The 275,415-nt window shown below is 32.2% G+C and overlaps 23 protein-coding genes, 2 long non-coding RNA genes, 1 other non-coding gene and 2 pseudogenes across 41 annotated transcripts in view; 15 read left to right on the top strand and 13 right to left on the bottom strand.

The window, feature by feature from the left end:
* Positions 1-2,876: 2,876 nt before the first annotated feature.
* LOC114166944 lies at positions 2,877-6,699 on the bottom strand (annotated as a pseudogene).
* An 8,252-nt stretch (positions 6,700-14,951) lies between these two features.
* Positions 14,952-18,576, top strand: LOC114167137 (2-alkenal reductase (NADP(+)-dependent)-like). The gene is made up of 5 exons (XM_028052111.1): positions 14,952-15,304; positions 15,877-16,054; positions 16,902-17,068; positions 17,796-17,878; positions 18,011-18,576. Exons 1-5 carry the CDS (start codon positions 15,080-15,082, stop codon positions 18,387-18,389), a joined length of 1,032 nt encoding a protein of 343 aa, XP_027907912.1. The 5' UTR covers positions 14,952-15,079; the 3' UTR covers positions 18,390-18,576.
* Positions 18,577-29,720: 11,144 nt separating this feature from the next.
* Positions 29,721-30,954, bottom strand: LOC114166943 (annotated as a pseudogene).
* A 13,173-nt stretch (positions 30,955-44,127) lies between these two features.
* On the top strand, positions 44,128-54,986 carry LOC114167081 (protein SCAI). Of its 2 annotated transcripts, none has more exons than XR_003600103.1 (11): positions 44,128-44,445; positions 47,483-47,870; positions 48,277-48,483; positions 48,633-48,854; positions 49,644-49,710; positions 49,826-49,888; positions 51,376-51,467; positions 53,200-53,376; positions 53,495-53,631; positions 54,297-54,629; positions 54,712-54,986. XR_003600103.1 is itself a non-coding variant. In XM_028052013.1 (11 exons), exons 1-10 carry the CDS (start codon positions 44,288-44,290, stop codon positions 54,529-54,531), a joined length of 1,746 nt encoding a protein of 581 aa, XP_027907814.1. In that variant the 5' UTR covers positions 44,128-44,287; the 3' UTR covers positions 54,532-54,567; positions 54,712-54,986. The 2 variants fall into 2 exon arrangements, 1 of the variants encoding a protein (XP_027907814.1); XM_028052013.1 differs by having other exon boundaries at positions 54,297-54,567.
* Positions 54,987-56,291: 1,305 nt separating this feature from the next.
* LOC114167230 (glutamate--tRNA ligase, chloroplastic/mitochondrial) lies at positions 56,292-62,869 on the bottom strand. The gene is made up of 13 exons (XM_028052248.1): positions 62,604-62,869; positions 62,392-62,510; positions 61,221-61,342; positions 60,371-60,550; positions 59,670-59,788; positions 59,538-59,586; positions 58,988-59,089; positions 58,725-58,827; positions 58,533-58,596; positions 57,830-57,944; positions 57,596-57,696; positions 57,226-57,382; positions 56,292-56,840 (listed from the first exon to the last, which is right to left on the bottom strand). Exons 1-13 carry the CDS (start codon positions 62,825-62,827, stop codon positions 56,616-56,618), a joined length of 1,680 nt encoding a protein of 559 aa, XP_027908049.1. The 5' UTR covers positions 62,828-62,869; the 3' UTR covers positions 56,292-56,615.
* Positions 62,870-66,302: 3,433 nt separating this feature from the next.
* Positions 66,303-69,264, bottom strand: LOC114166247. Its single transcript, XM_028050958.1, has 5 exons — positions 69,014-69,264; positions 68,880-68,929; positions 67,935-68,040; positions 67,790-67,848; positions 66,303-66,592 (listed from the first exon to the last, which is right to left on the bottom strand). The coding sequence occupies exons 1-5, from the start codon at positions 69,107-69,109 to the stop codon at positions 66,541-66,543; spliced, it is 363 nt and encodes a 120-aa protein (XP_027906759.1). The 5' UTR covers positions 69,110-69,264; the 3' UTR covers positions 66,303-66,540.
* Positions 69,265-74,400: 5,136 nt separating this feature from the next.
* On the top strand, positions 74,401-76,710 carry LOC114166942. Its single transcript, XM_028051828.1, has 3 exons — positions 74,401-74,530; positions 75,414-76,166; positions 76,274-76,710. The coding sequence occupies exons 1-3, from the start codon at positions 74,401-74,403 to the stop codon at positions 76,708-76,710; spliced, it is 1,320 nt and encodes a 439-aa protein (XP_027907629.1).
* A 1,399-nt stretch (positions 76,711-78,109) lies between these two features.
* LOC114165111 lies at positions 78,110-82,172 on the bottom strand. Its single transcript, XM_028049777.1, has 4 exons — positions 82,023-82,172; positions 80,609-80,735; positions 80,428-80,500; positions 78,110-78,986 (listed from the first exon to the last, which is right to left on the bottom strand). Exons 1-4 carry the CDS (start codon positions 82,048-82,050, stop codon positions 78,714-78,716), a joined length of 501 nt encoding a protein of 166 aa, XP_027905578.1. The 5' UTR covers positions 82,051-82,172; the 3' UTR covers positions 78,110-78,713.
* A 3,904-nt stretch (positions 82,173-86,076) lies between these two features.
* LOC114167513 lies at positions 86,077-90,313 on the bottom strand. Of its 2 annotated transcripts, XM_028052613.1 has the most exons (4): positions 90,052-90,313; positions 88,107-88,233; positions 87,929-88,001; positions 86,077-86,585 (listed from the first exon to the last, which is right to left on the bottom strand). In XM_028052613.1, the coding sequence occupies exons 1-4, from the start codon at positions 90,098-90,100 to the stop codon at positions 86,313-86,315; spliced, it is 522 nt and encodes a 173-aa protein (XP_027908414.1). In that variant the 5' UTR covers positions 90,101-90,313; the 3' UTR covers positions 86,077-86,312. The 2 variants fall into 2 exon arrangements, with proteins under 2 accessions (XP_027908414.1, XP_027908413.1); XM_028052612.1 differs by lacking the exon at positions 90,052-90,313 and having other exon boundaries at positions 88,107-88,334.
* Positions 90,314-91,426: 1,113 nt separating this feature from the next.
* LOC114166230 (NADPH-dependent oxidoreductase 2-alkenal reductase-like) lies at positions 91,427-94,548 on the bottom strand. Its single transcript, XM_028050935.1, has 5 exons — positions 94,211-94,548; positions 93,339-93,516; positions 92,962-93,128; positions 92,175-92,257; positions 91,427-92,080 (listed from the first exon to the last, which is right to left on the bottom strand). Exons 1-5 carry the CDS (start codon positions 94,430-94,432, stop codon positions 91,702-91,704), a joined length of 1,029 nt encoding a protein of 342 aa, XP_027906736.1. The 5' UTR covers positions 94,433-94,548; the 3' UTR covers positions 91,427-91,701.
* A 1,155-nt stretch (positions 94,549-95,703) lies between these two features.
* LOC114167481 (2-alkenal reductase (NADP(+)-dependent)-like) lies at positions 95,704-97,864 on the bottom strand. The gene is made up of 5 exons (XM_028052571.1): positions 97,534-97,864; positions 97,231-97,408; positions 96,870-97,036; positions 96,379-96,461; positions 95,704-96,250 (listed from the first exon to the last, which is right to left on the bottom strand). Exons 1-5 carry the CDS (start codon positions 97,759-97,761, stop codon positions 95,872-95,874), a joined length of 1,035 nt encoding a protein of 344 aa, XP_027908372.1. The 5' UTR covers positions 97,762-97,864; the 3' UTR covers positions 95,704-95,871.
* Positions 97,865-103,077: 5,213 nt separating this feature from the next.
* Positions 103,078-105,798, top strand: LOC114165985 (2-alkenal reductase (NADP(+)-dependent)-like). Its single transcript, XM_028050631.1, has 5 exons — positions 103,078-103,432; positions 103,813-103,990; positions 104,553-104,719; positions 105,079-105,161; positions 105,290-105,798. Exons 1-5 carry the CDS (start codon positions 103,211-103,213, stop codon positions 105,666-105,668), a joined length of 1,029 nt encoding a protein of 342 aa, XP_027906432.1. The 5' UTR covers positions 103,078-103,210; the 3' UTR covers positions 105,669-105,798.
* A 1,864-nt stretch (positions 105,799-107,662) lies between these two features.
* Positions 107,663-110,094, bottom strand: LOC114166550 (2-alkenal reductase (NADP(+)-dependent)-like). Its single transcript, XM_028051298.1, has 5 exons — positions 109,647-110,094; positions 109,307-109,484; positions 108,949-109,115; positions 108,401-108,483; positions 107,663-108,272 (listed from the first exon to the last, which is right to left on the bottom strand). Exons 1-5 carry the CDS (start codon positions 109,872-109,874, stop codon positions 107,894-107,896), a joined length of 1,035 nt encoding a protein of 344 aa, XP_027907099.1. The 5' UTR covers positions 109,875-110,094; the 3' UTR covers positions 107,663-107,893.
* A 7,898-nt stretch (positions 110,095-117,992) lies between these two features.
* LOC114166613 (2-alkenal reductase (NADP(+)-dependent)-like) lies at positions 117,993-121,300 on the top strand. Its single transcript, XM_028051364.1, has 5 exons — positions 117,993-118,334; positions 119,626-119,803; positions 120,000-120,166; positions 120,591-120,673; positions 120,768-121,300. The coding sequence occupies exons 1-5, from the start codon at positions 118,038-118,040 to the stop codon at positions 121,144-121,146; spliced, it is 1,104 nt and encodes a 367-aa protein (XP_027907165.1). The 5' UTR covers positions 117,993-118,037; the 3' UTR covers positions 121,147-121,300.
* Positions 121,301-125,872: 4,572 nt separating this feature from the next.
* Positions 125,873-129,618, top strand: LOC114166385 (2-alkenal reductase (NADP(+)-dependent)-like). Its single transcript, XM_028051103.1, has 5 exons — positions 125,873-126,214; positions 127,808-127,985; positions 128,399-128,565; positions 128,865-128,947; positions 129,076-129,618. Exons 1-5 carry the CDS (start codon positions 125,990-125,992, stop codon positions 129,452-129,454), a joined length of 1,032 nt encoding a protein of 343 aa, XP_027906904.1. The 5' UTR covers positions 125,873-125,989; the 3' UTR covers positions 129,455-129,618.
* A 2,183-nt stretch (positions 129,619-131,801) lies between these two features.
* Positions 131,802-139,194, top strand: LOC114167413 (2-alkenal reductase (NADP(+)-dependent)-like). Its single transcript, XM_028052500.1, has 5 exons — positions 131,802-132,072; positions 137,652-137,828; positions 138,017-138,183; positions 138,500-138,582; positions 138,705-139,194. The coding sequence occupies exons 1-5, from the start codon at positions 131,844-131,846 to the stop codon at positions 139,081-139,083; spliced, it is 1,035 nt and encodes a 344-aa protein (XP_027908301.1). The 5' UTR covers positions 131,802-131,843; the 3' UTR covers positions 139,084-139,194.
* A 16,992-nt stretch (positions 139,195-156,186) lies between these two features.
* On the top strand, positions 156,187-159,733 carry LOC114166389 (50S ribosomal protein L18). 7 transcript variants are annotated; one of them, XR_003599913.1, is made up of 5 exons: positions 156,187-156,507; positions 158,183-158,339; positions 158,665-159,074; positions 159,420-159,536; positions 159,634-159,733. XR_003599913.1 is itself a non-coding variant. In XM_028051108.1 (4 exons), the coding sequence occupies exon 3, from the start codon at positions 158,675-158,677 to the stop codon at positions 159,062-159,064; it is 390 nt and encodes a 129-aa protein (XP_027906909.1). In that variant the 5' UTR covers positions 156,187-156,507; positions 158,183-158,339; positions 158,665-158,674; the 3' UTR covers positions 159,065-159,074; positions 159,420-159,608. The 7 variants fall into 7 exon arrangements, 6 of the variants coding, with proteins under 6 accessions (XP_027906909.1, XP_027906910.1, XP_027906912.1 ...); XM_028051108.1 differs by lacking the exon at positions 159,634-159,733 and having other exon boundaries at positions 159,420-159,608; XM_028051109.1 differs by lacking the exon at positions 159,634-159,733 and having other exon boundaries at positions 159,435-159,607.
* Positions 159,734-162,352: 2,619 nt separating this feature from the next.
* LOC114167610 (protein NUCLEAR FUSION DEFECTIVE 4-like) lies at positions 162,353-167,152 on the top strand. The gene is made up of 3 exons (XM_028052716.1): positions 162,353-162,870; positions 165,494-166,377; positions 166,519-167,152. Exons 1-3 carry the CDS (start codon positions 162,553-162,555, stop codon positions 166,994-166,996), a joined length of 1,680 nt encoding a protein of 559 aa, XP_027908517.1. The 5' UTR covers positions 162,353-162,552; the 3' UTR covers positions 166,997-167,152.
* Positions 167,153-182,708: 15,556 nt separating this feature from the next.
* On the bottom strand, positions 182,709-186,003 carry LOC114166087. Its single transcript, XR_003599848.1, has 4 exons — positions 185,907-186,003; positions 185,167-185,358; positions 183,020-183,078; positions 182,709-182,942 (listed from the first exon to the last, which is right to left on the bottom strand). It is a non-coding gene; the product is annotated as an uncharacterized LOC114166087 (long non-coding RNA).
* Positions 186,004-188,350: 2,347 nt separating this feature from the next.
* Positions 188,351-217,522, top strand: LOC114167152. Of its 4 annotated transcripts, XM_028052131.1 has the most exons (27): positions 188,351-188,697; positions 190,382-190,462; positions 191,403-191,540; positions 192,886-192,996; positions 193,084-193,134; positions 193,246-193,346; positions 194,159-194,252; positions 194,806-194,937; positions 196,385-196,645; positions 196,743-196,821; positions 197,385-197,476; positions 197,584-197,667; positions 198,978-199,052; positions 199,651-199,698; positions 199,978-200,073; positions 200,857-201,086; positions 201,559-205,055; positions 205,138-205,217; positions 205,355-205,435; positions 206,215-206,286; positions 206,358-206,454; positions 206,630-206,684; positions 207,118-207,246; positions 207,337-207,454; positions 208,259-208,341; positions 216,693-216,760; positions 216,836-217,522. In XM_028052131.1, the coding sequence occupies exons 1-27, from the start codon at positions 188,533-188,535 to the stop codon at positions 217,111-217,113; spliced, it is 6,396 nt and encodes a 2,131-aa protein (XP_027907932.1). In that variant the 5' UTR covers positions 188,351-188,532; the 3' UTR covers positions 217,114-217,522. The 4 variants fall into 4 exon arrangements, with proteins under 4 accessions (XP_027907932.1, XP_027907931.1, XP_027907934.1 ...); XM_028052130.1 differs by having other exon boundaries at positions 216,693-217,522; XM_028052133.1 differs by lacking the exons at positions 188,351-188,697; positions 190,382-190,462; positions 191,403-191,540; ... (2 more) ...; positions 193,246-193,346; positions 194,159-194,252 and having other exon boundaries at positions 194,809-194,937; positions 196,757-196,821; positions 216,693-217,522.
* A 1,314-nt stretch (positions 217,523-218,836) lies between these two features.
* Positions 218,837-220,605, top strand: LOC114166887. The gene is made up of 3 exons (XR_003600044.1): positions 218,837-218,940; positions 219,057-219,127; positions 220,288-220,605. It is a non-coding gene; the product is annotated as an uncharacterized LOC114166887 (long non-coding RNA).
* A 14,182-nt stretch (positions 220,606-234,787) lies between these two features.
* Positions 234,788-239,897, bottom strand: LOC114167120. 2 transcript variants are annotated; one of them, XM_028052082.1, is made up of 4 exons: positions 239,594-239,897; positions 236,921-237,590; positions 235,759-236,476; positions 234,788-235,013 (listed from the first exon to the last, which is right to left on the bottom strand). In XM_028052082.1, the coding sequence occupies exons 2-3, from the start codon at positions 237,526-237,528 to the stop codon at positions 235,783-235,785; spliced, it is 1,302 nt and encodes a 433-aa protein (XP_027907883.1). In that variant the 5' UTR covers positions 237,529-237,590; positions 239,594-239,897; the 3' UTR covers positions 234,788-235,013; positions 235,759-235,782. The 2 variants fall into 2 exon arrangements, with proteins under 2 accessions (XP_027907883.1, XP_027907882.1); XM_028052081.1 differs by lacking the exon at positions 234,788-235,013 and having other exon boundaries at positions 235,539-236,476.
* Positions 239,898-247,032: 7,135 nt separating this feature from the next.
* Positions 247,033-248,885, top strand: LOC114166723 (probable DEAD-box ATP-dependent RNA helicase 48). The gene has a single exon (XM_028051503.1). The coding sequence runs from the start codon at positions 247,270-247,272 to the stop codon at positions 248,641-248,643; it is 1,374 nt and encodes a 457-aa protein (XP_027907304.1). The 5' UTR covers positions 247,033-247,269; the 3' UTR covers positions 248,644-248,885.
* Positions 248,886-249,097: 212 nt separating this feature from the next.
* Positions 249,098-252,190, bottom strand: LOC114166725 (glycine-rich protein A3-like). 4 transcript variants are annotated; one of them, XM_028051506.1, is made up of 3 exons: positions 252,112-252,190; positions 250,938-251,306; positions 249,098-249,473 (listed from the first exon to the last, which is right to left on the bottom strand). In XM_028051506.1, exons 2-3 carry the CDS (start codon positions 251,293-251,295, stop codon positions 249,247-249,249), a joined length of 585 nt encoding a protein of 194 aa, XP_027907307.1. In that variant the 5' UTR covers positions 251,296-251,306; positions 252,112-252,190; the 3' UTR covers positions 249,098-249,246. The 4 variants fall into 4 exon arrangements, with proteins under 4 accessions (XP_027907307.1, XP_027907305.1, XP_027907308.1 ...); XM_028051504.1 differs by having other exon boundaries at positions 252,012-252,123; XM_028051507.1 differs by lacking the exon at positions 252,112-252,190 and adding an exon at positions 251,884-252,000.
* Positions 250,530-250,690, top strand: LOC114167961. Its single transcript, XR_003600560.1, has one exon. It is a non-coding gene; the product is annotated as a U1 spliceosomal RNA (small nuclear RNA).
* Positions 252,191-252,971: 781 nt separating the features above from the next.
* Positions 252,972-257,160, bottom strand: LOC114166462 (tRNA (guanine-N(7)-)-methyltransferase). The gene is made up of 8 exons (XM_028051198.1): positions 256,874-257,160; positions 256,252-256,308; positions 255,492-255,567; positions 255,088-255,167; positions 254,889-254,938; positions 254,720-254,804; positions 254,475-254,573; positions 252,972-253,551 (listed from the first exon to the last, which is right to left on the bottom strand). The coding sequence occupies exons 1-8, from the start codon at positions 257,111-257,113 to the stop codon at positions 253,330-253,332; spliced, it is 909 nt and encodes a 302-aa protein (XP_027906999.1). The 5' UTR covers positions 257,114-257,160; the 3' UTR covers positions 252,972-253,329.
* A 732-nt stretch (positions 257,161-257,892) lies between these two features.
* LOC114165972 (NADH dehydrogenase [ubiquinone] 1 alpha subcomplex assembly factor 3-like) lies at positions 257,893-260,491 on the top strand. The gene is made up of 5 exons (XM_028050620.1): positions 257,893-258,152; positions 258,788-258,904; positions 259,190-259,224; positions 259,495-259,595; positions 259,900-260,491. Exons 1-5 carry the CDS (start codon positions 257,974-257,976, stop codon positions 259,984-259,986), a joined length of 519 nt encoding a protein of 172 aa, XP_027906421.1. The 5' UTR covers positions 257,893-257,973; the 3' UTR covers positions 259,987-260,491.
* A 4,940-nt stretch (positions 260,492-265,431) lies between these two features.
* The window catches only part of LOC114166843 (ribose-phosphate pyrophosphokinase 1), a 10,930-nt gene continuing 946 nt past the window's right edge, over positions 265,432-275,415 (top strand). The window contains exons 1-7 of the mRNA XM_028051705.1: positions 265,432-265,584; positions 265,664-265,846; positions 268,611-268,859; positions 270,674-270,817; positions 271,673-271,840; positions 272,732-272,801; positions 274,392-274,473. Of these exons, the coding sequence (XP_027907506.1) occupies positions 265,477-265,584; positions 265,664-265,846; positions 268,611-268,859; positions 270,674-270,817; positions 271,673-271,840; positions 272,732-272,801; positions 274,392-274,473 (1,004 nt within the window). The 5' untranslated portion in view covers positions 265,432-265,476. The remainder of the gene's footprint in view (positions 265,585-265,663; positions 265,847-268,610; positions 268,860-270,673; positions 270,818-271,672; positions 271,841-272,731; positions 272,802-274,391; positions 274,474-275,415) is intronic.

Below are 275,415 nucleotides of genomic sequence, written 5' to 3'. Positions count from 1 at the left end.
ATTCATATGATCTTTCCATAAACCCTTATCAACACGAGATAACACATATTCATATAAAAGAAAAATATCAAGTTAGCTCCCCTTACCCGGTTTCTTAGCTTCAAACAATTTCCAATGAATTCTTCTTTGTTCCCAAAGCTCCCCTCCTTGCCTCCACTCCAATTCCCCTCTCTGGATTGCAATTCTCAGCCCTCACTTGACACACACACTATGACTCTTTGTTTTCCCCACTCACTCTTCTCTCCCTCCCCCCAACTTCAGCCCAAAATAAATAATACCCATAATAAAACGAAATTTATTTAAATTGAAGGTTTTATGACCATTATTTTGGATTACTGCACCCCAACTGCTACCTCTCTGGTTTCTCAGGGAATTTCTACAGTCTCTAGATTTTTCCATCACTTAGCAAAAATATAAAAATATAAATAGCCTACTTACTCTAGTCAAGATTCGAACCCCCAACCTCCCAATCCATCAAACACATGCACACCAACAAACCATCTCATTATTCTTGTTAATTCACACATTCATATAAGGTTAAACCATATTTCCGCATTCATAATATTTTGGTAATATAAAACACAACTAAAATCACACTAATGGCACACACTAGACTTGAACCCAAGTCCTCCCAACATAACCAAGTACTCTAAACCCTTTAAGTTATCATTGTTTCTTGTCTAAGGTTTATCAAAGAACTCCCTTAAGGTATTCTCAACCCCTCATTTCTTTATTCCATTACTTATTAATTTTCATAAATTTCCTGGATCTCACAATTGATATTTATATTTATAATTATAATTTTATTACTTTTTATTATTATAAAAAAAAAAGTGAATACAGGATAGCAGTGATAAAAGAAAAAATAGAATTGTAATACTTAGGAATACATATCACAAAAATATGATATTGTTTCCATTTGGGAGAATGATTAATGTTGATTTATAACTCATTTATTTGGGATGTAAACGAAGAACAACAAATATGATGATGTTAAGATTAAAACATAAAAGTTTAACATTAAACAATGCTAAATATGACTTTAAGTTTCTCTGACAATTTATAAACAACAAATTTGTCCTTTAATAAAATAATATTATTCTTTTGATAGGCATATTACTTTTATATACTTTGCATACATTAATGTAATTTTTTGAATTAAAATTAAAAAAACACATAAATTTTTTATCTAAAGTTGAGATCATTGGAAAATTTAAACAATTTATTTAAAAAAGTCAAATATTACAATTATATTTTTTATGCGGAGAAAGCATTTGTAACCATTTAAGAAGAAATTTACTATTAAAATTAAAAAGTCCACCTTCAATTTAATAATTTATTTAATTTGAATTATTTTATAAAAGTGTAAAAGGACCATTGGTTAAGGAAATTTTAGTATGTGATTCCTCTAATAACCATTATACATTATATTTAATAAATATGATAAAAATATTTAATTATCATAAGAAATTTATTAATAAAGTGTTTACATACATACTATATTGTAAAACACGTATACAATTTCAATTGATATTAAGCTTAATAATTATGATAAAAAAATGCCATATTTAATATAATATTAGTAATTTATCTATATATTAAATTTTAATATATATATATATATATTAGTATTAATGTAATTAATAATTATTGTCATTACTTTTTACTACGTATTGTATTTAATTAATATTATCATTAATTTTCACCGAGTATTATATTTAATAAATATAATTAATATTATTATTTGTTGAATTAATATTAAACCTTAAATATTAATTTATTTTCTATAAAATTAGAGAGTCTCATTTTAATTGATATACAAATTATCTCTGGTTTTCATCATAAATAATTTAAAATTTTCCTTTTGATTTCTATTATAATTAGACACTTAATAACTGTGTATGTGCTTAGCCGAAAAATAAATAATGAAAATTGGATAGATTCAAGAGAAAACAAAATATAAATAATAATGTCTTTCATGGATAACAAGTTTAAAACTAAAATAATAATAATGACAATAATAATATAATATCACTTTTTATTATAATCATAAATTGTAACAATCCAAATCTGATCACAAGATATTTAAATAAGTAGAAGAGAAAATTGTTATCTCTTGTAATGTCCATTGTTAGACCATTTAAATACAATATTTGAATCCATATTTATTAGAGGAAGCAACCCATTCATTCATAGATGAAGCAACTATCTTCCCTTCAAACTGCAACAAAATTAGAGGAAAACAAAAACAAAAGGAGAATAAAATTATCACACTTGATAATAAATTTGGGTAAATGTTTCACATGGAAATTCAATAAATTTTTATATAAAGCAATTCTATAAATTTTTAGTCCTAAGATTTTTGGATTTATATTTTAATCATAGCTTGTCTTTCAATAAATCTTGTTAAAAGAAATGTGATTTATTTATTTGAATATTTAAGGGTAAGGAAACCCAAAAGCAAGAATGAGGAAAGTATATAACACATCTATATAAAGAGTGAGACGGAGAAGGAAAGTAAAAAAAAAAAATGCTATATAAATTTGAATCATTAGTTGTGCCATCACCATGAACTCCATAGTCCATCACATTAAAATATTTGGAATTATAATTTTTTTTTTTTGTGAGTATATTCCCAAATGTCATCTTTATTAAATTATCTTTTATTATTAATAAAAAAAGGTTTAGGATATGTTTTTGAAAGTAAGGATGATTAGGAAAGAAAATTGAGAAAAATACACTAAATTCACAATGTCTATTGTGAATCCAAGTGTGAGTCTAAATCCCACCTTAAGTAAAAGATGAGAAAGTTGAACTCCATATAAGGATGAAGACCTATAAACTCATCGTCTTAAGGTTTTGGGTTAAGAGTGATGTCAATCCCTTATGTGTGGATTGAGCTCATGTCTCATTGGTATTAAATCTTCCCGGTAATCCTCTCTCAAAAAACCCAAGGTATCATAGCCTGATTCGTATGGTGGCCGACTTAAGTTAAATCTTTCCGGTGATCCTCTCTCGAAAGACCCAACAAGATCCCCGTATTCTTTCTGACAAATGCCCCAAATATTGGGAATATCTAACAAACTTCATTTCTCTTACATTAAATCCACCACCACTAAGGCTGGCATGGGAATTTATTTTATTTACAATATATTTTTGGAACGGTGGATCCAATTGTGACATTAGCAATATTCTTGCAAAAAGCATATACATGTTTTGAAGATTTTGAAGAGATAATGTAAATTTGATCTAATGTAATGTTGAAACAACTTGATGGGGTACACTTCAAGTTAATTGCTTTCTCATTAGCAGAAGTTCCATCGAACCCTCTGTAAGTCACTTCACTCACCCTCACTGCATCATCTTCATCTTCCTGTTACCCCACAATTATTTCAAATCAAAATTGAACAATTGTTGAAATCACTTAACATAATAATGTGAATGCAAATTCAAGTTTATACCATTTCACTTAGGGTTTTAATGCCATAGTATTGGTCTATAATAATTGAATTCTTAGCATTTTGCAATATGATCTCTTCAAACGTGATTTTTCTTGCATAGCCTGATCCACCCTGCACAAAATTGGGGAATGTAAAGATAATAACTAAAATGATATTATGAGACATTAAACATGGAGAACTCACCTCCATTATAAACCAGACGAATTAATAATATATTGGTGTTTATAAATATCATATTACACGTTTTTTTTTAAGATTGAAAAAGATTTAATGACTACTCTTTAATATAGAATTAGAGTTATCCGAAGTTTACTCTATCAAAATTTATTATTAATCCTATTGTGTTACTTGCTATGAGATAATTTAATAATATTTAATCTCACAATCAAAATATAGGTCTCAAAGTGAAGAAAGTATGTAAAAATCAATTTTGTATGATTTTGTATGATTATGTTAAATTTAAAGTTCACTTTTGAAGTTTGAGAGATAAAATATCTATGAAAATTAACAATGTTATTATTACTAATATTATATATATATATATATATATATATATATATAGAGAGAGAGAGAGAGAGAGAGATGAAGGTAGAGTGATATTTTACTGGTTGTTTTGGTACTTGAGCATTAAAAATATACTGTGTTGATATTTTAAATATTTTTTTAATATATTTTAAAAAATTAAAATTAGTGGTAATCAGTGTATTATAAAGACACAGTAAAAAAATAATACAAAAGAACCTGCAGAGAATTCAAATTGATATGAAGTATTTTACATAAGTTACTCACCGGCCATGTCTTGATTCTTGCTCCATTTGTGGTGCCTGCAATTTTGTACATGTACCTCTTCAACTGTCTCATAGGATTTATTTCTACCAAGGCTTCCAATGCTGAGTGATTCATAAATGTTTCATTACATGTCATGCCCAGTTCCATCAAATATTTAACTTTATTATAACATCAACTTTCAAAATAAAAAACAATTTAACATTACAGAAACTATGTGATACAATTTATACAAACCTTATCCCATGGCCTCCTTTGCAAAAAATTCGAGTTGCATTGATGTAAGAACAACCACCATTGATGGCAATACAATCATCACCTGTTCAGAAAGAAACGGTAAATTGCAATGTTTTACATAATAATTTAGCTTAAATGCATTGAACAAGATGAAAACTTGGTTAACTATATCAATAATACAGGTATTTCAGTTTAAATACTTTCTCTATTTTTTTCTTATTTTTCTATTGTATCTTCAAAATATTTTTTTTTTAGTTTTATTATTTTAAAGTATATTGAAAAGATTTTAATATACTAAAATTAGTATATTTTGAAAACATACCAGAAAAATAACAAAAAAAATAATAAAAAATGTGTAGTCATTTTTCTTATTAGTTTACCTGTTTTTAGAGTAGAATCTTGGATTAATATATTTTTGGAATTGGCAATGTCAAAGCCATCGGTGTTAGGAGTTTTTGGAGGAGAATTGATATTGATATGAGAGAATAACGCTCCATTGCAACCATTTACTGATATGTGAGCTTTAGGACTGTTCCTCATACTCAGAGATTTCACAGTAAGACCATTACAGGAATGAAAACGTAAGGACTGCATCAAATTTATATGAAAATTTTCAACCACAAGGCTTTGAGATTAAGAAAATAATTACAATCTGATTGCATTTTATGAGCTAAAGAAATTTCAAGTAAATGAAGAAATGGGATAAGAAACAAAGTGGAAAGTAGAAAAAAGAATATGATATATCATACTGTTGGCCTTCTGCATTTTCTGCATTTCTTCCACCAAGTGGAACCATTGCCATCAATCATTCCTCCATCACCCTCAATTGTTAAACCATTTACATAGAAAATCTGAATCCAACTGAACGAATCACCAACCCATTCATTCATAGATGGAGCAACTATCTTCCCTTCAAACTGCAATGAAATTACAGGAAAACAAAACAAAAGAAGAAGAAAATGATTAAACTTTGACTATAAATTTGAGTAAATGATTCTGTTGAATTTAAGTGCGAGTTTAAGTGATACATCATGTAAAAACGAGAAAGTTAAATACATTCTTTTAAAATGGGTTGAAAATGGTGTTAATGGTTGGATTCATTTTTCATAGGTGTTGTCTCTGTTAATACATATATTTTTCATTCATTGATGGAATTTCACGGTCAACTGTAATATAGTCTTTACATGTCATTTGATGAGGAGAATCTTAATTAGTTGGATGGTATCCATTTTTGTTTAAATGTGTCAGTTTGGTACCTGTTTTTAGAAATGTGTTAATCTACTCCCAACTTTTGAAGAAGTGTCTTAATCAAATCCCTTACAGACAAAATTTACTACAGTCATTAACTTAATTCATTGACTTTTACCACTAAGTTTTAATATAAGTATCAATATTTAATTTTGTAAGTCATTTTAAATATCAATACTGTTAACGGTGTTAATATTTTTTTGCTGAAAAAAACATAATTAAAGCATCTTTTCAAAAGTTGAGACTTAATTGACACATTTTTATAAATAGATACCAAATGGACACATATAGATGAAAGTGGGTTCAATCTACTTAAATATTTAGATTACTTTCATAGAGTACATAGATGAAATACTTTACAATTTATTCTGAATCTGATGACAAAGTTTTTTTAATAATAGTTTGGAGAAAAAAAAAATATTCAACCTTATTAAATACACTATTAAATACCTTAATGCGAACGTTTGGAGCCATGCATGGACCATTTAGGTTTAATCTTTTCACCATAAATATTTTGTTTGAAGGTATCACTAGAGTTGCTGGCCCTTCCTCTCCACACACATCTTGCCATGCATTTGAAATTGCCTACAATCAATTAACACAAATGATTCAAGATCACACTTCCATTCGTTAGACACAAAAGAATACTACAATCAAATGATTATTATAAAAAAAAATCAATTTTTTCATTCATTTTAAAAGATTATTTTATAATTAGAATCAAATTAATATTATAAGATGGTATTAAAGTTTAATCAAGGTGAAAGTATAAGCCACTCATTATAAAAAAAATGTGATTTATTTATTTGAATATTTAAAGGTAAGCAAAACCAAAACCAAGAATGAAGAAAGTATATAACACATTTATATTAAGAGTGAAAGAGAAACGAAAGTAAAAAAAAAAAAAAAAACTGATATATACATTTGAATCATCGGTTGTGCCATCAGCATAAGCTCCATAATCCATCACATTAAAATATTTGACTTTGGTTTCAACATAGTTGTTCAGACATAATGTGGCTGAAACAAAACCTAGAATCAATATACCACTCATTAACCTTTGCATTTTTTTCAAATTCTAGAATAACACTCTCTTTTTTCTTGTTTGTGAAAGAAAATTTATAGAGGGTTTACATAACTTGATCCTCATTGTAACTAGTGATGAATAAATATGGAATTGGAAAAAAGAAATTAAATGCACAAGGTCTTAATCATTAAAATACACATGCTTTTCTTTCAGGAGTGGGAATAAATTTAAATTGGTTTTAGAAAGGGAGTCACAGTTCCTCCAATGTTTTTCATTTTTTATTTTTTTATATATTTTAAAATATATTTATATATTAATTTATTATTTATTTTAATTTAGGTTAAAAAAGTTTTTTTTTTAATTTGAAAACTATGTTTTCTTCTTCTTTTGTTATTTATTTCTTGTTCTCTTTTATTTGGCTGTTTTTCCTTTCGTACCTCTCTTCCTCACCTCTTCTTTCTATCTCAATTTTTATCCTTAATCTCTTATCATTTTTAAAATCAAATTGCACCACAGCGAAATTGAGGAGCTAAGAAACAATTTGGACCAAACAATTTTTTATTTGAGTAAGTTGATTTTTTAACATTTTCTCTTTGAAGCAATATGTTTTTCTCTTGTATGTGACTTTTCTACGCTATAGGCATATCTTTATTTGTTAGAGATAATAAAATCATGATCTAATTATTAGTCAAACTCTTCTTTGTGTAGATAGAGCTATTTTAGGGTTTGGAGTTGTGTAAGGGAAGAACAGTATTAGGAATTTACTTTAAGATAATGGAAGCTAATCATTTAGAAGTGGTTAATTTTCTCAAAATATGAAGTCTTGGTTTTAATATTTAATTTAGGGTATTCATAATTTTATCTTTTCCAATATAAGTGAGAGGTGACAAAGTTATATTGGAAAAATTATGATAAATAGTAAAAAAATTTATTCTTTTTTCAAGAGAAAAACTTGTGATGAAGATGAAAAAAATACATCTACGTCAACTAAACTTGAAAATTTCATGAGAATCCAAGAATTGAAGAAAATGAAAAACAAATATCTAAAGTTCTTAGAGTTCCTATAATGAATTTGAAAATTCATTAGAACGTGATCTATGCAAGCATCCTCAAATAAATATCCACCAAATCAAATTGATGAGATACGAAGGACTTACATAAAATGGGATCCATATCATGATTATTCCAGTTTTTAGCTACAACTGAAAGATATTTTTCTGCAACGAAAAATAATCAATAATATGTTGAGAAATAAGATGAAGGTTGAATATTTAGCAAGTAGTATGATAATCTATATTGAAAGGGAAACTTTAGTTATGATTCAATTATTGAAGATTTTTAAGTCATTGAAAGAGTGAAGAACAACTCTCTCACTAAAGGTAATTTTTGCTTTTTTTAATATATTATTGTTGATGATAAACTTTATGTTTCACTTTTATATATATTATTGTCATATATTTTTTGAATTCTACTATCATATGTGCTTGTTTTGAATAGAGAAAATTATAAGAGGAAATGAAAACTTTTATTTAATTAAAAAAATTATTTATAAATAAAAAATATAATTTAATCCTCTGAAATTTTTGTCCAAGTTTCACTACTGATTACACTAATTGAGACCAATTTAAAAACAAACTAACTATATTTTTTTATTCATGAAGACTATTTTAGATATCAATAATTTTCAGTTTATAAATTTGTATCTAAATTAATCACTATAATAACTAATTATTTTTAGTCTCTAAAATTGATTATTATTTAAATATTTTTACTCTACTAAAATTTGTTTTAGTGACTTATATTTTCTCATGGTCATGCATATATAAAAATTGGTAAAATAATAACTAGCTTGACTTTTGTTGAAATTACCCTCAAAGTGTCATTTTTTTCTCACAGAATTTATTAACTATGTACTATTTACAACATCTCAATGTAATGTTGAATTTGTATCTAAACAACTATTTTTTACTCTTTTTTCATTACAAGAATAATTAAATGAAAGATAACGTGTTAAGAAATTTGTCAATATTATACAAAATGAAAAGATTTGAAAACTAAATCCCTTCGAAGTGATCATGGGATGAATTACAAAATAAAGCTTTTGAAACTTTTTGTGAAAAATATGACATTTCTCATAATTTTTCCGTCCTAGAACACCACATAAAAATGTTGTTGTAGAGAGGAAAAACATATCCTTAAAAGAATTAGCAAAAACAATGTTAAATGAGAATTATTTGCTAAAATACTTTTAGGCAGATCTAAGGACTACGTGTTATGTCCTAAATAGAGTTTTAATAACACCTATTTTGGAACTCACATTGTATGAACTCTTTAAAGGTTGGAAACCAAATATCTCACATATTTTAAAGTATTTGGTGTTGCAAATGTTATGTTAAACAATGGCAAGTCTAACCTTTGCAAATTTGATTCTAAAGCTAATCAAGGTATCTTTTTAGGTTATTCACTGACTAGCAAAACATATAGGGTGTATAATAAAAGAGCCTTAACTGTTGAGGAATTTATCCATGTTGCATTTGATGAATGTATAGAGAATAAAACTAAAATGCTTGAACCAAGAGATGGTGAAAATTCTTACGAAACAAATGCATATTCAACCAAGGAGCCTCAAGCAACCCAAGTTAAAAAGTAATTTGTTGATACAAGCAAAACTCATAGAGCTAACCTACCTAAGGATTGGACTGTCCCAAGAGACATGTCATTAGAGAATGTCATATGGGATGTATCCAAGACTGTCTCTATTAGAAGACAACTGAGTCAATTATGCATGAATGTTGCTTTTGTGCCCTAAGTATAACCAAAGACAATGGAAGATGGATTAAAAGATGAAAATTGGTTCCTAGCAATGCAAGATGAGTTAAACTAGTTCAAGAGGAATGATGAATGGGAACTTATTCCAAGGACTAAGACTCAACAAGTGATTGATCATAACCAATTGGGTTTTTAGAAAAGAGTTGGACGATTCTAGTTGCATTATCAAAAACAAAGCTAGGTTGGTGGCTAAGATTTATAGTCAAGAAAAAAGAATTGATTATGAGGAGACCTACGCACTAGTAGCAACACTAGAGGCAATCAGAATTTTGCTAACTATTGAATTAATGTTGAACTTTAAGCTTTATCAAATGGATGTGAAGAATACTCTCTTAAATAGATTTATCAAAGAGGAAGTTTATGAAGAACAACCTCCAGAATTTGAGGATTTTGAATTTCCTTAACACATATTCAAGTTAAAGTTTGAAGTAAGCTCATAGTCACTTTCTAATCAAAGGTAACTTTATTAGAGGTAAAGTTGATTTTAGACTCTTTATAAAAAAATCTAGTAATGATGTGTTATTTGTTCAATTATTTGTTCAAATATATGGTGATGATACCATTTTCTGATCTATTTTAAACATTAGAGAAACTAATATAAATATTGTGAAAGCACTTTCTATATTATGTATATTATGGATATAAGAAGAAGAATATTTATAACATAACAAGCATAACTAACTTGACTTAATACACTTAACATCTATATATATATTAGGACAATGTTTATTATTTAAATCTATTTTAGTTCAGAATTAAGTTTCGATAACGAAATGAAGCGTGTAAAGGAGTGAAAACAATGTCACTATCGTGTTCTCCTTTGTCACGTTTTTCTCATTTAAAGAGTGAAAAGGGTAATCTTATTGGAGAAAAAGGAGGTCCAATAATATCATCTCATATTGCGAAGTTCATTTTCAATTTGGGATCACTTTCATCATTTTTATGAACATTTTTTCTCTATAATAATTAAATTAAATTAAAGTAAATCCAAAGTTAATTCTGCACTATTGAGTGGAGATATGTGTAAATTTGATGAAAAATCAAATTTGAAAGAGATTTGGTAGTTAATCAAATAAATAATTGTCAATCTTTTAAAATTGTGCAACAAAAAAATTGAGATATAATAAAGTAAAAATGAATGGTTTTACTAAATCTTAAAGAAAAACCATTCATGAATTCAATATAAAATAATTATAATTTAAAAATAAATAAATAAAATAATAAATTAAGAAACATGATTTTTTTTAAAATACATTAAAACCTTTGTTTTTTTAACTATATAAAATATAAAAAAATTATTTGACTAACAATTGTACATTCATACTACATTATAATTTTAATTTCCAATTCGTTTTAAAACTCAGTATTAATAGAATCGTGACATACTTAGTTACATAATAACAAAACTTGTTAATCATTATTAGTTTATTATTAGGGTTAAATATATTTTTGTCCCTCAAGTTTTAGTTAAATTTGGAATTAGTCCCACCAACACTTTTGACCAATTTAGTCCTTCATCTTAAAAAATGCGTGAATTTAGTCATTTTAACCAAAATTTGTTAAGTTGATATGATGTTTCAAGCGCATTTCATGATAGTATTTGAATTGTTTACACTGTTTGACACATTTTCGCTTCAATGTTAACTCAAATATTATCATACAATGTGTTTAAAATATCAAATAAACTTAGCAAAATTTGGTAAGAAGGATTAGATCCACGCATCTCTAAAAATGAATGACTAAATTAGTATAAAGTTTCAAAAATGAACTAATTACAAAATTCACTGAAACTTGAGGGACCAAAAACATATTTAACCCTTATTATTATTATTGTGATTTTTCCTAAATCAAAATCAAAATATCAGTGATGCATTTATACTTACTAATAAAGAAAGGATATCTTTGTAATTATTTTATAAATATCTCTGATGTGTATATATATATACATATATATATATATATATATATATATGTATATATATATATTATCGATATAAATTATTTTATTTTTTAAAATTTAATTAATTATTTATAATAAATTTGTAAAATTATTTTACTTTATATCTTATTTTTTAATAATTATGATAAAAATTAATTTATTTTGTTATTCAAATTAAAAAAAGTTGGTGTTTCCACTTGTTAACTATATATATACTATTATAGAAAAAGACTTTTTAATTTGCATATTTATTTTCTATTTTTACCATTTAAATATATTTTTTAATTAAAATAATTATTTATTAAATTTATTCTTTTTAAGTGATATTTTTTAAAATTTATTTGATCATTCTTTTTAATTTTAACCATTTTTTAAATTCAAATAATTATTTATAATAAAATTCTAAAAATTATTTATATTGATTTCTATAATTACAATTATAGTTTTATTATTTTTGGTTATAAAAAAATAAAAACACACGTGAGTATGGATTTTCACTAATATTTTATAATAAAAAATTCAAATTATGATGAATGCAAAGTTAAAAAAGTTAAGTACATATTTTTTTAGTTTTATTAATAATTTGATTTAATTTTCAATCAGTATAGTTTTGTTTGCAATTTTTTATTTAATATCTTTAAAAAAGACGTTTCAAACATAGAATACATCTTAGAAAAGACCAGTGAAAAAATATTTTTGAAAGATAAAATAAGTATTCTTCTCTTTCTTTCTTTGTAAACTATCTAAAAAGAAAAAGGTTAAAATATCTTTTTGGTCCCAAATTTCGTCAAGTTTTTTCAAATAAGTCCTAATTTTGGTTTTGTGTTCAAATAGGTCCCAATTTTCGTCAATTATGTTCAATTAGATCCTTTTTTGCTAACACCGTTTAAATCATTAACGGCCATGAACAGTGACTGCCACGTGTCATTTTGTGGTTTTTTTGAATTTTTTTTATTTTTAATTTTAATTTTTAATTTTTTTTAAAATTTTTTTAAATTTTTTTTAAATGTACACGTGTCAACCCAGGAGTGTGCCACGTGTCCCTTTGTGGTTTTTTTGAATTTTTTATTTTATTTTTTTGAATTATTTTTTAAATATCCACGTGTCAATCTAGCAGTGTGTCACGTGTCAAAGTCAATATTCTATATTCAATTTGGATATTTGTTATTTTTGTTCAATTAGGTCCTAATTTTTGTTAAGATTAACCAATTTCGTCCCTATAGAAGATGTGACCAAATTTAATTTTTATGTCAAAATTATAATGATGTGAATTTTAATATATTATATAAAGATATTTAATAAAAAATATGAATTTTAATATAAAAATTAAATTTGGTTTTAATTTGGAGAGGGACCAAATTGGTTAATGTTAACAAAAATTGAGACCTAATTAAACAAAAATAACAAATATGGGGACCAAATTGAATTTAGAACATTGACTTTGACACGTGGCATGCTAGTGGGTTGACACGTGGATATTTAAAAAAAATTCAAAAAAAATTCAAAAAAAATTCAAAAAAATTCAAAAAAAAATTCAAAAAAACCACGAAGTGACACGTGGCACACTCCTAGGTTGACACGTGTACATTTAAAAAAAAATTAACAAAATTTTAAAAAAAAATTCAAAAAAACCATGAAGTGACACGTGGCAGTCACTGTTCATGATCGTTAATGATTTAAACGGTGTTAGCAAAAAAAGACCCAATTGAACAAAATTGACGAAAATTGGAACCTATTTGAATACAAAACCAAAATTAGGACTTATTTGAAAAAACTTGACGAAAATTGAGACCAAAAAGAGATTTTAACCAAAGAAAAAGTAGTAGATCCTCCAAGTTACCTCAATCTTTAATGAAACAATAAAAAGTTTTTTTTTCCTCAGATCGTTAACGTTTTAAATATAAAATATTTGTTAATTTTATCGATTAATAATAGAAAAACGGTATAATTACTGATTTGGTACCCCAACTTTTTTTGTTAAGTTCAATTTGGTACCCAAACTTTTGGTTTGTTCAATTTAGTACTCCAATTTTCTAAAGAGATTCAATTTGATCCTCTCTGTTAAGTTGGAGTTAACACCGTGTCCGTACAGGACACGTGAATGATTTTTTTTTTTTAAAAAAAGATTAATTTTTTTAAAAAAATATATATTTTTTTTTCAAAAAAATTTAAAACTGGCACGTGTCAGTTTATCATCGTGCCACGTGACAGCTTACAATCATGAAACATGGCAGTGGTAAAAGTTGTTTTAATTTAGTACTCCAATTTAAATTTTTGGTTCAATTTAGTACCCCAATTTTTTAAAATGATCCAATTTCGTCCTTTTCAATTTGAAACCAAATTAGTAACTAAGTTTAATTATAACTTATATATACATGTTAAAATAATTGTTTTGAATTTATACACTACACCTAAATATTCAAATTATTTTATTTTTTACAAGTGTAAAAAATTTCATGTGTAAAAAGTTACAAAGGTTAAAATGTAAAAAATAAAATAATTTAAGTATTTAAGTGAAATGATTTGATATATATATTAGAAAAAATTATTGTAACATGTATATATAGGTTGTAATTAAGCTTATTTACTAATTTTGTCTCAAATGGAAAATGATGAAATTGGATCATTTTAAAAAATTGAGGTACTAAATTGAACAAAAAATTTAAATTTGGGTACTAAATTGAAAACAACTATTACACTGTCACGTGTTATGATTGTAAGCTACCATGTGGCACGATGATAAACTGACACGTGGCGGTTTTCAAATTTTTAAAAAAAAAAATTGAAAATTTTTGTTTTTTTAAATTAAAAATTTCATGACTTGACACGTGTCCTGTACGGACACGATAACAGAGAGGACCAAATCGAATCCTTTTAGAAAATTGAGGTACTAAATTGAACAAACTAAAAGTTTGGGTACCAAATTGAACTTAATGAAAAAGTTGGTGTACCAAATAAGTAATTATACCTAAAAAAAATAAAAGCCTGGTTAACATGGTGAGCATAAAACGATATAAAAAAAATTGAATTTTGAAGGAAATTGAGAAAAAAGTAAAAATATAAATTTTCCATTTCTGTTCTATAAAGAAAATACATTTTTTCAGTTTTTTTCTTTTCTAATTTTTGTCGACAGTCGAATTCTTTGAATCATTCCTATCGAAACCAAAATCCACATCAAGATCACAAGAAACAGAATAAAAACAAAAATAAAAAATTGTATTTGGGTCACCTTTGATGAAATTAATTTCAAATATAAATTGGTTAACAGTTAAATTAATTATTTAAGTCTATGTCTATCTAAATTTATTTTAGTTCTGAATTAAGTTTGTAGAATTAAATGAAGCATGTAAAATTTCCATGGTGAAAACAGTGTCACTGTCACTTTTCGTTTTCTTCCTTTAAGGGTATTAATGGAGAAAAAGGAACTCCTTTGTCAGCAACATCATCATTGCTGACGTAACTTTCAGTTTGGGATATTTTCTCTCCTCGATGAACCCTTCTGTCTATAAATCGAACAGAATTGAAACTCAGAGACCCAGTTGAGTAACAAAGATGGCACAAGTAAGGAACAAGCAAGTGCTTCTGAGGGACCATGTCACAGGTTTTCCAAAAGAATCTGACTTGAACATTGTCGAAAGTACCATAACATTGAAGCTTCCAGAAGCTTCCAATCGTGTCCTGCTCAAAAATCTATACTTGTCCTGTGATCCTTACATGAGGAATCTCATGAACAAACCAGAAGGACCCCCCAATAGTCGTGCCTACGTTCCTGGATCCGTAAGTCATTTTTTGTCGCTGTTGCTGCAAATCATGCAGTTTGATTCGTTATAAAATGTAGCTTTGTTTATGGGCTTTTAGATACATATATGGTCTTTGTTGGTGTGAATTAATCTTTGAAAAATGAAGTTTTTGGCATGTTCGTGATGTCGGGGACTGGTTTGTGTAATTGAAAGGTTTTAATTGGTATGAGTTGTGAATACTTTGTTTGATAATCGGAAGGAATCTATGCATTTCAGGATGTGGGTTTTGCAATTTGAGTTTAAATTTCTTAACATTTGTAGTTTTTGAGATTGTTCTTCGAGTTTAATTGCTATTCACACCATCAACCAATTGGTGTTGGTGATGATTATGAGTTTTGAGGTAGCTGTTGTGAAAGCCAAGAAATTTATTGTGTAAATGTCACTGTAAAAACTCACTCTTTACCACACATGCACTAATTTGCTCTTATTGTTTGAGTTTTTCATTTTACCTTTTGAATTGAGATTGAAGTTAATAAAAGAATGTTCATGATGGAAACTGTTATTGAAGAATATATCTTTGCTTTGGTGATGAGTGTTGAGTGATTGCAGCCATTAACAGGATACGGTGTGTCTAAAGTGTTGGAGTCTGGACACCCAGATTATAAGGAAGGTGATTTAGTGTGGGGCTTTACCAACTGGGAAGAGTATAGCGTGTTATCCTCTGCTCAAATACTTTTCAAAATTGAGCACACTGATGTTCCACTTACCTACTACACTGGAATTCTTGGTATGTGTTCTGTAATTTCAACTTACACTGTCTTTGAATGAAGGATGCACTTGACATTGATATCATTATGAACTGCATGTTGGAATTTATGGAAGTTTTGTCATTAATAGATTACCCTTTTTTCAGTGTCATTAGGATAAAGGTATTTACCATCAATGTGTAAGGATTTGTTTATACAAGATTCTCCATAAGAACTTTCAAAAGAGAAAATTAAGAAGAAAAAAAAAATGAAAACCTCATTCTCATTTGGAACTGAAAGTGCTTTTATACATCTGTCACAACCTTGTATGTGTGGTAATCTCTCAGTTTTAGTATGTATGTTTTCTGTTATATTTTGAGATCATACATTCTGTCTCTTCACCATATGATGAAGTTATATCCAGGCAAACATGGAAGCATGAAAGCAAGAATCTATATGTTAATTGTGTAGCTTTTCTCAGCATATGAAGTTTCTTTGTAATAATCAGCTCCCTTTTCTTCTTGTATCATTAAGATTAAGGGTTAAGCATCATAGAAGAACATGATGTGTAGGACTTGGTTTTCTGTCTGTTTGTTCCTATTTCCTTCTCCATTTGCTTCTTTTGTTCAGTCAACGTCATTGGCTTGAATTGATCACTGATTTAGGAGCTTTGATAATGAAGAGAACAAACGTTGCATCATGGTTATTTTCATTTGGAAGTTGTTGCTAAATTGTTTTATAGGTCTATGCTGTGCATCTACAATTCTGTGATCTACTTCTATCAATTTATATTACACTTTTTAGCTTTTAATATTCTGACTCTATACATGCTTCCTCTGGATTTCATTGAACTCGGATTTGATAACATGTTTTGTTCTTGTAACACAGGTATGCCAGGAGTGACTGCATATGCAGGGCTATTTGAAGTAGGCTCTCTCCAGAAAGGAGATAAAGTTTTTGTCTCAGCTGCCTCCGGTGCAGTTGGTCAACTTGTTGGGCAATTCGCCAAACTGAATGACTGTTATGTTGTTGGAAGTGCTGGATCTAAAGAGAAGGTATTGTTGTAATTGTTTAAGCTAAGTATACCTGCAATCCTGCATAAATCAGCATCACCTATTCCTTATCTGTTCCCTTGTTTGAGACACTTCTTTTGTTTTTGGCTCAAGAAATACTACTATTTTGGTTAGCCTGTTTCTCTTGTTTCTGCTCAGTTTTTAGGTTGAGCAATTTCTCTTTAATAAACAACCACTTCTCAATGAAAACTGAGACATGTTGCATTCATTTTTTTTTTTTAACTTCCAAAGATTATGGGTGGCACTAAAATGCAGTAAAATGCAGAAAACATCTTATACTGGAGCATACAGAAAAATAGTAAAAGTAATTTCTTTATGGCTCTATGCATGAACTCAGTTAAACTCTACTGTATTTGCACTTGTATTCATACTGGAATCCAACTCACTTCCCTTATAAAAGATAAAAGAAGGATTTACAAAATTGATTGGTGGCATAGATTAACATTAGCACTTGTTTTTCTTCTAAATTCTGATACAAACACTATATGGTAAAGGATTATGTTGACCATATCATGTTGAAGATTCCACATCAGCTAACAATATATAAGCTAACAATATATAAGTGGGTGCAAACTACACCTTACTAGCCGATTTTGTAAAATCGAATTAGATTTAAAGTCCACTTCTTTACATATTTGAAATAGATCATGCTTTATTAGAGAAAAATACTTAGTCCTTTTACTTGAATATAAATTTCTTGCATAATCAGGTGGATCTACTTACTGATAAATTTGGATTTGATGGAGGTTTTAATTACAAGGAAGAGCCTGATCTTGATGCAGCTTTGAAAAGGTCTATTCTTAACAGTATTCTGAAGATATTTAGATCTCACTTTTTTATGCTCATCAAAACTTTGAATTACTGTTCCTGGTAATAAAACATGGTACTGTAGTAGTGACGAGTTTATGTGATTATACAAACCAGGCACTTTCCAGAAGGCATTGATGTCTACTTTGAGAATGTTGGAGGCAAGACACTTGATGCTGTACTCCTGAACATGAGACTCCACGGTCGCATACCTGTGTGTGGAATGATCTCACAGTATAATCTTACTGAACATGAAGGTGTAACAAACTTGGCACAGATCATATACAAGAGGGTTCGTTTGCAAGGCTTTAACTTCATGGATTGGGTTCACCTATATCCCAAATTCTTGGATTTTCTTCTGCCTAACATCAGAGAAGGGAAGGTTGTGTATGTGGAAGACATAGCTGAAGGTCTTGAGAATGGTCCCTCAGCTTTGGTTGGCCTTTTCAGTGGCCGCAATGTTGGAAAACAAGTGCTTGTTGTTTCTCATGAATAGAGAAGCATTTGGTTTTTCTCTTCACTGTTAAGTTATCAGTTTTACTTTTGGTTCTTCTGTTTAAAATCTAACTGTCTTTGTATAACCTTTGCTGTATGATGATGTTCTCTGTTCTTAATTGTTCTGAAAGTTTTATCAATGTAATCTGCAGTTGTTCCTCTTGAATAAAAGCATTTGGTTTTTTCTATATGGTTTATTTTTCACCAAAATTTAACTATCTCTGCATAACCTTTGTAGTCATTCTTAACTGTTTGATGATGCTTTCTGCTTGTGATTACCCTCATGACAGTATCAGCTTATTATGCAGTTCAAATATTGGGTCAAATAAGATTTTGTACTTGCAGATTTTTTTTATATTAAAAAATTAATAAATATGTTAATTTGGTTCTGATACTGAGTTTCAAAGAAATTATTATTTTTCTAGAGTTATTGTTACATATCTTAAGTTTGGGTCCTTAGTGGGGTCAAACTTATCACCAGAGATTCATGGAGAGCCTTAAACATGTTCTTCATTAGTCTGATCCAGGAACAAAAGTTTGTCCCTTCCAAAAAGCTATGCACTTTTTGATGTTTGTTCAATTATTGTCTTCATGGATATTTTTGAAAGTGAGCATAAGATATTTAAGAAGGAAAGACTTTAACTCATGCAGTTAATTGGGCATTGGCTTTTTTATTAGTCCTGTGTAATCTAAAATTTTATATTGTAAAATTTAAAATTGATTTTTAATTATTCTAAATCGTGTCACATAATAAATAAAAATTTTAAGTAAATATGTTTTTTGTCTTCAAATTATTATAAAAAATTATGTTTTGTTGTTAAATTAAATTATAAAATATTTTGTCTTTATATTTTATGAGAGCTATGTAAAATAATTTTTAACAAAATTATATGTGGAGATGTTTGTCACGTGACAAATAAACACGGAGTTATAATATAATATCCATATATTTTTGTTTAAAGAGATGTTTTACATACATTATAAATATTTTGAAATTTAATTTAAAAATGAAACATAATATTTTATATTAATTTCAAGAAAGAAAACATATTAAACTCTAAAATTTATGATTATAAATTAAATTAAAGTATGTTTCCCTGTATAGTTTTGGACGGTTCGGACTTGATGTAATACTCAAGAGGACATTTTCATCCTTCCTTTAAAATAACCATTTTATCATTCATAAAAATAACTTTAAGATTGCGTATTCTGAAAATCTTTCTTTCCAAAAATTTTAGATCATGATTTCTTTATTAGAATGGCATAATAGAAATTTTAGAATAGGATTTTTGGAACATGATTTCCGAACCAAGTTTTTCAAATTATAGGAAGTGTATTTTGGAACATGTTAAAGTCTCCATCCTCTTATGACTTTACCTAATTTTATAATATTTTAAAGATTAAATTATATATTTCATCTTTATTTTCGTCTAGTTTTATTAATTTAGTCTTAATATTATTTTTCTGTCAATTTTGTTTAATTTGATCATTTTTTTTCTAATTTCGTCTAAATAATTAACAGTAATGAATAGTGACATCACGTGTCACTTTGTGATTTTTTTTAATTTTTTTAATTTTTTTTTTGAAAAAATGTTCACATGTCAACCCAACCGTATGTCACATGTTAAAGTCAATGTTTAATATTCAATTTGTTCTCTATATTTATTATTTTTATTCAATTTAGTCCCATTTTTTTTTTAAATGGAGTAATTTTATCCTTCTCCAAATTGAGACCAAATTGAATTTTTATATAATGTTATAATGATGATTTTATTAAAATACAAATTTTTATTAAATACTTTTATTTTAGGATTACAATTAGTTTAAAATTTTAGTGTTTCTTCAACTCTTATTCCTTTAATGTAAAATTATTATGGAAGCATAAACATAAAGATATGTTGAAACAATTTTGAGTAAAAGGTTAATTTCAGGATAATAAAGACATGTTGAAGCTAGATTTCACCACTTTGTCCTTCTCTTGTGTCACTTCCATCATTATTTATTAAGACAAAATCATTCATATCTTAGGAGTTCTCTTTAAATGTAACTCTAGGTCCATTCCTGACATCTAAAGCCTAGGATCATCAAACTTCAGTATGATTCCTTATTGACTACTTGAATGAATTAAATGCATTAAGATCAAGACCCTATAACCAACTAAAGCCTTAAATTTATTCATAGCATCTAAACGTAGGACGAGAATCAGTTGGACCACAACTTGGCACTAGTTCCCACTCAATCCCAAGCTAGGAAAATAAGATAAGTGATCAGTTCATCTAATAACAAACATATATTAAAATCATACTTTGATATATATATATATATATATATATATATATATATATATATATATATATATATATATATAACAATACCAATACAAGGGTTACATCTTTGCTTCAACACATAGAGAGATTTAGTTCCTCATGATAAATATAAACAATACAATATAATGAAGAACCATACTCTCTTATCTTTTCTATTAATGCTCACTAAGCATATAGGTAAGTGTTCACAAAAATCTCTCAAAGAGTCTCTCTAAAGAACCCCTCAAAAAGTTTGTCTAAACAAGGGTGCAAATCTATTTTTTATAAACTGTTCAGGGTAGTGATCAACAGTGCACTAATGACTCAAATTGCAGAGGTTTCCTTCCTAATTAGGTTTCCTTTATGGTTTAGGCCTCATGCTCTGCTACAACTCCTGAGATAACATTCTAAAGAAGGAGTCTTCATGGCTTAGCCTCAGATTCAATGCTTCCTAATTAGGTTTCCTTTGTGGTTCAAGCCTCATGCTCTGCTACAACTTCTGAGATAACATCCTAAAGAAGGAGTCTTCATGGCTTAGCCTCAGACTCAATGCTTGAGGTTTCCCTTTGCAATGTGTTTGCTTTTGTGGCTCAAGTCTCACCTATGCTGCTTAATTGCACCAATGTTAGTTTCTTCTTCTTATAAGGTGAGCTTTGGGCGGGAAATTTCTCGCTCCTTTTACTGATGGATAAATCCGTCGGTAAATTTGTCGGTAAAAAAAATTTGAATAACCGACAAATTTTACCGACAGATTTTTCTTTCGATAAATAAAATTTGTATTACCGACGGATTTTTCTATCAGTAATTAAAATTTGAAAATTCGTCGATAATTCAAATTTACCGAATAAAACATATCTGTCAGTAAAACTTCGTTAGTAATTTCAATTTTTTTTTTGTAGAGAAAGTGACAAACAAAATCCAATGAAGTATAGAAATATTACTCTCCAGTAATAGCATAACAAATACAAGTTTCTCATATTTCTGAAACATGGTAGAAAATAAATAGAGAAAAATGAAATTCTCAAAGGCCAAAAACATGCAATTTGTTATGAATTAACATAGACAAAGTGAGAGAGTAGTTCACATAAGGGTCGACATCATCATCATCATCATTGCTTCAAACTAGGAGATCATTCTCCATTAATGACCTAGAAGAACTTGTTTACGTAGTTGAGAATCTTGGAACTCGGAGGTACGATATTATCAATAATATTAGCTTACATGTGGGATACATTGAAAAATTGGTTTGCTAATAATGTTTATGCCATTATGTAGGTGGTATGATGTGAAATTAAGAGCTTTTGAGGATGCATACCATTTGTCTTACATAGACCTAAAGATATGTTATTTTTTGGTTCCATCTACATAACATTTTTGCTCAATTGACATTTGGTGTGCACAGGATAAATGGGAAACATTGGTGGACACAACAATAATCTCTCGTCAACAAAGGAAAGAAAAGCCAGTGCCTCAGATGCTCTTGGACAGAGTGTTGGTCGTTGATATTTTTTGGTCTTAACACCCAGCCAAGCTACATGGAAGGCATAAAGCTTGAAGCATCTCGATGTTTATTCCTTCAACCCAAAAACAAGAAGGTCCTTTGAGTCACAAAAGTGGACAACATCGAACAAGGAAACCATTCTTCGTGGCTAAGTTAGAAGCTTCTGTACACATAGTTGATTTACTTAGAACTGAGAGGTATAATGCTATGAATAAATGGGAAACATTGGTGCACACAACAATAATCCCTCCTCAACAAAGGAAAGGAAAGCCAATGCTTCAGATGCTCTTGGACAAAGTGTTGGTCGTTGATGTATTTTGGTCTTACCACTCAGCCAAGCTGCATGGAAGGCATAAATCTTGAAGCATCTCAATGCTCATTCCTTGAACCTAAAAATATGAAGGTCCTTCAATTTACAAAAGTGGGCAACATCGAACCAAGAGACCGATTTTCATGGCTGAGGTAGAAGCTCTTGTACACATAATTAAGTTACTTGAAACTGGGAGGTATATCAATAAATGGGAAACATTGATGCACACAACAACAATCCCTCTCGTCAACAAAGGAAAGGAAAGTCAGTGCCGCAGATGCTCTTGGACAGAGTGTTGGTCGTTGATATTTTTTTGTCTTAACACCCAGCCAAGTTCCATGGAAGGCATAAAGCTTGAAGCATCTCGATACATATTCCTTCAACCCAAAAACAAAAGGGTCCTTCAAGTCACAAAAGTGGACAACTTCGAATCAGGAGACCATTCTTCGTGGCTAAGTTAGAAGCTTCTGTACACACAGTTGATTTACTTAGAACTGAGAGGTATAATGTTATGAATAAATGGAAAACATTAGTGCACACAACAATAATCCCTCCTCAACAAAGGAAAGGAAAGTCAGTGCTTCAGATGCTCTTGGACAGAGGGTTGATCGTTGATGTTTTTTGGTCTCAACACCCAGCCAAGCTCCATGGAAGGCAAAAAGCTTAAAGCATATCGATGCTTATTCCTTGAACCAAAAAGTAGGAGGATCCTTTGAGTCACAAAAAGGGGCAACATCGAACCAGGAGACCGATTTTCGTGGTTGAGGTAGAAACTCTTGTACACATAATTGAGTTATTTGAAACTGGGAGATATATTGCTATCAATAAATGGGAAACATTAGTGCACACAACAACAATCCCTCGTCAACAAAGGAAAGTAAGCTAGTGCCTAAGATGCTATTAGATAGAGTGTTGGTCATTAATATTTTTTGGTTTTAACACCCAGCCAAGCTCCATGGAAGGCATAAACCTTGAAGCATGTCAATGTTTATTCCTTTAACCCAAAAACAAGAGGGTCCTTCGAGTCACAAAAGTGGACAACAATGAACCAAGAGACCAATCTTCGTGGCTAAGGTAGAAGCTTTTGTACAGACAGTTGATTTACTTGAAACTAAGAGGTATAATGCTATCAATAAATGGGAAACATTGATACACACAACAATTTCAACAAAGGAAAAGAAAGCGAGTGCTTTAGGTTTTCTGGAACAAAGTGTTGGTCGTTGATGTTTTTTGGTCTTAACACTCAGCAAAACTGCATGGAAGGGATAAAGCTTGAAGCATATCGATGCTTAATCCTTGAACCCAAAAATAGGAGGGTCCTTCAAGTCACAAAAGTGGGCAACATCGAACCAGGAGACCGATTTTTGTGACTGAGGTAGAAGCTCTTGTACACATAATTGAATTACTTGAAATTAGGAGGTATATTGTTATAATTAAATGGGAAACATTTGTGCAGATAACAACAATCCCTCATCAACAAAGGAAAGGCAGTGTCTCAGATGTTCTTGGACAGAGTGTTGGTCATTGATGTTTTTTTGTCTTAACACCCAGGTAAACTACATGGAATGCATAAAGCTTGAAGCATCTCGATGCTTATTCCTTCAACACAAATACAAGAGGGTCCTTCGAGTCACAAAAGTGGACAATATCGAATCAGGAGACCATTTTTCATAGCTAAGGTAGAAGCTTTTGTACACACAGTTGATTTACTTGGAACTGAGAGGTATAATGCTATCAATAAATGGAAAACATTGGTGCACACAACAACAATCTCTCCTCAACAAAGGAAAGGAAAGGCAGTGCTTCAGATGCTCTTGGACATAGTGTTGGTCGTTGATGCTTTTTTGTCTCAGCACCCAACCAAGCTGCGTGGAAGACATAAATCCAGAAGCATCTCGATGCTTATTCGTTGAACCCAAAATTAAGAGGGCACTTCGAGTCAAAAAAGTGGACAACATCGAACCAGGAGATCGATTTTCGTTGCTCAGATAGAAGCTCTTGTACACATAATTAAGTTATTTGGAACTTGGAGGTATAATGCTATCAATAAATGGGAAATATTAGTGCACACAACAACAGTCCTTCAGCAACAAAGGAAATGAAAGTCAGTGCCTTAGATGTTCTTGGACAGAGTGTTTGTCGTTCATGTTTCGTCAATAATTTCATTTTTTTTGAAGTGAAAGTGACAAACAAAATACAATGAAGTATAGAAATATTACTCTCAAGTAATAGCATAACAAATACAAGCTTCTCATGTTTATGAAACATGGTAGGAAATAAATATAGACAAATGAAATTCTCAAAGGCCAAAAACATACAATTTGTTATGAATTAAAATAGACAAAGTGAGAGAGTAATTCACATAATACAAATGCTTCCTTCATATGAGGAAAAACCAATATTAATGATTATCCATTCAATATTAGAACCAGTACACAGGATTCAATAATGGTTGTCTACATGCTCAACAACCCAAACACCTCTATGAATGTCTAATATCAATGTGTGTGTTGAAAAACCTAATTTTCTCATAACACATCTTAACAACAAAAAAGAGAGAATATATGAAAGAAATACAGTAGGCACATTAGCAGAGCATAACAGTTAGGACATTTCTTAGGCTTCAACAAAGTTAGGTGAGGTTTCACTTACTCCAGGTGGAATGTAAGTGTATTTAGATCATTAAATAATTATAGAGAAGAAAGTTATTTTCATCAATTAACTAGACAATCCAGGTAGGATAGCATTCAGTACCCTTCAAATTTAAATAGCCCTAAACTGAAATACAATATTCTTGCCTGAAAATTTTGTGCAACAAGAGGATCATTTGGATTTTTGTCTAGATTCACCTGCCTTGCCTTGCTTGCTCATCGGGTATTTAACAAAAGGTATAAATAACACAATCAAAACACTCGATTTTGTTTTAAGTTTTGGTAATAGAAGACAACCACTAAAGCAATATGAAGTTATATTCAGATTTTCAAAGTAAGATTATTGTTGGATATACAAGCATTTCAACTTCATCATATATAAGTTTAGCTAGCATTAGTTATTTTCACCAATTAACTAGACAATCTAGGTAGGATGACATTCACTGCCCTTCAAATACAATTATAGTATGAATACATAAACTATGCACTTTAATAAAATATAAATATTGAGAATAACATGATTGGACTGATTGAATCCATTTTATGATTGCAATGCTACAACAATTTTGCTTAATTGCAATTTGATGTGCACATGATACACCATCAATGGCAACTCTAAGCAATCTGATTCGGATCGCAACTCTACGTAGTCTGAGTTTGTACGACGACACCATGAAACCATATGTAGCAACAATCGTTCACGCAATTGAGAACTCTATATTGAAAGGTACGATACTAATAATAATATCAGTTTTCTCATAAATAAATACATTGCAAAACTGGCTTGCTCATTTTGTTTATTAAAACAATTAGGGGCTTGCTCATAACAACCATTGTCAAAACAAAAAACATTTAGGTAAGACTAGACTATTAGTGTGTGTGTGTGTGTGTGTGATAACTAGTTAAAATATGTATGGTGACATTGAAAATCCTATAGTAACTAGTGAGAGGTGATATGTGTACATAACAATACATAAGTTACATAAGGGAAATGTGGTTTTTATACACATTAGAAATATTTTAACACTCGTATATATTTCAAGAATGCATATTTTGATAAGGGTCCACATCATCACCATCATCACTGCTTCAAACTAGGAGATCATTCTCCATTAATGAGCTAGAAGAACTTGTTTACATAGTTGAGAATCTTGGAACTCGAAGGTACGATATTATCAATAATATTAGCTTACATGTGGGATACATTGAAAAATTGGTTTGCTGATAATGTTTATGCCATTATGTAGGTGGTATGATGTGAAATTAAGAACTTTTGAGGATGCATACCATTTGTCTTACGTAGACCTAAAGATATGTTATTTTTTGGTTCCATCTACATAACATTTTTGCTCAATTGACATTTGGTGTGCACAGGATAAATGGGAAACATTGGTGCACACAACAACAATCCCTCGTTAACAAAGGAAAGGAAAGCTGGTGCCTCAGATGCTCTTGGACAGAGTGTTGGTCGTTGATGTTTTTTGTTTTAACACCCATCCAAGATGCATGGAAGGCATAAGCTTGAAGCATCTCGACATATATTCCTTCAACCCAAAAATAAGAGGGTTCTTCAAGTCACAAAAGTAGACAACATCAAACCAAGAGACCATTCTTCGTGGTTAAGGTAAAAGCTCTTGTACACATAGTTGATTTACTTAGAACTGAGAGGTATAATGCTATCAATAAATGGAAAACATTGGTGCACACAAGAATAATCCATCCTTAACAAAGGAAAGGAAAGTCAGTGTTTCAGATGCACTTGGACAGAATGTTGGTCGTTGATGTCTATTGGTCTCAGCACAAAGTCAAGCTGCATGGAAGGTTTAAAGCTTGAAACACATCGATGCATATTCCTTGAACCCATAAATATGAGGGTCCTTCGACCCGCAAAAAGGGGCAACATCGAACCAAGAGACTGATTTTTGTAACTGAGGTAGAAGCTCTTGTACACATAATTGAGTGACTTGAAACTGGGAGGTATATTGTTATCAATAAATGAGAAACATTGGTGCACACAACAACAATCCCTCATCAACAAAGGAAAGTAAGCTAGTACCTTAGATGCTCTTGGACAGAGTGTTGGTCACTGATATTTAATGGTCTTAACACTCAGTCAAGCTACATGAAAGGCATAAAGCTTGAAGCATCTCGATGCTTACTCCTTCAACCCAAAAACAAGTGGATCCCTTGAGTCACAAAAGTGGAAAACATCGAACTAGGAGACCATTCTTCGTGACTAAGGTAGAAGTTCTTGTACACACAGTTGATTTACTTGGAATTAAGATATATAATGCTACCAATAAATGGGAAATATTGGTACACTCAACAATTTTAACAAAGAAAAGGAAAGCGAGTGTTTTAGGTGCTCTGGGACAGAGTGTTGGTCGTTGATGTGTTTTGGTCTCAACACCCAGTCAAGCTGCATGGAAGGCATAAAGCTTGAAGCATATCGATGCTTATTCTTTGAACCCAAAAATAGGAGGGTCTTTCGAGTCACAAAAGTGGGCAACATCGAACTAAGAGACCATTTTTTGTGACTGAGGTTGAAACTCTTGTACACATAATTGAGTTACTTGAAAATGGGAGGTATATTGTTATAAATAAATGGGAAACATTGGTGCAGATAACAACAATCCCTCGTCAACAAAGGAAAGGAAAGGTAGTGTCTAAGATGCTCTTGGACAGAGTGTTGGTCATTGATTTTTTTTATCTTAACACCCAGGTAAGCTACATTGAATGCATAAAACTTGAAACATCTCGATGATTATTCCTTCAACATAAACACAAGAGGGTCCTTCGAGTCACAAAAGTGGACAACATCGAATCAGAAGACCATTCTACGTGCCTAAGGTAGAAGCTCTTGGATATACAGTTGATTTACTTGGAAGTAAGAGGTATAATGCTATCATTAAAATGGAAACAATGGTGCACACAACAATAATCCTTCCTCATCAAAGGAAAGGAAAGCGAGTGCTTCAGATGCTCTGGAACAGAGTGTTGGTCGTTAATGATTTTTTGTCTCAGCACCCAATCAAGCTGCATGGAAGGCATCAAGCTTGAAGCATGTCGATACTTATTCCTTGAACCCAAAATTAAGAGGATCATTCGAGTCACAAAAGTGTACAACATCAAACCAGGAGATCAATTTTCGTGGCTAAGGTAGAAGCTTTTGTACACATAATTGAGTAACTTGAAAGTGGAAGGTATTTTGCTATTAATAAATGGGAAACATTGGTGAACATAACAACAATCCCTCGTCAACAAAGGAATGGAAAACCAATGCCTCATATGCTCTTAGATAGAGTGTTGGTCATTGATCTTTTTTAGTCTTAACACCCATCCAAGCTACATGAAGGGCATAAAGCTTGAAGCATCTTGATGCTTATTCCTTTAACCCAAGAATAAGAGGGTCTTTCGAGTCAAAAAGTGGACAACATTGAACCAAAAGATCATTCTTCGTGGCTAAGGTAGAATCTCTTATACACACAGTTGATTTACTTTGAACTAAGAGGTATATTATCAATAAATGGGAAACATTGGTGCACACAACAAAAATCCATCATCCACAAAAGAAAGGAAAGTCAGTGCTTCAAATGCCTCGGGACAGAGTGTTGGTCGTTGATGATTTTTTGGCTCAGCACCCAACCAAGCTGCATGGAAGGCATAAAGCTTGAAGCATCTCCATGCTTATTCCTTGAACCCAAAATAAAAAAGGGTCCTTCGAGTCACAAAATTGGACAACATCGAACCAGGAGACCGATTTTCGTGGCTGAGGTAAAAGCTCTTGTACACATAATTGAGTTACTTAGAATTGGGAGGTATTATACTATAAATAAATGGGAAACATTGGTGCACAGAACAACAGTCCCTCATTAACAAAGGAAAGGTAAGTCAGTGCCTCAGATGTTCTTGGACAAAGTGTTGGTCGTTGATATTTTTTGGTTTTAACACCAGGTAAGCTGCATATAAGGCATAAAGCTTGAATTTTATCGACAGATTTTTCTTTCGATCAATGAAATTTGTGTTAATGACGAATTTTTCTGTCAGTAATTAAAATTTGAAAATTCTTCGATAATTCAAATTTACCGACTAAAACATATCCGTCGATAAAATTTTGTCAGTAATTTCAATTTTTTTTTGTAGTGAAAGTGACAAACAAAATACAATGAAGTATAGAAATATTACTCTCAAGTAATAGCATAACAAATTCAAGCTTCTCATGTTTCTGAAACATGGTAGGAAATAAATAGAGAAAAATGAAATTCTCAAAGGCTAAAAACATGCAATTTGTTATGAATTAACATAGACAAAGTGAGAGAGTAGTTCACATAATACAAAGGCTTCCTTCATATGAAGAAAAACCAACATTAATGATTATCCATTCAATGTTAGAACCAGTACACATGATTCAATAATGGTTGTCTAGGTGCTCAACAACCCTAACACCTCTATGAATGTCTAATATCAATGTATGTGTTGAAAAACCTAATTTTCTCACAACATATCTTATCAACAAAAAAGAGAGAAGATATGAAAGAGATACAATAGCCACAACAACTAACTCTTAAAAAGGACAGGCAATGAGTGTAGATTGGTACATGTTGGCAAAAGTCCAACATAAGTGACGATCTCTATGATCTCCCCAACCTCCCCAACCTTTAGACCTTGCTTTATAACTAGGTTGATTCTCATATGTGTGGACATTCCAAACTAATTCAATGTTAGAAACCGTGCCAGGCTGTTGTACATTAATGTTCACCATGTCATTATCCATGCAAGCCTTATTCTCTCAATGACCATGATGCAAGCCACATTTCCCAAAACGAACAGCACTTGTGCTAAGACCCCGTAATGAGTAAATAGGACTACGAAATAAAGGATAAACAATTTCCCACATTGTGACATCCCAATTATAGTGATCAAAGAAACAAAACTCTCTAGCCTTATTGTGTATTTTCGTCCAAACATATCTACCGAAAGAGTAACCCACATTTCCCATTCTCTCAGCAATCAAAGTTACCCACACTTTACCTCTAGAGTTCACATTAGAAGGTCCTATATTAGCGGAGCATAACAGTCAGGACATTTCTAAGGCTTTAACAAAGTTAGGTGAGGTTTCACTTACTCCAGGTGGAATGCACGTATAATTAGATTATTAAATAATTATAGAGAAGAACGTCATTTTCATCAATTATCTAGAAAATCCAGGTAGGATAGCATTCAGTGCCCTTCAAATTTAAATAGCCCTAAATTGAAATACAATATTCTTGCCTGAAAATTTTGTGCAGCAAGAGGATCATTTGGATTTTTATCTAGATTCACTTGTCTTGCCTTGCCTGTTCATCGAGTATTTAACAAAAGGTATAAATAACACAATCAAAACACTAGATTTTGTTTTCAATTTTGGTAATAGAAGACAACCACTAAAGCAATATGAAGTTACATTCAGATTTCCAAAGTAAGATTCTTGTTGGATGTTCAAGCATTTCAAGTTCATCATATATAAGTTTAGCTAGCATTAGTTAGTTTCATCAATTAACTAGACAATCAAGGTAGGATGACACTTAGTGCCCTTCAAATACAATTATAGTCTGAATACATAAACTATGCACTTTAATAAAATATAAATATTGACAATAACATGATTGGAATGATTGAATCCATTTTATGATTGCAATGCTACTATAATTTTGCTTAATTGCAATTTGATGTATACATGATACACCATCAACGGCAACTCTAAGCAATCTGAGTCGGATCGCAACTCTAAGTAGTCTGAGTTTGTACGACGATACCATGAGACCATATGTAGCAGTAATCGTTTACGCAATTGAGAACTCTATACTGAAAGGTACGATACTATTAATAATATCAGTTTTCTCGTAAGTAAATACATTGCAAAACTGACTTGCTCATTTTGTTTATTACAACAATTAGGGCTTGCTCATAACAACCATTGTCAAAACAAAAAAATAATTAGGTAAGACTATACTATTAGCGTGTGTGTGTGTGTGATAACTAGTTAAAACATGTATGGTGACATTAAAAATCCTATGGTAACTAGTGAGAGGTGATATGTATACATAACAATACATAAGTTACATAAGGGAAATGTGGTTTTTATACACATTAGAAATATTTTAACACTTGTATATATTTCAAGAATGCACATTTTTATAAGGGTCGACATCATAATTATCACTACTTCAAACTAGGAGATCATTCTCCATTAATGAGCTAGAAGAACTTGTTTACGTAGTTGAGCAACTTGGAACTCGGAGGTACGATATTATCAATTGTTTACATGTGGGATACATTGAAAAATTGGTTTGTTGATAATGTTTATGCCATTTGTAGGTAATATGATGTGAAATTAAAAACTTTTGAGGATACATACCATTTGTCTTTCGTAGACCTAAAGATATGTTATTTTTTTGTTCCATCTACATAACATTTTTGCTCAATTGACATTTGGTGTGCACAGGATAAATGGGAAACATTGGTGGACACAACAACAATACCTCGTTAACAAAAGAAAGGAAAGCCAGTGCCTCAGATGCTCTTGGATAGAGTCTTGGTCGTTGATGTTTTTTGGTCTTAACACCCAGCCAAGCTACATGGAAGGCATAAAGTTTGAAACATCTTGATGTTTATTCCTTCAACCCAAAAATAAGAGGGTCCTCCGAGTCACAAAAGTGGACAACATCGAACCAGGAGACCAATTTTCGTGGTTGAGGTAGAAGCTCTTGTACACATCATTGAGTTACTTGGAACTTGGAGGTATAATGCTATCAATAAATGATAAAATATTAGTGCACACAGCCACAATCCCTCGTCAACAAAGGAAAGGAAAGTTAGTATTCCAGATGCTCATGGACAAAGTCTTGGTCATTGATGTTTTTTAGTCTCAGTACCCAGCTAAGCTACATGAAAGGCATCAAGCTTGAAGAATCTCGATTTTATTCCTTCAACCCCAAATGGTCCATTGAGTCACAAAAGTGAACAACATCGAATTAGGAGACCATTCTTCGTGGCTAAGGTAGAAGTTGTTGTACACACACTTGATTTTCTTGAAACTGAAAGGTATAATGCTATCAAAAAATAGGAAATATTGGTGCACACAACAACAATCCCTCCTCAACATGGGAAAGAAAAGCCAGTGCTTCATATGCTCTTGGACAGAGTGTAGGTCGTTGATGTTTTTTGGTGTCGCACCTAGCCAATCTACATGGAAGACATAAAGCTTGAAGCATCTCAATACTTATTCCTTGAAGCCAATAATAGTAGGGTTTTTCGAGTCACAAAAATGGGCAATATCAAACTAGAAGATCGATTTTTGTGACTGAAGTAAATGTTCTTGCATTACAAAATAAATTAAAATTATCGACAAATATATTTTTGTTGATAAATTTAAATTTCCGACGGATTCTCAAATTTTACTTACCGACGGAAAAATATGTTAGTAACACAGATTTCATTTATCAATGGGAAAATTCGTCGGTAAAATTCGTCTATAATTTATTTTTTTTACCAATAAATTTACCGATGAATTTTTCCGTCGCTAAAAAAAACGGGAAATTTCCTGCCCAAATTTGAATTATGGACGATTTTTCCATCGGAAAATCCATCGATAATTCAAATATTTTTTTACCGCCCAATTTTGAATTACTGACATATTTTTCTGTCGGTACTTTCATAAGTCAAAATCTATCGGTAAAATCTGTCGATAATTTAATTTTTTTATCGATGAATTTATCGACGGATTTTTCCATCGGTAAAAGGAGCCGAAATTTTCCCGTCCAAACCTCACCTTATAAGAAGACGAGAAGAAGAAGAAATGAAGAAAAAGAAGAGAATGAGAAGAAGAAGAAGAAGAAAAAGGTGGAGAAGAGGAAGAAGGAGAAGAAGATAACGGCGGTGGTGGTGGCAGCCACTGCGATGACGACAACCACGAAGAAAAAAATGGAAAAGGGAATTGAAAGAGAGAGGAAGAAGAAAATGAATAGTGCAACAATTTTACCGACGAATTTTTTGTAATTACCAACGAATTTTTCAATCGATAATTACTGATGGATTTTACGACGAATTTTTTAGTCGGTAATTACCGATAAATTTTTTCGTCGGTAATTATCGACAGAACATGATTTCCGTTGATAAAATTTTATCGACAAGCATTTCACTAACGAATTTTTTACCGTCGATAATCCGTCAGTAATGTTGATTTAGCGACGAATTTTGACCGTCGGTAATATCAGTTTTTCTTGTAGTGTTTTTCACATAATTGAGTTACTTAAAACTTGGAGGTATAATATTATCAATAAATGGAAAACATTGGTCCACACAACAACAATCCCTCCTCAACAAAGGAAAAGAAAGTCAATGCTTCAGATGTCTCGGGATAGAGTGTTGGTCGTTGATGATTTTTTGTCTCAAAACCCAGCCAAGCTGCATGAAAGGCATAAAGCTTGAATCATCTCGATGCTTATTCCTTCAACCCAAAAACGAGAGGGTCCTTCGAGTCACAAAAGTTGTCAACATTGAACTTGGAGACCATTCTTCATGGCTAAGGTAGAAGCTCTTGTACACACAGTTGATTTACTTGAAACTGAGAGGTATAATGCTATTAATAAATGAGAAATATTGGTGCACACAACAACAATTCCTCCTCAACAAAGGAAAGGAAAGTCGGTGCTTTAAATGTTCTTGGACAGAGTGTTGGTCGTTGATGTTTTTTTGTCTCAGCACCCAGGTGGAAGGCATAAAGCTTGAAGCATTTCGATGCTTATTCCTGCAACCCAAAAATAAGAGGGTCCTTTGAGTCACAAAAGTGGGTAGCATCGAATCAGGAGACCATTTTTTGTGGTTGAGGTAGAAGGTCTTGTACACGTAATTGAGTTACTTGGAATTGGGAGATATAATGTTATCAATAAATGGGAAACATTGGTACACAAAACAACAATCTCTCCTCAACAAAGGAAAGGAAAGCTAGTGTTTTAAATACTCTTGGACAGAACGTTGGTCGTTGATGGATTTTGGTCTCAGCACCCACTCTAGCTGTATGGAAGGCATAAAGCTTGAAGCATCTCGATGCTTATTCCTTCAACCTAAAAACAAGAAGGTCCTTCGAGTCACAAAAATGGGTAGCATCGAACTAGGAGACCATTCTTCGTGGATAAAGTAGAAACTCTTGTACACACAGTTAAGTTACTTGGAACTGGGAGGTATAATGTTATCAATAAATTGGAAATATTGGTGCACACAACAACAATGCCTCCTCAACAAAGGAAAAGAAAGCTAGTGCCTCAGATGCTCTTGGATAGAGTGTTGGTCGTTAATGTTTTTTTGTCTCAGAACTTAACCAAACAGCATGGAAGGCATAAAGCTTGAAGCATCTTGATGCTTGTTCCTTCAACCCAAAAATGAAAGGGTCATTCAAGTCACAAAAATTGGCAACATCGATCCAGGAGACCATTTTTTGTGGTTGAGGTAGAAGCTCTTGTACACGTAATTTAGTTACTTGGAATTAGGAGGTATAATGCTATCAATAAATGGGAAACATTGGTGCACACAACAACAATCCCTCCTCAACAAAGAAAAGGAAAGCCAGTGTTTTAGATACTCTTGGAAAGAACGTTGGTCGTTGATGGTTTTTGGTCTCAACACCCACTCAAGCTGTATGAAAGGCATAAAGCTTGAAGCATCTCGATGCTTATTCCTTCAACCCAAAAATAAGAGGGTTCTTCGAGTCACAAAAGTGAGCAACATCGAATTAGGAGATCATTCTTCGTGGCTAAGGTAGAAACTCTAGTACACACAGTTGAGTTATTTGGAACTGTGAGATATAATGATATCAATAAATTGGAAACATTGGTGCACACAACAACAATGCCTCTTCAACAAAGGAAAAGAAAGCTAGTGCCTTAGATGCTCTTGGATAAAGTGTTGGTCGTTAATGTTTTTTGGTCTCAGTACCCAACCAAACTGCATGAAAGGCATAAAGCTTGAAGTATCTCAATGCTTATTCCTTCAACCTAAAAATAAGAGGGTCCTTCGAGTCATAAAAGTGGGCAACATCGAACCAAAAGACCATTGTTCGTGGCTGAGATATAAGCTCTTGTACACACAATTGAGTTACTTGGATCTAGGAGGTATAATGCTATCAATAAATGGGAAACATTGGTGCACACAACAACAATCCCTCCTCAACAAAGGAAAGGAAAGTCAATGCCTTAGATGCTCTTGGACAGAGTGTTGGTCGTTGATGTTTTTTGGTCTGAACACTCAACCAAGTTGCGTGGAAGGCATAAAGCTTGAAGCATCTCAATTCTTATTCCTTCAACCCAAAAATAAGAAGGTCTTTCCAGTCAAAAAAGTGGGCAACATCGAACCAGGAGACCATTCTTTGTGGTTGAGGTAGAAGCTCTTATACACACAGTTGAGTTACTTGGAACTAGGAGGTATAATGCTATCAATAATATCAACTTACCTGTATGTGAATATACTACAAAGCTGACTTTTTGATAACGTTGATACCATCATGCAAGTGGTGTGAGGTTAAGCTACGAGGAAGTAAACTATTATCTTCAGTCGTGATCATAATCGTAGTTCATAGTTAAGTATAAATACATAGCAATTTCTAAGACAAATACTTCACTATCATTATCAACAACATTTTACGTGGACAAGGAACTATTTTATCATCTTTCTTCAAAATTATTAGGTGTTGGGTAAACACAAAGTCTTCCTCCCACTATTGAGCTACCTCACTTGCAAAGCGGACATTGTCTATAAATGTGGTTATAAATGATGTTGAATCCGCTGAGATATAATATTTTCTAGATACATGCAGAAACATATTCATAAAATACAGTGAATATGATGGGATCATGATACTAATAAAGGTTAGAACATGTTGATGGCCAATCAAGTAATTGTCCAAAGTTCTCCTTAATTGATAAGAACTACATTTTATCACATTCAAGTAACTTTATATATAAAGGTATGGGTCTGACAATCAAGTTAAGACTTCATTTAATTCTCGAGAAAGTAAAATATTATTTTAAGTTGTGATCATAATCACAGTTAGTATTCAAGATTATTTTGCATGGTTAATTATAAATACAAAGCAATTTCTAATACAAATACTTCACTATCATTATTCAGAATTATTTTGTTATGACCTTTATTTGTATCATGATCTCATCATATTCACTGAATCTTTATATCTCATCGGATTCAACATCATTTATAACTACTTCTATAGATGATGCATGCGTTGTAGGTGAGGTAGCTCAAGAGTGAGAGAAAGACTTTGTGTTTATCCTACACCTAATAGTTTTGAGGAAAGATGATAAAATAGTTCCTTGTCCACGTAAAATATTGTTGATAATGATAGTGAAGTACTTGTCATAAATATTGCTCTATATTTATAATTAACTATGAACTGCAATTATGATCACGACTGAAGATAATAGTTTACTTTCTTGAGGATTAAATGAAGTTTTAACTTGATCTTCTTAACATTTGATTCTTAACCTATGAAAATGCACTAGGATATTTATTAAAATTGAGATTTTTTCTTATTTGGTTCAAACTTAAATAGACTAATATATGAAAGTTAGATGGAGGTGTTATTATGTTTGATACATGTATTGACGACATGAAGGTTATCTGATACTATTTGTTAAGCAGTGGTTTAATGCTGTAATGATTTATGATATAGACATTAAAATAAACATTTTTTTTATTTGGATACTTTTTGATAGCATATATTTTATGTGCTAACTTGGAGTGCTTTAAACTTATGAACATCGTGTTGTGTAATCAAACTTTTTTTATTAATAGAACCTTTAGTTATCAGGGCTATTATGGGTTTGGGTGGACTTTGGGTTGATCATCAATCTTATATCTCATAGACAAAGAATTTTCAACTACCAACACAATATATAAGCCCACATGTATTAGTGTACATAGCAAAAATTGTCAAGGGTTCTATAATTGCAAAATCTCATCCAAAATCCCCTAGTTCAATGACACTACAAAAAAAATTGAAATTATCGACGGAATTTTACCGACGGATATATTTTTGTCGATAAATTTGAATTACCGACGCATTTTACCAACGAATTCTTAAATTTTAATTACTGACAAAAAAATTTGTCAGTAATTCAAATTTTTTTTACCGAAAAATCTACCGACGGATTTTTTCGTCGGTAAAAGAAGCGGGAAATTTCTCGCCCAAATTTGAATTACCAACGAATTTACCTACGGAAAAATCCGTTGGTAAAAGAAGCAAAAAATTTCTCGTCCAAATTTGAATTACCGACGAATTTTTTCGTCGGTAAAAGAAGCGGGAAAATATCACCTTATAAGAAGACGAGAAGAAGAAGAAAAGAAGGAAAAGAAGGAGAAGAAGAAGAAGAAGAAGAAGAAGAAGAAGAAGAAGAGAAGGAGAAGAAGAAGAAAAAGAAGGAGGAAGAGAAGAAGGAGAAAGAGCAGAAGAAGAGGAAGAAGGAGAAGATGAAGATGAAGATGAAGGAGAAGAAGAAGAAGACGACGGCGGCGACTGCAGCGGCGGCGACTACGGTCGCAGCGACCACGAACAAAAAATGAAAAAAAAATTAAAAAAGGAGGAGGAAGAAGATGAACAATGCAACAAATTTACCGACGGATTTGTTGGTAATTACCGGCGGATTTTTCGGTCGATAATTACCGACGGATTTTTCGGTCGATAATTATCGACGGATTTTATCAACGGATATTTTCATCGGTAATTATTGGCAGATTTACCGACGAATTTTTTCGTCGATAATTACCGACATATTTACCGATGAATTTTTTTGTCGATAACTACCGATGGAACATGATTTTTGTTGGTAAAATTTTATCGACAAGCATTTTACTGATGGATTTTTTACCATCGATAATGTTGATTTAGCGACGGATTTTGACCGTTACCGACGAATTTTTGTCGTCGGTAATATCGATTTTTCTTGTAGTGTGAAGTCGAATAACTTCAAGTCTACACATAGAAATAAGAGTTTAACCAACACAATATCTAAACTCGTGACTAATACATAAAAAGATATCATAATTATGAATAAGGTAATCAATTGGAAGATTATGGTGTTTTAGATTGTTTATTATATCATAATGTATCATTGCTTCTAGTTTATTTATTTATTTTTTAATGTGTTGTTGCTTTAAATTGTTTATTTATTTATCATGATATTTATCTTCTTTGGCAGATAAATATGCCAGTAGAGCTCTGCTAAACTTCAATGCCAAGAAAATGGTTAATCCTACCCAAATCAGTCATAGAAAACTGCAACATCATAAAATGTTTAAACTTATCACATATGATTCTATCATTAACAGTGAATATTAAGTCATCCACATAAAGATTGGCCATTAGGATTTTACTACCATGTGTTTAGTAAACAATGTGTGTTCATTAGAACACTTTTCAAACTGCTCTTGTGTAAAGTGGGCTTCAATCTTATTATATCAGGCCCATGGTGCTTACTTAAGGCCATATAATGCCTTCTTTAGCAATTAAACCTTCTCTTCTTCTTCCTTTTTCACAAAGTCTTCTGGTTGTTGGACATATATAGATCTTTCTTAAGCTCCCCATGTAGAAAGGCATTCTTCATATCCAGTTGAAACACTTCCTAGTTGTATTGAGCGATTGTGGCCAATATTACTCGAATCGTGTCAAGTTGAGCCACTGGCGCAAAAACTTCAGTAATCCCATGCCATTGTGCATATCCTTTAACTACAAGTCTTGCTTTGTATTTCTCCACTTGTCCCTTTGCATCAAGTTTTGTCTTAAACACCCATTTAACTCCAATTGGTGTGACTCCATGCGGTAACATAGTAATTTCCCATGTGTAATTCCTTTCTATTGCCTTTATTTCACTTGACATTGCCTTTGTCCAATGTTTACTCATCACAACTTCTTTGGTCGTATCACCTACATTGTCATAGAGCAATTTCTCTGGTCGTATCACCTACATTGTCATTGTGTAATTCTTGTTGTTGTGTCTTTGATTCCAATTGACTCCAATTCCAATTTTTATATTCCTCAAACACCACATCTCTACTAATAATGATTGATTTGAAAATTGGATCATACAATTTCAAAGCCTTTGATTTGTCATTGATGCCTAGGAAAATGAAGCTTTGCTTTTGTCATATAGTTTAGTCTTCTTATAATCTAGTACATGTGCATATGCTAGGACCCCAAATTTTTTTAAGAAACTCCATCACACGTTTCTCACCACTCCAAGCCTTCACTAGAGTATTGCTTTCTACTACTGGAGTTGGACTTCAATTTTGAATATGCACACACCACTTCACAGCATCTTGCCAAAACATTTTGAGAACATGTTTACCATGTAATACGCTCGAACAATATTCATAATAGTTTTGTTCTTTCTCTCAGCCACACCATTTTGTTGTGGAATATATGAGGTGATCAGTTGTGTATGTATTCCTTCTGATTGACAAAAATCATCAAATTCCTTTGACAAAAATTATCTTCCTTTATTTGTCCTTAAATAGGATAGGCGTGTACATATCTCCTTCTCAACGCAAGCTTTAAAAATTTTAAACATATTAAGTTCTTTTGATTTTTCACATAAAAAATACACCCAGGTCTTACGAGTAAAATCATCAATGAAACTCAAAAAGTATCTCTTACCATTGTGTGAGGCTAGCTGGATAAGACCACCAATGTTTGAATGAACCAACTGAAGTTGTCTAGATGCTCTCCATGTGCTTTTTTTGGCAAAGCAATTTCTAGTTTGTTTTTCGGTTAGACACATGACATGTTTTCACGGGAACTTCAATTTTGGTAGTCCAACAACCATCTCTTTAGAGGCCAACATATTCAATGCTTTGTATTTGAGATGTCCAAACCTGCAATGCCATAAGTAAACTTCCTTTTCTGAGATTGTTTTTGTTTGCAAGCACACTGGTTGTTTTGGTACTTAGGAGGTTGTCATATGGAACATCTTGTTTCCACTCATGTTAGTTTGAATAATCAATCCTCTTGTCCAGTGAAATACTTTTCATGTACCGTTTACAATCAGAATGGTCAAACCCTTCTCTTGTAATTGTCCTATGCTAAGTAAATTATTCTTAAGCTTTGAAATATAGTATACGTCAATCAAGACCTGAGAAATGATACTAATTTACATTTTGATACTTCCTTTAACTACCACTTTCATGTGAATATATTTCCAAGGTTCACAATTCTTCTAAGCTCTTCCTCCAAACTCAAAAACCACAATTTATTTGCCAGTCATGTGGTTACTGCAACAAGGATCTAAATATCATTTATCTTCCACATGCATTAATGAAATCCTGCATAGTTTGCCTTCTTGTCCCAATTTGGGCACTCATACTTGAAGTGCCCTAATTTATGACACTTGAAACACTTAATAATAGATTGTCTACCTCCTCTCCTTTTGCCAACGTCCCCTCTGAATGCACCACGACCTCTTCCTCTTTGAGGGTGATCTTCATGATTGTTTATGCTAGAAACTTCTTCATGTGTTGTTGTCAACACCTGCTCCTCTTTGTGTATTCCCTACATTCATTGCTCATGCAAAATGAAGACTCCCATACAATTCATCAATAAACAAGATGTTGATATCATTTGATTCTTCTATAGCACATACTACATAATTGAACTTTAGAGCCAACGAGCATAGGATTTTATTCACCACGATGCTTTGCTCCATTATCTCTCCATTCGATCTCATTTTATTCACCACATTCTTACCAAGAAAGCTATCTACCTTTTCTCCATCTTTCATAATGAGTAATTCAAATTCTCTTCATAGTGCCTAGAGTTGTGCACGTTTGAACCTTGTAGAGACCTGATATTTTTGTTTCATAGAGGTCCAAATTGCTTTGGATATGCCTTTTTCATGTATAGTCTCTAGAATTTCTCTATCGATAGATTGAAAGAAGAAATTCTTAACTCTCAAATCTTTAAGTTTAGCCTCCTCAATAGTTTCTTTTGGGCCTCACCACCAGGACTTGTACTAAGTACAAGTGTGGGTATACCATCCTCCACCAAACTCCAAAGCTCCTTATTTCGAAGGAAATTTTCTATTTTCATTGACAAAAAATCGTAATGCCAATCAAACTTAGGGATGGAAGGTTGTACGAATTCAGGGATTGTCATCTTGAGTTACTCACGGGAAAATTCCTCTCACTAAAAAACTGATGACACACTTCTCTTGCTAGATTACTAGGCCCCTTGCGGATCTCTGATACCAACTATAAAAATTAGGTGTATAGAGATTCTAGAACGTGGAAGAAGAATTAAAAATGTTTACTCATATTCATTAGGAAAGAATATGTGGCTAGATAAAGCCATAACAACATACTAAAAACTAAAAAAATATCTCATTTACATGCTTAGATGTGATATCTAAAATCATGAAACTAGTTGATTAATTCTCCCTAAATAATAGGATAACAAACAAAACAAAATAAATGAAAATAAAACAATATAAGATTATGTTTTACCTTTTTTCTTTCGTAATAAATATAATTTGTCTATCTTACGTAAAGTGTAGTTTTTATTTATTATGGGTATGGTCTAATTCCATGTTTTATTTTCATTTTCTTTATTAATTTTAATAAAATTAAATGTGATGATACAAAATTAAATAATTAATAAACTTTGAAATATTAATATAATTGAAATGTCAAAAGTTATAATGATGTTAAAACTCGTTTATTTTTATTTAGTGCGATCGTAATACATCTGTTTCAACAAAAAGTTCTAAAAAAATCTGCGATCGTGATAAAAAATTGTTATTTAATTAAATTCGATTTTTTTTTTATTGATTGATTAATAAGGTCTAAACCGGATGAGTTGATAAACTTATAGATCTGTACTTTATAAAATTATATTTTAAAAAATTTAAAGTAATTATAATTTTTTAATATATATATATATATATATATATATATATTAAACTATTATATTTAATATTGGAAAGTAAATTTAGTAATATAACTTAAATTATAAAAATATGTATTAAAGATATTTATTTTGTCAAATATTCCTTATCTCAATTTGGTCCTTGTTTTTTTTAAATGATCCAATTTAATCATTGTCGTTAGTTTGACTAAACAAGGTTAAAGTCAACACCAAATGTCAATTTGTAGTTTTTTGATTTTTTTTACACATGCATTTCACTCATTGGCGGAACTACTCAAGGACACAGGGGAGCCACCGCTCCCCCAAAAGTTTTTGAAAATTATTTTATATATATATATATATATATATATATATTTTTTTTTTTTTTAAAATTATAATTATATATTATTTATATTAAGTTTATGTTATGAAAAATTATAATAAAAGATAAAATAAAAAGTTTAATGGAGATATTAATTTATAAAAGACATTACAGTTTTTTTTTTCTGGTTATAAAAACTTTTCATCATGTAAATTATCAAGAAAGTGTGTAAGAAGAAATAAATACAAAGAGATAAATAGAGGTTAGGGAATACATAGATTGAGATTGAAGTATAATTCTCAGATGATCTCTCACATATCAAGGTTAATATCTTATTATGATTTATATATGTTAAATTTATTATTCTTTTTAGAATGTTTCTTCCAAATTAAGTTTATCCCAAATTAGTATAAACCCTAATTATGATTTTATAAATTTTTTTATGAAATTTGTATGAACCTTAATTATAATTTTTTCCAAAATTATTATAACCCTTAATTATGAAATTTAAGGATTTTATGTTTTTTCTGCCTATAGTCAATTTTTTAAGTTTTAAATTTATACAGTGTTGCTTATTTAATTAAAGTTGTATGAGTTTTGTTATGTTTTGCATTATGATAATTGTAAATTGTAAATATAAATTTTATCTTTTTTTTTAAATAGGTGGGAGGTGATAAATTTATATTAGAAAGATTATGATAAAAAGTAAAAGAATTGATTTTTTTTTGGAGAGAGAAAGGTTTGTGATAAAGATGAAAAAAAAATGCATCTACATTAACTAAACTTAAGAAATTTCATGAGCATCCAAAATTCAAGACAATGAAAAACAAATCTCTAAAGTTCCTAGAGTTACATATAATGAATTTAAAAATTTATTAAAACGCGATCCGAGAAAAAACGTCCTTAAATTTGACAATACACAACAAATCAAATTGATGAGGTACAAATGACTTATCAAAATGGTATTCATGGTTTGGTATCATGATATTAATCACGAATGATAGTGATATTTTTTTGAATTCTACTATAATGTGTACTTGTTTTAAGTAGAGGAAATGAAGAAAAATAAATAAAAAGTTTTTTTTCTAATTAAAAAAAATTATATGCAACATTTAATTTGGCGTCCCTAAATTTTGTGTCCAAGTTCCGCCATTGATTTCACTATTGTGTCATGTGTTAACATGATTCAATTTAGTTCTATATATATGTTTTTAGTTTCATTTTAGTCCCAAATTTTGTAAAAGATGAAGTAATATATGTTTTTAGTTTCCTTAAATTGAGACTCAATATACTTCATGTTGTACAAATCTTATGGTGATATTCTTACAAAAATTGACATTTTCATTTTTATTAAATATTTGTAAAAATATTTAATAAAAATGTTAATTTTAATAAAAATATTATCACATCGAATCAATTAAGTCTTAATTTAAAATAAATAATATTATTCCATTTTTTACAAAAATTAAAATTAAATTAAAATTAAAAATAAGATTGACCTATAACAAATATGAAGGGACATGTTTAAAAATAACCAAATTGGATTGTAATATTGAATTATTCTTACAAAGTCAAGAACTAAGAGACAAAGAAATTAGAAAACCAATTTAAAATTACTCGACAAATAAACTTATCAAGACAAAAAAGTAATTTAACGAATAAAGAAAATAAAGAAAGAAAAGAAAAGTAAAAAGTAAAGAAACGTTGAGAAAAAAGCCAAAAGCTGAATGTGGGAACAATCATCACTGAGCGAAGAAGTTTGTTTGTGTAGTTCTTTCTTTCAGACGTGTGTGTGCGCGCGTTAGCGTTGTCATCACAATCCATCGATTGGTGTGGCAAATCCAAACGGCGTCGTCGTCGGCGGAAGATGTCTACGCAGCAGCAGCAAATGCAGAACAGTGGCGGCGGCGGCGGCGGCAGCGGCAGCATGGGTATCCCAGCGAGCGAGGTTTTCTGGACTCTCGCCGATAAAGCCGACAAAAAGTTCTCCAAAATCAGAGACATTCCTTTTTACCAGCGCAGCAGGTTCCGTTCGTTACTACACTCGTTCGTTTGCTACTTTAAGTTCATCTTGAGATTGGTGTGTTTTGATCTAGGACTAGCTTTTGCGTGTTTTTTAGGTCTTAGGTCGAATGCTTTGTTTCTTGCTTTATTATTTATTTGTTTGTAACGGGGAGGTTTTCGGTTTTAAATTTTGCGGTTCTGTCACAATTCTTGAAATTGAGGGAAATTGCCGGCAAATGTTGCCGGTGCAGTTAAATTGGGCCTAGAAAACCTTATTTAGTGGTGTGCCTGAAATTGTGGTTGCGTCTGTTTCTCGAAAACCTTTCACGCATAGAAACAAGAGAAGGAAAGAATTGGGTTAAGTTAATGTGATGAGGAGGAGTTATTTGGTTATTTACTTAAGAAACGAGCCTTGAAGCTAAGGTGTTTGAGTAGGACCTGTCGTGCATGCCTTCTTCCGCAGTGGGGAGTAAGGATTTCATTATGATGTTGAGTTCGTTGGGAGTTGACCTTGATATTTGGTATGTTTTAATTTAGGGCTAATTGTTTCATTTTATTTTATTGTTTATTTATTTGTCACATGTAAGGTTTTATATTGTGATTGTGGTTTATTTGTGATTTTTAACCTGGCGGGAAATTGCCTACAAATGTTGCTGATGCAGTTAGAGTGGCCCCAAAAACCTTGATCTTGCTGCCAAAGTCGCGGTTCTAAACTGTATTTTAAAACCGCGGTTGCAATGGGTCCAAAGTCCTTAAAGTTGTAGCCAAAATAACTTTTGCGGAGTGTCTTTTGAAATCTCAATCTGATAGAAACAAGAGAGAGAATGGATGAAAGAATTGGGTAAAGTTAGTGTGGTAAGGAGGTGTTATTTGATGATTTGTAAAGATCTTGGGAATTCCAGATTGACTAGAGATATGGTGAGTGCAAACGGTTGCAAGGTTTTGTAGGTTGAGTTAGACTTGAATCCACTTTATAAGAGAGGTGAACCTTGGGGCTAAGATATGTTAAGATTTATTGCGCACACTGTCTTGGAAGTATGGTTTTGATTGTGAGGATGAGTGATTGGGAGCGAACCTTGAGATTAGTATGTTTTAATTTGCAACACACTTTTGTGGGTGTGATTCTAGTTTTATGGGTGGATTGTTTCATTGTATTATTTGTTTATTTGTCACAAGTAAGGTTTTAAATTCTGGTTGTGGTTTCATTGTGATTCTTATTATTGTGTGAAATTTCCGGTAAATGTTGTTGATGCAGTTGCATTGTGTCCGAACAACCTCTGTGGTAAGGCTAAAATTGTGGTTGCAGACTGTTTTCTAAAACCTCACAACTGATGGGAAACAAGGGAAAGAGAGGGTGAAAGGAAAAATTAATAGTTATTTGATGATATTTTTGAGAGGTAGGCCTTGAAGCTAAGACAAACTAAAGACATTCGAGGATTTATCGTGCATGCTATATTGGAGAGTGAAGATTTCGTTTAGATCATGAGTTCATTGGGAGTTGACATTATCACTTTAATGGTGTGGTTTGTAAATGTAATTGAAAGTAATGTGATTTTTTCTGCACTATGGAATGAAAACCAGAAATAGGTTTTTATGTCGTGTCCCTAGATTGAGGAATAATATTCACAGGACTTAGATATAGTTTCATGAGCGCTTTTGGTGTTGTTCTTTGTTAGTATAGAGAGATAGAAACTATTTCTGCAGAGAATACATAGTAGCTCTGTATATAGAGCAATGTACAAAGTGATGAGATCTGATATAGATCTAACTGAATGACAGACAAGTAACTGACAGAATGACAGTTGGATCATTAAACAGTAACAGAATACAGTTCACTGATTGTATTAGAGATATGATTTGATTGCACTAAATACGTAGATATGATAGATTTAATAGGGAAATATCTTACAAAATATTTTCCATTATTAGATATTGATTTTGTTCATTATTATTGTATGATTGTATCTCTTCTTCAGTATAAATAAGAATACTCGTGTGTACCCAACACACAAAATTCATTGTATTCCTTTTTGGTTTCTCTCTTCTTAACATGGTGCTCGAGCAAGTACTAAAGCAGTACTATCCTCTGTCACCTGTTTTGTCACTAATCCTTTCTTCAAGAAGCAAAATTGTTTAATGAAATGTGTGGAAGTTCTATCCAATTATTGTTCATGAGCCCATTTGGAATTGAGCCTTAAACTTATTGTTTCCTGTACTGAAATTTTGAAAGCAATATTGAAATGTTGTTGACCTCCAAATGCTATATTTTTTGTGTGATTTGGACTCAGGTATGACTGTTGATACATTTATTTTTGACTGAATATGATACTTGTACATAGTTTTATAAGGAGTTCAGTGTACAAACACTTGCGGAAGAATTGGGTTGGGTTTCTCTTTTGTTCTGTATTACTTAACAGTTAGTCCTTACATTGGTGGTCAGAAATAAGAATTTCATGATTTTGGTTAATCAATTGGGAATTAACAATGATATTGTTTATAATTAACTTTTGGCTAATTAAAAATTTTGGTCTCCTTTAATTTCTGCTCGATGATTTTTGTTCCCCTATTCCTTTTTTTTTTATAATTTTGTTTCCGATATTTTAGAAAGCCAGCAATTTTGATATAATCCTTAATTCTGCATACATTTTATTTTTGTTTATTTTGATTCAATTGAACTCTAGTCCTAGCATATGCATTTAAGGTAATCAAGTAATTATTTATTTAATTAAAAATTAAGAAAATGAAATAAACCTATGTAAAACTGAAGATTGCATCAAAGTTGCAGATTTCTAATATACGGGAACTAAAATAAAACATATATATATATATATATATATATATATATATATATATATATATATATATATATATATATATATATATATATATATATATATATATGGGCCTAAAATCGTGAATCAGGAAGTAAAGTAGGATTAAAATTGTAATTTAGGCTTAATTTTTATATGTTTAAAGTGCACAAATATATTGAGAGGTTACCTCTGCGTTTTGCTTGATATCTGAAGGCAAAATTTCTAATCATGTGGCTTTGTTGTAGGCATGATACATACTTTTACAAGGTGTTCAAGGTTTACACACAGCTATGGAAGTTTCAGCAAGAGAATCGGCAGAAGCTAGTTGAAGCTGGGCTTAGGAGATGGGAAATTGGTGAGATTGCATCTCGCATTGGGCAACTGTATTTTGGGCAGTACATGCAAACAAGTGATGCAAATTATCTGTCAGAGTCATATATATTCTATGAGGCCATATTGACTCGGGAGTATTTTAAGGAGGGAATGTTTCAGGATGTGAATATTGCAAACAAACAATTGAGGTTTCTTGCTAGATTCATAATGGTGTGTTTGGTTTTGAATCGGAGGGAAATGGTACAGCAATTGGTTAATCAGCTTAAAGTATTAGTTGATGAATGCAAGAGAGCATTCCAGGTTTGTCCATGTTAATTTTCTCATGTATAGTTCATTGAAATATAATTTCATTCCCATTATATTTGAACCGTTGTATTTAAGCAATCTGATTTTTATTTTATTTTTTGCAAATGAAGTAAAGGTGTTGCATGTTCTGAATAGTTGGGTTCCATCCCGCATGCTAGTGGTTGTTTAGTGCCTGCTACTATGCATTGAATTTGTTCTTTGAATATAGCCTTAGATATCTATTTACATTTATATCATGGAGGTAGATCATTTACTGCATATTTCTTACAGATTAACTATACTAGACTGCTAATGGGAGTGTTCCATGCAAAACATGATGTTGTCCTGTACCCAGAATATGCTTTGATAGATTGATATTTGCAGATGTATTGGAAGTGACCTTCAAACAATTTGGTTACAGGAAAGTGACTTTAAAGAATGGAAGCTGGTGGTTCAAGAAATAGTCAGATTTTTAAAAGCTGACACTGCTTTTATGAATCTCAGGCCCTTAAGATATAGTCTAGTTTTGGACCCTCATCCTGATACCTTGCCACATGTTCCTGCAGCCATTACAAAGCGACATTTGAAACTACGAGATGCTGTATTAAGTAGCTTCCATCAAAATGAGGTTGGTATCCGTGATTCTTTTGGTTCATTTGTATAGAATAACAATTTGTTGAAAATGATAAAATCACAAGGTAGTTTTCTACTGCTACTATAATATTCTGCAAAATTTTATGATCTTTCATGTTGTTTTCAACTATCATTTCTGAACAGGTAAAGTATTCAGAGCTCACGATGGACACTTTTAGGATGCTTCAATGTCTGGAGTGGGAACCTAGTGGCTTATTTTACCAGTCCAGTGGTTCAAAACTTGGTCAGAATGGGGCTACTGGGACTAGTCGCATTAGTTACATCCAAGACATTGCTGACCCTACTTTACCAGCAAATCCACGGAAAGCTGTATTATACCGTCCTGCACTGACACATTTTATAGCTGTAAGTATGAATATAAGCCATTCTTGCCACAAGTTCAGGGGTTTGATATAAAAGATAGAGTAGAGAATACTTTATCAATGTATAACATCTATCGAAGGAGGCAAGGTGGTATTTGGTTGCAGACCATTGTTCCTTGTTGATATAAGGCCATTGGAAACTCTCCATCTTACATGTTACACATTAAACAAATTACATCTTCATTGAGATTTCCCGACTCTGCTTATTAAGTGATTGGTAATAATAGCAAATCTTTATATTCTCTCTGCATATTAAAAGTGCAATTCCCTTGAAACGGTTTTGCAAACTTAGGTCCCAGACAAATTATATGATCTAACTGGACCATGATTTTTCATCCTAAATGCTGGAAGTCCAAAAATGCTTGTAATATTAGTAGCTTATTACTCATAAAACTGCTTTTCTGTTGGACGAATAGTCTAATAGTTGTAAATTACACTTTCATTTGCATTAGAAATTCTTCTTTGTCCTTGATATGGGCTTCCCAAGCTTGTGAAATTGAATAATTGATGAAGTCATCTCATAGCTACACTATTATAGCAGCTAATTGAGGAACTTACTAGGGTCGATGGCTGGAATTATCCTGGGGGGATCAGGGTATCAGATCATCTGTTCTGGGTAAAAATGTGATAGATTTGGACCTCTGCTTCTTTGTAATTATCTGCAAGTAATTTAATAAGGGTTCACATTTAGCATTAGAATGACCACTTCTTACAATATTGTTTATTTTTTTGGATTTCCAGATATGATTTGGGTTTTCCTTTTCATGGTTAGGTTCTTGCCACAATATGTGAGGAGCTTCCTTCTGATGGTATTCTCCTTGTGTATTTGTCAGCTTCAGGTTAGACTGTCAACTATGAATATAAGAATATAAATTTATAGGGTTGTCATACTTCTTATGTCAACTAAATTCCTTTAGGTAAAGATGAACTCTGTCTTTTCAACATCAAATGCAGGATATTGTAGTTCTCCTCAGAATGAATCTGGTTGCATACACCTTGGTTGTCATGGAGAGAGAGGTATAACTTCTGTGTACTTCCATTCTTGTATTGCCTTATATGTATAATGTCAAGGAACAATAAATAACCATCCTTGCACCCTTTGTTACACAAATTTACCTCATGCAATTGAAGGTGGCTTCAGTTGTGGTGTTCATAACATGTTCTAGCCAATAATATGCTCATTCTCATATTCTAGAAGACAATGGGAGTGGGATATCATTACAATGAATGACACTGAGCAATTTCTCTAACGGATAAACCAGTTAAAGGGGAAATGAAATAAGTCAACTCAGTGCAGAATATAAAGTGATAGAATCAGTAGGCTGTGCATAAGTTGCAGCATTTCCGTTCTTTCCCATTAACTGTTGTTTTTCGCTTGTAATTCCTTCTTTCACAATCTTCTTTCCGTAATCACAAAATATCTTCTTTTTGCTTTGACAAATGTGCAGTGTTTCCATCCTATTCCTCCTAGTATTACTAACAGAGCTTGAGGATGCATTGCTTTAGTTTTTGGTGCTTGACAATGTCCTGTAAGTGAAAAATAATTGGGAACAAGGTTTTTTAAGCAAACCTGAGAACGATTAATTGGTTATGAAATTCTAAAAAGAGAGAACTGTAAAAAAAACTATAGCACCAAATAGAAAATAATATTCATAAAAAGGAGAGATAAAAACATGAAATGAAGAACTGTAAAGACAGAGCATGAACTAGATGAAGAATGTTTGGAAAGAGGAGGGAAAATTACAAAATGGAAGGAACAAGAATGAAAAAACATTGATTTTGTGGTTCACCAAAAAGATCACTGGAAATGGTTTTAGAGCTAAGGTTGCTACCACAGCACTGGAAGCGAAGGAGGCCTTTGGGTTGTTTTGAAATTGGCCAACCATAAGTCCTGATCCTTTTTTTTTTCAGTAAAATTATATTTCTGGCATGGGTGCTACTATCCTCCATGTGATAGCGATCAGTGCGTTGGAAATGCAGAAGACACTATTTCTCTGCAAATTGCAGATTATACACATTACATGGACAGGGTTGAAACCAAGTAGGTAGTGGTTGAATCCATATCAATTGTATTCTTAATAACTAATAGAAATTGTAAATATTCCATGTCTGTGCCTGCCACATTATGGAATGTGTTATTCAAAACTATCAATAGTCCCCTAGCTAACTGCATAAGCTTTTAGCATAATTGGTTCGTGACATATTTTGTACAGATGCTTTCTGTGGGTCCATTTTTAAAACCATATGCATAGAGTGAGAAGTATTCGTGAAAATCAGCTCCGTTCATAAATAGCCTTAAGTCATTATCAATTTTTTCGAAAATAGGTCCAAGCAAATTGATTAGAAGAGATTAATTATGATCTTGGGTATACATTGAAAAAATTCTTGTAATATCTCAATGAGTCTGTAGCCCATAAATTTGCATAAAGATGATAATTCCAGTGTTCATGTCACATGATTTTTTTGTTGGAATTGCAGAATACTTTAACCCAGTCCTTTTTCAGGATCAAACTGCATATATCCTTCTGACTTTCTACCATTTACTAGAAGACCACTTCTTTTAGTCATTGATAATGACAACAGCAACGCGTTTAAGGCAAGCCTCAGATACTCTATATATTTATCGAATCAAATTTGTTTCAAATAAGTTTTTGTATCTAATACTTGTATCTATAGTATTTATATATGCTAACTTTACCTAATAATTAGGGGGAAGGTATAGGTTTTGCATGCAATGGCCGCGGAGGATTCTTGTTAGAATCTATAGGGTTAGAGTTACTGCCTTTGGTACTCATGTTAGAGTTGATAGATAATTTAGAAAAATGTTTTTGTATTCTGGAAAAATGAATTCTCAGTTACAAACAATGAATGATCAGGTATTTATATAGTTGTACAGACGATGCATCTATAAATACTAACCCCTGTCAGTTACTAACTCAGTTAGTTACATGTACAGCTGTCAAATAACTAATGGAAAACGACAGTTTACTTGGTATTACAAAAGTTATGTACGAACTGCTACAGAGTAATCCTAACCCAAAGATATCTGTAGATAAAATATGCAATGGATATCAAATTGGTATCTTTTAATTATTCAATTGTCGATGACGTGGGTATGATAAGTATCATGGTATTTATCTCTCAAATATTTGTTATTCATTGTTAATGATTTTTATTTTAATATTGTTATAATCATCAAAGTCAAATTATTGGTGTGGAAAATATTAATAATTAAATAATTGTTTATTTTTTATTTTATAGGTTTATGTTTTTATTTAAACCTATAGAATTAAATTGTTTTTAAAGAGATTAATTTTATTACAATTTATATTTTGTGGTGCAACTTATCTGAATTTTCTTACAAAGACTAATTTTATTTGAACTTATATTTTGTAATGCACTTTTATTTGAACTATATTTAAAATCAATTTTTAATATTTTAATGAATAATTTTAATATCTTATTTAAAATTTTAAAACAATATCGACTATTGTGGCTATTTGTGGGTGTAAATAATCTGTGGGTACCCGGTTGGTAACAATATAATTATTTTTTCAGAAGAAAGCTGGTAACAGGTAGTTATTATATATGAACGCAAATACCTAGTGTCGTCCCTAAATGGTATTCGAAATTATCCTGGGGCTTGGTTTGGCTACTTCGGCCCTTCTGAAACCTTCAGCATGGTCCATAGGAAAGCCAATGGTTCTGTTATTTTTTGTCCTTGTGAATCTCCCGATACTTTATTTGAGAATGGCATTGCCAGCAAACTTAAAAATGAAACGATTTTCCCAAGTGATTATTTACAATTTAGCAATAGTATACTGTTATGATTAGTTTAGGGTTTCTAATAAGGTATGGAACTGCTTGAGTCCCACATTGGTAGCATGGAATTCTAGTGCAGTGTTTCTAATAATAAGGCTTTGGGCTCTCCAGCTATTATAGCTAGGTTTTATCGTGTGGTTCTATCAGGGTTCTAATCACATACCAATTACACAACGAACAAATACAACTTGCGTTTACATGAACAAATAATTGTTTATCTTGCATCCATAATCTTTGGTATAGTGGTCTTGCTATATGCTATACCACTATACTTGCATTTTTAGTGCTGGCAATTTGTGCCGCAACCTGGTATTGACAAGCACATGTATACCTATGTGATTATTTCATTGCTACGATTGATACAATTGGGTATTTCAAGTTAGTTTTAGGAATTGTGTAATGGAAAAATATTCATTAGTCTGGAAGAGGTCATTGATACAATTTTCCTTCTTTGCATGCTGTGATTACTCTGTGGCATTTTAAAAGTAATTCATCAAAATATGCAGGTCATAGCAGACGCAGAAAAGGGAGAGACAGTTGCAATGCTCCTTTCACCAAGCTGTTCTCCTGCTGTGTCTGACTGCTCACATCATCCAAATGGGAGCCTATTCACCATGTTTCTTACAGCTCCGCTGCAAGCTTTCTGTCTTCTGATTGGACTTTCAGACACTGATATTGATGTGGTCTGTAATTAGTGCCCTCTTCCTTCATGCTAGCAAGTTCCATTTTTAAGAAAAAAGTATTTTTTCATTCGCTGGAAGTGGAAAGTTAATATGCTCAGCAACTTAAATTTGACTATAGGACACATTCAACAAAGCTGAAACGATACTCACAACTTCACTAAATACCTGGGGGCTAGCATTGGCAATATCAGACACACTTAATCCTGTTTGGGGGCAGGTTTTAGGTGATCCCTTCATTAGGAGGCTTATTTTGAGGTAAAACTTGTCTTGATTCCTGCTCTGATATGTATTATTATTATATTATCTGCCATATAGTTCTCTCGCTTCGCTGTTCCAAACTGTACTACCATGCCATCTGTGGCACATTGTGACTTTTATTTTCTTGTGTTTCTGTTGGTATTTGTTAATTCTTTTTGTTTTGTTGATGATTTATCACGATTTTGAAGATTTTGGAGACCATTGTTATTAAACACATTCAATACATCATCATCAATGTTGTTAAACATTTGACTTTGATTTAATGTGCTGTCATGCTTCATTGAAGAATGTTTTAGGTTCCTTCTATTTTGTGAGAGCACAGTACACTACTCAACAGTTTTTAAATCACTTGAATTACCTTTTCAAATTATCCAAACTCAATCTTGGGCTGCCATATTTTTTGGTTGTAACAATGGATAACTCGAAGTTAGTCTGACTCTGCCCGTGTACGCAAATTCTGTTGTTTGCGCAGGAAGACTTATAAATATTCTCAACTAAAATCATTAGATCTTAACTGATACACAAAGTTTCTGTTGTAAATATCTTGATCGTTGACTTACTTTTACATCATGAGGCTATTAAATCATTTTTATTCACGTGAATTGTGTTTTTAAGTTTGCAACTCTTATGTTCTTATGCCAAGATTGCTTCACTTTGTTCAGATTCATGTTTTGTCATGAAGTGTTGACCCTATATGCACCAGTTTACAAAGAGAACAAATTCCTTCCGACATGTGTCCCTGCTCTTCCGATGCCTGCCATGCCTCCAACTTACTCGTATGAGAGTGTAATTCTGAATATAGCCAGCATGTTTGGTGCAACTAAGCATTTCATCTTCTCAGAGGATGTTTATCAACCTGAAAAATTAGAAGTCGACATGAATGAGTTGACTCTATGAAGATAATTAAAAGCATCATCTCGGAGGCATTAAAATGTATACAGATTGTTTGTATAGCAACTAAAAACATGAATTCTGTCAATATTTTTACTTTTCTGGTAGGTTTCCTAGAATTTAAGTTGTTCAGCCTTTGGTATCAACATGGTTTTTATTATTAACCTAATTTCTTTTGGATCTTAGGTTGTGCCTTTGACAAGAGAATGTCTAACGTGGATTCAAGCTCATGTTCATTACATGGCAAGTTGCATACTCCTGAAGAATGGAATTGAACAAAGGAAGAAAGTTTGATATAGGGATCGGTATTGTTGTGAAGAAACCTTGTATTTTTTTTTTCACTACAACCAATGTCATGATGCTTTAATGTTTTTCTACTCAAATTCTTCGTTAATGTTTTTCTACTCAAATTCTTCTTTAATGTTTTTCTCAATGAATAGAGAATGTTTGCGTTGGTATCACGGCTTTTCCTGTGTCTTAATCAAACAGAAGAATACATTGCTATGAAACAGCTATAGAACCTAGAGAATGCACCATAAATTTTTGTAGCTATAGAAACTACTTACTAAAATATTTAGTAATTTGCATGAGCACCATCCTAATTAATTAGTAAGTTCTCTCAAGTTATATTGTTTTGACTACGCTTGTTAACTCTGCATAATATTAAGCAACAAACAAGTATGAAAACTAATGTATTAACAAGAATCCAATCCTGCTTTCTATCTAGTTGATGTATCATTTAAAATTATCTTATTTTACTTTCGTCTTATAAAAAATGCAAAAGACTAAAAGATTACTAGTCTTGTAATTGTTTATATTATATTTTATTATGAGTGAAATTACTAAAGATTTCTATAGTTGTTGAATGCTAGGTTTTACAGCTCTCTCTTACCAAAGATTTATAATAGTATATGATCAATGACTTATTTTATTAATTATTTTCTAATGCAAGAAATGTTCATCTAAACTATTAACACAAAGTGTTTTAACTTTTGCATATTGTAGTAGTTGGAAATACCTATCGATGGATTTTTGCTATTTTGTTTTTATGATGTAATTTTAGTTTCTTATTTATATAAAATTTTATTTGACATGAAACATGTAATGTGTTATTTGATCCAAAATTTAGTTTTTTTTTATTTGATTTAGGACATGTACTATTATTATTCAAATTATATCTTAAAAGTAAACATTAATAATACATGATTTCTTTTATAATATATCTCTTTTATTATAAAATATTTAATAATTTTACCACAAAAATAGACCTAAACCAAACTGTAAAATAAAATTAAATCAAACAGATATACATTTAACTTTAACATTTTACTGAGGTGAATGATATTTGTTTGTTTCTTTTGCCCTAACATGGGAGAGCATATTTTAACAGTTAGATCAATGATTTTAAAATAAATGAAAAATATATTTTTTGTTTATCTTATTTTATTTGGTCTCTTTGCCTCTTCCTATATCACAACCTCCATACTTACCTCTGAACATCAATCACAAAGCACCACAAAATCCACCCATGAAACTACAAGTAGCCACAAAACCAGTGAAACCACTTCTAAAATCTCTGCTTATTCAGTTCTTCACAAAACTTGATGGTGGTTTGAGCTAAAAAAGGAAACTTTACCCCCCATAATCATGCATTAAAAGTTACACATTCATTATTGTTGATAATGCATTGCGCAAGATAGAATAATACAAAAAAAGATCTAGTTACAACGTGGGAGATATCAAATGGGTTGTGGGAGAGAAAAGTGAAGACAAACAGTGATGTCATCATACAAAGTGAATAATTTTGAGGCATAATCATAGCAGCTGAGACTAAACATGCATTTGAGCTCCTCAATCATTACTCATAGTTCAAAAAATAAATACATCATTCCAAAATATCCATGTATCCAGGAAATACATCTAGGAACATAGCAACAAACTTCTATATAAAAAAATGAAACTCATTATTAAGCCTGAACAAGATCCCTCGGGAAAACTACAAAAAACAGATTTCTGTACTCAAATTTGCATGAAACAGAAGTGTAAAACACCATGGCTTTATTTGATAGACCTTGATAGTGAAATCTCAGTTAGACAGAAGCAGCAGTTTCTTTGACAGGTTGATCCTTGGACAATGTTTCCCAGTTGATTTGCCTAAGCATTTTGAATCTTTCATCCAATGTCACAAAGCCAGCTTCAGGAGCCACTACATCACTAGTTCCAGCTTTATAGAGCAATACAACACTTGCCCCCATGTCAGGTCCATGAAGTTTTCCAGTCAACAGAACTCTGAGAGGCATGAAGAGCGATTTTCCCTTTAACATGAAAGTGCAAATGTTTAGTTTGATGAACAAACTCTTTAACATGAAAAGTACAACTGGCTTTAAACACATTTGACCAAAATTAGAGGCTAAAAGAACACTTTTTTTCCAAAATCCTTCATCAATAGATTGCAAGTGGTGTTTAAGACGTTTAAGACAGAGTTATAAGGTGGTTTAGTAGTAAAGCCAGAAGGAGGTGGTGGGTTCAATTCTCTCCACTAACACGTGGGAGTTAAAAGGTTGGTTTGATGGATTTGGAAGGAAGGGCGGAAGAGATTGTATTTTCAATTCCCTCCATTAACAAAATACTAACAATTAACATTTGTCGATGAAAAAAAAAGAAAAAAAAAAGTGTTTAAGACTGTCCAATTCAGCTCACCTTACGCTTAAGCGATTTACCGAAGCCTTTCACCCACGATTTCCAGCCGTCATGGCCGTCTTCAAGTGCTGCCACCAGATCACCACTATCATAGGCTGCCAAGAGGCTAGCAGCAAACTCAGAAAGATTATCTTGCAAGAGAGGTTCTGCTTCATCGCTGCCACCAACATGTAGAGAGTTGTAACTAAATAAGTAATGCAAATACCGCAGCCATTGCAAAGTAACACTTATTTATCTACAGATATAATGCACATTTATATAACCAGCACAACTAGTTGTGACCCTAAGACTTGCAAAGCTAAATCCACAAGTTGTTCATTTTATAAGGTCAATTGAAAAATTCCTCTTAGAAGAATATGAGTATTATCACCTCTGTAAAGTAGAATGCAAAGGATAAGAAAGCAAGTTAGTAAGGGCCTTGTCTGCATCATTTATCAAGTCAATGCCATCCTTAAGTAGTTGAACTGCTTCCTGTTATTCAACCATTGTTGCAAGATGGGACAAAACCATATTAAAGAAAAAATCACTATGCTTCAGAAAATGAAGCTAAGCTGATTGTATTTATAAGGAGTCTGAATCAAGAAAGCATGCAATTAGATCTCACATCAATAAAAGGCCCAGCTGATACTGTGAGTATGCCAGATGTCTTCCAGTACTCTGCAATAAGTTTGGTCAACTCCTCTGACGGACGTCCTCTTAAATGTTGACCATTCATCCACCTAAATTGAAGGCAAAAAGGATATTACAGGGACATTAATTGTAATACTTGTTTACTTTTATCAACAATGCCTGAGAACAGCCACTTATAGAACCTAATATTACAATTTGAATAAATAAACTCATTGTACATACAATCATAAAATGCAACATTTACTTTGAAAGAGAAATGAGAACTTGGATTCTCTGTTGGGTTTTTGGAGTTATCCCTTCAAAATACACTGATTTTAATATATCAAAAAAGTTTTTAATATATTTCAAAATATCAAAATCAGTGTATTTTGAATGTACAGCACCAAAATCACAGCAAGGAATTTGGACTTGAGAAGTGTCAGTTATGTAGTAACAATAAAAGAGTGTTGAAGAAAGTGTGTCATAGAATATGCTGCTAGCACTCCTCATCCTAGACTTGATGCACGAAAAGCAATAATTTTCCATTCAGAACAAAACCTGCCTGTATTTAGTAATGGTAAGAAATTTAGTAATTGAAAGAAATTTGACCCATTTGAGCTCAAAATGCAGGAGATAGGCTAGCTGTGGAAATAATACACCGATTATGCTTACAAAGTAGGCAGAAAACAAGAAATTACCTTAACTTCGTTGAGTCAAAGATAGCACCACTCTTATTAACACGTTCAATAGTGAACTTTTCAACTGTTTACACAAGAAATACGTTATTATGAAAATTGCCAAGCAAATTTCCTGTTCAGAAAACAAAATAGTACAAGATATGAAATATTATGATAGTATTCTCAAAAAGTAGAGTAACAAAAATCACTAACCAAGTTGACCAAGTGTATAAAACTCATTTTCAGTCCCATCTCCCCAACCTAATAATGCTAGGTAATTCACCATTGCTTCCGGTAGGTATCCCATCTCCCGGAACTGTGAATGAGCAGTTATTAGAGTTTGAAATTACATAGTAAAATTATGAAGGAAACTTTCTGGGAACTTACATAGTAAAATTATGAAGGAAAGAGAATCAAGTGAGACCTCATAAATCACAACACAATTTCAAGATGGATAAATGATAAATCAACCTCACCTGACCCACTGATGTTGCTCCATGTCGTTTTGATAATTTGCTCCGATCAGGAGCTAAAATCAAGGAAACATGTGCAAACAAAGGCATGGGAAATCCTAGTGCCTGTAAACACATTCATGTGCAGATGTCAAACAAACCTGAATTAGTAACCTAGATTAATGCATGACTTAGGAAAAAATATTAAAAATAAGAATTACAAATGAATGAGGAAAATTAAGTAAATTCTTGACGAATTGTTTAAGCCCACATTGACATCCCAATTGATAATATATGAATCACTTAAAAAAATACAAGTTAAATTTTATCAGTGATACCATGCATTCTGATCTACACATGTTCTGACGATAGGCCAAATAATACCAAGTTCAATCAATATTTTAAGTAAATTCAAATTTAATTTTGGTGTTGGCTTGAATTGAGAAACAAACAATTATAGACACATTGAATTTTAAGGAAAATTTGAGGTTGTAAAAGGGGATATATATATATATATATATATATATATATATATATATATATATATATATATGCTACATGGTTTGTATTTTACCTTATATATTAATGCCTGCCTTAGAGTGTTTGGTAAATGCTCCTCTGCCCTGAATTCAAAATATTTAAAAGAATAAATCAGTGAAAAAACAATCTTAAACATTCTGATTAACTAAGAAATTATAATCACTACCTGATAACATGGGAAATTGCCATGGTAGCATCATCTACTGTTACACAGAAGTTATAAACAGGCTGGCCATTACTCCTCATTATCACAAAATCTCCAAGTGTATCCAAGTTCCAACTAACCTTCAAGATACTACCAAAGGTAAGTTAATAGCCAGTAAATGTTATTTTGAAAGAAATCTCATGCATCATTTTCCATATTTTGTTAAATGACTTGCACAACTCAAATGTGTGAAAAAAAAAAAAACACAAAGGCGAAAATACACTTTCTCTGACAATTAGCCAATTTTAATTTATTCCCAATGACAAATATTTTTCAATTTCATCCCTAACTTCATTGAAATGCATGCAGTCCTTAGATATCTATCCCCTGTAAAGTGATCACATGGCATAATCAGGTTATGCCTGTAAGTGATCTATGTATCATGTCACAAATGAAAATATAACCCTCTAGGCTAAAGGCTTTTATGTCAATAAAATTAACAATCAAACAGAATCTTTTATGCACAAATATCAAAATTGGTAAATTTTTCTGGAACAAAAAACATTTAAAGATATAGGGAATCACTGATACAAAATTATAGGATAAGATAAAATACTTCAAAGATATCAGTTGATTCTTGTATATTCAAAGAAATGAAGGAATTTATTTTTATCGCTCATGAGAAAATGAAGAAAAATCTGAAAATTATGGAAAGAACTCACTTCGCCTCGAATTAGGTCATTAATTTTTAAACTTCCTTTAGGGACTCGAAACCGGTATGTATAAGGAGTCCCTTTTGCCAGCTCTTCTTCAACTTCCTCATCTCTTGCGCTGGCCCATTTACCTGTGTACACTGGTGGCAGATTCTTTAGTTTAGCATCCTCCTTCATCTTCTCCAGTTCCTGTTAAATAAACAAAAGGCAACAATAATAGGTAACCTTAGCATTTATGATCGAAGATATAAAAGCACCAAAACTAGTTCGGTTAAAATGACCAAATTCCAATGGCCCAACCTCATAATCTTGTACTTCATTTTAAGTGGTATACATCCCAAAATAAGAAACCTTTCTGAAAGCAGCTCTCAATAAACTGAACCAAAAATTGAAGCTGAGGAAGCTTTTACGTCAGGTCAAATCTTTAAAAAAAGGATTTCGTACAATGAAGGGAAAATAGTCTAATGGGACACATTTTGAAGCACATGGGCAAAAATGGCACTTCAATATCTTAAGTGTGTGCTTCATATTAGCTTATTTCAGGAAAATGTTTTTTTTTTTTTTTGCAGCTTCATAAGTTTCCATTTTGGGGAGCTATTTCTCATAATTTTGGAACATTTCTTCAAGCTTTAAAAAGGCAATTCTACAGAAAAAAGCTAATAAATTGTTTGGAAAAATTTACACAATAATCATTATTTTAAACAATTTTTAATTTAAAAATACTCCCTCTTTCATAATACACAGACACAACCATAGTGCACCACTAAAACCCTCCCAAATACATGCAAACATGCTAAATCATCAAAGGTTACAAGAGTCCAGAGCATTACATTCACATTAAGCAAGTTCCAAAACAAACCTCATTAGAACAGAAGCAGCGATAAACATGACCAGATTGGTGTAGGTTCTGTGCATATTGTTTGTATAAAGAATTCCTCTCAGACTGCCTGTAAGGACCATAATCCCCTCCAACACCAGGCCCTAGCAAATTCACCATAAGACACAAATATACACGCTTAACCATCAACAAATATATCACCAAAGCAAAACCATTACAACTGCTCAAGGAAAAGGATTAATGAACACCCTAATGTTATTCAGTAATGATGCCTGAACACCATATCATTCAAACACGGCATTTCTCCCTATCTCTCCCTATCACATCAACTTACCCACCATACTTAAATTCCTCTTTCTTCTCTCTGTCTCTCCGTGTCAAATGTCAAATAGGTTTAAGGAGACCGCAAAGCATCTTTGATGTAGGTATAGTAGATTATGTGACAAGAAGAACGACATAAAAAGGGTGTCAAATATCCTTGGTCTACAAGGTAAAAGATTAGTGGATGCCCAATGTTTTGTGACACCAAGAGGGAAAAAAAAGTCATAGAAAAGAGAGAAATATAGATATAATGAATTTCCTAAATCATCATCAACACTTGTTGTTTCTCTCTAACTCTTTCTTCTTGTAATATAATAAACCTGTCAGACCTACTCCTCTCTTTTTCTCCTTCTAGGTGTTAAATAGAGTGTTGTTATCCATATATAATTGATGATGATATAAAGAGATAGACAAATAAGGGGTGCCAAATGGAAATGCACAATCACGAACTAACCTTCCTCGCAATCAAGTCCAAGCCATTATGCTTATCATTTCACTAGACATCCTGTTATTTATTCACATACTAATTAATTATAGTGTTGCAAATTTAGCAGCAAGATAGACTTTTTACCAAAATAATGCACCCCAAAGTCAGAAGGCTCCACATTGTGCCCACACTAAGCCTTACATATGCAAAAGAGATTGTTTCTAGATTTGAACTCACAACAAACAAGTCACCGAGATCACACCTTTACCGTTGCCCCAGGGCTTACCCCCAAGAAAAGCTTTTTATACTTCAACTATATATCTACGATGTCATTCAGTGATTCAATTGCCTTGTCTCTTTTAAATCTCCATTTCCTTAAAGTGTATGTAATATAGAGGTAATCATATATCATAATCATTGTTGAATGCACACTCACTCGCTCACCTTCATCCCAATCAAGTCCAAGCCAAGAGAGATCTTTGAGCATGGCCTCCTCAGACTCCCTTGTGGACCTCTCCAAGTCAGTGTCCTCAATTCTGAGCACAAATTTCCCACCTTTCGACCTGAAACCGCAACCCCAACACACCACAGAGCAGAAAACTCAAAACCAACGAAGACCCACAATTCAAATTGAATTTTTATGATGAAAAATGGACCTGGCGAACAAGTAGTTGAAGAGGGCCGTTCGAGCACCGCCGACATGGAGGTTTCCGGTTGGAGACGGAGCGAAACGGACGCGAACGGGTGGCTGCTCAGAGAGAGCAGAGACTGAGAAACGGCGTCGTTTGAAGAATAGGAAGGTGCGAGGTGCGTGAGAACGGTGGAAAATGGGAGGAGCAACGAGCTTGGACCATGGCGTGCCACCACTCAACAACGCCATTTCTGTCTTTTTTTCTGTGTTGTGTTTCACACTGGATAATGGTTTTGCTTCTTATTTATGTTTTTGTTGTTTCAGAGAGAGGAAAATAAAATAAAAATTGATAACAATCTATAACAATTAATAAACATAATATCTATAATTTATAACTATTAATAAAGTAGATTTTTTTTTACTAACGACTTCGTAATAGATCTATTTTTACTATCGAATTTATTTTTACCGACGAAAACACGTGAGAGCCATGTTTGCATTTTCTTAATTTGAGTTAAGATTAATAAAAATTATATAATTAATTTTTAAAATAATTGTTAAATATTAAATTACAATATACATATATATATAAAATAATTGTTAAAAGTTAAAAAGATTATTAAAATAATAGTTAAAAAATATAATTAAAGATAAAATTAAAAAAACAATACAAATAAGCTTTATATATTACTAATGAAAATATAGATGTTATGATGTTGTATGTTTGTATTTTTTAATTTTTATAAAAATTTGAGTTAAGATTAATTAAGAATAATATCTAATTAATTTTTAAAATAATTATTAAATTAAAATTAGAAAAATAAAATATATACATTTAAAATAGTTATCAAAGATAAAAAAGAAATTTTAAATAACAGTTAAAAATAAATTATTTAAAAAATAATTAATTTTTAAAATAATTAAAAGTAAAATTCAAATATTGAAATGTGAAAACAAAATTATATCACTGTATATTGTTATAGATTATAGTAAATTATTTATAAAAAATTATAAATACAAAATTATATTAAAACATGCAGAGTATATACGTTATGAATATAAAATAATTCATGATACCACTAATTATTAAAGATTATATAGATAAAATAATTTTTTTTCTTACTAATTAAAAAAAAAGTAATGAAATGTGTTCTCTAGGTAACGTATGGTCGGATTCATCACCATGTTAGTATTTTATTGAGGGTTTGGTGAACAAATTTAAAATATTTTCTTTGTTGGAATTTGTATTGAGAAGAAATAGAAAGTCATAGAGATTCATTAATCTTAATTTTTATGATTTGTTTTTTAATTTCCATTTGTCATTTAATATGTGCTCTTAATTATGACTTGGTCCTTTTCTTGAGGAGAATATCTTAGCAGTAACAGCATAATATCTCAGTTTCCTAATTTTATTATCGGATTTACTGCTTTCAATCTTTCTTTTCTTAAAGTAAAAATAGGGTCAGTATTATTCTTAATTAAGAAGGGAACAATTTTTTCATATATTTTATTCATGTGCAAAATAAAAATTATGTAAAATGATATTAGATATTAAAACTATATTTAATTTAAAAATATTATTTTAACTCCAATAACTCCATTTTAAAGTTATAGTTTTTTATTTTACCCTTCAAAATAAAACCATTATTGGTGTCAAAATTCTCCTTCAAACAATTGATGCTACTAATTATCAAAAGTTTAAACTTCAGACATTTTCTCCAACATCACATACCATAATACTCTAATAATACTTCATACTTTTTCCTTTATTTGTTTTACGCTGAAACAACTCTGCAGATTTTATTTATCTATAGATTTTGTTTTTGTGACAAGAGGGTCTAATAATAAGTTAAGAACCTTAGTTACAATAAATCACTACAATATTTAAGGTAAAATTGCAATTATCTTATTTCTTCTTCTTTTTTCTTCACGTTTCTAATCATACACATTTCATCTAGTTTTCAGATAAATATACATATTTTTAATAAATAATAATCGTTTTTCATATTTTTAATAAAAATTGTATCGTCTTCCCTATGTTATTAATAGAGTAAGAATTATATGTTTTATTTATATTAAACTCATATGAAAACATAATAATAAGTTAATATTGTGTTGTTTGTTTAGGGATTGTTGTGTAAAATAAGATAGAAAGTAGGTGTTTTGAACTTTATTACATGTGTGTAGAGTAGGGTCTAAGAAGAGATTTTTCTTGTTCTTTTATCTATTAAAAAAAAAAGTCTCCAAAAAGAAGAATTAGTTTATGTCTTTCAGTTGAAGTATACCTTTAAAAGAAGCAAAGCAACATACTTTCCAAAGAACAGAACATATTTGAATACTCTAATGTGCAAACTCTCTTATTAAATTAAATAATTGTCTTTTCATATACAGTAAATATGAACTTAAGTTCATATTTTAATTTTGAAAATTTGACAGGACTTAATTGAAATACAGATTTATGAAATTTTAAAAATTGTATTATAATTACAATATAAAATATTATAAGTGTTAAAATTTTTAAAAATCGTAAAAGTACGAGAGAGTATATTACAATACAAACTTATTATTTTATTCATATATTTTCTTTCTCTAACTATTTATACACAAAACATATATATATTTATATATATATATATATATATAAAACAAAATATAACAAAATATAAAATCAAAAACAACTTTACATAACTTTTTATTATTAATTCGAGAATTTTCACTTTCCAAATAAAAGTTTAATTGGAATATGACTTAAAACTTAAATCTTAAGTCATTGTTTAGTGTACCTAAAATTGTATATGCAAATAATCGACTATTGTTTCCTTCACCCTCACAATTACTAACTACACCTCCTCAACTCCTCATCCCCTCTGCATGGGAAGAAGAAGAGAGGGAGAATGATGCAGCGGAAGAAGAAGAGAGAGAGAATGCAGAAAAAAAGAAAAAACTGATTTTAAAAAACTTTTTCTAGAACATATTTCATGTAGGGGTGAAAAAAACTCATTCTGAAGGACATGCGTTCTGAAAAGTTTGTTTTGAAAATCCTATTTTTTTGGAAAGCTTACTCTAGAATGCATTTAGAAAATTCTGTTTTGAAAATCTTATTCTTGAAATTCCGAAATATTGGTTCCAAAAAGTTTCCAGAACATGTAATCCAGAAGTCACTTTTCCGAAGGTAAATGTTGATTTAGAAAATTCTGTGGGTAGACAAAAAAACTGTGGGGTGCAGGAAGCAAGAGTCTAAAAGATGTTAAAAATGATATATTGATAAATGGTATCAAAAGGAGAAACCAACAACAATATAATCTTATTTGTATACCAAGGGAATCCATAAGGACAACCAAATTCACACAGAACAACAATGTTTGGAGCTTAAAGATTCATTCATACCTTGACACTATCTTGTTTACACTCTCTTAATAATTATATTCAAACTATACCAACATGATTTCTATCTGATTAACAATACAATGTTTTTATGCTCAATAGAAAAAAACATTTTGATCATGATCACTAAGTTCAGAGGGTAATTTTGTTTATTTATTTGTAATGTTGGTTTCAAAGATCAAATATAAGTTGTTTTTTTAGAGAAAAAAAAAACGGAATCGGCACTTAAGGAGGATCTTCAAAACATCAACTTTGGGAGGTTAATATTTCTAGCAATACTCAAACCCTTCAGAGTAATTGCTCAAAATGCATTAAGGATGAGAGCATCAGAGAAAGTAGAAACATATCAAGAAAAGCCAATAAGATAACCAGATTGTGCCGTTGATTGAGCAATGATCATTGGTGAATTAAAAGCTGAGAAGGTACACAAGATGAAGAAACTAATAAACTAACCTCAATAGTTTTGAAGGGTTAAAAACTATGACACTCACTTTTGGACATTTTCTCCAATCTAAATTTAGCAAGGAGTATAAAAATTCACCAAAGCTTCAACCTTCAGTTCAGAATTTTCGTGATGATTAATTGCTAAAGGAACCCTTCACACCCTCAAGGCTCTCCCCCAAGGACGATCTGCAATGTAAACAAAAAACAATGCTTAGACCAAAAACTTCATTCACACATGCCATGTAGCTCTCTCAACATATCAAGGTTCAATGATAATAAATTCTTAACATGTACAAAGTAAAATTGATTAAAAGGGTAAACTTGAATCAAACATGTTTTCTTATTTAACTTCAAAATCAAACCAATAGCTCTGAGGCATATTCATCTTGTGCGTAGAACTAGACATTAATGGGTGGTCAGATAGTGGTCGGATAGTAGTTGGAACAATAGACCCAACAAACATCAACTTTCACTAGGATAGGCTCCAACTCATGTCTCTAATACTATGTTAAGAACTGGACTTTAATCCTAATTCAACCTCACAAAACCGACTTGTAAGGTAAGGTTTGCACCCACTTATATATTATGAAATTGTCTTATCTCTAGTTAATGTGAAACTTCCAACAACATCAACCCAAGATAAACTCTCAACAAGTGCTAATAGAAAATGAAAAATGAATCAAACTTCTTTTTAAGTTAGAATCAACTTATGCAATATAATATTTTTGAAAGCTCAACTATTTATCTTCTCCAAGAGTTGAAGAGCATAAGTGGATTTTAACTTGTGGGGAAAATTTTATTTATTTTACCTCCCATTTTCTTCTCTTGTAAGTGTTTATGAAAAAGTTTATCCAAATTGGGACTATTATTTTGCTTATTTTACCTTTCTCATCAATGTCCATTACCAATCTGGCCTGTCCTAGCAACTATAAATAATTCCCTGTGGCTACATCCTCTCTGCACAAACATATCAGGGTCCTTCAATTTATACTAACCCTCCAAAATCAGATAAAACTTCAAAGCAACAATATGTGACATTCCTAAGAAACAATAATCTTGTGAGATCCATTTTTCACTATTCCTATTTTCAATAATCAATGTATCAACACATGAATCCCAACCAAACAATAAAACTAAAGTTAACTAATAAAAACTGATTGATGATCCAACTTATTTACTTCCCTAGGCTCTATGTTGATTGCTTGGCTTAATCATACAAGCAAATTATGTGTCCTATTTATGGTTTTGGGAATTCAATGATTTGTCACAATAATGGAAAAAGAGTCACAACTAAATGTAAAATCAAAGTCCATGCACTGCAAAACTTCAACCCTTCCAATATCATAAAAATTCTAAGCATCGAGTTGCAGAAACTATACATACTTATGCAGGCAGTATTTGTACTCTTGACTGCGAATGAAGTCTTTTTCTCCCTCTTCAAGCTACAAGAAAAAATTTCAATTCAATTGAAAAAGGTTTCTGATCTAAACTCTATTGAAAAAAGCATCACACTAAGAGATTGCCTCACCGGGTCACTCTCATAGATGAGCTCATAACAAGCAGGTGAAAGGCATCGCAGAGCACAATTCTCCCTTTCTATAGCTGATGATTTGCAAGACCAACCCCACAAACCACTAACCACAGAAAAGAAATAATCATAAATGTGAATCAATAGTTTCCAAAACATCACACATACTCTACAAACCCCATTAAATTTGTCAGAAAAAAAAGGAAGCCAGCTAAGAACACCAACCAATATCTACAAAGAATAGCACTGAACTTGAAGCAGAAATGGTTCAATTAAAATGCTAAAAGAAATGAGTCAACAAGGATGAATCTGTACCAACAAGAGTTGCTGAATATCACAAAAATTTTACAAACCAATTAAATATTCCAGAAATAAGAACCAGACCAGAAGCAGAAAAACCAAGGGCATTTAGCTATATATCTCAGCATAACTCTGAACACGCTTTCAATTCTAATGGTACAAAGGTTAATAACAAATTTAGCAAATATACAACTTAGTCCTGAAAATATGTTACCTACTATGGTCCTCCAACCACCAAAGTGTCTTCTATTGAAATTAATCCCCAAAATTCTCAGTTTGCTATCAAATTCAGTCTTACCCAAATCGCTGGGAAATTTACTCTTCTCAGATTCTCAAATTTCTATCAAAGTCACTCTACATAAAGTCTCAACTTTTCACAAATTCTCAATTTACTCTTAACAAATTCCTACCCAAATTTTCAAATTGACATCAAATTTACCGGCACAAGTTATGAACTTGCTCTCAATTTCAAAGTCACTACCGAAATTCTCAACTAGCTAACAAGATAATCCCTTTGGACACGGATTTTGCATAGACAAAAAATTTGGGAACAATACAACACGTATAACATCATCAAACATAAAAAAATGTAATTCACTCTAAAAGACATGTTCTACAACCCAATTTCTTAGATATTTTAAGAACCTGTCAATATCAGCATAGCACTGAATCTTGTTCTTCCTGACTTCAGTATCCTGCCAGATACCCAGATATTAAAATCAATCGAGAAACGAAAAGGGTAACCGAAAACACAAAAAGAAAGAGGGATAGAGGCTTACGGAGATTGCGCGAGAAGACTTGGCAAGGAGTGTTGGGAAAAAGAGTGAGGATATTAAGAGAAGAAAAAAGAAGAAATTTGGTTTTGCAATCAGCATTCTGAAAGTGATTGTTATGTGAAAATCAAAGAACAATCAAAAATTTCAAACAACTTTTAATGAAAAGAAGCAAAGCTAAATCAATCAAGCAGTGACAGTGGCTAAATGCCTTATTCCACAAAACAGGTTTCACAGTGACAAGATCTTTGCAGTACAGTGTTTTACCCATTATTTAGGATCATTTATAATTATTGATAAAGAAAAAATTTTAATATTTTTTTTTTAGAATATAAACAAAAATAATTTTTGTTACCACTTTTTAATTTATACATTCTTATAAGTACATGTTGTTATGTATAAATACTTGCCTTCAAATATCATGCAATCATAACATTATAAAAGTTAATAAAAATGTTTATTTTTAATTATTTTTTATATTAGCTTTTTATAGCTTTGATATAAATTTGAATGATACTTTTTATTTTAATAACTACTATAATATCTAGTTTTCCAATTTTTTATTATCATAATAAATAAATACACAACAGTATACATATGTATTTCCTATAGTTATTATAAAGAAGTGGTACTACTATAATCTATTACTTCACTTCCTTTTTAGATATTAGTGCAGATTAATACTATATTAGTCGTATTTATGAAACAATGTAAATTAAATGTGTCAAAACATGATTTTTTACTAACGAAGGTGTGATAAGTATATATATCTATTATGATATTTTCTTTTCTTTCTTTTTTTATATAGAATTACTTAAAATTGATAACAATTTTAATTTCTTATGCTTTAATTTTACATCAATAAAATGATTAGATTTAATATAAAGAAATGCATTATAAATATTGTCATCATCAATAATACTGAGTACCTATTTCAACATATAAAAAAATGAGTGTATACCCAAAAAAATTTCAAATTGAAGATATGTGTTGCTAAATTTTTAAAACTAAATTATTAATGCTGTTTTATTTACAAATATGTGTTAATATTCTTACTTTAATAATGTTTTACTATTTTAGAACAATGATTGTCGGCTTATATTTTAATTTTCTTTTATTTTTTCAATTAAAATATTAATGAAACAATCCATGATCTCTATCATTTACTCTCATTTTTTTCATATGTTGCAACGATCTAATAAATAGTTAATAGTAATAGTAATTTTAAAAGATGATACTTGATTATTTTATTATTAAAATGTAAGACTATAAATACAATTTGTATTAATTGAGTTTTATCATATAAATATCACCAACTCTTCTCTAAATCTTGTATCCGACTTCTCTCAATATTTTTAACTTCATCTTTCATCTTTTTGAAAATTAGAGATTATAGTGAAAATCATGAGAGTGAGTTTACACATTCATTGAATCAAGTTCAAAATAGAAGTTTCCTTTTTGTCTATTGAGTCAATTTAGTATTTTGAGTTGCATGTAACCCTTTGGTACGTGCATATGACTCAAAATTGTTTAAAGTGAATCTTTGTTTATATATGATCATGGTAGTCAAAAACGTAATCCAGGCCGTAAGATCATACTATGCTTTCACCTATCCGATCTCATTTCACTTAAAACTCGCGATCTTCCCGGATCGTGTAAGATTGTCGTTATAAATCGCGAATCGTATGGGAGCGGCGATTCTCGCGAGATAGTCCCTCAAAGTCGCGACGATATTTCTCTCGTCGTCTTGCATCGCAATCCATTCTAGCAGTGAGAGAGAATAAGGAGATAGGTTAAACAATGACGGAGACACCTCTATCAATGTCAACTCTCGAGACGACAACGACTCTTGCAGGCATAGTGGCAGCTGCCTCTCTATCACTTCGTGAGGGAGGATGGAAATGGAGTTGTTTTAAAACCCTAAATCTTTAACCTAGTTTTTTAAGTATATTAAAGTCAAATTGTAAAGCATATTTAGTAAATAGCCATGATAGTAAAACCTATTGCATGGTAAAGTAACTCCTTTAAAATAAAGAGGGTAAAGACTATTAAATAAAAGAGTGTAAAGACTCTTGATAGTAAAAGTAACTCTTACAAAAAAAAATAGAGTGATTCCCTATCTTCCACAAGAGAGAAAAAACGGGATAGTGTGATTAAAAAAAATAAAAGTAAAAGTGGGACACTAAAAAGATAAAGTTATCATTGTTACGACAAAGAAATAATAACTCCCTCCATTTTGTCAAAATTAAAATTAGTCCCTTTTTTCTATAAATCGAGAAGACCACCACTACACAATTACTCCTACTCACCGAAACAACCACTCCCTCTCTTCTCTGTTTACACCTAATGATGAATTTTTTATTTAATATATTATAAGGTTTAGTTATGAATTTTAAGTGACAATAAAATTTGTAGGATCTTATGATCGTTCTACGATATTCCGATTTACGATTTATATTATCCTTTCCAATCTTGATTAGGATCTCGATTTTGACTACCATATATATGATTATTAGGGTATGTTCAAATATTTTATCTAAATTCCTATAACGGTTAAAAGTTAAAGTTTTCATGCACGCTTTTGTTTTGGTTGTATGAATTGATACGTCGAGTATTCATGAATTGGTACAATGGATTGATATATGATATGCATGTAAATTATGATTGTTGAACTACTTAGAATGTGTAATTTTATTCAATTTGGTTTATCTAAGGCGTTTTGAACTTGTAGTATGTTATTTTTTAATTAAGAAACATGTGAAAGTTATTAGATGAACCAAATAGGTGATGTGATACATATGGAGTTTCTGGTTTTATGCAAACTTGTTGGGTAAACAAGTCGTTTGGTGATGAAAATGAGTTTAACCAAATCTAGTGAGCTCAAATGGGCTCACTTGCTAGCTGAGAAAGGACTCGTTAGACAAGCTTGGTGGAATCAGCTCTCAATGGTCCTAGTCGTTGAGCGAGTGAACTTGTCACTAGACAAAAGATACTATGAAAAATTTAGTGAGTCCAAGGTTGACTTGATCTTTGGGTGAGCCTATACCTCGTTGACTCGTTAGACAAGCTTGGTGGAATCAGCACCCAATGGTCCTAGTCGTTGAGCGAGTGAACCTATCACTAGACAAAAGATACTATGAAAAATTTAGTGAGTCCAAGGTTGACTTGATCTTTAGGTGAGCTTATACCTCGTTGAGCGAGAAAAGGATTCACACTGAGCAAGTTTAAGTTTGAATGAAGACCAAACTCAGCGGTGTGAAGGGGTGGGGGGTGGGGTTAGAGTCGGTCATTTTATGCCATAATCTACTAGAATGAGGTTGAGAAGAGCCAATGTCATTTTATGCCATAAATCTATTGGATTTATCATAATTGTGCTTTATATGTGGGTATGATGTATAAATATGATTATTTCGAGGAGATTTTCCATATTGTATAGCATGGTAGTTAGAATCGTACGAATCGTACGATTCGTATCGCGATACGGTTCAAAATTTTGGTCCAACGAAACGTATCAGTAGATGAATCGTTTTTTGACTTGAATCGTGTTCTGAATCGGATGAATCGTGTAGGAATCGTATGATTCCCGATTCAGTTTCGTTTCAGCCAATTCTGACATGCTTACACTTCCCCAAAATATTTCTCAAAATACACATCTCACGACACACTACCTACATGCTAGTCAGACCTGCTACTCACACCAGATGAGCTTCACGCAACATGCAATACACATCGAAAATGAAAAAACCCAAACTGAAGAGTCACATTTGGAAGGATATTTGGTTATAAATTAAGAGGGGAAAGAAATATGAGATGCATAAGAAGGTGGAGAAGAAGCATAAAGTGAAAGAGAAAAGAAGAAGTATAAAAAACCTGACTGCCCGTGAAGAGGAATGTAACGTCCAATTAATTTATAAACGCAATTAAAGGAGACACCACACATAAGATAGTATAACAACGCAGTCCTGGGGTTCTCAACATCACCCCTACAAAACTAGGCACACCACGATGCCAACAAAAGCAGGATAATGGTTTAACTAAAAGTTTACAATCTAATAACCACGAATACAGGGGCCACAGCCCTAAAGGAAGCATGAAGGAAAGAAGTATAAGATCCAGCCCAGATGGCTAAGTAGCGGAATCGCCATTCCCTTGTTGACCACGAGAACCTCGCCCATCTGCTCCCATCAACCAAGTTGATGATCATCGCAAGAACGAACAGCCACATACAACACAACCATGCAACAAAACGGGTAAGCTAGAGCCAACAACATATGCATCATACAGTCAAATATATGTTCATCATCTCACATCCAACAACTGGCTCCTCAGAGTGTCAGGATACAACCTTACCTTGAATCCTTACCTAGTTATACAGATGGGGCACCACCATGGACACCCACTAACAGGGGCCATGGGATTACGTCCCGACCACTGAAGCGCAACCCTGAAAGTCTCACCTAGAGACCCCAAGGAATTTACACGCTGACACAGACCAACATTCATAATTCAGAAATAAGAGAATATTAAATCATATTTACAATTCCATATCAACCCCTGAGATTGATTCCTCATACGCATCACATTCCGGTTCCATACCTCGGATCATCATCACCTCGTGAGTCTAGGGCCTCATCTCATATCAATACCATGTTCCTTTAATTCCAAACCACTCATTCATCCCTCATGCCAAGTTCATACCAAACCCGTCACACGCAATTCACAAATCATGCCAAGCATACATAACATTCCCTTATATACATGTTTCTCATCATACCATTCATTTCCAAACCAGTATTAACCATCCAAGAACAACCAAGCATCCAAACAGCACATGGTCTCGCCCAGCCCTTCGCTCAGGGCTAAAGGGTCTCGCTTAGGCGAGACGCGCTCGCTCAGGCGAGTCCCTCTTCGCCTAGGCGAGGGCTCAAGAAAGGGGCAGGAGCACACGCGGGATCTCGCTTAGGCGAGACCCCTCTCGCCTGGGCGAGTGGTTCGCTCGCTCAAACTGATGAGCAGGTCGCCTGGGCGACTTTTCGCATAAAAAAAGGTTTGGGCGAGCCTCCTCCAGACTCGCCTGGGCGAGATTATCAGTTCTCGCCCTAGTTTCATCCAGCCCAACCAAACACACAAAACAGCCCATACATCCAGAACAACGATTTAATCCATGCAAACAGTTCGCAACCTCAAGGAACGACAGGAAACAAACAACCTAGCTCAAACCCTAACTTCCCGTACCTGGAAAAAGGCTAACTGTTGGGTTTTTGGGCACGAACAAAGACCACAACAGCTCCTAGAGTAGTTTAGCGAGCTGGAAACAAAAGAATATTATGAAACGAAGCTACCTAGTACGGTCCCAATTGGAAATCCGAAATAACAGTGCTAACAAAAGAGGTATGGGGTGGAAACAACTTACGCAGGGCGGGACTGGCTTGAACAAGCGCGACGGAGACCAAAGATTGAACCCTAGCGGAGGTGATTGCGGCTGCTCAAAGGGTTTGGGAGATCTGTTTCAGCAAAGTGAGAGTGAGTGTGGAATTAGGGCAGACCTAAGGACTTTATACGTTTGGCCGGCCTTAGGCCCACTTACAAGGGCAGCCCACTAACTTTAGGGCAGAAATAAAATGGGGGCCTTACAAAGAAAGCACCGCGTGAAGAAGAAAGCCTGAAAGCATTTTGAACAGGTTTTCTTTCTGCTAAATTTTTTTATGCTCAAATGTTTTTCGTGCAAATGTTTTTTGCCCAAATGTTTTTTGCCGCTGGCTTTTTCATATATTGCTTTTTATGAAGTTTCTAGATTTTTAATTTTAATAATATTTAATTTAATGTACATCAAATCAACCTTTTATTTCACTTTTTCGGAAACCTTCACACGTGATCTCGTGCTTTACGTTTTTATTTTTTTGTTTAAATTCCATCTTTTTAGCATAAAGATCAGAATCTACGTTTCTTTTTTAAATAAAATATGTTTTATACTTTAAAATAATTTAGCATAATTTACGTTTCTTTTTCATAGTTTACTGAAACATAATTAATCTTTAAAATTTAAAATAAAGTATATGTTTTATACTTTATATTTTGATAGTTCCTTTTATATTTTTTTTATTCTGAATGTTAATTTAAATTTTTTATTCTGAATGTTAATTTAAATTTTTTATTCTGAATGTTAATTTATATTTTTTTATTCTGAATGTTAATTTATATTTTTTTATTATGAATGTTAATTTATATTTTTTTAAGAAGAAATATTAGTTTGAATTTATTCTTATTTGTAGAATTAGAAAGAGTATGTCTCAAACAAAGAGAAAGAAAGAAATAGATATTACATGGAATCACTGTGAGAGTGTTCCTTCTCATAGACTTTTAGTCAAGTGCAAATATTGTTCACATACTTGTTGGGGTGGTGTAGCAAGAATGAAACATCATCTTGCTGGAACAAAGAAGAATGTCATTGCTTGTACATCTGTTCCTGATGATGTTAGAGAAATGTTTTTGAAGTTATTAGAAGATAAAGAAAAAATAAAAGAAGCAAATCGGGTAGATTGTTTTGAAGAAACAGATATTCAATGTAGTAAGAAGGGGAAACAAGGAGTTGCAAAACAGACAACCATAAATGAAATGTTTAAAGATAGAGAGTTGGTGATTCAAGATATTTGCAACTGCATATATGGGAATGCTTTGCCATTTAATTTGGTAAGAAGCTCCTTATTTACCCAAATGTTGAAATTTGTTGGGGAATATGGAAAGGGTTTAAAGCCTCCAACTTATCATGAAGTTAGAGTATCTTATCTGAAAAAAGCGGTTGACAATATCCAAGCTAGTTTGGAGAAATATAAGGTTGAATGGGAAAAATGGGGATGTACTTTGATGTGTGATGGTTGGACAGATGGAAAAGGGAGGTCTCTTACCAACTTTTTAGTTAATAGTCCAAGCGGAACATTGTTCTTAAAATCTATTGATACCAGTAATGTGATCAAGGATGCTAAACAAATGTTTGAATTGTTAGATTCTGAAGAAATTGGGGAGGATAATGTCGTGCAAGTTGTGACAGATGGTGCTTCTAATTTTGTGGCAGCAGGAAAGATGTTAGAAGAGAAGAGAACTAAACTATTTTGGTCTCTGTGTGCAGCTCATTGTCTTGACTTAATTCTTGAAGACATTGGTGAACTTCCAATATTTTACAATACAATTGCAAATGCAAAAAAAAAGTCACAACTTTCATTTATAGACACACATGGGTCCTAAATTTATATAGAAAATATTCTAAAGGAAAAGAATTAGCTCGACCAGCAGTCACAAGATTTGCAACTGCTTTTCTAACCCTTCAGTGTATAGCACAACAGAAAAATGCTCTTCGAGGTATGTTTGTTTCAAAAGCATGGACAACTAGTAAACATGCTAGTAAGACAGAAGGTAAACAAGTAGTGAGCATTGTTTTATCTGATGTTAGATTTTGGAAATCTATCCAATATTGCCTGAAATGTGTCACTCCACTTGTAAAAATACTAAGGCTTGTGGATGGAGACTCAAAACCTGCAATGCCATATATTTATGAAGCTATGGATAGAGCTAAAGAGCAAATAGCTGCAAATTTCAAGAATGAAAAATCTCGTTATAAAAAGGTGTGGAAAATAATTGATACTCGTTGGAATTTGCAGTTACATAGACCTCTTCATGCTGCTGCTTACTACCTTAATCCTAAGTAACTAACACTATACTTTCTTAGATTACAATTTCATAACTATAACACTATACTTCTTTTTTATATTAGATTTCATTATGACAAAAACTTCAATCCGGATGAAGAGGTTTCATATGGTTTGTATGAGACCATAGAAAAAATGATCCCTGATAGAAGGATTAGATTTCAACTTGATCAAAAACTTGATAGATTTAAGAAAGCCCAAGGATTATTTGGAAGAAGCATGGCAATTGACACTAGGGATAAGAAGCAACCTGGTATAATTTTTTTTTTCAAGATTTTATTAAAAGCATAATTTCACAATTATAAATGTTAGTTTTGACATTGCAGCTCTTTGGTGGGAAAGTTATGGTGTTGAAGGTAAAGAGTTGCAAAATCTAGCAATGAGAATTTTAAGTCTCACTTGTAGTGCTACTGGTTGTGAAAGAAACCGAAGCATATTTGATCAAGTCCATACCAAAAGAAGAAACCGCTTGGAACAACAAAGATTAAATGCTCTTGTCTTTGTTAAATATAATCTTCAACTTGAAATGAGACAAAAGGTTAGAGAAGAGAAAGGAGATACTTATGATCCTATATGTTTATCTGATATTGAATCAGATGATGAGTGGATTACTGAAAAAGAGGATCCTTGTCTACCAAATGATGTTTCATGGATGGATATACATGAATCTTTTACTCTTGAAGAGGGAGCTCCAAGCAAGAAAAGGAAGAGGGGTCCAAGAAACTTAAACATAAAGGGAAAATCTACTACACCAGCAAATGATAATGGAATTGAAGGGACGGTTGAAGAAGTTGAGGAAGAGGATGAAGAAGATGAAGATGAGTTGCCACAGAATGTTATATTAGATGAAGAAGATGATCTAAGTGACATTGATCTTGGAGATGATGAATGAAAGAATAAAATTAAGATATAACATTTAAATTGGAGATCTTGATTTAATTATAATATATGATATTTTTAATATTTTTTATTTATCATGTATCTTACGATTCAAATTAAGATTCGATTCACGATTCAAAAAAATTCACAAAATGATTCACGATACGAATCTCGATTCGATAACCATGTTGTATAGTGTTAGTGTATGTATTTGAGTAGGGATTCTAATGCGAGATCATCCTAACTCTGCTAAACACTCAAACTCATAAAATTTGGTGTATATCAATTATTAGATCATTAGTACGATGCTGATAATCGAATTGTTGTAATAAGAGATAAATTGTAATTCCTTACTTCAACTTAAAAGAAGTAAAATTTATATACCATGTGGTATGATTTGTTTGTACAATACATAAGATAGCCTTCACCCAAATGAGGTCCTATGAGCTTTCCTTTCAAACATATTTTTCGATCAAATAAACCTCATTATAGAAACCAAGATATTAGAGATGAGTCAATGTAAAAATGAAAGAAAATGGTTATATAATTGTATACAATTTTATAGAACAAAGTTTATTTACATGCATATTACATAACCTTCCACAGAAGAATTCAAGAGTTGGTCTATTGTCCAAAATGTGAAACTTAATCATTGATTTAATAAAAAGTTAATTATGTTTTTGTCCCTAAACTATGACATGGTTTTGATTTTCATCCTATGACAAACTTTGATATTGTTAGGTCCTCATATTTAAGACATGCATGAGTGTAGTCTTCCTCACCCAACGGGTTAATTGTTTTCTGGCATGACAAACTGCAAATCACATGATAGTAGGAAAACTTGTGGATTGCATCCAACTAGTTTTTCGTTTGTCACATCCAAAGACAATTAACGTCGTTGGACGAAAATAACTACATCCGTGCCTTTCTTAAGTATAACAACCTAACAGGATCAAAGTTTGAGATAGAAACGAATATCAAATCTGCCTTATAGTTTACAAACAAAAACATACTTAACCTTTTTATCAACTGCCATTTTATATCTAACATGGAAACAGTGTCAATCCTATGTGCACAATCCAGAGAATTCAACCATTCTGTGTGAAAGACTTGATGAGCAATGGCTAAAGTGAAGAACTTTGAGCCTTTTTCTGGAACCACACAGCTGCAATGGTTACAAGGGAAGCATAAACTGAATTTGGTATCTTCTTCACCACTTTCCCAACACATGGAACACCCTCAGTGGCTTTCTTTGTTGCCACTGCAACTGTTGGTGCTACAACCAAAGTGACAATAAGTTTTTGGCTAACAACAGTGAATGTATCAGCTGTCATTTGCAGAATGAAATCAAAAAATTCTTCACGGTCAATATCCCCATCAAGGTTGATATCACATTTCTGCAAATTGTTATATGAATCACACTTAGTTTCAACAAACTAATAAAAAATTAAATGTAGCTGAAGTATAATGATAAATTCTGTTGGTCTGAACCAAGTTTTACTTGTACATTTAGCTTGTTTATAAGAGTTGAATTTTAACAAAGTCTGACAGAGGACCTTATTACATTATTAAAATGTATGAACTTCTTCGGGATTGAAAACTCACTTATTCACTGAACACCATAGCTCAAAGTTAGTACACAACTCAAAACCACACCACAAACCATGGGCTTTGAACCAAAGTAGTCCCTGATATTTAGGCTATGTTTGAGTTGATGTAAGAAGATAGAATGGAATATAATGTTATGTTAAGTTGTTTGAATTGGTAAGATGAGTATGAAAAGGAAATTAGTGCAACCTACTCCATCCTAGTTCATTATTGACCTTAACTTCTCTTTCTCCCCCAATATGAGAGAAATGAGAATATTTTTCATTATATCATAACATTCCATTATGTTCCATAAAATCATTCTACTCCATTCCATTCCATTCCAATCCATCTCTTCCCTCATCCAAGTGAGACATGATGATAGAATAGTCTTTGTTACCAACTGTCCATCATTGCCTCACAAAACCTCTGCAAATTCAGAAACATGGAGTTTCTTCACAAACACAAACCAATGCACTTATGCTAGTTTAATACTAAATTAAGAGGAGAATTATTATTTTTCACATAGTTTGAGATACTGCAATTCTGTTAATTGTTGTATTGCAACCACAAATGTTTAACAATGGCAATTTTACTGAGTAACAATGTCTACAGACTGCAGTATTTCCTCCTTCCAAGTTACATGACACACCTACAAGTACAAATTTCCGAATTCACTTAGATCAAACCAACCAGTTAAAATACAATCAATACGAGCACTGGTGAAAACAGGGATGCCTCCTTTCATCTTCACTCTTCAAACATCAAGTTTCTAGTGGTTCTAAATATTATATAACTTTACAGCAATGGGAACCAGAATGTTGAAGTCCTTCTCAAATTGTATACTCAGAACCATTACTTGACTTTCACTTTGAGATATGTCGTAATACAATAATCATTTATATATCTTGACTTGAAACATGCTTTAATACAATGACGGTTTTCATTTGCTATTTTGAATTCCTCTCATTATCACTTTCACTTTCACCAAGCATGCACTAAACCATAAATACATCTGACATGGTTATCTCTCAAATTAACCAAACTCTAACAAACAATTTATCTGATGAAGCAGGATTACTACTTGTCTTTAAGCTCTCCTTTGTTATCATAATGGAAAACCTGAATTAGTACATAACATGCTTATAACAAAAAGCGCCATAGTTTAGATTGGTTTCAACTGTGTAAAACTTTTACATATATAAATAAATAGAGTACCTAGTTTGATCTCATTATGTCACAATAAAGTACCTCTTTGAGTTCTATGACTCTGGCTTTTGATGGAGGGTCAAAATGGGGACCAGGTATATACTTGTTGATGTCACTATAACATAGAAACAGGTCTCTTTTAGAATAAATAATCAATTTTATTCAGTAGTTGAAAATAAAGGCCACCAAAATGTCAAAAACAATAATGAAGCAGCCTTCTTACTTGTACACGAGTAAAACAGCAATATACAGATCTTCAAAACTCAACTTATCACTTTCCTTTTGATTCTGTACTTTTTCAAAAACTCGATCTGTTATCCTTCTTATTTGCCTTTTCCTCCACTCCTTACCTGTGTAAAATGCGTAGCTATTAAACATTAGCAATTGATCACCATAACTTGACCACACAATTGTGTTCTATTTTTAATATGCTGTATCTTACATATGCAAGAATGTTAAGTCCAGTTAATGAAGGCATAAAAACTGCATTACCATTAAATCCAGTTACCATTTGTTCATGAAGAGTGAACTAGGAAAGTTTTCAACCATCAAAGAGTGGTTTTATAGAAATACCAATGATGCTGAACAGAATCATTAATACTTTAGGGGTTTGTGATAACATTTAAAAGTTTGAGAGATTCAGTAAGTAATATCAAGTTCATTTCTTCAGCCTGAATTTAGGCTACTTGAATATTAATATCTTTGGTCTAGCTGTTAAAAACCACTTTGTAAAAATCAAGTGTTCAATTCTTGAATGGAGACCCTAAAATTACAGCAACTTTTCTTGCTCTCATACTTTCTCATCCTTTTTTTTTCCCCTTATTTCCCTTCTATCATTTTTCTCCTGTTTTCTCCTTAACAGGTTTGTTTCTATCCTACATCTCAAGCTGGGTCACATAATCAAATCCAAATATTTATATAGTCTTCCCTCATTCTTGGCTTTATTTTCCTCTAATCATAAACGTCTAAACTTCACAGATTGTTGTCATCAAATCACAGCCTTTGTTGCACACAAGGAACAGATGATGTCACTGGCCACAACTTATCCCAAAATGGCTTAACTTTAGACTTCAAAAGCAAAGCATCAAACACCTCCAAAGCATGATTCAACAAATAAACAGCCCCTTCAATGGGATTTACATAACTTCACAATTTAAAATCTTAATTTCCAGCAGAAACCAAAACATAAGGGTTTTGAACAGCTTGAACACCTATCTTGTTACTACTTTACCAGATTTATCACATTCAAATTTAATCCACACCCCACTTGAAAAGCACAATCATTTCTTTCAAAAATACCATATTTGGTACAGCACGAAACCCCAACTTCCCCAATTTCATACTTTCCATGGCACAACATGGCAACAAATTCAATCACAGTGAAGCCTACTCAGGATATAAGTGGGTTATATATGTATAAAAAACAAATATATTTTTCAAGTTTCAAGCTTTTGATTATTACTATTAATTAATATTTTGGTCCACTGTCTAAACGACCCTTAATTGTAGGCACAAAAGGGAAATTTCGAAAACTGAGAAAAACAAGAGGAAGAGAACAAATGAAAAAGATGCAGGAACTGAAAATCAGGAAATGGAAGGAAGAAAGAAGAAGAAATGAGAAGGGAAATAAGGAATACCATCTAACTTGTCAAAGACTTGTCCCATGCTGTGATACCAAAAACAAGTCTCTCAGATTTGAAGCTGTTTGTATATGTGGTTGTGGTGATAGATTTAAGGCACAGTAATATACTATGAAATCAAACTTACGTTAATACTTTGAAGGAATCTAAAACCAGACATGTCATCATTTTATTTTTGTTTTCTTCTTAAATAGGAAAAAAACACCTTTTTTCATCTATCGTCTATTCTTTTTAGATCTTTCTAAAATTCTTTTTGAAAATTTGTATTTTGATTTATAATAATTTTTTAGTAGATAAATTTGATTGTTCTCTTGGAATATTATACGAAGAGTATTAATTTTGATTGAAATAAAAAAAGTTACACTTGTCATGATAAATTAAAAAGTGAAAAATTTAATATAATGACATCAAAATTTTAAGACTTCTTTTTTGTAAAGTTATATATAGGTGATAGATATCACAAATGAAAGCGACGTTGATAGATTCTCTTCTCATATTCATCGTTTACTTTGATTTAGTTCAATAATTAATGAATATTTTATTTGTTATTATTAAATTAGGAAATAGTAAACTATATATATATATATATATATATATATATATATATATATATATATATATATATATATATATATATATATATATATATATATCACAAATCACTTTATCATAAAAGTAAGTTAAGCGTATAATAATGTTGATGTGCGAAAAACAAATTAAATTATCTATAAACATATCCACCAAAGAATTTTCTATAAAAGAAGAGGTAAAGTATTAAATTTATAATACTAATTTTTTTATAATAATAAGTTTTTATATATTTTTATTCATGATAAAAATTTATATATTTACAAATCTATAAAATCGATGACATGTCTTTTAATTACTAATTTTTTTTTCTGTTACAAATAAAGGTTTATATTTATTTTGTTAAATTCATTATTCCAACAAATTTTAATCACATATTTCAATAAATAAGAAACTCAAATAGAGAATCCATACTTTTAGAATTTAGTTTGATATAGTTTTTTCATAGTATCAATAACTAAAAATGATTTTAAATATAACTTTCAAAGTATATAAATAAATTTTACGTTATTTGTTTTATAAAATTGAGTTACCCTAAAAACTTTAATTCTTATATGAGTGAAAAGTAATTTTTATCTTACAAAAGGATTTAGTTAAACATAAGTTTCAATTTTAAGATTACATCATATTATTAAAAAAAAAAAAAATTATGGCCTGATTAACCATTTAAAAATATTTAAGTTTTAGAGTTTATTCGTTTCAACAGACAGATCTAAAACAGAATTATCGTGAGCATAGAAAGCACAGTTAACAAAAAGAAAAAATTAAAAGAAAAACATAAAAACCAATACAAATTTATTACTGTATACTTTCTTCTCATAAGAGAAGAGATTTGTCGTTAAGTTTGAGAAAATGTTTTAAAAGACCTCAACATAATTTATTATATGATATATAATAATTTATTTTAACTTAATAAACTATTCTGTTTATAATAATAATAATAATAATAATAATAATATAAATAATAAATAATATAATATAATAATATAAATAATAAGTTATATAATATAATAATATAAATTTGGTGGTCAAGTGTACAGATTATACAACGGTGGAGTTTTATACTAATTTTTTATTTAAAATAAAATGTCATTCACAAATGCTTCGTAACATTTTTTCAATGTTATGAAAAAAATTAATTTATTTTATTAATTTTTGTAATTTATTTCTTTAAAGTGTAGTATTAAATAAAAATTTTAAAAATAATTATAACTCATACAAATACTAATTTATACTACTTATTATTTAAAGGGTAAAATGGTAATCTCCTTTTTATATATATTAAAACATTTTTTTATCTATCATATCAATTTAATCATTCACAAACTCTCAGAAATTTTACTTTCAAATTCACTCAGAATCACCTCTAAATCCCTTGAAAAAACAAAACACATCTCACTCTCGAATCCATTCAAACCCATTTTCTTCCTCTCCCTCAAATCCATCTATCTAAGTGAACAAAGCCCGTAGAAAAGTGTATTAAAAATATCGTATCAACTAATAAAAATATGAACATAGAAGGCAATAATATCTAATAATTAATTTAAATCCCAATTTAATTGTAGTATGTACTTATTCTTTTCATTTTTAGTAAATTTTTTATATAACATTTTGGACAATGAAATAAAGTGATTTAAATAGAATTTTTGAATAAAATAAAATAAAATTTTATTAAGGGTTTGTATTATAAACCATAATGTCATAATTTTGAATATTATAAAACTTATTTATAAAAAGTTGCCACTTCACAAATTATACTAGCCTAAGAAGAGTGTTAAAGATATACAAATATCTGTTAACTGTTTACTTACTAACTCGAACAATTCAGAGAATTACATTATTTTCTTTGAATCTGGTTTTGTATTTAATGAAATTTGTCTCCTATGATGTATATTCTCCATCTCCAATACGAACAAATGTTTAAAATATGATTTGATTGTGCTAAAGATATAATTTGAATATTACATTTAAATAAATAGATACAATATGACATCTTATCAAATATTTCTTATTATTAGATATTAATTTTGTTTTTTATTATTGTATCCCTTTATTATAAATAAGAATATTAATGTGACACAACACAAACTATAAGTATTTTTCTCAATGCTTCTTATTTCGCACAAAAAAATGTCATAATCAAGCAATATGAACAAAAAGTGACTTAATCTCTTTTCATTCCTAAAATAAGTTTCCTTTTATTGATTTACTTCATGAGTAAACTGAAAATGTCATAACTCTATTTTCCCACATAAAGTGAGTTATAGTAAAATCTAAGTGGGTTTGATCCACTATAACATTAAAATGAAATTTCAATGAAAAATAAATTAAAGAATAAAAAGTAAAGCACAACCAACATTTATAAAATTTTTATTTTAATTGATTAATTCATTTATGAATTCATTAGAAAAATAACACTTTCTTATCCTGAACTACACTATAATTATCTGTTTTAGATCTATATAGGTTTATATCATCAGTTTTGCATGCGTTTTTTTATAAGATATATTGTGTACAATATTTACGTAAATATTTTTATTTAATTATAAACATAGTATACAGAATGATTAAAAAAATATTAATATATAAATTTACTAATAATTCATGCTTATAATTATAATAAGGGTTTAAATTTAATATAATTAATTTTAAGTAGATTGTGTTAACAATTTAAACCATAGAATAGTCAAAGTTAGGAGTAAATTAATATTTTTTTTACGTATATAAATATTTTTAAGTAACTGTTTGTTTGGAATTTCATTCTTAAAGAATATTTTTTGCTCTAAAAAAATTGCCCATGAATTAATCCTTATTCATAAGATTTTTGTGAGAATTTTGGTTATATAAACTTTATTTCTTTTGTAATTCGTTTTACATGGACTCTTCAACCCTATGTGAAGAGGCCCTATGGGCTGACTAATTGAGAGGTATAACAACAAACATTGAGAGGTGTGAAAAGCAAGACAATACAATTTGAGAATATGAGAATCTACATCACTTTCTTACAAAGCAAATTCCAAATAATTGAGTGTAAAATGGGCATTGTATAAAGGAAAATTAGAATTAGGTAAAGTATCCTTAATAGGAATTTTCATGAGCATCACATGCCAATAAATCTTGTCTCTCATTCAAGAATTGGACACCTATGATCTTCCTTCATTGATAGATATGTTAAAAGAATAGTAAAATTAAGTTATAAAAAATCTGAGTCTAAGTTTCACATTAAATAAAGATTAAAAAATTAAATATTTATTAGATAAAAAAACTCACAAATTTATTACATTAAAAGTTTTAGGTTAAATGTAACGTTATTATCTTATGTTGATTTGATTCAGGTTATATGATTGTTAAATCTTGTTGGTAATTTTTTCCGAAAGATCCATCACAGCTAACCTATATAATATGTAAAAAAGGTATAAATTTTACCTTATGAATTAGTTTTATAATGTTGACATAAATTCATAAGATGAAGTTATGAGTAAAGTAAAGAAAATGGTTTTGAATCTCATTAAAGAGTTCATTTACATGTATAACATATCCTTTGACATAAAAATCAATATTTGGACTTTTGTCCAAAATGCCAAAAGGAATCATTGTTTTTTTTCTTCTGAAGTGCCACTTCATAAACACTGAATCATTTGTGTAGAAGAATGAAGAGAATTGCATGTGAAACACACATGTGATGTTAGCAATGAATGACTAGAGTGCAGAATTGTGATTGGTCTCTTGGAACCACACAGTTAGAATTGTTAAAAGAGCAGCATAAACTACTTTGGGCAACCTCTGCACCAGTTTCCCAAAACCTGGTACTTGTTCAGTAGCTTTTTTTGTTGTTGCTGCAACTGTTGGTGCAACAACCAATGTGGCCACAAGCTTTTTACGAACAACATTGAATGTTTCAGGTGCCATTTGCTGGATGAAACCGAAAAACTCATCACGATTAATTTGCCCATCCTTGTTGTCATCACAGTTCTGCATATTATTTCATCAAAAATTTGATGTAGTTACACAATGTTGGTCTAAAACTGAAGAAAGTTCATGAAGAGAAATATGATTCTTTGAAAAATGAAAACTCTCATGATTAAAATGTTCCATGGTGATTCTGATTGAAAAAAAGCATGATAAAGCCTTGTATATAAATTACAACAACTAGCTTGTTGAAACTACTATAAAGTTCTAATGGAAAATACGAGTTAGGTTTACAGAGGAGATTTTATTAGGAAGATACAACACCAATGAGACCTGAGACCTGAGCCCAACCACATAAAACATTGACACCACTTTCAACCCAGAACCTGAAGACAATGGGTTTTATGGGTCTTTATTCTTGTATAGTGCTCTACTTTCTCATTTCTAGCCAACGTGGAACTTAGACTCATACTTGGATTTCTAACAAATACAGTATGTTAGGAAGCTATGAAACTCCAGACATATCGAACACCAACACACTTTGGATATCGGTGAAGTGTCCAATTCAAAAGATATTTTTTGTTTCTGAGATATCTTAAACATGACTCCAACACAATTTTTATAAAGACAAATACAATGATGTTATGAATATATAAACTTTCGGGTAAAATATACTTTTAGTATCTAAATTTTGATGCGAAATTGAAAGTCACTTTTGTTCCAAATTTTGATACATTTTGGTCTCCAAACATTAAAAATGAATAAATATAATTCTCTAACTCAATTGCGTTAATTTTGTTTAACGTGTTAAATGCGTTTTAGGATGTCATTTGCACTGTTTTCAACCCAAATATCAATCTAGAACACCATTTAACAAGCCAAAAACAAATAACGTTGTTATGTTAAAAATACTATATCTATTCATTTTTAAGTTTGAAGACCAAAATATATCAAAGTTTAGAATAAAAACGAATTCAAATTTTGCATCCAAATATAGGAACTATAAACGTATTTAACCCTAAACTTTCAATACCTTTTGAACCAAAATGCTTAGATACATTCTCCTCCCCTCAGAATGTGAATATAAACACTCTTGTAATTGTTGATTTTACCAAATACACACTTAAAACACATCTGACAAAACTATCTGTCAAGTGAACCCACAACTCTACCATAGACAAGTTAATAGATGAAGCAGGGTTGCTTCTCTTATTCAAACCCTCCATTGTTATTAAGTTGAAACAAATGAATTGCTAACCGATGATTAAAAAGATAAATGAATATGACAGTGTATTACAAGGTTACAACAGAAAGCACCATAGTATATATTTATTTCCAGTGTAAAATTTGCATATTTATAAGTAAATAGAATATCATTTTAATCCCATTATGAAAAAATGAAGTACCTTAATGGCTTGTCTGACTCTGTCTTTTGAAGGAGGATCACAATGGGAACCAGGAATATACTTGTTGATACCACTACAATGTAAAAGCATCTCATTTTAGAAGAACTATTCGAAATTTATTCAGCATTTCATAAACATATTATCAACGCCACCAAAATATTAAACACAGGATTCTTACTTGTACACAAGTAAAATAGCAATGTAGAGATCTGCAAAACTCAAATTATCAGGTTGCACTTCATTCTGTATTTGGTCAAAAACTTGGTCTGTTATCTTTCTAATTTGCCTTTTCCTCCACTCCTTGCCTGTGTACACACGAGCACTACAACTGTCAGGTTTTATAGAGGAGGTTTCACTGGGGAGAACAACACCAATGAGATTTGAGCCTAACCACATAAGACATTGACACCACTCTCAACCCAAAACCTTAAGACAATGGGTTTATGGGTCTTGATTCTTATATAGTACTCTACTTTCTCATTTCTGGTCAATGTGGGACTTAAACTCACACTTGGATTCCTAACATCAACTTGATCACTCAACTGTATGCTATGTTCTATGATGCATAGATACGGCACGCATATCAGATAGGATGTGTATCAGATATATTATAATCATTGTCAACATAAACGTATTAGTTCTTTATAAATTAGATATTTCATTGATGAGTATTGGTAAAGTAGTCAAATCGGATACAAATATCTAACAAAAGTTGAAGTATCAGTGCATCATAGACTATGTTTAATGTGTTGTATCTTACAGTTTCACGTGCAAGAATGTCATGTGCAGTTAATTAAGGCACATAAACTGAATACCAACAAAGAAATCCAGTTACCTCACTTACAGGAAGAATGAAATATTTAAGAATGTTTTCAACCATAAAGGAAGTGAGTGGGTTTAATGAAGTACCAATTATGCTTAACTTTAGTATTGATAATTTAAGGGTTAGCCTTAACAGATAAAAATTTGAAGTAATCAAACTCAAAGGGATCTGCTTCTCAACATATTTTAGAAGATAAACCAAGTAATCACAATCATAATTGAGAAAATTAACCTTCCAAAGCGAACCAAATGATACATATGCTGGAATTTTAACTGTTTATTTCTCAAAGACTGAGGAGCCAAATTCAACTCCATGCTTAAATCACAGGGTTTGCTGTATAAATGGAAGTGATGGGGTAAATGAAGAAACTGCCACCATTTATCTCAAGAGCAAAACATCAAACACATACAAAACATGGTTCAATAAAGAAACAAACCCTGTAAAAGGATTTACACAACTTCCCAATTTAAAAGCAAACTCAGAGCTCATTCTCCATCAGTAACAACAGATACAAAATTGAAGATTCCTCTAATTATTACTTTGAGCACATTCAATTTTAATCGGCGCTCTACTTGAAACCACAATTGCAACACCAAACTCCAATTTCCCCAAATTTCATACTTTTCAAGCACAAACTGGTAAATCCAATGTGTATAAAATGAGAATAATTCTTATTGTGAGACTTGAAAACCATAAATATAGAGCATTGAATCATGTTTGAACAATCAAGATTAAAAGAAAGATGCATCCAATTTTCATACCATTAAATGACTTAATATTGATAATTCACATATGGTTATATGACCCAGATCTATGCATTCCTTTCTCTCTCTCTCTCTCTATATATATATATATATATACATATATACTTTTCATGACATTGATTATCATTGACATGGTCATCATCATACTTTCTAAAGGGAATTAGATCCACTAGAGCATAAAATTAACCAGTAATTCATGAAGATATGCAACTGTGCATAAAAAGAACATATTTTAAAGGGTACAGATCTTTGCAGTTAAAAGTTAATTGTTTAGAATCTTGATCTGAAGTAGGGAAGAAATGAAACAAGTGGAGGGATGAAAAGGGTTCAGGAAGTGAAAATCAGAAAATGGAAGCAACAGAGTAGAAGGTCACAAGAAATGGATAATTGAAAAGGAAAGTGTAAGCAATGGATCCAGGTTTTATTCAGGTCTAAAACAAAACAAAATGCATGAAATCTTAACATGAATGCTTGCAGATATGTATGTATTATTGAGAAACATAGCACAGAGGATGTTGGTAAGCAATAACACGTACCTAGTAACTTCAAGAAGATTTGTCCCAGCCGTGATATGATACCAAACATTTCTTTGTTTTCTCAGAATGTGCTACCTTGGTTTTGGTAGCTTCCAACAAAAGTTATTCTAGTTTTCAGGAAAACACTAATACCAAACATCTCAACCAAGCTTGCTCTCTCTTTCAAGCTTTTATCTTAACAATGGAGAATTGGAAGTTAGGAGTTCAAGAGTGAGACCATGTACTCCATCATAGGTTATTCTTTCATTGATACACTTTTCTTATGTTGACCTTTGGCACAAGTTTTGTGTAACATGTTTGTGTTCTTTATTTAAATTGATGCACAGTTGTGCAGAATTTATCTATGTTTCTTTAACAGTACATTTGATGTTTTTTATTACTTTGTGAAAATAAAGAAAGAAAATTTTAAAAAATACATTATTCACTTTTTTTGTTCCCTGAACCAGCTGTGTTCTATCTAAAGTAATTCTGGTTAGTTCGGAATACCTTTAGAATAATACAACTTTTATACTTATTTTTTATTTCTTTATATAAAATTGGAATGTCTATTTATTAAAAAATAAAAAAGGTAAATGGAATGCTAAAGATAAAAAATATTTCATTAAAAATTAGAAAAAAAGTGATAAAAAAATAAAAAATGATGTAAATTATTTTAGTAGAGCTATTTACCTTTTTTGCTTGAATGATAAAAGTGTGTGTGTGTGTGTATATATATATATATATATATATATATATATATATATATATATATATTTTCCTCCTTCTATGTCTATGTAAAGATTTATGCATTTACTATGATTACCAAAAATAATAATTATACATGATTTTTAAAATTATCAGGATGCAATCTTTATTCATAATGAATTATTGCAGAAAAACAGTTGAGAATTCAATTACTACTGTTTGCAGTCACAAGAATTTTTCAACAGTAGTTGAAGTAACATGGTTTGATGGAATGAGGAAAAAAAGAAGTCCAAGATTATATTCAATTTCTCACAAAGAAACAAGAAGAAAGAAAAAAGAAGCAGAAAACATATAAGAGAAGAAAAACAAGAAATCTTATTATTGATAATAGAAAATGTATATAGAATTGATACAACAGCCAAATATATAAAGAGAGACAGAGAGAAATAAAAAAACAGAAATGAGACTATCAGATCGTCTGATGATCAAGGGATCTGATAATTTTCATGATCTAAAAATATTCTAAGGGTTGCTAAGAATAATCAACATGAATGATTCTTAATCAGCATCATACTGAAATAAACATTATGCAAATAATATCTCCATCATTGCAAATTCTACTTTTTCAACTTATTGTAAATTTTTATTGCTAAAATTAATTATAAATGAGTTTTATATTGTGAAAATTTGATATTGTGAAGTCTCAACTAACAACCTGGAGAATTATATTAATTGAGAAAATTACATTTCAACACACATTTACTAACTGCTATCATAGATACTACAATTCAAAAGTGACTGTAAAAGTCATACAAAGAGGCTTAATATTCAACAAAACTTAAGAAAAACTCAGATACGAAGAGGCTTAATATTCAACAGAGCTTAACAAAAACTCAGATACAAAGAGGCTTAGTATTCATCAAAACTTAAGAAAAAGTCAGCAATGTCCAACAAAAACATCTTCATTCATTCACGAGCAACAACAACCACTTGTTTACCAACATTCCGACCGGTGTAGAGGCCAACCAAGGCTGCAGGGCCATTCTCAAGACCCTCAGCAATGTCTTCCACATACAAAACCTTCCCTTCTCTAATATGAGGTAGCACAAACTCCAAGAATTTGGAATAAAGGTGATAGAATTTGCCAACAGTAAAACCTTCCATTCGAATTTGCTTAAATATGAGATTTGCCAAATTTGTTACACCTTCAGGCTGTGTGAGATTATACTGTGAGATCATTCCACAAACAGGTATGCGACCATGGAGTCTCATGTTAAGGAGTACTGCATCAAGTGTCTTGCCTCCAACATTCTCAAAGTAAATATCAATGCCTTCTGGAAAGTATCTGATGTGTACATTGATATGCAGCAATCATTAACATTTATTGTATGGCCAGATTCACTCAAAATTTCTCTATCACAAATCTGTTAAATCCTAACCTTTTCAAAGTTGCATTGAGGTCTGACTCTTCTTTGTAGTTAAAAGCTCCATCAAATCCAAATTTATTCTTCAAAAGATCCACCTGGTTGTAAAATACAGTTCAAATAAGAGGAGAACTGTATATTTTAGTCGGCGAGCAATAAAAATACTAAAAGGTTTTCATTTCAGATCCTCTTAATCAGACTACTATTGCTGGTGTATGCCATAATTCTCTTAAAAATGTTAAAGACTTCTTTTTGGAATAAAGCAGATTGTATACATAACATGATAATTTTGTAAGCAAACTTCAGCAAAGAACCAACATCGATGCAGTTTTATTGAAGTATAGAAAACATTATAATATAAATGCAACTTCAGATATTTGAAAAAGGTTGTTATGAAAAGAAAAATCTTCAACATATGCTACGTATACATCTTGGAAAATGCCAAAACTATGTAACATGTCCGTAAGTTTTTACTGACAAGTAAGTCACAGTTAACAGACTATTATCTAATCTTGGAAATAGGCACAACCCCATAAAAGGTATATATATCTCAAACATAAAACTAGATGTTTATGGGTGGACCGATATCAGTAATATGTGACATGATAGGCCTAATAAACAACATATCACATTAGGATAGACTTTTAAATGACTAAAATACTATATTAAGAATTAAACTTTAAACCTAATTCAACTTTACAAAACCAATTTGTAAAGTGAGATTTGTACCTATTTATATACTGTAAATCTTCCTTGTCTCTACAGATATAGACATATAAAATAGAAATAACTAGATGAATACCTTCTCTTTGCTTCCAGCACTTCCAACAACATAGCAACCAGTCAATTTAGCAAACTGACCAACAAGTTGACCAACAGCACCAGAAGCAGCTGAAACAAAAACATTCTCTCCTTTCTTGGGAGATCCTAATTCAAAGAAACCTGCATAAGCAGTCATTCCTGGCATACCTGAGTTCAAAGAAGAAACAAAAATGTGAGAAGCCAATACAACGTGCATCCATAAGCTTGCATGCTTGCTATGATTCATCTTGAAGAAGCATAATATATTTTAAGAAAATCAAACAAAAACAGTAAAACGAACACATAAATTGAGGCTTGCAAATCAAAGTGACATAAGAATGAACATAAATTGTGTTTATTGAATATGTATATACATACCAAGAATGCCAGTGTAATATGAAAGAGGGACATCGGTGTGCTCAATTTTGAAATGTATTTGAGTTGCAGGCACTAAGCTGAATTCTTCCCATTTCGTAATTCCCCAAACTAAATCATCTTTCTTGTAATCTGGGTGTCCAGATTCTAGAACTTTTGACACTCCATATCCTGTTAATGGCTGCATTTACACAACTGTTAGCGCCATCACAAATTCCCGACCAAAAAATGTATTTTTTAAAGCTACAGATTTTGAAAAAGTTAATAAAAGACAACAATATCTACAAAGGAAGTTAAATTTAGATTCTAACTGTTACAACCTCAAATCTATTAAAATAATATGTCAGTGTCAACCACCCCATCCAATCTATTGTCGGCTTTACAGTCCAAAACTCCCCTCAGAGGTTACAGAAAAAAGAAGAAGGCGTATTTAGATTGCTCTTTGCTCGACTCCTATGTAATATAAAACTGTTGGGTGTATCGAAACTCCAACTAAAAATATTATTTCATTTCTCCATTGTTTTTTTCTTTGTTAAAATATTTATCAAGAAGTTTATTTAATCAAGCTTTGTTTCTTACACCAGAACCATTGGTCCTTTTCCCTGAACTACTATTTCGGTCTTACACCAAAACCTATACATTTATATTCTCGCTGAACTATTCTTTCAAAACCGAAATAATCCTTACTTACATTTTCAGTCAATCAAATCAGATACATTACAAAATCTCTCAAAGTTCGAATTGAGTTAGTTATATTCTCTACCATGATTTCATCAAATGTCAACACTGACATGAAAAACTAGACATTATATTCCAATAAAACATAGCAGTATGAATTATTTATCACGAAATTAAGCCAAACAAAAAAAACTTACAGAGCCAGGTGTGTAGCTCCCAAATCCTTCATGGCTTATCTTGCTCATGAGGACTCTCATGTAAGGGTCACAAGAAAGGTAGAGATTTTTGAGAAGCACATCATTGGAACCTTCTGGAACCTTCAATGTTATTCTTCCTTCAACAGTGTTCATGTCGGATTCCTTGGGAAAACCAACCACATAGTCCCTCAGAACCACTTGCTTGTTCCTCACTTCTGCCATCGAAATTCGTACAATAGAATGTGAATTGTTTGAGATTCTTCCCTAAAGCGAGGATATTTATAGAGAGAATTGTAGAGTGTGAGAAGGGAAAATCGATGAAATGGGTAACGTGTGGTCATTGCTCACGTAACGTTGTTAGTGAATATCGACGTCGAATGTTGCTCCGCGCAAAAAGTTTGGTTACTTGTTTCACATTGTGTCGACATTCAAACTTGAATATATTAATTAAGCCTTCATTTCGATTTAGAAAAAAAAAAATTATTCAAATTAGTTTCAGTTTTAGAAAATTTTGAATACAATTTGATCAGTTTGATCTGCGATTAAATATACATTAAAATATATTTAAGAAACAAAAATATGTAAATTTGATTATTTTAATTCTTATTATATCTTTATTTGTTTGTTATAAGAATTAATTTTGGTCTGTAGAAAATGGTTTTACAGTAATTAATTTAATTTATGTATATAACATAAAAAGTAATTATAGATGTACATAATTGTATATACTAACTTGATACTATTTAGATTTTAATTCTAATTTATCTAAAATATTGAATGAATTTAGTCAAAATATTGGGATGTTTCAGAAAATATTTTAAATTTAAATATGATGGTAACCAACATTTATATTAATTCAATAAAAACATTATACCAATTTGTGAAAATGAAGAATAAATATACTCCAAATTCATATTTTTGTTTTTTTTAACACGAAACAGTTGTTAAATTAATTTCATATAGAAAAAAAAAATGTTATTTTTGCGATAAAAAGGGTAATAGGTCATAACTCTGACATTTGGCCGGTCACACTTTGAATGTGAAAGCTCTAACATGTGTCATCAAACACTTGTGGCCTACTTTAAATAAGAATCTTGTCCATTTTGCAAACATGTGCTTTCTTGGATGTCGGAATACTAGATCATTGGAGTGTTCATTTATCTAGTTTATATTAAAAAAAAATTAAAAATACATTACATGTATTTAATATAATTTAACAAATTTAATAATTTTTTATTATAATGAAGTATTAATGTATGAAATAATAAATAAAGATTAAGATAGTGTAATTTTATAGTTTAAATTTGAAAACATTATTATATTTACATAACTAATATCCAAAACAAAATATATATATATATATATATATATATATATATATATATATTAAAAAATTAAAAAAATATTGATTGGAATACCATAAAAACAAGATTCAATATCCAACTGAAAATTTAAAATCCAGAACAAAACTTAGATAATACAGTGTTGGAAGTCTTACATCGACTAAACAATATACGTAAGATGACTAGACAATTTCATAATATATATAAGTGGGATGTAAACTTTATCTTACAAACTAATTTTGTGAGATTAAGTTAAAAGTCAACTTCCTAACGTGGTATCTGAACTAAAAAAAATACAATGTTTCTATCGATACGATTTTACTCGTGACCAACATCAACCACTTGTTTACCAACATTGCGACCATTGAAGAGGCCAACCAAGGCTGCAGGGGCATTCTCAAGACCCTCAACAATGTCTTCCACATACACAACCTTCCCTTCTCTGATCAGAGGCAGGACAAACTCCAAGAATTTGGGAAATAAATGGCAGAAATCAGCTACAATAAAACCTTCCATTTTAACCCTCTTGAATATGAGATATGCCAAGTTTGTTACACCTTCTGGTTGAGCAAGATTGTACTGTGAGACCATTCCACAAACAGGTATCCGACCATGGAGTCTCATATTTGGGAGTACTGCATCAAGTGTCTTCCCCCCAACATTCTCAAAGTATATGTCAATGCCTTCTCTAAAGTACCTGATTTCTAAATTCATCACTCACTGCTATTGTTTCTGTTATCTGCTACACTAACTTCTAACATTTTCTTTAAGCAAATAGACAACATAAACTCAAATTTCTGTATAAGGACAATGTTGCATACTAACCTTTTCAAAGCTGCATTGAGATCTGACTCCTCTTTGTAGTTAAAAGCTTCATCAAACCCTAACTTATTCTTCAACAGATCCACCTGGTTGCAAGACACATGCATATAAGTGAAAGGAGAACTAATTTCTGCTCTTCCTATTCAAAATTTCATAAGAACCACAAGCAAACACTATCAATGCTTTCTAAACTTTATCATCAAGGAAGTTGTTCAAGCAATCTCATAGAAAGGTTTTGGTTGTTGTTGCAACCAGGCTAATTCAAGAAAGTGGTATTTTAGTATTAGAAATCCAAGTATGAGTCTAAGTCTCATATTGGCTAGAAATTAAAAAAGTAGAGCACAAGGATAAAGACCCATAAATCCATTGTCTTAAGGTTTTGGGTTTAGAGTGATATCGATGTGTTATGTGGTTGGACTCACGTCTCATTATTGTTTGTTCTCCCTAGTGAAACCCTCTCTATAAACCTAACATTTAGAACAGTAGAATAATACCTTCTCTTTGCTTCCAGCACTTCCAACAACATAGCAACCACTCAACTTGGCAAATTGGCCTACAAGGTGACCAACAGCACCAGATGCAGCTGAAACATAAACATTTTCTCCTTTTTTGGGAGAACCTAACTCAAAGAAACCAGTATAAGCAGTTATTCCTGGCATACCTGGGATCAGAAAAATAAAATGTGAATGTGTCTAAAGACACAACAAAACCATAGAAAACCGTGCAAGAACATCAATAAGCTTGCATGCAAGATTGCTGAGTTTCATTCAATTTTATGAATGGAGTTCATACAAACATCACCTGCATCATTCACTAGGAACGAAAACAAATTGAAACTGTTGAGATCATACATACCAAGAATTCCAATGTAGTAGGAAAGTGGCACATCAGTGTGCTCTATTTTGAAACATATTTGGGATGAGGGGATCAAACTGTACTCTTCCCATTTAGTCATTGCATAAACTAAATCACCTTTCTCATAATCTGGATTTCCTGATTCCACCACTTGAGACACTCCATGTCCTGTCAATGGCTGCAATTACTCAACACTTACTACCACTTACATCTATATATGACTAATTACTCTTAAAAGATTATTTCTAGAAGATCTCTTTGTTAAAATTTGTTATGAAATAGTTCACAAAGTGAGAGAATTACAGAGTGAGGTGTGTAGGTGACAACTCCTAGAGAAGGGTTCTCTTCCTTGGTCATGAGGAGTCTCATGTAGGGATCACATGAGAGGTAGAGATTTTTGACAAGCATATCAGAGGAACCTTGTGGAACATTCAATGTTATGGCTCCTTCGACAATGTTCATGTCTGATTCTTTGGGAAAACCAACCACATAGTTCTTCAGAACCACTTGCTTGTTCCTCACTTCTGCCATCTCAAATGTTTATGATGTTTGTGTCGTTTGAATGTACTGTGTTGTGTGTAGGGAATGGATGATAAGGGATGAAATGGGAGAGTGAAAGTGCAACTGGGTCATGACCTTATCACCAATGAGGATGCATGATGCAGAAAGCTGCAAGCTTCAGACATTTCTAGCTGTTTCTGAAACTTTTGTCTGTTTTGCATCAAGATTATTGCCAACTTCAAACTCTCTTAGATTATATATATTGGAACCAAACACGCACTTAATCTCATGAGATTATTAAAAGTATCATAAAGCCAATATTATCATAGAAATTATAAGAGGTAAAGTGTTGACAAATTAGGAAACATACCTCAAAGTATCATGGAAGAAGTAACCTAAATATAGACTAAATATACAATGTACTTGAAGATTCTTGGTCCTACCAAGATCTTTCTATATTTAAAATTAAAATATTGTTTAATTTCTTTTTTCACTTTTGGACCATATGTGACTATATATATATATATATATATATATATATATATATATATATATATATATATCCCCTTTTTACAAAACATTTTAATTAAATGTGAAAATTACAACTTTTGAGTATTATCTTAGAACATGAAGTGCTCAATAACAACACAGAGAACATGAAGAAAACCTTGAAGAATACAGTAGATCTTAATAATTATTAAATACTCGTGTTATGTTTATTCTTTTATATACGTTTTTATTAATTTTATTTATATATCTTTGCTTTTTTTTTTCTTGCCACATAAGGATATTTACTATATAAATTGTTCCTAGAATATGCATTAGGTCTTTTTTATTTTCTTACACTTTCGGGTCCTTCATTTTCATTTGAGTACATACCATAATACAATGCACAAATAGTATCTGTATGGTGTGAAATGGAAAAGACATATTTATAATATATATATATATATATATATATATATATATATATATATAGATATACAGTGTGAATCACTAACAAAAAAACATATAACGTCATTCCTATAATGTTTTTCCAAAAAAATCCACATTAAAAAAAATCGGTGGAATTTTTGTAAACTATGGAACTTTTTGAATGTCTATTCATTTCAGATAAGACGTAATTTAATGTTTGCCCCTCTAAACTTCGACGTTATTTAAAAAATGACGTGTGATCGTTCATCCTTCGATGTCACTTAATGTCGGATCACAAACCCCCCAACGTTAATTAACATCGGCACAATCACCTCTGACGTTAATTTTTAGTTATCTCTACGCGAAACGCAGAAATCCTACACTGTTTCCTCGTGCCACCACTGTTTCGCGATCGTTCCCCGCTAGAGACCATCATTCCAACCTCCTTCAAGTGAGTTTCGAACGTTTTTCACCACCAAACTTGTTAGAATTTAATTGTGGATTGATTTTAGACGTTTTGAATTGAATATTTTGTGTTTTCATCCCCATTTGCAGAATTTTGAGATTCGTCCCCATTTGGCCAGCAGCGTGCAGAGACCCTAGCCTCCCTTTTCAAGTTCATCTTTCAATTTGGTACAAGATGTTAGTTTTTCATTTCTTTCATTTTCTTGTTATCTCTTGTTCACTGTATGTATATAATTGGTTGTAGTTTTTTATTTGCCATTATAGTTTTAATCTTAGACTATTTTTTTTGTTATTTTTTTTTGCCTATTTCTTTTTTTATTTGAAATTTTATAATAATATTTGTAAAATTAGGAAATAAAATGATATTTATTGTTAGATGTTGCGTGTTTAAATAATTCTAATTATTTTTTATTTTTGATTATTATTGTTGCATTAATTTTTATTTTATATATGTAGATTTATTATACTTTTAGTATACACTGAGCGAAACTTAGTTCCCGTTTGAGATTTAGTGCAAATGATTAAATTTTTAATCATTTGTATTAAATCTTGAATTGTCCGATTGGACAGTTTGAAAAAATTATTTTTCATAATTTGTTACAATGTGTACATTGAGGTTTATGCATAAATTTCATAAAATTTCGATTGAGGCTACTTTGTGTTGTTCTTTGGATGCATACTTGATTGTGATAATGATTAATCACTTTCATTTCATGTACTTCAGAGACCAATGCGAAATGCTGTTAAATTTTTGTGAAATTTATGATGTTTGACTTCTTTGTATACGTGTTAGCAAATTATGAAAAATAATTTTTTCGAATGGATAAGACATCACCTTGTGAGAGTTAAAAGATTGAGATTGATGAAGTTTTTTACGAACATAGTGTGAATCGAAGCTGGATGAATATGAGAAGGGGGTTTATGACTTTTTGCAATATGTTCAAGAACACGCAATCTCAAGTAACGAGACATATTTTTGTCTTTGTGTTCGTTATCTTAATCAAATATGTCACGACTTGGGCACAATGCGTGATCATCTATTCATCTTTGGTATAATGAGGAGTTATACACTTTGGACTTAGCATGGAGAAGTATTAAACAAGCCTATGACGTCATGAGAAACAGATTATGTAGACGACTGAATGAATGATCATTTAGAAGAAATGGTACGTGATGTATGGGAGAAGAATTTTGGAAAATCTCATTTATATGATTCTCTTAAGTCCGATTCAGAGGAAGAGTTGTACCCATGATGCACTAACTTTACGCGATTGTCAATAACTTTGAAATTATTTAGTTTAAAAGCAATGAATGGATGGGCAGATACAAGTTTCACAGAACTGTTGGAGTTGTTAAAGGAGATGCTTCCATAAAATAACATGTTGTCTATCCGTAATTACGAGGCGAAGAAAATTTTATGTCCAATGGATTTGGAATATCAAAAGATATATGCATGCCCAAATGATTGTGTTTTATACAAAGACGAGTTTGCTTCATTGAAGGTGTGTCCAACATGTGATTTATCGCGAAAGAAAATTGATGGAAATAGTGGTGATGAAGACAAAGATGGTCCACCTACTAAGGTGATGTGGTACCTTCCTATAATACATAGATTCAAACCACTATTTTCCATTAAAGAAGATGCAAAGAACCTGAAATGACACGTTGGTAGAAGAAAGTGTGATAATCTTCTTCGACACCCAATTGATTCTCCACAATGGAAGAAGATTGATGAACATTTCTAGAATTTGGTGCAGAACCAAGAAACTTAAGACTTGAACTGGCTATAGATGGTATGAATCCTTATGGAAACTTAAGTAGCAAACATAGTTCATGGCCAGTTTTGCTGATGATTTACAATTTATCTCCTTTGTTGTGCATGAAGAGGAAGTATATAATGTTGTCTATGATGATATCGGGTCCTAGACAACTTGGAAATGACATTGTTTTGTACCTAAAGTCGTTGATCGATGATTTGAAATTGTTATGGAAAGAAGGTGTCGATGTGTATGATTCATATTCTCAAGCATAAATGACATTCATTTTGCACCATAAATGATTCTTCAACATATGGAAACTTGAGCGGTTACAGTGTTAAAGGTCATTTTGCATGTCCCATTTGTGAAGAAAACACGAGTTATATTCAATTGAAGCACGGTCAGAAAATTGTGTATACAAGACATCGAAAGTACCTTCCTCGAAATCATCCTTATCGTAGAATGAAAAAAACATTTAATGGAAGTCTTGAGGATGAAGTTGTAGCGAGACCCCGCAATTGTGAAGAAATATACAACAAAGTGAAAAACATTGAATTGTGTTTGGAAAACAACCAAAGAAAAAGACCACAAAGAAAAACATTTGGAAGAAACGATCAGTCTTCTTTAATCTTCCATTTTGGTGTATACTTGAGGTACGACATTGTATAGACGTGATGCATGTTGAAAAAAATGTATGTAACAACGACATCGGAACTTTATTAAATGTAAAAGGAAAGATTAAAGATGGAGTAAAAGTACGACAAGATTTGACTGAAATTGACATCCGTTCTGAGTTATATTGCACCTACCTGCCTCCAGCTTGTCAAAGGAGAAACAATTTTTTTTTCAGTGTTTAAAAAGTGTGAAGGTCGCAAAAGGTTATTCTTCAAATACCTTTATAATTTAGTTTAAAAAAATATTTTATAACAATACAGAAACACAATATATTTAACTTAAATATGAAGAAAAAACAGTATACAACTGAAATATAAAGGATGACTATAATGTGAACATTAAAAAGAAGATAAGAAATGAAATTAAGAAAAGTAGAAAAGATGTAGAAAAAAGTAGAAATGGAAAATAATCAAAACTATTACATTAAAGGTTAAAATACTCCCTTCGTCGAAAAATCTCAAATAGGTCCTAAGATTTTTTTTAGTTTCAATTAGGTCCATATTTTTTAAAATGTGTAACAATTAGGCCCATTCCGTTAGGATAGAGTTAACAGCGTTAAAGATGTGCCACGTGTTAGCTCCACATTTTTTTGAATTTTTTATTTTTTTTGAATTTTTTTGAATTTTTTTTGAATTTTTTTTGAATTTTTTTTTAAATTTTTTAATTTTTTTTAAAATTATTCATGCCACGTGTCACATCAATATTGTGTCACGTGTCAAGTCAGTAAGGTGACACGTGTCAAGTTATTGTTTGAATCTCAATTTGGTCCATATATTTGTTATTTTAATTATATTTCAGTCCATTTTTTTTTTAATTTTCAATTTCATCATTTCCAAATTGAGATCAAATTTAACTTTTATATAAATTTTATAATGATATTTTTATTAAACATTTTAATAATATTAAGTTTATTTTATATTTTGTTTTAAAATTTTAAAATATTTATTTTAACTTGTTACAAAATTGTTTTAAATAATTTATATACAAATGTTAGAGTTGGTTTAAAATTAACAATTTTATAAATTTAAATATAAAATTTTAAAAAATTTTTGTAAAAAGTTAAAATAAATATATTTAAAAAATTTTAAAAAAATGGACTGAAATGTAATAAAAATAACAAATATATGGACCAAATTGAGATTCAGACAATGATTTGACACGTGTCACCTTATTGACTTGACACGTGGCACAATACTGACGTGACACGTGGCATGAATAATTTTCAAAAAAAAAATTCAAAAAATTAAAAAAAAATTAAAAAGAAAATTAAAAAAAATTAAAAAAATTTTAAAAAAATTCCAAAAAATTCAAAAAAATGTGGAACTGACACGTGGCACATCTTTAACACTGTTAACTCTATACTAACGGAATGGGCCTAATTGTTACACATTTTCAAAAATATGGACCTAATTGAGACTAAAAAAAATCTTAGGACCTATTTGAGATTTTCCAACAAAAACATAGACAAAATGAGTATTTTAACCTACATTAAACAATCATTACTTGAATTATTCTCAAAATAAGTGGTGTGAAAGCTTGTACCTTTATGCACCAGGCATTCCTCATCAGTGATAAGACCATGACCCAGTTTCCCTTTCTTCTCCCATTTGATTCCTTATCCTCCATTCTCTATTCACAACACAACACAAACATCATAAACCTTTGATATGGCAGAAGTGAGGAACAAGCAAGTGGTTCTGAAGAACTATGTGGTTGGTTTTCCCAAAGAATCAGACATGGACATTGTCGAAGGAACCATAACATTGAAGATTCCAGAAGGTTCTTCTGATGTGCTCCTAAAAAATCTCTACCTCTCATGTGATCCCTACATGCGATTCCTCATGGCCAAAAACACTTATGTCGGATTTGGCAACTACACGCTTAACTCTGTAACTCACTCTTCTTCACCACACAAACTTTACTCTTATCTTTACTATTATCATCTTCAATTCATAACTTCAGTTTCTCAATTATATCTCCCTGTGCTTTTAATTCTTAAAACTAAACCAAACTTCAAAGAAATCTCTCGCATACTTTATAATTATCTTTTTGTTCTCCGAGATTTAATTGATAGTAAAAGCATGTTTAGGGAACAAAATGCTAGAAAAAATGTTTCTTTTTTATTTTTATTTTAAGAACTTAAATAAAACTAAAAAAGAATAGTTTTTGCTTAAGCTAAAAGTTGCTGAATAAAGAGAGTTTCTAGAGATAAACTTTAAGAGTAATTGTTCATATGTAAATGTAGGTGGTAACTGTTGAGTGATTGCAGCCATTGGCAGGAAATGGTGTGTCTCAAGTGGTGGAATCTGGGCATCCAGATTATAAGGAAGGTGATTTAGTGTGGGGCTTTACCAACTGGGAAGAGTATAGCTTGTTATCTTCTGCTCAAATACGTTTCAAAATTGAGCACACTGATGTACCACTTTCCTACTACACTGGAATTCTTGGTATGTATCTTCTCAACAGTTTCAATTTGTTTTCATTCTTAGTGAATGAATGCACTTGATGTCACTATGATCTGCATGCATAGCATGAAGTTTTTGTGTGATAATTACTCATTTCTTTGTAGAAAATATCATTTACATAATGGCTTAACCTGATTATCTCACCATCATAGAGAGAGACTCACGAAGGGCTTTCATGGAGTTTATTTGGATTTATCCTATCATGTAGGTTCTTTCAATAAGCTTTCCCATGATCTTAATGGATGTACTCTTGAATAAGTACTTTTTAAATCAGTTCTTAATTAAACTGTTTACATAAAAGCATTAAAAATTGGAGTTGGTAAACATCTCTGTGATAAACATCTTTTCTTTCATATTTTCATATATTATTGGAGCTGCTATGGCAAGGTCTTAATATAACTCTGTTGAGCCTTTTGACCCATCTTATGTTCTTCTCTGGATGAATCTCAGCAATCTTTTATGCAAGCTTATAGATGTTCTTGCACGGTTTTCTATGGTTTTGTTGTGTCTTTTGACCCATAACATTTTATTGTTCTGATCACAGGTATGCCAGGAATGACTGCTTATGCTGGTTTCTTTGAATTAGGTTCTCCCAAAAAAGGAGAAAAGGTTTTTGTTTCAGCTGCATCTGGTGCTGTTGGTCAACTTGTTGGCCAATTTGCCAAGTTGAATGGTTGTTATGTTGTTGGAAGTGCTGGAAGCAAAGAGAAGGTATTTGTTTGTTGTTGTTTAGTATTTGGATTCAAATGAATAATCAGCTTCAACTTAGAATATTTATTCTACTGTTTAAAATGCCACTCTTTTGAATCAGCCTAGTTGCAACGACAACCAAAAACTTTTTATATGGTGGCTTGAATTAGCCTGATTATAAAATACTTTGGACTTTTTTTCTTTCAATTATAATCCTTTACCAGTGTAAACTTTTGAGGCATGTGTCATACTCTTACGATTTTCCAAGATTGTTGCTGGAATTAAAACAGATGAAATTTGTTTTGTTCAATGCAGGGGATAGATATTATTTGTGAATAAGGCTAGAAATTCCTGCACTAAAATGAATGTCTTGTAACCAGGTGGATCTGTTGAAGAATAAATTAGGATTTGATGAAGCTTTTAACTACAAGGAGGAGCCAGACCTCAATGCAGCTTTGAAAAGGTTAGTATGCAACATTGTCCTTATACAGAAATTTGAGTTTATATTGTTTATTTGCATAAACAAAATGTTACTAGTTAGTGTAGTTGATAACACAAGCAATAGTAGTGATTAGTGAATTTGGAAATCAGGTACTTTCCAGAAGGCATTGACATATATTTTGAGAATGTTGGAGGAAAGACACTTGATGCAGTACTCCCAAATATGAGACTCCATGGTCGAATACCTGTTTGTGGAATGATCTCACAGTACAATCTTACTCAATCAGAAGGTGTAACAAATTTGGCACATCTCATATTTAAGAGGATTAAAATGGAAGGTTTTATTGTAACTGATTTCTACCATTTATATCCCAAATTCTTGGAGTTTGTGGTGCCTCTGATTAGAGAAGGGAAGGTTGTGTATGTGGAAGACATTGTTGAGGGCCTTGAGAATGGCCCTGCAGCCATGGTTGGTCTCTTCACTGGTCGCAATGTCGGAAAACAAGTGATTAGTGTTGTTTGTGAGTAAAATTGTATGAATACATTCTTATTCTCTAAGCTTTACTTCTGAATTTTCAATTTTCACTTGGATATTGAATCTTGTTTTAATGGTCTATGCAATCAACTTCAATTCTGCTTAGAGTAATTACTGTTTGATGCTAATTTTGTTTTGAAACTATTGGCAAAAGGACACCTAATCTTAAGAAGACATTATTAAGTATTTATCATTTTTCAAGGTCTTGCTTCAATGTTAGCATAATTTGTCTTTATATCATTCTTTTCTATCACCGATGTTCCTTTAGTACATAGTAGTGACCAATGATGTGAAACTCAAGGATCAAAAAATGGATAAAAAATTGTAACTCACCTCGTAAAAGTTACGAGTATATTATATTCATAAATAAGTGAATCATTAAAAATAATACAGATGATAAAACTCAATACCTAACATAATTAAAAATAGGTTCATAATTCATAAAATGGCCATGCATAAAACAACTAATAAATTCGTAAATGTTCAATACAAACAATCTAAGGAAATCCTTCATATTAAATGCTAGATAACCATTGTCCTCTTCCACATGACCTTCATCATTATCAACAATGGGAGAAACCTCCAAATCATCCATAGGTGCAATAACACCACCTCTACCAGCATCTTCATCTTCTCCAACTTCAACTAAGATGTCTCTTTATTAAATTCTGTTATGGAATAGTTTACAAATTCACAAAGGATTAAACCATAAATGCAGGAAATGGTAGAAGGTACACAGAGGAAGAGGAAGATCAGTAAACACATATAAGTTAACATGGTTTGATTGAAGTAAAAAAAGAACTCCAACCTACGTCCACAGAAGAATTCACTGTAGCAGAGACACATCTCAAAAGTTTCACTGTTAGCAAACTCTTACTCAAACAGTACAACTTAAACATTAGGTTCTAAGGAAGAATTCACTGGAGCAGAGACACAACTCGAAAGTTTCTCTGTTATACAATTATAACTAACATGCATGATACACGATTATACTCATTTGGAATTTATGTGAATAGTAGTTCTTATAGCAAACTGAGTAGACACTAGACTAACAAACTGCATGATTAGACTCTACAAGATTAGTCATCTAGTTATATTTTCCACCATCTCCTTCCATGCATCGACACTGCTCACAGACTATGTTGCCTAGATACACATACGGATATAGACACAGATATGATACGGACACAGACACAGAAATACGACTAAATTAAAAAATTATAGGACAATGAAAATGGTATATATATATATATATATATATATATATATATATATATATATATATATATATATATATATATATATATATATATATATTAGTCAAAGACTATGTTGCCCAGATACAGATACGGATATAGACACGGATATGATACAGACACAATCACAGAGATACGATTAAATTGAAACAAATATAGGACACGAGACATAGTATATATATATTAATTTGAAACCGTCAACTAAAATAAAAATGAATCTAATATCCAAAAAACGAAGAGTAGTTATTGTATAAGATTTGTTCCTTATTTGTAGTCATTAACATTCTATTGGAGCCATATCAACAAAATCATGTCAAAGACAAAAAAAAATGTCTTTCAAATTGGGCATAGTGTATCATACGATTATCATAGGAGTACGAGTGTTGGTGTGCAATACGTATTGGACATGAAACACTGTTTATGAAGCGTGTCCGAGCTTCAAAGCTCACAGACAATAAATCCTGGAAACCAGGTAATACTACAAATTCTCAACACAAGGTTATTTGATTATTTTTCCTCTTTTTTAGTTATTGAATGAAAGGGTTTCTACAACCCACTAACTGAATGAAAAAGAGTTAAAACCCTAATCTAACAAAACGGTTATAACATTATCACAAATGAAGAATGCATGATGCAGAAAGCGGCACATACCTCAATAGACGTTATAAAAATAGTCGTCTACTAATATGTTTTACTGCATATTATCATAGAATCGTCCAAGACATACAAACCTTTAAGTAAGATTTTACTGAAGTAATTATTCACATAATACTTACTAGTGTCAACTAGTTAATATTTGGTACCTTGTCAATCGTTTCAAAAGAAAATTAACATCATGCATTAATAACTCTAAAGAGAATGGATGATGATTGCAACACTTTAAAAACAAGCTTTAATATCAAGCACAAAATTGAAAATTCAGCCGTAATACTTAGATGGTACAGTGTTTCGATTGATATAATTTTACTCATGAGCAACAACAACCACTTGTTTACCAACATTGCCACCAGTATAGAGGCCAACCAAGGCTGCAGGGGCATTCTCAAGACCCTCAACAATGTCTTCCACATACACAACCTTCCCTTCTCTGATCAGAGGCAGGGCAAACTCCAAGAATTTGGGAAATAAATGGCAGAAATCATTTACATTAAAACCTTCCATTTTAACCCTCTTGAATATGAGATGTGCCAAATTTGTTACACCTTCTGGTTGAGTAAGATTGTATTGTGAGATCATTCCACAAACAGGTATCCGACCATGGAGTCTCATATTTGGGAGTACTGTATCAAGTGTCTTTCCCCCAACATTCTCAAAGTATATGTCAATGCCTTCTCTAAAGTACCTGATTTCCAAATTCACCACTCATTACTATTGCTTCTGTTATCAGCTACTGTAACTTGTAACATTTTCTTTATGGAAACAAACAATATAAACTCAAATTTCTCTGTAAGGACAATGTTGCATACTAACCTTTTCAAAGCTGCATTGAGATCTGGCTCCTCCTTGTAGTTAAAGGCTTCATCAAATCCTAATTTATTCTTCAGCAGATCCACCTGGTTACAAGACATTCATTTTAGTGCATGAATTTCTAACCTTATTCATAATACTGCTTTACAACAATGCTTCCTGTCAAAAAAGTTTCACCATCAATGCTTTCTGAAATAGATCTCTTCATGAATTTCTTTTACTGATGAAAACAAAACACCCTTTTGAACTATATACTATATTTTTAGAGTGAAAATCCTAATACTCAGCATAAGTAATAATAACTTGCATTGACTGAAACAAATTGCATGTACTGCAATTTCTGCAACAATCTAGAAAGACCAGAAAAATCTGCAACATGCCTCAAGGATTACATGAACTGCCAAAGAATTTATAATTGAAAGAAAAGGATTTGGTTATTGTGGTTGAAATTAGGCTAATTGAAAGTAATCGTGTGTTGAACAATACAATGAATATCCTAAATGTTTTGATGCTTATATAGGAACATCTAACAAAAACAGTTGTACACATACCTTCTCTTTGCTTCCCGCACTTCCAACAACATAACAACCACTCAACTTGGCAAATTGGCCAACAAGTTGACCAACAGCACCAGCGGCAGCTGAAACAAAAACATTGTCACCTTTTTTGGGAGAACTTACATCAAAGAAACCACCATAAGCAGTCAATCCTGGCATACCTGTGATCAGAAAATAAAATGTTATGGGTCAAAAGGCACAGCTAAATTATAGAAAGCCATGCAAGAACATCAATAAGTTTGCATGCAAGATTGCTGAGATTCATTCAATTTTATGAATGAAGATCATACTGACATCACCTCATTATTCACTAAGAATGAAAGTAAATTGAAACTGTTGAGAAGATACATACCAAGAATTCCAGTGTAGTAGGAAAGTGGAACATCAGTGTGCACAATTTTGAAAAGTATTTGGGATGAGGGGATCAAACTGTACTCTTCCCATTTAGTCATTCCATAAACTAAATCACCTTTCTCATAATCTGGATCTCTAGATTCCACCACTTCAGACACACCATTTCCTGTCAGTGGCTGCAATTAGTCAACTGTTACCAACTACATCAATATATCATTAATTACTCTTAAAGTTTATTTCTAGAAGCTTTATTTGTTAAATTTTGTTCTGTTTCTTTATTTAGTTGACAATAGTAAGAAAAAAGTGAACATTGCATGGTGAAAGAGTGAGAGAGTTACAGAGTGAAGCGTGTAGGTGACAACTCCGAGAGAAAGGTCCTCCTCCTTGGTCATGAGGAGTCTCATGTAGGGATCACATGAGAGGTAGAGATTTTTGAGGAGCACATCAGAGGAATCTTCTGGAACCTTCAATGTTATGGTTCCTTCGACAATGTCCATGTCTGATTCTTTGGGAAAACCAACCACATAGTTCTTCAGAACCACTTGTTTGTTCCTCACTTCTGCCATCTCAAAGGTTTATGATTTTTGAGTGGTTTGAATTTGTTGTGTTGTGAATAAGGAATGGATGATAAGGGATAAAATGGGAGAGTGAAAGCGCAACGGGGTCATGACTTCACCAATAATGCAGAAAGATGCAAGCTTTTGATATTTCTGACTGTTTTCCATCAATATTATTCCCAACTTCAAACTCATATTGGATTATATATATTGGAAATAAAAGGTTAGAAATGATAAGAGGTAAAGTGTTGACAAAATAGGAAGCATAAATCAAATTCATGGAAGATGTAATCTAAATATAGAATGTACCTGAAGATTCTTGGCCCTACTAAGATCTTTCTATATTTAAAATTTGAACTTTTTTTTCTGTAAGTTCATTTCACTTTTGGACCATATGTGAATACATATATATATATATATATATATATATATATATATCCCCTCTTTTACAAAAACATTTTAATTAAATGAGAAAGTGACAACTTTTGAGTATTATCTTAGATAATTTTTCAATATATTTATCTTGATTCTACTCTCTTCTTTATCTTTTCTATTTTCTTTATTTTGATTTCTTATCTTGTTTTTTATGTGTTAATGTTGACATCAATTATTGATATATGGTTTTTTATATTCATTATTTCCACTTACTTTAAAAAAAATTATACAAAAACCCATATACATAGGCATTATCTCAAAAGTTGAGTTGTAAATACATCATAAGAAAAAAGAAAAGAACGATTGCTCTAAGAACACACAAAACATGAAGAAAACCTTAAAGAATACAATAGGTATTAATAATTATTAAATACTTATGTTATATTTATTCTTTTATATACGTTTTTATTAATTTTATTTATATATCTTTGCTTCTTCTTTTTCTTGCCACATAGGGATTTTTACTATGTAAGTATAGAATACATATGTATGTAATAAAACATATTTTAAAAAAATATATGCAAAATTAACATAAACCAAGTTGCGTAAAATGAGTGGATATCATCATCATTGTTACATTTCACTTTCATGCAGGTGCTTTCTATAGTATATATATGAAGCAACCATTGGCTTGTCATAAGTTTGTCTTTTCCTTTATACCAAACCAGTGTCCATTCTTGCATCCCTTAACCATTAGGAGACACATGCATCTTTTTCCTTTCTACAATACAAACAATTTTCCTTTCTTGGATACAAACTATGCTTTCATTTCCTCGTACGTAAATCCAAAACCTTTTTTTTTTCTTAGGTTTTGTTTCCTAAGTATAGATATCCTTTGTAAACTGTATGTAACATGCACTCCTCGAGCCTTTGTCACTTAAGTACATACCATAACATAATCATTAACACAAAAATTGATTACCACATGACTCAATTTACACCTAATATTGAAGGCAATATACGTGAAAAATACTTGGTAGTTAGAGGTGTTAATTTGGCCAATGACTCATGGGCAAGTCCCTTTTAGGGAGTGAGAGAGTAAAAAAAGTCTCAACCCCAAAAATCCCCTTTCAAGTGAGTTAGGGTCATGACTAAGGTGGGTTTGGCCCATCTAGAAACAATACTTTGAGTGAGTCAAATATCAAGTCGAGCTATCTCGAGCCTGTCCGAATGAAAGATAAAGATCGATCGGTCAGCTCAAGCTAAAGGCAGAGAGGAGCCAACCGTGGAGATAGCCTTGCCCGAGCAAAAGGTCAAGACGGCCCTGCCTGGACCAACTGGCCTAGATGTTCAGCCAGAGCCAACGACCTAGATGGGCTGACTTGCGTCGATGACCGAGATAGGCCGACTTGGACCAACTAAGATGGGCCGACTTGGATAAACGAATCTGACGGGCCAAGCTGAGCCAATGGTTGAGACGAGCTAGCGCAAGCCCACATCCAAGATTGGCTTGCCCGGATCGACAACTAAGACAACAGGGTTATGCCGACCAATAGCCCAAACGGGCAGGCCCGTACTCATGGTTGAGATAGGCTAGGCCGATCCCACGACCATGATGAGTTTGGGCACTCTAACGGTCGAGAAAAACAGGGTTGGTCCAACAGTTGAGACGTGTTAGTCGGGCTGACGATTGAGACAAGTTAGGTCAGGCTAACGGGCTAGACGGGCCAAGCCGACAGACAAGACAAGCTTGACCAAGCCGACGATTGAAAAGAGTGGGGCAAGCCCAGGCCAATGGCAGAAACAGGCAAGACGGGCCAACTAGTGTTGGCCTAGGCTAACGGTAAAGACGGGCTGACCTAAGCCAACAACCAAGAAGGGTTGGACTGGGACGATGACCCAGACGGGACGATTGGGATAGGCTGGGCCGATGGGTGAGACTTGTCGGGTCACAGTGGCTTGGGCCGATGGTAGAGACGGGTCAGACAAGGCCAAAAATCGAGATAGGTCAGGCCTGGTCGACGGTCGAGACAAGTTGGGTTGATGGTCGAGACGAGCGTATGGTCGAGATGAGCAAACCCTTGTCGACGGTCGAGACAAGCTAACTGAGCGATCAGGCAATTGATCTCGGGTTGATGGTAGAGACGAGTCGGCTTGGATCAACAATAGAGACGAGCTTAGCTTGGACCAACGATAGAGACATGTTGGCTCGGACCTACGACCTAACCAACCCGGACCGACCGATGTCGAGACGGACCGACCGATGTCGACGGGCGAGATGACTCTACTTGGGTCGATGGCCTAGGCTGGTCAGGTCTAGTCGATGACCGAGATGGGGCATTGTGGGTCGACAACTTAAATGACCCAACCTAGGCAGACAATTGAGATGGCGTGATTGGTCCCACAACTTAGACGAGCCAACCTAGGTCGATTGTCCATGTGGGTGGGCCAAGGCTATTTAAATGGTCAATATTTACGTATGATATGTAAACTCCAGACATAAAAACCCTTTTCTGTATGTGGTACTTATAAGTCAGACGTAAATTTATTTTAAAAAATTCAGGAGTGAAAAGGTCTTCTCACATTCTTCTCTGTGTGACCTTCATTTCCACTAATGAAATCTCCTCCACGACCTTCACCATTATCAACAATGAGAGGAACCTCCAAATCATCCATAGATGCACTAACACCACCTCTTTGAGCATTTTAATCTTCTCTAACTTCAGTTGAGATGTCTTCATCTAAAGCATCCAAACTTGAATTTACTTTTTCTAACATCCTTTTTCTTGTATTTTTATTATTCCAATACAAAAAATAATTTTCTTATGATAGTTATAATTCTTGTAGGAATTTGTGCATTCACAAGAGCTCTTTACCAACTTCTATAACAATAATATACTTTGTTAAGACAAAGCAATATACTTTTGTAGTTTGGATTGTCATGACATTCCTCTCCCTATTATCACAAAACTATAAGTACTTCTTGAAACTTATATCACCAATCATGTATACATCTATGTAATAATTCAACAACAACTTACCACTTTTAAGCTTTGAGATACTTAAGTATCGATTTTACAGCTTGTCAATGTTCTTTTCTAGGCTTAGCAAGCAAATGATTAACGACAACATGAGCAATGTGGGCTCTTGTACACATCATATATTACATTAAACTAATGATTGCAAATAACTATAGAATCATCTACATTTATTTCTCTTTCTCACTTGTAGAACATTAATTTAAGCTCAATTTAAAGTGACTTACAAGTGTAGTACTAAAAGGCTTATTTTTTTCCATTCTTTTTGTCATGAATAACTTTCATGCCAATTCTTTGTTTTGCGGAGACTCAAATTATTCATTGCAAATGACTCGTTTAACTTCTTTAGAGACATTGAATCTTACTCGTGTCATGACCAATAATTAATATGTTATCACCATAGAATAAGAAAATCATAATTTTTTCATAAAAAATTTTCTTCACAAAAATACAATGATTAGAAAAAGTTTTGTCATACTCATAATCCAACATGAAAATAAAATTTTATATGCTTAATTACTGATGATTTAGTTTCCTAATTTGTTGGTTTGGTTCATTTTGGTTCCCTTATTATTTTTTTGGTTAATTTGGTCTTCTAATTTTTTCAAAAAGATTCAATTTGGTCATTTTCGTTAAATTGACATTAACACGGTGTCCATACATGTCACATGTCATTTTATGAACTTTATTTATTGTACTTTTTAATTTTTTAATTTTATTAAAAAAATAAATTGTGTCACGTCATGATTGTGTCAAATGTCAATTCAAGACTTTTTTTATTTTTTATTTAAAAAAACAAAATTGTTATATGTCAAGCTAACTATTATCATTCTAAAAGTAGTTCATCTATTTCAAATTTTGATTCAATTTAGTCATTCTATATTTTAAAATGATTCAATTTTATTCTATTCTAAATCAATAATTAAGTTAATTACAATGTGACCGCGAAGAAAGCTTATTTTCATTTCACTAATTCAAAAGTGCGAGGTTCCGTACGTTTAAGTGGTTCACACTTTATATTTAGGAACGTAAATTGTTTGGTTAGTCTTCAATGACATGAGTAAACAATGAATAACTACAATATCACCTCTTATGCCAAATCATAAAGAAATGTATATTAAGTTTAGGATTTAGGATTTTACTAAATATTTTTATATCAAATAGATAAATTAACAAGTAAATGTTTATTAGGATTAATTTGTGCTTACAATAAAATGTAAATAACAAAACAATTAAAGATGCACCAATCACCATTTTGTACATAGTAAGTTTTAGCTTTAAAATTTATTTTTTCTTAATATTAATGATATTCTCTACACTTCATATGTGAGATACCTTTGCTCTAAATTAATCCAATTGCTTTCTTCTTCTTCTCCCTTCTTTCATGTCTCTACAAAGACATTAAAAACTGTTTTAATAAAAGTTGTTATATGTCTATTTTCTCAAGATCAATGTTGTTCCGATTCCAATCAAGTTTATTCGGCAGTCATCGTTTTCGAAGTATTGTCCGTTTTGGAACGTTTGAGCTCCGTGACGACGGTTTTGTCCTTAAAAGACGTCTCAGAGGGTGGAGGGATGTAGGAATATTTAAACTTCGCTTGACCTCGACTCTTAAGCGATGTGAGACTTATTGAGTGTACCAGAACAAATGCCAATTTATAAATAGTTTCTTCTCTTAATTATCAATTTATTGTAAAAGAAATAATCATGATAAAATTTATCATATATTTTTTATATATTTATTTAGACTAATATAGATTTTTATTATTATTAATTTTGGCTTATTGACCTTTCGTACAAGTAATTATAAGCATTAAGTAGATATAATGCTGTTCATCTTGTAGAGTATGGAATAATTAATATGATAAGTTTTTTTTTTTCTACAAATAGCTTGCTACATTGGTTTGTTATAAATAGATGATAGAGTTTTCAAAAAGATAAAATTACATCATCATTTATCTCATATCTTTCACCAAGTGAACACATTATTTATTAAAAAGAAATACAAAATCAATTTATATTACCAATTTTTCAAGATTTGTAAATAATCTTTAGGTCAGTTTTTATACAACTTAATTAATTGATTTCATTATTAAAATATATTTCTTATTATTTTATATGAAAAACGGTAAAACTGAACAAATTTATTGAAGGGTTGATTTCTTCTTCTTCTTCTTCTAATAAATGCTCAAGCGATAAATAAAGAGCAGAAATATTTACGGAATTTACATATAAAATTGCAAATAATTTTATTTCAAACAATAAAAATAAGAAAATGCAATGAAAAAAATTTAAGAAAAAAATAATGTTTTAAATGATAAAGACTTGGATAATTCATGGATGATAGACCGAGTATATAATTTTCTTGTAAAAAATGTAATTATTTGTTAAAAAATTGTTTACATTAGTTGTTGTCAACCATAGATGTTCTGAATTTTCTAACTAGCTTCGATGAATATTTTATGTGTTTTGGTGGATATATTTATCACTCAATAATTTTTAATTCATTCAAATATAACTATCATTAATGAGAGTAAATAGTGATTTTAGTCTTTTTGTTATATTAGTATATGAAGTTTGGAAGAAAAAAAATTCATATAAGGTCTTTGATATTTTTAGTTTAATTAATATATGTTCCTAAAGTTAACCTATTTTTAATACTATACTCCTTTCTTAATTGTAAGTCATTAATATTTTTTATTTTAATCCCAAATTTTTTAGAGTTTAAACTTAGTTCCTAAGGCACTTATTTAAATTTTCCTTATTTTCAAGGATTAATGCGATAAATTTAAGGGTTTAATTCATTTAATAAGAGTTACACGTGTTCACTAGAAAACAAAGTTTCTTATTAGAAACCTAACTTATTTAAACCGAATAAAGCATGGTTGAATATCATATCTAACTAAATAAATAAATAAATAAGCATTAAATCATTTTATAATGATAAAACATATTAAAAAGTTTTTTTTTATTTTCTTATTTAATGTTGACCACTTAATTTTTCATTAATATTACTTCCATATTAATTTTTCGTTAATATTACTTTCATTAAGAGTAAAACTTTTTTTCTCATACTGTTTAGGATAATCAAATTTAAGCACAAAAATTAAATAACAATTTGAATTTTGATGATGGAGTATACCTTCAATTCAAATATGTATCCAATAATATTAAAAAATAACTCTCTTAATCATTTAATTTTTTTTTTTAATTTAGCATCATCGAACAAATTATAATTACGTAATTTTTAAATAAATTATTTTAATATTCATATTTATTTTATTTTTCATATCAATTTCAGTTTAACAACATCTTTAAGAAGTACTTTAAAATATTACAATAAATCTAAAAAAATATACTATATATATAATATACTAAAAAAATTTTAAAAATTATATATATGTTAAATTACTCTTTTAATCCTTCTATTTGTTAAGAAATGTCAAATTGGTCTTCAAGTTTTTTTTGTCTCAATTTGGTCTTAGTTTTTTTTAAAATGATTCAATTTGGTCATTGCTGTCAATTTTGACCAAACTGTGCTAAATTCAATGTCACATGTTAATTTGTGATTTTTTTGATTTTTTTTTAAATATTTTGTACACATGTTACTTTATAGTTATACTACGTGTCAAGATTATTCAATTTGGTTCCTATTTTTTTTAGTTTCAATTTAGTCTCATTCTTTGTAAAAATGAACAATATTGTCCCTCTTTAAATTGAGACTCAATTTAATTTTTGGATAAATTTTATAGTTATATTCTTACTAAAATTAACATTTTTATTAAATATTTATAGAAATACTTTTAAATTAGTTGTATACGAAACTTGAAACTTTGGTTTAATTCCTAAAGTTATGTGTGACAAGTTATTTGATTTTTAATCTTCAATAAATTTGTAGTCTATGATAAACTTGATATCTTTATATATGATTACAAAAATGATTAATTATTGAAATTAGGTTTGAAGTTTAACTTTGTTTAATAATAAAACTAAACACAAAAAGTTTGTTTAAAATAATTTTATAAAAATATTAATTTTAGTAAGAATATAACTATAAGTAAGATGTATTTAAAAAGTAAATTGAATCTCAATTTAAAGAGAGTAAATATTGTTCATTTTTACAAAAAAATGGGATTAAATTGAAATTAAAAATAAATATAAGGACAAAATTGAATATTTTGACACGTGACACGACTTTGAAGTAACATGTATAAAAAAAATTCAAAAAAATCATAAATTGACATGTGACATTAACTTTAACACCATTTAATTAAACTGACGGTAATGACCAGATTGAATCATATTTAAAAAAAATAGGACCAAATTGAGACAAAAAAAACTTGAGACCAATTTGACACTGTTTAACAAATAGAATGACAAAAAAAAATAATTTAACCTAATTTATATGTGGAAAATAATCACGGACAAGTCCCCTCACTCAACCAAACCTCCCCCACACAACTAAACCTCTCCCCACACAACTAGTTAATTAAAATATTTTTTATTAATGATATTTTGACAATTTTCTCTTACAAACTAAGATGACATCTTTTAAATAATTTTAGAATATAAAAAAATAAAAAATAGAAATGATCCAAAAAAATATCACCTCAAATTATAACAAAAAATTATTAAGAAATCATTTTTCTATTCTAATTATATATGAAGAAAAAAAAACGTGGTGAGAAACCTTTATATCCTATCAGAAAAAAATAGCATTTCACATTCCCCATTTTCTCCCTGATAATTTCCTCCATAAATGGTTCTAAATAATGGAAGTAAAAGCCAAGATCCCATAACCAACACACTCACAGAGCTTCTAAGAATTTCAATGGCAGAAGTGAGGAACAAGAAAGTGGTTCTGAGAGACTATGTGGTCGGTTTTCCTAAGGATTCCGACATGAAAACTGTTGAAGGAAGCATCAGATTGAAGGTTCCAGAAGGTTCCAATGATGTTCTTCTCAAAAATCTGTACCTCTCTTGTGACCCTTACATGAGAATCCTGATGAACAAGGTTGAAAGCATAGATATGCATCATCACTACACTCCTTCTTCTGTGAGTTTTCAAATTTTTTGTTTCTGCATTTTCATAGCATTCTTCTATAAATGGTTAGTTTAAACCTTAGGTTTCTCACATGTTGTCGATACACTTTACATGTAATATATATATATATATATATATATATATATATATATATATATATATATATATATATATATATATATATATATATATATATGATCCATTATGTCGGTAGGTTAAAAGGATTAATATATCATAATTTAAAATAAAAAAAAACAAAATAATTTTTATGCATTTAATATAATATGGTATTCAAAAATTAAAATTTCTTGATTAAGAATTGAAATTTTATATAATACATAATAAAAATGTCATCTTAATTTATTCTTCAGTCTTTTAAATTTTAACTTTTTCAGATTTTAACTTATTTTTAATATGATGCATAATGAATTAAAATTAAATTTTAGTATTTTTTTTATAATTAGTTTTTATTTTTATTTTTTTCTTTTTCAGATGGATGAGTGATCAATTTAATGAATTGGGTTAGAAATGGATTAAATCCAATTCTTTTAATCCATTAAAATATATTTTTATTTTTAATCCATTAAAATTGAATTTGATTTGTAACTTAGTATTAATTACGATATTTTCTTTTCAATAAACACACATAGTAATTATTAAATATCAAATAAAAATACATATTCAATTATATTACTTATTAATAAAAGTTAAAAAAATGAATAAAATTAAAACTTTTGTACTAAAATTATAATTTTACTTTTTATTATTTTAAAAATGAAATATATTAATATTCATTGTGTTGAAAAATTTGTTATTATATTTTATATGTAAAATGTATGACAAATAAAAATATTAACTTATTTAAATTTTGAAAGATTATATCTATATTTGTTGTACAAAATTATTATTTTTTAATTTTAAAAATTATATTTACTTATAACTATGTATAGAAAGAGTTTATTTTTCGTATAAATTTTACTCTTAGTAACTATTATTTTAAGTTAAAATAATTACGTTTTTATTTTCACTCTTCAAATGATTAATTACTAATTTATATTTAAATATTTTTTAAATCAAAATAGTTATTTTGTCATTTTATTTTTTTAAATCATTATTTATTTAATTTTGGTGGTATTTTAAAAAAAAAAAACATGCAGTATGTATAGTTATAGTGTATATGTGAAATATATGTTTTCAATAGTAAATATATAAAGAGAAAACCTAAAACATGAATAACAGAGGTAGTATTAAGTTAAAATAAATGTGGCTGGTACCTATATGTAATGAACAATTGATATTGCAGCCATTGATAGGATATGGTGTGTCTAAAGTGATGGAATCTGGACATTCAGATTATAAGAAAGGTGATTTGGTTTGGGGAATTACCAAATGGGAAGAGTATAGCTTTATCTCCCCATCTCAAATATCTTTCAAAATTCTCCACACTCATGTCCCACTTTCCTACTACACTGGAATTCTTGGTATGTACATTCTCAACAATTTCAATTTTTTTTCATACTTTCATATTAGTGAATGATGATGCAGGTGATGTCAGTATGACCTTCATTCATAAAATTGAATGCATCTCAGCAATCATGCATGCAAGCTTATTGATGTTCTTGCATGGTTTTCTATAATTTTGCTGTGTCTTTTGACCATTTTATTTTCTGATCACAGGTATGCCAGGAATGACTGCTTATGTTGGTTTCTTTAAATTATGTTCTCCCAGAAAAGGAGAAAATGTTTATGTTTCAGCTGCATCTGGTGCTGTTGGTCAACTTGTTGGCCAATTTGCCAAGTTGAGTGGTTGTTATGTTGTTGGAAGTGCTGGAAGCAGAGATAAGGTGTTTGTGCATTTGTTTCTGTGAGATGTTCTTATATAAATGATTATTAGCTTCGAAACATTTAGGATATTCATTGTGTTGTTCAACAATTATCTTGAATTAGCCTAATTACAACAACAACAACCAAAGCCTTTTCCTCCAATTATAAATCCTCTGGCAGTGCAACATGTTGCAGACTTTTCTGTTTTTTCTAGATTGTTGGAGAAATTGAAGTACATGAAGTTTGTTTCGGTCAATGCAGGATGTTATCGTTTATACTGAGTATTATAAATTTCACTCTGAATATATTTTATACTTCAAAAAAGGTGTTTTTGTTTGCATCAGTAAAACAAACTCATGAATGAAGAGAATAGCTTCAGAAAGCATTGTTGTAATGAACAAGGCTAGAAATTCATGCACTAAAATGAATATGGCTTGCAACCAGGTGGATCTGCTGAAGAACAAATTAGGATTTGATGAGGCTTTTAACTACAAAGAAGAGTCTGACCTCAATGCAACTTTGAAAAGGTTAGGATTTAACAGATTTGTGATAGAGAAATTTTGAGTGAATATGTCCATGCAATAAATGTTAATGATTGCTGCATATCAATGTACACATCAGATACTTTCCAGAAGGCATTGATATTTACTTTGAGAATGTTGGGGGAAAGACACTTGATGCAGTACTCCCAAATATGAGACTCCATGGTCGGATACCTGTTTGTGGAATGGTTTCACAGTACAATCTTTCTCAACCAGAAGGTGTAACAAATTTGGCACATCTCATATTTAAGAGGATTAAAATGGAAGGTTTTCTTGTAACTGATTTCTACCATTTATATCCCAAATTCTTGGAGTTTGTGCTGCCTCTGATTAAAGAAGGGAAGGTTGTGTATGTGGAAGACATTGTTGAGGGTCTTGAGAATGCCCCTGCAGCCTTGGTTGGCCTCTACACTGGTCGGAATGTTGGTAAACAAGTGGTTGTTGTTGCTGATGAGTAAAATTATGTAAATAGAAACACTTACCATTTAAGGTTTCCTTCTGAATTTTCAATTTTCTGTAGTACATTGAACCTAGTGTTATGTTGTATTTTGTGATTAATAAAACCTTTAGTTTATGAATCTTTGTTACTTCGAAACTGTTGTTGTAGGTTTTCAGATATATCAAACCTCCCGGTGTTTCATATCTAATTTCTCATAATGTTAAAACAATATTTGGTTAATCAATATTACATCTTGTTATTACACATTTGTCTTTTGGTTTTCAGTTTTTGGATTCGTGATTTTTTCTTTTTGTGAAGAACTTACTTGAATTTATTGGTGGGACATTATAATACTTGAATCAAATTCACACTTACATAGAAGCATGACACTATTGTAAATGTTGACCAGAACACGAAGTTTATGGGTAACACTATGTTTCACATTGCCTAAAAACATGAAATCGGAAGTTTTAGAATCTATTTTAGATTGATAACCTTTCCCCAACTAAGTGAGAGTTTTATCGGTCTTCTTAAGTATCCTATTTTGTGAAAAAGATGTTGTAACAAAAAAGTCTTCTTAAATATTATCAAAAGTATCGCGGGTTACACAATTTCTTCATGGCGGAAGTTAAGTGGACTAAGTCACAATCCAAGTGCGAGATTCCTTGGGAGACAATTGCTGAGGAGGGATTGTTGCATGTGACATCAATTGTCCCGTGGCAGAGACCAAATTGACTGAGTCATAATTGAATGTGGTGCTTAGGGTTGTTAGGCTTTCAAGTAGAAAGAGTTGTGCCCTAACTAATGGTTACAACTTTTGGTCTAGTGGTAAGAACTTGATCCCAACAAAAGACACTAAACTAATAATCATAAGATTCATCATTTCTTTTTAAATTATATTTTCCCCTCTACAACTCCATTATATTCAAATGAATATGGTGGGATTACTTCATGAAAAATACTTTCTTTAGCACAATAATAATTAAACAAAACATTTATATTAAGTACATTTTGTTGTATCTAGAATAATCAATGAAGGTTACAAAGGAATTTGTACCACCTCTAGACACTACTAGAAATTTATGATTTAGTTACAAAATTTGTTGCAAAAAAAATTACATAAAAATTTATTAAGGATTTATTTGTTATGTGATTTTTTTTTCTTATAAATTTTGATTTCCAGGAAGTTTCACATAAAAAATTTATACTTGTAAATTTTCTTACAATTTAAAATTCATGTTGAATACATTTTAAAATTTGACCGGAAAATATTAGAAAAAACACAAATTTCTTGCATATTTGTACTTATTTTTTTTTTAGGAACTTGATGCAAAAATTATATTTTTTCTTAGAAAATTTCCTACAAATTTATATTTGCACGAAATTAACATAATTATTTAAAATTTTGTAGGAAATTTTTCTCAACTTTCTTATATTTATAGAAAATTTGAAATTATTCGTCATCTTCCTCTTGCTCTTATTGTTGTGTTTTCACGCTCTGCTTCTGTGCTTTTGTCCCACCGCGTTGTTCTTGTCAAGTTGCTCTCGTTCACTCTTGCTCACTCTTGCGTTCTCGTTGTCGGTACGATTCAACTAGGATTTAGTTTTCAATTGATAAAATGTTATATTAAAAAAATCATTTATGAACAAATCAAGCATTCTAACTCTATGTTGTGTGTGGTCTTCGTTTACAAAATCTCACCACGTACCTCTCTAACGACTACAAGTGTGGCTAGGGATGACAACGGATCGGGTCCTGCATGGATAGTACCTACAAGCAACCTGACCTGCAAAAAAAAATTCGCACACTACCCGCCTGTTTACCCGCTGGGTATCTGCTTAAAAAATACTCGCGGATATTTTTAAAACTCGCGGGTCCCGTGGATACCCGATACCCGCAAATATTTTAAAAAATATATATTTTATAAATTTTTTAATATAAAATTATAAAAATAAAATATAAATTAAATTATAATTATAATTATAATTAAATTTGACATAATAAAATATACTGTTAATTTTAATTTTAATTAAATTTAACTTAATAAAATATAAATTAAATTTTAATTTTAATTTTTTGCGGGTAACGGGTACCCGCAGGTACGGATAGTATGATACCCGTACCCGACCCGTTTATAAGCGGATATTAAAATACTCGTTACTCGCTACCAGCGAGTAGTAACTATCTGCCGCAGATTTTATCCGCAGATACCCGCGAGCGCGAATATTTTTGTCATCCCTAAGTGTGGCGATTGGCTTTAGTCCGACAAGAACGACTCACATTTTTTACTTTGTTTGTCATGCAAGTTATAATTAATAATCACTGTCATTTAGAAACATGAAGAGTTTACATGCCTAAATCTAACATGTCAAATATCATAATAATCAACAATATAAGCAGAAGACCGAGATACAATAATAATTTAAAAAAGAGACATTTGTTTATGTCCATGCTTTAATTGTTGTTTGTAATCAATTTAGGACTGTAGAAATTTGTCTATAAGAAGTTTTGAAATGAATTCATCAGATTGGGAAATGTTCTCTGCTTTAATATCTTCAAGCAACTTGTAGTATTTGTTTATTTTTATCTTGAAGTTCTTATATGACGATTGGTATTATCATATTTTATTTTTTGTTTATTTTTATCTTTTATTGTTATTTTATTATTATCTTTTTAGATATTTTAGGTTTTATTTAATAACATTGGAAAACATAAGTATTTGGTTTACATATTTAATATTTACAAATAAGTGGAAGTATCAAAGAAATTAAGAAGAATATCAACAAAATTTGATCGTCAAAGTTATCAGCAAGAGTAAATATTTATAAAGTTGGTTACTCCAGTACAAGATCAAGTACAAAGTTGTAATTACATAAATGTTATGATAAGATGTAAAATATATTGGAGATGCGAATGAATTTCATGGCAAACCAAATAATTAGAAAAAAATAAAAAATTGAATATATATATATATATATATATATATATATATATATGATTACTTAATTAATTGTGAATATTTTAATAATTTAAATGATGACGGAGATATGGCGGGAACATGTATTATGGTGGGGATATATACATCCCCATGACCATTCTCATACTCAATTAAAAAAGTCGAAGATTTCCCATACTAATACTCATATCCAGTCAATACAAAAATTTCTCATCAAAACAAAAACGCGTTCGAACAATACCTACATAAACGGGTTCGTTTGCCATCTAGGTAGGATTCATATTTGTTACGGATAATTTGGTCCCTTTGTTTGACTTGTGAGATGGTAGACTTTTCGAGAAACTCCCACACAGATAAAGTTGCATTATTATTGTGCACATAACAAATATTATTTTATTGAAAAGAAATACAAAATCAATTTATATGAAGAAATACAAAATTATATTTTTTCATAGGTTGGTTTTTATACAACTTAATTAGTCGATTTAATTATTAACAGACATTTTCATTATTTTATTACAAGAATTGTGTTTATATGAAAAACGACAAAACTGAACAAACTTATAACTAAAGGGGTTGAATTTCTTCTTCTTAAATAAGTGCTTACGTAAGAAATAAAGAACATATACATTTACCGATTTTACATGTCAAATAGAAACTGATTTTATTTCAAGCAATAAAAATACGAAAATGTAATGGAAAATTTTTAAGAAAAAAAATGCAAACCGATAAAACTTGGATATATATATATATATATATATATATATATATATATATATATATATATAATGTAACTATTAAAAGAATAGTTTATAGTAATAACTGTCAAGCATAGATGTACAAACTTTTTTCATTTTTTATCCTAACTTTTTTTTCTTGAAATTTAATACACTTATTTAAATTTTCTTTATTTTCAGGGATAAATACTACAATTTTAAGGTTTAACTCGTTTAACAGAAGTTACACGTGTTAGGTAGAAGAAAGAGTTTCACATTCTAGAAAGGTTATTTGTCGTACAAGAACTTTTGTTTTAAAACTGGAAAAGCTTAACGTGTTACATCACATTTTTTGTAAACAATAAAAGAAATTTTAAGATTTAGATTTTCCAAATTAATAAGATATTTTAAAGTGAATGAAAAATGAGAATCACAAAGTTTTTTCAACATTTTTTAGCACCACAAAGTTTGTTCCACTTGTATGGCTACCAAAATTTTGTTTGAATTTTCTCGGTGGGAAATAATTGAAGACGAGTACCATTTGTGTATGATGAGTTATTTTCTTACTTTTCTAATATATTTTTTATTTTAATTAAATTAAATTTAAATATTGAGTTAATATTTATATTTTTTTTGTTCAGTATGATTTCAATATGTATTAAAAGAAGGAGTAAACATAATTATTTTTATTAGATTAATAATAACATAACTGAGTAGAGTAATGTATTTTTGTTTCTATAGAAAATGTTTATGTCATTCGATAAGTTATCATTTCTAATAATATTAACATAGACAGAACATACTGATTTTTTTAATAAATATTAAATCCAAAAAATTAGAAAAAAAAACATTGAACGCGATAAATTCGAAGCAAATGAGGTGTTAAGTCTTAAATTTATAAACAAATAATTATTATTTTCATTATTTTATTTTTAAATCCTTTTCATAACACTGTTAATTAAATAACAAAAATTGTGTCACGAGAAAAAGATATTTTTAATAAAAAAATAAAATAAAAAGTTGTGATAACTCACGTGTTGATCCTAACAGAAAAGAAGCGTTTGATTTCCCCATTTTCTCCCCAATCATTTTTCTCTATAACTGCTCCTAACAATGGAAGCAAGAGCGAAGAGCGAAGACTCCATAACCAACGCGGTCACAGAACTTATCACTGTGCCTGCGAATTTCAATGGCGGAAGTGAGGAACAAGCGAGTGGTTCTAAGAAACTACGTGGCTGGTTTTCCGAAGGAATCAGACATGAAGCTTGTGGAAGGAAGGATCAAATTGAAGGTTCCAGAAGGTTCCGACAAGGTGCTTGTGAAGAACCTCTACCTCTCTTGCGACCCTGTCATGAGAGTCATGATGATCAATATTGAAGCCATTGATGTGTATCATCACTACACACCTGATGCTGTGAGTTATCAAACTTTTTTCCAGTTTTTTTCTACATTTTCACACTGTGTTCTACTTCTGAAAAATGTTATGATTAAAAATTAGAAGTTTATGTACTACGTAAATGCATTCAAAATGTTACCTGCATTTCAATAATCTTGAACAAGTTTTTCATCTTTTAATTTCGAGCTTTCATAAAATAATTATACTAATGACCGAGTTACTTTCCTGAAATTGAATTAAATTTATATTTCATTACAGAGTATTAGTATTACTGAAAGTTTATCTTAATCAAGTGTCGATTTATAGATGAAACCAAATTATAATTATAATGTATAAATAAACTTCAACTTATTATGTTAAATCCACGTCCTAGTAAAATAAAATGTTACCTCGCGGTTGTTGTGAGATAACTTCAATCTTTGATACAGAGCATAATTAGTTGAAGAATTAAAATTACATTTTGTTGGTTAGGTAGTTTTTTTTTTTTTTTAAATTGTGGTCTAATTTTTTTATTCGTTGTAAAAGAATATGTATTTGTAACCTGGTTTGAACACTTTCTTTGGTATGAGTTGACTCAAATATTTTGGTTTGATGGTTTCATTTAGTTCACGTCAATATTAAATATCTAAAAATTTATATATGTATATAATTTATTTAGATTTCAATAAACTAATTTATTTAGGTTTATGAAGTTAAGGTTATTTTTTAGGGATTAATTTTAACTAAATTTATAATTTATTTTATTTATTTTTTAAATAGATTAATTTTATTTGTATTAATATTTTAGAATATTAATTTCATTTGAATTTATACTTTAAGATTAACAACTATTTTAGTCTATATTTGAAAAATTAATTTTTTAGATAATTTTGCTTGAAATTAATTTTTTAAGCACCACCGAAAGTTGAAAAGAAAGTTATGGATAAATTTTTAGAGGTAATCCAATATACAATGAGAAGAAAATCTTAGACATGAATATAGTTACTGTTTATATCCTTTTAGACATGTAATGAAATCATTTTGTAAAATTATTTCCCAATGTTTTTTTTTTATTTTTATTTCTAATTCATGTAAAAACAAATTTCAACTTATTAATTAATTTCTTTTTTACTTTAGTTTTTTACAATTTTTCTTTCCTTTCAAATTGTTTATGGAAGCTACTCCAAATACACTCTACTCATACTTTCGGTTTATATATGTAAGTAAATTTAGTTTTTATTTATATATCTAAAAGATACTTTTAGTCTATGTATATTATTTCTAATCTCTTTTCAATTTTATAAATTTATACCTTAGAGGGTAAAAATTATATTTATAAATACTAAAAAAAATTATTTAGAAGAACAAACAAATATTGAAATGATATATCTAGAAACTAAATGGATATTTTTTAAGTACAGAGAAAGCTTAAATCATCGATAGCAGATAGCTATTTAAGTTAAAATATATTATATTAATATTTTTTTTAAAACTAACATTTTTTAAAATTTAAAAATCAATGATTATCAATTTATTTTGAAAGTAAAATGGAGGAATAGGAACGACAAATCTAGCAAGAATCCAAATTCAAATAAATGTGGTTGGTAACTTATGTAATGAACAATATTGCAGCCATTGAAAGGTTATGGCGTGTATAAAGTGTTGGAATCTGGACATCCAGATTATAAGAAAGGTGATTTGGCTTGGGGATTTACCAAATGGGAAGAGTATAGCTTTATCTCCCCATCTCAAATATGTTTCAAAATTGAGCACACTGATGTCCCCCTTTCCTACTACACTGGAATTCTTGGTATGTATATTCTCAACAATTTCAATTTGTTTTCTCATATTAGTGAATGATGCACATTAAAAATTGGAAGGTTATCAAGCCACTTCTTCCTAAAATGCTTTTGCTTGCAGTTTCTATGTTCAGTCAAGGTTATCTGTTGAAATTAATCCTTTATTCATTACTTCTGTATATCTGTTACAGCCACATCTCTCTGTTGCGACAAACATATTTCCTTTTATATTTTTACCTAAGAAGTGGTACACATCTAAATAATGGTCTTGTCATGTAGCTATGTCAGATACAGATTCATGTTGGATTCTGCATGCACATTCTGATTCACCTGAAGGAATCTTAGCAAGTTTGCATGCAAGCTTGTGAAATGGCTAGAATTTTGTCGTGCCTTTTGACCCATTATCTTTATTTTCTGGTCACAGGTATGCCAGGAATGACAGCATATGCTGGTTTCTTAGAATTAGGTTCTCCCAAAAAAGGAGAAAATGTTTTTGTTTCGGCTGCCGCTGGTGCTGTTGGTCAACTTGTTGGCCAATTTGCCAAGTTGAGCGATTGTTATGTTGTTGGAAGTGCTGGAAGCAAAGAGAAGGTATTTGTCCAATTATTAATTAGCTTCAAAAAATATTCATTGTATCTTTTAAGAGACAATTATTTTCAATTAGCCTAATTACAACAACACCACCAAAACCTTTTCTTTCAATTATAAATTATAAATTTTGACTCTGAAAATATATTTTATACTTCAAAAAGGTGTTTTCTTTTTTCTCAGTAAAAAAATTCACGAAGAGAATTGTTTCAGAAAGCATTCATGATGGTGAAACCTTTTTAATTGGAAACACTGTTCAAGGCTAGAAATATTAATTCATGCACTAAAATGAATGCAACCAGGTGGATCTTCTGAAGAATAAATTAGGATTTGATGAAGCTTTTAACTACAAAGAGGAGCCAGACCTCGATGCAGCTTTGAAAAGGTTAGTTTGCAACATTGTCCTTATAGAAAAATGTGAGTTTATATTGTTTGTTTCCATAAAGAAAATGTTACAAGTTAGTGTAGTCGATAACAGAAGCAATAGTAGTGAGTTGTGAATTTGGAAATCAGGTACTTTCCAGAAGGCATTGACATATACTTTGAGAATGTTGGGGGAAAGACACTTGATGCAGTACTCCCGAATATGAGACTCCATGGTAGAATACCTGTTTGTGGAATGATCTCACAGTACAATCTTGCTCAACCAGAAGGTGTAACAAATTTGGCACATCTCATATTCAAGAGGATTAAAATGGAAGGTTTTATTGTAAATGATTTCTACCATTCATATTACAAGTTCTTGGAGTTTGTTTTGCCTCCGATTAGAGAAGGGAAAGTTGTGTATGTGGAAGACATTGCTGAGGGTCTTGAGAGTGGCCCTGCAGCGTTGGTTGGCCTCTTTAGTGGTCGCAATGTTGGCAAACAAGTTGTGGTTGTGGCTCGTGAATAGAAACTTTGTAGCATCTAAACTTTAGTTCTGATTTTTTTATTTTCTGTTGGCCAATGAACCTAGTTTTTATACTGTATTGTATCTTGTCATCTTCCCTTTTTGGTCATAGTAATTGATTACTGCACGAGTGGCATTCTGTGAATAATAAATCTCTAGTTTATGCAGCTTTACTATTTCTATTATGTTTTATATTTACAACTATATTTTGCTGATAAAAAGCTATATATTTACAGATAAGTTGAACCTTATGGCTTTCTAATAATGTTAAAAATGTTTAAGTAATATATGGTTAATTATAATTAGTGTATATAAGTTTGCATGGTCATATTATTATAATAACAATAATAATTATAATTAGTGTATATAAATAAGTATATAAAACTGATACTTCTGTGATAATTATTTTGTGAATGTTTAACTAATAGATTAAGAGAGAAAAAAAGTATTAAAATAAAAAATCAAGAAGGTGAACTGGTTGAATAAAATACTTAATTAAAAGTTTTCTTCTTAAAAGTTTGATGAAGAGGTTAATGATAAGAAATACTAAGATTGTGATAACTCACGTGCTGATCCTAATTAGAAATGGACAAAAACAATGGACAAAAACAATCCAATTTTCATGATCCAATTCATTTTTTCTCTGGTCCAATCTATTTAATATTCATTTTATTAAAAATCTAATCCATTTAAAATTCACTTTAGTGGATCTAGATTTCAATCTGATCTATATTTTATATATTTTATGGATTTGATATCCATTCTCTAAATCTAGATTTTCAAAATAACTAATCCAAAATATTCAATCCAAATTTTGAATTTACATTTTTGGTTAGGTTAGGCTAAAGGTCGAGACGGACTAGCCCAAATTTAGTCGTATTTGATTGAGTTGGCTGACCCTATACGAAATTTGGCAGAATTCGGTTGAATTCAATCAAGTCGGTCCCGATCGAAATTTGGCCCAGCTAGTCCTGGACAAAATTTGGAAGTATTCGGTAGAGTTGACCCAAACCTAAATTTGATTGCATTGGGCTTAGTCGACTCAGATAAAATTTGAATGTATTCGGCCGAGACGACTGTGACTAAAACTTGGCCAAATTCAGCCTATTTGGCTCTGGTCAAAATTTGGTCGAATTCAATCGAGTTGGACTTGATTGAGATTTGGCGGAGTCGGTCCTTGCCCAAATTTGGCCGTATTCGGCTGAGACGGCCTAGGATTAAATTTGGTCGTATTCAAATTAGTCAGTCACGATTGAAATTTGGTCGTATTCAATCGAGTCGGTCACGAACAAATTTCGGCCAAATTCAGTCGAGTCGACTCCGGCCAAAATTTGGTCGTGTTGGCCTCTACCGAAATTTGGTCGAGTTGGTCCTGGTCCAAATTTGGTCATATTCGGCAGAGTCAATCGCGACCAAAATTTGGTCGTATTCAGGCGAGTCGATCCTGACCTAAATTTGGCCGAATTCAGTCGAGTCGGCCATGACCAAAATTTGGTCAAGTCGACCCTAGCCCAAATTTAGTCGTATTCGGTCGAGTAAGTCTTGAACGAAATTTGATTGTATTAAGCTGAGTCGGTCGTGATGAAAAATTGGCCATATTCAACCGAGTCGGTCTTGATCGACAAATTTAGTAGTCAAACCTGACCGAAATTTGACTGATCAGGCCCTGGCCCAAATGTGGTCATATTTGGCCAAGTCGGCTCTGGGAAAAATTTGATCGTATTAGGCAAAATCGGCCCTAGCCGAAATTCGACCGAATCCAGTCAAGTCGATCTTGACTGAAATTTTGTCGAGTTGGCCCTAGTCCAAATTTGGTCACATCGTCCTCGACCGAAATTTGTTCGAATTTGGCCGAGTCGACCCCAACCAAAATTTGGTCGAGTCGACTCCAGCCAAAATTTGGTCGAATTTGACCAAGTCGAACTCGACCAAAATTCGATCGACCCAAACCGAAAGTCAGTCAAGTCTGTCCCATGTTAAAATTTGACATCTTTGACCCCGACAAAAAATCTGCGAAATTCTATGATGTCGACCCTATGAACACAAATTTTAAAAAATTTAATTTAAATTTATTTTATAAAAAATAAATTTTGGATTTTGAACTTAATCCAAATATTTGAATATGAATTTAAACTTAATCAAAATATTTAAATTTAAATTTAAAAAAAAATCCAATTTACTTCTTTAGAAAAAATAGATTTAGATAAAAAAATGTGATTCAATTATTTGGATCCAAAATACGTACATTGGATCATTAAAAGTATCGTTTGATTTTCCCATTTTCTCCCCAATCATTTCCCTCTATATATAAGTGCTTCTAATAATGGAAGCAAGAGCGAAGACTCCATAACCAACGCACTCACAAAGCTTGTCCCTGTGCCTGCGAATTTCAATGGCGGAAGTGAGGAACAAGCGAGTGGTTCTAAGAGACTACGTGGCTGGTTTTCCGAAGGAATCAGACATGAAGCTTGTGGAAGGAAGGATCAAATTGAAGGTTCCAGAAGGTTCCGATAACGTGCTTGTGAAGAACCTCTACCTCTCTTGCGACCCTATCATAAGAGTCCTCATGATCAAGATTGAAGTCGTCGATGAGTATCATCACTACACACCTGATGCTGTGGGTTATCAAACTTTTTTCCAGCACTGAACTTTTCTTCTACCTTTTAACAGTGTTCTACTTCTGAAAGCGTTACAATTAATAATTAAAAGTTTATGTAATACGTAAATGCATTCAAAATGTTACCTGCATTTCAATAATTTCGAGTTTTTTTTTATATAATAATGATTGAGTTCATGTTTTCAGATGGAATTAGATCTAAATTTCAATGTTTCTTCACATTTCAATCTTCTTAAAAAGTTTTTCATCGTTTAGTGTTTGTGAGATAATTTCAAGCTTTCACATGGAACATAATTAGTTGAAGAATTAAAATTATGATTTAACATTTTGTTGGCCAGGTAGTTTGTGTTTTCTTTTTAAAATTGTAAGTTCTAAATTTTATATTCATTGTAAAAGATTTTGTATGTGTAACCTGGTCTGAATATATGTGTAGATAATTTGATTAGATTTTAATATACTAATTTTTACAATTTTTATATATATTTTTTAAAAATTAAGTGAGCAAAGATTAGATGTAAGATTTGATTTTATTGATTTATGATTTTTGTTTAGTTTCATGGAAATAGAGTTATCTTTGAGGGATTCATTTTATCTACATTTATAATTTATTTGTATTAATATTTTAGAATATAATTGTGTTTGAATTTATACTTTTAAGATTAACATCTATTTTGGTCTATATTTGAAGAAGTAATATTTAGATAATTGTGTTTGAAATTAACTTTTTTAAGCACCACCGAAAGGTATTAAAAAATTATGGATAATTTTTAAAAGGTAATCCAAAGTATAATGAGAAAGAAATCTTAGATCGGAATGTTTATATATCTTTTCATTATTACTAGAATTTTCATATTTCATGATATATTTTCTTAAAATTTGTTATACAAATTAAAAAAAGAATTTTTTTTTTCATGATTTTTTTATAAATTTGAATTAATAAGTAATTTTTTTTAGTAATTATTTTCTATAAAATTTATAAATATTTTTTTATAAAATCTTGTGTAGAAAGTATCTTGTGCAAAAGAAATTGGTAGTGTTATGAAATAAAGCGAATAAGAGAGAAGATAATAGAGAAGAAACAACATAGAATAGAGAATGAGAGAATAGGGAGCAACTCATCTGTGTATTATTATTGATAGGAAGAGTCCTATTTATAGATACAATATGTAATTCATAAAGGAAACAAATCAACTTACTTAATACAAATATTTACCATAAAGAGTAATGAATCATATGAGTAAATATATCAAATCAATGGACAATCATTAATTCATAACATAACACTCTCCCTTGAGTGTACATTGATAAAGAATGTGTCTCGTTAAAACCTTACAAGAAAAAAACCTTTGGGATAAAAAAAAACCTAGTGAAGGAAAAAGAGTACAACATTCTGTATTCTTTAATACAATATTATTCATCACATATTCTATTTCTCCCCCTCATGTAAACTTACATCATTAAGGAGACAAAATCCGAATTTGTGAGTCATTTGCTCAAAAGTTCTTCTTGGCAAAAACTTTCCAAATAGACTTGTCATATTTTCAAATGAATGAATTTTTGGATGTCTATATCATCCTTTCAATTGAACAATACACTATTATGTTCATATATGGTTGTTGATTCCATCTTTGTTGGGATAGTCACAAGTTTCTTGCACATGTTGCATTATAGGCCTTAACCAAACATATTCGCAACTTTTCTCGTAATTTTGTATGATTAGACGATATTGCTACTATCGTTTGTTTCATATACCATCATGAAACCATTGTGCTACCACATGTGAACAAACATCTTGTTTCTGATCAACCATTGTGACATTGTAAGAATATGTAAAATAACATGCATATCCATAACCCATTGGTCTGAATCTGAATCATTTGGATGGAATAAGCTCATATTCATAGTACCCTTAAAGTAACGAAGTATATGTTTTACTCCAAACCATTTCCTTCTTGTAGTTGAAGAACTATATCTTGCTTAACAAATTTATAGCAAATGCAATATTAGATCGAGTATAATTCGCAAGATACATTAGTGTTTCTATGACACTAAGATATGGTGCTTCTAGACCAAGAAGATCTTCATCATTTTCTTGAGGTTTAAGAAGAGTCTTTATCAACATCTAACGACATCACAACTATTGGAGTGCATAATGGACATGACTTGTCCATTTAGAACATTTTAAGCACCTTAATCATATAAGCCTCTTGATGTATAAAAATACTTTTATTTAAATACTCAATTTCTAATTTCAAACAAGACTTTGCCTTTCAAAGATCATTCATCTCAAATTCTTTCAATTGCCTTGTGAGCTCATTAGTAGTTTCAACAATGTTTATGTCATCTACATAAACAATAATTATGAAAAATTGATTTTCTAATATTTTCATATAAATACAAGGACAAAAATGATCATTTCCATATCCTTATTTTAATAAGAACTCAATAAGATGGTTATACCACACACATCCTTGCTTTAATCAATAAAAGAGCATGTTCAATTTTATTGAATAACCTTCTTTAGAATTTGTCTTGTTGGGCAAATAAAATCCTTCAGGGATTTTCATATAAATATGATTCTCAAAAGAACCGTACGAATAGGTTGTAACATCATTCATTAGATGTAAATGCAAACCTTGTTGTGCAACTAGGATAATCGAGCATTGCAATGTTGTTGCATCCAATACTAGTGAACATGTTTTTTCACTAATCAATACAAGGTTTTGTGAATAACCTTGAGCAACCAATTATGCTTTGTATCTAACAATTTCATCATTTTTAATTTGATTTTTGTGCAAAAATCCATATGTACCCAACAAGTTTCACAACTTCAGGTTGCGAACTATATGTCCAAAAACCTTTCGTTCAGTAAGCAAATACAATTATGCTTCTTTGCATATTTTCATTTTGGCCAATCTTTTCTTCGCTGACAATCTTCAATGATCATTGCTTATTGATCCTCATTGTCATTCATAACATTCATCGCTATGTTATAAGTAAAAGTTTCGTCAATGTTAACTTTATTTTGGTTCCATATTCTATGATTCATGACATAATTTATTGAGATCTCATCATTTCAACCATTTCAGGTACTTGAGGTTCTTCTGGAACCGAACCATTAATTATGTCAAATGAATCTTTTGGGATTTCAACTTTTCGATTAGGTCATTTTGCATATTAATTCACTTTCTCATTCAAGAGTTTTTATCTTTGGAACCAATAGGTCTACCACGCTTCAAACGTGTCCACATAAGTTTTTCAACCTTTTTTTTTCGCATCATAATAACTGATCATGTCAAATAAGTCAATCATTTTGATTTGTAAATTTCTGGTTTACCATGACATGCATTTCAATTGTACTAATAAACTTGTAGTACAAACTATAAGAGAATGTTGATAATTTCTCCAATACACTTTCTTTTTCAACTCAATCATAGAGATATAAAGATATTTCATATCTTTTTCATTGTTTGTCTCAATATAATATCCATTTAGACAAATATCACTGAAACTTAATAAGTTTCTATTCAACTTCTTGGTAGAAGTATAATAGCTCTTCTAGAGTCTTCAAATATATTTGTAGTACTATAAATAATACTAACATTGATGTCTCACATTATCAAACAAGAGAAAAATTTATTACTCTTGAGAATTGTATAAGTTGTTGCACAATCAATAAGACACATATCTTTTAGTACTAGTGCAAACATTTGTTTTTCATATAAACGTAAATATCAGTATGAGATTTTTTTTTAACACTCTCATAATCAATGAGGTGATCAATGCTTCCATTTGCTTTAGCAAAGAAAATAACAATATCAAGATGAGTAGCATCCATATGGCCATAATCAGAATCACCATCTTCATAAGCAAATTGTGTTTCTATGTTCTTCTCATTATTTGTAAGATGTTTTGGTGTACAATAAGTACAACTCAAATGGTCTTTACCACCGTAATGATAATATATACTTTCATCTTTTTGTCAATATTTTCACATCTTCCTTTTCCTTTTTTTCACATTATTGTGCCACTTGTGGTGACAAAATGTGTCTTTGAAATTTTCTTTATAACCATGTCCAAAATCAAGATCATGATCACGATCATGAAAATATAAATCAAATGTTGCTGCATTCACTTCTGGGAATGAAGCAGAACCAATTTGGACAGGTTTCATGATTTTCTTGAGGTCAAAAGCTCATTGCTTTGTTCAGCCATACAAAGGCATGAAATAAATTCATAATATTGATTGTTGCATTCACTTCTGGGAATGGAGCATATTAGGCGGATCTCATGATTTTTCATCAAAAACTTTATTGCTTTGTCCAGTCAGCCATACATAGGCATGAAATAAATTCACAATATTTGTGAAATCTCTTTTCACAATATTTTTGTCATGTTGCTTAGATGCTTTATTTCTTTATTTAATGGTATCCCATTATCCATTGCATCTAAATATATTTCAACATTTAAAATCCAATATAAGGAATTCTTCCTTGTAATATCAAGGGTCACAAATCCAAATTTTGAAACATTTCGTGTGTTTAGAACTAGCACATAAAATAATTATATTAATAATAATAATAATAATAATAATAATAATAATCACCGTCAAAATAAAAATAAAAATAATAAGACGAAGATGAAAATTGATAAAATTAAATAATTCTTATCACAAGAGGAAGAAAATAAGGTAAAATTATAATTTGAGAAAGGATTAGGAAGAGCCTGGATTGAGACACGCAGAGCACTGTCGTTATAGAGAAAAAGCTTCCACTAGTCCTCGATTGGTTGAAGCATCGTGCTGATAACGTGTTATGAAATAAAGCGAATAACAGAGAAGATAATAGAGAAGAAACAACATAGAATAGAGAATGAGAGAATAGGGAGCAACTCATCTGTGTATTATTATTGATAGGAAGAATCATATTTATAGATACAATGTGTAATCCATGAAGGAAACAAATCAACTTAGTTAATACAAATATTTACCATAAAGAGTAATGAATCATATGAGTAAATATATCAAATCAATGGACAATCATTAATTCATAACAGGTAGCAAATTCTTACAAATCATTATTTTTAACAAAATTTACAAGTATTTTTTAAAATAAATTAAAAAAAAATTAAGAAGATATATATTTTTTTAGTAATGTTTTAAACCTGTAATGAAATCATTTGTACAATTATTTCCAAATGTTTTTGTTTTTATTTTTATTTTTTTATTTCTAATTCTTGTAAAAACAAACTTTAACTTATTAATTAATTCTTTTTTTACTTATTTATTTTACAATATTTTTTTCCTTTCAAAATGTTTATGGAGAAGCTACTCCAAATACACTCTACTTATATTTTTGGTTTATATATGTAAGTAAATTTAGTTTTTATTTATATATTTAAAAGATAATTTTAGTCTTTGTATATTATTTCTAATCTCTTTTCAATTTTATGAATTTATATCTTAGAAGATAAAAATTATATTTATAAATACTAAAAAAAATACTTATAAGAACTAAACAAATACTGAAATGATGTATCCAGAAACTAAATGGATATACAGAAAACCTAAAACATGTATTGCAGGCTTGACAGGATATGGTGTGTCTAAAGTGGTGGAATCTGGACATCCAGATTATAAGAAAGATGATTTGGTTTGGGGAATTACCAAATGGGAAGAGTATAGCTTTATCTCTCCATCTCAAATATGTTTCAAAATTCACCACACTCATGTCCCACTTTCCTTCTACACTGGAATTCTTGGTATGTACACTCTCAACAATTTCAATTTCTTTTCATATTAGTGAATGATGATGCAGGTGATGTCAGTATGATCTTCATTCATAAAATTGAATGAATCTCAGCAATCTTGCATGCAAGCTTATTGATGTTCTTCTATGGTTTTCTATAATTTTGCTGTGTCTTTTGACCATTTTGTTTTCTGATCACAGGTATGCCAGGATTGTCTGCTTATGCTGGTTTCTTTGAATTAGGTTCTCCCAAAAAAGGAGAAAATGTTTATGTTTCAGCTGCATCTGGTGTTGTTGGTCAACTTGTTGGCCAATTTGCCAAGTTGAGTGGTTGTTATGTTGTTGGAAGTGCTGGAAGCAGAGATAAGGTGTTTGTACATTTGTTTCTGTGAGATGTTCTTATATAAATGATTATTAGCTTCAAAACATTTAGGATATTCATTGTATTGTTCAACACACAATTAGCCTAATTACAACAACAACAGCCAAAGCCTTTTCTTTCAATTATAAATTTTCACTCTGAAAATATTTTTTATACTTGAAAAAGGTGTTTTGTTTTCATCAGTAAAAGAAATTCATGAAGAGAATTGTTTCAGAAATCATTGATAGAGAAACTCTTTTTGTAAAGAAGTATTATGAATAAGACTAGAAATTCATGCACTAAAATGAATGTCTTGTAACTAGGTGGATCTGCTAAAGAATAAGTTAGGATTTGACGAAGCTTTTAACTACAAGGAGGAGCCAGACCTCAATGCAGCTTTGAAAAGGTTAGTATGTAACATTGTCCTTATAAAGAAATTTGAGTTTATATTGTTTATTTGCATGAAGAAAATGTTTACAGTTGCTGATAACAGAAGCAATAGTAGTGAGTTGTGAATTTGGAAATCAGGTACTTTGCAGAAGGCATTGACATATACTTTGAGAATGTTGGGGGAAAGACACTTGACGCAGTACTCCCGAATATGAGACTCCATGGTCGGATACCTGTTTGTGGAATGATCTCACAATACAATCTTACTCAACCAGAAGGTGTAACAAATTTGGCACATCTCATATTCAAGAGGGTTAAAATGGAAGGTTTTATTGTAAATGATTTCTACCATTCATATTCGAAGTTCTTGGAGTTTGTTTTGCCTCTGATTAGAGAAGGGAAGGTTGTGTATGTGGAAGACATTGCTGAGGGTCTTGAGAATGGCCCTGCAGCATTGGTTGGCCTCTTTAGTGGTTGCAATGTCGGAAAGCAAGTGGTGGTTGTGGCTCGTGAATAGAAACTTTGTAGCATCTAAACTTCAGTTCTGAATTTTTTTTATTTTATGTTGGTGAATGAACCTAGTTTTTATGCTGTATTGTATCATCTTCCCTTTTTGGTCATAGTAATTTATTACTGCATGAGTGATATTCTGAAGTCCTAATTCTTTATTAGATTTTTGGATGTTTGTAACATCGCATTTAATAGTTTTCACGCTACTAAATAAAATATTACATCATGATCAAACAAAGCAGATAGCATGAATAAACTGTTATAAAGTGTTGATACAGTCATTCAAAATAACCATATAAATCCCTGATGGCAAGTATAGTTATACAAGAAAAGGTTAATTTATACGTCTCAAAACTCCATAGCACCTAACCCAAAAACTACCACTGGATATCCAAGCAAAGGATCAACTCTTGTCCAGGAGAGGGGTGTCATCATCTGGATTCTTCTCTGCTCACACCAAAAGGAGGCGATCATTGCAAAAGAAAGACATACAAGGGAAACAACATAAACAAGAAAGGGTAAGCTAACTGAAATAAGAGAAACCATGCAGTTCACATTAGAGATATCATCACAAACATAGCTCAATTATATAACTCTAGACTCGATATCCGGATTGTGTAAGCGACGTTGGATCTCTTGGCGACGTGCACCTGTGACGGTCCCCAAACTCTACAGAGTTTGGGCGCAAGGGGTTATCACCCGATCACTCCCAAGATAAGTCTCATTCGCGTCTAAGACTTGATCAAGTCCAAAGACTAGGACCTTCTGCTACTCCTCACGACATAATCCATTCTGCTCTGTCTGAGCGTGAATAATTATTGGAGTTTCAAGATACCAACCAATACAGATTCCTCACATCCTTACACACACTAACAAACTCATCTGAATTTCCCTTGAAATTCTATTTCAACCACAACTTCTCTTAATTCATATTCCTCCAATTTCACCACACAGAATATTAACACAACATTCCAAGCATATAAGAGACTAATTGCACAAAATCACATTTAAACATATAACTTCATCCCTTAAATCATAACATCAAACACCCCACTGCAGTGGTTCTCGCTCAAGCTAGATGATCTAGCTCAGGCAAGAGGCCATCTTGTAACATCCCTTTTTTTTTAATAAACTATATTATTTATTTTAAATAAAACAATTAGAAAATCTTCTATTTTTACTAATGTTTCATATTTTATTATGATGTAGTTTAAACATTAAAAATATTATTAAATAGGTGTGTGAAAAAAAAATATATGGAGAATTTTCTAAAAGAGAAAAAAAAATAATAATATAGAAAAGAAAAAAAAATAATAAAAAAAAAGAGATGAGAAGATAAGAAGAAAAGATAAGAAAAAAAAAGAAGAAGATAAGATGAAAAAAAAAAAAAAAAAGGACCTAAGAGATAAACATTAATTAATGTAGGTAATGATGACTTGAGAAAGATAAGCATGTATATGCTTATATATATGTATGAGATGAGAAGTTACGGGAGAGAGAAAGAAAAGGAGAAAAAGTGAGAAAGTGAGAAAGAGAGAAAGAAAGAAAGAAAGAAAGAAGAGAGAGAAAGAAAGAAGGAAGGAGAGAGAGAAAGAGAAAGAGAAATAAGAGAGATAAAGAGAAAACAGGGAAAAGAGTAAAGATTCAAAGAGATCCTAGTCTTCTACAACTATTATTAGTGTGCTCTTCAATCAATAAGTTAGGGGGGAGTGAGGTTAAGCTTTTATATATTAATCTTGATAAGCTCATGGGTTTTATATTAATTTTTTTATTTATTTTGACTCATATATTATTCTTTTTACTTCCATTTAACTTATTTTCATTTATTATCCTCTTATATTTATTTTATTTAATCTCTAATTATATACTGATCCTGTTTATTTATTTATTTTATTTAATCTCTAAATATGTATTGATCCTGTTTATTTATTTTATTTAATCTTTAGTTACGCAGTGATCCTATTTATTTATTTTATTTTATTTATCTCCAGTTACGCACTGGTCCTATTTATTTATTTTATTTATCTCTAGTTACGTACTGATCCTATTTATTTATTTTATTTTATTTATCTCCAGTTACTCACTGATCCTATTTATTTATTTTATTTTATTTATCTCCAGTTACGCACTGGTCCTATTTATTTATTTTATTTTATTTATCTCCAGTTACTCACTGGTCCTGTTTATTTATTTTATTTTATTTTATTTATCTCCAGTTACGCACTGGTCCTGTTTATTTAGTTTATTTTATTTATCTTCAGTTACGCACTGGTCCTATTTATTTATTTTATTTAATTTAATTTATCTCCAGTTATGCACTGGTCCTGTTTATTTATTTTATTTAATCTCTAATTATGTACTGCTCCTGTTTAATTTATATTTTTGTTTATTTATAACGTTCTTACCCTTATCTAATTATTTATTTAAAGTTCTTGCTTTGATTCTTATTTTATCATTATTTTTACAATTAAAAATAAATAAATGTGAAGTGAAAGTATATATTATTTTATTTAGTGAGCTTGGATATAAGAAAATTGTATGTACATTTTATCGTTGTTTTATATTCCTTGTATAGTTTATACGATGACATGAATTGATAGTCATCACATTTAATGACCTTTGAAAATATCCAAGAGTATGTCGGTTAAGTAAGAGTTAAGTATGGTTTCAATAAGTTGAGATTAAACCAGTGTCAAAGTGTTCGTATTTGGGAAGTCACAGTTTGGTACACTGCGGGATGAAAGGCAGGGACCATGGTGGGGTCTAAGGAAGTTTTACCAAGTAGGTGAATATCTGGATAGTTCAGAATAGCGCCCTGGACTAGGATATTCATAGGCCAAACTTGGGACTATCCGATACCTGCTCGGCATCGCCAAGGTTAGGTAGTGAGTATATATCTCTTTTGTGAGCCGATGAATGGCTAATATTCTCGAGAAAGAAATAATTATGATTGTACCAATGTTTTATGAGAAATACTCAACTACCTAATCACTTCCCAACGTAACTTTTGATGTTCAGATTGGATCATCAAAAGTGAAATATGGATCCATATGTCTGGTAAAACAAGATCAAGTTTTGTGGTTGTAGGTCCAAATCTAGGCCCCCGGTGTCTGCATTGTTTGTTGAGTTTATTAAGATTGATATTTAAGGCTTATAAAGACCTCACTCCTTTCATATTTTTTCTTTCATATGTACCTGTTGCATGAGCAGAAGAGGAACCTGCTCAGTGAGAGTTGTTCGGGATATTATTGGTGGATCCTCTGAAGATTGACTCATGGATAATTTCTATTAATATCTTTAGGAGATGTTAAAAATATAGAAAATCTTCTATTCTGATGTAGGACTCTTAATATTTAACAAATATATATTTTTGTAATATTTCATGAACAATTACATAGATGCAAACTACATATATGAATATGAAGTTATGTTATTATTAATGTTCTCTCAAGGATAATCGTATAAAAAAAATTGATTCCATATCTTTTTATCAGATAATAATTATTTAATATAATAGTCGGGGTGTCACATTTAGTGGTATCAGAGCGGTTCCTTCTGTCAAGACCTTGGGTATGGTGTCTTCCATGTTTGTAGTCTCTACTAGTAAGTAAAGGTGTAAGTTGTTTGTTCTTACATTTTTCTTGTAAAAGAGAAATGCAAGATAAGTAGACTAATAAAAGTAAGTAATAACAACAATTAATACTTATAGTAAGGATAAGTTTTAACAATAGTTAAAAAAAAAAAAATCTAAAGAAAACTAAGGAAATTGTTCATTCTTTCAGGAAAAGATGGATAACGGACCAAACATTACCAATGAGTTATTGGAAAGAATGACAATTGTCCTGGAAAATATGAGCCAAAAACAAAATGTTGAACCCATGGAAAATCAAGGATTAGAAACTTTTCGCAGGAATAATCCACAAAAATTTAAAGGGGGATTTAATCCTGAAGGTGCTCAATCATGGATAGCAGAAATTGAGAAAATTTTCATCGCAATGACGTGTGCAGATGCAAATAGAGTCACATTTGCTACGTTTATGCTCGTTGAAGAAGCTGAAAACTGGTGGAGATTTACAAAACAACAATTGGAGGATGAAGGGAGACAAATTACTTGGGAAGTCTTCAAACAAAAGTTTCTGAAAAAATATTTTCCAGAGGATCTTCGAAGGAGGAAGGAGGTTGAATTCCTTAATCTTCGGCAGGGAGTCATGTCTGTAGGAGAATATGCAGCAAAGTTTGACGAGTTGTCAAAGTTTTGTCCTTACTTTCATGATAGAGTTGATGAACGTTCCCGTTGTTCCAAGTTTGAAAGTGGACTGAGACCTGATATTAAACAAGCAGTTGGTTATTTAGAGATTTCTTCCTTTCCCACTCTTGTAAACCGTTGTAGGATTTATGAGGATGATACTAAGGCAAGACAAACTCAATGGAGGCAAGGAGGGCCTTTGAGGCACAAAAGAAATGATTTTAATAATAAGAAACCCTACCAACGTCCATCTCATACTTCGTGGAATTCTTCAGGACAAAGACATTTCTCTGCTGCCAATAATTCAGGCATAACCAACCTTATCAAATGTTTCCACTGTGGAGGATCTCATCTGTCAAGAAACTGCACCATAAGGACTGTAACTTGCTTCAATTGTGGGAAATTGGGTCATTATCGTAATGAATGCAAAGAGTTAATTAAGGAGCAAGGAAGTGGGGGAAGCAACAACAAAGGAAATAATCAACTTGGAAGACCAAAGACAACCGGGAGAGTCTTCACGATGAATGGTACTGAAGCTGTTCAATCTGAAGATCTAATCCAAGGTAAAGGCATCATAAATGGTCACCTCGTTAATGTACTATATGATTCAGGTGCTACTCATTCTTTCATATCACATGAGTGTGTCAAACATTTAAAGTTACCTATCTCTTTATTACCATATGATTTAACTGTATCTAGACCTACCAATGTTCCAGTCACGACTTCACTTGCATGTACAAATTGCAATATTTCTATAGGGAATAAAAAATTTTCTGTAAATCTTATATGTCTACCCTTGTCTCATTTGGATATTGTTCTTGGAATGGACTGGTTATCTTCCAACCATGTTCTCCTAAACTGTCACGATAAGACTTTAATTTTTGAATCACACATAGGTGAAGTTTTTGACTCAAAAGAATTAAAAGAGAGTACTACCAACCACAATGAAATCCCAAAAGGATCTCAAGTATACATGATCTTAACTTCTTTAAAAGTCAAGGAAATTCCAGACATTAATAAGTTTCCTGTTGTTTGTGAGTATCTTGATGTTTTCCCTGAGGATGTCCCTGGGTTACCTCCACAAAGAGAAATAGAATTCACTATAGACTTGGTACCAGGATCAAGACCTGTGTCTATAGCCCCTTATAGGATGTCACCTCTAGAGTTAGCAGAGTTGAAAAAACAAATAGAAGAGTTATTGGATAAACAATTCATCAGACCTAGTGTTTCTCCCTAGGATGCACCAGTATTGTTAGTTAAGAAAAAGGATGGCACTATGAGGTTGTGTGTGGATTATCGTCAGCTTAACAAAATCACCATTAAGAACAAATACCCTCTACCAAGGATTGATGATTTGATGGATCAATTGAGAGGTGCTGTGGTATATTCCAAAATTGACTTAAAATCTGGCTATCATCAGATTCGAGTCAAGACGGAAGATATTCAAAAGACAGCTTTTAGGACAAGATACGGTCATTATGAGTACTTGGTAATGCCTTTTGGTGTGACCAATGCTCCTGCCATTTTTATGGATTATATGAACCGTATTTTTCATGAATTTTTGGATAAATTTGTGGTTGTTTTCATTGACGACATTTTAATTTATTCCAAAAATCATGAAGAACATGAGAGGCATTTGAGGATTGTGTTACAAATTCTAAGAGAGAGACAATTGTATGGAAAATGGTCAAAGTGTGAATTCTGGTTGAAAGAAGTTCAATTTTTGGGACATGTGATATCACAAAATGGCATTGCAGTTGACCCCTCAAAGGTTCAAGCGGTATTGCTTTGGGAACAACCAAAGAATATCACAGAAATACGTAGTTTCTTAGGATTGGCAGGCTACTATAGAAAATTCATTGAAGGATTTTCTAAATTAGCATTGCCTTTGACTAAGTTAACACGTAAGGGACAACCTTTCGAATGGAATGAAGCATGTGAGTTTAGTTTTCAGGAGTTGAAGAAAAAATTAACATCTGCACCTGTTTTAATCCTTCCTGACCCTACAAAAAATTTTGAGGTATATTGTGATGCATGTGGACAAGGATTAGGATGTGTGTTGATGCAAGAAAGAAAAGTTGCAGCTTATGCTTCACGACAACTCAAGCAACATGAGCTTAATTATCCTACACACGATTTGGAATTAGCTGCAGTGGTGTTTGCATTAAAAATATGGAGACATTACTTGTATGGAGCAAGGTTTGAAGTTTTCAGTGACCATAAAAGTTTAAAGTACCTTTTTGATCAAAAAGAACTAAACATGAGACAACGTAGATGGATGGAATTTCTTAAGGATTATGACTTTGAACTGCAATATCACCCTGGGAAAGCAAATGTTGTTGCTGATGCTTTGAGTCGAAAGTCTATACATGCATCTATGATGATGGTGAAAGAATTGGATCTGATAGAATCATTCAGAGACTTGAACTTAGCTGTAAAACTTAGACCCAATAGCATATGCTTAGGAATGTTAAAAATATCAAGTGAATTCTTAGAAGAAATAAAGAGAGCTCAAGAAAGAGATCAATTTTTGCAAGAAAAGTTGATAGCAAAAGTTGAAGGAAAGGAATCTGAATTCCACAAGGATTCAAATGGAATCATCAAATTTAGAAATAGAATTTGCATACCCACAAAAGAAGAGTTGAGAAAGTTGATAATGGAGGAAGCTCATAAGAGTAGCTTAAGTATTCATCCGGGTACTACTAAGATGTATCAAGACTTGAAGAAAATGTTTTGGTGGTCTGGGATGAAGAAAGAAGTGGTGGAGTTTGTTGCACGTTGTCTAGTGTGTCAGAAAACAAAAGTTGAACATAGAAAGCCTTATGGGGAACTACAGTCCTTAGATGTCCCAGAATGGAAATGGGAAAGCATATCCATGGATTTTGTGACAGGTTTACCAAAGACTGTGTCTGGTCATGATGCAATTTGGGTCATTGTAGATAGATTAACAAAATCTGCTCACTTTCTACCTATTAATATTAGATTTTCTTTAGAAAAGTTAGCTCATTTGTACATAAAAGAAATTATCAAGCTGCATGGAGTACCTTCTAGTATAATTTCTGATAGAGACCCTCGTTTCACATCTAGATTTTGGGATAGCTTACAAAAATCCTTGGGAACAAAAGTTAGGCTTAGTTCAGCCTATCACCCTCAAACTGATGGACAATCAGAAAGGACCATTCAATCTTTAGAAGACTTGTTGAGAGCCTGTGTTTTAGAACAAACTGAAAGTTGGGAGAAATTTCTACCACTTATAGAGTTCACTTATAACAACAGTTTCCACTCGAGCATAGGAATGGCCCCATATGAGGCTCTATATGGGAGAAGATGTAGAACCCCGTTGTGTTGGTATGAGAATGGAAATTCCTTAGTTTTGGGTCCAGAGGTAGTTCAACAAGCCACTGAGAAGATTAAAATGATCAGGGAAAAGATGAAAACTTCTCAAGATAGGCAGAAAAGTTATCATGACAAACGAAGAAAACCCCTTGAGTTTGAAGAAGGAGATCATGTTTTCTTGAAAGTTACACCTGTAACTGGGGTTGGTAGAGCTCTCAAATCTAGAAAACTTACACCCAAATTCATAGGTCCTTATCAAATTCTTAAAAGAATTGGTTCTGTCGCATACCAAATTGCTTTACCTCCAAACCTTTCAAAACTTCATAATGTTTTTCATGTGTCTCAACTTCGTAAATATATTCATGACCATTTTCATGTGATAGAACCTGATGTAGTACAAATACGAGAAAACCTTACTTATGATGTGCTTCCTGTAAGGATTGGAGATCGAAGGATTAAACAACTTCGGGGAAAGGACATACCTTTGGTAAAGGTATTGTGGAGTCAACAAGATGAAGGTGATGCAACTTGGGAATTAGAAAGTAATATGAGAGAGATGTATCCCCATCTTTTTACAATCACGTGAATTTCGGGGACGAAATTCCTAAAAGGAGGGGAGAAATGTAACATCCCTTTTTTTTTAATAAACTATATTATTTATTTTAAATAAAACAATTAGAAAATCTTCTATTTTTACTAATGTTTCATATTTTATTATGATGTAGTTTAAACATTAAAAATATTATTAAATAGGTGTGTGTAAAAAAAATATATGGAGAATTTTCTAAAAGAGAAAAAAAAAATAATATAGAAAAGAAAAAAAAATAATAAAAAAAAAAGAGATGAGAAGATAAGAAGAAAAGATAAGAAAAAAAAAGAAGAAGATAAGATGAAAAAAAAAAAAAGGACCTAAGAGATAAACATTAATTAATGTAGGTAATGATGACTTGAGAAAGATAAGCATGTATATGCTTATATATATGTATGAGATGAGAAGTTACGGGAGAGAGAAAGAAAATGAGAAAAAGTGAGAAAGTGAGAAAGAGAGAAAGAAAGAAAGAAAGAAAGAAGAGAGAGAAAGAAAGAAGAAAGGAGAGAGAGAAAGAGAAAGAGAAATAAGAGAGATAAAGAGAAAACAGGGAAAAGAGTAAAGATTCAAAGAGATCCTAGTCTTCTACAACTATTATTAGTGTGCTCTTCAATCAATAAGGTAGGGGGAAGTGAGGTTAAGCTTTTATATATTAATCTTGATAAGCTCATGGGTTTTATATTAATTTTTTTATTTATTTTGACTCATATATTATTCTTTTTACTTTCATTTAACTTATTTTCATTTATTATCCTCTTATATTTATTTTATTTAATCTCTAATTATATACTGATCCTGTTTATTTATTTATTTTATTTAATCTCTAAATATGTATTGATCCTGTTTATTTATTTTATTTAATCTTTAGTTACGCAGTGATCCTATTTATTTATTTTATTTTATTTATCTCCAGTTACGCACTGGTCCTATTTATTTATTTTATTTATCTCTAGTTACGTACTGATCCTATTTATTTATTTTATTTTATTTATCTCCAGTTACTCACTGATCCTATTTATTTATTTTATTTTATTTATCTCCAGTTACGCACTGGTCCTATTTATTTATTTTATTTTATTTATCTCCAGTTACTCACTGGTCCTGTTTATTTATTTTATTTTATTTTATTTATCTCCAGTTACGCACTGGTCCTGTTTATTTAGTTTATTTTATTTATCTTCAGTTACGCACTGGTCCTATTTATTTATTTTATTTAATTTAATTTATCTCCAGTTATGCACTGGTCCTGTTTATTTATTTTATTTAATCTCTAATTATGTACTGCTCCTGTTTAATTTATATTTTTGTTTATTTATAACGTTCTTACCCTTATCTAATTATTTATTTAAAGTTCTTGCTTTGATTCTTATTTTATCATTATTTTTACAATTAAAAATAAATAAATGTGAAGTGAAAGTATATATTATTTTATTTAGTGAGCTTGGATATAAGAAAATTGTATGTACATTTTATCGTTGTTTTATATTCCTTGTATAGTTTATACGATGACATGAATTGATAGTCATCACATTTAATGACCTTTGAAAATATCCAAGAGTATGTCGGTTAAGTAAGAGTTAAGTATGGTTTCAATAAGTTGAGATTAAACCAGTGTCAAAGTGTTCGTATTTGGGAAGTCACAGTTTGGTACACTGCGGGATGAAAGGCAGGGACCATGGTGGGGTCTAAGGAAGTTTTACCAAGTAGGTGAATATCTGGATAGTTCAGAATAGCGCCCTGGACTAGGATATTCATAGGCCAAACTTGGGACTATCCGATACCTGCTCGGCATCGCCAAGGTTAGGTAGTGAGTATATATCTCTTTTGTGAGCCGATGAATGGCTAATATTCTCGAGAAAGAAATAATTATGATTGTACCAATGTTTTATGAGAAATACTCAACTACCTAATCACTTCCCAACGTAACTTTTGATGTTCAGATTGGATCATCAAAAGTGAAATATGGATCCATATGTCTGGTAAAACAAGATCAAGTTTTGTGGTTGTAGGTCTAAATCTAGGCCCCCGGTGTCTGCATTGTTTGTTGAGTTTATTAAGATTGATATTTAAGGCTTATAAAGACCTCACTCCTTTCATATTTTTTCTTTCATATGTACCTGTTGCATGAGCAGAAGAGGAACCTGCTCAGTGAGAGTTGTTCGGGATATTATTGGTGGATCCTCTGAAGATTGACTCATGGATAATTTCTATTAATATCTTTAGGAGATGTTAAAAATATAGAAAATCTTCTATTCTGATGTAGGACTCTTAATATTTAACAAATATATATTTTTGTAATATTTCATGAACAATTACATAGATGCAAACTACATATATGAATATGAAGTTATGTTATTATTAATGTTCTCTCAAGGATAATCGTATAAAAAAAATTGATTCCATATCTTTTTATCAGATAATAATTATTTAATATAATAGTCGGGGTGTCACACATCTCGCTTAGGCGAGTCAATCTTGCCTGAGCGAGGCTCTAACAGTGGCAAAAATAAAAATCTTGGCGAACTCTCGCTCAGGCTAAGCTAGTTCGCTTAGACGAGAGTGTCTTTCACTCAATCAACCTCAACTCGCCTAGACGAGGCTTTGTGCAGGAACAAGGGTGGGTTTTCTAGTGTTTTCGCTCAGGCGAGAGCCACTCGCTTGGGCGAAAATACCAGATTCCCAATCTGTTCTCGCATGCATTTACCTAGAATTCATGGAAAAAATCAATTAAGCAATCAAACATGCATTTCAAAGATCAATTTAACACACAATGCTTCGATCAAACTCATCAAACATGGTTCACAGACTGAAATTAGAAGAAAGACAGTTAGCTTCCCTTATCTTTGCAATTACCACTAGCAAGGACTCTTTCAAAAAGGGAGCACCTCAATTTCACAACCTAAGGAATTGAAATGCATAAACTCAGAGTGAGGAAAGGACCCTAATTCGATTTGGTAAGAATGGAGCTCCAAAAATTCCAAAATTTGAAGAAAATTGAGGAAACCGAATTGACTTACTTGGAGGAGAAGAAGACTCAGCTAGGGGAAGGATTTTTGTTCTAGTTCTGGGTTCAATTGCTGTAACAAAAATGGAGGATGGGTCAGAATGGAAGTTCAAGCTTTCTATTTTAGAGAGAAGGCAGTGAAAACAAATAGGGAAAATTGTAGAGTAAGGGTGGAGTGTGTTGTTCTGTGACACTGGTGGCAGAGAGAAAGAGAGTATAAAGGAAGGGATAATGGGGTTCTCACGGTGTTTGTATTAGTATTTTAAATATTTTTTTTAATATATTTTATAGAGATACGATAAAGGAATAATACAGAAAAAATATCAGAAAATTCAAAACCGAAATTATAATTAATAAATCTCTAGTTTATGCGATTTGCTATAATTTGTTTTATATTTACAACTATATTTTTGCTAAGAGATAACTACATACAAATATGTTGAACCTTATTGTGTTATAATAATGTTAAATATGTTAAAACAATATTTGGTCAATCAAAAATTTATCATGTAAGTACATATAATAATAATAATAATAATAATAATAATAATAATAATAATAATAATGTATGCATGTAAGAATATAAAACCGATATATCTGTGATAATTATTTCTTAATGATTAACTAATAGATTAAGAAGAAAAAAAAGTATTAAAATAAAAATCAAAGAGTAGTTGAGTTGGTTTAATAAAATACCTAACTAAAATATTTCTTCTTAAAAGTTTGATGAAGAGGTTAAAGATAAGTAAGGAAAATGGTTATAAGATTATAATGAAACAAGAAAAACTAAGATAATATAGTTAAGTTAAAAAGAAAAATACATACAAGTTTTTATACTAATTTATCACACCTAATTTAACATAAGTTACTTAAGCTGAATTATTCTACGTGGTCTTGATTTATTGAGTTACGACGACTATGGTTACTAAGTACCTAATTGGATTATGGATAATACTTGTGTTCTTTTTAAAAAACTTGTAAAAAAGCTTTTCTTTTCTAATATGGATTTGGAGAATTTGATTTGGTCAAAATGAGGTATTTTGTACGATTTTCTATCATCTAGTATTCGACTTTTTTGTCTCAATCTCTAAAGAAATCTTTGTTGGAATGTTTGTATGGTCATCTGTCATTTAATATCTCCAATAAATGTTTTAGATACTTGTATGGTTGTTCGTATGATTTCTTGTTTAGATGTTTTGTCGCAACCGGAATCGCGACGGGAACAGCTGTCGCAACCGGAATCGCGACGGGAAGGCTAATCGAAAAAGAAAACGGGTTTAAAAAGATTTGGAGTCGCCACCATAATTATTCTGGAAAACTATGGAAAACCATAAAGATAAGACAAGTCTGCGAAAAACCATATTTTGGATTCGGGAGTCGGTTACGCGTAGGGAAGGTCTTATCACCCTACCGCGCCCGCCCGAGGGCGGTACCTTTAATTAAAAATGCAAAGTTGATGTGGTTTTCAAAATATTAATTTTCCCCAAAAATAATAAGACAAAAATATTAAAAAGAAACAAAAATATATTTTTTAATTTTTTAGGCCCGACAAAGATTGACTTTGGTCCTACTTATTCTCATTAAAGATGAGAAATCAGGGTTACGTAGTTCTTTAAAGATATTTAAAAAAAACAATTGAGAAAATGATTTGATTTTTTAGAGGTGAACCTGACAAGGACTGACCTTGCTCCTACGTATCTCACAGGGGAGAATCAAGGATCACGTAGTTCTTAAAAAGACTTTTGTTTGAAAATGTTGATGTTTTTATATTTTGAAAATTTTATATTTTTTTGTATTTTTTGAATTACTTAAAAATACGTGTCACACGACGCGGGCGGTCGGACAGACACTAAAAGGGAAAGAAAACTATTTTTGGTATTTTTGAAGATGAGTGTCACGCGATGCGAGCGACCGGACAGACACAATAAAGTGGAAGAGAATATTTTTCATTTTTTTGGATTTTTTCTATTTTTTGTAATTTTTTTGTAATTTTTAATAATTTTCAAATATTTGTTTTTGTTTAGAAATATTAAAAAATAAAAAAAACGAAAATCAATAATAATAATGAAAAAGTAAATAAATAAATAAAAAAAACAAATTAATTAAGAAGGATGAAAGTGGAAAACAAAACATGGGGTACATGAGTAATTAGTGAGAGGTACATGAAGTAAATGAGGTGTCTTTATTAAAAGTGGTGGTGTGGCGAGTAAAATATAAAACAAGTCCAAAATAAGAGTAAAAAGTGTGTGTAGGGGTGCGGGATTAGTAATTGTGGAGGTGCGCAAGGAAGTGAAATGATGCAGGGACATCCCAACAAGCAAAAGACAAGGCGGGGGTGCAAAATCGTAAAAAATAGAGGTGCACGAAGTAAAACAAAAATCCGTCCAACAAGCAAAGAAGACAAATGGATTTGGAGTGTGAATAATAGGACCAGGAGTGCAAAGAGCACGGTTGGCCCCATTTAAAGCAACAAAAGGGGAGGGTGTAATTAGTGGCATGGGGGTGCACGGAGTAAAGGAGAGAAACATGACATGGCATATAGAGGTGGATGAGGTAAAAGTAGGGGTGTATATGGTAATGGAGGGGTGCGAAGGATAAAAATGGAGGTGCAGCGAGCAGAAGTGGAATTATTTGAAATAAGAAACTGAAAACCCTAATCAGCCTCCGCAGCTCCTTCTTCTTCTCGACGCCACCATCGCAGCTCCAGGCCTGGGACGCGCCTGCTTCTCCTTCAACGCCGACGACGTCACCGGCCACCGTCGCGAGCCTTGCCGGCGACGACACCATCGTTCGATTCACCTTGCGTGAGGCACTCCGTCCACAACGTCTTTTCTCCCTGCGAAATCTGGATCGAGGCACAGCAGCCATATCGTCGTCGCCGCTTGCCCTCGCAGGCGACGCCTGGAGCCGACGACACTGCTCTTCTTTCTTCTCTTGCGCGAGACCCTTTCTTCTTCATCTGTTGCGAAAAACGTCGGAACCCGTGGCCAAGATTTTTCTCCGCTCCAGCTCCGACCCGCCGGCGTTGCCGCCGGCGATATCTTCCCTTCCTCCTGTGGTTTCTCTGTTTCTGATTGGAGGTATGTGACCGGGAAAACGCGAGAGTTTGGCGTACTGTGTGAGATTGGTTGGTTCGTGGTAAAGGGTTGGGTTGCGGCGTGAAGAAGAGGATTGAGAGAATGTGAATATGTTGTTCTAAGCAGCGTGTGGGTTCTGGTTGTGTTTCTGTCCTCTCTGGTTTTTGTGCAGGTGAAGGAAGAAGATGAAGAACGAAAAGTTAACTGATGGTGGAGATGGAGTATGTAATATTGGGGAACTGGTGAATGGATGATAACCGTGAATGCAAGTGTGAATGAAGTGTGGTTTTTTGTTCTAGAAAGGAGAATGGAGTATTGTGTGTTTGTTGTGGTAATCGGTAATGGAGGAAAAAGTGAGTCGGAAGGGTGTGACGGCAGTGAGAGAGCTTGGTGATGGAAGAGTGTCATGGTGTTTCATTTTCAACCGTTAACAACAGTTTCCACATACAAGCATATTTGAATCATGAACCATAACAATGAAATACAGCCATCGTTACATGCAACTAATCATCATGCTCAATATTGAAGGTACAATGCTTACTTCTCAGACATTCCTGCTGGTGGCGGTCCTGGATCTGCTCGTTCAAGTCTGTGGTCCCTCTTGCCCGAGCTGTTTCCACTCTTTTTTTCTCTTCCCCCTGTTTCCTTTTTCTTCTTCACCTTATTATCTCCCCCTCTGTTAGGAAGCTCCCCCTTTTTCTTTCATACCCTCTATTTTTGAAATAACCAAAAACCTCAGTCGTTCCCTCCCAACCACCCTACGTTGCTATCTGCATGCCATTGGCTGATGTCGCAGTGATCAGTTGCCATCTAAACACTTCCTTTTTCATGTCAAGACCCAAAATCAGGGAAAAGTGTGCAAGTTGACAATCTTTCTTTGGACGAGAGTGGGTGGGTCAGCAAGAGTGCAGCAGGTGTGGCAGCTTCAGCCTAGTTGACTTCAACATTCATCATTTCATTTTTTTTTTATATTATTATTATTTTTTCTTTTTTTAAAAGAAAGATAAAACGAAAATAATAATAAAAAAGAAATAAAATAGGATAAGATGAAAATTCAAAATAAGATAAAATAAATGTAAAGAAAAACAAGATAATAATAATAATAATAATAATAATAATAATAATAAATAAATAAATAAATAAATGTGTATATATATATAAGAAATACAAATAATAATAAGATAAAATTAAGATTAAAGTAAAAAAAAAAATTGTTCATACTCAAATCAAGGTTCACCTTTTTTGTATTTTTAATTATTTTTTAAATTAAAATTTTTATTTCTTACCCGGACGAAATTAGGTGTTGACATGTTTGTATGGTCGTCTGTCATATAACATCCCTATAATAAACGTCCGAGTACTTATGTGATCATCCACGTTGTTCTAGTACTCGATATCTTTTCTTCTATTACAATTTATAAAAAATATAACATTTTCATAAATTAAAAATATCAAACACTCATTCATTTAAGTCCAATTCTCACTAGCATTCCCTTTTATTAAGCCCAGCCCTCACTAGTACAATTTCTCAAAAGTTTTTGAAAGAATTAGTACCCCCGATTGTAGCATGAGTAGAGATACGTAGAAGCGAGAAATTATCCTTGTGGGACAACTCAAAACCAAAAAAAAATATTTATGTTTCTTTTCTATATTATTTCTTATTATTTTGTTTTGAAGAAAATTAAACATATTGAAAATCAAATCATTTTTGTATATCTAGGTAAAAGTACTATCTTTGAGCGAGCGGGTTCGATAGGGTGTTATTATCTCCCTATCGCGTAACGAACTCCCATATTCAAAATTTTGTTTTTGTAAACTTATCTTGTAAGTGTAATTTTTCATAGATTTTTACATTGTTTTTGGCTTGTAATATTTTTCCCATTTGCATTTTGAGTCTTTGGACCTAAATAAGTTTTATCTTTGGACCTAAATGACATATGTTCCCAAATCGATTTATGTTTTGCCAAAAGGTCATAAAGATCTATGGCTATATATATATATATATATATATATATATATATATATATATATATATATATATTCTGCTTCCATTGCACTTCTTTTTCACCATATTTGTTTAATTGCTAGTTAGTTTTTTGATAATTTGAAGAGATTGGATGAATTTTTTATACTTCTTTCTGATTATTAAGGTTAAAAAGTAAGATGTATTAATTCCATGAATTAACAAATAAGAAAAGACGACTTGTTCAAAAAAAATGTCTGGGAACCTTAATTATATTGCAATTAAGCTTACTAGTCTATGATTCTAGCTCTTATAATACAAGATATTAAAAACACTCAGATACTTATAACCACGTCACAATAGTGTATGACAAAAATTCCTCAAAAGAATTAGTTAGATTATTTCTTAAATGTAATAGATGATTCTCCAAAAAGCTCAAATAATTAAAATATTTTGTAGATATTAAAAAATGGCAGTGTTAAAACAAAACCATAAAATGCATTTCATGGTTAGTGTCAACATTAATTTTGTCGGAATAAATAAAATTGATTTGCAAAAATTTTAAAAAAATAGATAATAAATAATAACGTTGAAAATGTTTCTTTTCACAATTTTGTTTTAATCATATCTTTTCTTTTTAATTTCTACATCATTCACATTTTCTTTCTACTCTTTAATTTTATTTTAATTTTTTTAAATACATACTTTTTGCTTTTATTTTCATCCTTTGCTTTCTTTTATTTTATTGTTTTTATTTTACTTTATATTCTTTTTATTTTATTTTATTTTATTTTATTTTATTTTTAATTTTTCATCTTATCTTATTTTATTTTCGTTTTTTTTTTGTTTTTTTTTTTGTGAATATTGTATTAAAAAAATTAATTAAAATGAAAGAAAAAGGTGAAAATTGAAGTGAACTGGCTGTTCCAGAGACCCTTCCCCTCTCATGCAGAAAAACATTGATCTTCATAGTTACTCTGCACCCATAGGTGGCTGGAAGGTAAACTGCCTCATGCTTTTGATGATGGGCAAAAATTCAAACATAGAATACATAAAATGGGAAACTAGCATGATAATAAGGAGAAGGGAGTCATTTGAAGTCCAAAATACAGTTGATAACACACAACAAAAGGCAACAGAGATCGGGTGCAGCAAAGGAACCCATCCAGGCTGAAAAAGGAAGAAGGTGATTGGTGCGTTGGGTTTCATCATCAAGGTAAGTCTCCCTAGCTTCTTAACTTTTGATGCTGGTATTTAGGAATTCAGCATTGTTCATCCAATACGCAAATTCATTGACACAAACCCAAACAATCCTCACCTCCATCACCATCCAATCTACAACAGAACACAATACAGATCAAAACAGAGAGGAAAGAAAACGAGAGGGGCGACGATTCGGGGAGTTGGCTTCTCGCCGGCGATGCTTCCGCTGGTGACTGGCGTCGACGGCGGCGTGTCTCGCCGGCCGTGGGACTTGCGGCAGCGGCAATGGAGAAGGGGCTGCCCTAGGTGAAGAGAAGAGAGGTTTTAACTTAATTAGGGTTAGTGAAAAATTGGGTCTCACCCTGTTCGGTTTTCTGGCGCACCCCTAATGTTAATTTTCTACACAGATGGTTATTCATTTCGTGCACTTCCATTCATGACAATCCTGCACCCTGTCTTGTTTTCGTTTCTTGGGCTTTTGCTGTATTATTTACTTCCTCTTCGTCGTGCACCTCATTAAATTCTGCACCCTGTTTTCACTTCATACACCCCTATATTCTGATAACTCTGCACCCTTATGTGCGTTGTTTGTTTGGGCCTGTTTTATTAGTATGCTACGTGTAGCTGGATGTTTACTCGCCTTGCACTTCTTGTATTATATTATATCCGTTTGTGTTTACTCATTCTTCACTGTTTACGTTTACACCTCTCATGTCTTTACTGATTGCACCTGTTCTTTTCGGTTCACATCCTCCATCTATTTTTACGTATTTTTAGATTTTTAATCATTGCACCCCACTGTTTACGGCTTGCACCCTCCCATGCATCTTGTTTCTCTTTTTTACCTAATTTTTATTTATTTATTTATTTATATAATCTCACATTCATTTTATACACATTATTTTCTTGAAAACCCAAAAATATTTAAAAATCATAAAAATTCACAAAAATAGAAAAATTAGGAAAAGTAAATTTTATAAATTTAGATCTTAGAGAATAAAAATTAAATTTATAAATACTAATAAACCAATTTAATATATATATATATATATATATATATATATATATATATATATATATAAAGATAAAACATTAAAAAAATATTCGTAAGAACTAAAAAAAATTATTGAAATGATGTACTTAGAAACTAAATGAATAACTTTAAAGTATAGAAAGAATAAAAAAACTAAAACATCAATAGCAGAGGTAGTATAAGAAAGGTGATTTAGTTTGGGGGAAATCTCTCAAATATGCTTCAAAATTGATGTGTATTCAACACCTCATTTCAGTATGATATGCATGCATAGCATGAAGTTTTTATGTGATAATTACTCCCTTCTTTGGACTTATGTGATAATCACCATCATAGAAGAGACCCATCAGAAGGCTTAGTTCAGTAACTTTTACAAATGATCTTGCAATAAGCTTATTTCAGAGTTTAATGAGTTTTTAATTAAACTGTTTACATAAAAGCATTCAAATTGGAGGAGGTTATTCATATACTTTGGTAGTAATAGCATTTCTTAGTCTTTTTTCATGACAGCACATCAACTGTTTGATGAAATGTTTCACTCAATTGAACTCAATTGTACCTCGTCTCTATAACATGCATGGGACTGGCGGTTAGAATTTGAATAAATGCTTAGAAACCACTAATTTTTTTACTGTTTGTGTTGTGTATGTTGTAGATCAAAGGTGAAGTCCCTATCTTTTTGTACTGCACTTGAACTCCACGTTGAAGCTGATAATGAAGTCTAAGGAAGCTCAATACAACAACGTTTAGTTTGAACTGCATTTGTCAGAAGCTTGGACATACAACGGATACCTACCAACAACCAACAAGAGGTACTGTGTATGGTACTATAGATTTTTGTTAATCAAAATATTTGATTTTATAATTTAAGATGTATAGATCATTAAATCACCCATCGTATTGGAGAAAACCTGTTATTAAAGCAGAGTCCTGCACTTGGTAGGCATTTGTTAGGGTATAGTAACTCACCTTTCCAAGATGCTCATGAATTCTAGTATCTTAATGGCTCTGAGTTGATGTGCGCTCTGAGTTGTAAAAAGTGCCTAATGATACTAATTTCATGGATTAGCAAGCCAATGGTTTTTATATTTAACATGGGAAACTGATTTTCATGCTTGGTTTTCCATCCTCTATCAGACAACTGAAAATGCCGGTTATGAAGCGATATGTTCTGAGATTGTTCATATCATTGAAGTATATCACTGCAAACGTGGTAGACAGAAGCAACGGTCGAATTGTAGCAACATCATCCACTGCAGAACACAGCATTAAAGAGTCACTTGAGTGTGGCAGGTCCTGCAATGCTAAAGCAGCAACTGTTGTTGGAGAGGTATTGGCCAGGAGGCTCAAAGTTGAGGGCCTCGATGAAGGAGAAGGAAGAGGGATTCATGCAAACATAGGTAAAGAAGTAGGGAAGAAAGGATTTAAGAACCAAACCAAGGTTTGGGCTGTTATGAATGCTCTCAAGAACAATGGAGTCAAACTCATCCTCGATGATGAAAACGATGACAAAAATTCTTGGCCTAGTTCATCATAAAGATATCATGGTGAGTATTCTTCTAATAACTTTATGCAACAAAAAACACATGGAAGTATTATTCAGTCTTGTTTCTTAGAAGCATCTGTGTGTCTGAATTCAATTGGAAATCCTTAATTTAGCTATTGAAAAATGTTAGCAACATTCTTTAAGGATACTCTTATTATTGGCTAAAATTTATTGAAAATCACAAAATTGTGTTGCTCCTACTTTATTTATTGAGTTTTATCTAAGATTGTGTGATTTTTTTATAGATTTTAAACGATAGTAAGAGTATGTTACAACAAGCACTTTTCTTTACTTCTTTTTAGTTCATTTCTGATAGAAAATCAGATTAACTTATCAGTTATACCAGATGCTATCGTTTCAGGTACAATCTACTGAAATATGTAATTGGATTATCATTTCTTGCATTTCACATCTATTTGGTAACTATTTCTTCCTCCATAGTTTCTTCCTGCACCTCCATAAGGTACGAGAAATGTCAAAATTACCTATTATCTTATTCAAAATTACATATTACATTTCAGATTAAATAATTCAAAATACATGTTTTATTTGTATTGCAGAATGCATGATCTGAAATACAAAATTTGTCTTTTTTACCTTCTCGTTTTGTGATGAACTCTCCTAGTTTTTTCTTTTACATTTTTCTGACGATAATAAATGTACCATCATCTCATTGATTACGAGATCAAATAATAGGATATTTGAATAAAAATAAAAATATTTTCAGTATTAACAAATAAGGTTGTATTTGGGTACTGAAAACACGTGAATTATCATAGCCAACCAAATAATGGAAGACTTGCATTGTGGACCTTTGTTTCTGTCCACCATTCAAAACTCAGTGGACTCCTTTCATTGCACTTTATCTTATTTTAAAATCTTCTGCTCCTTAACAACGTGGAGGACCTCCAAATAATTTACCTTTCGTATTCTTGTGATCATATTTTTTTACAAAATAAGATATTTTTTCTTAAATCTGAACTTTTATGTTTTGTTTGGATTGAGAAATCAATTTAAAGAAATGAAAAAACAAAATAAAGAAAGAGAAAGAAAAAAGGGAAAATACTATTATTTTTATTAGAAAGAAGAGTAAGAAGCGAAAGAAAATATTGTGAAAGATTGAGTTATTTAATTTTTATAATAATTTTAAATTACTTATTTTTATTGAATATTGTATGAAATAGTTTTATTGTCCATATTTTAAAAATTAATTTAGATTTAGTATTTGTCTATGAAGCTCAGAAAACTCATAGATGCCCGATGCGTACAATATTTGTATAATGGGAAATGATACTTTGAGAGAGTTTTATTTTGACAAACTTTAACAAACAACTATTTTTTGGTAAAAAAAATTCTAAAACTTTATTACTTTATTTTTGTAACCCTCATAAAAAGTAAAATATTATTTTATTTAGTAACTTTATCAACTTTATCAGGAATTTATAGGTTAAATATGTTTGTGTTCCATTAATTTTTGGTAAAAATTGAAATTAGTCTCTCATAAAAATTTTGACTCAATTTAGTTTTTCAAACTTTAAAAATGTTCGGACTTGTTAACAAATTGTATTAAATTTATTTGACATTTCAAACGTGTTTCAAGACAGTTTCTTAGCTGGAGCAAAAATGTGTCAAGAAGGATAAACAATCAAATGTTCTTATGAAACTTTTAAAATGTTAAATAAACTTATAAAAAATTGGTTAAAAAACTAAATCCAAATATTTCTAAATTAACTCAAAATTTATTTATCAATAAATCAATTTTGTTATATAATACATATCGACAAAGTGTCCTCGCCGTGACCTTCTCTTGAATTCTCAAAACTTCTTTCGTTCCATCCCCGCTGGAGCAAAGAACCGATTTCACCGGAGTGAAATTCCGTACTTATCCCAGCTCTCAAGGTTATCTTTATCATAATTTTTACATAACTCTAACACAATACTAATAAGAATAAATACAATTTATTCTCTAAAAATTCATAAACTTGTATCGCATAAATTTTTATTATAATTATAGAAATAAAAAATAAATTTTATACGATTATTATTTCCACTTATTAGATTCATTTTTTATTAGGTAATAATACTTTTAGATTGTTATATTGGATTTACCATATCTGTAGATAATTTTAAAGATATAAATATTGATTTTTAAATTAAATAATTCATAAACAGTATAGATTAGTGTACCTTAATCTTTCGTTTTGAAAATTACAAGTGTCAGTATTTCTGTCATGTCCCGTACCCAGTGTCAATGCTACATAAATATTTACAATTTTTTTTATAATTGTTACCCACGGGTTAAATTAAATTATTATTCCCATCATGAATACAAGAAAATATTTACAAATTATAATAATATCAGCGCATATAATAATGTAAAGAATTATACTAAATAATAAAAAAAATGAAATGAAATGAGAAACTTTTTAAAATTATTATATTAAGTTAAAAAGTAAAATAATATATTTAAATTGATGTTACTATAATAATTAAGTGGATGAATATAGTACAACAAAATAACAGACAAAATATAGTTAAATCACTATAATAGAAACCAAAAATACATATAAGATCACATCTCTTATTTAAAAGGGTCAATATATATATATATATATATATATATATATATATATATATATATATATATATATATAATTCTAAGCGAAAAACAATTAATAATAAATATATTAGAACTATCAAAATGATTGAAACTGGCGAACCAATTTGGTCCATACGAATTGAGTTGGGTTGAAAATTTTGTACAAATTTTAATATGGATTAATTTTTAATCTAGTCAACCTAAATATTGGTTCAATCAAATTAAATCTGTGGTGAATCGTGTTGACAAGCTAATCTGCAAATAAAATGTTACACAAATATTTTTATTATATTGGACTTTACATTTGAGTCGGATTTAATTGTTTTTTTAAGCTAACACATTAATATTTTTGTAATTTTAATTTATAATTAAAATTAATATATTTTTGGATTGCATTTGAATTTTATTTAAATTTATTTAAATTTTAATTAAAATTACAATTTAGTTTTATTTAAATTAAAAAAAATAAAAATTTTTAATTAAATAAATTATTATGCTAACCGTTTAACTTACTGATCCTAACAAAGTCGGATTTACATTTTATTGACTCACAAATAAATAAATCAAATCAAATTAACTCAATAAATAAACAAGCCATTGTGCGTCGAGTAATATTTAGACGAAATTATCTATTTTTACATCTCTAGAATATATATAAAAGAACCACTTTACAATAATTTGTATAATAATCCAAAAAAGAAGGAAGATAGAGACCAACACCAACCATTCTCTCTGAAAGCAGCAAAGTCCAAAGAGAAGATGAAAAGAAAAGCATTTTCCTCTGATTTTTTGTTGGTGTTGGTTGAAGAAAAGTTGGTTGAAAGAAGAAGAAGTAGCAGAAACGAATAACGAATTGCAGCGATTGATGAACGGTGAATGAATGAATCCGATGGTGGGGGAATCAAGAAAGTGGGTGGTTCTTGGCGCATCAATATGGTTGCAGGCATTCACCGGCACGAACTTCGATTTCTCGTCCTACTCTCCAGATTTGAAATCTGTTCTTGACATAACTCAGCTTCAGCTCAACTATCTCTCTGTGGCTTCGGACATGGGAAAGGCCTTTGGATGGTGTTCGGGTCTCTCTCTCCTCCATTTTCCTTTCTGGCTTGTTCTCTTCCTCGCTGCTTTCATGGGAGCTTTTGGCTATGGCTTCCAATGGCTTCTCATTCATCGTTTCATCACTTTGCCTTATTCTCTGGTTAGTCATTTTATTCGGAATTCGGATTTTTTTTAATTAATTTCTCCACTGTATCTTTAAAATATATCGATTTTCATTAATTTTAAAATTTTAAAATATATTAAAATTAATTTTAAAATATCAAAACAGTTTGTTTTCAATATTTAGCAGAAGACATTAAAAAAAATTCAACAGGAAAATTGGACTCTTTTCTTTAGTATATACACTTATTTTCATTTCTTTGCATTTTAATTTCGTACATTCATAATTTAGAGTTGTGAATCTGAATTTTACGGAATTAAAAAAGGTTAAATATTTAAAAGAAAATTATTGAATAATATCATTTTGAAACATTAAATAAATTTTATTAAAATTTAGTTAAAAAAATTAAATTTACTTATTTTTTTTAAAATTGATAACTGAATTTAACTAAAATTTTGAAGAGAAACTGTTTAGTGGTAAAAATATATTTAATTTAATTAAAAATAAGAAAATTAAATATTTTAAAATAAAATAAAATAAAAATGTATTGTTTTAAAATATTAAATTAAAAGTCGTATCTTTCCGATCCTGACATCTATCGCTATACCACAAATAATTTTTATAAAAAATTCGAATTTAAATTGTCGGCCAAATTTTTATGCTGTTTCTTACTTTCAAAAATACATTGGTTTACCCTGATTTTTAAAATATATCAAAAGCTCCTCTAAAATATCATTTCTCACTTACATTTATTAATAATTTTAATAAAAATTCCAAGTTTTTTTAATAATGTTTCTTACCTTCAAAAATATATTGGTTTATCTTAATTTTTAAAAATATATTAAAAAGTCCTTTAAAATATTAAAAGTAATGTATTTTAAATACATAATAGAGAGAGAAAGTAAAAAAAAAAAAAACCTTACCAAACAAGCTCGATTAAGAAGTTTTCAATCTTTCATGAATTTAGTAAAGTGGGTGGATTACTCATCGTTAGTTGGTTAATAATTTAGAACAAAGGTTAGCATTTGTCTTATGTACTTTTATTTTAGTTTGGAGAAGTTTTTTCATCAATAAAAGAAAGATAAGTATTAGTTAAAACTAATTTGTAAAACTGATTTTTGTTGTCATTTTTTTTTAATTTTGGTTATTCATTTATGAGTTTATTTTAGTTTGTAAGAAGTTAATTATATTTTTCTTTCTATTTTATTTTTGTCGTTTAGAGATGTATACGAGAAGTTTCATCAAAACTTATAGTAAACATTTATAAGATATTGGTTTTTATTTAATACTTTTAATTGCTTATTTTTTAATTTTTTAAAGTATAATATCTTTTTACTTTTATTTAAAAATAAACAGTTTGATCCTTTTTTAAGTAACAAGTATTTTAAAAATTAGATATTCATGGAAGGAGAAGAAACTAAAATGCTAAAAAACTTAAGTTAGACTCCAATTCTCACCCAACTCACCCAACTTATTCTTATATTTCCCTTCACTTTTTTTTCTTAATTTATAGCAATCAAATAACTTATTTTATAGCAATAAAATTAGTGTAGTGGTTCACCTAATCCATTAACTTTTAGGATTAGGATTCTGTATTGTTTAAAAACTCTACCAAATCACAATAGCAATAAATAAAAACATATAAAAAAAAGTCTCATTTCCTTGTAAAATAAACTATACTAAAAAGTTAATAATCAACTATTTTAATCTATGATTTGTCATCTTTATATCACATAAGGCACTACTCATAATCAAGTAAAGTCACAATTTACAACCACTTTATCAACTTCACCTAAGTCTTAACACTTTATTTTCTAATACTCTAAGATGCAACTAAAATAAAATTGTGCCTGAATTTAGTTTTATAATAAAAAAAAATGCCCTTTTTCTCAACTAACTAGATTGTTGGTGGAGTTGATCTTATAGTTGCAAATTGGATAGGATTATATTAAGACTAGTATTTTTTTTTTAATATATGTTATTTTTTTCTGTATTTACTAGTTAAGAATATAATTTGTAATCATATATTTAATGAACAAAATTATTTATCAATTATATCCAATAATTTTCTCCAATTCCTCTTTAGAGTAAGTGGGGTTATCTTATTTAAATCATGAAGCATTCTTGTGAAGTTTTTCCACCATTTTGTTGTTAGTTCACCTACCCTTTCCCATCAAGATGGGGTAGGGGTATGAAGATTTAAGTATAAGTCAAGTCAAAATCATAATAAAGATTATCCAATGATAATCACATAATTAGTTGATAATCACTTAATTATTTATCAAAATATCATTAGATGACTCATGATACTATTATTATAAAAGAGTTGTATATAAAAAAAAAAAAAATTGTTAATACATTATTTCCCTATTTTGTGTTCTATATTGCAATTTTTTTTTATATTTAATGCATGAATTTGCCTAACTCCCTAAATTTTAAATATATCTCATATTTTCATTGGTTATTCTAACTCCATGTTTCTTGAATGGCAAAATTAGGTAGCTTAGAATATTTGTGAAACAACTTCAAAGGATTTAATTTACTGTATAAACTAGGTGCAATATCTCCATAAACTATTCCACAAATCAACTAATATTATATCTCTTCAAACTATTCAAATTTGATTGCTACTAACAAAAAAACATTTCTACACATTCAACAGGTTTTCTTTCTCTGTCTACTTGCTGGTTGCAGCATCTGCTGGTTCAACACAATCTGCTATGTCCTATGCATCAGACATTTTCCCACAAATCGTTCACTTGCATTGTCCTTAAGTGTTAGTTTCAATGGTGTGAGTGCAGCTTTGTACACTCTCATTGCCAATGCAATAAACTCAAATGATGACACTCTCTACCTATTACTCAATGCAATAGTTCCAATGCTGGTGTCTCTTCTAGTACTCATCCCAATTCTCCATCAACCACAACCTCAACCACATTCTATTGACACCATTAAGCACGATTCATCAATTTTTCTCTGCCTCAACATCCTTGCCCTTGTCACAGGCCTCTACCTCATCTTCCTGTACTCCTTCTCTTATACAGTTTCCATTGCTCGTGTAATCCTTGTAGGTGCCATTTTTCTCCTTCTGCTGCTCATTTTTGTTCCTTCTGTTGTGTATTCTATGAAATCTTCTTCCCTTGCTCGCTTTGCTCTCCCCACAAGCTTTTCCTTCTACTACTCAGTATTCACTCGCGCTGACCCAGATGACAATGAGCTGTATCAAGAGCTCATTAGCATCGAGGACAGCGCGAGGAGTAAAAGTGCACTGAGCACAAGAGAGAAGAAAAGTGTGTGGGAGAGAGAGCAGCTTACAATGTTGGGGGAAGAGCATTCAATTAAGTTGCTGGTGCATAGATGGGACTTTTGGTTGTACTACATTGCATATTTCTGTGGAGGAACAATTGGTTTGGCTTACAGCAACAACTTGGGACAAATTTCCCAATCACTAGGACACTATTCTCATACTTCTTCTCTTGTCACACTCTACTCCACATGTTCCTTCTTTGGTCGCCTTCTTGCAGCCGCACCTGACTTCTTAAACAGGTACTTTTAATGGTCTTTGTAGGCAGTGATAAAGTTAACTAGAATTTTTATAGAATTGAACTAGACTCATGCAGAAAACTGTATTGAGGTTCACTTTGATTCCCTTCTCACATTTTGGTATTCAAATATGACAATATACAGGAGAATGCATTTTGCAAGAACAGGATGGTTTGCAGCAGCCTTGGTGCCAACACCAATTGCATTCATTTTGTTGGCCATATCTGGCAGTGGAGCAGCACTGCACATAGGCACTGCCCTGATAGGGTTGAGTTCAGGCTTTGTGTTTTCTGCAGCAGTTTCTATCACCTCAGAGCTATTTGGTCCAAACAGTGTTGGAGTGAACCACAACATCCTCATCACCAACATTCCTTTAGGTTCATGTCTCTATGGCCTTCTTGCAGCTTTGGTTTATGATTCCAATGCAGAGAACTCAACCCATGATATTTGGCTGCAAGAAATTTCCATGTGCATGGGGAGAAAGTGCTACCTGCAAACCTTCATTTGGTGGAGCTGCATTTCAATGGTGGGGTTGCTTTCAAGCTTCTTGTTCTTCTTAAGGACTAAACAAGCTTATGATAATTTTGAAAAGAATGATAACAAAAACAACATAGCTACATGATAAGAAAAACTCTTGTATGTAAAGAAGATTGTATCATTATTTTTCAGGTGTTGATCAATTATAAATAACCTAGAGTTATATATATGAGAGATCTCACTTTCACTGATGATGAAGAGAAATTAATAATATATAAGATGGATGCAAAATTTTACTTTATAAAGTTTTGTAAAGTTAAATTAAAGATAAACTCACTCGTTATTAAAACGTTGCTTTAGATAAAGATTATTGATTTTGTAATGAATCGATAAGTTTTATTGCATAATAAAAATTTAATTGTGCTTTTAGTCCAGAAGTTTAGGATAATTTTTATTTTGGTCCTAAAATTTTAAAAATCCATTAAAATGATAAAGAAAAGCTATTTTAAATGTATGTCGTATTTAGTTTTGTACTAAAATTGTAAATTTTCTAAAATCATGGAACTAGAATCAAAGAAAACATAATTTCATATTACAATTGATTCAAATTAATTTAACTTGAAATGTAATGGTAGATGTTATTTGAAAGAAAATATTATTTCAAGACTAATTATGCATAAGTAAAAAAGCCTCTCTTTTCTTTTCTTTTTTTACTTTTATCAGTTTTATATATATGATTTGTTACATTTTTTTTTCATTTCATTTTACATAGTAAGTACTAAAAGAACATCACTCAATCATTTGCTTGTTAGTGTTGAAGCTTTTCATTTTATTGCTATTCGAGTTTTCAAAAGGCACTTTAAATATTCAATTCTTATCCAAATACTCTCTTTTTTAACATACTAGGCTTATAAATGATTAAAATAAATGTATTACAATAATAAAGAAAAATTGAATGTAGGTTAGTTAAATGTAACACTGGTAGACTGACCTCTGCATATGTGCATACGTATGAGTTGTATTTTTTTATTTTGTATATTAAAATAATAAAGTAGTAAAAATATTATATAATAAAATATCATGAAAATTAAATTAAATTATTATAATTGTTATTATTAAAATAATGTAGTAGTAAATTTAATTGATATGATAATAATTTTAGTTTTAAATATAATAAATAAAATTCATATTACAATATCATGCAATTAATTGATTTTACGAAATAATTATAATAGTCTTTGATTCGTTGCATAATTTGTTTTGTTTTTTTTCTATTTTTTACTTCAAATCTTTTTAGAATAATAATATAATCTTTTTATATTTATTTAACCTTTAAAAATATTAATATAAATTATAAATTTTTAAAGAATTAAAAATCTATTTAACAAAAGTATTCAGTATAATAACGTTTTTTATAATTAAAAAAAACACTTCTAATAATAACACCAATATGAATCGTAATAATAATAAAAATAATAATGATACCATTAATAACAAACTAATGATAATAATATTATTATTTATGCCATAAATATTAATGTCAATGATAATACTAAGGCTAATATTAACGATAATGATCTACAATTATATATAAAGATATACACCAACAACGAACAAAACAAATATAAAGGACAAATAATTGAAATATGATTTTGTAGTAAATAAAATTAAGAGGTGTGCTAACTATAATAATAATAATAATAATAATAATAATAATAATAATAATACCATTATAGTAATATCTCGTAGTGACAATAATAATAATAATGATAATAATAATAATAATAACAACTACCTATATAAATACATATATACAGAGATACGCACTTCTTGTGCACTTTTTTATTTTTACAATTTTATCCTCTTAATTATTATTTGCTAAATTTAAATAATTCTTCATAATAAAAAATTATTTACCCGTTTTATCATTTTATTAATTTTAGTAACTATTTTTTTAATTCAAATAATTACACATATACAGGAATAAAATGAATAACAAAACAAATAAGAAGTGCAAGTAATTAAGATATAATCCCATAGTAAATAAAATTAAAATGTGTGTCTAACTATAATAATAATAATAATACCACTGTAATAAGCGTAGTTATAATAATAATAATAATAATAATAATAATAATAATAATAATACAACTACACATATAAAAAGATAAACATCTTTAGTTCCTTTTTTGTATTTCAATTTTATTCTCTTAATTACTATATTTTAAATTTAAATAATTATTCATAATAAAAAAATATTTTTAGTTTTACTATTTTACTAAATTTAGTAACTATTTTTTTAATTAAAATAATTGTTCAAATGTAAAGATAAATGAACAACAAAACAAATAAGAAGGACAAAATTGAAACATGATCGTACATAACAAAAGTAAAATGTGACCATAATAATAAAAACAATAATAATAATAACTATTATAATACTTATAGTTCTTAATAATTATAATAATAATAATTTAATAATAGAAATAATTATAGTTAATAATAATGATGATAATAATATTTATAGTTGATAGTAATAATGATCATAATAATTATAGTTGATAATAATAATGATAATAATAATTATAGTTGATAATAATAATGATAATAATAATTATAGTTAATAATAATAATTATTATTATTGTAATTATAGTTAGAGTTAGAGATGACAACGGTCGGCTATGGATAGTAATACTTACAACCCAACTAGCAAAGCAAAAAAAAAAATTCACTCATTACCTTTCTGTTTATTCGTTGGGTAATCGCTTAAAAAATATTTACAAATTTTTTTAAAACTCGTGAATACCCACATACCTGCGAATATTTAAAATATATATATATATATATATATATATATTACAAATTTATTAAAACAAATTATAAAAAAGTAAAATTAAATATAAATTAAATTAAATTTTAATTTTAATTAAATTTAAGCTAATAAAAAATATTTTTAATTTTAATTTTAATTAAATTTAACTTAATCAAATAAAAATAAAATTTTAATTTTAATTTTTTGCGAATAACAGGTACCGCATGTACAGTAGTATGATACCCACACCCGACCCATTTATAAGTGGGTATTAAAATACCCGCTACCTTCTACTCGTAGGTATTAACTATCCATAGCAGATTTTATCCGCAGATACCCGCGAGCGCGTATATTTTTGTGATCCTTAGTTAGAGTTGATAATAATAATAATAATTATAGTTATAATTGATAATAATAATAATAATAATACAAGAATAAAATAATAAATATCACAAAAATTATGTTATATTGTTGTATATGTTATTATTAAAGTAATGAAGTACTAAATCTAAGTGATATGATAATAATTATAGTTTTAAATATAATAAATAAAGTTGATATCACAATATGATACAGTTAATTTATTTTCCGAAATAATTGTAATAGCATGTGACCGTGCGTGCACAATTTCTTTTAATTTTTATTTCAAATCTTTTTAGAATAATAATATAATTGTCTTTATATTTTTTAACCATCAAAAATACTAATAATAATTTTAATATAAATTATAAAATTTTTAAAAGGTTAAAATATATTTAGTAAAAGTATTTAGTATAATAACATTTTTATAATTAAAAGAAAAATACCTCTAATAATAACACCACGGTGAATAGTAATAATAATAAAAAATAATAATAATGATACCAATAATAACAAACTAATGATAATAATAATAATATTTATGTTGTAAATATTAATGTCAATGTTAATACTAAGGTTAATGTTAACAATAATAATCTATAATTATATATAAAGATAACAACAAAACACATAAAAAGGACAAGTAATTGAAATATGATCTCGCAGTAAATAAAATTAAGATGTGTGTCTAACTATAATAATAATAATAATAATAATAACATTATTATAATAATAATACAAAAACTACATATATATATATATATATATATATATATATATATATATATATATATATAAAGAGATACACATCGTTTTGTGTCCTCTTTTATTTTTACAATTTTATCCTCTTAATCATTATTTTTTAAATTTAAATAATTCTTTATAATAAAAAATTATTTGTAAGTTTTATTATTTTACTAATTTTAGTAAATATTTTTTTCATTTAAATAATTACACAAATATAGAGATAAAATGAACAACATAATAAATAAAGAGCATAAGTAATTGAGATATAATGTCATAGTAAACAAAAGTAAAATGTAGGCCCGCATTACCACCCTTAGTAAAATGTGTGTCTAATTTTAATAATAATAATGATAATAATAATACCACTATAATAATATCACGAAGTGATGAAAATAATAATAATAATAATAATAATAATAATAATAATAATAATAATAATACAACTACTTATATAAAGAGATAAACATCTTTAGTGTCCTTTGTTATTTTTTCATTTTTATTCTCTTAATTAGTAAATTTTAAATTTAAATAATTATTTATAATAAAAAAATAATATTTTAGTTTTATTATTTTACTAATTTTAGTAACTATTATTTTGAATTAAAATAATTGTTTAATTGTAAAGATAAATGAACAACCAAACAAATAAAAAGAGCAAGTAATTAAAACATAATAAATATGTATCTAACCAAATAATAAAAATAATAATAATAATTATTATAATAATTATAGTTCTTATTAGTAATAATAGTAATAGTAATATAATATTAAAAATAATTATAGTTAATAATAATGATAATAATACTTATAATTGATAGTAATATTGATTATAATAATTATAGTTGATAATAATAATGATGATAATAATAATTATTATTATTATAGTCATAATTGATAATAATAATAATAATATAAAAATTAAATAATTATAGTTTATAATATTAATTATAATAATAATTGTGACATCCCATTTAATATAGAATAAATATACTAAATAAAAGTCACATAATTATAGTAAAAGTAGAGCACCAAACATAAAGTACAAAGGACTTTACAGTCATCTAAATATACCAAAAAGAAAAGCAAAGGCATTACACAATGCCATGAACAAGAACATTGAGTGCAACAGTTTTACAAAAAGACTGCTCTTAGAGCAAGAAATTTCAAAGGCATCAATGCCTTAAGGCTGCTCATAAGAGCCACAACTAACTTTTCCAAACTAGACTGCAACGTCACCTCCATCAGATCTATCTTCAGGAATTCTCCTATTTGCTTACACCAATAAGGTGATCATCGCAAAAGAGAAAACAAAGCAAAGAACAGACACAAAGGAAAGGGTAAACTAGTGTAAAAATAATTTCAACATGGCATTTAGTAAGCCATATTAAACAATTCTCCAAATAGGCAACACAATAGGCATTCAACATGTGATAGCAAACAAACAGGACATTATGACTCAATTATTCGAATACATATAATAAGATCGGATTCACTGGATGCTTGCACTTGTGGTGGCCTCTACTGCTTTGCAGAGTCATTGCCAATGGGTTTCACCCTGCCACACACAAGGTTAGCCTTCAATCATCTAGGGCCATTATCCTGCCAAAGACTAGGGTCTCTCGCTACTCTCACCACTTGAATCAGTCTGCTCTACGTGAGACTAACTAATTCTTTAGAGTATCGGGATACAATCCTTACTTGAATCCTTATCTAATTATATACACTACAACACCACCATGAAATCTCAACCAACTAGCCATGATTCATGATTTAATTCATACCAAGCTTATCAATTCTAGTTCATAAAATCTCATAAGACATGCAGAGCCCTATACTTCATGCATTTCCAAGATATACAACCCATCATAGATGAAACAAGGGAGTAAAAATCAAATTTGCACCATTCTCGCTTAGGCTAGAAGTCTTCGCCCAAGCGACATAGATTCTCTCGCTTAAGCTAGGCATCCTTGCCTGAGCGAGAACTACGACAACGACACAGTGAATGTTCTGCGAGTTCTCGCCTAAGTGGGCCTGGGCGAGATCGCTCGTCGGCCAAAACTAAGGTCCCTCGCCTGAGCGACAACTCGAGCAGAGAACACAACATGTTTCCACGAGTTCTCGCTTAGGCGAGACCTTCTTGGCTGAGCGAGATGATTTATCGCTCAAAATGAAAGCTCTCCGCCTAAGCAAGAGCTCGAGCAAAAACCAGGGCGAGCTTTTGCTATTCTCGCCTAGGCGAGAAAGCTCGCTTGGGCTAAAATACCAATTCTTGCCACTGTTCACACATGCAGCAACCAAATATTAAATACCAAACAACATTTCAAGGTTTTCCAAGCAACTACAATAGCACACAAGCCATATAAACATGAAGCAAAGCTAAAACAAGCAGAATATAGTAAAAACATGTGAACCCTAGCTTCCCTTACCTGCTTAGATGCTAGCAAACGCAAACAAGCACTTAACTTATGAGTACCACAGCGCCAATAATCAAACAATGAGTTGGAAGCAAAACGAGCTTAGCTAGCTCGTAGAAGAACGTGATTGAAACCCTAGCAGAGCTTCTGCTTCAGAAAAGAGAGGGAGAATAGGAACAATTTTTGAAAATGAGACCAAAATGAGAGTGAGGTGTTGAGTGTGGGGTTCTGGGGCTCCCTTATGGGCTGACTTTGGGCCCCTTATGAGGGTCAGGCCCAAAACTCTATTAGAGCTGGAAAAAAAGTGGGGCTTACAATCTCTCCAACAACAAAAAATTTTGACCTCGAAAATCAAGACATTGACAAGAATGATGGTCCTTCCCTTGAGTTCCTTAACTTGGCGATCTTCTAACCCAATTGGTTGTACCTTCACTGTGAGATCCCCTCTGACTTGCACATCCTAAGCCTCCAACACATGAGATGGGTCAAACACATACTTTCTCAACTGAGAAACGTGGAAAACTGGATGGAAATTAGCCAACTGAGGAGGTAAAACAATATCATAAGCCACAGGCCCAATCCTTCTCAAGATCTTATATGGACCCAAGAACTTAGGAAAAAACTTCCTTGAGCGGATAACCCTTCCCACACCAGTAGTTCGGGTCACCCTCAAGAACACATGATAAATAATATTTATAATAATATTATTATTAATAATTACAAATAATAATACTTATAAAAATATTACAAATAATAATATTATTTATAATTAATATTATAGTTGAATCATAAATAAATGAAAAAATAAAAACAAATTGACTTTTGTAGGATTTGAACTCGGGTCTTATTGTACCAAAGTTTTAAAATGACAAAAAAACTAATTTTTATGACACGTGTTAATAAAAGAAAATGGGTAATATAGTAATTTTGGTAGTATATTTTTTTCTTAATATGTGATAGATAGGTTTTAGTTTGATTTCTTTAAATTACCCGTTAAGTGAATAAATTTAATCTTAAGCTTTTGTCAACACTCAATTTTGTCCGGTTAATAAAACAATTAACTAAGAAATCATTTAAAAAAATAAAAAATAAAAAAGAGAAGAAAAAACAACACATCACAAAAAAAAAAAAAATCAATCAACATTAATTTGAATGTACATATACACTCCTTTTCTTTTATTTATTTGTTTTTGTTTTTAATTTTAATTTTAATTTTTGTCTTGCCTTTTATTTATCTATTTTTATTTATTTTATCTTGTTTTATTTTATTTTATGTTATTTTATTTATTTTATTTATTTTTACTTCACTTTATCTTATTTTATTTTATTTTTATTTTTATTTCAATTTCCATTTTATTTTTATTTTCACACCATTTTATTTTTCTGCTCTAAAAAAAAATATAAAAAATATATCTGAAATAAAAAAAAGGTAATTATGAGAGTCATTTGACTTGACTCTGCCATGCAAAATATGGCCAGAGTTGTTGGGGGGGGGGGTTTTGGACAGCAGAGGAAGAAAGGTGGGGGATTGGTGTGTCATGGCAGCAGCCGGGGGATGCAGTCTGAGCATACTAGTGCAACTATGGTTAAAGGGCAATTTTCCAGACACAAGCAAGGGAAAAGGGACGAATTTGAAGGGGAGACAGTTTCAAAAGAAAGGCTTACACGGAGAAGAAAGAAAATTGGAAGGCAGCATATATCAGAGGAGAAGAGAGCGAGTCAAAACTGGAAAAGGAAACAAATGCGTTAAGTTTTATCTTCAAGGTAAGGGTCTTTCTTAACTTCTGTTGCATAGATTAATACTGGTGCTGATAAATACGCTTCTGAACATATTAGTGGAATAAGTGTGTGAAGTTTGTCTTGAGTTGAGCATTGTTCATCCTGTTGTTCATATAGTATACGTCCACTGCACTCATATTCAGGCTTGTCGCCTTATCACTCGATAACATCAAAGCAGTTTCCATGATCATCATACAATACTCTCATTCACGCAAACAAAAAAAACGCAGACCAAATTCTGTTCCTTAGACTCAACATCGTTTCATCATATTCCATTCGGCCTCTACACCTTGATAGGACCACCACCCTAGCTTGATCGTTCTCTCCACCATAAATGCAGCCCACTCGTAACGGCCATCTCCATTCTCGGTTTTCTTCACTCCACTCACCCAAAAAACCCATTCTCCATTCAACTCCCGCAACATTCCCATTCGAGGACTCCCACCCCAGCATCACTATCCCGCACTCTTCCATCCCGCACTCTTCCATCTGTTATCATCTTTATCATTCAATCAAAGAATAGAAAATCTCCATTTAAACCAAACCGGAATCCCATTCTAGTGCCAAACACTCTCCTTTCCTCCGATCAGTCACATCCAATCACAGCACGGAGATAGATAAAGGAGTGGAAACCATCGCCGGCGGTTCGGAGCTTTGAACGGAAATCGCAGCGACCCTGGGTGTCGCGAGAGCAGAGCCTGAGAGAGGGAGAGTGAAGGTCGAGAGTCTCTGGGTTCTCGACGTCGACGTCTGTGGTGGACGCCGCGGCCGCTGCCGCCGCCGGCGTCTTTGAATGGTGGCGGCGAGGAGACGACGTCTCGGGTCGACGCATGCGCGAGAACAAATCATGAGCCGCCGAGAACGAGAGCGACGTCTCCGGCGTCGATTGACGCCGCCGGCAAGCTGGCCGTGATGGCGTGGTGGTGCGGTGGCGCGGCGGCGGGACGTGCAGCGGCGGCCTGGACGTTGTGGTGTGCGGTGATGGGAAGAAGAGACTGCTGCCATGGTAAGAGAAGGAGAGGCTTTAATTTTCAAGAAGGGTTTAGCTTGAGTGGGAGTTAGGTTGAACATTTCCGCCACGCGTACCCCTATTTTCAATCTCCGCACCTCCATTTTCTATGTGGCCTGCTGTGTTTTCTTCTTTGTGCAACCTCCCGTTTTACTCCTCATGTTTCATTGTCTCTTTTGGACTTGTTTTGTTTTCTTTACTTCCCGCACCTGTAACTTTTCTTTCTCACCCTCCTTTGTTTTGGAAACTTCTTTCCTACACCCCTGTTATTTGCTAGCATCACACCTCCTTTTTTTTGGATTGGTTTGCTACCTGCTGCACCCCTATGTTCACTAATTCCACCACCCATTTGTGTTCTTTTTTTTTTTTTATTTGCACTCCCATTTTTATTGTATACACCTGATTTACTTCATGTACCTCCCATTAATCACCCATGTACCCCCATATTTTGTTTTCCACTTTCATCCTTCTTAATTAAATTATTTCTTTTTGTTTTTTTATTTTTTTATTTTTTTATTTTTATTTTTTATTATTTATTTATTTTTGTTTTTTTATTTTATTTTTTTTCCTATTCCTAAAAAACCAAATATTTGAAAATTATTAAAAAATGCAAAAAAATAGAAAAAAATCAAAAAAAAATAAAAATATTCTCTTTCACTTTATCGTGTCTGTCCGGTCGCTCGCACCGCGTGACACTCATTTTCAAAAATCCAAAAAATAGTTTTCTTTCTCTTTATTGTGTCTGTCCGGTCGCTCGCACCGCGTGACACTCATTTCCAAAAAAATACCAAAAAACAGTTTTTCTTTCTCTTTTTGTGTCTGTCCGACCGTTCGCGTCGTGTGACACATACTCTCAAGCAATTCAAAAGATACCAAAAATACAATTTTCAAAATATAAATATATCATATTTTCAAACAAAAATGTCTTTTAAGAACTACGTGATCCTTGATTCTCGACTGTGAGATACGTAGGAGCAAGGTCAGTCCTTGTCAGGTTCACCTCTAAAAATCAAATTATTTTCTCATTTGTTTCTCATATCTTTTAAAAGAACTACGTATCCCTGATTTCTCACTTTAAATGAGAATACGTAGGACCAAGGTCAATCCTTGTCGGGCCCAAAAAAATTAAAAAATATTTTGTTTCTTTTAGCATTTTCGTCTTATTATTTTTGGGGAAAATTAACATTTTGAAAATCACATCAACTTTGCATTTTTAATTAATGGTACCGCCCTTGGGTGGGCCCTGTAGGGTGCTAACACCTTCCCTACGCGTAACCGACTCCCGAATCCAAAATATGGTTTTTTGCAGACTTGTCTTATCTTTATGGTTTTCCATAGTTTTCCAGAATAACTATGGTGGCGACTCCCAAATCTCTTTTAAACCCGTTTTTCTTTTTCGGTTCGCCTTCCCGTCGCGATTCCGGTTGCGACAGCTTTATTTTCTAATATTTTCCTTGTTGTAATGTTTTTTTTAATATTTTCAAATATAAATTACACGTGTTGTTTGGTATTCTACCCTTATTTCGAATTTTTTAAAGAATAATAATAAATAAATAATTTAGATACACTTTTAACTTTTAAAAGGTATAAGTGCTCGTGTGACCGTTCATGTCGTCTCAACACTTATGTTTTTTCCTTCTCAAAAAAGTACTTAAAATCCAAAAATTTTAGAATAAAAAAATTATCAACATTGTCGAACAAATAGTTCCCAAACCAAAAAGTTTTTTTCATAAATAAACTACATGAGGTTGGGCTCAAAAAACAAAAGAAAAACATTTTTGTTTCTTTTGATTTTTTTTTTGGGGAAAATAAACATTAAAAACAACCACATCTATTTTGCATATTTAATTAAAGGCACCGTCTTAGAATGTGCGCGGTAAGGTGCTAACACCTTTCCTATGCGTAACCGATTCTCGTACCCAAAATTTGTTTTCTTGGACCTTGTTCTTATATTTATGATTTTTCATAGTTTCCCACAATAACTATGGTGACGACTCCAAAACTCCATATATATATATATATATATATATATATATATATGTATATATATGTATATATACATACATATATACATATATGTATACATATACATACATATATATGTATACATATACATACATATATATGTATATATGTATGTATGTATATGTATGTACATATATATATATATATATATATATATATATATGTAACATACATATACATACATACATATATACATATATATGTATGTATATGTATACATATATATATATACATATTATATTAGTTTGTCGTCTCGTCGCGATTTTGGTTATGACACGGACATTCATGTTGGATGCAATATGTTGGTTCTTTGAATAACAACTTAACACCGGAACAAATGATTTGTATTGAAAGAAGACCATTTAGATGGATGACTAACTTGAAAGGGTCTATGAAGATAAATATAAACCTTTGAAGGAGTTTGTTAATAAGTGGGTTGAAAGGAGGGGTGTTTTCCTCCTTAGTAAAGAAGTTGTTGAATTTACTTTATTAGATGTATATTTATATTTGGGGTTGAGGGTGGTTAGACCTAAAATTGATTTGAATGAGGTTGTTGTAGACATTGAGTGTAAGAAGTTTTTTATTATTATAAAAGTGTCGATGTCAAAATGGTTTATGAATTCCTTTTGGAACATCATAAAGATTTAACTTTTGATGATTTTTGTAGATTTTATGTTTTGTTAGGCGTTTGTGAGTTTTAGTTGACAAATCACAGTGGTAAAGTTTTTCTCATATTGTTCAACATTGTTGATGACCTTTGAAGTCTTGGTAAATGTAATTGGGATAGTGTTGTGTATGAGTACTTGGTTAGGAGCATATGTAGTGCTTCATTCTTGTTGACAGATGAAGGAAATTCAAAACACTATCATGTTGATGTGTGTGTTTATTTGTTACAAGTATATCCTTTTACCCTATTTTCCCTCTTTTTATAATATTTGGTCATGAATGAAAGTTAAGTTGGTTTGCATTTATTTTAGTTATGGGTCATTAACAATTTTTTGATTTTGAAGACAAAGGGTGGAAGTTTGATCACACAATTCCCATGATCGTTGCATTGGATGGATGTGAAAGTAAGGGATTGCCTAATTAGTAGTAGTTTGTAGAAGAAAATGGTTAGTGATGTCTTTGTATTTTTTTTATTTGTGCAAGATGTTGGTGTTGTTGAATGGATTAATTGAAGTTGTTGGTGGATGTTGAAAAAAATAGTAGGTTGTGGTTGATGTTACAATGTTAGATGAAGAGCTTAGTCATTTTGTTGTTCAAGAAGCTTTTCAACAATATAGGTGTGGGTTTTGGAAAATTGATAGGAAGAATGAAAGAGGAGGGGTTTTACACTAGAAGAAAGAGCTTATCCATTCAATATTACAATAGGAAGATGTTATTGGGGAACTTCAATAATCAATTTTCAATCTAAAAACAAAGATGAAGGAGAGGAGAAAATGACCACCTAATCAACATGAGTCTTATTGATAGGACATTGTTAATACGATAAAGTATTTTTGTACGAAGTGACAATCTAGACAATGTGTGTCGTTTGTATTTGTTGTTTTTTATGTTCTTAGGATGTCTAGGGCGATGACAAACATGCTCTTTAGATTGTTAGGTAACCTTAAATATCTGAATTAGTACAGTTGTGCAATGTCTGTTAATAGTTTTTTGGTTCAAGGTTTCAATCCTGGATACGACACTTTAAGCCAGGAAGAAAATGCTTACTACACTATAGCGGGGTCAATGGCAATTCTACAGATAATTCTTGACTTCCTAAATTTGTATTTTGTTAGGCATTTATTGTTTGAGTTGATGATTATTTTTTTGAATTAACTAGTATGAGACTTGTGCGTATGTAGAAGTCAGTTTTTTTATTGTTTTGTAGTAAAAGAAATATAAATTTCTTATCTTTTAAATGGTAATTATTTTATTAATTTTTTTAATTTATAAACATATAATTTTAATTAATAAATAAAAATCTAAAGAAGAAAAGGTTATTAATTACCAGTAATAAAAAGATAACAAATGAAAGTAAATAATAAATATGTTGGATAAAATATATATATATATATATATATATATATATATATATATATATATATTCTCCGTAAATAAATTATTCAATAATATTTTTAATATTAAAATGATTCATAAGAAGTAAAATAAAAATTCCAAAATTAAATTTATTTTGCTGATTTGATGTATTAAACTTAAGTTTAAATATGTAAAATATTTAACAATAACAAATTTTGTCCATATATGTAAGTAAAAGTGAATTAAGCAAGACTGTAAATATTACACATTGTATGATGAAAAGCTGAATTTAAAAAATAATACATGTCCATGAAATGGATCATAACATAAGTCATTAATTAATAAAAGTCCCTTTTGGTGGAAGAGTCCAAGCCCATTAATAATAGGTCAAAAACAAAAGGCCATATTTGATTGCAAACTTCATTTCAAACTTCATTTCAGAACTTGTTTTATTGTTGGATAGCTTTGTCTTGGAGTTGTTTTCTGCGTTTCTGAGGAAGAAGAAGATGTTTGGCAGCAAGGGTCCCAATTTTAAATTTTTTTTCCAGAGCTCTATGTCCTTCCTTCAGCCGGATGAGGTAAGCCCACATTCATTTTCGTTTCGTTGGTTTTTTATGTTTTTCATTTTTTCGTGTATTCATCATTTGTTTAATTTTGATATGTTTTTTCTTAATGTTGGTAGTGATAAAGTTCATTGTTGGTTGAATGTTCATTTTAATCATAATTTGTTACAATTGTCATTTTGTATATATACTTTTTTCTACATGTTTATATATTTATATATTGATCTTTTTTCCCCAATGATTATATTGCTTGTAGTTTATTTTCTTTTGTTTAATTTTTTAGGAATTTCTTACACTTTTAGAAGGATTCTATTGGGAATAGGCCAATTATTTCATGATTGGAGCCAACTATTTCAGAGATCTCAAAAGGGATGTGTTGAATATTGAGTTTTAGGACTCCCTTCTTTATGACATAAAGTTTAGGGCTTATGATGAAATTTTCAATTTTTATGATTTGGATTACGACATGTATTATGTTGCAACCTTGTTCTTTAGGGATCACTACTTTGAGATGAGGTTGTTTCACGTGGATTGGGTTGAACTTGATTATCCCAATCCAGGAGATATTGAGTTGGCAATTGAACCTGTCTTTTGTTTGAGATTCTTTTCATCCTTCACAGTTTTCTTTTCTCCATCCCAGGTGAAGTTTTGGAACGTTTTAAATTGTTTATTTTTGTTTGATAAAAATAGGGGTTGATCGTACTAGATAATACGTTCCAAATCTTCTACGAAGAGAACGTTGTATTTGGTAAAATAGTGGAATTTTATAATTCTCTATTCATGAAATTTGAGGTTGAATGGGGTAAAAAAGAACATGGTAGTTTGTTATTGTTTGGTGATGGAGTTCTTGTTAGTCATTGTGACTTGATTGATAGGGTTAACCTTAGTTTAAATTACTTGCGTGACATAGATTTGTATTTAAGTTGTTTAGCTCAACAAGTTTGGAAATGAGCTATACTCCAAAGTCGAGTATTGAGGCTAAGGATAAGATCATTGTTGTTAATTTGGGTGGTGAAAACTCCATTGATTGTCCATATGCCATGATGAAAACTTTAACTGCTCGTGATGTCAGAACATCATCCTTGGTATAGCCTTTTATTATTTAGTTTTTGTTATATATGGTAAGGATTTTGTTGTGTTCGATTGTTGTTGATTATTTGGTGTGTAGTTATTTAGTTAATCTGTTTTTATCTTCCTTTTTTATCAGTACTTCAGTGCAACTTTTGTTGTTAGAGCTTTGCTGAAGAAAAGATGAAATAAATATGTTCTGTCTAATGGGGAATCGAGATTTCGGTCGTGCCAAGTTAGATGGTGTGAAAAGAGTCCAAATGAATGTTATCTAACTTGTGGGTGGAAAACCTTTTGTAAAGAGAAGAAGTTATCTGCTGGAGATGTTATAAGAATCGAGATTGACAAAGAAGATTATTGTTTGATCAATGTGAAAAAGGTGTAGAATGTTTTCAGTTAAAGTTGTTTGGAAATAACTATATTTTCTCTTTTTTTGTGATTTCTTATTTTAGTGTTTTTATTTTTCCCTCTAATAGTTTGGTAGGAACAATGTTTGCAGTCAAAGTACGTGTATGGTTTATGTTTATGATGACGTAAAATTGTGCTTATGAGACATAAAATTTTGTTTATGAGGGCATTAAAGTATTATAGGGCATTAACATATGTTATGATGTAATATATGCAACCTTTGTGGATTTAAAAGTCATTGATTGTTGGATTTAGATGAAATAACGTTTGAATGTGTATAAGAAAATATGGAAATAGTTGAATCAATGCATGATGATTAGTTAAAAGAAAAACATTTGTCATTTTAGAGACTTAAATAATGACTTAAAGAACATAAATGAAACAATTCAAAAACCTCAAGTCCTTCAGCTGAAAGGTGACATTATTGTTCTGCACCTTAATCTTCACATTGTACGCAATATCAATTATATCTACAAAATTTACAAATAACATCTTCACAAAGTCAAAACAAATACTACATCTAAAAATTTAGATATCACAGTTTAACAAAGACAAAACAAATATTTAAAATAAAAATAGAGGTAGTAATTGAAAAAGTCAAGTTAATATATATACCAATCAAAAAATCAGCAAAGTAATTCCCGTTAATAATTTATTTGATACTTTTGAACTTGAAAACCTTCATAGGTACATTTACAATGGGTTGTGGCCGTACAGAGGTGACTCTTATGAACAATAACTTAAATGGGTGGTCACAAACTCTAAATTGAGATTTGTTCTTCAAAATCTTGAAATTATGCATTATATTAGTGTTCCCCTCTGTGAGCTTGTCTTGTCATATTTCAATATCTTTCTTCTTAGTCATTGTAGGTATGACATCCCCCTGAACATAAAAACACATAAAAATCATTATCATACTATGTCTTGGTATAAAAAAAAAACTTTGACCAAGTAAGTTACCTTTTGATCCATAAGAATTATCTCCATGTGTCCTTTTGATCCAAAAGAATCCTTGTTTCCTACAACCCAAAGATCAATAATTCTAACTGATAGTTTCAATGTTTCTCTATTTCCATTAATATCTTTGACTATATCAAGTTTCCTAGCCATATGCAAAAAGCAATATATAGACATGAGATACATTATATAACTGATAAAAGAACAAACTTTAAACAAAAAAAAATCATCAAAGGTTGAAGCTTTAACATATAACTAGAAAAAATCAAGAAAGGTTGAAACTTCAAAATAACAATATACAAAGAAAAATAAAGCAACCACAAATATAAGGTTGAAACTTTCAACAACAAAAAAATTAAGAAACGTTGATTGTAATAACATTGAAAAAAAAAATCAAGAAAGGTAAGAAAAATACCATGATAAAAGGAAGGAAATAACTTCAAACCAAGAAAATATAAGAAACATTGCAAGTTCAAAAAAACAATATACAAAGAAGATCAAAGCAACAAAAAACGTAAGGTTGAAGATTTGAATCAAACAAAATCAAGAAAGGTTGAAGTTTTAAAGCAGGTTGAAGAAAAAAAAAATTCAACCAAAGGATATCAAAGCATCTACAAGAGGAACCGTTCAACCAAGAAAGGAATGAACTAACTTTCAAGCAAGAAGGAAGAAGATGAATATGAACGTAGAAGGTAGAAAGCTTTGAAGTTTGAAGGAAAAAGATGAATATGAAAGAATGAGGTTGAAAGAAGGATGGGTGAATATGGAGTATAAAAAGAAGTTGTACATGTGTCAAGCAAAGAATTGATGTGCAAAATTATGTAGAATGACCAAAAAACCACAACAATGGACACTTGTCAAGAAATTAAGTTGGGGTATTGAAGTAATTTCATTAGGCTTAAGTTTTCTTAGTTATATAGTAGATTTTGCTGTCAGCTTTGGGTTTGTCGACTTCTTTTGTTAGGCTTCTATGATGGTGTTGGTATTTTTCTAAGATTTCTGAATTGGTCATCCTTGAAGATTAAGACTGGTACAATAAAGTCAACATTCCAATATAACGAAGTATTGTAGTTGATTTACTTGTATTGAGTATAGGAAAATGGTATAAAGTTTGCAAATCATTATGTAGGTTATTCTTGATTGGGGCCTAACTGAAGAGGAAAAAAAAAGACTTAATTCATCTTTTGGTCCTCTAATTATGATGTGTGGTTCATTTTGGTCCCCTAATTTTTTTGAGGTTCAATTTAGTCCTCTAGTTTTTTAAGGAGGTTCAATTTAGTCCTCAACGTTAACAATGTTAAAAAAATTAATGACAAACTATTTTAATGTGATACTATGGCATCTGTGCATTACGTGGCAGTGTATTGAGATTGAGTGATGTGGACTTAGAGTTAAAAAAAATAAATTTGTTTTCAAAGGGGGTAAATCTGTTAGGGTTAGGGTTCAAAGAAAATAGGGAATCGAAGATCAAATTGGGGAATTTGGTGGAGAAGCATAATTAATCGAAGAAAAACCAAGCGAAGAAGAAGGATTCGAAGACAAAGTGTTTGTTGTCGTCTTGGCTGTGGATTTCTGTCGTCATTGCCAGTTCGAAGGTTTGTTTTTGCGGTATTTGTGTTATGAAGCCGTTGTGCTCCACCGTGAGAGGAAAAGGCACCACCATGATTGGATGAGCTTGGATTTTGCATTCCCCGCGAATTACACGACCAAGAAGAAGAAGAGTGCCCCTTCGACATCATTAACAATTATCCCTCCATATATTTCGTTGCCACCTCATCACAGTGCACTGATGCCTAACTATTAAAAAACCTGCCACATTTTTGTTCCAAAGTGACACAACTGCACTATTCCAATGTCGTTTAATCAAAGATAACGGGAGGGACCAAATTCCAAATTAATCTGTTTTAAAAAACTGGAGGACTAAATTGAATCTCAAAAAAAATAGGGGACCAAAATGAACCACACATCATAATTAGAGGACTAAAAGATGAATTAAGCCAAAAAACAATGATGTTCTTCGTATTACCCTGAATATTCTTGAAGATGCCATGGACAATGAAGACAACAATGACATGTCCTTTACTGAATTCAATAATTGGTGCAAAAGGAAGTTGAAAAGCAATTACAAGGTCATTGGTGAGTTGAAATACCAGTTGACGAGTATGGAAGAAGACTTTGACCCTGGAGATGAGGAACCTGAGTCGTGTCCATTTGAGAAAGCTTAAGCTTTTCCTTTTGAGGAGCCTTTATTGTGTCCTTTAGATGAACCCGAACAATGTCCTTCTCCACAGAGTCCTCAAGAAATGACAATTAGTCCATTCATTGAACCACATGCTTGTTTACTAGATGTATACATGTTTGAATTGTATCAGAGGATTATAACCCATACGCCTAACCAAACATACAATCTACAAAAATCATATAAAGTTAATTCTTTATGATGTTCCGATAGGAGTTCATAAACCATATTTACATCAACACTTTTATAATATAAAACTTCCTACACTTATTGTCTACAACAACCTCATTCAAATAAACTCTAGGTTCAACCACCCTCAACCCCATACCTAAGCACACATCTAATAAAGTAAATTAATCAAATTCTTTACTAAGGAGATAACCACCCTTCCTTTCAACCCACTTATTAACAAACTCATTCAAAAGGTTTATATTTATCTTCATAGACCCTTTCAAGTTGGTCATCCTTCCAAATAGTGTTATTTTAATACAAATCATTTGTTCTGATGTTAAATTGTTATTTAAAGAACCAACATATTGTGTTTGTCATCCATGTTTGAAATAAATTTGCAACCACCGATGAAACCCTACAATTAAGCCATTATTCAATCAAAATATTTAATCTTCAAAAATACCTTCAAAACATTCTTACCATTTTGTCTGTGCTACAATCACTATCTTCATTAACATTACTCATCGTAGATAACCTGAATTAATCACAAATTCTCAACATCTAGACCTCTTTATACATATGCACACCAAAAAAATTCACATATTACATCTATCACAAATGGTCATATCAACAAAAATCCTAAAACTAATAGTTAGATCTTAACTTCACCAAAAATAGTCGAAATCAGAAATCAAATGGTTAAAACCACAAAAAAAATCTCTCATTTCCTTAAAATCAAACAAACTAGGGGTCAAAGGGTATTTCACTTTCAAAAATAATACCCAATTACACGGTCATATTTCAAAGTGCTATTTCACATCAATGCTACAACGAAAACAAGGGGAATCCCAAACCCACAACTCATACTTAAAAATATACTTGACAAATGTTACATCAATGCTACACGAATGAAAAAAAAACATATAATATTATTTGTTTATTTTATATTATTTTGTCATGTGGGGAGTTTCTAACTCTATATATATTAGGGATGTCAAAATGGGCCAGGCCCGTCCAAAAAAGGGCGGATCGGGTTAGAATTTTCAACCCGTCAACCCGCTGTAACTCGATCCGCCAGTTTAGCAAGCAAAAACGGGCCAGCCCGCCAGCCCATTTTTTTTTCTTAATTTTTTTATGTTTAAAATTAAAAATAATTTAAAAAATAATACTTTTTTTATATTATATAAATAAATTTATATATATAAAATAAATTTATAAACAAAATTTTAATAAAAAGTTAAAAAAAATAAAAAAAAGTAAAAAAAAAGGAGAGAGATGGGCAAGCTCGCAGGCCAGCCCGCCCGAAGACGGGACGGGTAACAGTTTTCGGCCCATTTATTGATGGCGGGCCAACCCGACCCGGTCCGTTTTTGGCGGGCCACAGGCGGGTATGGCCAAAACGGGCCGGATTGGCCCGTTTTGCCACCCCTACTATATATATATATATATATATATATATATATATATATATATATATATATATATATATATATATATATATATATATATATATATATATATATATACATATATATACACATATATATATATACATATATATGTATATATATATGTATACATATATATATATGTATACATATATATATACATATATATGTATATATATATATACATATATATGTATATATATACATATATATGTATATATATATATGTATATATATATATGTATATATATATATATATATATATATGTATACATATATATGTATATATGTATATATGTATATATATGTATATATATATATATTCAATAAATGAATTAAGAAAATGAATTTTATCTAAATTGTAAATTAAGAAAGGAGTAAGTTTAAACTAATTTGTGGTTGGAAATTTTCCTAGAAGATTTATATGAATTTGGTGAATCTCATTTATGCAAGAATAATTTATAATTGTCTTTATAAAATAAATTAATGAGAAATTTATATAAATATATTACTTTTGCTTTGTATTATATTATTATTGTACTATTATACGTAAATAAATGACTTTAGACAATTTTTTGTCTCAATACAAGTTACATGTGGATGTCCAAAATAATATGGAGACCTTTAGTTATATATTACATGGTTAAATATGCTTTTAGTTTCTTAACTTTCGGTGAAAATTAAAATTAGTTTCTCTTTAAAATTTTAGCCCAATTTAGTCCCCGACTTTAGATATGTGTTGATTTAATTATTTTAACTAAGTTTTGTTAAGTTTATTTGACATTTCAAATACTTTTCATGATAGTTTATTAGCTAATATCAAAGTAGAAATGTGTCAAATAGTGTTAACAACTCAAATGTTATCAGAAAAAAATATTTGAAATATCAAATAAACTTAACAAAATTTGGTTAAAAAGATTAAATCCAAACATTTCTAAGATTGAGGAACTAAATTGGACTAAAATTTTGAAGATGGAGTAATTTCAATATTCACCGAAGATGTGAGAGTGAAAGAACCAAAAACACATTTAATCATATATTATACTATAATTGTTAAAAATTAAACATGTTTAATTATTTGAATTTTTAATTAAATTTAAAAAATATTAACATTAAATATTTGTATTAAAATAATATTAAAAATGAGATACAAATATAAATTTAATGTTAAATAAAAAAAATTTGAGTTTTGGTGTGAAAGTAAAAATGATGAAAAAAATACAAAGAAAATTGATTGACAACATCTAAAAAAGAAAATCATTTTTTAATACTTTTGTGTTGAAGTAGAAAAGTTGAAAAAACATATATAAAGAAAACTGATTGTTTTATGATTTTATATTGAATATTTAACCTTCTATAATTAATAATTAATTTAAGACAAATTAATGGATGTAACTCATAAATGTTTTTTTTTTATATTCCAATTAGATATAAATTTAATTCGAATAAATGCCGCCTGTGCAGTGCAGGGACCAAACATATCAAAGTTTTGGTTTGGGTTTTCTTTTCTTCTTTCTAGTGTTGTTATCTGTGTCTCTCTGAGTGACACAATCACAGTGCAACGGAACCAATGCATAACATTAAAACCATAAAACCCTAACGATTCACGGAGTGAGCATTTTGTGTTGTGAATTGTGATTATTGATTGAATCGGTGAAATGGAAGTGGAGTTGGAGCCTCGCGTGAAGCCGCTTCCGTTCAAGGTGAAAGCCACGTCGCGAGAATCGCCGTCGCAGAAAGCCCTCCACGTCCTCGACACCGACCTCCGCACTCACTGGTCCTCCGCCACCAACACCAAGGAGTGGATTCTTCTAGAACTCGATGTCAGTCCCTCTCTCTCTTTTTTCAATGCGGCTCAACATTTTTTTTTTCAATTTTCATTCTCATGCGTTTTATAATAACTGTGATAGTAGTAATTTCTCTCTGACTTATTTGGTTTTGTAGTGCTATAATCACTTCATATACGGTGAATGATTGTTTCCTTCGTTTACTTTTTGAACTCTAGGTCTGCTTCCTGATTAAGAGCTTTATGAATGAGTAAAGCTTGAACTTAGGTTTTGTATTTTCTATTATAAACGGTGGATGATTGTTTCTTTCGATTGGTTTTGGAGCTATAGGGCTATTTTCAGATGAAAAACCTTGTTTGTTTGTTTAATTTGGTGCATAAATGAGGGAAACTGGTACTTAGGTTTTGCACTTTGGATTATAAACGGTGGATGAATGTTTCATTTGGTTGGTTTTTGAACTCTACGGCTGCTTCGAGACAGAGAACTTAATCTGTCTGCTTAATATGGTGCATAAATGAGTGAAACTAGAACTTTGGTTTTGCACTTTCAATCTTTGTTTTAATAATACTTCACTCTCTTTAAATACAATTAATTATGTTTCCTTTAGTTGGATTTTGAACTCTAGGTCTGGTTCATGATGGAGGACTTCATTTAATTTGATTCCAAAAGGAGTGAAGCTAGTTCTTAGGTTTTGCACTTTTAATGTGTTTCGTACTTGATTGCTTGAGCAGGTAGTAATTTGTTAATACTGATAGAGTATTCGGAATCATGTTTCTGGGGTTTATTTATTTATTATGTCTCAACTCTTGAGTAAGGTTTTAAATTGCATTTGCAGTTTTGTTGTGTTCTGTGACACTGGGAAATTGTGGAAAAAGGTGGCAAAACGCTGCCACAATTGTTGTTCTTTAGACCTAAAAAGCCTTGATGTTGTGGCTGAAATCAGTGATGGACTGTTTCTTAAAACCTTGTTTCTTTGCAATAATTATTGAAGGGATTTTGGCTGTTGTCACAGATTAGTGATATTGAAATGGCTTAAGTAAGTTTCAGGTGTCCAATATATTATCAATTTTTAGCTAATAATTTTTTTTTTCAAATTAGGTACCTAATAAAGTATAAATTTTTTGCTTTAGTCCTTGAAAGAAATGTTTATTTGTATTTTGTCCCTACTACTATGTTTTTTTAATTGCTCCCTGAAATATTTATAATCTTTTGATCCCTCAACTAACTATCAAAATGTTTTCTATTAAATGATGATGGATCCTGTCGGTACACATAACAAAAGGTACTTAAGGTTATTATTCCTCAATGTTCTAGTTTGTGTGACATGTTTTTCAGCTTAACGGATACTTGAACAGTTAAATTGAATCAGGTAACAGAAGAAACTTGAACCAACACGTTTAATTTATTAGGTACCCAATTTGAAAAAAACAATACTGCATACTCAAAATAAAATAAAAGTGGTCATATATATTGGAGACCTAAAATTTATTTAAGCCTGCCGAAATTTGAAAATGGAAAGGAAGAGTTTGTTGTGTTGCGTAGACTGTGGATAGGATTGATGTGGCAAATGGTTTGTTTGTTGTGAGTTTTTGGGGCCTGTAACTGCTTTTTCTGTGTTGCACATGATTCAGTTTGGAAGCAGTTGGACATTTGTTATTGCATTTGTGATGTTTTGTGTCTCCTTGTGTAACTAAATGGTAGTTATGTTTGTTTGTTGCAGGAGCCTTGCCTGTTGTCGCATATACGGATTTATAACAAGTCTGTACTTGAGTGGGAAATTGCGGTTGGCTTACGTTACAAGGTTATTGGATGGAAGTTGTCAATCAATGATAATTAGCAATTCTTATTCTTTTGCTCTTGTATTTTTTATTGCTTTATAAAGCCCGTATCTGAAAAGTCAAATCTTTTGGGGTCACTTTTGGTTAGTCAATAGTTTATAAAGGGAAAGTATATGGAGTACCTCATGGTTGGACGCATTCTCTTAGATCTAATTAGTGTTGAGTAAATGATGATATAACCTGACGACCACACATATTAGCCAGCAGGAATTACAAAAAAAATTGACACCTTAGACAGCAACAAATATAAATCATGTCGAGTTTAAGCTTTTATTGGATCAACTGGTTTGGACTGTTTAATATTACATCTTTCAAAAGCATAATTGTGGTCTGGACTGGAAATTGTGGATAAATAATTGACTTTAGTGTTTGTTTTTGGGTTGAATCTTTGGTATTTCAATACGATGAGAATTTAGGAAGTCTCATTGTCCTTTATTAAAGTTTTTCTGGAGACATGTTCTGTTGTTTTACTGACATAGTATCGTCAACATGGTGCATGCTTCTTGAAATCTTTCTTGACAAGATCATTCTAGAATATGATGTAATTAAGCTATGCTGATTAAATGAAATTGTTAAATTAATTGATTCGGAACAGTAATGTTGGCTAGCATTCAGTCCCACAACTTGTCTGTATGGAGGGTGGAGGTAAAATCGTTGAGTCTCACTTCACATGGATCCCACTTTATTTTCAATTGAATGTTAATTGTTTCTGTTCAGCCTTTTAATAAAAAAAATGCGCGTATAATGCTCAACTGTGCTCCTTCAATTCCTTCTTTTGACAATGATGCTGGGCTATTCCTCTGTAATTAGACATGGTTTATTTTTTCTTTTAATTATGCATATTGCAAGATGAATGACACTGTGGCCCATGCTTTGTTGATTACTTTCATATTGGCTTCCCAGCCAGAGACATTCCAGAAAGTTCGCCCACGATGTGAAGCACCTAGACGCGACATGACCTACCCTACAAATTACACTCCATGCCGATATGTGAGGATATCTTGTTTGCGTGGAAATCCCATTGCCATTTTCTTTGTTCAGGTACTTTATTTTAGCTTTACCATTTATGTTTTCATTATTTGTTATTATTCTAGAATTTGAAGTTAAATCCTATGCATGTGTGAGATCTTTTTCTTTATTTACTTTAGGCCATTTGGTTAATTAAGTAGTTAGTTGCTTATTTATAACAGTATATAAAAGGAATAACCTCTGTTGGTGTACACTTCTTTTAGATGTCTTTATTCTTCAAACATAGTATAGCCGCCAAATCTTTTTAAAAAGAAAATGTTAGAGATATTAATCAATTACATTCTAATATTTTCCATTATTAGATATTGATTTTGTTCCTTATTATTGTATCTCTTCTTCATTATAAATAAGAATACGCATGTGTACCCAACATGAAATTCATTATATTCCTACTCAGTTTGTCTTCTCATCATGGTACATGGTACCAGAACAGTACCATCCTCCATGACCTGTTTTGTCACTATTCTTTTTGACAGAAAAAAGTAGAACAATTAAAAAGCAACCCTCTATGCAATCCGTTCACTAAATCTATTTCATATTGGTTTGTGTAAAAAAGACTCACATTTTGGTGTTCTCTATGCTTTCGATGTATTCTCTCTCCTCTGTATCCCTCTCTTCTTCTTTCTTCTCTCATGTGGATAAAACTTTTTCATTCTCTCTTTTCACTTTCTTCTTTGTCCATGGAATTTCATTAATTTTTTAAATTGTAGGTTGCAATATTTGTAAGCTGTAGCAAATTTCGATAATTTAGAGCAATAAAATAGGACATGTTGACTGAAATGTGGACACACAAGCACTACCATGCCTGTGTTTCTGCTATTTATAACAAACCTGAATGCTAGATGATGCTCAACTTTTTTGATTTGTACTTTTAAATTTCTTACTTTTTTGTGTGTTTTGTTGGGTAAATGGAGGAAAGTATGCAAGACAGAAAACCAACACCTGACAAATATAAACTGCAAAGAAAACTATTTTAAAGCTAATGTATGCAAAGCTGCACTTAAAACCCTCCCAAAGATTTTTCGTTGACACCTGCCTAATATTCCGTGAGCATTTTCTTGAAAATCTCTTCTAATCTGTCCTTTCTCACAATAGCAACATTATAAACCAAAAGGCTTTTCGTAAAATACTTCTTGACAAAGTTTTTCACTCTTTGCTCTGTCACAGTCACAGCTCTTCTACATTGATTGGCTTTTTGGAACTTATGTTTCTTTGTTGTTGTTTTTTTATCTACTCCTCTATCCTCCACGATTGTGTACTCTTTTCTCTTTCTGTTTCTCATACAATTTACTTCTTTTATGAAGAAAAGGTTCATTTTGTTACCAACTGAGCTTGTTTTGTCATTTGTGTCTTGCAGTTAATAGGAGTTTCTGTGCCTGGTCTTGAGGCTGAATTTCAACCAGTTGTTAATTATTTGCTACCTCATATTTTATCTCACAAACAGGATCCTCATGATACTCATCTCCAGGTGGTTTACCTTGCTGCCAATAACATGATTATGTAGTTTAGTTCTTCTATTATCCTTCTTTCCTTTCTGATATTTCATAGTTTGCAGTTGTTGCAAGATGTGACCAGTCGGTTGCTTGTATTTCTTCCACAATTAGAGGTAGACCCAAGCATTTTTACTTTCATGGCTTGATTCATCATTCCTCCTTGTTTCTCTTTTGTTTGCCCATATTTTTGTTTAGGTCATTCAGCATTGTATGTAAAACTGCAGACAGATCTTTCCAGCTTTCCAGATAATCCTGAATCTAACCTACGATTTCTTGCCATGCTTGCTGGTCCTCTTTATCCTATTCTTCATGTGGTAAATGAAAGGTTTGTTTGCTTTTTATATCTTTCCCACTGGACAATTATTTTTCTCTAATTGGAAATTGTGATCTATAATACCTTTTTGATAAGAGAAACATAATTTCAAACAAATTTTTCAAGTAAAGCAAACTGACGAATTGTTATTTGTTAGATATTTCTAATGGTATGCTCTAAATATGGAAGTGATACTTAAATTGCATATTCTGCTTATTTCGACACTGTAAATTTTATGAGTTTTCATCTTGAATACTAAGCCATTTGATGGGCGGAAAACTGCTAAAAGATCTAAAAATTATGTAGCAGACATGCAAAAATAAGATGGATAAGAAAGATAATAGAAAATGTCAGTTTTGGAATGAATGTGTTTGGGATGAAGTTGGAGTAGCATAAGTTGAGGGGAATGCACAGACTTGCTTTGTAGTGGTTTGGTTGCACAAGACATCCCACAAAGGCCAGTAAGGGGATAAAAAAAGATAGTTTAATACTTCAAGTAAGTCAAATGGACAGACAGATTAGGGACACCTAAAGTTTTGGAGGAAACTTTGAAAGAGGCGCTATAGTTGGAATGGGTTTATTGATAATGTGGTTTTTGATAGAATTCAACGTTGTTATCCTTGTAGCCTACTATACATATGGGATTTGCATTGTTGTTTGGAAACTAATTCATGTGGTTCTTGGTTGAAAAAGGGTACAGATACCATTGCTATAAGTTACCTGAATTTCTCTAAGTACATATCTTTTTTCAATGTGTGCTTGTGCATGAATGATCTATTTGTTATTCATAATTTATGTAGCACAAATATTTTGTTTAATTACAGGACAAATTCAAAACCTCCAGGCAATATTTCTGACCTTGATGTCTCTAAAAGCAGTCAACTGTCACCAATACTAACAGTTTCCTCTAACTTTGAGGTACATTCCCCTACGTCTATTGTTTGTGCTACACCATTTTCATACAATAAGTTTGACTGTTTCCATAGTAAAAAATGAGAGAACGATCACCTTCATAGCCCCAGCTAACCCTGGAAGTAACTTCCTTTTGGGTTTCCGAAGGTCCAGATAACCTTCAAAGTCATTTTCCATTAGGTCTCGAAAGGTGCTAAAGTGACTTCATGATGCCCTGTTTATTTTATATCTGATACTGGAATCTTGTATAATTAACCATTCGCACACATTGGGCTTACGTATCCTAAATTGTCCTATTACCGTGCTTAATCTCCTTAAGTTTGACATTTATTGATTTTTTACTAGATATTTCTGCAGGGGGAAGTGATTTTAAATATGATATTTTCTTAGTTGATACAGAGACTTTTTTTTTTTTAACATTTGTCATTTTAATTTCTGAAATCCAATCAATATTCCGTGTCTTCTACATGCTTCATATTATTTACCCTCCCTGTATAGTGATGGTCATTCGACATGCATGACCCCTCTATCCATTAACCTTAATTCTTTTTTCTTGCAGCCAAGGAGATCACGTAGTGCATCACCTTTAATTTTATCTCCGTACCGTGCCATAGTTTTTAGGCCAGATGCAATTTTTGTACTTCTGAGAAAGGCATATAAATATTCTGAACTGGGCTCTGTTTGTAGAATGGTATTTATCTCTCACCCATTTAATTGTTTATCTTTATATATGCTGTCAATAAACTCTGCTCAACATCATTTAGAGTATTCTCGCGTGAGACATTACTTTTTCATTTTTTTTTCTGTAAGAATAAGAATAATATCATGTCGACATTTCCTTTCATCTTTCTTAATACCATAATATTATAAAAATAAATATTATTATAAATTATGTACATCCAATAGTATTGTTAAAATTGTATAAAAACATTTTATTATATCCAAACAATAATTTATAACAGTTATATTGTCATTATTTATCTTAAGTAATACTGTGATTATTTATTAACAGTCAATATATATATATATATATATATATGTATATTTATTTTATATTATTAAACTTTAAAGTACATATTAGGAACCATTCTATTTATAGAGTAGATAAGTATAGTTTCTTTATTCTTTATAACTTATGTATTAAATTTTTTTGTAATTATTATAATAAATAAATTATGTGAGTTAAGTCTTTAAATAACTTTTAAGAAACAGAAATATTTATTTTTTAGTTTTAAAAGACTTTTTTATGCTTTAAATCTTTAAAAGAAAAAGTATTTATGTTATATTAATATACAGGTAACTAAATAAATAATTTAATATTTGAAAATGAATTATTGAATTTTCCTTATTGATATATATATATATATATATATATATATATATATATATAATATTCTATATTGTGATAAAATGTGTGCAATCTCTACTACAGTTTTCTCGCATTTTATCCACTTCCTTTTTCTTTTTGTTTTAATTTTTATTGTTATAACATTCTATTTTATGTGTATCTTCACAATATTATATTATCATCATACTACAACACCAAAAGAACAGGAATATACTAAAATAATATTATATTATCCTATATTGCTGTAAAATAATATCAATTTTGTTTTATTTTTTACCTACATAAAATACCTTGAACTAAATTATGAATTGTTTCATCCAAATATTGACTTAAAGATTAATTTGATATATTAATTCTTTTGATATATTAAATAAATCTCTGAATTATTTTGTTTCTTAATTTTTAAAACTTATGTGATATGTTTCAACTATTTGAACAATAACAAAATTGATGTTAAATAAATGTCTTAGAATCTATGTCTGTACTTTAGTCCTTTTTTATAAGTTATAATATTTAATTCTTAATAAATAATAATATGAATAATATCAATCTAATTATTATCCTAATTAGTAAATTTTGCATAATTAATATTATAAAAACAAATTTCATTAACCTAATTAATATTATAATAAGTGAAATTTAATTAGTTAATGTAAAAATAAGAAATTTACTGTGCAATGCATGGATACATAATCTAGTTCAAATGCTCAATATCTATGTTTTTCTTTTATCTGTGTTCAATCCTTTGTTGCTAATGTGTTCTTCTGGCATATACTCACCTTTATTTCAGGCATCTAAAATTATGCACAAGCTCATAAATCCTGATACTGATCATGATATATCAAACCCTCAAGACGAAGTAACTTCTCTTTTGGAAGATAAATTAAATTTGGAACTGTCTAATCCTTTCACTTTAGTTGATTACTCAAACCTTTTTGGAGACGAATTCCGGATGCCAGATGAGCAGTGGGATTTCAGCTATCTTAATGTACTAGATATGGGGGTGGTAGAAGAAGGGATCTTACATGTCCTTTATTCTTGTGCATCACAGGTTTCTTTCAATAAAATGATATAATATTCCATGGTGTTGATTATATTGTCATAATTTGCATTAGTTTGTGTACATTGTTTAACACTGCAGTTTACAGCCTGTTCTTTGCAGCAAGTTGGCAGAGAGATCCTCGGACTTTTGGGCTGCACTGCCACTTATACAAGCTCTGCTGCCAGGTTAAGTGTTCCATTCATAATTTCCCTTTTTTTGTTGCTTTATTTATACTTTTTTGAAATGGAGTTTCTTATATCCCTCAAATTCTATATAAATTCTTCTCCTAATGAATTTATTCCTTTATTAAAACAATTTGTAAAAAAGAATAGCTAGCATAGAGTAATGTCATGGTACTTTAGGAAACTGGTAAAATGTGGACAGGAAGTGGGGAGCCCTAGAATATTGTTTGTCTATTGAAAAACTGGTATATCCCTTCTAAACTGTTAATATATTCCCTGTTTTATAATTCAATATATGTCAACAACAATTTCTGTTGTTTCACATTTTTATTTCAAAGGTATCATTTAAGGGATAGATTATCATCCTTAATTAATTTATTTCTTGGCATAGATGAAAATTGCGTTTTCCTAAATTATTGTGTAGGAACATAAACTTCCAGTTGTTTTACATTCTGACATAAAAAATCACATTTGTTTTAGATTGTATAATTGTTTGTCATAGCTGTGACGATTGCTTTTGTAGAACTGCTTTGTTCAATATTTGGCTTCCGCTTTGATTTTTGTAGCTCTGCGCCCATGGGTTAGCAATTCTTTTGATGTTGTTGATGATACATTTTCTCAGTGGAAACAACCTATTGTTCAACAGGCTTTATCTCAGGTTATATTCCAAAGGCATTTATAGATCCAACTGCCAAGATGTTTAAATTGTGTACTCTGTGGCATCTTATAATTTTCTTCTCTTGATTATGTGTATTATATGTGCAGATTGTTGCTACAGCAACATCAGCCACGTATCGTACGCTGGTTCATGCTTGTGCTGGTTATCTGTCATCCTACTCACCATCTCATGTTAGTCAACCAACTATTTCTTAATATTGAACTGGGATCTTATTTTTTCATGCATAGTATGTGTACGTCTGCTTGATTTCGAGCTGTATAAATTGCATTTATCCTTTTTCAACTATTTTCCTTTTTATTCTCCTTAATTTGATGTAGAAACAGTTTACTCTAGTTTGGATTAAGTTTTCTATTTGATAAAAGAAAAGAAAAAAAATCTGCAAGATGAATTACAACAGAGAACAGAACCTACAAAGAAAAAGTAAACATAAAAAAGCAAAAAGATGCACAATCCCTTTAATGTAATCAGCTTCTGTTTTAATGAAATGCTTTTAAAACCACCAAACCTGCATTTGCCAAAATGTTCAAGATATATATTTCACTGCTAGACACCTTTAGGAAAAAGTATGGAAGAGATTGAAATACTCAATACAGCCATCCATGTATGTAAGCAATACTCTTCCTTGCTTGATCTTGGGCTTAGATGTTTGGCGATTTTATTTTGTGTCAAATGAGAGAAGACTCTTGTGAGGAAAGAGAAGTTGTGGTTGGAGAAAAAAATAAAATTAAAAGAGCTTAAAAAAAAGAGATGTTGATGGTATGAAAGAGAAACATATGCATATCGAATAATCTTAGGAAATAAACTTTAAGTCTAATTCAAATTCACTAAACAGATTTATAAGATGAGATTTGCACATGTATACTATAATCTGGTCTTATCTTTAGTCGTTGTGTGATCTCTAACAAACAAGATGAGTTTTACATTCATTTATATACAGTAATTTGGTGATATCTTTAGTTGATATGAAATCTCTAACATACCCAATTAGGCCGAAGATTACCATCTTAAAAGGTGAGAATTTTAGGCTTAACTCAATTTCACAAAATTGATTTTTAAGGTGAAGTTTGCACCCTAGCATGTACAATAACTTGATTGTATCTCTAGTTGAAATGAGATCTCTAACAACCACGATGCATAGACAATTGGAAAGTCAAACCCATGGCAAAGAGAAACTACAAAGCACGTGTTTGGAAACTTGAAAAATGCCCACTGGATATGAAGAAAAAGGACCAGATTAGTTAAAAAAGACATGTTATTGAATAGTTAACTTGAAATTCAAGATAAGAAAATTTGTGCTGTTGCAACTCTGTTTTTGTATAAATTTTTGCTGGTATAAATTAAGAAATGGATAAAAGTGCTTGCACATCCTCGGTGATATCAACAAATTTATAATGTAGTAAACCAACGACTAAGAATTTCAGGCTCTATTGAAATAATTTGTTGTTATGGGTCCGCTGATTGGATATTTTCTTTCATGTAGGCTAGGGCTGCTTGTGTACTGATTGATCTGTGTTCTGGTGTGCTAGCGCCATGGATGACTCAGGTGATTGCAAAGGTACGATTGAACCTTCTTATTTGAATCCTGTGGTATTTTCAGCTATATTTTTGCTCCATTATTTTGATCCAATATTATATTTTATCTTCATCATTACTGTTGTAAATAGCATATTATTACGATAAAAATATTCTCAAATCTCCATAGTAATTAGGACAAAATATCTTTATAATCTTTGTATTCATTTCAACATATTGTTATTTCCTTATTTCAAAGGTTTTTTATTATTACAAATATAGATGATGAGAATGTAATTGGTGTGATTGTTATCAATAAAAATAATTCTTCATTTTTTTTACGTAGTTCAAGTATTACCACTATTATAATACAAAAAACTGGTGTTTAAGTTTGGTCTGTCCTTGTCCTTTTTAAACTTCAGGTTCTGGTTCTTGCTCACAATCAACATATCTGTTCTTACATTAATTGCTAATTTTTCTTTATGAAATACATTGTTCAACCATTTTGGTTAATGTGAGTGTTGTTGATTATTGAGGTAATTTTTGCTAGCCAGCTTAAATGGTGCTGCAATAAGTTATAATGTTAATTTTTTTTATAGCTATGTTTTTTGCTCACTGTCTATGGGCCTCTTTTTGCACAGGTTGATCTCGCATTGGAGCTTTTGGAGGATCTTTTGGGTATAATCCAGGTATGACAGTCGTTCTTGCTTTCTTAACGTATTTCACAATAACTGATAGTTATTTCTGCTCAGCTTTTTGGAAGTAGTGTTTGTTATCTGATAATACGTATTGTGTGAATTGAACTGCGTCTTCATGCACACATCTCTTGCATTGTATATTTATATATTTTTGGCACACGACCTTTTCAACTGTGTATTTTAGGTTGCAATGCTAGAAAGTTTGTTCAATACTCCATCATTCTCTGGCTTTTTGTTGGTTCCAAATTAAGAAACTGTCATGTCTGTCAGGATGCTCACAATTCACTTGTTCGTGCTCGTGCTGCCTTGAAATATATTGTTCTAGCTTTGTCGGGGCACATGGATGACATACTAGGAAAATATAAGGTACTTGCTCCAAATGAGAATAAGAATTATTATCTTTTCATCTCCTTTCTTATTATCTTATTGATATTGTGCTTTAGCTAAGAGATTGGTAGTTTCAATGCCAAATTAATGTGCTATGTATTTATGAAGAAGCACAATCTATATATAAAAGATAAAATTGTCTAATTGAAAAATGGCACAAAAATAGCAACAAAAAGATGAATCCCCTTTATATAATGGTATAGATTATTTGTTAAAGGATAAAATTGTCCAATTAAAACATGACACTAAACATAGTTACAAAAGGGTGTATCCCCTTTAAAGGATAAAATTGTAATCACATAAAGGTGTAACCGCTTCATATATAATGATGTATATAAGGCAGAATGTCTGTGTTGTCTTAACCAAGCTACCATTGAGTGTGAATTTTGTACTGAGTTAGTTTGGTCCAGCAAGCTCATATGGTGACACCGGCAGTAACTGTTTCTGTTCCTTGTAATCAAGTTACCTCTAGCTATATAATATTTGTTGTAATAGGATTCTAAATGGATTGAGAAATCAAATTTTCTTTCTTCAATTCTGTCTCCCTTCTCTGTAAACTCCAACAGAGAGTTGTAAGTAGTATAAACATCTCATTGGTAAATAAGTTGTCTTTTAGAATTTCATTATCTTTACATTTTGTCCTTATTGATTTGCTGGTGATGAATGATTTAGCCCTTATCTGTGAAGTTGTTGCTTTTCATTTTCCCTAACAAACAAAAAAGAAGACCCAACTAATGTTAAACTATTTAATGTCTTCTCCAGGAAGTTAAACACAAAATCCTCTTTCTTGTTGAGATGTTGGATCCTTTTCTTGATCCTGCAATAGCTGTGTCGAAAAGCAAAATAGCATTTGGAGATTTAGCTTCCTCATTTCCAGAAAAGCAGGAACAGAATTGTACAATTGCTCTAAATATCATCCGTACAGCTGTACGAAAGCCAGCTGTGCTGCCTTCATTGGAATCAGAATGGAGGAATGGATCTGTGGCTCCTAGGTATGGCGTCACTTCCTTTCTTTGCTGTACTGTAGAAAATATAGTTGATATTTTGGATAGAAAATTTTATCTTGTGGCTTGTCTTTTATATCTATTTACATGGAAGATAAACCAAAAGTAAATATTTTATTATTTGTAGCTTATTCCCATTAATAAACAATAGCTTTTTACATGTATACAAATGGTTACACATGTTGCAACCAAGAATTATGATTAAACTTAAGACTTTTATATATATGTATGTGTATGTGTATATATCAGGTAGATAGAGAACTAATCATAATTTAGATAAAAATCTTCAATGCTCAGATAAAATGCATTTGGATCTCTTTGTGACTATTATAGTTCTTTTTTAATGACTAAAAACTAACATTACAAGTGTCCATTCCATTTATGTACCAAGTTTAATAATAAAAAATGTTAGAAACTAAACAGATTTCTTTTGTTTTACACATTTACTTTTTATCTGCAGTGTGCTTCTATCAATATTGGAACCACACATGTTTTTGCCACCTGATGTTGACCTTTGCAAGTCAGTTTTACGACCAACTGATCATGAAACTGCATCTATTTCACCTCTTTCCTCTGGCATTAATGGTGGAGGTACTTTTTCTAAGTCAATTGGTCAAGATGATTCTGATGGAAAAACCGATGTTTCAGAAACAACAGGAAAATCTGATTCTGCTGAAGATCGTAGTCTACTTTTTTCCCCACCCGAACTGCAGAGTATGACCTTGACAAATTTCTCCAATGTTCCTAAGCAAAACAGCTCTATTTCTAGCATTGGGGATATGAACTTGGAATCGAAAAACGTGGCTGAGAAACACTCCACCGATCATTTTCTTACTAATATCTTGGATGCCGGCCTTGGTTTTGAATACTTCAACCTACAGGCAGATTATTTCCAACTTCTGAACTATAATGATTCTGAACTTCGTGCTTCTGAGTTTAGACGCCTGGCTTTAGATTTGCATTCTCAGAGTGATGTCACTAACGAAAGCCATGATGCTGCAATTGATGCTCTGTTGTTAGCCGCAGAATGTCATGTAAATCCTTATTTTATTTCTTCTATTGGAGCCTCTTCAAAACTTACTGACTTGTTGAATATTAATGAATGTAAAACGGTGCAGCCTCGTGATAAAGTTAAAGTGAAAAGGACTTATGGAAAGAATAAACCTAATTTAGAAACTATTGCACATATAGAGAGAAAAAGAGATAAACTTGTTTTTCAGATACTGCTTGAGGCTGCTGAATTGGACAGGAAATATAACTTAAGAGTATCTGGTGGAGAAATTGGTCCTTATTCTGCTGAAGGTTTTGATGAAAAGATTATAAAACTGTCTCCCCTTGATGTCCAGTATGCTGATGCTCTAACCTTGGTTCGACAAAACCAAGCTCTACTATGTAATTTTTTGATCCAACGGTTGCAGGGAGACCAAATCTCAATGCATGAAATTCTCCTGCAGAGTCTTGTGTACTTTTTGCACACTGGCACTAAATTATATTGTCCTCCAGAACATGTGATTGATATCATTATAAAATATGCTGAAGACTTGAACAGGCTGCTGGCATCTTTTCATCACCAGCTGAAGGAAAGTAATTTGTATTTAACACAGGAAAGAATGAAAGGGGTAGAGCGACGTTGGTTACTGCTACAGAGATTGGTAATCGCCGCAAGTGGAGTAGGTGAAGAGCAAAGTTTTGGAAATAATATACAAAATAATTACTTGTGTGGAAATTTAATTCCTTCTTCAGCATGGATGCAGAGAATTTCTCATTTTTCTGGTTCTTTATACCCTTTGGTTAGATTTCTTGGTTGGATGGCAATATCTCGTAATGCAAAACAGTATTTGAAAGACCACATTTTCCTTGCATTTGATCTGTCTCAGCTGACATATTTACTATCCATTTTTGCTGATGACCTAGCTGTAGTTGATGATGTTGTCAGTAAAAAGTATGAAGAGGTAAAAGTTGAAGATTCACAAGTTGGAAACAGTTCTGCTAAAAGAGAGTTTGAACGAGGTAATCAATGTGATGAGGAACGATCCTTTTGTGCAATATATCCGGAGCTCTGGAAGTTCTTTCCTAATATGAAAAGGCAATTCAAATCTTTTGGAGAAGCCATTTTAGAAGCTGTTGGTTTGCAGCTGAGATCTGTTTCTTCCACTCTGGTGCCTGATGTTTTGTGTTGGTTTTCAGAGTTGTGTTTGTGGCCATTTTCTTTTGTTTCTTCAATTGGAAGTGATCAATTAAAAGGTTATAATGCTAAGAATGCCAGAGCGATAATCCTTTATATACTTGAAGCTATTATAGCTGAACACATGGAAGCTATGGTTCCTGAAGCTGCCAAGCTAGTTCAAGTGCTTGTGTCACTCTCAAGTTCTACATACTGTGATGTGTCATTTCTTGATTCTGTTTTGCGTTTGTTGAAACCTATCCTTTCTTATTCTTTGTCCAAGATTTCTCATGATGAAAATTTATTGGATGGTGATTCTTGTCTGAACTTTGAGGAATTGTGCTTTAACACTCTTCTCATGAAAATAAAACAAAAGAGTGAGGTCGGGCACAATTCTGAAGATAATGGATACAATACAGCATTGGCTATTTTTATTTTGGCATCAATCTTTCCTGATTTATCTATTCGATATAGGAGGGAGTTTTTGCAGTCTTTATTAAATCTGGCAAACTTTACTGCTTTTGCCCCAACAACTTCTTTCTTTGATTATCTCAGTGCATTTCAATGTGTTATGGATAATTGCAAATTATTATTAGTGAATAACTTAAAAGAATTTGGTGTGGTTCCTCTTCAGCTACCCCCCTATCCTCATGCAAATGGTGATGGACTTTCTGAAGATAACTTAAAACCAAATTCATGGTTTCTTAGTGATGTCTGTCTCATTGTTTATGAGAGTGATGTTCATAATGTAGATAGTAACAACTCTATTGCTGATGTTGGTCATTGTGATTTACCTTCTGATTATTTAGAAGGATTTTGTAAGGACATAGAGGGTCTCATTTCGAAGCTTAATCCAGCTATTGAGCGCTGTTGGAATCTTCATCATCAAATAAGTAGAAAACTATCAATAGCATCAGCTGAATGCTTTGTCTTTTCAAAATGTTTGACATCAGTTTCTCAAAAGTTTCATAAAGCTGAAGATGATCAAAATTCTTCAACTAAGTCATCTGACATGTTCACACTTCATTGGAGAATTGGGCTTCAAGGCCTTTGTGAATTGGCTGTTATGCTTCAAGAAAACAGTTGCTGGGAAGTTTCTTGCTTGATGCTTGATTGTTTACTTGGAGTACCCTATAGCTTTTGTCTGGATGGTGTGGTAGGCATGATCTGTTCCACAATAAAAAATGTTTCTTGCTGTGCGCCAAAAATGTCTTGGCGTCTGCAGAGTGATAAGTGGTTAACTTCTTTAATTGCTAGAGGCATCTATAACAGTCAAGAAAGTGAAGTTCCTCTAATTGACCTATTTTGTACACTGCTGGTCCATGCCGAACCTGAGCAACGTATTATAGCAGTTAAGCATTTGGGAATACTTCTTGGCCAGTGTACGAATGGAGAAAGAGCTGTGATGAATTCTAAAATTTGCTCTGACTTCATTCCAAATAAGTTAGTTTTATCCATTCCTGATTATGTTTTATCTCGTCTGGTTTCTAGTACTTGGGATGAAGTTGTTGTACTGGCCTCGTCTGATTTATCATTACATTTAAGGGTTCATGCGATGGCACTTCTTTCAAATTACATTCCATTTGCTGAGCGCCATCACTTGCAATCTTTTCTTGTGGCAGCTGATGGCATATGTTGTTTGTGTAATGCACAACCATCTCAAGATGGTCCTATACTGCAACTTTCATTAACGCTTATTGCTTATGCCTGCTTGTACTCACCAGCTGAAGATATTTCTTTGATTCCTCAAAATTTATGGGAAAATATTGAAACTTTGGGGTCTACAAAACATGGTATTGATCTTTATCCTTGCTGTCTGTATGAAATGGCGTACTAGAAATTTTGATTATATTATACATCTTCTAACTTTTCTAGATGGCAAGCTCGGAGACCTTGAAAAGAGGACATGTCAAGTCCTGTGTAGATTGAGGGATGAAGGAGAAGAAGCCAAAGAGGTATCTTCTATAATGAAACTAGTCATTCATGCCAGTTTAAACAAAAAATCATTAAGTCCTTTTCCTGTCCATGGCATAATTTTGTATTTTGTTTATCTTATCTCATAATGAATTCTAAAATTATGCTTCTATGCAAGGCCCTGAAAGAAGTGCTTTCTTCAAATTCTTCAAAGCAGTATGACCCAGATTTTGCTAATACACGTGAATCTATTAACCAGGTAATAATATAATATACTTAAAATAACCATATCATCTTTTCAATTTTCAGGAAAGTCCAAATTTTGTTTCCAAATTTTGTTTACTTAAAATAACCATGCAACGTATACTGTATAGCTGCTTATAAATTTATTGTCACATAATATTTAATCCTTCCCTAGTTTGTGGACTCGAGTGAATATTTAACACATTCTTTGTGTTGATTTTAATCTGTCAGATAGCATATTTAACACATGTTAAATATGTAAATAGCTATTAACTAGAAATTATGGATGCAGTTACCACAACTAAGGGATTTGATTTATTTGTATGCATTTAGGATTTATGATTGATTCTATTTACCCTGATATATGATAAAACGACTGTGCTCAATGAATATATTGGTTGAGATTCCAATTTGAGATATGGTCAAATATTATTATATAAGTGGATGCAAACTTTACAAGCCAATTTTATGAGGTTGAGTTAAAGTTCATTTTCTAAAATATACAACACATCTTTCAGACATTTTCCTTTTGTAAAATTGGAAGTACAATTAAATTTGCACTGCTGTTGGTATATAACTAATGATTCATGCAAGATTCTTGTGAACATGTAGTGAAAAGATTATTTTTTTTCAATTGGGTAACGAAGTATTTCAATCTATTTATACTAAAATCTAGGTGAATTGGTCATCTGTTTATACTATTTTCAGCTGGTATGCACTCTGGTTGGTCATAGTAGCCAATTTTTCTACAACTGTTTTATGTCTTATTTTCTTAATAGATTAAGTTTGCAACAGGTACTTGGCAACTTAACAGCAGTGCACTCATACTTTGATTTATTCTCACAAAAGATCGAGCAAGATGATATGGTATGTGTGATCATTAGCTAAATGCATTTGTTATTTATATGATTAGTTACATATCATTGAATATTTTCTAGGAGCTTGAGGAGGCTGAATTGGAGCTAGACATCATACGAAAGGAACATTCATTTCCAGGGCGAATGGAGGATTCGGAAGAATTGAATCAGATTCCAGGTCTACGTCTACCCCTTTAGTAGATTTTGGTCTAGTATATATTGATTCTTATAACCAAGGGACACAAAAGTCTTCATACACTTGTTTATTGTTGTCTTGTAACTTCTTCATTGTTATAGTTGCTGAAAATCCTCCACCCTCCTTCAAATTTGATTTATTAATTTGAATTTTACAGCCAACAAAAAGGATGTGTCAAGGCTTCGGCAAATCAAAGAGTGCATCCGTTCCCTGTAAGTGGTTGTAGTTTTCTCTTCAACTAATAGTAAACATCCACTTGGAAAATAATGCTAATTGAGAAACCCTGTAGATAATAAAACCTGATTTACTCACATTCAGTTTTATATTTGAATTATTTTCTCTTGGATGGCTTGATTTAGAGGGTTTGCATGCTTTTAAGTATGAGCTATTTTGTAAATCTCCCTGTTGAAGTATTTTCTTCTTGATGGTTTGATTTGTAGGGTTTGCTTGTCTTTAAGTATGAACCATTTTATGATCGGTTGTAATCGTTGGCAACTATGGTTTACTGTCAGTTTTGTTGTGTGTGTGTGTGTGTGTTAAATGTTATCTTTTCTTTCGGTCTTTCTCCTTTTTTGAAATCTTAACCATTTATGCTGTTGAGGAACGTTGCAAAGTGTTTGAAACTTGTTCATATTATGTTATCAGAGAAAAGTCCAAACTTAAAGAAGATATTGTAGCCCGTAGGCAAAAGAAACTACTTATGAGACATGCCCGTCAAAAACATTTGGAAGAAGCGGCTTTACGGGAAGCAGAACTTCTACAAGAACTTGATAGGTTTTAGCTCTTGTTGAGTATTTTGGTGCTTGATGTATATTGTTTTGATATTTTTACTTGAAGCTGAGGATTTTAATAACTATTCAACAGGGAAAGAACAGTTGAAATGGAAAAGGAGCTGGAAAGACAAAGATTGCTAGAAATAGAGCGTGCTAAAACAAAGGAATTGCGTCACAATCTGGACATGGAGAAGGAGAGGCAAACACAGGTAATCCCACTACGGGAGTTGTTATTGTTAAACGTGTTGTAAACATATCATACTGATTCGTACAGTTATTTAAACTCCTAAGTTATTTAACCCAGCACATTAAGACTTACTAAACTTAATATTCTAGAGACTATTGAAGCTGGCATGTAGTTTCAAACATAACTGAGGCAAGGACCATTTAATAAACATATGTCCTAATCTGTCATTAGATTTTAAATGCCGCTACAATTTGTCTAGGCTCAACCACTGAATCACCAGTTCAGTTGGAGAAAATCTCAATGTGCTCGGTCCTTGTAATAATTTCAAGATATATGTAGGTTGCTTGATTGTACCTAATCCCCATTTACAGTGAGACCATCATTACATTAACGCAATTATCAAGTGCAAATCACTTGCATTTCTCTTCTCCTGAGGGTTACTTCCCTACAAATATCACTACAAAATAGAATGAACAAACTTCATTTAGTGTTGCTAGGCATTAGAAACGGACTACGCTTAAAAGCTGGCTCAAGGGATTAGAACTGTGCAAGTCTAGTAGAGGAATAGTATTCCTTTTGAGTGCCAGGTGGAACAAGTCTAACAATCCTTAAGCATATTGCTAGTGAGTTGTCGAATTCCATTCTGGTTGTCTTTTTCAGTTCTAGGCTGCTGTTTTATGATTATATATGTATATGCATATTCTTCCCTTAATCAAAGAAGTAGCAGAAGTAAAAATTCTGCATCATGAGTTGAGTAAGCTTAATAGTTATATATTTTTTTGCTTAGGGATTTTGAAATATTTTTTACCTCTTAAATTATATGCAGAGAGAACTACAGCGTGAAATAGAGCAAGCAGAATCAGGACTTCGACCTTCTCGGCGTGATTTTTCATCCTCCACTCACAGTAGGTAAGCTGTTAAATCAGTTGCGCAAATACGGTGTTCTGGCTTTAAATTATTTTCTTTCTCTACTCTGTTGGAAAGAATGGATGAATTTTGTGTTTTTCCATGGTTTTGTATTTGCTTCATGGAGTTTTGGGTTTCTCATTCTGTAGTAACCCTAGGAATAGATTTCATGGAAGAGAAAATTGAGGATCTGGTAGTAAAGGGCGTAAGAGCTGCTAGTGGAAGCATACAGCCTGAAATACCTTCCTCTAGTTCCTCAATTGCAGGTTCACCAACTATATTTCTTTCTGGATACAGTACAGTTTTAGGCACCGGGTACAGTTATTTCTGGATGCAGGACAGTTTCAGGCAAGCTCCCTACGATCTTACAGTCGTATTTTCAACCGGATGATAGTGGCCGCACATATGCAGAAAATGTGGATGGAAGCAAGGTTTCCATGGGTATCAACAGTTTTGTAGTGATGATCAGATTAGAAGATTTGGATCCCAAAGAATAGTTGAAAGGGAACCAGGTCGAGGACATCGGGAGAATATAGGAATGTGGTAGCAAGGATCAAACTGTTGAGCACTTGGCCATAAAGCATAAGCTAAGGACTAGTTTATATCTCTTAACTGTTTGTTATAAAACCCTTCACGAGCCTTCTACTACTAGCTCAAACTTTTGAAAGAGTTGGTGTCATGAGCACTTGGCCATTATTACAATTAAATCTACTGTAACATAGAAAGAAAAACAGAGAAAAGAAAACCAGCAGAGAATTTATGAAAGATCTTCTTATTATTGATAGACCAGAATGTTGGCCTTTATATATAGGGAACATCTAACAGAAAGGAATATATTCTCTAGAGCTGAGCTGTCACAGTGGTTATAACCGTATAACAAATACAGAATCTGAGTCAAAACAGAATTGCAGAATATAATTCTATATACTCTAACATTCCCCCTCAAACACAAGGTTATTGAAAGGAATCAATAACATTGAGTTTGTGACGTAAGATACAGAACCGAGCTTGAGAGAGGGATTTGGTGAGGATGTCAGCAACTTGATCAGTAGCAGGGATGTGGGAGACAATTAAAGAGCGATCCAAAACCTTTTCTCGAACAAAGAAGATGTCTAATTCCATGTGCTTTGTGCGAGAATGTAGAACTGGATTATGGCTCAAAGCGACAGTACTTTGATTATCACAATAGATGACCGGTGTGGCACACGCAATTTTTAACTCTTTAAGAAGAGATTGCAACCATAAGAGCTCAGAAGCAGTGATAGCAAGGCTGTGATCGGCCTCTGCACTGGACTGAGCAACTAAAGTTTGTTTCTTAGACCACCAAGAAACCAAATTTTTACCAAAATAAATACAAGCACCTGAAGTGGACCTTCTGTCATCAATATCCGAGGCCCAATCAGCGTCACAGAAAGCAGTGAGAGTATATTGGGTAGAACTAAGAGCAGGCTGAAGATGTAACCCATAAGAAAGAGTACCCTTTAAATAGCGCAGAATGCGTTTGACAGCTTTCCAGTGATCAGATAAAGGTTGAGACATGAATTGGCAAACTTTATTGACACTAAAGCCAATCTCAGGTCTGGTTATAGTGATATATTTCAAAGCACCCACAATGGATCTGTAGAGAGCAGGATCATCAAAGTAGTCAGAGCCATACTTGGAAAGTTTGAGGCCACCTTGAAGAGGAGTGGAAATGTCTTTAGCTTCTGTCATGCCAGCTTTGACAAGGAGATCACGAATGTATTTGGTTTGACAGAGAAGAAGAGAGCCATCAGGAAGATGTTTTACCTCAATACCCAAAAAATACTCAAGATCACCAAGTTGTTTAAGAGCAAAAACAGCATGCAGTTTGGATATTATAGATTGCAGCAACACAGCAGAAGACCCAGTGAAAATTATGTCGTCAACATAGATAAGCACATAAACACAATCAGAAGCAATAGTGAGAACTAACAGAGAGGGATCACATTTGCTGTGAACAAATCCAACACTGACCAAGGTAGAGGTAAGTCTATCATACCAAGCGCGTGGGGCTTGTTTTAAGCCATAGATGGAACGATGAAGTTTGCAAACAAGAGACGAATCAGGAGACTCAAAACCAGGAGGTTGAGTCATGTAGACATCTTCCTGTAAAATGCCATTTAAGAAGGCATTATTGATATCAATTTGTTGCACAGACCAGCGATTGATTAGAGCAAGTGTAAGAATCAACCGAACAGTAACCGGCTTAACAACTGGAGAGAAAGTCTCAGAATAGTCACAACCTAACCTTTGATGAAACCCTTTAGCAACAAGACGGGCTTTATACTTTTGGATAGAACCATCTGGGTTTTCTTTGATGCGAAACACCCATTTGCAACCAATAGCAGTGCGGCCAGAAGGAAGAGCAGTAAGGGACCAGGTCTGATTGGCCATTAACGCATCATATTCACATTGCATAGCCTCACGCCAAGGAGGAGAAGACAAAGCTTGCTTAACAGTGGAAGGTTCTGCAACAGTTAGAAGTAAGGTGGGAAACCTACAGGGTTTAACAATGCCAGATTTTGAACGGGTTTGCATAGGATGAGTGGGTTGAGATGGTAAAGGCAAAACAGGAGGCAAGGAGTGAGACTCAGGAGAAGAAGTTGACACAGGAAAAGGAGGAACAACAGGTGGGTCTAATGAATGGGATTGGGAGGAGAAAGACACAGGAGGAGACAAAACAAGAGGTGTGTCAAGAGTAGCATGCTGAGTGGGAGTGACAATCACAGAAGGAATGATGCCAAGAGGAAGAACCCGAGAGGATGAAGGGGCTAATAAAGGAGGCTGGACTTGAGTGGCAAAGGGAAAAGTATGTTCATCAAAAACAACATCCTTAGATATAAAAATTTTGCCATTAGTATCAAGACATTTGTACCCTTTGTGACAAGGGGAATATCCTAAAAAGGTACAGGCTGTGGACCTAAACTGTAATTTGTTGTTATGGTAAGGATGTGTGTGTGGAAAACAAGCGCAACCAAAGATTTTGAGGAAATGGTAGTCAATTTCTTTGTGAAAAAGAGTGAAATATGGGACATGATAAGGAGTAGTAGATGAGGGAAGACGATTGATGATATAAACGGCAGTGTGGAAAGCATGGTCCCAAAAAGACAGAGGAAGAGAAGCTTGAGATAGAAGAGGAAGACCCATGTCCACAATGTGACGATGTTTGCGTTCGACTACACCATTTTGGTGGTGAGTATGAGGACATATAAGACGATGGTGAATACCAAGGGATGTGAGATAATGAGTGAAAGGTCTAAATTCACCACCCCAATCTGTTTGAATTTCTGTAATTTTGTGATTCAATTGAAGTTCAACAGAAACTTTAAATTGTTTAAAAACATGGATGGTTTCAGATTTGTGCTTTAGAAAATAGATCCAAGTGTATTTGTTGTATGCATCAACAAATGAAACATAATAGTTATACCCCATGGAAGATTTAATGTGCGAGGGACCCCACAAATCACAAAAACAAGTTGTAACGGCTTAGTATAAGAATTTAAAGAGGAGTGAGAAGGAAGTTGGTGGGACTTTCCCATACAGCATGCTACACAGAAATCTGAAGAAATTTTATTTAATGGAGAGAGATTATAGCATTTAAGAACATTTTGTAAAACGGTAACAGATGGATGGCCTAGCCTATTATGCCAAAGGGAAAACATAGTGAACTTGTGTGTGGGTACAGTGGAAACAGAGGGTGCTTTGTGTGTAACAGAAACAAATGGAGCATGAAGAGAAGGCTGACGATGAGAACGCAACGGAGGCAGAGGAAATTGATACAGACCATCACGACCAAGATACCCACGAAGCAAGATGGAGTGATCAACCTGAGACTTGACAAAACAAACAGAGGAGTGAAATTCGAAATACACGTTATTATCTTTGGCAAACCGACTAACACTCACAAGGTTTTTATTAAGGGCAGGAACATGCAACAAATGCTTAAGCTGCAAAGAGATGTGGGGATCATGAGAAGAAGAAAATGTTGCAGAACCTGAAAGATGAATGGGCAAACCTTGTCCGTTACCAAGGAAGACATGATCATCCCGGGAAGAAGGCATAGGGTCAATAATATTTGTGGCATCAGGGGTTATATGATGTGACGCGCCAGAGTCAACAAACCAGGTCTGAGACTGCTGGGCAGGAACCGGGACAGGTGGGGCATATGTAGGAGGTGGAGGTGGGGCATGAGTAACATATGCATGAGGCGGAACAGATGGCATAGGATGAAGAGAAGACGCCTGTGGTGGATGAGAACGTGGCGAGAAAGAGGCTCCTGGAAACTGAGTGCCTTGAAAGTGAGGTGAATGGGAGGAATAAAAGTGTTATTGAGGCGGTGCAGAAGCAAAAGTATATGATGGAGCCACATAGTTGGGGTCAAAGCGAAAATAACAAACTGAAGCGGTGTGGCCATACTTGGTGCAAACTTGGCATTGAACGTTGCTACGACCAGAGCGCCCACCCCTACGACCACGACTGGATCTGCCGCGCTGATAATAACCTCCCCGTGTAGAGGGCGGATGGGGAAAGCGAGGATGAGACGGCGAGCGCATTTCAGTAACTTGAACAGTGGGGGTTGAAGCTGTTTGTGAATGTGCCTGAGTGAGGTTGAGAGAAACACTGTCATTATCATGTTTGAATCGCTCAAGGCGTGCTTCCTGAGCGACCAACAGTGACTTGATCTCGGCAAACGAGAACAGTTCAGGTTTGCTATGCATAAGAGAAAGAAATGCTTCATATTCAACGGGAAGGCCTTCAAGGAGAATATCTAACTGTTCGGACTCAGAAACAGGATCACCAATCGAATTAAGAGAGTGAACGAGAGCCTTGATACTGAGAAGAAATTCACTAATAGAGCGATCACCTTTCTTGATGGTGCGGAGTTCTGTACGCAGCTGACGTGCCCGAGCCTTTGTCTGAGAGTGGAAATGGGTATGAATTTTTTCCCAAACTTGAAACGCATGATTACAACCAAGCATACGCGCTAAGAACGGAGTAGATAAGGAAGACTGCAACCATGAAAGTAAGAGCTGATCTTGGGTCTCCCAAGTTGTGTATTCTGGATTTTCAATCCCTAATTCATGATCAGCAAGAGAGAGAAATTGCAAGGGAATGGACGGATTGACGAGATAACGATGAAGACGATGGGCTTTAATCACAGGCTCGACTTGTTGTTTCCAAACTAAAAAGTTAGTGTCGGATAGCTTCTCAGATATGACATACGAGAAGATGATCGGAGTCGTCGACGAAGATGCCATTGGAGAAAGAGGAGTCGTGAGCTCAGGACCGGTGCCCATAAATTAGGCTTCACGCTCTGGATACCATATTACAATTAAATCTACTGTAACATAGAAAGAAAAACAGAGAAAAGAAAACCAGCAGAGAATTTATGAAAGATCTTCTTATTATTGATAGACCAGAATGTTGGCCTTTATATATAGGGAACATCTAACAGAAAGGAATATATTCTCTAGAGCTGAGCTGTCACAGTGGTTATAACCGTATAACAACTACAGAATCTGAGTCAAAACAGAATTGCAGAATATAATTCTATATACTCTAACAGCCATAAAGCATAAGCTAAAGATTAGTTTATATCTCTTAGCCGACTTTTGTAAAACCCTTCATGAGCCTTCAACTAATAGCTCAAACTTTTGAAAGAGTTGGTGTCATAGTTTTAAAGCCTCAATGTCAAAGTGGTCAAAGAATTAAATTCTTGCTGCCCTTCTAAATTAAAGTTGAAATTTAGCTCAAAATGAGCTTGCTCGTACGAGAATGTGTGTTAACTGAAGTTAGTTGGTTCACGACACTAGGCTTAAAGTTTACAAGGCACGAGTTTCACAATGACCGTTGTTGACACCACCAATGCACTCACCGGTGGCACTCATCGCCACCCTCACAATCCCCTGCAATTGCCACCCTCACAATCCCTTGCGATTGCTGCCCTCGAGAGCCTTTGTGATTGCCGTCCTCACAGTCCCTTGTTATTGTCGCCCTCGCTATCGTCAACGCTCTTCGTCCTGGTCCCTCACTGTCATCGACGCTCTCCACCCTCTCGTCGCCTGCGCTGCTTTTTTGCTCCTCTTCATTTAGAATTTGAAGAAAAAAATGGGTAGACCATTTTTTATGAATTTATAAATTTATTTGTTTTATGAGCGTCTTATGAATTATGAACTTTTTTAATTATATTATTAATCATGAACCCGTTTTGTAAGTTATGTATGAGTTATTTTTATTATTTGTATTATTTTAATGATATTTCTTTTTATAAATATATGTTTTCATCTACATATAACTCTTACGAGTCGAGTTACGATCTTTTGTCTCCCACTTGATTCTCTTGCAATCCTTGACTTTGACAACATTGATTATAGTATTAGTGATAGCAAACCATACAATACAAGTTGGTTTTGTGAGGTTTAGTTGGACTTAAAGAATGGTGTTAGAGCCTATCCTAACATAGTTTGTTAGGTGCATCATGACAACCTTATGTTATTGTACTACCTACAAATATCTAATCTCACACTTGCAATTTTCAATTTTCAGTAAGAGAATGTGTTGGATATCTACTTGAGATATTGATAGAACACTTGAGGAGGGGCTGATACAGAAGGAGAAAGATAGTGAAGAAGGCCGTGTTAGTGGAAGGCCCAAAATATGGAAGGTTTACTCTAGGAGGAAGAAAACAGGCTCAGAGAATATTAATTAGTTAGGAAGAGAATATTAATTAGTTAGGAAGGGTAATGACGTGGAAAAAGAATACAAGTATTTGAGAAGGGAAGAAAGAGAGAGGGGAGTACGGAGAGTTTGTTATGAAATAGGGTGAGAAGAGTGGTCTCTCTGGAGGAGTCATGGACTCTGGAAATATACTATACTGTCTTACAGTCAGTTTGCTCATTTTTAAATATTCAATAATACAGTTTCCATGCACTATCTTTTCCTGTTCTGTTTTGATTTGATTTTGCTGTCATAGTTCTATCAGATATGGTCAATTTGTAGTATATAAGTGGGTGTCACCTTACAAGCCCGTCTTGTGATGTTGAGTGTGGCTTAAAAGTTCACTTTCTAAGAAAATTCATTTAAGTTCTACTTGTAAGAGTGATAAGATTCTGAACTTTAATGGGAAAGAGAATTTATAAGGTGATGCGAGTGAGAAAAATAGATGCAAGAGATGCTGAAACCGAAGAGATCATCTAAAATATTCTAAAGATGACATGATAAATATTTCTATTTTTTCTGTCTCCCCCTCAAGTTGAAGCTCACTTAGCTATAAACTTGTTACAATAAATAATTCATTTCCCAACAAATAAATAGAAAACATACAAATTCAGTTTACCAAAAGGAATCTTTTAAGGGAACTCGAGGATGTTGGATAAGTAGGATAAATTGTAAAGGTAGTTGGAATGATCATTAGCAAGCTAAGCGAGGTACGACCTTCAAACCAATTTTATTGGGGACAAAATATTTAAACTGGAAGCTAAGTGTAACAATGTCTTCTGGGATAGAGGCAACGCTGGTGCACATAGGGTGAAGACCAGATTAGTGCAGTTGGGACACAGATAGGAGCGAGGCATCTTGGACAAAGATGAGGCAGTACATTTGGGAGAAGTGTTATTCTAGCAAATTGGAGTAGCCAATTCTTTTGAAAGTTGGTGAACATTTGTTCATAGACAAGTTGACTGCACCTGTAAGTCATTTCACCAAAAAATATTTGGCTAGCAAATTAGAGTGCCAGATTAGGTCATACAAAAATAGTGAAAGTCATGCTAGAAGGAAGAAATAAAAGAGGGGACTAATTGGAGTTCTATTTTTTGCGGGAAATTCATGGGTGAAATACTGACAAAATAGGTCATGATATTGAGAGCGACAGAAACAGATGCAAGAGATCATATTGGTCTCTTGTCCACTATCATGGCATTGGTGGACGTTCACTTCTAGCTGTATTTTTGACCATTTGGCGCAGTCATGACAGTTTCCTTCTGTCTCTTTTGGATGTGTTGTTTTAAGCTTTGTTTTTGTCTTTCGAAGAATATCATAGTCAGCACCGGTTATTTTTCCTTCCTAATGAATAATTTTATTTTTCACGGGGAGAGAGGGATATAATTATCTGTAGAAGTGGCTTGTAATCTTGATGTGGCCTGGCCTGAAAAGCCCATGCCATGGTCCAAAAATCATTTTGAAAAGTTAGAGTCCTCTTCTATTGGTCTCTAGGCTACTACTATATCCTCTTCCGTTTGTTGTGTTTTTCTTAAAATACTTGAGTCATTGTTTGTTTTGAGGCTTGCACTATAAATTGCTTCATGTGGTTTTGTGGGTTTGTGATCTTGTTTCAGCCGACCCAGGGATAGATTCCGCGAAAGAGAAAATGGAAGATCTGGTAACGAAGGGAGCACTAGAGCTGGTAGTGGAAGCTTACAGCCTGAAATTCCTTCCACCAGCTCATCAATTGTACCCTCACCGACTATAGTTCTTTCAGGATCTCGGACATTCACAGGACAACTTCCTACTATTTTACAGTCGCGTGACCGACAGGATGACACCGGCAGCATGTACGAAGAAAACATTGACGGAAGCAAGGATTCAGGGGACACCAGCAGCATTGGAGATCCAGAATTAGTATCGGCATTTGAAGGTCCTTCTGCTGGATACGGTTCTCAGAGGCACGGTTCAAGAGGAAGCAAGTCAAGGCAAGTTGGAGAACGAAGGGACAGAGACAGCAGACGTGAAGGGAAATGGGAAAGGAAACATTCTTAGCTACTACTGACCATGGAGTTGTGCATTAGATTAGGCCTCTGTGTATATATATAATATAATAATATATTTATATATACATGCGCAAAACCAAACCTTGGGAGTGGACATTTGTACAACTTTAATTTGGAGAATTCTGTGCAGAACCATGTGCAACATGGTAAAACATTGTTGTAGATTAGTATGTATAGCTGAATTAGATGTTGGTCCATATTTTGGGCAACTGTACCAGTTTCTGTACAATAGTTTTGGAGGACTGGCAACTAGATTATGCAAGATTAGATCTTTTCCGCTCCAATCAGTGTAATCATCTGAAATTTGATTCAGTGACTGTTAAGTTTACCCTGTCACCAAATTTATTTTTCGTCTGCTGTAATAGATTCCTGGAAATGCAACATTTTAACCGTTCTAACTGTTTTGATTGATGGTGTTCTATAAATTAGATGATGGATAGGAGTGTCAAAGTTTGTTGATTTTGTGGGTTAAGCTATAAAAATGAGTTAGTTAAATTCAATTTACTTTTTTATGTGAGCAAGAAATTTTGTATTTTAGTGCAAAGTATTTACTTACTTTATTAAATATTGTTACGAAGATAATAATTAAAAATTAAGTGATAATTTATTTAATTTGACCAATAAATAAATTAAATATTTGAAACATTATTGGTCATAGTATTTAAAAAATTCAAATTGTCAACTTAATTGTAATAAAAAATTAATAAATGGTTGTTAGTGAATTTAAGAGTTGATCCATCTTTAATTTGTATTTGAAAAAGTTACAGTTTTTTCCAAATAACTTGTGGTTAGCTCGGTTAATTAACAAGTTAGAAACTTAATTTGACATCTTCAATATTATTGGACTAGTGAGTTTCTTCCTGCAGTTCGGCCAGGAGTTCCACAGACCAAAAATATAATATTTTTATACTTATAATTTGTGGACTAAATTCAATATATTTGTTATATTCCCAAACTTACTTCATATGCATAAAAAATTATCTAAACTGAAGTACAACAATGATGATCAAAAATGAAAAAAAGAATCATTGACGAGTTTGAGACTTCTAAATCAGGCTTTTGACATTTCATCTTGGTGAGTTTCTCGAGTTGAAAACACAATATTGTTTGAATTAGAGTAAGCTCACATTTGGATTGGGTATGAAAAAGAAAAGAAATGGAGAGAACGAAAATAGAAATGTGTAGAAAGTCAAATTGTTTGAATTAAATATAAAAGATAAAAATGGTAGAAAGTTAAATGATTTGGATTAGGTAAGAGATTCTAAAAAGAGCGAGAAGTGGGATAAATTTGTTTATTATTAAAACTTTATTTTATTTATTATATATAATAAATGAAATGTAAATATTTATTAACGTTTATGATATGTTTGCATGGTAATTTTGTTTACATGCTTTTTTTTTCTTCCATTATATGTTTGTTTAGACAAAATTAGTCCTACAACCAATTATTCATCTTTAAAGTAATTTGCTTTTACAAGTCCAATCCATAGATAATCATTTCTTCCATCATCTTTATAATTTCTTTTCACATTTCTATAATATAAAAATATCAATGTATTCATAATGTATAATAAATACATTATATATGTAAGCCCCTTTTCTTTTGTCCCAGAGGTTTGGGCCTGGCCCTTCGTAGGCCCAAGGGCAGCCCCTCTGAAGGGCACCCTACCCTACCACCAACCCCTCCATTCTCCTCATTCCTCAACTTTTCTTTTTTAGAAACAGCAGTTCCATACCTTGCCCTCTGCTAGGTGCTCTGCTAGGGCACGAAATCACCTCCCATTTCCAAGCTAGCCTAAGCCATTCGGTACTCTAGGTAAGTTAAAACTCAAGATCTTTAGTCCGTTTTTCCCCTTCCCATTGTCTTGTACGTTGGTCTGGGTAGGGTTTAACTCTGTACTCGTGTTTCTGTACTGGTTTCCATGTTTCTAGCTCACTTCCTTGGTTCTGGAGCTGCCATTTTCGGGGATTGCGGATCTGTTGTTTTTGGTGCTCAATCGAAGGTAAGGGAAGCTAGGTTCTTTTCGCGTTTTTAAAATATGTGGTCTGTTTTCGTTTATGTTTTATGCTTAAATGATTGGAAAACGTTAGTTTTGGTATATTTCTGAGTTAGGGGTTCAAATATTCATGAAACTGTGATGTTTGACGTCTTTTTCGTTTTCTGATGCGTTGCACAGTCGCTGGGCGAGTTCCTTGGCTCGCTGGGCGAGTTCCTTGGCTCGCTGGGCTAGTTCCTTGGCTCGCTGGGCTAGTTCCTTGGCTCGCTGGGCGACTGTGTACTTTTCTGATATGTGCAGTTTTAGAAAAATTGACTTTCCCGACTCATTAACCGTTTGATTGAGCTCAAATTTTGACATGTGGTTCATAACATGCTATTTTATGTTTTGACCGGTTGGATCGTCGATTAGATATCTGTAGCTTGAGAAATGTGTCACGCATTACTGTAGTGATTTTGGTTTTGTGATAATAAATTTTCTTAGAAATTTTGGTGTAAGAATTATGGTTGTGTGTTGTGCTTGATTGTATGAGATTAAATGAAGTCTTGTTATGTTGAGTATGAAATGGAAAACATGACTTGTTTGGTTGGTTGAGAACTTGCATGAGAATCGGATGTTCAAGATAAAGGTGGTGGATATGGTATGAAGCATAAATTTAGTGCGATAGGCGTAATTCCATGAGTCTCGTGGGGAGACCTCGTGGTGGCGTGTAGTGTATATATTAAGATAAGGATTCAAGTAAGGATCGCATCCCGAAACTCTAAAGGGTCAGTGAGTCTCAAGTAGAGCAAACTGACCCAAGTGGTGAGAGTAGCGGGAGGCCCTAGTATTTGGCAGGATAATGGCCTTAGACGTTTAAAGGCTAACCTTGTGTGTGGTAGGGTGAAACCCATTGGCAATGGCTCTGCAGAGCAGTAGAGGCCACCACAAGTGCAAGCGTCTAGTGAATCCGATCTTAATATATGTATCCGGATAATTGAGTCATAGTGTCTTGCTTGTTTGTTATACCATGAATTATGTGCCTCTGTGTTGTATGTCTGGGAATGTTTATGCATTTATTCCTTCATACCATGATAAGTATTATATTACACTAGCTTACCCTTGCATGTTTGTGTTTGTTTTCTGTTATGTTTTCTTGTTGCGATGATCACCTTTGGTGGGAGCAGAAGAGAGAGAGGTTCGAGATGGATCCGGGAGACGCAGCGGTGCGATCTAGTTTGTCTGTCTTGATGACCTTAGGGGCAGATTCATGGCCCTAGTGCCTTGTAATTCCATGCTCTTAGAGCATTTCTTTTGCCCAACTGTTGAACTTTTAGACTGTGTTTTCTCATGGCATGGTTATATGCCTATGACCTCTTTTAAGAGTTTCTGGATGACTGTAACAGTTACCTTTTCTATCGTTTTTGTTCATCTGAGCGCTTCTCGTTATTATAACTGTGTGATGCTTTATTTAGTAGTGTAATCTATTAAAATGGGACGTCACACTTTTATGGTATCAGAGCCTTCGTTCCTAAGTGTCTGTGGGCTATGTGTTTGCTTAGCTTTCGTTGTGTCTTTGCTGTCATGTTTAGATGAGTTTCCAATCTAACCGAGTCTGATGGTGCTTTCTGTGTGTCCAGTGTTATGGCACCCCCGCGTATCGCTCCTCCTCAACCCCCTCAGGGCGATGGACAAGATCTGGCCAGGGCGATCGAGGCAATGGCTGCGGCTTTGACTCAGCAAAGCAATGCCATGATGCAACAACACGAGGCGGCGATGCAGCGCCAGGAAGCCTCTCTTGAGCAGCAGAACTTCATGATGCAGCAGATGGAAGCTGCTAGGCAGGCTGCTGAGGACGCACAGAGGCAGCATGTGGATGCTCTCCGACACCTAGGGGAGAATGCTGCAGGTGCTCAGATGTATGGTCCTCATCCCCAACCTCCACCCCCTGAATGGAGTTTGGAAGACTTTTTGAAGCACCAACCTGCCAAGTTTGATGGCAAGAAGAGTCCCGACCAGGCGGACCAGTGGATGAAAGATATGGAGCGCATCTTTGATGCCAAGAGGTGCCCCGATGAGAGCAGGCTTGCTTTCACTGTCTACATGCTCACGGGAGAAGCTGAGCATTGGTGGGCCAGCATGAAGCTGGTGATGGAGGAGAAACATGAGGATGTCACATGGGAAGCCTTCAAGAGGAAGTTTCTTTCGGAGTATTTCCCTGATAGCATGAGGTACGCTAAGGAGGTAGAGTTCCTCCAGCTGACACAAGGGAACAAGTCAGTAGCTGAGTACGCCGAGAGGTTCAAGCATCTGGGGCGTTTCTATACCATGCCACTAGATGAAGAGTGGCATTGCAGGAAATTTGAGAATGGTCTTAGAGGAGACATCCGCTTGATGGTAGCTCCACTGTCCATCAAGGACTTTGCGGCCTTAGTGGAAAAGGCCAGGGTCATGGAGCGTATGAAGGTGGAGGTGGAAGCTCAACAGCAACCACAGCAGAGAGTTAGTGGACCATCTGGGTCCAGGCCGAGGATTGAAGAGAAGAGGAAGCCTTATGCTAGACCTCACCCACAGTCACAGGGGTCTAGAGGTTTTTCTTCCCCACCCAGCAGGATCCAGTGCCACCATTGCGGAGGACCGCATGTGAAGAGTTTCTGCCCACAGCTATCTGGGTTCCGCAGGTGCAACCATTGTGGCAGAGAGGGTCACTTTGGTAGAGATTGTCCCACTCTGAGGAGAACAGTAGCACGACCTCCACCACACACTCCGAGTCAGAGTTCAGGCCAGACTCAGCAGAGAGGAGGAGGCAGCAGGCCTCAGGCTACAGGCAGGGTTTTTGCTATGACTGGGTCAGAGGCGGCAGGTTCAGGTAACCTTGTTATTGGTTGTTGTGTGATATCTGGCAAGTCCTGTTGTGTTCTTTTTGATTCTGGAGCGACACACTCATTTGTGTCAGAGTCTTGTGTGCGGGAGTTGGGTCTGCCGGTGTGTGAGCTACAGTTTGATCTCGTGGTATCGACTCCGGCATCTGGGTTGGTTAGGACTTCTTCTGTGTGTTCTAGATGTTTAGTTGAGGTAGAGGGGCGCGTATACAAAGTCAATCTTATATGCCTCCCTCTGCAAGGGTTAGATGTGATCTTGGGAATGGATTGGCTCTCTGCCAATCACGTTCTCATCGACTGCCGAGAGAAGAAGTTGTTGTTCCACAGCTCGGAGGAGCCTGAGCTAATATCTTCCCATGAGGTTATGAAGGAAATCCGGGATGGTGTCCAGTGTTATATGGTCTTTGCCAGGATGGAAGTTGAGAAAGAGGAAAGGATAACAGTGATACCAGTGGTCAGGGACTTTGAGGATGTGTTTCCCGAAGAGGTACCGGGTTTGCCCCCGAGGAGAGAGGTTGAGTTCTCCATAGACTTGGTACCGGGAGCTGGTCCAGTGTCGATAGCTCCTTACCGCATGGCGCCAGCAGAGTTGGTGGAGTTAAAGAAGCAGATAGAGGAGTTGCTTGAGAAACAGTTTATACGGCCGAGTGCCTCGCCGTGGGGAGCGCCTGTCTTGTTGGTAAAGAAGAAGGACGGTGGCTCAAGGTTGTGTGTGGATTATAGGCAGCTGAACAAGCTGACTATCAAAAATAAGTACCCCTTGCCAAGAATAGATGATTTGATGGATCAGCTACATGGGGCATCAGTGTTCTCCAAGATTGATCTTCGGTCGGGTTATCATCAGATTTTGGTGAAGGCAGAAGATGTTGAGAAGACGGCTTTCAGATCCAGATATGGGCATTACGAGTATGTCGTCATGCCATTCGGTGTGACTAATGCCCCGGCTTTGTTCATGGACTACATGAACCGGATCTTTCGCCCGTTTCTAGATAAGTTTGTCGTGGTCTTCATAGACGACATTCTCATCTACTCCAGGACGCAGGAGGAGCATGCTGAGCATCTGAGGATAGTGCTTAGCATTTTGAGGGAGAAGCAACTGTTTGCCAAGTTGTCCAAGTGTGACTTCTGGATGAGAGAGGTGCAGTTCTTGGGGCACGTGATATCAGCTCAGGGTATAGCTGTTGATCCAGCGAAGGTAGAGGCCGTGATACAGTGGGAATGTCCCAAGTCAGTGACTGAGATCCGAAGCTTCGTGGGTTTAGCTGGCTACTACAGGAGATTTATAGAGGGGTTCTCCAAGATAGTAGCACCCTTGACACAGCTAACCAGGAAAGACCAACCGTTTGTATGGACTGATAGGTGTGAGGAGAGCTTCAGGGAGCTTAAGCAGAGGCTGACGAGTGCTCCAGTGTTGGTAATCCCAGATGTGAGTAAACCCTTTGAGGTCTACTGTGATGCCTCTCATCAGGGTCTTGGGTGTGTCTTGATGCAGGAGAGGAAGGTGGTGGCTTATGCTTCAAGGCAGTTGAAGGTTCATGAGAAGAACTACCCCACTCATGACCTAGAGTTAGCAGCGGTGGTTTTTGCTTTGAAGATATGGAGGCACTACTTGTATGGTGCACAGTTCCGTGTGTTTAGTGACCACAAGAGTTTGAAGTACCTCTTCGATCAAAAAGAGCTTAATATGAGGCAGAGGCGGTGGATAGAGTTTCTAAAGGACTACGACTTCGAGCTTCTCTACCACCCAGGGAAGGCGAATGTGGTAGCGGACGCATTGAGTAGGAAGGCGGTGCATGTGGCGCACTTGATGATAAAAGAGATGGAGTTGCTTGAGAGTTTCAGAGACATGAAGCTACAGTTTGAGTTGGAGCCGGAATTCATTAGGTGTAGCACCTTGGTTATATCTAGTGATTTCTTGAGCTTAATCAGGGAGAGACAAGCAACGGATGTTAGTCTACAGAAGGTAAAAGAGTTACTGGGGACGGATCAGGCCAAGGAGTTTGCCTTAGGCAGTGATGGTGTGTTGAGGTTCAGAGGCAGGGTTTGTGTACCAGAGGATGTTGAGTTGAGGAAGTTGATCCTTGAGGAGGGACACAAGAGTCGTCTTAGTCTGCACCCTGGCATGACTAAGATGTACCAAGACCTCAAGGAGAACTTTTGGTGGCAGGGCATGAAAAAGGAAGTTGCACAGTTTGTATCGGCCTGTTTGACTTGTCAAAAGGCGAAGGTGGAGCATCAGAAACCCGGTGGAACGCTTCAACCTTTGGATATTCCGGTGTGGAAGTGGGATAGCATAGCCATGGATTTTGTTACCCACTTGCCTCGCACCGTGAGAGGACATGATGCTATATGGGTGGTGGTGGATCGTTTGACAAAGAGTGCTCACTTTTTGGCAGTGAATCTCAGAATGTCTATGGCCAAGTTGGCCCAGCTTTACATCCGAGAGATAGTGAGACTTCATGGAGTGCCTAGTAGCATAGTGTCTGACAGAGACCCCCGGTTCACTTCCAGGTTCTGGCAGGCACTGCAGGAGGCTATGGGTAGCAGGCTGAGGATGAGTTCTGCTTATCATCCTCAGACGGATGGCCAGTCAGAGAGGGTGATTCAGTCCTTGGAGGACTTGTTGAGGACTTGCATCTTGGACCACCTTGGCAGTTGGGATGAAGTGTTACCGCTGGTGGAGTTTACCTACAACAACAGTTACCAAGCGAGTATAGGGATGGCACCCTATGAGGCTTTGTACGGGAGGAGGTGTAGGACTCCCTTATGTTGGTACCAGGATGGTGAGTCAGTTTTGGTAGGACCTGAGTTGTTGCAACAAACCACAGAGAAGGTGCAATTAGTGAGAGATAGGTTGCAAGCATCCCAGAGTCGGCAAAAGGCATACGCAGACCGAAGAAGGAGACCCCTAGAGTTTGAGGCTGGGGAGCATGTGTTCTTGAGGGTGACCCGAACCACTGGTGTGGGGAGGGCTATCCGCTCAAGGAAGTTGTCACCTAAGTTTTTGGGTCCGTATCAGATCTTAAGGAGGATAGGACCCGTGGCTTATGAGGTTGCATTGCCACCCCAGTTGGCTAATCTACACCCAGTCTTTCATGTTTCACAGCTACGTAAGTATGTCTTCGACCCATCACATGTCTTGGAGGCAGAGGATGTGCAAGTCAGGGAGAATCTCCAGGTAGTGGTACAGCCCGTGGCTATAGAGGATCGCCAAGTGAAGGAGCGCAAGGGAAGAGCCACTAGTCTTGTGAAGGTCATCTGGGACCGGAGGACAGGCGACGCAACTTGGGAGCTGGAGGAGGACATGAGGAGCTCATACCCACATCTGTTCTGGTGAGTCTAATTTTTCGAGGACGAAAAATTTTTGTTGTTGGGGAGATATTGTAAGCCCCTTTTCTTTTGTCCCAGAGGTTTGGGCCTGGCCCTTCGTAGGCCCAAGGGCAGCCCCTCTGAAGGGCACCCTACCCTACCACCAACCCCTCCATTCTCCTCATTCCTCAACTTTTCTTTTTTTAGAAACAGCAGTTCCATACCTTGCCCTCTGCTAGGTGCTCTGCTAGGGCACGAAATCACCTCCCATTTCCAAGCTAGCCTAAGCCATTCGGTACTCTAGGTAAGTTAAAACTCAAGATCTTTAGTCCGTTTTTCCCCTTCCCATTGTCTTGTACGTTGGTCTGGGTAGGGTTTAACTCTGTACTCGTGTTTCTGTACTGGTTTCCATGTTTCTAGCTCACTTCCTTGGTTCTGGAGCTGCCATTTTCGGGGATTGCGGATCTGTTGTTTTTGGTGCTCAATCGAAGGTAAGGGAAGCTAGGTTCTTTTCGCGTTTTTAAAATATGTGGTCTGTTTTCGTTTATGTTTTATGCTTAAATGATTGGAAAACGTTAGTTTTGGTATATTTCTGAGTTAGGGGTTCAAATATTCATGAAACTGTGATGTTTGACGTCTTTTTCGTTTTCTGATGCGTCGCACAGTCGCTGGGCGAGTTCCTTGGCTCGCTGGGCTAGTTCCTTGGCTCGCTGGGCTAGTTCCTTGGCTCGCTGGGCTAGTTCCTTGGCTCGCTGGGCGACTGTGTACTTTTCTGATATGTGCAGTTTTAGAAAAATTGACTTTCCCGACTCATTAACCGTTTGATTGAGCTCAAATTTTGACATGTGGTTCATAACATGCTATTTTATGTTTTGACCGGTTGGATCGTCGATTAGATATCTGTAGCTTGAGAAATGTGTCACGCATTACTGTAGTGATTTTGGTTTTGTGATAATAAATTTTCTTAGAAATTTTGGTGTAAGAATTATGGTTGTGTGTTGTGCTTGATTGTATGAGATTAAATGAAGTCTTGTTATGTTGAGTATGAAATGGAAAACATGACTTGTTTGGTTGGTTGAGAACTTGCATGAGAATCGGATGTTCAAGATAAAGGTGGTGGATATGGTATGAAGCATAAATTTAGTGCGATAGGCGTAATTCCATGAGTCTCGTGGGGAGACCTCGTGGTGGCGTGTAGTGTATATATTAAGATAAGGATTCAAGTAAGGATCGCATCCCGAAACTCTAAAGGGTCAGTGAGTCTCAAGTAGAGCAAACTGACCCAAGTGGTGAGAGTAGCGGGAGGCCCTAGTCTTTGGCAGGATAATGGCCTTAGACGTTTAAAGGCTAACCTTGTGTGTGGTAGGGTGAAACCCATTGGCAATGGCTCTGCAGAGCAGTAGAGGCCACTACAAGTGCAAGCGTCTAGTGAATCCGATCTTAATATATGTATCCGGATAATTGAGTCATAGTGTCTTGCTTGTTTGTTATACCATGAATTATGTGCCTCTGTGTTGTATGTCTGGGAATGTTTATGCATTTATTCCTTCATACCATGATAAGTATTATATTACACTAGCTTACCCTTGCATGTTTGTGTTTGTTTTCTGTTATATTTTCTTGTTGCGATGATCACCTTTGGTGGGAGCAGAAGAGAGAGAGGTTCGAGATGGATCCGGGAGACGCAGCGGTGCGATCTAGTTTGTCTGTCTTGATGACCTTAGGGGCAGATTCATGGCCCTAGTGCCTTGTAATTCCATGCTCTTAGAGCATTTCTTTTGCCCAACTGTTGAACTTTTAGACTGTGTTTTCTCATGGCATGGTTATATGCCTATGACCTCTTTTAAGAGTTTCTGGATGACTGTAACAGTTACCTTTTCTATCGTTTTTGTTCATCTGAGCGCTTCTCGTTATTATAACTGTGTGATGCTTTATTTAGTAGTGTAATCTATTAAAATGGGACGTCACACTTTTATGGTATCAGAGCCTTCGTTCCTAAGTGTCTGTGGGCTATGTGTTTGCTTAGCTTTCGTTGTGTCTTTGCTGTCATGTTTAGATGAGTTTCCAATCTAACCGAGTCTGATGGTGCTTTCTGTGTGTCCAGTGTTATGGCACCCCCGCGTATCGCTCCTCCTCAACCCCCTCAGGGCGATGGACAAGATCTGGCCAGGGCGATCGAGGCAATGGCTGCGGCTTTGACTCAGCAAAGCAATGCCATGATGCAACAACACGAGGCGGCGATGCAGCGCCAGGAAGCCTCTCTTGAGCAGCAGAACTTCATGATGCAGCAGATGGAAGCTGCTAGGCAGGCTGCTGAGGACGCACAGAGGCAGCATGTGGATGCTCTCCGACACCTAGGGGAGAATGCTGCAGGTGCTCAGATGTATGGTCCTCATCCCCAACCTCCACCCCCTGAATGGAGTTTGGAAGACTTTTTGAAGCACCAACCTGCCAAGTTTGATGGCAAGAAGAGTCCCGACCAGGCGGACCAGTGGATGAAAGATATGGAGCGCATCTTTGATGCCAAGAGGTGCCCCGATGAGAGCAGGCTTGCTTTCACTGTCTACATGCTCACGGGAGAAGCTGAGCATTGGTGGGCCAGCATGAAGCTGGTGATGGAGGAGAAACATGAGGATGTCACATGGGAAGCCTTCAAGAGGAAGTTTCTTTCGGAGTATTTCCCTGATAGCGTGAGGTACGCTAAGGAGGTAGAGTTCCTCCAGCTGACACAAGGGAACAAGTCAGTAGCTGAGTACGCCGAGAGGTTCAAGCATCTGGGGCGTTTCTATACCATGCCACTAGATGAAGAGTGGCATTGCAGGAAATTTGAGAATGGTCTTAGAGGAGACATCCGCTTGATGGTAGCTCCACTGTCCATCAAGGACTTTGCGGCCTTAGTGGAAAAGGCCAGGGTCATGGAGCGTATGAAGGTGGAGGTGGAAGCTCAACAGCAACCACAACAGAGAGTTAGTGGACCATCTGGGTCCAGGCCGAGGATTGAAGAGAAGAGGAAGCCTTATGCTAGACCTCACCCACAGTCACAGGGGTCTAGAGGTTTTTCTTCCCCACCCAGCAGGATCCAGTGCCACCATTGCGGAGGACCGCATGTGAAGAGTTTCTGCCCACAGCTATCTGGGTTCCGTAGGTGCAACCATTGTGGCAGAGAGGGTCACTTTGGTAGAGATTGTCCCACTCTGAGGAGAACAGTAGCACGACCTCCACCACACACTCCGAGTCAGAGTTCAGGCCAGACTCAGCAGAGAGGAGGAGGCAGCAGGCCTCAGGCTACAGGCAGGGTTTTTGCTATGACTGGGTCAGAGGCGGCAGGTTCAGGTAACCTTGTTATTGGTTGTTGTGTGATATCTGGCAAGTCCTGTTGTGTTCTTTTTGATTCTGGAGCGACACACTCATTTGTGTCAGAGTCTTGTGTGCGGGAGTTGGGTCTGCCGGTGTGTGAGCTACAGTTTGATCTCGTGGTATCGACTCCGGCATCTGGGTTGGTTAGGACTTCTTCTGTGTGTTCTAGATGTTTAGTTGAGGTAGAGGGGCGCGTATACAAAGTCAATCTTATATGCCTCCCTCTGCAAGGGTTAGATGTGATCTTGGGAATGGATTGGCTCTCTGCCAATCACGTTCTCATCGACTGCCGAGAGAAGAAGTTGTTGTTCCACAGCTCGGAGGAGCCTGAGCTAATATCTTCCCATGAGGTTATGAAGGAAATCCGGGATGGTGTCCAGTGTTATATGGTCTTTGCCAGGATGGAAGTTGAGAAAGAGGAAAGGATAACAGTGATACCAGTGGTCAGGGACTTTGAGGATGTGTTTCCCGAAGAGGTACCGGGTTTGCCCCCGAGGAGAGAGGTTGAGTTCTCCATAGACTTGGTACCGGGAGCTGGTCCAGTGTCGATAGCTCCTTACCGCATGGCGCCAGCAGAGTTGGTGGAGTTAAAGAAGCAGATAGAGGAGTTGCTTGAGAAACAGTTTATACGGCCGAGTGCCTCGCCGTGGGGAGCGCCTGTCTTGTTGGTAAAGAAGAAGGACGGTGGCTCAAGGTTGTGTGTGGATTATAGGCAGCTGAACAAGCTGACTATCAAAAATAAGTACCCCTTGCCAAGAATAGATGATTTGATGGATCAGCTACATGGGGCATCAGTGTTCTCCAAGATTGATCTTCGGTCGGGTTATCATCAGATTTTGGTGAAGGCAGAAGATGTTGAGAAGACGGCTTTCAGATCCAGATATGGGCATTACGAGTATGTCGTCATGCCATTCGGTGTGACTAATGCCCCGGCTTTGTTCATGGACTACATGAACCGGATCTTTCGCCCGTTTTTAGATAAGTTTGTCGTGGTCTTCATAGACGACATTCTCATCTACTCCAGGACGCAGGAGGAGCATGCTGAGCATCTGAGGATAGTGCTTAGCATCTTGAGGGAGAAGCAACTGTTTGCCAAGTTGTCCAAGTGTGACTTCTGGATGAGAGAGGTGCAGTTCTTGGGGCACGTGATATCAGCTCAGGGTATAGCTGTTGATCCAGCGAAGGTAGAGGCCGTGATACAGTGGGAATGTCCCAAGTCAGTGACTGAGATCCGAAGCTTCGTGGGTTTAGCTGGCTACTACAGGAGATTTATAGAGGGGTTCTCCAAGATAGTAGCACCCTTGACACAGCTAACCAGGAAAGACCAACCGTTTGTATGGACTGATAGGTGTGAGGAGAGCTTCAGGGAGCTTAAGCAGAGGCTGACGAGTGCTCCAGTGTTGGTAATCCCAGATGTGAGTAAACCCTTTGAGGTCTACTGTGATGCCTCTCATCAGGGTCTTGGGTGTGTCTTGATGCAGGAGAGGAAGGTGGTGGCTTATGCTTCAAGGCAGTTGAAGGTTCATGAGAAGAACTACCCCACTCATGACCTAGAGTTAGCAGCGGTGGTTTTTGCTTTGAAGATATGGAGGCACTACTTGTATGGTGCACAGTTCCGTGTGTTTAGTGACCACAAGAGTTTGAAGTACCTCTTCGATCAAAAAGAGCTTAATATGAGGCAGAGGCGGTGGATAGAGTTTCTAAAGGACTACGACTTCGAGCTTCTCTACCACCCAGGGAAGGCGAATGTGGTAGCGGACGCATTGAGTAGGAAGGCGGTGCATGTGGCGCACTTGATGATAAAAGAGATGGAGTTGCTTGAGAGTTTCAGAGACATGAAGCTACAGTTTGAGTTGGAGCCGGAATTCATTAGGTGTAGCACCTTGGTTATATCTAGTGATTTCTTGAGCTTAATCAGGGAGAGACAAGCAACGGATGTTAGTCTACAGAAGGTAAAAGAGTTACTGGGGACGGATCAGGCCAAGGAGTTTGCCTTAGGCAGTGATGGTGTGTTGAGGTTCAGAGGCAGGGTTTGTGTACCAGAGGATGTTGAGTTGAGGAAGTTGATCCTTGAGGAGGGACACAAGAGTCGTCTTAGTCTGCACCCTGGCATGACTAAGATGTACCAAGACCTCAAGGAGAACTTTTGGTGGCAGGGCATGAAAAAGGAAGTTGCACAGTTTGTATCGGCCTGTTTGACTTGTCAAAAGGCGAAGGTGGAGCATCAGAAACCCGGTGGAACGCTTCAACCTTTGGATATTCCGGTGTGGAAGTGGGATAGCATAGCCATGGATTTTGTTACCCACTTGCCTCGCACCGTGAGAGGACATGATGCTATATGGGTGGTGGTGGATCGTTTGACAAAGAGTGCTCACTTTTTGGCAGTGAATCTCAGAATGTCTATGGCCAAGTTGGCCCAGCTTTACATCCGAGAGATAGTGAGACTTCATGGAGTGCCTAGTAGCATAGTGTCTGACAGAGACCCCCGGTTCACTTCCAGGTTCTGGCAGGCACTGCAGGAGGCTATGGGTAGCAGGCTGAGGATGAGTTCTGCTTATCATCCTCAGACGGATGGCCAGTCAGAGAGGGTGATTCAGTCCTTGGAGGACTTGTTGAGGACTTGCATCTTGGACCACCTTGGCAGTTGGGATGAAGTGTTACCGCTGGTGGAGTTTACCTACAACAACAGTTACCAAGCGAGTATAGGGATGGCACCCTATGAGGCTTTGTACGGGAGGAGGTGTAGGACTCCCTTATGTTGGTACCAGGATGGTGAGTCAGTTTTGGTAGGACCTGAGTTGTTGCAACAAACCACAGAGAAGGTGCAATTAGTGAGAGATAGGTTGCAAGCATCCCAGAGTCGGCAAAAGGCATACGCAGACCGAAGAAGGAGACCCCTAGAGTTTGAGGCTGGGGAGCATGTGTTCTTGAGGGTGACCCGAACCACTGGTGTGGGGAGGGCTATCCGCTCAAGGAAGTTGTCACCTAAGTTTTTGGGTCCGTATCAGATCTTAAGGAGGATAGGACCCGTGGCTTATGAGGTTGCATTGCCACCCCAGTTGGCTAATCTACACCCAGTCTTTCATGTTTCACAGCTACGTAAGTATGTCTTCGACCCATCACATGTCTTGGAGGCAAAGGATGTGCAAGTCAGGGAGAATCTCCAGGTAGTGGTACAGCCCGTGGCTATAGAGGATCGCCAAGTGAAGGAGCGCAAGGGAAGAGCCACTAGTCTTGTGAAGGTCATCTGGGACCGGAGGACAGGCGACGCAACTTGGGAGCTGGAGGAGGACATGAGGAGCTCATACCCACATCTGTTCTGGTGAGTCTAATTTTTCGAGGACGAAAAATTTTTGTTGTTGGGGAGATATTGTAAGCCCCTTTTCTTTTGTCCCAGAGGTTTGGGCCTGGCCCTTCGTAGGCCCAAGGGCAGCCCCTCTGAAGGGCACCCTACCCTACCACCAACCCATCCATTCTCCTCATTCCTCAACTTTTCTTTTTTTAGAAACAGCAGTTCCATACCTTGCCCTCTGCTAGGTGCTCTGCTAGGGCACGAAATCACCTCCCATTTCCAAGCTAGCCTAAGCCATTCGGTACTCTAGGTAAGTTAAAACTCAAGATCTTTAGTCCGTTTTTCCCCTTCCCATTGTCTTGTACGTTGGTCTGGGTAGGGTTTAACTCTGTACTCGTGTTTCTGTACTGGTTTCCATGTTTCTAGCTCACTTCCTTGGTTCTGGAGCTGCCATTTTCGGGGATTGCGGATCTGTTGTTTTTGGTGCTCAATCGAAGGTAAGGGAAGCTAGGTTCTTTTCGCGTTTTTAAAATATGTGGTCTGTTTTCGTTTATGTTTTATGCTTAAATGATTGGAAAACGTTAGTTTTGGTATATTTCTGAGTTAGGGGTTCAAATATTCATGAAACTGTGATGTTTGACGTCTTTTTCGTTTTCTGATGCGTCGCACAGTCGCTGGGCGAGTTCCTTGGCTCGCTGGGCGAGTTCCTTGGCTCGCTGGGCTAGTTCCTTGGCTCGCTGGGCTAGTTCCTTGGCTCGCTGGGCTAGTTCCTTGGCTCGCTGGGCGACTGTGTACTTTTCTGATATGTGCAGTTTTAGAAAAATTGACTTTCCCGACTCATTAACCGTTTGATTGAGCTCAAATTTTGACATGTGGTTCATAACATGCTATTTTATGTTTTGACCGGTTGGATCGTCGATTAGATATCTGTAGCTTGAGAAATGTGTCACGCATTACTGTAGTGATTTTGGTTTTGTGATAATAAATTTTCTTAGAAATTTTGGTGTAAGAATTATGGTTGTGTGTTGTGCTTGATTGTATGAGATTAAATGAAGTCTTGTTATGTTGAGTATGAAATGGAAAACATGACTTGTTTGGTTGGTTGAGAACTTGCATGAGAATCGGATGTTCAAGATAAAGGTGGTGGATATGGTATGAAGCATAAATTTAGTGCGATAGGCGTAATTCCATGAGTCTCGTGGGGAGACCTCGTGGTGGCGTGTAGTGTATATATTAAGATAAGGATTCAAGTAAGGATCGCATCCCGAAACTCTAAAGGGTCAGTGAGTCTCAAGTAGAGCAAACTGACCCAAGTGGTGAGAGTAGCGGGAGGCCCTAGTCTTTGGCAGGATAATGGCCTTAGACGTTTAAAGGCTAACCTTGTGTGTGGTAGGGTGAAACCCATTGGCAATGGCTCTGCAGAGCAGTAGAGGCCACCACAAGTGCAAGCGTCTAGTGAATCCGATCTTAATATATGTATCCGGATAATTGAGTCATAGTGTCTTGCTTGTTTGTTATACCATGAATTATGTGCCTCTGTGTTGTATGTCTGGGAATGTTTATGCATTTATTCCTTCATACCATGATAAGTATTATATTACACTAGCTTACCCTTGCATGTTTGTGTTTGTTTTCTGTTATGTTTTCTTGTTGCGATGATCACCTTTGGTGGGAGCAGAAGAGAGAGAGGTTCGAGATGGATCCGGGAGACGCAGCGGTGCGATCTAGTTTGTCTGTCTTGATGACCTTAGGGGCAGATTCATGGCCCTAGTGCCTTGTAATTCCATGCTCTTAGAGCATTTCTTTTGCCCAACTGTTGAACTTTTAGACTGTGTTTTCTCATGGCATGGTTATATGCCTATGACCTCTTTTAAGAGTTTCTGGATGACTGTAACAGTTACCTTTTCTATCGTTTTTGTTCATCTGAGCGCTTCTCGTTATTATAACTGTGTGATGCTTTATTTAGTAGTGTAATCTATTAAAATGGGACGTCACAATATATAGATTGTCTAATCTAAAATGTTGAAATGTTGTAATTCTTAATATAATTTTTTATTGCATAAATTGAAACAAAATTATTAATCTAAATAATCTAAAATAAGATTACATGTAGGATTACTTACTCTATAATAGGGTTCTAAATATATAATTTAAAAGTATTTTAATTTATGTAATCGATAAAATTTCTTAATTTTAAATATGATGTATTATGAATGATTTTAGATTGTAAAATATAAAATTACTTTAAATTATATAATTCATTCAGTATATAAAATTATGAAGTGAGAGAATAAATCATGGAGATGTAAGAAGAAAGGCCATAGATATGGTTCTAAATTCTTGCTACACTTTTTATCTCAATCTATGACATTGCAAAAAAAAAATGTTGTTGTGATGTAGTCACATTTGATATCATGATGCACTTGTAACAAGTAAAAATAATTGTTTTAATATAATATATTAATATTGATATTATAAATATTGTAAATTTCGTAGAACTATAAACTTCAATTAAATTTTATTTATAATATTAAAATTATATATTTATAGTGAACATATTATATAATAAACTAAATAATAGTAATTAAAAACTGAATAAAACACAGCATATAATCATCAATATTAGTTCCATTAATTTATGTATTATGACCTTGAAATTTCAACTTAAGTTTATTGAATGCTGTGATTTAGAAGTTTTATTTTGTGTGCTATATTTTATGCATGTATTGTGTATAAATAATTTTAAGTATAAAATCTTAATTTCAACAATTTTGATTAAAAACATTTAACTATAACTTTAAGAAAGATCAAATACAGACTATCAGAAAATAATACTGTATACACAACTTTTTATCATAATCAATCTTAAATTAAAATTGTATAACATAGTTTTTCACATGAGTATAGTAATTTAAATATATACATATATAATTAAACTTTTAAGAAAGTGAAATTTAAATATAATTCAATTTATATAATAAATTTACATTTACTTGTTCATCACCTTATCTCTAATTGATTATTTGACAGGGACAAACCAAGCTGTGCTGACATGTGAGAGATTCACACATACCTGTAAGTATATATAATAAATTTATTGAGTTTAACAATAATTGCTTTAAAAGTTATATCAGAAAAAAAAAAAAAATCTTAAAAGTATACATCTTTAACCTACAGTGTGTAAAATTAAGATTTTCTCTGTAAAAAAAAACTTTTCTTTGAATCAACTAGTTGCCTAGTTGATATTCATTTTGAAGGTAAAGTAACAATTAAGAAAGTGGGGAAACTACTGAAAATTTAAAGTAATAAAATGACTTAAATGTATATAAATAAGCTAAGAACTAAAACATAAAATGTGTTCAAAAACTTCAGTGGATATGAACAAAATCTAAATGCAGATATCACACTATTTACATAGAATTGAAGAGAAACATGTTCAAACTCAAACACATTACAGATTCAGCAACTATTAGATATTCAAAACTATAAATCTGTTCTTGTTATGAAATTCAGTGAATGGATGATACAACAAACAGAGTCAGTCACCTTGAATTTTACAATGAAGCAAAAGAAAGAGATGAAATTTGACAAGAACAGCTATAGAAAAACAGAACCCTTTTCAGAATGGGGTCAGTTCTAGAAAAAAGTTCATTAACTTGATATTGTTTTGTGCACCTTAATTGTACAAGCATCAGAATGCTAATAATATGAGGAAAAATTCACAAGAGGGCAATGCAAGGCACTAACTTAAGCTGTACATTTTTCTAAGCATTGCAGAAAAACAAAGGCAGAAAATTCACATTTATGATGGTGCTTACAGATACATTTTTGCCTTGTGTTCTTCACATAGAATGCCAGAAACCTCTTCTCACCTTCCTCCTGAAAGGTTTACATGCCTGGATACTGAGGTCCACAGCTGCTGCAAGTGCCATGAAGATGGCGGCGTCCTCCACGCATGTCACGTGTCGCATCGCGAGTTGGACCAACGGTTTGCTTTGCTTTCCTTCTCCTTGAATCCTGCAACTCATGACAAAACCTCCAACCAAAGGACTCAGTGCACCAAAGTCTCCACTGCTTTGTGGACTTGGTATTGGACTTGCTGCTGTGGTTGCAGTTCTCAGATGTTTCTCAGTGTCTATGAAAAACTCTCCACCCTTTTCAGCATTTATGTGTATTTCAGACATGAGGACTTCACCTCCCTCTTGAGCTTCAGACAAAAGATGGAACTTGCAGCAAACGGTGTCTCTGATGCCACGCTCGCGCCATGCTTCGAGCTTTCCCCATGGATGCCAGCTCTCTGATCGGCCTGTGTCAGGCCGAACAATCAACCAAGACCCTGGGTTGGATCTGGCAACCCAATCACAACCTGAAGATGGAACAAAGGGAGTTGTTATGAAGGCTGCAGCGACAGCCGAGCCAGAGAGATCGTGTATCGTCACCTTCCACCCCTTTCTTTCTCTCCTCTCTGTCTCCAAGTTAGAAATCTCGGTCGTAGAGCCTGTCCAGTACGCGCTCAACGGGTCAACCTGGGAAACCCTGTCATTCCATAACTATCAAAAGTTTGATTAACAACAAATGTTTAAACTACCGTCACACAGACTAAGATATCAGGTCCAACTGATATAAACAACAAAGAAAACACACTACCAATTTTCTACTTATGAAGATAAGACTTTAGATAATTCAAGCTTCCATTGGAGAAGAAGACTAGTTAACTACATCAATTCACACATACATTTTGGTAAAAGTGTTTTGTCTGAGCTTTAGGATGCAAGGAAAAGTGTAAGTAACACAAATCTCAGTCATTGACCAAGAAACCAATGCTTGATATTTTAACACATCCAAGATCTCACAATGATATTGATTTCAAAGTTAAAACTTGGATGCATGTTATTTGAGAACAAAATTGTGACTTTTAAAGATTTCTGAGAAGGGTCAACATGGTTGAAAGTAAAATAGATTTTGCAAGTTTCCTATCACCTGTCCTTACTAAACTTGCAACTGAAGATTGGTTGCTTGATAGATCCTTGCAGTTGAACTATCTGAGGACTCAATGTTGTGATATCTTCAAACTGGAATACATATCTAGGGTCAGGGTCTAGTTTCACTTTTAGATGTAGCTCGGTACCCGGCTTTCCGTTCTCCTGTTTGTTCTTGCCAATACCTATCCAGCCGTTGAAAAGAATCAACGGCTTTCCTTCACCCCACTCGGGGCCGACGTGCATTTTAAAGATCCCTATTTGCTGCCTTTTGATGCCAACTCCACAATGGGATGCCTTCCTCCCTGAAAACACAGCAATCTCCAAACAACCATGAGTGTTGGAGAAGCATCCAGGTGCTAACAATGCTTTTAAATCAGATTCCTCAAGGTAAAAGCTAGAGGCAATGTTCTGAGTGTCAGGTGTAACTTCTGCAGAGGATATCACAGGGACTGAAGATGTTTGAACTGGAAAACCTCGAAGCCGAATCTCACAAACACAAGGTAGTGAGAGTGTTTGAATGCCGGATTTTCCGGTGTGCAGTTCAATTCCGGTGCATCGCAACCCCAGAGAACCTATTGACAACCTGATGAAGGCCTGAGGATCCATGTTTGTCAGAATTGCCTCCCCATTATTGCTTTTAAAGCACTAGTTCACAAAATTTAGATGCCCTGAGAAACATAAGACAGAAACAAGGATTAGTTAGTCAAGAGAAAATTAAGCATGCATTTGTTTGATTAGTATTAGAAAAGTCACCATACAGTTAAACTTTATGTCCTTATAACAAACAATAACTGAGAAAAAAAGAAATATAGCACAATGAACCAATTATGATGGCTAAGCAAACATTTTACACTGTGTTGTACAATTTCCACATGACTATATGCTGATAGAAAAAGAAAGACACTCTACTTAGATCTACTGATTCCACTTAATGATAGCTTAGGTGCCAAGAGACCATACATAAGAACAAAACCAGTTTTTAAGTTCGTTAACTTCATCATAGTTTGCATTCAAATAAAGCTTTATAGAAAACAAAAACCTTTTTTTACTGAACTTACAAATTGAAGTCCTCAAAAATGGAGTTAACCATCTAAGATATCATTAAAGTTTTCAAAAATGCGTTCGGTTAATGTCAAATGTAAACCGGCATATACAAATCAAGTAATTAAATTGCCAGAACAAAGTCAACTAATGCCTTATCCAATGATGATCAAAAAATGTAGCACCTGAAAAAGAATATCAACCATGTCTCACAAGTATACTGGTTTATTTCAAAATGAACTCTTGCATTAATGAAATAAAGTGTAAAAGGGCATCAGCATATATTGCAAAACCATTTCTTCATTATGTCAAAGACAAACCAAATAACAGATTGCCACAGGACTATTACACAATATAGATGCCATTCTCAATTACTGGGCAAATAAGTTGACAAGCCAATAACTGAAAAACTTATCATGAGTATGTGACTACTTTTCCAAGTGAACACCTTTCAGAAACTATACTTCAACTTAAGCTTTTATGTTTAAGTATAAACCTTACTTGTATTTGAAATTTTCTACTTGTCATGAAGGTGCCCATGTTTACTTTTCTGGTTATTCACTTTTTCCAACAAAAGAAGAAGGCTATCTTTCTCTAAAAAAAATTACATTTAACAGCTTCATTACTGCATGAGGCTGTATGCAATACACAAAAAGTATACCATTTGGATTCTTAAAACAGCATAAAATTACTGTACCAAGTATACCATTCTCTAACAGGTAAAGGTTCATTTCTTAGCAAAAGAAGATGGAATATAAGCAATTTCTTTGACTTTAAGCAAAGATATAGATCAAACCAAATCATGAGTAAGACAAATTAGGTAGAAGGAAATTAACAGAATCAAATAACTGATCAGGTTAGCTCAAACTCATTTGGAAGTTATGAGGCAACCCTCATCTTTGACCAAAGCCCCAATCACATGTTAATATGCCAATCTTTGAACAAAATAACAAAAAAGTCAATTAGACCTACCAAGTCCTTTTTGTCCATTATGAAGAATATTAAAATATCAGTAACAGTCATGCCCACAAACATCTCTCTCTTCAACCTAAGATAGCTTGCATTTCCAGAAACCAAAAGCACTTTCCAATAAAGAGACTTCTTACAAGTTTACTTACAGCAGAGTCAGAAGTTAGCAGTATAAGCATATAACCATTCTCAACAAAACTCAAGCACCCCATTGATCAAATGAATAAACCGATTCCACAAACTCAAATGAACTTAAAACTGTTACAGAAGCTATCAATTGTGATGATGCGAAAACCTCTCAACAAACATTTCATCCAAGTATGAATTTGCAATACACAAAAAAGCAGCAGGTGGAGCTCAAGAACAAGAAACAGAACAAAACAAAAAGTCAAAGTCATTAGGCACATAAAAATGCAACTTGAGCTCATCTAGTTCACACGTAATGCACCAAACTCCCTCAACCTTTCACACAGAGGATTAAACCTTAAAAAACACATAGGCTCAGGTTTACATGCATAACAAGAAATCCCAGAAGGAAAAAAAAACAGCAAAGTAAAATAAAATAAATAAATAAAACAAACAAACAAACCAAAAAAAAAAACCCAGAAAGAGAAAACAGGTTTTTTAACATGACATACAAAACCCAGGTGAAAAATCTCACCTTTTGCAGCCTCCAAATCCCAAAACTGGAAAAGGGTCGTTCCCAAGAGAAGGGTGTTGAACAACAAAAGCAAGAAAAGAGGAAAAAGGAAGATGAAGGTATATATTATGAAGCAGAAGATGATTGTGCACAGATCACGAGGGTAATAACCCAAAAATCAATGAAATGTTTGCACAATCTCTTCTTTTTCTGTGGCATGCTTTTGTGTTTTTGGTTATGAGAGAGAGGGGAAAAAGAAGAGAAAGATTGAATATAATAATATAATTATTAGTTTAATAATTCAGAAATTATGATCTCTACACCATTTCTCACGAAACAGACGGAGAAAGTAAAGGAATCACATTTGTTTTTTCTTTCTTTTTATGACATTCCAATGTACATGATTATGGAATTTTGACAAAAGAATTTAAGGTTTAGTTCTATTTTTAAGAAACACTTCAATGTCTAATTTTAGTGTTAAGATAATTTTTATCTAACTTTATTTCCTTTTAAAATCATTTCTTATTTTATGTGTATCATAAACTTTCAAAAGTTAAATACTTTACACAAAGAAAATTTGATAGAATAATTTCATTGTTATGATTATAAATAAATTAAATCCAAGTCAACAAATTATGACAGAACTAAAAACAGTACAATTAATATCTCACTATATTTAGTTTTAAATTTCTTTTAAAAAAAGAGATAAAAGTGATTATTTCTTATGATTAGTAAAGAAACATTTTGTAAATAAATTCTCCATTTATATTTTTAATAAAAGTAGGACGAAAACATGATTACTTAAAATGAGGTGTAAACTTAATTCTTTTTCCAACCTTTTGCTTTTAAACTTTTAAACTTTTATTTTTGTCCCCTAATTGATTAATCTATTAAACTATCAAATTAGTATAGCATATATTAAGATCATCACTGTTCTTTTTTGTTTGCACATTGATTTTACAAGTAAAATACCATAATGTCAAAATATCTTACTAAAGTGTGGATTTTATGACTTTTTTTAATTAAAAGCTTTATTTATAAATTAAAAACAATTTTCTCAAAATTTCTCTACTCTTTGTTTTTTCTACTCCATAAATGATAATAAACAACTTCCAAATTTTCAATAAATGAATTTCCCTATCTGAAAAAAGAAAAACTCTTATACCTAAAACTTCCATTATGTATCTGATGTTCCTTGAATTATAGTCTGTCTTAATTAATTAGTAATTAATTTAAGAAATTTGTCTTGCCAAACCAATATTATAGTATTTTAGAATTAAAAATTAAAAACTTCACAGCTGTCTTTTGAAGAAGAAAAAAACTTTGAATTTTATTAAAAACAATTGTTCAACAACCAGAAACTTGTATATGAAGTATGAACAAGAATAACTGGGAACTTGGATTTTGTGAAAAGAGTCTGACACTATAGTTGGAAGATAGAATCATAAATATTAAATACAAAACATTATTTTATGCAACATGTTCAAACAAATTTATCTATATAAATGAAAATTCAAAAAATTAAAACTAATTTATTCATGAATTAAAGAGATTATATGTTGCTCAAAATGAATTTTAATTTGTGAAAAAAAGATAATATATATTTTATAGTTTTTTTTTAATAAATTCAATGAACTGGTCGTGAATACAGCTGTAATGAAAAGAGAGTGTAAGAAATGAAGTTAAGAATCGCTATCAGATGCATGTGCCTCACTTCATCACTTCTATAATCATCTTTTTCTATCTCTTTTTCAATTCATTTTTTTAAGTGTATTATACCAAAACTTGTTTTTTGTTTTATTAAAAATTAAAATATGAGTTTGCAATATTCAATCTACTATTTATTTATGTCCATCTATAACTTATCACAATTAATAATATTATTTTTGAATATATATATATATATATATATATATATATATATATATATATATATATATATATATATATATATTATTTTATTCTTGTAAAATTATTTTCTACACATTTTTTATAAATTCAATATAATTTTTAATAATTATTTTTTATTTTAACAATTATTATCATAATTAAGTATTTTTATTTATACATATTTTTAACTCTATCTAATTATTATATATGATACTTTTATATAATATTTTATATAATTATAATTTCTATTCTAATATTTGTCGTTTAAGAAAAATATGTATTTTTTTCATTAAATATTTATACTATATTTTTTATTGTAATTTTACTTTTTCATAAAAAATTATTTAGTTAATATTTAAAACACTACGATAAGTACATTAATATTCATATCTGTCGAGTAGGACGGAAAAAAAATTCTACTTCTTAAGACGAAATAGTTAAATTTAAAGTAATTTAATCTATTTTTTTATCCTTGCATACTAATTTTATATCTTTATTAGTAATATATAAAAAATATTTAATATACACAGTTTCTTTTTTTTATAATTATACTGAAATTATTATCTTTTTATATAAAATAAATAATTACTGACAGGTAAACATGAGTATGTGTATTTTCGTTATTATATAAGATAATAAAGGCTATATCACTTTGATTTTCGAAATATTTGGTTGCAGAGAAAATGTGAATTGACTGCATAAATAAACAATATTTGAATTGTTTTAGATTAATATTTGTGGATTGTATGAAATTAATATGAAAAAACAAAACTATTGTTTTTAGTATTTTTGAGATTTTAAAATGGTGAAAGTAAGATTTTAAAATTCAAATGTAACGTCTCGTTTGACTTTGCTCACACTGAAATGATGAGAAGTTTTAATAATCTATCTTTCAGAATAAAATAGCTTTTTATTCTTCTTAAATTATCTAATATTCTATTTTAGTTTTTTAAATACGTTATTTAAACTATTTCTTTTATCAGAAATATACATTTAAAAGTTAAAGGAATAAAAAAAATCAAAACTAAACTTATAAAATGTTAAAAATATTAAGAGATGTCTTTTCTATTTTAAAATACAAAATATGACTCAATAAATTGATCATTATATAATCTCACGATAAATTCCCTAGAAAGCATATTTACAAGGAAAAGAAAAATAAAAGGGATACAGTACCTCTTAAAATATGATAAAAGAAATAAATTTAAATTAATAAATATAGTTATGACTCATTTCCAAAATAACTTTATCACATTTTCATTAAAACATGTTAAAACTAACAATAAATAATTGATTGGAGCAATGTTGTTTCACATGTTTAGTTTAATTTTTATAACATCACATTATCATAAAAAAAAGTGTTCTTTTAATGTTTTTAATTAACTGTCTCTCAAAATGATTTTATAATTTTCTAAATTAAAACGACTTTTTACTCAAAAAAAAAAAAGTAGTATCACTTTTATTAAATTGTTTAATGTGATTAAAAAATTAAAATTTTAATAAAATTATCGGTTTACTCCAGTATTTCCATAAAAAAAAATCTCATTCAAATTTTTGAGAAATATTTTTTAAATTGTTTACTATTAATGTTGCAAAAGAAGAAGATGCACTGCAACAACAATGGCTTTAATTTGTAACACATTAATATCCTTTTAACATCTTTCAAAGCAATTCAATTATTTTCCTACACGATTTTATTACTGCCATAAATATACAATAATTAGATTAAGAAGCAAACTATTTATCTCTTAACACAGTCATTTCTGAAAATAACTTGTGTAAACAAAGTTAATTTGTGATGTTAATACTTAATTAATCAAATTTTATAAGTGATATTTTCTTGTTCTTCACTCTTTGACAATTTGTGTACAATTTGACTACTAATAAAATATGGTTTTGGTAGGTATAAATTTGAATGAGATAGAGTTTGGTTTTGACCTCTATTAATGGCCATTGAAAAAAATCTTTGAAATCTAAATTGCAAGTTGTTTGCATGAATTTTAATTTCCCACAAAGAATCTTATGTTGTTTTGAATTCTTTGTTTTGTTTTGTCAAAATAATTGCTTATTCAAGTAACATGCATCATTGTATAATGTAATATTTAGATAATACTTTTTTATTCAAAATTAAAATAAAGATTAGTTGATAATAATACTCTTAATCACATGGGATTAGCTTATTGGGTTACTTGAAAGAAAGACTTAAATACTTTTTTCATCCTCATTTTCGTAATGTTTGTTGCGGATGATCCTCATCTTTACCAAATATTTAAAATGGTCCTTATTTTCACAAATTGTGTTTAATTTAATCTTTTTGTGTGACGCCATTTAAATTAGTAGCGGAACACTGTACAGGTGACACTCCCAAATCTTACAGGCTAGGAACATATGAACAATATGCGGATCATTGATATTTATTTTGTGTACCCAAGCAACCAACTCTAACACACTACAATTAAACGTAATACAAACAGTGTCACATGTACATAGTGCTCTGTTACTAATCTAAATGGCGTAAAAAAATGACTAAATTAAACACAAATTACAAAAATATTATTTTAAACATTCAGTAAAAATAAGAATCATCTAGAACAAACACTAACAAAATGAGAACATAAATGATATTTTAAGCCTTGAAAGAAAATACCTTTTTCTTCCTGTACTCCCTTGATTACTATATGCACCCCATAGTAGCAACAAAAAGACTAAAATACCCTCTCACTGTTGCATATAACCTCAGTAGTACGGATTGTTGTTACCTCCAAAACTACACTTTCATTATCATCGTCGTTGCACTCTTAAAAAGGGAAAAAATAAAAATTTATTCCAAAAAACTCGTTTCGAAATATGTTTTGGAAAACTTATTTCAAAATTTTATTCCAGAAATTTAAAAAATTATATTTCAGAAAACTCATTTTAAGATATATTTCATGAGTTTCGAAAAAATCATTCTAATAGTTTTATTCCAAAAATCCTATCCTATTTTAAAAATCATATCCTAAAAATTTTCTAAAACAAGTAATTTTGGAAGTGATGTTTATATGGAATAAAATTATCATTTAAAAAATTATAGAAATACAAGAAAAATCATATGAATACAAGAATAAAAGGTGTAGAAAACAATCATAGTGCTATTATTCAAGCAAATATTTTAAATTTAAATGTTATGTATAATCCATGGACCAAATCACATTAATTATATATGTACCATTGTGTCATAACAAATTGGAAGAAAAAACAATAACATTTTAGGTAAGAAAGCTATGTTTCAAAACATCACATGCCTTTAACACAAACATGGTCCAAAGAAATAACCAACATAACCCAAACAACAATTTGTTATGCATAATTGTGTCATTAAATTTTGAAAGAAAAAAACAAAACTTTTTAGGTAAGGAAGCAATGTCTTTAACACAAATACAATTGGGTCAATAAAAGCAATTGTTTTGCTTTATTTTTGTACTTTATTTTCATAATTTCCTTTCCCACCTCTCATTGATAGAATAATACACATAACTTTTTAAAATCTTTTCTTTTCTAAAAACTTCTTTAAGAAAGTGTTAGAAACTTTTAAATTTCATTTTTTAAAAATATTTTAAATTACTCATTCTGAAATTTGGCCTATTCGGGGAACTTGTATCTTACAATGATAATAATTTGGTTGGTTCAATAGTAAAGAGTTTGATATTTTTTTTGACTATGTATTGAAAAGTAATATTTCTAGTGATCTCAATTTACAAAATAAAGTTTTATGAAAAAAAAAATGATTAGAAGTTTTTAATTTGATGTCTTTGAGAACTTTTTTAATATATTTTAGGTTTAATTATGTTTTGTGTCATGATCAATTTAAGAATTTTCAATTGAGTCTCTAATAAATTTTTATGATTTATTAAATCCTTAAAATTTTAAAATACTTTTCAATTGAGCCTCAAATAATATTTTGTCACCCCTTGAATGTTGTCACGTAACGATATTGTGTTATAAAAGACTGTGATAATGAGATATTTTCCAAATATTTAATGTATTAAAAAAATGTTTTTAAATTTAATTAAAAATATAAAATAAAAATATGAAAATATAAAATATGTAATTATAAAACGATGAAATACAAAATTATAAAAAAAAATTAAAAAATATAAAATTACAAATTTTTAAAAATTACAAAAATAATAAAAATATATAATTTCACAATTAAGAAATTTAAAATATATAATTATAAAACTATAAAAGTATAAAATTATAAAATTATGAAATTATGAAAATACAAAATATGAAATTGTAAAGTTATCAAATTGTAAATTTTTTAATTTTGATTTTTTGTAATTTTATAGTTACATATTTAATATTTTATAATTTATATTTTTTATTTTGTAATTTATAATTTTAATTAAAGTTAAAAACAATTTTTTTTAATACATTAAATATTCGGGAGAGATCTTTTATGTGACGATATTTAAGGAGGGTGACCGTACAAGATAACTCTTATATCACAAAATTAATATAAACATTTAATTGCGGGAACTCTATTCAAAATTTTTAAAATATCAAGGATTCAATAGATCACAAAATTTGTTAAGGACATAATTGAAAATTTTCAAATTTATGAAGGAGTCAAAACATAATTTAAGCCTATATTTTAATTATTCCAAAAATATTATTATACATACACAGCCTACATCCATATCTTGTCCAAGAAGGAACTCTTAAATCTCTAATTAAAACTCGACAATTTTAGCTAATGAATGAACATATATTACATGCATTCATTGCGGTCTTAAATATTAAAGAAAATGCTTTCGTTTTCTTCGAATAAAAGAAAAGAAAATAATAAACAAGTGAAATACAGATACAAGAGCTCATGATAATTATGATTTGATATCATTACATAAATCGTAAACATAATAATTAGTTTTACGAATCCCATTTATTCATAATTTATTTTATTTTTTCAATCAATTTTATTTTCATTATAAATAATAAATTTAATTTAATTTTATTATAATTCTCATATCACTTGCACTACAATTTATATCACATTTTATTGTAGAGCCAAATTAACAAACATATATTTTTATCAATTAAAATATTTTTTTAATCTATCACTTATCACATCATTCACGATCTTTAACAATTTTTTCATTCAAATTCACTCATTCATCCATTAAAATCCACTAATCCAAACAATCCTATAAGCATTTTTTTATTCCCTCAAATTCACCCATTTATTCTCACTCAATTTTTCTCTACAATCCAAACAGCATCTAAATTTGGAAACATAAAAACTTATTTTATTGATTATTATAATTTGTAAATATTAATTTAAAAATAAAATAAAATTCTAAACACAGTTTAGTTTTTTTTTTTTTTGGAACAGACATGGTTTAGTTAAGAATTTGGTTCTGCAATACAACTATTGTAAACTTTTTTAATATTAAATTAGACAGCAATAGTCTTTTAACTATTTTTTTTAATTTCCACTTTAAAAAGGTAAAAGACGAAACCAAACACAAAAAATTATAAAGAAACGTAAGAACAAAAAAAAAAAAGGAAAATTTGTTTCAAAATATTATAACTTCTAAAAACTTCATCCCTGCAAATGCAACCATACACGGCTTAACAGTAACACAATCCATATCTGCTAAGAACAACACTGTACGATAAAGAATGAACTAGGATTAGGGATTTGTCACTGCAGAGCGTTTCAGAGAACGTCCCAATTCTCAAAATTTCTTCTTTTCAGATGAAAAATTGATTTGTTTTAACAAAATCTGTTCTTGGTTCTGTGGGTATCTGAAACCAAACCCAAGATGAACCTTTTACTCCCTCAACACCACAACCTTTCATTCTCCCAATGCCCCCTTTTCCACAACCCCATCAAAACCCTCCAATTTGTTCCCAATCCTCCCGCACGTGTGAGCACCGTAATCCGCATGGGTGGGGGTCCCCGCACGTACCCGGGTGGCGTGTCGAAGTGGGTGTGGAAGCGGATGCAGGCGAAGAAGGCGAAGCAGCTACTGAAGGCGCGTCTGTCCAGGGAGCGGCAGATATACGAGATGAGGAAGCGGGCGGAGCTGAAGGCGGCGGTGTCGGAGCTGGAGCGGCCGTGGGAGGTGGTGGAGAGGGCGGCGGCGGCGCCCAATCTGTTCTCTGTTGGGGCTGATGAGCAGGTGAAGGTTCTTGCCGACAGGTTTCAGAGGCCTGGTGGGTTTGATATGTGGAGTGAGAAGGATGGGCCTGTGTTGTTTGAGACCCCTGATGAGTTGCCATCTGCTAGATTTTTCCCCAAAGGAGTGGTGCACAGTGTGAAGCCCTATAGGAGGGTTGATGGGTATGGGCTGGTGAAGGAGGGGTATGATGAGGAAGAAGGTTTGGTAAAGGGGAATGCTTTTGATGATAATTTGAGTGAGAAGGAAAATGGGGGAAAGAAGATTGAGTTTAGTGGAAAGTTGAGTGAAAAGGGGAAGAAATTTGAATTTGGTGCAGGTTGGAGTGAAAAGGGAAATGGGAATGGAAAAGGGGTTTTGTTGGAGGATGTTGATGGAGAATTTTCATCTTTTGATGTGAATTATGGGAGAAATGGAGTTGAGGGTGAGGGTGAAGGTGATGTTGGTTTGAGAAGGAATGGGAATGGGAATAGGAGGAGGTTTTTGTCTGATAATGTTGGTAGAAATGGAGTGCAGTCTCATGGGAGGAATGGAGTGGAGGGTGATGGTAGATTGAGAAGAAATGGAAATGGAAGGAGGGTTTTGTCTGATGATGTTGGTAGGTCTAACAATGGAGGGCGATCTTCTCGTTTGAATTATGAGAGGAATGCAAATGGAAGGTTTGATGGTGGAGAGCATTCTCCTCCCTCTTCAAATTTTGGGAGGAATGAAACAAGTTTTGATGGCAGGTTAAGGAGGAGGGGGAATGGAAGGAGGGTTTTCTCCAAGGATGTTGTTGATGGATCTAATGAGTTGCATTCAGGAGGAGTTGGTTCTGTCAGGAAACAGAGAGGGGGCAATTCCATTAGAGGCAGAAGTGGAGGAAAGTTTGCTAACAGGACTTTAGAGTATGCTTCACCAAGAGGAAGAGGAAGAGGTAGAGGTGCAAGTTCTGAAGTTTATGATATGGGTTTGCAACAAGATGGGAGTTATGGGTTCCAGCAGAAGCATGAGGAACTTGACTCTACAAGTTGTTAGAGCCATGGATTCTTAATCTAATCATTCTAGGGGTTCAACAAGTTTTGCTACCAATTACTGATGATTTGTCTAAAAGGGTGCATGTCATGTCCTTTTGGAAGTCCTTTCCTAGTGAACTGAAGTGTATGTCTGATCTGCTCATGTGGAAATTGAATATTGGACCACTCAAATGTCATTGTGTGAAAGTATATCTTGTATATATATATTTCATTTGAATATCAAAAGATAACATTGAATTTCTAGTCAAAGTCTTTTACTTGTTTTCTATTTATGTGTTAGCAGAGATGCATTTATATATTTGTTTGAGAGTGTTTACAACTCAGAGCACTTTGAGAGTGTTCAGAAACTCTCCAATGAAGTTTGCACTGGTTATATTACTGAATACAAAACTATATAGGAGTTTTGATGGTTTATGTTTAGATCGAAACCAAGTAGCTGCACATGGATGCCACGCAGTAGTAATTTCTTGCTGTCAAATTTACTGAACTGTTATAAAGTAGAGATTGAAAACATGTAATATGTTTCTGTTGCATTCATTATTCACCCCACAACTAAACTCATGACCTTACTCAGAATTACATATTTAACACAATGGTGACTTCATCACTTCCACCTTTTCCAACCATGTTTAAACTTGCCAAATCCAAACCTTCCATGCTTCCAACGTTTGCCAAATTTCCCATGCTTGAACTTTCCATGGCCAAAGTAACCACCATGTCCATAATGATGATGATGTCCATGAGCCAAATGGTGAGCACCATAAGCAACAGCAGCCGCAGCAGCACCCCCTGCTAACAATCCTCCCATGCCTCCCATTCCAGCTCCACGCCCTACATATCAGAAACCATATCAGAACTATTTACCAACAATAACAATAAAAACGTTATCTCACTAAATAAGATACAATAGACTGTTATTGTTACCTATTTCAAACTGGTTAATTGATCAATACATTTTACTAGAAGAAAACAAACTAGTTAATTGGTCAATACATTCTACTTGAAGAAAACACAGCTAGTGAATTTAGCTTCATCTATTTGGGGTCAATTGTTGAGAATTTTATAGAGTTGAGACAAAAGCTAATATGTTTTCTAAGTTATAAAATTGGTAAACTGTGAATAAATAGTGAACAGCGATTAAAATATGTTCAAAACAGGGAATTATGAAAGTCAAAACTCAGTTTTATATGTTGCTGAGTATCAACCTTCTTGAAGCATGTTGAGCTTTTACTTAACAATTTTATGTACATAAGATCTCCTCCAATACTTCATCAGTCTCTTAGTGAAGTATGAGTAGGATACTATTTGTTAAACTTTGCTATACCATGTTATCCAAGATTGACTCCTAAATTCCTTTTACATCCCTTACGATAATTTGTAGTAATATATCACAATATGCATGCAGACTGGTCTCTATTCAAAATCATATTTGTGATAGTTTTTTTGTTCTGCAAAGTGTATGCATTCCCATTTTTGTGATATTGTTTTATTAGCATCACTAATTCGTTAAGGTGTGATGCTAGCAGTGTTACATAGGTATTTCAGTAAGGAGGTAGCCTAATTGGAGATGCAGTTTTGGTGATATTGTTTTGATGCAGATATTATGATAGATGTAGTTTTTGGACGCGAATCCAAACATCTTCTTACTAGACATTTTGAATTAGGTTCACAATCAAATAATGTCTTTTTTTCCTCACAGTGTTCAACTAAGTTTATAATCCCACAAGTTCAACTAAGTGAACAACGTTCTACGGCAGTTCTTCCTCAAAGAACTTGCAGTCGCACATGTATATTACTGTAAAAACGACTCCAAGTCCCACATCGAGATATTCAGCATATTACTAAAGAGCATTGAGTATAAAATAAGTACTTGTGGCATTGGAAAACATACTTACCTGGATGGGGTCAATGAGTGATCAACAAGGCTCATGGCCTAGAACTGTGACCTTCATTGCACTTAGAAGGGGTGCTGTTCTAAGGTCTGTCCAAGTGACAGAGCCTACGTCATAATTTGTGGCAGAGGGGGCCTGCGTTCGCGCGGCCTCTACAATCCTCAGTTCAAAATTATTTTCTAACCAACATGTTTCATCTTATATAATGCCATCATTTTCTAAGTTAAAAAAATACTTTTAACTGATACTATATTGTTGTTCTCAGTATATGTTCTTACTTTCTAATGAAGTTCTCTTTTATATGTTGTTTACTAAACCTGAGTATGATATATGAAATTTTATACAGTGAATTTAAACAGGTTTATGTGAAAGTAAATTCTTAAGTATCATTGTTGAATTGTACCTGCAGAATATGGAGTCATAGCTTGTGGATAACCATGTGGAGCAGGGTAAGCTGGTGGATACCCTGAATGAGGATAAGCATTAGGTGGATACCCTCCAGGAGGTGGATATGCTGGTGGTGGTGGTGGTGGATATGCTGGTGGATATTCTGAAGGGTAGTGACCTGGATGAGGATACCCTCCAATTGGTGGTGGATAAGCTTGTGAAGGGTAGGCTGTTGGAGGGTACCCTCCAGGAGGAGGGTAACCTGGTGCTGGATACCCAGTTGGCGGAGGGTAGGGAGGTGCACTTGGATACCCTATATGTGGAAATATACCTCTCTCTCTTGACTCATCATCTTCATCTTTTCTATTGTTCATGTTGATTCAGCCTACAACCAAAAGAAAGAAAAAGAATCTCAATTTATTTTGCTCATGATGATCAATGAAGAACAGTTTTACTTTTACATCTAAAATCACAAACCAGTTATAATTTCCAGAAACAAGTTCATAAATAAGATATTAAAAAGGAGTTTGTTTACACCAATCTTTCCAGTGTTGGAATGAAGTTATTTATTCCTTAATCTTCGCATGATTCAGTAGATCCATACAAAAAATTAGTACTGATTTTTTGTACAGTGTCCTTGCAGAACCAAAAATGATTCAGGATAAGTTCATCAAACAGGAGCAAGGAAAAGATTATAGAACCAAGATCAATGACATAACTTTATTCTCTTTTGAAACAAGCACTATCAATATCTAGCAATCCCTCAATGGATAATCAAGAACAGGGTTCATCAAAGCATTCAGAATCTTTCAGAGTTTGATCAAACCCATGTTTCTTTCATCACGAACATGCCAAAGATAAACGAGAATCTGAGAAGAACCAAAAACAGGAACACAAGCACTAAAATTGGCACAATCCATTAACCATGAAGAACCCTGTTGATCACGTAATACAAAATTTACCAAAGAAAAGAAGAAGAAGAATCATGACATGTCAATCAAACCAGACTGAAAACAGAATCCATTTCCACACAGAATATTAGGCACAGAAACAATGGAAAAGAAGAATATCATTGTTGCTTCATGCTTACTCAAAGGGAATTTGTGAGTGCTTTCTCCAAAATCTTCTAAAGTTGATGAAAGAATATAATTGCCTCCAAAAGAATAAGAATGAAAAAATTGAAACTTTACCTGTTCTTATACCTATCATTCTCTTCATTTTGAGGAGCACATGTGTATTTACGCGTTTACGTTTTCTTGAAAACTGTTACAAAAACAATTTACAGGAAAAAGAGCATGAAATAGTTTAATGATTTTTTATTTTAAATTGTGTGTACTCAATTTATCATCATTAAAATAGTTGTTTAACAATTAAATTAATTTTGTATGATATTTTGAATGTAATTATAAACTTTATAAACATATATTTACACCAGTTATAATTTTTGTTGCTCATGAATAAAATAAGGTGAAACCAAAAACTCTGTTGTTCTGTTGTTAATGTTCGTAGAATTCCGCTGTCCTTTTCCTTTCATTCGTCAATGTTGGTGTGATGTTAGGTATGCAGTTACATTAATTTTAGTAATTGCCAATAAAGTTTTATAGTTTAAAAAAAGAGAAAAAAGAAAGGATAAATAATTACTTGCAGACAATCAAGCTTCTTTCACTGTAAAATCTTTATTTTATTTTAATTATTTTTTAAGATACTAATATATTGTTGATTTGAGTGAAACAAAAATAAATTATTCAAACGAGATTTCTAAGAATACCCTCCTCTCATAAGAAATGTATGAAAAAAAAAATATTATCCTTTACACAGCTTTGAATTTTAGTTGAAAACAGTATTGTTGTGGCTAAAATATTCCTTAATGAACCTCACCTAAAACTATGCCTACCATTTTACCAACCCTACCTTATAAATTGCATGGAAAACTATTTGTATATTTTTTTATTGTATTTGAAACTAAAAGACAGTTTTTTTTTTCCTGTTTGAGGCCTTTGTATCAGAAAATCACATGAAATCATGAATAATCCAAGTTGAGTTTTGTATGTAAGGGAAAAAGTTTGTGCTTTTCTTTCCACAAAATTACTTTTCAATTGTACTTGATCATACAAAAATACACTTCAAATACATAATACACAAACCCTAACCTTAACCAATTAGGTATGATATGTTCAACATGAGAACTTCATTGGTAAGCATTCTAGGAAGATGTGAGGTTTTTAACTGTAGTTGAACATGTAAAAGAACTTGGATTCTGCAGACACAAAAAAAGACCAAGCATCATGTTAAGATTTGATGTGTCATGAGTGTTCCTTTCCATTTATGTCTGACATGGACAAGGTTATCCTTTTGCTTCATACTAGGAGAGCAAATCAACAAAGTAGTTAATCTTGAGAACTCATCTTTCATATCTGTTTCTGGTACAATCTTCTAAAGATTTTTGCACCTTCAAGTTCTGCATGAATCTCTCTCTCAGTCCTTATTCCCATGGGGTTGCTTAACAACCACCCTTCACTGTCACACAACATAGCTGGGTTGGAAACATCTATGTGTTTCAGTGCTTCAACTTCATCAAACTGATTTCTCATGTCAAGTGCCACTTGAAGCACATCAGACTGTACAAAAACCTGTCATAACACAGTAACAAACGAGAATTCAGTCAAAAGCTCCAGAATAACTGTTAATGTTAGTACAAGAAATGTTCAGAACCAAAACATGAATCTGATAACAAAATGAAATAAAAACCGCAACATTTCTGTAAGTGTCCGAAACAAAATAAATGTGTATACAAATTGAGTCAGAACTAGAGTATATGATTGTTTCAGGAATTTGGGCTCTCTGCTGGTTTTTGTGTTGTTCTTATAGTGTGTTTTCAAAATATATTGATGGACAATGATTTTGATGTTTTAAAATATATTAAAAGAATTTTAATATACCAATATCAGTGTATTTTTAATGCTCAACAAAAAACAGTATCAAAAAGTTCAACATAGAATCTGGACTCTTGTTTTAGTATATCAGTTACTTCCACAATCTTTATGACGGTGACTATCAGAAACAATATAAAAGCACAAGGGAGGGAAAGTGTATGTGAGGAAATTTTGTTTTACTCATTACCTCTTACAATGTGTAAGAAATACCATTCCATGCATTATTACCCCATTAAGGTAATAAACACTATTTACAAACTCTCAAGCGTATTGCTGATAATTGTCTTCTAATTGGAAGATTAATATACATCACAAGTCAACTAATGTGTTAAGTATTTGCACAGACTTATATTTCACGAAACCTAAGCTTTTTCATTATTAGTTCCTCTAAAAATCATTAGACGAACTTACATATCCCAACATTTAAACAAATGCTCATAGCATGGTTCATCTTCGGTCTTTATTTATGGAGCAAGCTCTTGTACAACCAATGTAAAAAACATGTAACTTGTAGAAATTAAAATAAGACAGTATAGTACAACAAGGAAATCTCACAGAATAATATTTAACAAAATTTTAGATGAACATGCATGAGTTTTTGCAATGATGCAGAAATATACCTGTCCCCCTGGCATTAAATTGTCCACTATAGCACCGACCAAAGGCTTCTGGAGAACTCTTCTTTTATGATGTCTTTTCTTGAAATGTGGGTCTGGACACTGCATGTGTAGGGTGAAATCACTTAACCACAAATGATAGGCACTTTTTTATGTAAAATCCTTTAGTAATAACAATGTAGCCAACAAGCCCTTAGCTCAGTGACACCCTTTTCTTGCATTGCAATGCTATATAGAAGACAACTCACCAGAATTGAGACTAAGAACAAGGGCCCAGGATATGATTCTACCAACTGCTTGAAAGAAATTGTGGCATTTGCAAACAAGAAATGTCTGGCATTTTAGTGTAACAACATTCATTACTCCAGCATTGAAAAAGAAAAACATATATAGAGTTTTAGGATAGTATCATAGTACATGTTATTGAGAGCCAGATCCTTTGCCCATGTCTCAGCGCGTTTGACTATCTGCACAAGGAAGTGTTAAATTTTCAGACAAGATTCCCCTATATTCAAAGCTTAATGTGCTCAAAAGATAAGAAATAAAAACTGATTGAAAGAAGCAATTATCTAGGGCATTTGAAACCAAAAGTGACAGAAAGAAAATGGTTCCATACCCTTTCCCGGATTTCCAAACCCAAAAAGTTTCTCTTTTTAGGAGTTCTTTTGGCCAACCACATTAGAAACCTGCCACTGCCTGACATGGTTTACAAATTACAACATCAGATATGCTGGAATAGGTAGTATACTTAGGTTACTGAAATGATTCACTGATCCTAGTCCAAGAGATACTTCTTAATGGCATTTTGATGTCAAGGGTAAAAATTAATGAAAATGATTGTTGTATCAATATGAGCAAGATATTTTGATTCAACAAAACCAAAAGGCAACTGCAACCTCGGTATTATATCATGTAAGAAACTAGTTCCATCATTATTAACTTCCACATACATGATCTGTACCAGTCCATAACAGACACACAAAATGCATCAAATAAATTTATCATTGAAATTCAGGTTACCACATCCAATGTCCACCATGAGTGGCAACATTGGGTCTGCAAAGACCTGGTTCCAGTCTGGTACTTGTGCAGGAACCTATAAAGAAAAAGAGCCACCTTCAGTGGAAAGAAAAAGACTACTTCAATGCATGATGAATGATTCATTGAACCAATAGTCTAACTCTATGTCACAGAAGCTATTTATGTCTTGTTTCTGAATCTGCCTCTGGATCTCCACAACAATGCATCTCAAGTTTAATTTTGATACACTATCAATGCATCACAAATCCTTGTAAATATGAATTTTAAAGTAATTATTACAGATGTCAGCAATCTTATCATAATCATAGAGTAAAAGACCTTTACATTGGCAGCATTCTATTCACATTCTGAATTCCTATACCTCTTTGTATAACAACTTGAATAAACGAGGCAAACAATGAATAAATTGAAAGCAAATGTTGTGACAAAAGTTACACTTTAAGTGAAACATACTTTTCTTATCATGCTCTACATCAGTTGGACTTCAATGGAAAACATGGAACTTTGTGAGTCTCATTTCTTATTTAACAAGTCTCCTTCCTAGTTTTATTATTTCCAAAAAATTTTAACCCATAACACAATATGTGTGTTGAAGATTGTGCCACTTGCACTCCTATTTATCTATATACGTAATATCATAGATTCCTACACAACTTCTTTCAAAAGTTAATAATAATAAAACATAAACATAGCTAAAATAATTGAATGGAGAGATTGAATTTATAAAGTAACACATTACAGAGAAAGAAGCACTTAGAGGATTAACATGTTGCCTGATCCTGAGGTGACCCAGATCCTGAAATTGGATACACAACATAACATGGTTAAATAAATAAACAGCAAATCCAAAAGTAAAAAGCTAACACACACACACACACACAAACAAACACATAAATATGCATCACACAGATTAATATTATTTTTAAACCACCATTATAGTCCCTAGAACTGTCTAATAAAATTCAAAATAATTCTCACAAAGTACAATTCGTCAATCAGATTGGACTAAAATTGAAGACATAAAATGATAGCAATAGCATATACTTAGGAACAAAAATGTCAACAAGAGATTAAGTTTAGTGACTGAAATGAAAGAGTGGAAATTTCAGTAACTTAGTTAAATTTTCTTACTTTCGAGGACTAAGGGTGCTTTAACAGCACTACAATTCTCTGTTTTCACTTTTGAATTACAACTATGTCAATTTGTTTCTTGTTCTCAAATATTCCAATGTGAAACAAAATCATGGGTTATTGATTGAGAGGGAAAATCACACTGAACCATTAAGTAGACGAATCAAAATAACAGTGTCCCAGAAAAATGTGTATATGGTTTATATAATGAGGAATACAAAAAGGGTTACCAAGTTGTAAGAGAGATTGAGGTCAGCATATTCCAATGCCACCATTTCTGAGCTTCTTTGATGTGCCTGTTGGAGTGTGGATTGAGCTGAAGAGGACACGTGGCAGCTGGAGGAGAAAGAGAGAGAAGAAGGAGGAGGAGGAGAAGAAACGAGAAAGGGTGAAAGACGTAGCATTAGTTGCGAAGAACTCTGTAATTGCAACAACAAACGAGAGGAGGAAGAAGAAGAAGAATAAGCCATTAACGTTGTTGTTGGTATTGTTGTTTATTCTTCTTTCACTTGTTCTGTTTTATTTACCCCTGTTCGATTTTAGTTGATTTAAGGTTTTGCTTAGTTTGTTTTGTTTTTTCTTTTCATCAACATGAAAATTGATTAATTACACAATTTCTTAAAATATTATTTCAATTAATTGAGTTCTTATTATTTTTTAATTAGATTAGAGGATTTACAAATAATTTTACATATATTCATATGTTAGCAAATATGATTTTTTTATTAATACAAGATATATTCTTGTTAATGTAAATAGTAAATAATTTTTATTATTTTTATTAAAAATATGTTAAATAACAAAAGTATCAAAGATTATTTTTCAATCATCATCTACGATAACTAAAGAATCATCTTTCATTACCATTAATATAGGTAATAAGAATATAATAACCCTTTATTAAATTATTATTCATATTTTTCAATCAATATAAAAAATATATATCATGTTAATTTTAAAGCATCACTTTTTTTTAACATGTGAAAACAAATACAAAAAATAACAAAATAATATATAATCATGTGATCTAAAAAGTAATTTTTTTAAGTATTTTATAAAATAAATTTAAACCTTGGTAGTGGGTTAATTTTTTAGTTCACTCAACTGCACTAATATATATAAAAAAGTAATTACTATAATTTAAAAACAGAAATACATTGTTTAAATAAGAACTAAGTTTTTACACAATTTTAACCTTAAAAAATAGTATAAATGATTTTTTTTTTTTTATCTTAGTTGCTTTGGAAATAATAAAATTGAAAATAACTTGAGGGAAGATCGGAGAAGAACTGAGTTGGTTTGGTGCTGGAAAGAGCAAGAGAAACAAGGCATGGCGGTTAGGCAAAAAGCAGTATCTGCACTTCCAACCCTTTTACGAACTCTTCGCAAAGAACCATTAAAGCCTCACAGCCATGTCAACGCGTTACCCTCTCTTCGACGCGCTTTCTCTTTGTACGATCAGATCAATCTCATCGATCAAGTCCCCGAGGACCAGCTCCGATTTCAAGGGTTGGTACCAATCCATCTTCCCCTTTTGTTTTTTGTTCATGTAAAGCTTTAAATTTTAGTTTTTTTCATGTGGGGTTTGAGGAAGAGAGTTGAATGTAAAATGGGTTTTCTGCAATTGTCTCAAATAACATGGTGACACGATGTATAACTTGATGCAGGGAGTGAACTTGATTGAAATATTTTGTTCCTTGTTTTTCATTTGTTGAAATGGGGTGTTTTAAATTTTAGTTTTTTTTTTTTTTAAATTTACGGTACGAGGAAGACTATTGAATGTGAAATGGGTTTTCCTGAATTGTCTCAAGTAACTGGACTTAGGGACTTAACTTGGTTGTAATCTCTGTTAATTTTTTCCTCATTCTGGCATGGGTGTTTAAAATTTTGAGTTTTTAATATGGGGTTCGAGAAAAAAAGGTGAAAGGGAAATGGGTTTTGTAGAATTTTCTCAAATATAGTGACATGATATGTAATTTGATGCATGGACTTATCTTGGTTGCAATTTCTCTGTTCCTTTCTTCCTTTCTGGGTTTTTTTTTCTTATCATTCTGAAAGTAGGGTGTTTTAAATTTTCATTTTTTCAGTATTGGGTTCAAGTTATAGACTTAATTTATTATTTTTGTTTATTTCAATTTGTTTAGGTATAATGATACGGGGTTTACTGTAAATGGGGTTGAGTATGAAGGAAGCTTGCTTTGTGTTGGAAATTTACTCATGTCTTGGAAACCGAAGAAGTTTTCAGAGATCACTGCTGATAGGTTTGTTTGTTCTATGCTCCTTGTCTCTTCTTCCTATTCTTTGTTAGCAACATTTTTATTCAAATAAGCATTCTTGCATTCTCATGTTCCTCTTAACCTCTATTTATGCATGAAGCTGTTGTATTTTATCTTTTCTTGTACAGTTAGTGTTTATCCTGAAATTGATCCTTTACTCTAAAAGTTGAAGAAGAATGGATTATAACATTCTAGTTTCATCTCTGTTTGTTTAGGGGAAAATGCATTATGTTATCTTGCTCTAATATGGTAACTTGTCTCTTCTTGCAGCTTATCACTCTTCCAAATTATTCGTCCTATTCCAGGTTGAATTTTTTAGTTTTGACATTCATTTTGTTTTTGCTTTACATTCTGTTTCCCCCAAATTTTGGTGAAGCTCTACTTTTGATTTTGCATTTCCTTTTTGAGATTAGGTAGGATACTTCATAATCTTTTATTCCCTGAATGAATAAATTAATGAATTCATGCTTAATATACATTGCCTTTTCTTAATATATTATTAATTGAAGGCTGTGATTGCCTATTTAATTGCTTTTGATCTATATTAACTGACTCTTGAAAAAATTATTTGGCAGAGATTTTGATTCTTGGATGTGGAAGGAACATTCAACATGTAGATCCTGAACTGAGACGGTTTATTCGATCCACTGGCATGAAATTGGAAGCTGTAGATTCGGTATCTATATATCTTATTGGAAAAACTCATTTCATTTTTTTCTTATCTATCTCTTTTAGAAGTTGTTTGACCAAACTGGTCCCAAGTATAAAACAATTCATAATTCAAACATGATGGTACAAATGATTAGTGAAAATTTTAATTTTGATCTATTATTTTGAAACCAATTTACATGATCATTCAACCATATGCTGTCATATCATTGAAAGAATTCTTTTGACTGCATACATGGCAATCCATAACTTGATGACTGCAAAAATCTTTATACTGAGTTAGTGCTATATTCTTTTGACTATTTACACAGAGAAATGCAGCATCAACTTACAACATACTGAATGAAGAAGGTAGAATTGTGGCTGCTGCACTTCTTCCACATGGAGTTTCTGCATGAAGCTTGGACCTGTTCACATCCATTCCATTAAGGATCTTAACCCAAATCTTTGAGACATGCTTTGATTTTCACGTTTAGAAAGTTTTGACATAGCAATAGCAGAATGTGAATCAAACTCAACTTAGTCCTTTGATGTCTGCTAAGGTTTTCAAGTGTAATAAGGAGAATTAAAATGTATAGAGTGCAGAAAATCCCTGCAAATTTGGACTCTAGTTACTTACTGGTTGTTTGCTATCTCACTTTCTCAGAAGAGTTGAAAGAAAATGGCTTGAATCAAACCCTAACTTTTCCTGTTCCAATCAACCCTTTATGGTTTGTTTGGATGAGATAAAAGAAAATGGAGAAGATCATATACTACTACTATGTGTGCTTGGAAGATCTACAAAAACTCTTTTTGCATAGAGCAATGATAGTTCTCCGTGAAAGTATTTGTTGCACAATCTATGTAATATTTGATCGTGACTGTTGAAACAAATTTTCTAATGATTGTGTTATCTTGGATAAACTTTGGTTTTACCCATTATTTTGGTTTGATTATCTTTTATTTGACAATATATGTTTTAAAAGTCAAGAGAGGATAATACAAAGCAATAATATATCATAGATTATAGATAATAATTTTTTACACGAGATATTATATCTGTACAGTGAAAGTGTCATGGATGATTGCTTTTTTTTTTTTTTTCTAGGGATGGTAATGCAATTCGTTTTACGTAACATTTGTTTTGTGGATTTGAAAATTGAAAATTGATCAGTGATTGATAAGAATTTTTATAACTTTATTTTATTTAATTAAATTAGTAGAAATAATAATTTTTATAATATTTTTTAAAAATAAGTAATATTTGTAATTTTGTAATGAGTTAAATATGCTTGTTGTTTATGAATTTTGATGTGAATTTTGATTTTGTCATTATTCAAAATTTTGATACTTCTAGGTCTTCAAATTTTAAAAATAAATAAATATAGTCTTTTTTTAACTAATTACATTAATTTTTTTATGTGTCAAATGCATTTTATACTAGTATTTTAGTTATTTACATTTTTGATATATTTTTACTTTAATGTCAGTTGAAAAATATGTTTAAGATGTTTATTGAAATAAGAATCAACTTTGAACTGAAATAAGAAACGAGACACGAATGAGGAAACTATTTTTAGATGGATTGGACCTCAATGAGTGAATTACTTTTAGATGGACAGAAAAAAAATAATCAAATGACTAAGTTGCCCATAAGAAACACATATGATGTGTGTGTTGTGTTGGTGTTACTGGATTTTAGAAATTTAAGTTATGCAAATTATGTGAGTTAATGCAGATCAATCCATTATCAGCCCGCGTTGATTAAGGATTATGCGGGATGAACTTAAGCAAGTAAGTGAATTAAAATACTCAGTTCATTTCACACTTTTTCTTATGAGATGACCAACGTGGTCCATCCTGCATTTCTATTCCTAATTTTTTCTATTCATATTAACATCAATTACATAAAATAGTGCACTGATCATATACATAATTCATGCTTAATTATTTCGAACCCCAACATGAACCTTAATCCCAATTTCATTCAAGAGTTCATGCAAGTTCCACCAATCAAATAATTATAGATCAATCTTGTCATGTCAATCGTATAAGTGCAATAACGAATGAGGAAACTATTTTTAGATGGATTGGACCTCAATGAGTGAATTACTTTTAGATGGACAGAAAAAAAATAATCAAATGACTAAGTTGCCCAGAAGAAACACACATGATGTGTGTGTTGTGTTGGTGTTACTGGATTTTAGAAATTTAAGTTAATGCAAATTATGTGAGTTAATGCAGATCAATCCATCATTAGCCCGCATTGATTAAGGATTATGCGGGATGAACTTAAACAAGTAAGTGAATTAAAATACTCAGTTCATTTCACACTTTTTCTTATAAGATGACTAACGTGGTCCATCCTGCATTTCTATTCCTAATTTTTTCTAATGAATTTAACATGATAAAAAAGTGTGTGTATGTGAGATGGTGGGTTAATTGCAACTTAGTTTTTAATACTTAAGTGTGTTGGGATTTCTACTCTAAATACAAAATTGGTTCAATCCAACCCCATTTTTTACTACATGCTAATGACTTTTATTTCTTGCACACCAAAATTTCTTTGAGCGCATATTCAAATTTTTAAAATGACCGTTTTACCTTTCACAAAAATTACCTCGGGAATACATGTTTTGGAAACTTTTGAATTCTTTTCTTCATTTTCTCTCATTCTTTCAGCTACAACAGTGATGACAACGCGACAACGAACGAGCTTGGTGCGATGGTGAATGATGTTTGAGTTTGTTTTTTTTTTCCTGTTATTGTGGATGTGGAGTTAGTAATTGTGGGGTGCGGGAGGCAATAACGTAATTAATAGTTAGGTTAATATATTTGTCATTCTAAACTATTGAAGTAAATTTTAAAGGATACCTCGTGATTACTAATTGCATCCAATACTATATAGGTTAATATAGTATGAATTCTGTTTTGGAATTCATACTCCAAAAATTTTAGAAAACTCTTTTTAAAAGATTTCAAAAACATCCAAAAGACATATTTACAAGGAGTAAATGGACATTTTAAAATTTTTGAAATGCACTTAGAAATTACGTTTGATTGAATATAGAAAAAGCAGCGTAGATATAATTAGTGGTAACATGTCCACTTTCTTTTCAATGTGTTCGTTTTTAACTTTGTGTTTATTTAGTACCCAAATTAGTTAATTTGCATTAATGTGACCCCTTTTCGTTGACGCCATTAAATCAGATAAGTCTGACTGTGTGGACCTGGTAAGTGAGGAAAAATATTGTGACTTGGCACGAGAGTTGTGTTTGATGTGGAACACTGCAACATAAGACAAAAAAAGTCACATTTGTTCCCATTTCTCTACAGACGTTAGTGGAGAGGAGGAAAATGGTTTGCTGAATTTGGAGGAGTTCACATGATTTGGACAAAATTGAAGCTGCATTTGACATTAGCGCAAATTAGTATTTTTGGTTGTTGATTGCATGATTTGTCGTTGGGATTGTGGGGTTTAGGGTTTTTGTTTGAACACACGGGAGGAGGATGATAATCAAACCCAACAAACCAATTATCCTAAATAAGTACATCAGTCACTTCTCAGAATCAATCAACTCTTTCTCGAGATTATTTATCCTTTTGCTTTGTCTAACAATGGTTGCATCTCTTACATTCCCATTATCTTCATTGCACCATTTGAAGTAATTGCAGCCTTTGAAATATTCATTCCCAGACCGCTGTTAACAAAAATCAAACCAAAGATGTTTTTCAAAAACAAAATTCAGCTCAAGACGAAGAAGACAATGAAAAACTAGGGCTTTCAGACGGGGAAAATCATTTAAAATAATTAAAAGAGAGATATGGCATGTTAAACCAAAATTGTCACTGTATAAATATTTTCGTTGACACTATTTGTTATGCAATGCCACATTAGTGCACTGTTGATAGCGTTTTTGGAAACTTAATGGGATGAACTATATTGATGCAAATTAACTAATTTGGGTATTAAGTAGACACAAAGCTAAAATCGGATACTATTTAGACACATTGAGACGAAAATGAGTATATTGCGACTAATTATACCATAAGCTTAAAACATTTTCTGCCGTCGTTTCATGAAATTAATATTGTAAATATAGCTAATAAATATTTAACAACAAATTTGTTACCTAAATTTGTATATAGGAAGGTGTTTTATTTTTCGGTTTGTTACTAAGATTGCATTCTCTTCCAGAATTCAATACAAGATTTCAAGTACTAAATTTCCAGAAAACCAAATTAAGGATATTGCTATTTGCTTTTGGCATCTTTCGTAGAAAGTTTCGTGTCGTTTTTTCTTGTTATGTAACAAAAATGGTATCTTATTTTTTAGGTTAAAATACTCATTTGGTCCATGTTTTTGTTGGAAAATCTCAAATAGGTCCTAAGATTTTTTTTAGTCTTAATTAGATCCATATTTTTGAAAATGTGTAATAATTAGGCCCATTCCGTTAGTATAGAGTTAACAGTGTTAAATATGTGCCACGTGTCAGCTCCACATTTTTTTGAATTTTTTTGAATTTTTTTAAAATTTTTTTAATTTTTTTTTAATTTTTTTTTTAATTTTTTTAATTTTTTTTTTGAAAATTATTCATGCCACGTGTCACGTCAGTATTGTGCCACGTGTCAAGTCAATAAGGTGACACGTGTCAAATTATTGTCTGAATCTCAATTTGGTCCATATATTTGTTATTTTTATTACATTTCAATCCATTTTTTTAAAATTTTTTAAATATATTTATTTTAACTTTTTACAAAATTGTTTTAAAATTTTATATTTAAATTTATAAAATTGTTAATTTTAAACCAACTCTAACATTTGTATATAAATTATTTAAAACAATTTTGTAACAAGTTAAAATAAATATTTTAAAATTTTAAAACAAAATATAAAATAAACTTAATATTATTAAAATGTTTAATAAAAATATCATTATAAAATTTATATAAAAGTTAAATTTGATCTCAATTTGGAAATGATGAAATTGAAAATTAAAAAAAAATGGACTGAAATATAATTAAAATAACAAATATATGGACCAAATTGAGATTCAAACAATAAATTGACACGTGTCACCTTACTGACTTGACACGTGGCACAATATTGATGTGACACGTGGCATGTATAATTTTCAAAAAAAAAAATTAAAAATTTAAAAAAAATTTAAAAAAAAATTAAAAAAAAATTAAAAATAAAAATAAAAAATTCAAAAAAATGTGGAGCTGACACGTGGCACATCTTTAACGCTGTTAACTCTATACTAACGGAATGGGCCTAATTGTTACACATTTTCAAAAATATGGACCTAATTGAGACTAAAAAAAATCTTAGGACCTATTTGAGATTTTTCAACAAAAACATGGACGAAGGGAGTATTTTAACCTCTTTTATGATTAGATATATCTTTTTGTTTCTAAATTATTTAAAGGACTTGTGTTTCATCATTAAAATAAACTATATACTTATTTTATTTTAATATTGTATAAAAATAATGTAAAATGTTTTTTCTAATAAACAGTACATAGATAATATATTATAATACATGTTGACTTTTATGGACTATAAGGTCAAAATATTATGTAATTTAATTTAAAAATAAAATACATAAAGAACATTTTGAAGATAAAAAAACTTATTTAATTTAATTTTTTTGTTATTTTTATAAACTTTGTTCTTGATTTAACAATATTATATTATTGTTTTACTTATTTTTAGTTCAAGAGAAACTGCTAAACTTTCTACTTTTTCTAAATAATTCTTTAAAAATAAAAATAATTAGTATCATTTTGTCATTAACAGAGTAAACAAAATATATTATAAAACACAGAAATGAAAAAAAAAGAGAAAAATATAAATATACCACGCTATCTGAAAAGATCATCGTGTTCCACGGTTTCGAAACGCCATGTCCACTCCGTACCTTCACTCCGCTCCCACTCCTTCCCCTTCTTTCTCTCCGATCACCACTTCTCGCTTCTTCCAAACCTCTCGCGTCGCGTTCCGAAACGCCGTCGTAAGTGAACCTATTTCCGATTCTCTCGTTTTCTTCGCTCTATTTTTGCAACTGTTTAACGGAACGCGCGTTTCTTCAGCGCTGCAAGGCGATAGAAGCAGTGCAGTTGGAGAACGGGAGGCCGAGTGCTAATGAGGTCGCTGGCGGAAACGCGATTCCGAGCTACGTCGTAGCGCCGAACGCGCGGATTCGGGATTTGGTTCACCGGAACGACACTCGTCTGAGAATATTCTCCGGCACCGCCAATCCCGCGCTTTCTCAGGTCGTGTTTTTTCTTGAACGATTCGTTTTGTTTTTGGACATCTGGAGTAGGAAAACTAGAGTTCGAATATGGTGGAAGGATGTGTTTAGATGTAGGAAATGAAATGATGAAGATAAATTAGAGTTCATGTAGGAGGATTTAATATCGATCGGTAGGTATTTTTAGTGTTGATAAGCGATCAGAATTAAGCTTTGTTTAGATAACTTTTTCACGAACACCTATGATAGAGTAAGAGTAAGAATATAAAATGAATTAAACTTCTTTCATAAGTTGATACCTCAACTTTTAGATAAGTTAGACGAGGGAACTTTTGTAAAAGTTAAAATACGTAAGTTGTTTGAACATTTAGGAGAAACTCAATTCATCTTGTCTCTATTTTCTTCTCTCATAAGTGTTTATGGAGAAGTTTATTCAAATAAAGTGTAGGAGTAATTAGAATCAGAGTTTTACTTTGGTAGTCCATGCGAAAAAAGTTTTCAATAACAGAGAATAGGTTACAGCGGTGTCACACCGAAGATAATAAGGAATTGTATCTAAGTTTGTTTGGGAAGTGAAGAAAATCAATTGGTTAGGAGTAAACATGTGTTTGTTTAGTAGTTGATTTGATGTGAACACTTTACGATACAATAAAACAATGACCATGATTTGTCTGCTTGATTTTCTGACATGAGGAAAAATGTTACTTTCATGAACTGTGTTCTGAACTCAATACCGATGAAACATTGATTAGTAAATAATAACTTGATTAGTCCCCCCAGGCCTGCCAAATTGGGCAATACATAGCGGTATTGCGTGGCCACATATTTAATACATAATTTTGACTCGAACAAAATTGCTTGTGAAGGAGAATACCTGCAGCGAACCACAAAAATGGGTATTGGATGACTGAGACGGAGATGAAAATAGAATAGATACCAGTCGACAATACTTGAATAAATAAGATAGCTGAGAAACAGTGTATTCAACCTACACTATTGTGCTTTTAATTGATGTATATATAGGAGTTACTTAATAAGGCAAGACCCTTACGTTAAACACTAACCCTAAAGCTGGGTACGTACAAAAGAAATAATAATAGAATAACATTACATTTTAACAACAATAGATAGGTTTCATTTCATTCCATTTTATGTTAGACTATTAAACTATTCCTGCCAATGTCATTTCGTTATCCTTTGTTCCGTTCATTTTTGTCAATCTAAAGTTAGCTGAAGTTTTTTTTACACAATCATTGAGTCATGAACTCACATCAATAAATTCATGTCTTTTTTTGTGTAGTTGCTGTAGTACTCAAATTTTTACATTGGCATTGTATTGAAATGAAGAAACAAAATAAACTTTAGTTGTGTATGGAATTTTGTGCACAAACTAATTAGTAATTTTGTTTTAACATTTTAAGAGTAATCTACTCTGTAATTCTGATTAGCATGCTATTTCATTGAAATGAATTCTCTAGCTTAGAGTAAATCTATTTTTCATTTGATATATTTTTTTTTATGATTGCGGAGAGATCACCTTGTTTTATGTTTCCAAGATTTAGTTGTTTTCGCTTGTTTGCATCTGGTTTTTAAAGATTTGTGCAGTAAACGTTGAAAACAACCTTTTGTTTTGTTTTTGTTGCTTCTTGTGCTAATATTTAAAAATAGGAAAATTCTAAAAACAAAGTGACAGTTTTGTTATTAAAAAGTGAAAACACAAAATGAAAAAAAAACAACTAAATGTGCCATAAACAAAAACCATTCTATTTTTTCCATTTCCTTTTGTTTTCAATTTTTTTATTTTATTTTATGTAAGATGGAAACAATAGACGTTGTAAGACCCAGGAAATTCATACAAATAATAATTAATAAAGTATAAGTAATGATGGGTTGAGAATAACCTAAGGGAGTTCCTTGATAAACCCTAGACAAGGAATAGTGTTAGCTTAACTGGTATTTGATTATGTTGAGAGGACTTGGGTTCAAGTTTTGTGTATGCCATTATTATGTTTATTTAATTCTGTTTTATTTTGCAAATATATTGTGAATGCGGAAGCATGGTTTAAGTTCGTATGAATGTGTGAATTGACATGAATAATGTGATGGTTTGTTGGTTTGCATGTGTTTGATGGGTTGGAAGGATGTGGGTTCAAATCTTGGCTAAAGTAAGTACACCCTTTTTACTTTTATATTTTTGTTAAGTGATGGAAAAATCTAGAAAACTGTAGAAATTTCCTGAGAAACGGAGAGGTATCAGTTGGGGAGCAGTAATCAAAAGTAATGACCATTAAACCTTGAATTTAAGTTAATTTCGTTTTTATTATTTGTGTTATTTATTTTGGGCTGAATTGGTGGGAGAGAGAGAAGAGGGGGTGAGGAAACAAAGAGTCATAGTGTGGCAAGTTGAGTGCTGAGAATTGATATTCAGAGAGGGAATTGGAGTGGAGGCAAGGAAGAATCCATTAGAGATTGGTTGAAGCTAGGAAACCAGGTAAGGGGAGCTGACTAGTGTAATCTCTTCCTTTGAAAGAAGATTGTAAGTTTTGTTTGATTGAACTACAGCGAGATAAGTTTTAAATTTTCCCGCGCTTGGGAACTTTATATAATGTTTTAATTCCAAAAGAAACTTTATGATATATGCTTTATCTAGTAATATCCATCTAGGGTGTTACATACGTTGTTAGTAATGAATGCATGTAGTTTTGTGTATTAATTTGAAGTCTTATGTTGTACACGTTATTCTTTAATAATTTACTGAAATGTTTGATTTCCTTGTATTTAAGTAGGAAATTGCGTGCTACTTGGGTCTGGAGCTTGGAAAAATTAAGATAAAGCGTTTTGCTGATGGCGAGATATATGTTCAGCTCCAAGAGAGTGTCAGGGGGTGTGATGTGTTTCTTGTGCAGCCCACATGTCCTCCTGCAAATGAGAATCTTATGGAGCTTCTCATAATGATTGACGCTTGCAGAAGAGCTTCAGCCAAAAATATTACTGCTGTCATTCCATATTTTGGATATGCCAGAGCTGATAGAAAGGTCTGTTTATCAGCTTACATTTGCATAATATATTTATTGCTTGTGGTGAAAATTTTCTTTCTCATTCCATCATGTCCCCCAGGCATGTGTTGAAATTGTGCTTTTTGTTACTTGCACAAATTCTGATGTAACTATCCATAAACCAGAATATGTCAGTTTTCTAAAGATATAATGTTCACTTATGATAGAATAGACCATTATTAAATAATCTGTGAAAACGAATTATTGCATAAGGCTCATATCTGAAGCTACTTAACCTTTGAATATGACCCATTTTATTAGTTATTGCAATTTGTGACAATTCTAATATTGATAACTAACCCCTTTGCATTAATTTCTTTGTCTCAATTGGTAATAAGCCCAAAGAAGATAACATTTCTTATATTGATAGCTTTTATGTCCACCATCATTCACCAACTCTGCCAAAAGCTTAAACTGTTGGATGAAATGCATTTTTTTGGTATAGATTATTTGGTTGTAAATAACTGCTTTGCTTTTTTCAAAAGCATTTGTTGGAAAGAGAGAAACTGAGAACGTATATGATGAATTGTGTGTTTAGACCACAAAGGATGTATTCAATTTATAGGGAAGAGAACATAATTGTAGAATGTTATACTTATAGAAATAAGGTGTTGATCCAATATAATTATGAATATCTATTGATTCCTCTTCCTCATGTGCTGTCTCAGAAATACACAGTTTCAACTCAACGCTTCCTTCTTTCTTAGAGTTCGACAGAATTTTTGGTTACCTTTTTCTGGATATGTAGAGTCAATCTAATTAATCCTATCATAAATTAATTCTAATTTCGTTAATTACTATATCTTTAGGATTCTACAAGATTCTAATTTCGTTAATTACTATATCTTTAGGATTACTATAGCTTTACATATGTAGTTAATTGGAGGACTACTTAGTGAATGTATCTGCCAGTTGATGTAAGAATTGATAGAGTTTGTAAATATTTTCTCAAACATGAGTTTCTCTTTAATAAAGTGACAATCAATTTCAATGTGCTTTGTCTTTTCATGTAGTATTGGATTTGAGGCAATGTTTGTGATGGCCTGATTATCTCATTTAAGTGATAATTGTTTAACTTCCTAGACTTAGTTCCTAAAGCTAATATTTGAGCCATATAAGCTCATAATTTGCTACAACCATAACTTGATACTTTGCCTCTGTACTAGATTTGACTACAACATTTTGTTTCTTGCTTCCAAGAGCAAGGTTATCTTTGACAAGTATACAAAAACTAGAGGTGGACCTTCTACCAATGGAGGAGCCTGCCCAATATACATTTAGTTGTATTCAATTGGTAGGTGAGTGACGAAAGAGTGGTCAATCTCAGTCTAAGTCATCCCAAATTAATTAACTTATCCTAATATCAGTCTAATTCTGCCGGATTCGGACATTTTTAGAAACTTGGCAATAGTAAGTAGTTATTTCCTTAAAATAAGCTGAACCTGACATGGCAAAATGGGTAACAAATTACTTAATATCTAATACTTTCCTTAGAGAGTTAATGAGAGAAAATATGCAAAATATACACCATCAATTGTTTTTCAAGAAAAAAAGAACAAAACGAAAATGTAGTGAGAGCCATATCACGAGTATACGTATCAAACATGCTTTTAACATGAAGATATTAGTCATTTGGTGTATCTGTGCATTTTAGTTTGGTTGAAAGGATGTTATCTAGTTTTTCTTATATAGTGCTATTGAAAAATTGTTTCAATGGAGGTTCACCATTAAATGAAAATATCAAACTTCCAAATTCAATTTTGGAATAAGATGCTCTTCATTTACTGTTTCAGACTCAAGGGCGTGAATCCATTGCTGCAAAGCTTGTAGCAAATTTAATTACAGAAGCGGGTGCAAATCGTGTACTTGCTTGTGATCTCCATTCTGGGCAGTCCATGGGTTATTTTGATATTCCAGTTGATCATGTGTATGGACAGGTAACGAGTTATTATGTCATTGCTATATAATGGCTTTGAAGAATAATTTTTTCAATCTATTAAACTCAAACAAACATTCCTTGGATATTCTGTCTATTTGATAGTCAGTTCAATATTTGTTTTATTGGTGCATCTCAATTCTAGACTGAAATGATACCCTTCTGGTGGCATGCCAATTTTATTGTTTATAATTATATGATAATTTAAGTTTGTCATAAAGAATCTTGAAATCTTGTTTTTTTAGATGTATAGAAATCTTCTATTTTTTTTTCTCAGTTCAATCACACATGGACTTTGATGACTTGCATCACTTTGTTCTCTTGTTAATAAACCTTTGAGCTACCCTTTGGTTATTTGCTGTTCTTTGTAAATTTTGGTATAGAGAACCTTTCATGCATTTTATTGTGCCATGTGTTGTGCTGGGGCAGGTTAGTATGAACAAATTGTTACCCTAATGCCAATGTCTAATTGTAATGTGTTTGTGATTAGTGGCAATAATGAGAAGTATTTTGTCTGTGCTGCTTTTCAGTTTGTCCATGAAATGCACGTTTAACTGCAAAATGTAAAATGCACGTTGAAGTCTTTGCTTGGATGGTTAGAAGGTGGGTTGTTAATGGTTGGGTTCTAAATTGACGTTCTTGGAGGATTTCATGTAGTTCTGAGTTAGACTATTCTAGGAAAAAATATATAGTATTCAAAGTGGTACCTGTTATTTTCTGTAAAAGTTGAGATCTAATGATATGTTCACTTTGTATTGGATTTTATTAATCATGGATTAACCAGAAGTTCTTACCTTGAAACTGTTAATGAAATTGAGTCATTGGTTAACCATATGTTCTTTTATGCCTCTGCCAGCCTGTCATACTTGATTACCTTGCCAGCAAAACTATTTGTTCAGACGATTTGGTAGTTGTCTCACCAGATGTTGGTGGTGTTGCCAGAGCACGTGCTTTTGCCAAAAAATTATCTGATGCTCCCTTGGCTATTGTTGATAAAAGGCGTCATGGGCATAATGTAGCAGAGGTATGATTCTTCGTAACTTGAAGTTTAGATATCTTGACTAAAAGGCAGATTCAATGACTCAAAATAAGGCTTTTGGTAGCTTGAAATATACAGAATTCAGATAATTCAAATTTAGTTATGATAAACAAAAAATTAGAATTTTTAGCATGAAATAAGACTCTTGGTTGTTTTCCACTTGTAAAATGATTTATATCTTTGTTATTTTTCAGATCATGTCAAATTGTTTCATATGTAAGACCAACTATTTAAAATCTGGTCCTGGACAAAATATAATCAGTTTGGCCAATGTTTGAGTAGCTTATTGAAATAAGCTAAAAGCTATTAAACAAACTACCTTACCAAGCGAAGAGTAAATTGTTTTATCGAAATTTCATCCGCTAATTTCATCTATAATCTAGATGAAATGTTTTACCAAACACGTCATAGCAATAATTATAACAATAGAATGTAATAAAAATGATTATTATATTGAAATGATGCTTTAAAAATCACAATAGTTTTGAACCAAGTAAGGTAATTACCTTGCATTTCCCTCTCAAACATCATCCGTGATCTGGTAACCACTGCTTGGAAGTTTTATACATATACATACCTATTTGTAGACAGTTGGTTCTTAATAACCAGAATCAAGTCCGGTTCCCTGGTTTGTCCTGGGCTTCCCGGATTGAGTATTTTGGGGCAGTTCAATCCTGTCAGAACTTTTGTGGTAAGATCCAAATCAGTTACTAGACCAGTTTGAGCTTTAAAACAATGCCTAAGACCTCTAAGGGGTGACCACAGACCAATATTATTCACTTGCAATTGATGATAAATCATAATTTATAAACTATTGTTCTAAACTAAAACACCTTCTAGGATTTGTCTTGTGATTGGGTGAATCTCATCTTGCAGGTGATGAATTTGATAGGTGATGTCAGGGGAAAGGTAGCAGTTATGGTAGATGACATGATTGATACTGCTGGTAAGTCAGTAGAACTCTTTATTTGCTGGTAGATGACTTTGATTTGTTCCCAATATATGCAATTGCTTTTTCCTCCCTTCAAGTAAAATGGATTAATTTTCTTATTTTTCGTGGTAAATGGTGTGAACTTCTGCTGTCTAGTACCCAAGTAATTATAGACACTGACAGAATCTTCATTTTAGCTTCAACAAAGATAATTTTTACTATGAGATTGGATATCTTCTGCTATTGGTTTTCAATATGTTTTATGCAGATACAGTTTCTTTTTACTTTGTTTTTCTGTTTTTTTTTTCTTTTAAAGTTTTAGTACACAAATTTAGAAATGTAGAAGGTATACTTGTTTATATTAGCATTACTTTTGGCTTCCTAATATGTTCTTATATCTGAGTTAAAATCAAAAGTTTCCCTCTGCTATTTTTCTCTCATTAAAGAAATTGGTGAAGACAAGGAAGGAATTACTATTGTTTAGAACCTATTGTAATTATTGCTGTTTTGAACATTTTGGTGGTAGATATATGAAGAGAACCTTTCTCCCAAAAGGATAGGAATTGATGTATGTGTTTTGCCTGCTAAATTGGAAACTATTTTGAATTATTCTCTATAAAAATTACTTCAAGCAGAAATAGATTAACAATTTGAGAGTTTTTTTATTTGCATATTTAAGTAAAGTTTAGCTAATTACTTGGTATGCTTTCCTTTGGACAATGAATGAAATATGATTGAATTTAGAGTTCAGAGTTGTCTTGTTGGAGGACATTATTTAAAGTAGATGTATTAGTAACTTCTGATGTGCATTGGGTTGTGATAGTGGTGCATGTGTGCAATTCATGGATTTGTTACTTAGGAATTGATAAAATACTTGAATTGAATTGTCATTTTAATTAGTTATATACTGTATTATGAAGGGTGAAGGTCTTATTGTTTGAGCCCTTATTTGTACTTCCCCTTGTCTTGGTAGTAGTTTTTTTTTTCGTGAATATAAATGCTTGCAGAGAATTGTGGAGATAACTTCAATCATTGAGTGCTTGAATTTTTATACTCTCATTTAATCTTGTCAATTTAGTACAGATTTGCAAAACTTTGAAATCCTATTCAAAATGTTGAATCTGTGATACCTCTCTTCTAAAATGTCATTATCATGGTTGGAGTTAAAGCGAGAGATCCAAATTCAGTTGTATTTGATGTTGTGACATCCTTTTTTCTTTGTCATTCCGTGACATTGGCATCAATGTTTCTATCTTCACATTTAATTAGATTAACATGATATATTTTCTAGATTATGACATGGTATGTTTTCTAGGTCTGTTCCTTGTCCAAAGTTTTCAGTGTAATAGGCTTTAGCTGAGCGGGCATGTTAGACATGAAAAGTTATTACTAGCTCTGTATCTGGCAGCATAAACTTCAAAGTGTTAGCTCCTTGGGTATATATCAGTCTATTCCTTTGTGGTAATTATTTTTCGCTAAAATTTATTGTGTAGGGAGGGATAGCTTACATTTCTAAGTGTTCTGTTTGTTTATGTATTCTTTTTATTCAGTAGTATGCCTTGTTCGTCTTATCAATTGTTCTCAATAAAATTGGCTGTCATGTAGGGACTATTGCCAAAGGTGCAGCTCTGTTGCATCAAGAAGGGGCAAGGGAAGTCTATGCATGCACTACGCATGCTGTTTTCAGGTATAATAGCTGCTATATAATTTAGTTGTTTTTACTTATGATTTGTTGCAAAACACTTTCTATGGTAACATCCTGTGGTGAATCTGCAACAAGGGCGAATTATCAACAGATTGTTTTCCTTGAAGTTTTGATCGAGTTTTATGTTTCATTATTTTGGCATATACAGGGGAAAAGAAACTGGTGGACGCAAGCTGTTTTAAAAATCCCCTACATACAAAAAACCTACGTACTAATGGAAATGTGATTAGATTTGTAGAAAAAGAGGTTTCTTCTATTAACACAAAAGAATACAAATTATTCAAGGACTTTCGAGAGGCATGGACTCTCCCACAACAATCTGAGTTTCCCCTCATCACAGTATAAAATCTCCCACTCAATCCCTTTTCTTATGAGGCAACATTCCTCACTTTTAATTATGGGGGTACCTGTCATGGTACTACTTGTTTTGCTGTTGCTGTTGCGCCTTACGCAATTTGCATCGTGTATTTCCTTTGAATTTGAAAGCCAGGAAGTGTTACGCCGTTGGTTTCTCATTTGATGATTGACTGATCTAAGTGGCCTAGAAATCTTTAAGTATGTGGGTATTTCTTGGGTGGAGGGAAACCTCAATCAGCTTTCTCTTGTCCAACGTGGCCTATATGTTATCATAAAAGAATGGATGGTAGAAACAGGGATTACTTCTGCTGAGGAAGTTGCAATACTCAGTCAACCTTCCTAACCTAATGATTTTTCTTTATATTTTTTCCCTTTACACACCTTCCTTTAGCATAAGTGACTGTCTGGGTGGACTAGAAAGCTGTAAAAGCCCTTCTGCCTCTTATATGGTGTGGGAGCCTCACTTTTCTTGTGGATAGAAAATTATTTGTATTTATAGAGAAAAAAAAGATTTCCAATGTTTGTTCCCCTCTTTTCCTGTGACCTTTAATGGATATATGAAGTATG

This window comes from Vigna unguiculata, chromosome 10, assembly GCF_004118075.2.
Source record: "Vigna unguiculata cultivar IT97K-499-35 chromosome 10, ASM411807v1, whole genome shotgun sequence".
In the NCBI taxonomy this organism is placed as follows: Eukaryota; Viridiplantae; Streptophyta; class Magnoliopsida; order Fabales; family Fabaceae; genus Vigna; species Vigna unguiculata.
Note: the sequence above shows the minus strand (reverse complement) of the source record. Positions and strands in the feature narration are given on the sequence as shown.

What these genes read in the sequence shown, in the direction of transcription:
- LOC114167137 (XM_028052111.1), top strand. Translation starts at nt 15,080, where the DNA reads ATGGCACAAGTAAGGAACAAGCAAGTGCTTCTGAGGGACCATGTCACA. An exon ending in GTGCTGGATCTAAAGAGAAG is followed by an intron (nt 17,069 to 17,795) that starts GTATTGTTGTAA and finishes TTGCATAATCAG; the next exon opens with GTGGATCTACTTACTGATAA. An exon ending in CTTGATGCAGCTTTGAAAAG is followed by an intron (nt 17,879 to 18,010) that starts GTCTATTCTTAA and finishes TATACAAACCAG; the next exon opens with GCACTTTCCAGAAGGCATTG.
- LOC114167081 (XM_028052013.1), top strand. Translation starts at nt 44,288, where the DNA reads ATGTCTACGCAGCAGCAGCAAATGCAGAACAGTGGCGGCGGCGGCGGC. An exon ending in TGTGTATTTGTCAGCTTCAG is followed by an intron (nt 49,711 to 49,825) that starts GTTAGACTGTCA and finishes CATCAAATGCAG; the next exon opens with GATATTGTAGTTCTCCTCAG. An exon ending in TGGTTGTCATGGAGAGAGAG is followed by an intron (nt 49,889 to 51,375) that starts GTATAACTTCTG and finishes GTCCTTTTTCAG; the next exon opens with GATCAAACTGCATATATCCT.
- LOC114167230 (XM_028052248.1), bottom strand. Translation starts at nt 62,827, where the DNA reads ATGGCGTTGTTGAGTGGTGGCACGCCATGGTCCAAGCTCGTTGCTCCT. An exon ending in TTCAACTACTTGTTCGCCAG is followed by an intron (nt 62,511 to 62,603) that starts GTCCATTTTTCA and finishes TTGCGGTTTCAG; the next exon opens with GTCGAAAGGTGGGAAATTTG. An exon ending in TTGCATTCTACTTTACAGAG is followed by an intron (nt 57,383 to 57,595) that starts GTGATAATACTC and finishes TGTTGGTGGCAG; the next exon opens with CGATGAAGCAGAACCTCTCT.
- LOC114166247 (XM_028050958.1), bottom strand. Translation starts at nt 69,109, where the DNA reads ATGCTGATTGCAAAACCAAATTTCTTCTTTTTTCTTCTCTTAATATCC. An exon ending in TGCTATGCTGATATTGACAG is followed by an intron (nt 68,041 to 68,879) that starts GTTCTTAAAATA and finishes TTCTGTGGTTAG; the next exon opens with TGGTTTGTGGGGTTGGTCTT. An exon ending in TACAAATACTGCCTGCATAA is followed by an intron (nt 66,593 to 67,789) that starts GTATGTATAGTT and finishes TTTACATTGCAG; the next exon opens with ATCGTCCTTGGGGGAGAGCC.
- LOC114166942 (XM_028051828.1), top strand. Translation starts at nt 74,401, where the DNA reads ATGGGGTGGAAACAACTTACGCAGGGCGGGACTGGCTTGAACAAGCGC. An exon ending in TCTGTTTCAGCAAAGTGAGA is followed by an intron (nt 74,531 to 75,413) that starts GTGAGTGTGGAA and finishes GGGGTGGTGTAG; the next exon opens with CAAGAATGAAACATCATCTT. An exon ending in CTTAATTCTTGAAGACATTG is followed by an intron (nt 76,167 to 76,273) that starts GTGAACTTCCAA and finishes AATATTCTAAAG; the next exon opens with GAAAAGAATTAGCTCGACCA.
- LOC114165111 (XM_028049777.1), bottom strand. Translation starts at nt 82,050, where the DNA reads ATGGGACAAGTCTTTGACAAGTTAGATG. An exon ending in AGTCTTTGACAAGTTAGATG is followed by an intron (nt 80,736 to 82,022) that starts GTATTCCTTATT and finishes CATTTTACACAG; the next exon opens with GTAAGGAGTGGAGGAAAAGG. An exon ending in GCTGTTTTACTCGTGTACAA is followed by an intron (nt 80,501 to 80,608) that starts GTAAGAAGGCTG and finishes TCTATGTTATAG; the next exon opens with TGACATCAACAAGTATATAC.
- LOC114167513 (XM_028052612.1), bottom strand. Translation starts at nt 88,324, where the DNA reads ATGTGGTTAGGCTCAAATCTCATTGGTGTTGTTCTCCCCAGTGAAACC. An exon ending in GCTATTTTACTTGTGTACAA is followed by an intron (nt 88,002 to 88,106) that starts GTAAGAATCCTG and finishes TTTACATTGTAG; the next exon opens with TGGTATCAACAAGTATATTC. An exon ending in GAGTCAGACAAGCCATTAAG is followed by an intron (nt 86,586 to 87,928) that starts GTACTTCATTTT and finishes AATAATATGCAG; the next exon opens with AACTGTGATGACAACAAGGA.
- LOC114166230 (XM_028050935.1), bottom strand. Translation starts at nt 94,432, where the DNA reads ATGGCAGAAGTGAGGAACAAGCAAGTGGTTCTGAGGGACTATGTGGTT. An exon ending in ATATTACACTGGCATTCTTG is followed by an intron (nt 93,129 to 93,338) that starts GTATGTATATAC and finishes CTTTGAACTCAG; the next exon opens with GTATGCCAGGAATGACTGCT. An exon ending in CTCAATGCAACTTTGAAAAG is followed by an intron (nt 92,081 to 92,174) that starts GTTAGGATTTAA and finishes TGTACACATCAG; the next exon opens with ATACTTTCCAGAAGGCATTG.
- LOC114167481 (XM_028052571.1), bottom strand. Translation starts at nt 97,761, where the DNA reads ATGGCAGAAGTGAGGAACAAGCAAGTGGTTCTGAAGAACTATGTGGTT. An exon ending in GTGCTGGAAGCAAAGAGAAG is followed by an intron (nt 96,462 to 96,869) that starts GTATTATTCTAC and finishes TCTTGCAACCAG; the next exon opens with GTGGATCTGTTGAAGAATAA. An exon ending in CTCAATGCAGCTTTGAAAAG is followed by an intron (nt 96,251 to 96,378) that starts GTTAGTATGCAA and finishes TTTAGAAATCAG; the next exon opens with GTACTTTAGAGAAGGCATTG.
- LOC114165985 (XM_028050631.1), top strand. Translation starts at nt 103,211, where the DNA reads ATGGCAGAAGTGAGGAACAAGCAAGTGGTTCTGAAGAACTATGTGGTT. An exon ending in GCAACTACACGCTTAACTCT is followed by an intron (nt 103,433 to 103,812) that starts GTAACTCACTCT and finishes GAGTGATTGCAG; the next exon opens with CCATTGGCAGGAAATGGTGT. An exon ending in GTGCTGGAAGCAAAGAGAAG is followed by an intron (nt 104,720 to 105,078) that starts GTATTTGTTTGT and finishes TCTTGTAACCAG; the next exon opens with GTGGATCTGTTGAAGAATAA.
- LOC114166550 (XM_028051298.1), bottom strand. Translation starts at nt 109,874, where the DNA reads ATGGCAGAAGTGAGGAACAAACAAGTGGTTCTGAAGAACTATGTGGTT. An exon ending in TCACCTACACGCTTCACTCT is followed by an intron (nt 109,485 to 109,646) that starts GTAACTCTCTCA and finishes GACTAATTGCAG; the next exon opens with CCACTGACAGGAAATGGTGT. An exon ending in GTGCGGGAAGCAAAGAGAAG is followed by an intron (nt 108,484 to 108,948) that starts GTATGTGTACAA and finishes TCTTGTAACCAG; the next exon opens with GTGGATCTGCTGAAGAATAA.
- LOC114166613 (XM_028051364.1), top strand. Translation starts at nt 118,038, where the DNA reads ATGGTTCTAAATAATGGAAGTAAAAGCCAAGATCCCATAACCAACACA. An exon ending in ATCACTACACTCCTTCTTCT is followed by an intron (nt 118,335 to 119,625) that starts GTGAGTTTTCAA and finishes TTGATATTGCAG; the next exon opens with CCATTGATAGGATATGGTGT. An exon ending in GTGCTGGAAGCAGAGATAAG is followed by an intron (nt 120,167 to 120,590) that starts GTGTTTGTGCAT and finishes GCTTGCAACCAG; the next exon opens with GTGGATCTGCTGAAGAACAA.
- LOC114166385 (XM_028051103.1), top strand. Translation starts at nt 125,990, where the DNA reads ATGGCGGAAGTGAGGAACAAGCGAGTGGTTCTAAGAAACTACGTGGCT. An exon ending in ATCACTACACACCTGATGCT is followed by an intron (nt 126,215 to 127,807) that starts GTGAGTTATCAA and finishes ACAATATTGCAG; the next exon opens with CCATTGAAAGGTTATGGCGT. An exon ending in CTCGATGCAGCTTTGAAAAG is followed by an intron (nt 128,948 to 129,075) that starts GTTAGTTTGCAA and finishes TTTGGAAATCAG; the next exon opens with GTACTTTCCAGAAGGCATTG.
- LOC114167413 (XM_028052500.1), top strand. Translation starts at nt 131,844, where the DNA reads ATGGCGGAAGTGAGGAACAAGCGAGTGGTTCTAAGAGACTACGTGGCT. An exon ending in CTTCTACACTGGAATTCTTG is followed by an intron (nt 137,829 to 138,016) that starts GTATGTACACTC and finishes TTCTGATCACAG; the next exon opens with GTATGCCAGGATTGTCTGCT. An exon ending in CTCAATGCAGCTTTGAAAAG is followed by an intron (nt 138,583 to 138,704) that starts GTTAGTATGTAA and finishes TTTGGAAATCAG; the next exon opens with GTACTTTGCAGAAGGCATTG.
- LOC114166389 (XM_028051108.1), top strand. Translation starts at nt 158,675, where the DNA reads ATGCCGGTTATGAAGCGATATGTTCTGAGATTGTTCATATCATTGAAG.
- LOC114167610 (XM_028052716.1), top strand. Translation starts at nt 162,553, where the DNA reads ATGAATCCGATGGTGGGGGAATCAAGAAAGTGGGTGGTTCTTGGCGCA. An exon ending in TCACTTTGCCTTATTCTCTG is followed by an intron (nt 162,871 to 165,493) that starts GTTAGTCATTTT and finishes CACATTCAACAG; the next exon opens with GTTTTCTTTCTCTGTCTACT. An exon ending in GCACCTGACTTCTTAAACAG is followed by an intron (nt 166,378 to 166,518) that starts GTACTTTTAATG and finishes GACAATATACAG; the next exon opens with GAGAATGCATTTTGCAAGAA.
- LOC114167152 (XM_028052130.1), top strand. Translation starts at nt 188,533, where the DNA reads ATGGAAGTGGAGTTGGAGCCTCGCGTGAAGCCGCTTCCGTTCAAGGTG. An exon ending in TGACTCAGGTGATTGCAAAG is followed by an intron (nt 199,053 to 199,650) that starts GTACGATTGAAC and finishes CTTTTTGCACAG; the next exon opens with GTTGATCTCGCATTGGAGCT. An exon ending in CACGTGAATCTATTAACCAG is followed by an intron (nt 205,436 to 206,214) that starts GTAATAATATAA and finishes AGTTTGCAACAG; the next exon opens with GTACTTGGCAACTTAACAGC.
- LOC114167120 (XM_028052082.1), bottom strand. Translation starts at nt 237,528, where the DNA reads ATGGATCCTCAGGCCTTCATCAGGTTGTCAATAGGTTCTCTGGGGTTG. An exon ending in TGCAAGTTTAGTAAGGACAG is followed by an intron (nt 236,477 to 236,920) that starts GTGATAGGAAAC and finishes ATGGAATGACAG; the next exon opens with GGTTTCCCAGGTTGACCCGT.
- LOC114166723 (XM_028051503.1), top strand. Translation starts at nt 247,270, where the DNA reads ATGAACCTTTTACTCCCTCAACACCACAACCTTTCATTCTCCCAATGC.
- LOC114166725 (XM_028051506.1), bottom strand. Translation starts at nt 251,295, where the DNA reads ATGAACAATAGAAAAGATGAAGATGATGAGTCAAGAGAGAGAGGTATA. An exon ending in TATGACTCCATATTCTGCAG is followed by an intron (nt 249,474 to 250,937) that starts GTACAATTCAAC and finishes TCTGATATGTAG; the next exon opens with GGCGTGGAGCTGGAATGGGA.
- LOC114166462 (XM_028051198.1), bottom strand. Translation starts at nt 257,113, where the DNA reads ATGGCTTATTCTTCTTCTTCTTCCTCCTCTCGTTTGTTGTTGCAATTA. An exon ending in CTCTAAGTGCTTCTTTCTCT is followed by an intron (nt 255,568 to 256,251) that starts GTAATGTGTTAC and finishes TTTTCTTTATAG; the next exon opens with GTTCCTGCACAAGTACCAGA. An exon ending in ATTTAATGCCAGGGGGACAG is followed by an intron (nt 253,552 to 254,474) that starts GTATATTTCTGC and finishes GTGTTATGACAG; the next exon opens with GTTTTTGTACAGTCTGATGT.
- LOC114165972 (XM_028050620.1), top strand. Translation starts at nt 257,974, where the DNA reads ATGGCGGTTAGGCAAAAAGCAGTATCTGCACTTCCAACCCTTTTACGA. An exon ending in TCAGAGATCACTGCTGATAG is followed by an intron (nt 258,905 to 259,189) that starts GTTTGTTTGTTC and finishes CTCTTCTTGCAG; the next exon opens with CTTATCACTCTTCCAAATTA. An exon ending in AATTGGAAGCTGTAGATTCG is followed by an intron (nt 259,596 to 259,899) that starts GTATCTATATAT and finishes CTATTTACACAG; the next exon opens with AGAAATGCAGCATCAACTTA.